General features: G+C 40.1%; 2 protein-coding genes and 1 long non-coding RNA gene across 12 annotated transcripts in view; 1 reads left to right on the top strand and 2 right to left on the bottom strand.

Annotated features, from left to right (window-relative positions):
• pard3aa (par-3 family cell polarity regulator alpha, a) overlaps positions 1-140127 on the bottom strand; it is a 912377-nt gene extending 772250 nt beyond the window's left edge. For all 9 annotated transcript variants that reach the window (XM_069914429.1, XM_069914431.1, XM_069914432.1 and 6 more), the window contains exon 1: positions 140007-140127. In XM_069914429.1, the coding sequence (XP_069770530.1) occupies positions 140007-140126 (120 nt within the window). In that variant the 5' untranslated portion in view covers position 140127. The remainder of the gene's footprint in view (positions 1-140006) is intronic.
• LOC138751739 (uncharacterized) lies at positions 139801-146977 on the top strand. 2 transcript variants are annotated; one of them, XR_011350140.1, is made up of 3 exons: positions 139801-140056; positions 143608-143720; positions 145912-146977. It is a non-coding gene; the product is annotated as an uncharacterized lncRNA (long non-coding RNA). The 2 variants fall into 2 exon arrangements; XR_011350141.1 differs by having other exon boundaries at positions 145909-146977.
• A 9027-nt stretch (positions 146978-156004) lies between these two features.
• cul2 (cullin 2) lies at positions 156005-285949 on the bottom strand. Its single transcript, XM_069914428.1, has 21 exons — positions 285793-285949; positions 273638-273765; positions 272165-272267; positions 270908-271002; positions 261911-262016; positions 234989-235071; positions 229830-229926; positions 227965-228075; positions 227703-227865; positions 227071-227195; positions 213761-213868; positions 196473-196532; positions 195533-195661; positions 195210-195296; positions 194008-194163; positions 193461-193538; positions 188394-188460; positions 187215-187417; positions 186308-186409; positions 180781-180897; positions 156005-161067 (listed from the first exon to the last, which is right to left on the bottom strand). Exons 1-21 carry the CDS (start codon positions 285793-285795, stop codon positions 160936-160938), a joined length of 2253 nt encoding a protein of 750 aa, XP_069770529.1. The 5' UTR covers positions 285796-285949; the 3' UTR covers positions 156005-160935.
• Between the last annotated feature and the right edge of the window lie 2409 nt (positions 285950-288358).

Below are 288358 nucleotides of genomic sequence, written 5' to 3'. Positions count from 1 at the left end.
TCGGGTCTCATCTGAGACAATATTCCTGACCCAGAACTGGGCCTCTGCCTGCTGGAACCAGATAAGGGGCTGAGCAGTCCAGAAAGTTGGCAGTTTCAGCAAAACTGTGTTTTGAAAAGTTGAGTCTTTCTTGTTGACCATGCTGTCAGAATTGCTTGCATTGGGTCCAAATGCCATTGGACCGACGGGATCACCAGTGTGGCTTTTAGCCGCTAAATCAAAAGGAACACGCTGACACTTGCAGAGTCCTAGAGTAGCCGCTTTTCTGGTTTGAAATTGCACGCTTAAAAGGTCCACCTGGTCCCAGCAGGCCAAAAGTGACGTCAACATCCAGGCTGCGGCTTTCCCCTGCTCTGAGCGGCTCCATGGATGCCATTGGCCTGCTGGCACCGGTTCGCTGATTGTGCGGGTGAGCTGCTATAAGTTATCTTTTCTGAGCAATCACACCATTGTATCAGAAAATACAGCAGTTAATTATCTGTACACACAGCAACAAGACCAAAAGTAACCTAATTTTTCTTTGATCTTACTACCCAACTTTAAATCTTATGAAATCCAACACACCATACAATGCAGCACTGCCTGTACATTGCACATGAGTGTCAGCTCAAATTCCATGTTCAGTTTCTGGGGTCAAGTTTGAACCTTCCATCTTCCAAGTGTTCAAAGACTAATTATTTTAGGTATTTATTGTAATATTTCACTGTCCAGTTCCTCCAATTTTGAAAATTTGCAGTGACATAATTAAATTATGCAATGCATTAGAAATTTACTAGAAAATGAGCTTGAAGGTGTTCTTGGGACAGATTTTTGGAAAGCCCCTACTGAATTGAAATAGGGACATCAATTAATGGATATGGCTAATTTAAGTGTCCTTCCAACAGGCTCAGTAATTCATGCAAGAAATTGTTGCTCGCTGATACCATCAGCGCACTGAAAAGCTAAAAACCAATGGTTTGATTCTATTTTGACTTTGGACAATCCATCTTCATTAGCAAGACCTTCAAAACATGAAAACATGGTAGGAAAGGGGAAACTGTGATTGACAAAACATGAGGAAGAGGAAGCACACATTAGATTTAAAAAGATGGAAACAGGAAGGGCTCAGGAGGATTACAGGAAGAAACTTACAAAGGACTTAGCAGAGCTTGAAGGGGACATAAGAAGGCTTTGGCAAGTTAGATTAAGGAATATGCGTTCTATGCATACGTGAAGAACAGAAGGATAACGAGAATGAAACTGGGACAGTTTGAGGATAAAGGAGGCAACAAGTGCTTGGAGGTGGAGGAGGTTGGAGATGTCTAAATGAATACTTCACTTCAATATTCACCAGAGAAAAGGACCTTGAACAGGGCAATGCCTGAAAAGAACAGGTTCATGTGCTGGATAGTATTGAGATTAAGGAAGAGGAAGTGCTGGATCTTCTTAAAAATATTGAGAAGTCTCAGGGGCCAGATGCGATATACTCCAGGTTGCTGTGGGAAATGTGGGAAGAGATAACTGGGGTATTGGCTATGATCTTTGACTCCTCCTTTGCCCAGGGGAGATGCTAGAGGATTGGAGAATGGTAATTGTTGCCCCCTTGTTTAAAAAAAGGGAAGAGGGAAAAATCCTGGGGATTATAAACCAGTGAGTCTTACGTCAGTGGTGTGCACATTATTGGAGAGGACTGTCAGGATAGAATGCATGAGCATTTGGAGAAGTACAGTGTACTCAAGGATAGTCAGCATGGCTTTGTGAGGGGAAGGTCCTGCCTCATTAGACTAATTGATTTTTTTTAAGGAGATAAAAGAAATTGATGAAGGTAGGGTGGAAGATATGGTTTATATGGATTTTAATAAGACATTTGACAAGGTCCCCATGAGAGACTTGATCAGAAAGTCATAAGGCATGGAATCCAAGGAACCTCAGCTGTGTGGATAAAAAAAAATTGGCTTGCATGTCAAAAGCAGAGAATAGTAGGGGACAGAAAGTGTTCTACATGAAGATCAGTGAGTAGTGGAGTTCCACAGGTATCTGTTCTGGGATCTCTGCTCTTTGTGATTTTTATACATGACCTAGATGAAGAATTAGAAGGATGGTAAGTTAGCTTCTGGATGATACAAGGGATGGAGGAGTTGTGGATCATGTTGAAAGTTGACATAGGTTACAAAACTATGTAGACAGGATGCAGAGTTCGACAGAAAAGTGGCAGATGGAGTTCAAACTGGATAAATGTAAGACAACACATTTTTGAAAATCAAACCAGAAGGCTGAGTATGGGATTGATGGTTGGATACTGATACATGAAGGAACAGAGGGACCTTGGGGTCCAAATCTATACATCTATCAAGGTTGCCATGCAGCTTGATAGAATAGTTCAGAAGGCTGATGCGATGCTAAGCTTCGAATTTATGTTGCAACTCTACAAATTTCTGGTGAGACAACACTAAAGAGTATTGTGTTTAGTTCTGGTCATCTCATTAGAAGAAGGATGTGGAAGCTATGGACAGCATGCAGAGGAGATTTAGCAAGATGTTGTAAGATTGGAAAACGAGTCTTGTGAGGCAAGGTGAGTAGAGCTGGGACTTTTCTTCTTGCAGCGAAGAAGGATGAGAGGAGACTTAATGGAGATCTACATGATTTTGAGAGGTGTAGATAAAGTGGACAGCCAGCATCTTTCTCCAAGGGCAGAAAAAGCAAACACCAGGAGATATCTCTACAAAGTGAAGGGAAAAAAGTTTAGGGGAGACATCAGGGTGTTTTTTTAATATATAAAATCAGAGTTGTGGATGCCTGGAATGCCTCCCCAGGTTGTGGTGGTGGAGGCTGATAAATATGGGGCATTTAAGCGACCTTTAAACAGGCACATGGATGAAAGAAGAATGACTAAGTGTTTTATATTTTTTGGTAAGAATAGGTCGGAACAATATCAAGGGTCAAAGAGCCTGTACTAATCCACATTCTATGAATATGGGGTCCATACTTACGTCGTTTATTCCCTTGGAACTGGGTTAGCAATTTGAATTCCTCCTTCTGCACATGACTCAAGCCAATATATTCCATTTGTATCTTCAATTCCACATGGCACTTGCAGTGATTACCACCCAAAATACAAGCAGTTAATTTTCTTTTGAATTCTACATATTCAGTTTGTTTGAACTTGGGCCTTTTCTTCAACCCAAACTATTGGCACCAATGAAAGAACATAAGAAATTGGCATAGATCATCTGGACCATCAAGTCTGCTCTACATGCAATAAGAACATGACTGATCTGGCCATGTACTCAACTCCATGAACATACCTTCTTTCCATAACCATTCATTGCTTTTCTTTTTTAATGTTTTTATGCCATTGGAAGAATTATGTATGGAAGAAACTAACTAAACTTGACTGCTTCATAGGGAAGGGCCCCATAAATTTTGAACAGTGTCCAAAGGGGGCCATAGCCAAAAAAAGAGTTGAGAATGGCTGCTCCAAGAAATCATCAGTCCCATTAGTTTCCAAATCTGAAAGGGACAAGGAGGTAAGAAACTGCAGATGCTGGAATCTGGAGCAAACAACAAATTGATGGAGGAAATAAGCAAGTCAAGCAACATCTGCTTCTGGTCAGTTTTGAGGGTTTGTGACCCTGCATTGTTCTTCCTTCAAGAGAGGGGTTTGGCCACAGGGAATTTCAGTACTATTTGCCTTCTCCTCTGCCTGTACATAGTTAAATTCACCAACATCCAAACACAGAGACCCCATCCATTCTAACCTGAGGCACTATAAGATTCCATTATAACAGTTTTTGCCATCACCTGCATTGCTGTTGGTAGGACAATACTGTGTGCAAATGTCAACATTTCTAACAAGTGCCACTTCCAAATCACTTGATTAGCTGTAAATCATGATAACATGCTTGAAGTACATTCGTTCTTTAAGTGATACTCCACTTTCCAAGATGTTGCTTGCAGTTCCTTTTGATAATTAGATGCAGTAACACAATACACAAATCATGGAAGAATTTAATTTGTATTAAAGGATGTGGCAAAATACTTCCTTTTAATGTTCATAGAAACATTACACTTACCGCAAACCATGAAAGAGCTTATTGGCTTCCTGTGAAAACCAACTTCAAAAATCACTTTCCGTGCAAGGCATCCTGTTTCAGAGTCACTTAATCAGAACTTGCATTCGTGTTGAATGAGTTTGTGAAGAATACAAAAAATGGCAGAGCTGCTGTTACACCAATGTTGCTCCAAGTGTGGATCCCAGAGAGTGGAGACACAGCGCTGCTTCAAAGGGTTCAATCACTCAGTCCTAATGCCAATGGCTCCGTACAGGTTTTAAATGGCCTGTGAAAGGAACTGACTGTTTTTAAGCAAAATCCTGCAGCCGGCAGGTCTGGGCCCAAGATGGCGTGCCTCGGGAGCAAACACGAGTGGTTGAAGACTCCAGGGAGCAGCAGACTGGCGCAGGGAATCAGAAACATGAAGAACACCCCACTGAGAAGAAAAAGCAGAAGAGACAAACCTGCAGGGAAGTCGACCGTGGCAGCAGACCAGCAAGGGGCTCAGCGGCTGAGGGACCCGCACAGGCTGCGTGGGTGAGGCAGTCAGGGGACTTGTACAGGCTACAGGATACTGGCTCGTGAGAACCAGGTAACAGAGCCAGGATCCAAGAGGGTGCTGGGTGCAAGGGGGGCTCCTGAAAGGCCTCAGGTGCTGAAGGGTTCCAGATTGTGACAGGGGTTTGGATCTGGAGCTCAGGTGGCTGATGAATAGAACCAGTTTTTCTGCAGCAGAGACTGTGGGAGCACTGGAGGTGAATCCACAGACACTCAGAGACTGAAGGGGACTCTCTTTTACTTCTCTTTCTCTCATTTAACGAAATCCTATTTACTTAAGTTGATTTGCACAGCTTGACAAACTTTTGCGATATACATATGTTTTGAGTTTGCATTTCCATCTACTCACATTAATATACAATACAAAAGAAATGAAATCATTACCCAGTAAGTGAAATTCCTTATAAAGAACCCCATTTCTGCAAACATTGACAGGCACTGGGTCAAAATTTGCAGCATCAACAATGTTAATCATCCAACCCTTTATCTCATTTTCCACTTTGCTGGGTAAATAATTGTCGTTACAATTTGTGCAACACAATTCTGTTCACTGCACATCAAGACCTGATTGAAATAGAAAATCCTATATTTAAGGCAAAATAAAAACTGAAAATGCAGGACATGATCAGATTCACACCAAATGGTTTTTCATTTGAACAAGGTTCCAAATCAAATATAGAAACATAGAAAAATAGGTGCAGGAGTAGGCCATTTGGCCCTTCAAGCCTACACCACCATTCAATATGATCGTGGCTGATCAGTACGCGGTTCCTGCCTTCTCCTCATACCCCTTGATCCCCTTAGCCTCAAGGGCCAAATCTAACCTCCTCTTAAATATTGACACGGAACCGTCCTTAACTACTTCCTGTGGCAAAGAATTCCACACATTTACCATTCTCTGAGAGAAGAAACTTTTCCTCATCTCAGTCCTAAAAAACCTCCCCCTGATCCTTAAACTGTGACCCCTGGCTCTGGCTTTTCCCAGCATTGGAAACAACCTATTTTTGTCTAGACTGTCTAAACCCTTAAGAATTTTATGTTTCTATAAGATCCCCTCTCAAACTTCTAAATTCCAGAAAATACAAGCCTAGTCTATCCAACCTTTCTTCATATGCAAGTCCTTCCATCCCTGGTATCAGTCTAGTGAATCTTCTCTGCAACCCTTCCATGGTGAGGATGCCCTTCCTCAGATAAGGAGACCAAGACTGCACGCAATACTCCAGGTGTGGTTTCCCCAAGGCCCTGTACAGCTGTAGCAGGATCTCCCTTCTCCTGGACTCAAATCCTCTCACTATGAATGCCAACATACTATTCGCCCTCCTCACTGCCTGCTGCACCTGCATGCCCACTTTCAACGACTGATGCACAGCAACACCCAAGTCTCACTGCATCTCCCCTTTTCCTAAACAGATACCATTTATATAATAATCCTCTTTCCTGTTCTTACCTCCAAAATGGATAACCTCGCATTTATCCACAATATATTGCATCTGCCACGTCTTGGCCCACTCGCCTATCTTGTCCAAATCACTCTGCACCTTCCTAGTGTCCTCAACACAGCCAACCCCACTACCCAACTTTGTCGTCTGCAAATTTTGAGATATTGCTATCTATTCCCACATCTAAGTTTTTGATATATTTTGTAAACCACTTTGGCCCCAGCACTGAGCCCTGCAGTACCCCTCTAGTCACTGGCTGCCATTCCAAAAATAACCCATTTCTACCTACTCTTTACTTCCTGTCCATCAACCAATTCTCTATCCACCTTAATACTATACCTCCTATACCACGCTTTTTAAGTTTGTATGCTAGTTTTCTGTGCGAAACCTCATCAAATGCCTTACTAAAGTCCAGATATACCACATCCACTGATCCCCCCCCTATCCACTCTACTGGTTACATCCTCAAAAGAGTGTAGTTTTTTTTTTGTTGTTGTCAAATTTACAGCCTTGTTGAACATCTTCTTTACTGTATCAGTAATATCCCAATAACCACCTCATGTTTCTCTTTAAAGGTTGTAAATACAAATTATTTATTGCCATGTGTCCTGAGATACAGTAAAAAGCTTTATGTTGCAGCTTTCCAGAAAAGATTGGTATTGTGGTTACAGTGCCAATGGTCCAGGTTTGAATCCAGCGCTGTCTGCACATTCTCCCCGTGTCTGCATGGGTTTCCTCCCACATTCCAAAGACATACAAGGTAAGTCAGTTGATTGGTCATGAGTGTAATTGGACAGTGTGGACTTGTGGGTCAGAATGGCTTGAAATCATGCTGTATCCCTAAATTTAAATCTCTAAATTTAAAATTGAAGTGAAGTCGTTCAGGACAGAGAAAGAGTAAAGTACAAAAATAGTGCATGGGAATCATCTTTTGCCTGTGAAAAGATCCATTTAAAAGTTTGATAGTAATGTAAAAATGATGACAATAATGGATACAATAGTTTAAGGGACATAAATAATTTGGTCGTCAAAGGTGTGAATCAGATCAGACTTGCACTTACTAAACACCAGAAGAGGCTTAAAGAGCTCAGTGAACTAATCCTGTTCTGAATTCATACATGCACGTCTAACCTATTTTAGTTCCGATGAAAGATCATCAAGCTGAAACTCATCAACTCTGATCGTCCTCACAGGTGCTGCCTGACTTGCAAATATTTCTGGAATTTTCTATTTTTATTTTAGATATTCATCATCTGCAAAGTTTTAATCACCATAAATAATGACTATGGCTGGGTCATAACTGATATCATCATGGATAAATCAAGATAATTGAGCAATCGAAATTGAAACGGAGTATTTCAGAGCGTGACAGCATAGAAACCGGCCTGACAGCCCAATCTGTCCATGCCAACCAAGATGCCTATCTGAGCCAGTCCCACTTGCCAGGGTTTAGCCCATTTCACTCTAAATCTTTCTCTTCCAGCTACTTGTCTAACTGTTTTTGAATCATCATAATTGGGTTCCCCTTAATGACTTCTTCTGGCAGCATACCAAATGCACACCACCCTCTGAATCAAAAGGTTGTCCCCTAAATGCCTTTTAAATCTTTTCTCTCTCACTTAAATAGATGCATTTTTGTTTTCCTACCCTGGGCAAAAAGACTTGTGACCTTATTCACCTTATCCATGCTCTTCTTGATTTTATAAACCTCAATAAGGTCACCCCTTAACCTCCTGGACTCCAGTGAATAAAGTCCTCGCCAATCCAATTGATAGAAGGAACCATGAAATGAGATAAGAAGATAAAACTACTTTGTCTGCACAGTCCATGGAAGGAGATTAAGGAATGGGATTAAGTACAGAGAAGAGTAGAAGAGATGACTGCCAATTGTCAGAGAGTTAAGGAAGACAAATCAGCTTCAACCATATTAGAGTTAAACCCATCAACGTCAAAGGCAGAGACACAAGGAACTCCATAATAGTAAATCCAGAAGACGGAAAAAAACTAAATGGAAGGATACCAAAAATTCAAGGTTGCCAAACTGAAAAGAGAAATACTACAGATCTTTGAAAAAGTCCACAAGTACAAAATAAATATAATGGAATATTACCATATGAACAGCTCTATCCACATTATTTCTAGAAACAATGCATCCTCTCTCACCAGTGATCAATTTAACAAGGTTTATAGCTCATCAACATACAGTTGCAGTTCAGTCAGGTCCAAAATATTTCACAGCACATTATTTAAATGCCATTCAATTGTTTGCTGGCCACAAAATAATGAGAAGATATTATATAGTGTGTGACCTACAACTTTAAATTAAGTCGGTGAATTATTGATTTGACACATCCCTCAGAAAAGTGATGACTCCGTTTTGATAACATTAACATACATAATGGTACAAGATTGTATTCCATCAGTGAATTACTGAATCAAAACGTGACAAAAATCATAAAAATAGATGAACTTTATAATAGTGAACAACTTTTTGAGTTCCAGTTCTTAAGCATTGACAATGACAGATTGTATGCTCATAATACCATTTCAGTTACGATTAACATCAGTGAAAACCAAAATCAAATATACAAAATACAAGTACTAACACATTTGTGTCAAAATAGGACAAGCCACTTGGAGTGCAGAAAGAATTCTGAATGCATAACCCAGAATTAAAGCATTGTGGTAAAGGAAAATCAGCAAAGTTTTCTGGATGCAAAATGTTTGGAAAACAGTGGATGCCTAACATATTTTGTCAGCACCTTTAGCTGCTATTATATTAAATTATTCTACTGAAATAACTCAGGGGTTATTTGTGGTTCAGGACTCCAAAAACAATGACAGGTTTGCAGCCAGAGTAAACGAAGGGAAAATTACAGGGGTGAACAGTGAAGAGGGCATGAAGACTGAAGAGTTTTAACCGACTGACTACATTTTCCCAATGTAGTTCTGGGAAAAGAAAGAAGGAATTTGGCTCATTTTCTGGATGAATTCTCACTGCAACCACCTCAAATGATCAGAACCAACGAGGATTCTCTCCATTACCCTGCAATATCTGGAAACTCAAAACTGGGCTTCTGTGAAGCATCAACAGCAATAGAAATGCATACAACTGTTATCTCCAAGTTCAGGTCAGGCATATTCTTTACTCAACCATTCACGTCCAGCCTTATCTTTCAATTTTGTCACATACTCCTGTGAATAAGATGTGAACCTAGTGAAGGTGAATCACAAGACAATGGTGTACTCAACATCAAAAATAACACAATTGGCAGAGAAACACAGAGAACCTGAAGATGCTGGAATCTTGAGCAGACAAAGAATTGCTGGAGGAACTCAACAGATCAGATGACGTCCATCAGTCAGTCAGCATAACTATCTCTCCATCTCCCTCTCCTATCCAAAACAGTCACCTCCGGGCCCCTCTTCCAGCTTCTTTCCCCTTTATATTTGTAATTTTACTCATTTTATCTGAGTCCTGATAAAAGATTCTAACCCTTACCCTATTTCTTCCCTTGGAGGGGACACATTAGTTGCAAATGTGAGATTAATGGCAAAGGTTGAGACTACAGTACTCAACAACAGAACATACAATGAATACAAAATTCCCATTCATACTGGCACTTTATCCCAGTAATTAACTGCAAGCATACCAGTTAACGTGCCAGCATGAACGCTCACAAATCGTCAGGCAGGCATCAGATCACCCCGGGGATGGACCACCTGGGAAGGGTGCATCATCCCCAGGGTAATCTGATGCTTGTATGCCAGTTAACCCAGTGTGAAAGGTATCTTGGGGCCAATTAGTGGAGGATAGGCACCCCTCTCCCCTGAGATGCCTGATGGTGAGTGTGAAAGGACGCAGAAAACCGGTTAACAGTGGTCCAGTGTGAAGAGCAAAAACAGGTTCTTTAACCGGTTCACTGGACAGCCAATTTACAAGTTAGCCAGTTTGAAAAGGGCTTATGAATGTGAAAACACACTAACCTGTTCTCCTTTGAGTATACGACACTATGAATATGAAAATACCTTGAAAATAAAATTTTGAAATAGAAGTCTCTCTACTGACCTGCTGAGTTCCTCCAGCAATTCTTTGTCTATGAAATGAACAGAGTAAACAACTAATTTTGATATCCTCCATTTCCCACACATCTGCCTCATCCCATGCTCCCCCCCACCAACATTACTTAGATAGGAATCCCCTTGTCCTCACGTACCACCCCACTAGCCTTTGCATCCAATGGTAACCCACCAGCAGACACATCCTCCCCTCCCCACTTTCCATTGGGATTGCTCTCTCCACAACTCCTCTTCCCACGTGTCTCTTCCCTCTAATAGCCCCACAGGCACATTCCTGTGATACACAAGTGCTACACCTGCACCACCATTCAGGAACCCAAACAGTCTCTTCTAGTGAGGCAGCACTTCACTTGCCAATCTGTTGGGTCTTTTACTGCATCCAGTGTTCCCAGTGTAACCTCCTCTATATCAGGAGATCAGGTGGCTTTGTATGTTTTACCACAACAGCCAGGTCTCCCAGTGGCCACCCACTTTAATTTCACTTCCCATCCCACGATTAAATGTCTATTCATGGCCTCATATACTTTCAGGTTAAGGTCACATGCACCTGACATTCCATCTTGGCTACCTCCAAAGGACCAACATGGACTTCTTCATTTTCCAAAAATCTCACCCTTTTTTGCTTTCCTTCATCTCCCTGGCCAGATTCTGCTCCTTTTCCTTTTTTTCCCCTCCATTCTCTCTCTCCACCTACCATTCACTCACACTTTCATTCATTTAGCTCTCCACCCCCTCCCTTATATTCCTCCTATCAGAGTACATCTTGCTCAGCCTTCTGCCTCTTCCTCCTGTCCTCCTTTCCCCTCCCACCCCCACCTGTATTTATCACCTGCCACTTTGTTCTCCTTGCCCTCCCCACACTCTTTTATTTGGTTGTCTGCTTCTTGCTAATCCTGTAGGGTCAAGGCACAAATTTTGACTTCTTTTATATCACATGATTGGTTCTTGGCCCTCTGAGTCTCTCTGGTGTTTTGTGTGTTTCTCCAGTTTTCCAGCATCTGTACTTTTTTTTTTTAAAAAAAACTAACAAGATCTGACAATTTTTAAATGCTTTCATTCACTTATTTCAACTTTAACAATTTTGAATGGTGTTAGGTCTGCTTTGTTCATGAATGAGTGAGACAAACACCAGGCTGAGTCGAAATCAGGGTTCTTTGTTCTTTATTACCGGATTGTAACACTTGCGACTAACTTTGTTAGTCGGAGAATGCATTCTGCCGTTATCAGCAAAATGGTGATTTTTTATACCCTTGGATACATGCTTAGAACATCATCATATCATTACTTGTCCAATGACTAAAACTGTTGCTATCCTTTCCCTGCTAGCTTCCTGCCTCTCAATCCATCAATGTCTCTCTTATCTTGTAAGTACAAGGATGCATTCTGTTACTCCTTAGTACTGGGTGACTCCTTCTCCGGTCCCATCTCATGATGTTTTACCTAACAGGAGTACAAGGACACCTCCCCTTCTTGTTACTGCCCTGTACAGGGTAACTCCCTACACATTCCCATCTCATGATGTTTTACCTTACAATGGCTATGAACACACTGCATAGGACAATAAATTGCACCCTGAAAAATTAAGTTTCTCTCCATACATATTCTCCAATTTGCACCAATCATCTGCAGAATTTAATTCTATCAAATTAGATCTTTGGGTGTCATCAAAGCACTTCATAATCAACAGAATAGAATTTTCACATGATGGATGATGGATTCCTTGTTGGAACTGCGAAGGAAAACAAGAACAGCCAGTCCCTGGGTAATGAAAGGGTTTTGTTTCCAACAAGCTGACTTCAAATTCAAAAATGTACAATTTCTATAACTCCCAATATCACCTCATACATAATTGAGATAATACTTTCATTTCATTGCATAATCACCATGAATCACATTTCATTAGACATTCAATAGAATATTCAAATATGCTGGAGAAACTCAGCGATTCATGCAGCATCTATGGAAAGTAAAGGGGTCATTGGGGTCAGAGCCCTTTGTTATGGTACGAGCAAAAAAACAGCTAAGTGTCTGAATAAAAAGATGGCAGGGGCGGAGTGGGAAAAGACAAGGTGGGAGTACAGAGGAGGGGTAGAAGCTGAGGAAAACAGGAAATGGGTCATCAGTGGACACTTCCTACAATTTCTCCCACACATTTGTGTATTGCATTCCCCGACAACCTCATTTAGGCATTCAACCATATCCAAAATGGGAAAAATGTATTTCAGATTTTTTTAAAAAGGAAACTAAAGAAAATTTTCAAGTTCACCACTCAGGGAGAAGTACATTTTCCAAGCATAATTAACTAGCAGCTGAAAACAGAAGGTACATGTCTTCCAAAGGACCAACAGAGAAAATAATTTATCATTCATTCATTTGGTTTAAAAATCAAAATGGTACAGACAGCACTGGGAGAAACATCATCATACATGGGCTTCAAATGTCCAGACAAATCCTTTTAATACAAAGAAGGCTTATGTAAGCAGCTTTATTGCAATACAGTTGTTTAACAGCATTAATTGGTATTAGACTTTTTCATATTTAAATGACTTAGACACAAACCCACAAATACATCTAATTAGACATCAAATACCAAATACAGCCAAAGATAAATCAAATTATGAGGTTAGTCAAGGACAGCTGATTCAGAGCACATTTTTTATAAAAAGGTCAAAAAAATCATTCATTTTAATGGTAATTGACTGCACAGAAACAATTGTTTGTAATGCCAGGGTGTTCCCCACATGAAGATACGCTGTTAATTATTTCAACCCAAATTACAGAATAGGCAAGATACTACACAAAGCAGTTGCTATCATGTGGCTCACACTAAAATCTAATTTCATGCATTGACGTCTTGATTCATCATCTTTGAGGTGAAGAATTTTACTTCACCCACAATGTCCATGCAGACATTTTTGTCCATTAGCACCCATTCTGTTTGCTTGTACTGCCTGCATCCTTCCATGCTTGCGTATTAAAATACCTGTCCATGACAAGATTGGCTAAAGTCAGTATAGTGTCCTTCAGGGAAAATATTTCCTGACAAACCTACTGCAATTTTTTTTGTGGAAACCACAAGCAGCTAGATAAAGAAGATGCAGTGGATGTTGTACAATTTGAATTTTCAAAAGGCTTTCAACAAGGTGCCACAGATGGGACAGCTTATTAGGATGAGAGTCATGAAATTACAGGAAAGATACAGCCACAAGTAGAGCATTGGCTAATCAGTGGAAATAAAAGCCAGCTATTCTGGCCCGACTACCGGCTACCAGTGGTGTTCTGCAACTGTGGAATGAACGACGTTGAGGCGAAGTTTGCAGATGATCCAACGGGAGATGGAGGAGCAGGCAGTGATGAGGAAATGGAGAGACTCAGATTAGGAGAATGGGCAAAGTGGCAAAGGAAGCAGAACACTGTAAAAGAATGTGGAAGGAATAACAGGACAGTCTATTATGTCGATGGGGAGAATTTTCAAAATTCAGATGTGCTAAGGGACTTGGGAATCCTTATGCAAGATACTTTAAAGGTTAACTTTCAGGTTGAGTTGGTGGTGAAGAAGGCAATCACATCTAAAGGAATAGGGATATGATCTAAGCTTATATAAGGCACTGGTGAGGCCTCATATGGAGTACAGGGTTCAGTTTTGGCCTCATTATTTAAGAAAGGATGCACTGGCATTAGAGAGCATTCAGAGAAGATTCAAAAGAATGATTCCTGGAATGAAGGGTTTCTCTTGGACTCTCAAGAAGCTGAAAGGCCTGATCAGAGTATATACAGTAAAGTTGTTTTCCATGGTAAAGGAGCCTAGGACAAGAGGGCACACCTCAGGATTGAAGGACGCCAATTTTAAAACAGAGATGCAGAACAATTTCTTCAGCCAGGAGTGGTGAGCTTCTTGCAGTGAGGGCCAAGTCGTGTGTATTTCAGGTATCTGAATAATCAGGGTATCAAGGGTTATGGGGAGAAGGCAGGGGAGAGGGTCTAAGTGAAAGAATGGATCAGCAGACACGATTGGTCAAATAGTCTGCCACTGCTCCTTTATCTAATGATCTTACTGTCTTAAACTTTACAATTACACTTGATTCTACCATCATCTTTGGCATCCATGGGTAGAAAGATTCAGTCAACAATTCAAGTTTGAACCCTTTCTCAAGATTTGATCAGTTTTTTGTCTGCTCTAGTATCTTTGTGTTTTTTATTTTTTATGTCCCATTGGTAAATATGGACTACTTATACCTCTTTTAACTTGGTTCCCCTCAGACTCATTTGTTCCTGTGAAAACAAACCCATTCTTATTCAACATCTCACCAAAACTAAAGTGCTCCAATCCAGGCAACACCCTGGTCCATCTCCCTTGCACACACTGCGCTGCAATCACATCTTCCCCATTGTGTGTCAATGGAATTGCTCACAATACTCCAAATGTAGTCTTTTTGTAAAATTGAAAAATTCAATCCAATTCTCTGTCAAACTAGGAAGGCAAGCATGCCGTTTGCCTTCTTCACCACTCTGCCTAGCTTTGTTGATACTTTCAGGTGAATTTGAACCCTCAGATACCTCTGACAATCAGCATTCCATTGTACCCTCTCAATGAGAGCAAGCTGTATCCTCATTCAACCTTCATAAATAAAAAAGCTCTCACTTGTCAAAATTGAATCCTTTCTGCCAGTGATCTACCCAATGTTCCATCTGATCTTTATCATACTCCAGCCTTAGACAACTGATCCATGACATCACCAATTTTCTTGTCATCTGTAAACTTATTACTCATACCTCCTACATTCACATCCACGTTGTTAAGGTGTATCACAAACAGTAAGGATCCTAACAACAATCCCAATGAGAAATCACTGGTAACAGACTTCCAATCAGGAAAGCATCCTCATACCACTACCCTCTGTGTCCTATCATCAAGCCAATTTTAGATCCAATTAGCCAGCTCACCTTGGATCCCATGTGCCTTAACCTCCTGGACCAATCCCACTATGCCTTGTACATTTGCCTCGCTAAAGTTCTGACAAGCAAGGTAGTAGAAATTGACATCATCAATCTTCTCAGTCATCTGCTCAATAAACTAAGACAATATTGAGGTAGGATTACCCCAAGAGAAAGTTGTGCCGACGATCCATGATCAGACCCTATCTTTCCAAATGCATGCAAGTTCTGTTACAATAATTTTCTGACCACTGATTGGGGTTAATTCCTTGTAGTTCATCTGGCTTATCTCTGCTACCCTTCTTAAATAAAGGGAACAAAAAACATTGCATCTTCCTCCAATTTTATGACACCTCACCTGCAGCAACTCCATCAGGGCCCTAGCTACTCTATTCCTTTTATTCTATAGAAACCTAGAATAGATCTGGTGGGGCCCCAGCAGTTTATCAATAATTAGAGAGTCAACTAAAACTCTCTCTTTCACTTCTGGATTATCCACATTTCCTGACCTCTACACCTTTTCCCTTAGTGAATATAGATGAGAAGCATCTTGCTCACTTTCCCTGACTCCCCACCCCCACATTAATTTCAGTCCTTGTCCACATTCTTAGACTCCCCTAGTTTCAGGACCAATCTTATTCCTTTCCATGACTACCTCAAAACTTAGAAAATCATGGTCACTGTTCTTGGTTTTACCCCCTATTACGAGCTCCTGTTTAGTAAAATGTCATTATTCCTGTAAGGGATAGTATAAACAGGAGGAACTGAATGGTCACAGTTCACATTTCACACAAGCACCATCACAGCACAAGTCACAGCCCAGGAACAATTCAATGCATTGGAAGAACTGAGGGAAGGTTTGTCAGTCTATTCCAGATTCAATAAATTTACAAAGTCATTGCGATTTTGCAAGGGAGAACCATTCTGGCTGTTGCAGAGAAAACAACTTGTTGAAGCGGCTCTTGTGACCAGCCATTCTGTGGAATTCAGAGCAAAGCCTGCTCTGTGAATTGATTGGGCCTGTTCAGTGGATTGACCTGTGCCAGGAGTGTCTTTTGGGAAGCAAAGTGCTTCATTTTGAATCTGACCAATAGTGGAGATCACTTGGAGAGACCGGTCGGTGCCAGGGTCTTGGAAGTTTCGTAGAGGCCACCCAGTTCAAGCCTCACTTACAAAAGGATCAGGAGTGTTATGACCACAGCTGATGTGGATGGACATTTCTTCAAAGGAACACAAAGAGAATTAGTGAGTCTGTAGCAGCCTGAACCCCAGTTTTCCCATCAGTTCAACATTAATTCTGGGCATCAAATTTCAAAGGCCTACACTTCAACACTGAATTTGAAAGACTGAACTTTGAAGTAACTTTCTAGATTTTGGCCTGGACTGCAATGGTTTGGAATATCACATACACACACACCTGTGTATAGTTGGGGAAAGATTTAGTGTTCAGGATAGTTTAAAAGTTAAGACTATTGATTTAGAGTAAGAAATAAAGTTAGCATTTTAAAATTAAACAGTGTCTGGTTCATTGCCTATTGATGCTCATTACACACCGTTCATAACACCCCATCTGCTATTTTTAAATTCCCAAGGAAGAGTATTGCTCCATCTCTAATAGATTACCTTCCAACTGTCTCAAAAAACTCTCTTGAGGCTTCTTCAGGTGCATTCTCCGCCAAGAATGCGCCTGCAGAAGCGGGTTCAGACCTGTGGAATGGTCATTCAGGTGGCAGCGCTGAAAGCACAGCGCTGGCAACCTGAAAGGGACAGCTTCACGGGAGGTGCCGCGGAGCACACTTCGGCTCCTGTCCCTTCAGGCTGTCAGGGTTGGGGCGGCTGGCGCACGCTGTCAGAGCTGGGGCGGCCAGTGTGGGACATCTCCATATTGATCCCACTACCCCTTGCTCTCCCCGCAGCCCTGCATCAGTCCCCACGCTGTGGAGCGGCCGACGTGGGCTGACAGTATGGGAACTGATACAGGACTGTGGGGAAAGCACAGGGGAATGGGATCACTTTGGGGACGTCCTCTGCCAGCCGCCCCAGCTCTGACGGCAGTACCAGCTGCCCCACAGTGAGGAGACTGACACAGGACAGTGGAATCAGTGTGGGGACATCCCGCGCCAGCCGCCCCAGCTGACAGCCCGCGCCAGCTGACCCAGCGCTGATAGCCCACTCTGGCTGCCCCTGCCCTGGTGTCCCGTGCCGGGGGGCAGGGGTAGCACGGAGGGGGGCTGTCAGCCGCTCATCAGCTGATTGTCATTCCCTTACCAGCCACTTTCAGGCGGCAGTATTCAGGTGCTGGGGGGACCTCAGTGCTCCTGTGATTATCCCTCCTGGAGGAGCGTTACAAAGTTCGCCTTGTTTGCACCTCCTGCGCTTTCAAGTGGCCACCCGACAGCCACATATGGGCATAATATGCAGCTTTACATCGGGGGATTTTGGCCACCTGAAAGTGCCTTTGGATACAGTGAACAAATTCCTCTTCAGTTAAATCTTTGTACTAAGGCAATCACATGATTGGGAGAGTTAAAATCCCCTCACTACTGTAACACTATTGTCTTTAAATCTTACTGTGATTTGTTTATACATCTATTCCTCAATCTTGCTGTCTATTGGCAGGTCTATTATTTTATTTCAATTTAGACATATAGCTTGGTAGCAGGCCATTTCGGCCCATGATCCCATGCTGTCCAATTACACCTAATTAACATACAACCCCCAGTAGATTTTGAAGGATGGGAAGAAACTGAGCACCTGGGGGAAATCCATGCAGACACAGGGAGAACGTACAAGCTCCTTACAGAGAGCACCAGATTCTAACTGCAGGCAATGGTGCTGTTACAGCATTGAACAAACCGTTATGTTAACTGTGCCGTTCCCTCAAACTACAATTGAAGAAAGGTAATCTCAGCTCCCATATCCTAATTCTTCCCATTTGGCTTCACTGAATAACCCCTCCAGGATATCCTCTAAGTATTCCTGCTTATGTTCTGACAAATTAGTGGTGAGACTCTATTGCATTATTCTCTATCAGATCTGAAACTTCTATACCCAGGAGCATTAATCTGCCCACCCTGGATTTCACTCAAGCATATTCCCATGATTGTAAAAATATCAGAATTCTGAGTTCTGATCCATTTTCTGGAGTCTAAGCTCAAATCATAAAAATTTAGCTTTTAAGTGCTGAATCACAACAAGTTGGTTGGTTTGCAGGTGAAAATCAAGGCAGCAAATAAAATGTTGGCTTTCATTCCAAGGAGGATTGAATTCAAGGGCAGGAAGATTCTACTGCAACAGTGCAGGGCACTGGCCCCAATGCACCTGGTACAAAAAAGTTATCTTGTCAATGTCAGACAACATTGAAACAGCAGGGGAAGTGTGCAATAAGTGGTTCTTCTGAGTTACAAAATCCCATGGGAAGAACGAGAAACTGTCATCAAGTTCATAGGTAGCTTGGGATGGAAAAGGCACCAATGAGTATTTTGGGAATGAACAATGGAGTTGAGATCCAAAGGTAAAGCAGAAGCAACAGAAGAAAAAAAAGGACGGAGTATAATTCCAAGAGTTCAACAATTAGTTCCTCAACCCACCACTTATTTCCAACTATCCACCAATTATTAATTTTTAGTATATTGGCATTTTTCTTTCAGCTGGTGCAATCCAGATCACAACATGACAAAGTAGAATATTCACTTCTCCACCTTGTGCAAGCCAACTCAAACCAAAATCCTCTGGTTTCCAACCCTTCAATCCTGAAAGCAATTCCTCCTAATGTGTAATCACGATTCCATGTATTAAGCATCCTGATTACTTCTCCACATAGAAAGAATAATCTATAAAGGTGTCCATCATTCCATTTCACCATCAGAAGGCTGCCTGATAAAAGCAATGAGCAAAGGTACAAACACACCCAAATTCCATTGGACCGTTCCATTCAAATGAAAACTATGCCCTTAAATCCTTCTTACCCAAGTATGAGAACTCATTTTTACCCATTAAAGTCCTTAGATAAGTCCATGTTCACTCATACTCAATCGATCTAGACCACATTGTGCAGTCCAAGTACTCAGGTTGATCCAGAAATAAGGGGGTTAGCCTCCAAGGAGTGATCAAGTGACATGGGACTCTACTCACTTAAATTTATAAGATTGAGAGTGATCTTATCTTGTTTCAACTGGAACTTGGGGGAAATAGCCTCAAAATTCAGAGTTGTTGAAGGAAGAGATTTGGAGGAACTATTTTTCACAGATAAATGAGGGTTGTAGGTTAATTTGGTGTAATTGGGCAACACAAGCTCATGGGCCAGAAGGGCCTGTTACCGTGCTGTATGTGGAATTCTCAGCAAAAGTTATCTCATTAAATATATTTAAGATACAGATGGATAGATGTTTGCATAGTAGGGGAATTAAGGATTCTGGGGAGAAGGTAGGTCAGTGATACAGTCCACAGCAAGATCATTGTTTTCTTGTTGAATGGAGGAGCTGGATGTACTGGCCAGATGGACTACCTCTGCTGCCATTTCTTTTGCTCTTTTGTTATGCCCTCCTGAATGTCATCATCAAACTTGGGTAACTTTGCACTTTGTACCCTTTTCCAGGTCATTCATACAAAATGGAAATAACTGAGGGTTAAGAACTGATTCCAGCTTATTTCTGGTTACATCCCACACAGCCTCTAAAATATCTGTTTATTCTGGCTATCTCTTCAATGTGATAAGGAATCGCAGTCCATGTAAACAAATTTCCCACTATGATCAAATCATGTGTTAAGCACATCACAGCAGATTTAACAATATTGTCACCAGAGTTAGTTATAAGTAATTATTTCAAATTATTTTAAGGTTGTGCAATGAATGCAATCTTAACTAGTGATAATAGCTGCAGTTGCCTAAAATATTATTTTCTCAAGTTCATTCAGTCATTGGACAATGGAAATGGAGCATCAATACTTGCGAGCAAAATAACTGAGGTGGAATAGAATATTCACTGCAACATTTGGACTAAATACTACATGAACTATTAATGCACAAAATATCTTCATTTTTTTTTATCTTGGACTTGGTCAGGTAATCAACTTGACTGCTATTTCCCTTCTGCTCCATAGTACTGAGAATATAAAGCTTCTAAACGAAATCAAAATTAATCATAATTAAATTGACGTCAGATGTACAAAATCATTATTAGTCACAGGAAGTCCAACTATTGGGACATTAATCCAATTGTTTTCTCTAAATTGAATTAAGAGCTGTTGTGCACAGCTATTAGTTGAAAGAGAAATTTGTTCTTTCAGTTTTGGTGGGATGCCGCTCCCTTAACAACGCTGTATGAGATGGTTACATCTTGGAGGCATTGTTGTACAATGCTTGCCATTCAGCTGGCAATTAATTAATAAATAAACAAACTGCTGGAAGATCTCAACAGTCGAGCAGCATCTGTGTAAGTAAAGGGTGGTTGATGCTCAGGTCTGAAACCAGAGTGCTCAGGGAAAACCCATGCAGACACGGGGAGAATGAACCAACTCCTTACAGACAGCATGGGACTGTAACAGTATTGCACTAAACGCTACGTTAACCATGCCATCCCATTTACTTGAAGCTACAGGTCATGAACTCCAGAGTTCAGTTCAGAAGAACCCACCATTCATTGAAATTGCATAATTTTATGATCCACAACAAATCATATTTATAAAAATTGACCAGGTTAAATGATCCCGATTTCATCTACTCATCACCCACAAATCTCATGACAGAAAAAAGGGTGAAAATCTGAAACTTTTGTTTAACCATTCCTTTCCATGGATGCTACTTGGCCTATTGAGACCCTCCAGCTTCTCATTGAGACTGTAACAGTACCACTGCCACTGGGCCAGACCAGAGAAGGCCGGGGATTGAAGACCCAGTAGGCCATTTCATGGAGGGAAAACAGGTGGGGAGACTGGTACCTTAGTGCCACCCATCATAAATACGTGGTAGAGCAATAGCCATCTTCCCAGAACAGTTCCAGCTGCATGGGGGATTACAGCCATTGCTCTGCTGCGTTTTGAGCGCAGAGAGCGGTCCCAAAGGCCAAAGTGGCCCAGTAAGGCTGTCACAGCCTGCACAGACTGCCCCCTGACAGCTTCCACCGGCTCCCGCTGCCCTGATGGATCATACCTGCCGCCCCTGCGTTGAGGAGGTCACAGAGGGATGGGGCGAGTGGGGAAATGGTTAGGGGTGGGCTGATGATGGCATCAGCCCACCCCTAACCAACCGCTTGCAGTTCCTGACATTCATGTGTGGCAGCAAAGCACTGCGCTCCGCCGATTATCTTTCCCTGAGAAGAGTTTCATTTGGTGCCGGCTATGACACATACAGAAAGGTAAGTCTCCCGATATAAGGGAGGGGGTGGGGGAAGAACCTCCTCCTTTACAGTTGGGCACTTTCCTTGCTTGAAAGGGCCGAGTGCTTCCCTGCAGGGTTTGGATTAAAGTCTGTGTGGCTGCAGTGGTGGAGGAGAGTCCATGGAGACTCAATTACTCTGGGAGATTCTCTTTTGTTTCTCTTTCTCTGATTGTATGGGGCACTGGACAATTTTGCTGATAGCGTTTCTTTGTCTGCCTGATGGTAGATCAAATGAAATTTTGTATAATATTGCCTGTTAATGACAAAGGTATCTCAGTCTTAATATGCTGATTTTTTTTGCAACAACTTTAAACACACCCTCAGAAACTGTTATTTTCAGCATTGTAAATAAAGACAAATTCTGGAGTTTATTGCAGCCTTGATTATTAAGAAAAAAATAGTACTCATGGTTTCTACTTTAAAACTAAATGAATCTTCACTATTTATCTGTGCTTGACAGCATTAAGTAAAATTACTTTCAATTCCCTCACCAGTCCTGGAGGCTCCTCAGAGTCTAGCTCTTCAATCACAACAATCGACTCGTCATGACATAGGTTAATTGGATGTAAATTAGGCCGCACAGACACTTGGGTTGAAATGGCCTGTTACAGTGCTGCATTTTTAAATTTTTTTTAATTTTAATAAGAAATATATTGACATTCCTTTTGAAAGTTCTTATTATAATTTTTCATGTTTTCTCTCTTTAATTCTCTTGATTGTATTTAGCCACGATGTTTCTACAATGCATAATCATTTGTCTCTTTGAGAATATTGGCTTAATTTCTTACATGTATGTCTTGTCATTTTTTTTGTCTATACTGCATTTGGAATAAACATTCATTATTCAGTTCCTACAAAACCTGAAAACTTCAAAGCCTCAAATCAAAACTTTCCTTTGTTTTCATTTCTTACCATTAGAAGCTAAATTCAAATATGGTGGGATTCATTCAGAAATGCAGTCTCCCATTGTATTTTGAATCCAGAAAAGTTTTCCAAGCATGTCAGCATATGTCAAATGATAAACGGTTATTAATTTACAAAAAGTACATTTTATTTTTAAAACCTGAAAATATGAGGACATCATTTCTTAGTGGTTTCCTCCACAAAGAGAGACCAACTCCAGAACTTTCTACATGAAACAAAACTGTAAGGGCAAAGCAAGCATCCGATCGGGTGTTACAAACTTAAAGCAGCAGAGTGTTCACAACTTGAACTGTATTGTTCGTGCAGTGCTGCCTTTACTACTGAAGTAAAACCCCTGGTGTCTGGCACCCATGGAGACTGGCAGATGGCAGATAAGTGAATTTTCTTGTTGCTTGAGAGTGCACGTTGCACGACTGCCGAACGAACAGTGGACCACACCAATTTTAAACTTCCGTAATTTTTACCAATTTATTTTCCGCAATTTTGTTGCTGGTTGTTTGAATTCCAAATAACAATGCTTTTGTTGGATCACCCCACAACTCCAACAGGTGAGTTTCTCCCTGCAATTACCTGCATTTCCTCTGAATTCTGCAGTTTTTCCTACATCCCAAAGTAAGGGATGGGAAATGGTGATACTAAGGAGATGTGTGAATGGGAGGTATCTGATGAATGAAATGGCTACTGTAAATTACCTCTTACACAAGGAGAATTTGAAAGGATTGATGCACAGGTGAAAGAAAATTTGTTGCAGTTCAATAAAATTAAGGATAATATGACTGATATGAAACCATTGAACCTGCAATGCCTCCTTGGATCAAATGGAGTCTTTCTTGTGATAAGAAAATGCTCAAAAAATTCAAAGTTAGGTGACAATAAACTGATGCAATTACAATTTCTGATTTTGTAACAGTATGATTGAAATTTTAAACTGCATTTAGTCTCTGAAAAGTGCAGGACTTAAGCACCTAACCTCTACATTATGCCAGTTATTTAGAACAGTGAAATAACCAAGAGTGAGTACATTGTGGATTTGTAATGGGAAAAGCCAGAGTGGCTCCATTAAAGCCAGTCACCACACCTCGAAAGGAATTGACTAACTACTGCTACTATGGATGGATGGAGTTAGCAGATGCTATGTTTTGGAATGATAGAACATCAGTGCTGAAATACATTAATAACAAAACCATGAGGTTTCATACCTTTGTGACTACCAGAATTAATGAGATCGAAAAGGTTTTGCATGTTAATCAATGAAGATGCGTTAAAACAGTGGATAATCCAGCTGAAATGGCTTCACGAGGATCAAAGGTTCAATCATTTCTGAAAAGAGCCAACACTTTCTTTCGCAATCTCAAGAAGATTGGCCTCAAAAGAGTTAAAAGAAATTTCAGTGGAAGATCCAGAAATCCAAAACACTGATGTGAATATTATTCAAATATCTACTGAGAAAGATCCGATTATTAAATTAATTTGCTATCACTCTTCATGGTTTCATTTGAAAAAAGCAGAGGCATGGATTCTTTGATTAAAAACTGTTTTTGCGTCGTATTAAGAAAGAGAATCTGAAGTCTCGAAAGAGGTATTACCTGACAGTTAATGAGTTGGCAAATGCTGAATTAGAGATCATTTGTTTTTGTCAGAAAAAGGCATTTGATAATGAGATATCAAAATTGAAGAATCTGAAATGTTATAAAAGCAAGTCGTGTTTACAAGCTGAATCCTATTCTTGTAAATGATGTATTGATAGCATGAGAAAGATTGGAAAAGGCAATAATGCCAGAAGAAGTGAAATATCCAATTCTATTAGCTATGGAATTTCACATTTCTGAATTGATTGTTCAACAAATACATGAAAAAAACAGGTCATGGTGCTTGTAATCACGTGTTAACAGAATTACGCCAGAAATATTGGATACTTGGTGCTTTAATATTGATCAAAAGAATTATATCAAAATGTGTTAATTGTTGCCATGCAAATGCTAAACTTGGACAACAACAAATGGTGGATTTGCCACAAGATAGTTTCACCAAATGAACCCCCCATTTCATACGTGGGAGTTGATTATTTTGGTCCTTTACAAGCAAAACAAGAAAGAAGTGTTGAGAAATGATACGAACATAGTTTTACTTGTTTGATTATAAGAGCAATTAATTCAAATTGAAGTAGCGTCATCACTTGATACAGACTCTTTTATCAATGTTCTTCGACCTTTTTCTTGCCAGATGTGGTCAAGTGAAGGAGTTACTTTCTGATCATGGATCTAACTTTACAGGAGCTCTCTAGAATTACAAAAAGCAATTCAAAATTGGAATCAACTTCAACTTCATGATTCATTACCTCAAAAGGAAATTAATTGGATCTTTAACCCACCCACAGGATCATATCATGGAGGAGGTTTTGTGTTAATTAAATTAACTTATTATTAAAATCTGTCTTTTAAAAGAAGCAGAAAGTTTTAATTTCTAATTTAATACCATATTTATTTTTGTATCTGTAATAATAATTAAGTATTAGTCGTTAGTGTCTCTAATAAAAATTAGAGGCCAGAATGTAAAGGTTAAAACTTTATGTTTTTGATTTTGTTAATTTTATAACTATCCCTTTAGGGATAAATTGTTTTTGTAGAGTTACCATAGTTACTATGATGTCATAAGTCATAATATCCGGGCGAACAGGGAGCTTGTGTTCAGTCTTCAAAAGAACCATGGAGTTTGCATAAGCATTGAAATACTTTTCTTTGAAATCGTCTCATCTCGTCGTCTTACCATCTTATTAGTTTTAATCATTTCTTATATCATTATATCTTTAAATATAATCAAATGCTTTGTTAATTCATCGTTATGAAAATCTTGATGTGAAGTTATGCAAATTTGTTATATTAATGAATTAAAATCTGCATTAAGCTGCAATTAAGAAGTTTGGTTTATTTGAGTGATAAGATTGTAATTGAAAACATTGAAGCTTACATTTCTTAGAAGATAACATTTTGAAATTGGGAAATAAGAAAGATATGGAAAGTGCCATCTACAAATTGCATTTATTTGTCATTAACTAGTTTTGATCGATATACAAGTTAACAGTAGACATAGACCCACTGAAGATGCACAGGACTGCCACTGGATGTTACATTCACTTCAACAGATCAGCAGAAACAGCTCTTGTCCTATTGACGGTGCCACATTCAACCTGGTGCCCGTGAAACAGCTCATGTCACGTTATTCCACAAAACCATAATGCACCAGTAGTAAACCTTCCTTCTTCAATGTAATCAAGGCTGATTCTATGTTGTCTATATTCTTGCTCAAACCTTCTTTCCCCTTAACTTCATTGCAGTCCAAATATCAAACAAACAATATACAGCAACTGAGCAATCCAGTCTTTCCAAAGTTTACAATAATTCCAAATGTCAATCGGAAATGGATGAACTTTTGAAGTGAGATTGCCTGCCTAAAACTTCAATGGCTCTCCATCTATTCCTCCTGGAATCCAGGATTCTCATGCATGGCCTTAAATAGAAAATTTACAATAATGGAGAATATTTGGCTCAATCTGCCCAATTTAAACCATTTTCCAGCATTTGACTCAGAGCCCTGAACATCAGTTAACATCAAATCACACTGCCAATTTCTAATTTATCTGCAAACTCATCATATCTGGTACAATTCGGTCAATACACAAATCAAAAATTAAGAACAGGATGCTGACCCATCTGGAACACAAATGAAGTTAAGTCTCGAGAACACCAGTCTTACTTTCATGACATTCAAGCAAATATGACCTGCTCCAGACAGTAAAGATCATTGATGGAGAAGGGTGGAAGGAACGGATAAAGTCCCAGACCTGATGTGTTCATTATTTTTTGTGCCACGGATTTTGCCTGACCTGCTGAGTTTTTCCAGCATTTTCTTTTCCTATTTCAGTTTTCCACCATCTACAATTTATTTTGATATGCAGGATTGAAGGATAAACTCATAAATTAAAATAAAGTGGTGTAGATTCAGACAGAAACACAAAACAGATGTCGACCAAATCGCTGAGTTGCCCGCTTCTGTGCTTTGGGTGCGGTGCAAAGCAGGGAAAGAACTATCCTTTGGGGATTTTAGAAGCAAGTACTGAAATTCTAAATGGGTATTAAAAATAACTAAAATGAACACATACAATTTGATAGGTCAGCTGAAAACTCGGACATTAATTACTTTTTCATGCAACTGTTCAATGGTACATGTGAAAATAAAGTTGACGCTGACCTTGAGACTGTAGCAGTAAGGTGTCACAAACATTATGGGTACTGCAAGTTCAAAATCATTTTGTTTTGCTTTGGGAATGAGCAATCCACAAAAATGCTTCAATTTTATTCACCTCAATTATATTGCTGCAGATAAAAATTCCAATGAAACTGGATTTCCAACTCAATGTTATACAGGGCAAGCTTTTCTAGAATATAATTCAAAGAAATCGCAGCTTTTTATTTAATTTCCTCTTGGTTGAGTCATCCAAAATTAAACCATGTGTTTTGCAAAGTAATGACTTGTTTGGAAGGTGGCAACATGCATGTTAAAACCTGCAGATTGTTCAAGTTTTGTCGCATGAATGTCATCTATTTACATAATGAATTGAAGGATAAAATGAGACTAACCTCAGGTTTTAACCTTCCATTGCTCAAACATCATTTTCAATGCAGCTTTGTCGATTTAACATAAAACTCATTATGGGGCCTCAAGGGAAAATGATATGTTTTGTTGCACTAGTTTTAACTTGAATTTTCAAACCAAATGCATGTGAGAGGACTGTTATGTCCTTAAATATTGCAGGTATAATTCTTTTAGTGTTTGCTGCGATTAAACATTTGTTCTTTCAGCTTCTACCTCAATCTTGTATAGTTGTTAATCTTAATTTTATCATTCATAAAATATTTAGAGGCTGAGTGCAACAATGCTCCTCATACTTCCCAATTTACTGTTGAGTTGTACTTATAAGTGTATTCCATGTATTGAGTAAATGTATTGAGCAGAGCCAAAAAAGATATTACTCAAAAGTTACCAAGTATTCAACTTTTTTTAAACCTTCACTGGCCTCCTAAAAAAAAGTTCAGAATTACTTAATCTTTACCACTTCTTCCTCATTTCTCATCAACCAAACAGTTCTGAATTCAAGAGCCAGATTGCAGCAAAAAAAGCATATCAGGGATCAGTGTGACGTGCTCCACCGAGACATGGCTGAATGAGGGATACTGGACAGAGTGCTACAGCCTGAAGGGTTCACCCTGCACCGCGCAGACAAGTGTCCACAATTCATCGTGGTGCACAGACGTAATGGTTATGCCCCAGTCCTGGTCCCCTCACCTGGAACATTTTGCGATCAAGTATTGTTCATTCTATTTGCCAAAGGAGTTCACCACCATCATCCTGGTCGCTGTGTACATTCCTCCCCAGGCTAACATCAGGCTAGCCCTGGAGAGGCTGAGCACTGTGAGCAATAGCCATAAGAATACAAACCCTGATACCTTCCCAATTATTGTGAGGGACTTCAACCAGGCCAAACTCAACAAGTCTCCACCACCAACAACAGCAACAAGTTACCTGCGAAATCTAAGGAGCCAACACACTTGACTGCTACTATACCACCTACTAAGCCATCACACTTCAACAAGTCTGTGTAGTTCTACTAATTGGGTACAAGCAGAGTTGAGTACCAGTGGTGAAGATGGTGAAAGTATGGTCGAGGAAGGTGGAAGAGCACCTGCAGTACTTTGAATCAGAGGACTGATCGATATTCAAGGATTAATCCTCAAATTTAAATGAATATGCCACAGATGTCATGGACTTCAAGAACTGTGTGGATGAGCATGTGTCCACACATAAATACTGTGAATAACTCAATAAGAAGCCACGGTTGAATCATAAGATTCGGAACCAGATGAGGGAGAGGCCAATGTCGTTCAAGGCCAGATCTCTCTACAGGAAGCCCAGGTATGACCTACGGAAGGCTATCTCAGCAGAAAAGATGCAATTCTGAGAGTAATTGGAAACAGAGTCAGATATTCGCAGGCTATGACAGGGTCATTACATCATACAAGGTGAGGCTGAAATCATAAATCCCTGTGATGCTTCACTACCTGATAAGCTGAACATCTTGCTCTGAAAAGAACTCCAGTACCTATCAAGATACCTGAAGAAGCTGCCGACCTTGTGATATCAGTCGCTGAGGCCAATGTCAGAACAAGGCGCCAGCCCTGATGACGTATGTAGCAGGAACTGAAAATCTGTGCCAATCCACTAGCTGGAGTATTCATGGATGTTTTCAATCTCTCATTGCTGAAGTCAAAGGTTCCAACTTGCTTCAAAAGGCCGTCGATCATATTGGTGCCCAAGAAGAGCTGCCTCAATAACTATCTACTGCGATGAGATGTTTTGAGAGGTTGTCATGGCCAGAACTAACTCATATCCAAGATCTGTTCCCACTACAATTTACCAATTGTCACAATCACTCCACAGCAAATGCAATATCACTGGCTCTCTCTCCACTCAACTCTGGATCATCTAGACAACAAGTAATCCAGTACATCAGGCTACTCTTTATTGACTACAGCTCAGCTTTCAACACCATCATACCCTCTGTGTTGGTCAACAAGTTCAAAAACATGAGCCTCTGCACCCCACTCTGCAAATGGATCCTTGATTTCCTCATTTAAGACCACAGTCAGTACGAATCTCCTAACAATCAAATAAGGAGCACCTCAAGGATGCACGCTTAGGCCACTGCTCTACTTTCTCAACACCCATGACTGCGTGGCTAGACACAATTCAAATTCTATCTACAAATTTGCCAATGGCACCACGGTCATCGGCAGAATCACAGACAGCATTGAGGAAGCGAGCAGCAGAGAGATAGATCGGATCATATAGTTGAGTGGTGTCACAACAACCTTGCACCCAATGTTAGCAAAACTAAGGAACCAATTGTGGACTGCAGAACATGAACCAGTCATCAACAGAGAAAATAAAGACCTCAAATTCCTGGGTGTCAACATCTGTCCTGGAGCCTTCAAGTAGATGCAATTATGAAGAAAGCTTGGCAGGAGATTTGGAATGTCATCAAAGACTGTTGCAAATTTCTATCGGTGTATTGTGGAGGGCATTCTGTCTGGTTTCATCACTGTCTGGTATTGAGATGCCAATGCATAAGACAAGAAAAGGCTTCAAACAGTTGTGAACTCTTTTAACACTATCATGGGCATTAGTGTTCACGCCATTCAGGACATCTACAAGAGGTGGTGTCTTAAGAAAGCAGTCTCTATCATCAAGGACCCTCACAACCCAAGCCATGCTCTGTCACACTGCTACCATCAGGAAAGAGGTATAGGAGCTTGAACACTAGCTCTCAGAAGGACAGCTTCCTCCCTTCTTCCATCAGATTTCTGAATGGATAATGACTTATAGACGTGGCCTCACTTTCTCTTCCATTGCACTAATTTATTTATTTTAAATGTAATTTATAGCAATATTTGCACTGTAATGCTGCCACAAAACTTCAAATTTCATAACATGCTCATGACAATAAATTCTGATTCCTCAAGTCAGGTCACATCAAGTTTACTGTCATCTGCTGGTACAAGTACACCCTGACGAAACCACATTCTCCAGTCCTCTGTTCAAAAATGTACAGATGCACAACCAGACATCACACACATATACCAACAATATATATGCAGGATAAATATTTCATCTGCAACAATAAGCAAATGTTGTTTTGTACATGTGACAGTCTCGGATGTTTATTGTGAGCTGTTCCTTTCGTCATTCAGTATTCTCACTGTCTGTGGGTTATGGTATTTCCTTTGGACAAAGGCAGAATAATTTGAAGGCATCAATTATGCTAAATATTAGAGATTCTCCGATAGTTGCTATCTAACAATAAACAGCAAATTATCCTGAAAAGATTCACAAGGATGAATCTGGAGGGCTTGAGTTACAATGAGACCAGATCAGCTAGAAGTTTTAATCCCCTAGAGCACACATGTCAAACTCAGGCCCACGGATATAATTATATTTGGCCCGCAAGATCATATCAAATATGTATTAGAGCTGGCCCGCTGGCCGCCAATCCACAGCTAATACTACAAATCCCAGAATGCTTTGCAAATGCATTGGCGCCGGCCTGTCAGCACGCTAATCGCCCCCACCTCCTCTCTTTACTTTCATTAACATCTGCGACCTGTCGCCGAACTCACATGTAATAAACCCCTTATGAAAAATGGCAAAACCAAAGGCAGAAAACAGGGCCTTTCAAGACAGGTGGGAGGCAACATCTGACCCCACAGTTTGATGAAATTGCATCGAAGAAGAGATGCCAAGTATCTGGTTTAGACCCAGGTGAATCAGAGTAAATCATAGTGTAGCAAGCTAAGCTTGGATTAATATTTTCTTTGGTTAACTTTGGACTGTTCATAGTTGAAAGATTGGATTTTCATTGAAGCAAGTTGTTATTTTTTTGACGTGTTGGCTTGTGAAAAAAAATACATTTAAAAGGAGCTTAAAGGCTAGAGAGGAATATTATTTATTGAATATTTTATTTCTCATTTGTTAATGCTTCTTCTGGAAAGAGTTTAACCAAAACTATTATGAAACATTTATTTTAATAAGAAAAAGTTTAACATTACATATGTTGAAAGAAGAGAAAACATGCAGATGTTGTTGAAAATTTTCAATAAATATTTAGTTTGGCCCACGACTTAGTCCAAGTTTTTAATTTTGGCCCTCTGTGAATTTGAGTTTGACACCCCTGCCCGAGAGCATAGGAGCCCAAAGGTTGACATGACAGAGGGGCAAAAGATTCAAAAGGGACCAAAGGAGCACTCCGACACCCAGATGGTGGTGGGTATATGGAATTCGCCACCAGAGAAGCTTTTGATACAGATACAATTATGACATGTAAAAGACACTTGGACTTGGATAAGAGAAGTTTGGAGGGTTATGTGTCAAATACAGACAAAGGAGACAAGGACAGACAGACACCTGGCCAAAATGGGCAAGTTGGGCTGGAAAGGCTGGTTTCCATGCTGTAAAACTCTAACACAACATGATGACATTCAACCACAGAAAACATAACATTTTTGTGGGTAGCTTTGACTGAGAATAGAGGTGAATGATGCCACTTCTTTGTGTTCTTTGATCTACAATTTGTAATGGATGTCAGCAAAATTTTGGGGTTTCAATTCATTATTTTCAAAGAAAGCTGGCCCAACAATAATGGGGAAATGAGTAGGATTACAGACAAAAGGCAATAAAAAAAACAGATCAGCATAGAATTAGAGCTCTCAACCTTCTAAATACATGCTGACCACTCACTCACTTCCATAAGAATCTCCCCACACTCACTTAAATTTCAGCAGATTCTACCACTCATCTGCATACTACAGATAATTCAGTGACCTATTTACCATCAACCTTCATGTCTCTGTGGATAAAACCAGAAAACCTCCAGAAAACCCATGTGGTCATCAAGAGAACAAGCAAACTCAACATCGACAGCAACGGTGTCAGAATTGAACCTAGGTTGCTTGAGCTACAACACAATGTCATACATTATGTGCTGTCATTCATTATGGCTGATCTAATCATTGTCTTCTACTCTTACTGATCCACGCAATCAAAGATTTGTAGGCGTGAAAAGCTTCTCAGTCAACTCTAATCACTTTATTGAGCCTTGTGCAAAATTCCGTTTCTTCTTTCATAAAATGGACTGTCAGGACAGCATAATTTTATTCCTTTATCAGTCAGTGGTTCTCAACCTTTTTCTTTCCACTCACATAACACTTCCAGTATTCCCTTTGCCATAGGAGCTCTGTGATTAGTAAGTGGATTGCTTAAGGTGGTATGTGGGTGGAAAGAAAAAGGTTTTAATCATACCCAATTGACTCATCATGTGCACGGTTTCATAACTCCAAAGGAAATGGACCAATGACAATTTTTCTCAAGCAAAATATTTCCATAACAATTGGGTCGAGAGCAGTGATTCTCAACTTTCCCACTCACATAACACCTTAAGCAATCCCTTACTAATCACAGAGCACCAATGGCATAGGGATTACTTAAAATGGTATGTGAGTGGAAAGAAAAAGATTGAGAGTCACTGACTTAAACTTTCTCAAGTGCTGAATGAAAATTGGAACTCTGTTCAACTTCCATGGTTTTCAAACTACAGTTGATAATTGGGATGAGAAAATCTTGAGTTTAAACAAAAACATATGGTTAGAAGCATGAGGTAAAGTTTACAACAAAACACGCCCTGAAGTAACTAAGTTAAAACTTTGATTCAAAAGGCTGTTCTTTAACAAGACACTCCCTCCCCACCATCAACAACCTCAAATTCCGCTGAACAATCTGCATCATGAAGTACTTTCATAGAGTAATACAGCTCAGTAACAGGTCCTTCAACCATGATGTCTGCTCCACACATGATGCCCAAAGTAAACTCAACTCAGCTGCATGCATGTGATACATATTGTTCCCTCCCTGCATATTTTTTTTGTCTGTAAGCCTCTTAAACATTACTATCGTATCTGCTTCCACCACCAACTCTGGCAACTGGTTCCAGGAACCAACCACTCTCTTGGTGGGTGGGAAACACCCAACACATTTCATTTAAACTTTTTCCCCTGACTCCCCCAACTTTAAGTACAGGTCCTCTAGAATGTGAAAATTTTACCCCCTGGGAAAATATTCTGACAGTCTACCAATTCAAAAATTTTATGAACTTTTGTAAACAAGATTTCCTCTTATGCGCCATTAATCCAAAGAAAATTACCCAAAGTTATCCATCCTCTCCCCATAGCTCAGACCCTCTCATCTAGGCAGCGTCCTAGTAAATCTCTTCTGTACCCTTTCCAAATCCTCCACACCCTTCCTGTAATGGGGCAAGTAGAATTGCACACAGTATTCAAGTGCAGCCTAATAAATAGTTTTATAAAGCCACAACATTTCATCCTTGCACTCATATATAATGCCCTGACCAATGAAGCTAAACATGCCATACACATTTTTTAATAATTTATATACGTGTGGCCATAATCCAGATCCCCTGCACATCCATACCTTGAAGAGACCTGCCATTAAAAGTCTATTGCCTCTTTTTCAAACCTGGGATATTTATCCCAAAATGCCCTGGGGACGTCCATTTTGCTGCTCACCAGAAGAGCCAGCACTGCCTTTTGCTTGACCATACAATGCCCAAACTCTAGCATTCTCCACATTGCTATATCCAGGTTCTTATCCTTGGTAAATACCAATCCAAAGTTCTCATTCAATACCTCATCCACTTAAATTTAATTTAAAAAATCTTTTTGACATGCAGCACAGTAACAGGTCATTTCAGCCCACAAATCCTTGCCACCCGATTTACACCCAATTAACCTACACACCCGAACATTTTGAATGGTGACAGGAAACTGGAGCCCCCAGGGAAAACTTATGCAGACATAGGGAGAACGTACAAACTCCTTACAGAGAGCACAGTATTCGAACCCCAGTTCAGATCGCTGGCGCTGTATAGGCATTGCACCAACCGCGCCACCCTCTGACTCCAAGGACAAATTCCCCCCATTGTAATTTAAATATCCTGCGATTCTTATTAATCCTCAGAGGACATTTCATGGACCTTTTTGGCCCTCCCAATGCCATGCCTGAGCTCCTTCATGGAATCTTTATATTCCACAAGGGCCCTGTCTGAATTTAGCTTTCACAACCTTATATCTGCTTTCTTCTTTGATTAAATTCATGATTTCATCATTCAAGGTTTCTTTTCTTGCCATCTCGGTACTTTCTCCTCACTAGAATATACCAATCTTCAATTCTAGTTAATTGGATTTGCTTGATAACAGCTGCCCTTCATCAACCTCCTCCAGCACCTGCCTAACAATGCCAATTTACTATTTTCCCACAAATCCAGGCTTACAAGACCATAAAGAGATAGGAGTAGAATTAGACTATTTGGTCCATCGAGTACTTGGTCATTCGAATCATGACTGATGAATTATTCCCTTCAACCTCATGTTCCTGCCTTCTCTCCATAACCTTCCACACCTTTATGAATCAAGAGCCAATTTACCTCTACCTTAAATCTAACTAGTGGCTTGGCCTCCACAATCAACTGTGGCAAAGACCTCCACAGATTCTCATCTCTGTTCTAAAAGGGCATCCTTTTAGACTTAGGCTGAGTCCTCTGGTCCTGGACTCTCCATTACTTGAAACATCTTCCTCACGTCTACCCTATTCAACCCTTTCGATATTCACAACATTTCAAGGAGTCTTCCTCGCCACCCACCACCTCATCCTTTTACACTACAGCAAGCCATTAAATACTCATTTGTTGTCTCTCTCATCCCTGGGGATCATCTGCATAGATCTCCTCCTGACCCTCTTTTTGTTCATAATGATCTTGAAACTTTAGGCATTGTGATTGATCACTACTCCCAACAAATTCTCTCACTGAATCTCCAATCAACTGAACAGGCTCCTTTTCCAGTACAAGGTCTTATACTTCCCCTTCCCTGTGCTATTTACGTGCTGCTTCAAGAAATCATTTGGATACACCAAACAAATTCTCCCCTGTCTAAGCCATGGAACTGGAAGTCCCAGTCAATATGGGGGAAAATTTAATTTTTCAACATAGACAACCCTGTTGCTTTTATATCTTTCCATAATCTCCCTATGTAGCTATTCCTCTCTATCTGTCTCTCTCTCTCAGCTGCTATTGGGAGGCTGAAAACAAAACCCCATTAGAGTGATTATAATTTTCTTATTTTTGATCACCCATATTGCCCGAGTGTTTGAGCCCTCCAGTACATCCTCTGAGTGCAGGGGAGTAGAAATGCGACCCCTCCACCTCTTTCCCTCCCTGTCTGAACATCAAAGCCCACGGGTATTGAGCTGCCAGTCTTTTCCCTCTTGCAGATGATGTTGTGGCCATTGCAGTCTTTGTAATGACAATATTACATTCCAAGGAGGATCCAGTCTCCAGTCTGCCTTTTTCCATAAGCATGGCTTCCCCTCAACCACCATCAACTCAGCCCTCACCCACATCTCCTTCATTTCCCACTCATCTGCCCTAGCTCCCTCTGCCCCCAGATGCAACAAACAGAATCCCCCTCATTCTCACCTATGACCCCACCAGCCTCCGCATCCAACACATCATCCACCAGAATTTCCAGCATTTATTACAGGATCCCACCACCAGACACATTTTTCCTTCTCCTCCTCTCTTGGCCTTCTGCAGAGACTGCTCCCTCTGTGATTCCCTCGTGTGCTCACCCACACCACCCCCCCCCCCCCCACCCAGCTCCTTCCCCTGTGGCCGCAGAAGGTGCAACACTTGCACTCACACCTCCTCCCTCACCATGATCCAAGGCCCCAAACAGGCTTTTCAAGTGAAGCAACACTTCACTCTTATACCTGCAGCACTTATTTACTGCATCCGTGCATCAGTCGCACATTGGGTGAGTCACTCTGTCCACAACTACAGCGACCTCCCAGTAGTCAGCATTTTAATTCTGAGTCGCACTCCCAGATCCATGGCCTTTTGCACCAACCCACCCTGACCATCTGAAGATTGGAGAAACAGTACCTTATCTGCCGTCGCCGCATGATTTCTCTGCTAACTTGCTTGCCTTTCCCCTCTCCTTTCTTGTTTTTCCAGTTCTTCTCCCCGCTCCGCCTCATTGCTGCTGTCCCCTCCATCTCCTCATCCACTATCATCTCCTGCCTTTGCCACCCCCCCTCCCCCTTGTTTGGATGCCTGCTGGCATTCTCTCATACCTTGATGAAGGGTTCAAGTCCGAAACGTTGGATATGCACCTTTGCTACATAAAGGACACTGTTTGACCTGCTGAGCTTCTCCAGCATTTTGTGTTTTTTTTAAACCATCTCCAAATTCATCATACTCCTTGCATTAAAATAAATGTTTGTCAGCTGCTCAGCCTGAGATACACCATTACAGCCATGTAATGGCTGTTCATGCACTTGCACTCCAGTGCGAAATGTGCATCAGTTCAAATTTAGACTGAGTGTTTGGCCCAGAAAAGGTTTCAAAGAAGTGATAAATGTTACAAATTTCCACAGGTTTTGAAATTTTTACCAACTGGTTGCATCATATCTAAATAAAGTCCTCAATCACTATCAAGGCACAGGCTTCCTGCAGTGATGGTCATCAAGATTGGTAATCCTGCTTCACTTCCCCGCTGTAGCATAACTAGCTATGATAAAATCCCAATAAATCTGCATCAGTGGTGGCGCTCAAGCAACAAATCAACTGAACTTGATACCCCACTCCACATTTCATTCACTTTTTAAAATCCTATTACACAGTAAGAGAATAAACTTTCCAAGAGGAGAAGAGGTTGAAAGAGAGCACAGAAAGTAAGACCTTGTTTTGTTTAAAAAGGAGTGTCAAAATGGAGTGGTGTTCAGTTTAGAGGGAACATCCAAAAGTTGTTCACAAGGAGTGCTGACAATAGGGCCCTCGTAAAGTTGGATGGAATGCTGCTCCAATAAACTTCTGAAGTGTATGGAAATCAGTCCTTGTGTGGTGTAAAAGCACAGGAACCCATCACCCAAAGATGAATTGCCAGGACTTCTACAGAAGTGTACCGTGCATTACTGGTGTTCCTCTGTCCAATCCCAGTTAACATTCTCTATATGTGAACAAACTGCGTTTCTGTTGGATGTGGTATGAGTGCTTTATGCAACAACACAAAAAAGCTGACCCAAACAACCAGTCTAAAGATGAGTTTGAAGATTCAACAAGGTTGTAAATGCTCTCACTTACAAATACTGGGCAACAGTCTTTCGCCAGACCATCGTGCACAGTTGAGCTCTCTTTCAGCTGAATAGGTGAAGCAAAGCACACACAATCCCGACTATATCTAGAGACTCAACATGAATGGCCAAGCTAGAGAACCATGCATTACAAACCAATTGTTTTTTTTTTAAAAAGCTCACACTGTCCTGAGGCTGAAGAATAAACTAACATTTTGTGACAATTCAGTGTTAAAACCACTGTCAGAGATTGGATGGAAGCAAATGTCAAGGATAAAGAACACCAAGAAAGCAAAACAATTAACAGGTGCAAGAACCAGATATTTAGTTTGATTTGGACAACGTGTTCAGCACAGACATGTGGATCAAAGGACCTATTCCTGTGTAATGTTTCATGTTCTATGTTAAAAAGTAATGCCTTTTAAAATTAAAAAGTTATGAGGTCATACATTCGATATCAGGAAATTATTAAGGTCATGATTTTCACCTGTTATATTTTAGCTGAACTTGGGGGGAAAAAAATCACCTCAAAAACCACTATTATATATTTAATGTCAATTGAGAGAAACACAGAAAACACAGAAATGGTGGAGGAACTCAGTCTATCTTTTCAGAATCCAAAAAAGCAGTTATATTACCAACGTTTCTGGCCTGAGACCTTCTTAAGGTAGAAGAATGAGCCAGAAGCAGGAAGTCTGAGAATGTCTCAGAATTCAGACAATACTGGCTGGGGGAGGAATCCAGACCAACAAAAGGTGTTAATTGGATATAATAAGGGACAAGGTAAGAATGTATCATGTTTGTGTGAAAGGAGGCAGGGAAAAGGGAGAGAAACGGAGCTGAAGGAAGGAGGGGGTTTTAACGAAAGCCAGAGAAGTCGATATTAATGCTATCCAGTTGGAGGGTGCCCAGTCAGAAAATTAGGTGTTGTTCCTTCAATGTGTGGGTGGTCTCAGTCTGGCAGACCATGAATAGACATGTTAGCAAGGCAATGGGATAGGGAATTGAAATGGGTGGCAACTGGGAAATCCAAGCTATTGCGGCAGATAGAGTTGAGGTGCTTAACAAAAGGGTCTCCCAGTTTGCATCTAGTTTCTCTGATATAGAGGAGACCACAATGGGAGCACTGGATGCAGTAGATAACCCCTGCAGATTCAGAAGTGAAATATTGCTTCACTTTAAAGGACTCTTTGGGGCCCCAAAGGAGGAGGTTTGGGTGCAAGTGGAGCATCTCCTGCAGTCACAGGAGTAAGTCCCAAAGGGATTATTGGTGGGGAGAGAGGAGTGGACAAGGGAGTCACAGAAGGTGTGGTCCTGGCAGAAGGTGGAGAGGGAACGAGAGATGAATATGTTTCTAGTGGTGGGATCATGTATTAGGTTGTGGAAATGGCAGAGGAGGATGTGTTGGATACGGAAGCAAGAGAGATGGTAGGTGAGGACAAGAGAAATCCAGTCAGGTGCCAGGGCAGATGTGCAGGCAATGGAAGGTATGCAGGTGAGCACTGAGTTGATGGTGGTAGAGGGAAAGCCATGTTGTTTGAAGAAGGAGGACATCTCTGATTATCTGGCATGAAGTCCTCATCCTGGGTGCAAATGCGATGGAAATAGAGGAATTGAGAGATTGGAATGGAATGCTTAAAGGGGCCAGGGTGGGAAGAGGTTTAATCAAGGTTGCTGTGAGAGTTGGTGGGCTTGTAGAAGATGTCCGTTGATTGTTTGTCTCCTGAGATGGAGAGAGAGTGATTGAGGAAAGGGAGAGTGTTGCTCGAGATGGACCAAGTGAATTTGAGGTTGGGGTGGAAGTTGGCCGCAAAGTGGATACATGAGACAGCACCCAAGTAGTCATCAACTTAGCAGAGGAAGAGTTGAGGAACCTTGCCTGTGTAGGTTTGTAGCATGGATATCTAATGAACAATTAACATTTGTCATTTCTCTTATATTCAGAACAGATGTGAGCTCTGTGGACAACTCATTCATGTAGTAATCAGATGATAAATACAGATTGGGGAGATCAGTAGATTGACAAGTAAACTACAGGTAAATGGGTACTGACCAAAAATGCTGACTGACTGTTTCTATCCGGGAATGTTGCCTTAAAAGCTGAGTCCTTCCAGCTGCTTGTGATTTGCTTGAAAATATCAGTCACGCAATTTTGTTCAATTCTCTACACTGCACCACGTATCTAGCTGGTTGTTATTCTTAAATGATTCCAGACTTTCTGCTGCTATAATTCAACGAGCATCTCAATTTCAAACATTGACCACTCTCCGCAAGGAGCTATTCTCAATCTTGACTTCTACTTGTCCGCAGCTGCATATAATTGCACAGAGAAATGCAAGATCAATTTATTTTTGTTCAATGGATAATTGGCACAGTGCTTGGATTGAACACAAGGAAAAATGTATCTTTTAATGCCAGATGCATCTCTCCGTACCAATGAGAAAAGGCAAATAGTTGCCTTTTTTGTACCCATTTGCAATGTAATGATGCATGATAAACAAAAATGAGCATGTTGGAAGAGATAGAGCTGAGCAGATGACTACAGATCCATAAGGTCTTCCATTACATCCAAAAATATTGATATTCCCATGTCCAAGAAATGTCAAGATAAATCTGAACTCATTCTCTGATAGGATTTTTGAGGTAAACGCTAATCAACCTAAAGCCGGATGTCTCAGTTAGTCTCTCTCCCCAGCATTTTCTCTTTACGTTTCAAAATTCATGGATAAGACTCACTCTAGAAAAAAATGGAGCCAAGCAGGGTAAGAAAATTATTAGTGCATGTTGCCAAGCCATTTCCCATCAAATAGCAATCTAGCAAATCAGCCAGTGCTCAACTGCTGAACAAAACGTGCAGAAATCATGAGTTTATGCCTCTTGAAAATATGTTTTCTTATTTCATTCACATGCATATACAGTCAAGAGTAGAGGCAGCATGTCTCACCAGGAAGCAATGCAACCTCAAACTTAATTGGACGATTGCAAATTGGAAGAATTTCCACTCATAGTTCTAACAATGATTGACAGAACCACATTCCAAATTAATTTTTTTTTTTAAAGACGGCAATCAGAAATCTCCATATCTACCATGAATCGATTATAAAGACTGGTGCATGTTCTATTCATTACAAAAAAGGATGCAATGGAATTTTAACCCCTCTCAGAACAGCTCTGAGATAAAAGGGTAAAGGTTAATATTTCTGGAATCCTTCAATTAATGTAACAAAGAGTCAAGTCCACCTTCATAAAGAAAATCCTATTTAATGGAGAGCAAATCTGGGTCATCAAACTCAGAAGTGATTGAGACAAATCGACTTTTACATTGCCGCTGAGAAGCAGGAAATTTCTCACAAGACAGGCATTTTTCCTGCAGAAGTCCTAGACATTCTTGTGGGCCAGCCTGCAGTCTAAACTGAACTGCAGGCTTAACGCAACAATACACCTCACTCCTCGCCCCTGCCATCTGTCCCCCCCAGTCATCTATCATGCCTTCCCCCACCTAAATCCCAATGCAGCAATGGACTGCAGTGCTGCCATGCCCAGAGTTCACCGGAGCACTGCACTGGCTCACAACGACACCTCAATGCAGGAGCAATGGCCGTCTTCCTTACCCATAATCCCCCATGCAGCTGGAACTACTCTGCCAGCGCCAGGGATATGCAGAGCAGTTCCTGCTGCGTGGGGGAATTATGGCCAAAGAAGACAGCCATTCTTCCCGCATTGGGCCAGCCACCACATGCTTCTCTCCCACCAGATCCTCAAGGACAAGAGTCACCTTTCCACTGAAGGTAAGAGAGGGCAGCCACAGGGGCGATGGGGGACTTGGGGTCTCCCTCTGAAAATGGAGAATATTTGCATAACATTTGGAGGCAACTTTCATTTAACCTATCCCCACCTGAAACTTCCAGCCTCTGAAATCACCACAACTCAGTGTAAACACCCTGCCTGTGTGAACGGCCATTCCAGAATTAAGTATGCTAATTTATTACAGTAAATTAATATTACTTATATGTAAAAACCATAAGAGAACCAAGGTCAGATGTTACTCATACAATTTTCTTCATTCAAGATTTATTTGATCACTTCAATTCTCCCTACCTTGCAAAATGCAGCTATTCAGATGTGTTTCTGGCTCAAAATCCTGGTATCAGGGTTATAGTTCAGTGCATGATTAAATGGTGGGGCAGACTTGATGGGCTGAATAGCCTATTTCTGCTCCTGTGCCTTATGGTCTTAATATATCCATTGCTCCCCATTTTGTTATGTTCTCGTATTATCATGAGTAATACAAAGCCAAAGAAAATCTGTGAATGGGAATTTTAAAAAATAGTCAAATGTACTAAGATGCTGATCCTTTCAGAGCTGATGCAGAGGTAAATAGTTTGTGAATAGTCTTTGTTTAAACATAACTGGTTGATGAATAATGTGAGATTATACATATATAAAAAAAAAACAATCTTGTCAAAGTCTGAGGTTATAGAATGGAATGGTAAACTGTTATGTTTGAATGTAGTTTACTCATTAAACTAAAGTGTCAGGATTTTCTAAACATCCTTTGTTCCCAAGGATTGCATGAGTGCACAGTCAAATGACATCTCGTTCATGTTGCAACAACATTTTTCTCCTTGTTTTCTGAATCATTGCCAATTCAGTTTCACAGGCAATGAGAAGTGACAAATCTTCATACCTGAATGACTGGTTTGAAGTAAGCAACGTTATTCCTGACCTTGAATCAATTCTCAGCCAGTCCACAAATGTTCACGCAGGATATTCAGCACAAAACTTAAATCTTCCGCCAAAACAGCTAGAGAATAAGCTGAAGGTTTTCAATATATTACAAAGATTTGACAAGCTTATCATCCACTGGCTGGATATCTATTATAAAAGCTGAAAATGCTGGAAAAGCACCAGGTTAGTTTTGATGACAGCAATGTACACTTTGCCTCTCCCCAGCCCACCAATCTCACATCAGCCCCTGTCCTGTTTCGCCCAACCAGTCCTCTGCATTCAATAATCTCCCTTTGCATTTTTGATCTTAAGAAAGGGCTCCAGCCTGAAACATTGACCTTGGAGTTTCTTTAACTCGTGACCTATCTTGGACACACAATACCTCCTCACTTGTCAGGAAGGCACAAGGCTACCGGATACCATCAGGTCAACCTTCTCTGGGAGCTTTATTGAGGTAGTCTTGACCGGCTACATCTCAGTGTGGTACAGTTGCCGCAGAGATTAATCCGCAGGACTGCGCAAAGTCATTGAGGACCCCTTCTACCCTGCACACAGCATCTTTCAGCTGCTCCCATTGAGGAAGAGATAGAGGAGTATCAGAACCAGCACCACCAGGCTGAGGAACAGGTTCTTCCCATGGGCAGTGAGAATGCTGAATGACCAAAGGAACTGCTCACATTAACCACCCAAGACTCTCATATTCATGAGACAATATGTATTTATTCATTTATTTGTATGTATTGTTATGAAGTAACAACCCTTTTAATTATGTTTGGGACTAAAGGGACCTTGTTAGCACTAACACAGGAACAGCAATGGAAAATTCACCAGACAATGGCAAATTCAAAATAAGGTTTTTTTTAAAATTAACAATATAACATTTCTTACTTATATCAAAACTCTTTATGTGCAAATATAAGTGAGAGAGAAAAAAAAATTAAAGTCCCACTCTGAAAAGTCTATCTTTAAATATTCAGCATCATTTTAGTCTTAAACTCTCAGTTCAGAAATAATTATAAAGCATTTTTAAATGCTTCAGGTCTCTTTACCCATAATGTGGCTATTTTCTTCCACAATAAATTCACAAACCCAGAGATTAAACAAGTGGCCATTTTCTTCTAAAATTAATTCACAAACCCAGACAAGGGTTAAACAAATGTTATCTCCTTCCATGATGAAGTCACAAACCAGACAAGGGTTAAACGAACTGGCCATACACAAAAATAGACCCAGTAGAAATCTGTCCTTTTTTCCAAAGCAAAATGGTCTTCTTTATTTCAATAACCACTGATTCAGTGTTCCCTGTTCCCAGGAGGAACACACCACAGCACCAATTTTGGTTACTGTAACTCAACCCTGTCTTTAACAAGGTTTCAACTCCTGTATGCCACAGGGTTTTAATTTCTGTAAACTCTAAGCTGAATTCTTCAAAAACTGAACTCAAAAAATTTGAATTCAGTAATATATTTCTCCAAATCATGTGACTGTTACATCATCACTGAGGTGAGTCCCAATTTTTGGAAACCACATGATCATCAGTTTTATTTTTATCAAAACGCTGTTCCTTTTGAAAAACCATTCCATGTCCATAGCAATCTCTGACCTCATCTCTGTTCAAGAGGCTTAAGTGGCTTTGATTAAAAACAGATGGCTTCCTTTAGCAGTTGTTGAATAAATAACACCCACTTGAAATCTATCAGCTGTCTGTCCAAGATGCTGCCACACCAAGAATGAACTCCCTTCTCTGAAAACAATGGTGCTCTGAGCTGTGTGTGACCCTGTGCCAACCCACAGCTAACTTACTAAGAATACAGATAAATGTTTTAACTCTATACTTTACTAAGACATTTTTATAAAAATATAGTTTAACCCGAAATTAAAGATGAACACAAATCCGTTACAGTATGAATACTTGTCATGCTTATGTATTGTTTGTATGCGTGTTATGTCTGGTTATGTATCTGCATGTTTTGCACCAAGGACCAGAGAACATTGTGCATCAGATGACAACAAACTTAACTTGATTATTTTTCTCCCACTGATACTTCTCAATCCATTGAGTTCCTTCAGCAGATTATGTTCAGCTTTATTTCAAGAGTACCAATGTCACACACGAAATGCAAAAACAGCAAAAATAAACAGTAAAATCCATGGTACCTGCAATTCAAGCAACCAGCACAAAAAGCAAGGAAAATAATAATGACAAGTTGTGATAAATAAGTGTAAATAAAAAAAATTAAATAAAAATAAATAAAAGCTTAAAATTGTCAAAGTAAATGTTCTCTAAAGTAACACATTGTTATTTTTTAGTTAAGTTACTTTGGGGGTTGGAACAAGGATGCAGGCACTCAGATTTCATAACAACATTTTGAAACCCAGGCACAAAGGCACCCATGTCCAAAACTGTAAAATCATCGTTATTTTTTTCTCAATTGGAAGCCTGAAAAAAAAAATGAATATTTACCCAAATAGACACCTGTATCTGCCACATGACTCAATTTTGGGAAATTGAAACTAAAAACCAGTATGTGATCAAGCAAGTCATGTGATTTAAGACACTTCAGAAAGCAGCATTTTTAGTTCATCAGAAAATCATCTGGAGACAGAATCAAAGTGACTTCAGGAAAGATGGTCACTTCTGCTGTTTCTCCTTGTTCAGAAGAAGGCAGTGATACTGTGGCCATTCTAATAGTCACTTTGGATTGGCCCATGTCCTGGTTAAAAAAAGGTAAGATTTGTATTTGGATCGTGATCACCGAACACCAAATTTCACGGCTTGTTCATGACAATAAATTCTGATTGTGATGGTTAATTCGTCTGACCCTTGCCTGGGTCTTTGAAAGCATTGTGGGGTCACAAGCTTTGTAACCCCTATGGAAGAAAGGAAGAAGCTGTGACAAATCATTCACATGAAGAAACATTTCTCTGAAACCAACTTGACAAGAATTCTAAGTTTCAACACAAGATTTCTCAGACTGAACTTTGAATCGACTGTTCAGAATTGTGTCTAAGCTGTAATGGTTTGGGTAGGATGCACACACATATATTTGCACATAGTTGCAGTTAAGATATATCTATAGTTATAAATAAAAATTATTGTTTTGAAGGTAGCATTGTCTTAGTGAATTTCTATTGCTGCTGGTCTATGACCTTTGGTGAAAATGGGAGCAACGTTCAGCCGGCAGAGTGCCTTGATCATGCTTTGCTCATAGCAGCTGTATGAATAAAGTTGTGAAGGAATAAAATGACATTGCCCAGGATAAGAGCTGGTTGATGTCGCTCATCGTTGAGGTGACTCCTTAAAGTGTCTTCTTATCCCCGCTTAGCGAGAATCTTTATTAGTATATTATCAAGTATATTAGTACGGCTTTAGCCTTAAACTTGGGAGGGGGGTTTAATTTTGATGGTGGCATGGCATGGCTGTAGTAGCAGTAAGCACAACGCTGCTTTAGTGCCAGCGACTTGGGTTTGATTTTAATTTAAATTTTGTAAGTTTACAAAATGAAGGACATCAATACTGATTTTTTTTTCAAGATTACTTTACATTTTGCACTCTCTTTTGTATTCCAAACTGTTTATTCTTAAATGCTGCTGCATTAGGTAGGCATTGCAAGAGAGAATCTCAAGCAACCGGAATACTTACTTATCTGGTATCTACCAGGCACTGGACACCAGGTATTTTACTGTATTCATGGTTTTATATGGAGTGCCACAGTAGGCTTGAATGGAACAAATATGCAAGCATAGATTGGTGAGGTAGAATAATTTAGAATTCTGTACACTCAATTTCTGAGATGAAATATTGGTCAAGGAAATTCATGATTATCACAATGTTTTTACAAGAATGATTTAAATTGTTCCAGAGTTGCTCAGTGGAATCATGAACAAATATTTTTCATCATGTCATGCAATTTGTTATCAGCTTGAGATTTTTATTCCCACATCTTCCTTTAAATAGAAGCAGCTTTTATGCATAAAATGCATCAATTATACTCAATGTACATTGAGGCTAGCTGATTTGTGCCCACGTTCACACAACGTACATCCTATTCTGTCCACTTCACTTCAATCATTCAAAATCTTTCACATACCATTTCGCCTCGACCACATCCTGTGGTAATGGTTTTAACTTTCTAACAATAAGTAACAAAAAAGCTTTTTATCCCACACAACTACATCTATGGCAGCACTTCTACAGTTTCCATAACTAAATGATCCAACTTCAGAATTTTAATTACATTTTTCTTTCAGAGATATATCACAGAATAGGCTCTTCTGATCCAAAGGGCCTATGCAACCCAAATACACCCACATGACCAATTAACTTACAAACCCCGCACATCTTTGGAACATGGGAGGAAACTGAAGCCCCTGGAGGAAACCTAGTCATAGGGAGAACGTTAAAAACTCCTAACAAAGAGTGGTGGATTCAAACCTGGGTTGCTGGCGTTGTAATAGCATTGCACTAACCGCTATGCTTACTATACTGCCCTTCTATTTTATGACACTTACCATATTTCTTTTTAATCCTCCCTTGGTGTAAAAAATGTTTTTCAAAATCTGTTTAAAGATAATGCTTGATCCTTTTGATCATTTCACCAGCTTTTAAATATTCCTTCCTTCTTCACCAATGCATTTTTATGTTTTGATATAAGTGGGAATTGAAATACTGTCTGATAGTTTCACTATTTAAGACTGCTTTAATATGTTAAAGACAATGAATGACTCCAGATGGCTGTGATACTTCATTACCTGATGAGTATGCCCACTTTGAGAAGAAGAACCAAACAGTGCCTACTCAAGTCCCTGAAAAGGCTAATTACCCTGTGATATCTGTCCATGATATCGGTCTCTGAGGGCGATGTCAGAACATCATTCAAGAGGATGAACCCTCATAAGGCATCAAGCCCTGATGACATACCTCAAATGGTACTGAAATTCTGCACCAACCAACTAGCCGGAGCGTTCAGACATTTTCAACCTCTCATTACTGCAGACAGAGGTTCCCACCTGCTTCAAAAGAGCATTGATCATCCTGCCCAGTAGAACTAATTTCTACTGTGATGAAGTGCTTTGACAGGCTGGTCATGGCCGGAATTAACATGTACCAAAGCAAAGATCTGGACCCACTGCAATTCCCCTGTCATCACAATTGCTCCACATAAGATACAATATCACTGGCTCTCCACTCAGCTCTGGATCAATACAAATTGGAAACAATGTCTCCTCCTCACTGATTATCAACACAAGACACACCCCAAGGATCCGTGCTTAGCCCACTGCTCTATTCATTAGACAACCATGACTGTGTGGCCAGGCACAATTCTATCACAAATGCTATCTACAAGTTTGCTGATGACACACAGTTGTCAGCAGAATCACAAATGGCAATGAGGAAGCGTACAGGAGGGAGGGAGATCAACTCGACAAATGGTGTAACGACAACAACCTTGTGGTCAACGTTAGAAAAACCAAGATGAGTAGTGGAGAAGGTTAAGAAGTTCAAATTCCAGTGTGTCAACATCCCTGAGGATCTGTCCTGGAGCCTCCACATTGATGCAATCACAAAGAAAGCTTGCCAGCAGCTACACTTTGTGAGGTGTCTGAGCAGATTTAGTATGTCACCAAAGACTTTCATAACTTCTACAGGTTTCTAGCTGCATTCTAGCTGGTTGCATCACTGCCTGGTATGGAGACACTAACTCTCAGGACAAGAGTAAACTCCAGAGGGCTGTTAACTCAGCGTGCGACATTCCAAGCACCAGACTTTACTCCATTGAGGACATCTAAAAGATTCGTGAAAAATCAATGCACCAAAGACATTGCCTCACTTTTCATGCGCTATTATTTTTCTATTTTATAGTAATGTTGTAAGATGGTTATAATATGAATGTTTGCACTATTATTCTACCACAAAACTCCAAATTTCATGACTTGTTCATGACAATAAGTTCTGATTTTGAATAAACTTGTCAATCTGCCAAAAGTGCTTAGGTGTTTAATTGTTAACTGTTCATGCGAAGCAAAGTGTTTCTTCACGGGAGTCAAAGAGATCCAATATATTCCAGCGTATGAATCACAAAAACTTAGCAAGCAGGTCCAACAAGTAGTTGAGAAGGCAAACAGCACATTGGCCTTTATTGAGAAGGGGTGGAGTTTAAGAATTGAAAGATTTTGTTACAGAGGCCACACCTTGAATCTGCACAGTTTTTGTCCCCTTACCAAATAAAGGATATAGTAGCATTGGAAACAATTCAAAGGAGCTACATCAGGTTAACTCCTGGCAAGATTGAGTTTCCCATCGATAGAGGCCAGGTTGTTTGGGTTCATGTTCCTTTGAGTTCAAAGAATGAACCTTACTCAAACATAAAAGATATTGACAGGTTTCCAGTTGTGAGAGAGTCACATGGAAGGGGACCGAGCTGCATAACAAGAAGCTGGGCATTTCAACACAAAAATGTCTTCTCTCAATAGTCAGTAAATCTTTAGAATTTTCTGCCCCTAAGGTGCAGGTCAGATCATTGGATACATTTAAGATAGAAATGCATATTCATTTCAAAGATTGAGGAATTTCAGATTATAGGGAACTGGCAGAGTAAGAGTTGAGGCCAGCAAAAAAAATCAGCCATGACATATTGAATCATGGGACAAGTGTGAGGAACTGAAGCTGACCCTCCTCCTCGTTCCTCGTTTCTTGTATCCTTGTGTGTTCTCTGATCACAGAACCCGATTTCAATCAACTTAGTTGACAGCATTGGCACCAAAATGAAGAGCTCTAATTAATCACAAGGCGGCAAAATGCCCCAACAATATGCATGAGACTGGTGATGCTGTACATGGTCTGAATATACAGTCATATTATTACAAAGTCACCAACTGTGACATACACCTTTTTCAACAATTACATTTCAAACTCTCAAATTACTGTGACAAATATCAACTGCAAGGTTGTCCTACAAAGTCATTTGAATATTCGAAAACTTGAAGGTAGGTTTCTGCCTTAACTGACCCCCCACTCTTTCTGCAACAATCTGAAATTGCAGACTTGCATGTTTCACTCCTGCCTTGATTATGTCCAGACTGGCCATTTGGTAGACAGCTTTAGATAGTATAAATGTACAACTTTCAGTTCACCTTGCAAAAATAAACCACTGTCAGCTCCATTATCATGCCATTTAAAGCATGTATGGAGCAGTTGGTGGATGGATTGGGCAGCAGAACCTCAAGAAGCACTACGTCTCCGCTCCGTACTCTGCCCAGATCCATACCAGTACTGCAGTTACAGTATCATCGCCATTTTTTTTTAAATCCAGTTCTATGTTCTTAAAACAAATCATGTCACATTATCATAAAAAATAGCTTCACAGTTTTCAGATGCAGGTCAGAATGAATGGATCTGTGGAGGCGACTTTCAAGAAATCAGATTGGAAGGCAAGACTGTCCCCACTGATGGGAGGGATTGTGGATTATTTTTCTGTTTGTGCCAGGAGAACAAATCTTTTTTCGGTTGCAGCAAAACCTAACAATAATGCAATCTATTGTATAGTAAATCACTTATCAAATGAACAGTTCCATCAAGTTAATTTTTCATACAATTAATAGCAATTGTCCTCGACTTTACTCAATTGCAGCAGTTCTGCAAAGTATTGTGGCAGGCACCAAGAGTGCCCACCCCCCAAAAAAAAACACACTATCCAAGGTTGAGGCAGATGAGCAAGGTGTTCCATACAGTGAATAAAGAGAAGCTGAAAGACTCAGCAGGTCAGGCAGCATCCAGGGACAGAAATTATCAATCAATGTTTTGGGTTGGGACTCCATATAAAATAAAATGGTGGAACTGCAAGAGCTGCTGTCATGGCAGTGCTACCACTGGTGCAGATCCAGGAGAGCAGGGAGTGCAAACACAGCACTCCTACTGCCCAGACATGCAAATGATAGCTCCATGAGGGCTCGAATTGGCCTATTAAATAAGCCAACAACGTTTTATTTTAAAATCCTGCAACAGCGCCTGTGCTGGGCATTGTATCACAAGGGGTTGCAGACTCCGGGAGAGCAGCAGACCAGCACAGGGCATCAGAAACAGGGGAAACAACCCCCTTTGGGATGGAAAAGCATGGGCAATGACTGTACGGGAAAGCGACATGGAAGGGAACCAGCAAGGGGCTAGAGGACCCACACAAGCTATGGACTGGGTCAAAGGAATCAGGTATCGGAACCTGAATTCAAGAGGGGGCTGAGGACATGAATGGGCTCCCGAAGGGCCTCACCCGCCAAAGGCTTCCTGATTTTATCAGAGGTTTGAACCTAGAGTTCAAGCTGCCAATGGCTTGTGTGGGCCTGACACTACCCAGTGTCAACAAAGAGTCTTGACCAAAAACGTTGACTGAATCTCCATAAAAGGTTATGACATGAAACAACCTGATCATTTATCTACATATGTGCTGCCAGACCTGCTCAGTCCCTCCAACTTCTCACTGCTCACTCAGGATTCCAGCACCTGCAGTTTTTGTGTTTCTCTCAGGTACTCCATGAAACTTTCTCTTCAAAATTGTCTGATTTTCATCTTGAACGGGGAACCATCATCTCAGTAATTAATGCCCATAATGCAGAGGTGAAAAGGATTCATCAGTTTTGTTCTTTGTGCTGCTAATTGAGACACACTTGTCATAGATTGCATCTTCTGGAAAGGAAAATACGCAGCAGAATATTACTCAGAGGACCATCATAAAATTAACCTGCAGTTGTTGATAGCATTCCCCATTAAGACTTGCTTGGTTAAAGGATGGTGGAAAAGTTGTATTTTGCAGCACCCTGTTGGACCTGTTTAACAAATGATTAGGTCAGGGACCCCAAAGTTCCTCAACATGGTTATCCAACTGTGTTGTAGGAATGTTGTCTTATAAAGAGTTGAAAATAAGAAAACAGAAATGGAAAAGGAGGAAAGGTAATGATGGAAAAACGGAAAGAGAAGATAAACAAAATATAAAAGGGCTACGCTGAACTATATGACTTTAAATATTAATGGAATACATAACCAAATTAAAAGGAGGAAACTACTAAATTTAAATGAATAAATGTATTCCATTAGAAAAAAATAACATATAGGTTAAGAAATAATATTGAAACATTCGAACAAGTATAGGAGCCTTACATTAAATACAATAGCGAAAACCTACCGGGGACAAACATTATCTAAGTTGATGGAAGGAGAAGGAAAGAAAAGAATGGACTCAGTAGAATTTCTGGTGTATTTTTGTTGAATGACAACATTGTCTGACTGGCTTAATGCAACCTAGATTGTATACCTAAAATGGATGGGGGGGGTGGGGGGGTGGCTTGGGAGGAGGGGGGGGGGGGGAGAAAAAGTCACTGTATATGTGTGAAAAAGAAATAGTGTATATCATGGCTAATGTGATTTATGGTGTGAAAAATAAAACATTTAAAAAAAAAACAAAAAAAAAACATGGTTATCCAACTGCACGAAAACCAACAAGGTCGGGTCAGATACAGCAATGAGCTCTCTGAACCCTTCTCCATTAACAATGGCGTGAAGCAAGGCTGTGTTCTCGCACCAACCCTCTTTTCAATCTTCTTCAGCATGATGCTGAAACAAGCCATGAAAGACCTCAACAATGAAGACGCTGTTTACATCCAGTACCGCACGGATGGCAGTCTCTTCAATCTGGGGCGCCTGCAAGCTCACACCAAGACACAAGAGCAACTTGTCCGTGAACTACTCTTTGCAGATGATGCCGCTTTAGCTGCCCATTCAGAGCCAGCTCTTCAGCGCTTGACGTCCTGTTTTGCGGAAACTGCCAAAATGTTTGGCCTGGAAGTCAGCCTGAAGAAAACTGAGGCCCTCCATCAGCCAGCTCCCCACCATGACTACCAGCCCCCCCACATCTCCATCGGGCACACAAAACTCAAAACGGTCAACCAGTTTACCTATCTCGGGTGCACCATTTCATCGGATGCAAGGATCGACAACGAAATAGACAACAGACTCGCCAAGGCAAATAGCGCCTTTGGAAGACTACACAAAAGAGTCTGGAAAAACAATCAACTGAAAAACCTCACAAAGATTAGTGTATACAGAGCCGTTGTCATACCCACACTCCTGTTCGGCTCCGAATCATGGGTCCTTTACCGGCATCACCTACGGCTCCTAGAACGCTTCCACCAGCATTGTCTCCGCTCCATCCTCAACATTCATTGGAGCGACTTCATCTCCAACATCGGAGTACTCGAGATGGCAGAGGCCGACAGCATCGAATCCACGCTGCTGAAGATCAAACTGCGCTGGGTAGGTCACGTCTCCAGAATGGAGGACCATCGCTTTCCCATGATCGTGTTATATGGCGAGCTCTCCACTGGCCACCGAGACAGAGGTGCACCAAAGAAGAGGTACAAGGACTGCCTAAAGAAAGCTCTTGGTGCCTGCCACATTAACCACCGCCAGTGGGCTGATATCGCCTCAAACCGTCCATCTTGGCGCCTCACAGTTCGGCGGGCAGCAACCTCCTTTGAAAAAGACCGCAGAGCCCACCTCACTGTCAAAAGACAAAGGAGGAAAAACGCAACACCCAACCCCAACCAACCAATTTTCCCTTGCAACTGCTGCAACAGTGTCTGCCTGTCCCGCATCGGACTTGTCAGCCACAAACGAGCCTGCAGCTGACGTGGACATTACCCCTCCATAAATCTTCGTCCGCGAAGCCAAGCCAAAGAAAGAAAGAAGGTTATACAGTGACTATTAAGTTTTATAACATGGAAACAGACACTTTGGCCCAACTGGTCCAGACTAACCAATTTGTCAACTCAAGTTCATCACATTTGCCTGCATCAAAATGTAATTTTAATGTTATAATTGTCCCTGCCTTTGGCATTCCATACACCAAAAAGTTTCTATGTGAAGACTGTACACCGCAGGTCCTTCTTCAATCTTTCACCCCCCACCTCTAGTTTAAGAGATCCATGCTCTAAATGCAAGGCAAGGATTACTGAATTAGACCCATGTTTATTGTTAACTGATTGCACAAGTACAACCTGACAAAATAGCGTTGTCCGGTCCTCAGTCCTAACAAGCAGACACATAGATTTTCTTGAAAATTTGGTGAATGTTTCTTTTAAAAATCAGATACAAATAACACAAGTTTCACTGATTCCAAAAATAACCAGTTTGACATGAGGAACAAGGTTTAGTCACTTTCTTCACTGGGCCATGGCACACATCAGTTTATTTCATAGTATGTGGCTCAGTGGTAAACTTAGACCCAATATCTGCAGCTGCTAATATGAATGTATGTCTCACATCTATTTTTTTTCCAGGATCTCAGCTCACCTGCTCTTTGAAATGGGGGAAAAAAACTCCAATATATTTTGAAATCAGTTTCTGCAGATAACAAAAATTGGTAGCAGAAACAGGCAAAGCTCCTTAAACAGTCTGAAGATAAAGATCTGACAGAACTCACGATTAGGTATTCTCCACCAAGAATGCGCCTGCAGAAGCAGATTCAGACCTGTGGAATGGTCGTTCAGGTGGCAGTGCTGAAAGTGCAGCACTGGCCATCTGAAAGGAACAGCTTCACGGGAGGCGCCTCAGAGCACACTACGGCTCCTGTCCCTTCGGGCTGTCAGGTTTGGGATGGCTAGCGGTCAGAGCTGGGACAGCCAGCGCAGGCTATCAGCATGAGACATCCTCACACTGATCCCGCTGCCCCGCCCTCTCCCCACCGCCCAATATCAGTCCCCACACTGTGGGGCAGCCAGCACAGGCTGTTGATGGGTTCACTTGGGTGGGGCCTGGCAAGGGAATAAAGGAACAGTGGAGTGGAGAAAGAATGAATGAATTTGAAAAGATCACTTCTCAAAGTAACAAGAGAACTGACAACTTCATGGTTTGCCTGAAAATCAAGTGTTTTATATACAAATCTGATGGCAACATTCTCACATTCTTTGGATAATGAGATAGCAGGATAGAGAGAACAAGAACAATATATCCAAGCCATTGTATTCAAACCCTTACCACAATTTGGTGCAAAAATTGTTTTGTGCTCAAGTTGAAGTTTATTTGTCACATTCTACCTCAGTGTGAGAAGGGTTCTGCCTCAAAGTCTAATCGGTCAACTCTAACATAGGCGCTTTTAAACTGCAGCATCTGAGTCGCCTTCTTGGGACCCGAGCGTGATTACTGGGGCAAAGGTGCTGTGAGCATCTTTTAAACTGCAGGGGGGAAATCAACCCACTAAATCAATCATGCCCTCCCCCCAGCAATGTCCTGCTGCTGTGAACGTACTGTGAACCAGAGTGGTGTTCAGAGCCCTCCCACGGCAGCCAGCCCTCTCCTCTCCCCCCCCACCCCCCGCTGCAGCAGCGACCCCTCTCCTCCTCCCCTGCAGCATTGACCCCTCTTCTCGCTCTCTCTCCTCCCCCACCCCTCATGGCAGAGATCCCTCTCCTCTTTCCCCCCGCTTCGTGGCAGCAACCCCTCTCCTCTCTCCCCCCCCCCACCCCCGTGGCAGCGACCCCTCTCCTCCCTCCTCTCGTGGCAGCGACCCCTCTCCTCCCTACCCCTCGTGACAGCGACCCCTCTCCTCCCTCCCCGTCATGGCAGCAACCCCTCTCCTCCCTCCCCGTCATGGCAGCAACCCCTCTCCTCCCTCCCCCTCATGGCAGTGACCTCTCTCCCCCCCCCCACCCGATTGCAGCAGGTACTTCAGCCAAGGGTTTCCCTGTGATGCCAGCACGCAAGTGCTGATGTCACAGGAGTCATCGGGTCAGCCATTTTCCTATTCAAGCCACCAGTAGAGTTTAACTGGGTTCACCAACTACCTCTGGGGTAGGTCACGTACCCAGTTGGATTAGGACCACGCTGACTGGGTCGGACCTTTCAGCTGCTGCGTGAGTGGGGCACTAACCAGGGAAATTGCCCAGTTAACCCCATTTTACACAGCAGCTTGAAAGGGCCTATTCATTCAGCTGTACATGGGAAAGGACACAATTACAAAGTGTAGTTACAAAAATGTAATTCACAATACGAAAGCAACATGAGCACTCTGGAGAAGAAACTGTCTTTAAGCATGTCGGTGTACGGTGTGTATTCCCAGGGTAAGGGGAAAGCACCCAACTTTGCATTGTTGTATAATAAATGTTCTTTGTTCTAAAAAAAAACACATGTGGGTGCATGAAGATTCTTGAACCTTCTTCCTGATTGGTGGAAGGAGATAAGAATGTGGCTGGAGTGCAAGAAATCCTTCAGTATATTGGCCACCTTTCCTTGGCAGCAGGTGAAGTTCAAGAAGAGGAGGGAAGTTTGCATGATATTCTGAGCTTACAGTCACCACCTTCTTCAGCTTCTTCTGATTTTGAGCAGAACAGTTCCCATACCATGTTGTGATGCAAACAACAAGCATACTTTTGTGGTCCACCTGTCAAAGTTGTTGACAGAAGTGCCATATTTGCATAGTCTCTTCAGTAAAGACATTGTCCGTCATGCCAACGTGGTTGATTGCAATCAGGTCATTGGAAACGTTTCTCCCAAAAAGCTATCAACTCTCTCCTTTTTATCACTGTGGAGAGAGGATTGTGAAAAGACATGTGGTCTAATACAAACAAAAATATATCCATATGATTATGGCCAATTTGTCCCACGTCTCATCTCTTCTGTACCAGATCATCAGCGCCTGAACTCTGTCATTTTCCAAATCACCTGCCTGCGACAACCCACTGGGCAGAGTTGCAGATATGCCACCCTTTGAGAACATGATCCAATGCACTCCTCGTGACAGAGATCCCTCTGTCACGCTTCGTGGCAGCGACCCCTCTCCTCTCTCCCCCCACACCCCCGTGACAGCGACCCCTCTCCTCTCCCCCCCTCCTCGTGGCAGCAACCCCTCTCCTCCCTCCCCCTCGTGGCAACGACCCCTCTCCTCACTGCTTCAAGTAGCCAATATCGGCCAAGGTGGTCACGGGGTGGGGGAAGTCCAGGTGTGTATTGGAGGGTGCATGTGCACATTTGTATAGGTGATGGTTTAAAAAAAAATAGGAGCATAATGTATTTCTGTTTATTGTGTACAAAGCTGATTTGGATGTTTAATAAAGATATTTTGAAAAATAAAAAAAAAGTAGCCAATATCGAATCTTGTAACTATGATCCAGCATTTGAGATTTTCCCACCATCGGAAGCTCATGCACTGAAAACAAAGGCATCAAGAAAGAATACTGTATATAACTGACAGCAGGGTCCCTAATTACAAAGTAATAAGATGAGCTGCACCAGATTAATAAATTGCCAAATCATTTCACACATTTTAAACAAACTATAGCACTGCTTCATGGATCTCATGCAATGCTGATGTGCTGGGTCTATGCTGTGAATAGTGGAAGGTAAGTATGAGAAATTGCAGGAGCAAAATCCACCTTGAATGCACCAAAACATGAAAATCAAGTAAACACATTTAAAAAGCTCCGTTTTCCAAACGTCTTCCAGTGTATATTATAACCCTGATGTGTTTATATTCGTCTTGGTAACTACAGTACCTTAAAGAAATCAATTTATGGTACAAACCAGTTATTTATCTTAAACATGCTACAGACACTAAAGATACAACTTGTTCAATCACCACCACCATCAACAACAACAAAAAATATATTCAGGATCCACAGTGTAGTCAAGCTCAATTCAACTGGGAAATTCTGCATCACATTAACTCCACCTCTTAGTTCAAAAATGCTTCCTCATCTGCTGACAAATCTCAGATTTTTTTTTAATTTCAGAGACATAACATGCCTAAGGAACCCATTCTCATCCTTTCTTTGGCTGTGGTCCCCTTCGGACTCTGGTCAAAATTTTTGGGCCCCCTTCCTTGTGAAGCAGTCAAGTTTAGTTGGTGTCTTCCTTAATTTTCTCCTCCCAACTACAAAAAAAAATTGATGAATTTCAGTCTGTGGCCCCAAGGGAGCTGCATAGCCCCCATTGAGAATGGCTGCATTAGAGTTTCAATGAACTTCAGACAACTATCAAGGAAAGGAATGGCATCAGCAGGGTGTGAATGGTGCTTATGAAGGCCCAGTTAGAGGCATTCAAATCAGGAGGGCTCACCCTTTCCAAGAAATCTTTGCAAGGCCATCAGGGAAGGCAAGAGACAATATCACATTAGGGTGAGTTCCAAAGGACCACCATGGACACACAGCGATCATGTTAGGGTTTGCATGCTATCACGGAGTACATGACAAGTTCAAATTTATTGCCACATATATCAAAAATGCAATGATGATGGAGCAATGAGACATCTCGTATATCATGCAATAAGACAATACAAAAATCAGATGACTCTGAACAAAGGCAGCGTAACTATTTTTTTTTGAAGTTCATTTAGGAACCTGAAAGTATTTGGGGGAAAATCTGTCCTTGAATCTGGTGGTACATGATCTTAAACTTAATGGTATTCCTGATTGGAAAGGAGTGAAGTGACTATGGCTGGCATTGAATGACTTTCAATATGTTGGCTTCATTTCCAAGGCAATGGGAGTTGCAAATGGAGTTGATGGAGGGAAAAAAAGAGTACGAGTGATGGCCTGAGCTACATTAACACACCTCTATGGTTTATTCTGGTCTGGGTGGAGCAGTTACCATAAAATAGAGCGGGTGTACCCTGATAGGATGCCTTCAATAATGCCTTAAAGAATGCAGGTGACATACCAATTCTCCTCCAGCTTCTGAGGAAGGAGATGAACGGATATGTTTTCTTGGTCTTTGCATCAACATGGGTGTACCAGGACCAAGACACTGAAGATGATTGCATCAAGGGACTTGAATCTGTCCACAGCATAGTATGCAATAACACAATCCTCCCAAATGAACTTAATATGTTTTGTGATTGGTTCAAACAGGGAGCCAGTAAGGCAGCAACATCTATCCACTGAACCCATGTTCAGATCGGCCTCTCAAGAGAGTGAGCCCACAGGAAGGAACTGACTCAGATGGAATAAGTGAATGTGGCAGATCAGATGATGGCTTCATTGACAGATCTCTAATCTCTCCCTAAAACCGGTCATAGTTCCCATGTGCTTCAAAGCCACCATCCTTCCAGTACCAAAGGAAGTACAATAATGGCCAACCAGTGACTCTGATAACCACCATTCTCAAGTGCTTTGAGAAGATGGTCATGGTTCATAGCAACTTTTGCACATAGGTTCACAGCAGACACCGTCTCAGACCTGAAACACTTGGACACAGAGGAATCTAATGTAAGATATCAACTGCAGCTCCCCCTTAAATACCATTGTCCCCTGTAAACTGATCTTCAAGACCTTGGGCTAAGTCCCACAAGTGCCGATTTGTAATTGGCACCAGAAAGGATGTAAATTCTAGTGAGAATTACTGATGAGAACTCTCGGGGTAGATCGAAGGGTCTGCATTTAATCAAGATTTGGTGTAAGGCAGTGGAGCAGGAGGTTGATATTAAGTCCAATGTCCCTACACCACCCCAACATTAACAACAACATCCGTTCTTCCTTTTCCAGAATCCGTGTTTCGATTCAGTCTATGAATGGTGAAAGTGTCTGGTCAGATATCAGTGTCCAGTGTGTTCTCTATTAGCCAGGTTTCAATGCAGCAAACAACTGAGATTTTTCTAACCTGTCTCTGATAAAGCAGCCTTGGTGTCAAGGTCACCAATTCTATTCACCAGTGACTGGATATTTGCCACTTATACGGACAGTAGGGGGAGGTCTCAGACTCCTGTTTTTCAGTCTTGTTTGGATTCCGGCCCTCACTCCGAGTTCCAACTTTGACCTTGGTGTTGGCCGAGAGATTACAGAAGGTGGTGAATGCACCTCAGAAAAATCACACTAACCTCACTCCCATCAACTCCATCTACATTTCCCACTGTCTCAGAAAGGCAGTCATCATATTTCTGTATGCACATTCAAGTTTGTGAAGTTAAGATACTGTCCAAAGCAAAATAGCACACAAATTTACTGCAAGAACACCTCTCAAGCACATTGTTTGAATGCTTTGTGACAGCATGATCAAAGGGTGCCACAGTTAGCGTAGTGCTGTTTCAGCACTCATCATCTGGACCAGGGTTTGTGTAAGGAGTTGGTACATTCTCATCGTATCAGTATGTGTTTTCCCTGGGAGTCCAGTTTCCTTCCACCATTCAAAATAAACCAGGGGTTGTAGGTCAACTGGGAGTAATTGGGTGACACAGGCTTGTGGGCTGAAAGGGCCTGCATGTCTAAATTTAAAAATTTTTTTTAAATTAAGTTGTGGGACTTTGAAGCTGCTCTGTATGGTGTGTTTTTATTTTTAAAGGCAACACTGATTTTTCATCACAGTGAGTCGGCCAGTGAGGGAGCTTTAGAATGCTCATCCAGCACTCTTAGTGGTACAAATGTCCAATTTGCCACTTCATGTCAATGGGGGGAAAAAAAAATCACAATGAGGTCCAAACAATATCTAAGAATGAACAAAAGGACGTGCATTTTTGAGAAATTTACCTTCTATCTGGAAGATTCAAGCAAGATTGAGTGACTTCTTAAGGATGTTCTGTGAACCAAATATTGCTTTCAATCAATTAAATTAAATGGTTTGTTGCTCTTCAAAAAAAAAGACTGCTTTGTATTTCAAAAGAGAAATGGTTTTATTTGGCTCAGCTTTAAGTTTATCTCTATTCATATTTCAAGAATATCATTCAAATTTAAAACCATTACTGAGGTTCTAAGGAAAAGCAGTAATACAACTAAGATATTACAAGTCCACAGGGTCTGGCCCCAAGCTTTACATTACACATGGAATGTGGTTCAACCAGTTGAGACTTGGTGAATTGCACCCATTTCTCCTTTAGTTTACCCTGACATGCATCATGGAGAATTCTGAAACCTACAGTTCTGATGATTCCATCGAGCTTAAATGAAGGATCAAAGAATACTGTCCACAAGATTAAACTTTGATCACGAGGTCTCTTGTTAATCACAAAACGTTTTCATCTACTCGATTATGCAAACATGAGAAACAATGCAAACACTGTGGTTCCAAGTCACCAGAGAAGAAGCAAGATATCCCTCCAAACTTTAAACCAAAGGCCAAAAGGTGAACTGAACTGGAGGCAATCCATTTTAATGAAAATACTGCAGATGTTGGAAATTTGCAAAACACAAACCTCCCCAGGCCATGCAGGGGAACATCTTGTTTCTTCTGCACAGATGCCTGACCTGTTTAGCATGACCAGCTTTTTCTATTTCATTTCACCTTTTGAACCGGCCGACTCACTGTGATGAAAAATCAGTGTTGCCTTTAAAAATAAAAACACACCATACAGAAATATTACACTTAATAAAATGGCTGATGCGATCAGAAACAGTTCAAACAAAATGCCTTCCACTTGATGTTAACTCTGTTTCTCTCCCCTCATATGCCACCTGACCTGCTGAGCCTTTCCAGCAATTTCTGTTTTCAGTTGGTGATTGGAAAGAGGATTCGGCTTATAAGGGCAGAACAGCCAAAGTAGAAGTCGATCTTGCAACCAAAAGAATTTTTCATACCATCTTAAAGACAAGGTTGTCCAGACCAACTGAAAATCACTTGTAAAGCCAAATATTATCAACTGCATTATAAATTGTCAATAGCAAGACTCTTTTAACATGGTTCAATGAAATACTGTTGAACTTGTGGAATTTGTATGCATTTTTAGTCACACCAGCTCCGTACTGATATTAATGTAAACACTGAAGTTAATGAGCCATAATCTCAACAATATCAAGCACATAATTTCACATCTCTATTATGCTCAACTTGAATGCTCATTCATAAAGAATTCCCCATCTACAAAAACACATTCTTCACCCGATTGGGAGATGTCAAAATAACAATGTTGAGCTTTATTGATTAACAAAGAAAAAATCATTCAAAAATTGTTCAAATAACCACCGAGCAAACCACTGAAACTTGCTCATTTCTTACTCCAGCATGTTCCTGACTCCCTGCCTTTGCCATCATGAAGACCAAACTGGCAAACTTTGCAGATGACATCTAAATTGGTTGTACAGTGGAGAGAGAAGGCAGCTATGAAAAAAGTGGCAGATGGAACTTAACTCATTTAGGTGCTGTTCTTTTTCACATTGCCTTGTGATTGATTAGGACTTGGTTCCACTCCAGCTCTATGTTTGAAGACAAAAATGAAGTGCATGTGGGAATGCAGACTCTGACAGAGTTAGCAAAGGGGTTTTCGGTGAACAGGAGGTTTGCTCCCTCCTTTCGAGCTTTCCCCACCCCACCCCCATCTCTAAATTCCTTTGTTTTGCTGACACTTGACTCTAAGTTCTCAGTGCCTCTCTGAAGGAAACCAGAGCATCTGGAGGAAACCCAAGCAGACATGGAAAGTACATACGAGTTCTTATAGACACCGCAGAATTTGAACCCTGGTCACCGACGCTAACTGTCTCGTTAACTGTTCTACTTTCTTACCAGTTTGAGCAGTCCTGAGCCAGGGATTTCTATCCAACCAGGAACATGGTCATCTTTAGCCATCATTGTGTTCCAACCAGTTTACAGAATCTTGTATTGGGCATAACAACATATCAACTTGGGAGAGGATATGGACTTTCAGCTCACCAGTGGATTGCAAGAATTTTGGGGAATTGTCTTTGGTAATCTCTTTCCAGTGCTTTGAGCTGCCCGTTATCCACAGATCAGAAATGTTCAGTGTGCATGATTCAGGTTTTCCAGGATCTCATCAGGAGACTCATGTCTTTTTGAAGTTGAACATCATTAGAAGCTAGTTGGTAGCTTTGTTTCACAGATATCAACAGCAAGGTCCATCCCCATTTAACCTTTCCTTCACATGCAATCGATGACTTCAAGCTCAGATAGTAAACTCTACACATGCAAGCAGAATCAGCCTTCTACAGTTTGACTGCAGAGTTTATGGTGGCCTTCACCAGGGAGGTGTCATAGGTTTAATACTTTCTCACTCCTTCTTGCTGTTGTCAAATGTTCAAGTCAGTTTAAGTAACAGAAGCATGATCCTTTATCTCAAAGCTAAAATATTACCCCATCCATTGAGCTCTTTTCATGGCTCAGGGCATTTTGAAAAGAAGTTCACCTTAGAGTTGTTGTTTCAAAGATAGCTAACCACTTACCAGAAATAATGTACTATAGCAACCTGCACACAAAAACATGGACTGGCCCGCAAAATGGCCAAAGAACACGGCAGCCGTGCAGACCTGGGGGTGACACCAGCCGTTGTTCCAGGTGACCACTGCAAGGCGAGAGGAAAGGGGACTCTGGCATGAATGCCAGCCAACCTGAGGCCGGTGCTTCAATGACACAGGGCCCTGACATCAGCACCAGGGGCCCATATAAACAAAGCTGCCAGTCCAATAAATTAGTCTTCGACTTTAACTCGTGTGTCTTCCTTCCACACTTGTTGTAGCATGTACACTACATTGGTGATCCCAATAGGTCCAACCGGCAGTAGGACCCGAAGATGACGGATCAAGCGGAGCCAGCAACCATCCACACGGTCTCATTCAGGCTTCCAACGTTCTGGGTGTCGCAGCTGCACATGTGGTTCGAGCAGGCAAAGGCTCAGTTCCAGGTTGATCACATCACCACCAACGACGCCCACTACTTGAGTGCCCTTGATCAGAATACAGTGGCAAGGGTCATAGATTTCCTATGGCAGACTCCAGAGCAAGGCAAATACGCAGCCCTCCAAGAGCTACTAACCCATAATTTTGGACTTTCCTGGCATAAGCACGCTGCCTGACTGCTGCACATGGACAGATTAGGGAACAGGGCCCCGTCTGCCCTAATGAGTGAGATGCTTGCATTAACTGAGGGCTACAGCCTTGCCTGTTCATTCAGCAGATCTCTCTGAAGCAGCTGACCGAGAATATACTGCCCTTGCTCACAGATGAGGACTTCAGTGACCCTCAGAGTTTCCATGGCCTGGGCGGATATGCTCTGGAGAGCGAAGGAGGACACCAATGTTGTCATAGACCACATCAGCAAGTCCCACCAACAACCCCATTGAGATCAAGACTAGCGGAGATTCAAATGAACACCCTGGGACAGCTATGCTACTACCATCAGCGATGGGGTGCGGTGGACCGTCGATGCCGCCCACCCTATGGGTTTTTGGAAATGCCCTAGCCAACCGTCGTTGATGGCTGCAGTGGTTGGCCCACGAGATAGCCTCCTCCATGTCTGGGACTCACCGTCAGGCAGGCATTTCCTGGTCAACGTGGGTGCCGACATAGGGGTCCTGCCCCCTGCAGGCCTCGATACCCGCAACAGCAAACAGGGCCCAACGTTAAAGACAGCCAACATCTCCTGCATTTTAACTTTCGGGATGTGCACCATCCCCCTTTGTTTCAGCAACAGCCGCTTTACATCGACCTTCACCCTCATGCAGTGGCGCAACCGGTCCTGGGGGCCGACTTCCTTTGGGCCCACTGTTTGATGGTCAACCTCAAAGGACAGTGCTTGGTGCATGCCAGAACCTTTCAAACTCTGCCTTTGGGGGAAGCCAAGCTACCCACCTCCCCCCACTCCCCCACACCTGGACTCTATAACACTCACGGACAAAGAATTTGCCTGCATCGATGTAGTGTTCCCCTCGATAGTGGCACCACATTTCTCCACAGCCGAGTCAGAGCACGGGGTAAGACACCACAAACTGACCGAGAAACCGCCCCCAACTCCCTCCAGAAAAGCTCAGCCTGGCAAAGGAGGAGTTCAAAAAGATGGAAGACCTGGGAATTGTACAGCGCTTCGACAGTCCCTCCACAAATCAACAGGGGGTTGGAGAACAAGTGTACTACCCCCTCCTCCATGAGGCCACCATGCCCGACAAATATCCTGTGCCCCACATCCAAGACATTGCCACCAACTTGCACGGGGCATGAGTGTTCTCCAAGGTGGACCTCATCCGGAGGTACCACCAGATCCCAGTTCACCCCCAGGACTGCAATCATAACCCCCTTTGGTTTGTTTGAATTTCTCTGCATGCCTTTCGATCTAAAGAATGTGGCACTAACTTTCCAGCGGTTGATGGACATGATGGGCCAGGACCTCGCATTTGTGTTCATCCTTATTGCCAGCCGCAAGGACCACCCCGCCCACCTGAAACAACTGTGCAGGCATCTGAATGTGTTCGGGCTGACCATCAAACCCACTAAGTGCCAGTGCAATCTGGACACCAGCAACTTCCTGGGGCACAGGATTACCAGAAACGAAGCCACACCCCTCCCCTAGAAGGTTGAGGTGGTCCGGCATTTCGCTAAGCCACGCATGGTGAAAGGGCTGTAGGAATTTGCCATTATGATAAACTTTTACCACAGGTTCATACCGGCAGCGGCGTACATCATGCGTCCGCTCTTTGCATTGATGAGTGGCAAAGCAAAAGACATTGCTTGACACGAGGAATCCTCCAGGACATTCCAGAATGCCAAAGGAGCGCTGGCCAATGCCCCCTCCTGGTACACCCCAGACCAGAAACACCTACCGTTCTTACTGTGGACGCCTCCAGAACAACTCATCGAGGGCCAGTGGCAACCCCTGGCCTTTTTCAGCAGGTACATCCGCCTCCCAGAACTCAAACACAGCACTTTCAACTCGGACCTGTCAGTGTTGTACCTGGCGGTAAGACATTTCTGTTACTTTTTGGAAGATCGGCAATTCAGGGTGTTCACTGATCACAATCTGCTGACTTTCGCCTTCCATAAGTTATCAGACCCGTGGTCGCCCCAACAACAAAAGCATTTGCCCTACGTGTCCAAGTTTACCAGACATTCAACACATCATGGGGAAAAACAAGGTAGTAGGGGAGGAGTCACGTGATGGAGTAGTGGCCGGACGGTGAACTCCAGCTCTCTCCAGAAAAGTCGGGAAAAACAAAGGAAAACACAAAGGCACAGAAATAAAAGTTAAAGAAAAGTGAGTATAAAGGTGGAAAGAAGATGGCGACAAAAAAAGAAAAATCGAAATCAACGGTAAGAAAAGAGGAAGAGAAGACAACGGAGGAAGAAGGAGAAGGCCTTACCTGTTCAAAGAGGCCCGCGGTGGAGAGAGAAACCCGCTCCCTCAGGTCAGTAGAAATTGGACTACAAAAATGGCTCGCTGAGCCGAGTAAAAGTGCGCAACCGCGCATGCGCGACTCCTCGCGCATGCGCGATGCGCATGAAAAAAACACACCGACGGGAGGGGGGACCAGCTGGGGAGTCGATCTCCACAGCCGGCAACGACAGCTGCAGAACACCTGCAGCAAGAAGAGAACACAGAAGACAATGGAAACAAGAAAGAAGAGAAGAAAAGGGCAACAAAGAAACAACAGATGGCCAACCCAGAGGAAGAAGAGGAAGAGGAAGAGTACAGTGAAATAGAAGAAGAAGGGAAAGGCAAGATAAAGGTTTTACTTTCTCTTATTAAAGGATACATGGAGTCATTTAAAGAATGGCAAACACAGGAATTTAATGATTTAAGAAGAAGAATAAACAACACAGAAGAGAAAATGAATAAAATAGATATGACCTTAACAGAAATGGGAAAGAAAATGGACAAGATGGAAGAGCGGGCAGTAGCAGCAGAAATGGAGGTAGAAGACTTAAAAAAGAAATTAGAGGAATCTAATAAAAAAAGCGATAGAGTCACAAGAATTGTTAGCTCAAAAAATAGATATAATGGAAAATTATAACAGAAGAAATAACATAAAGATAGTGGGCCTTAAGGAAGATGAAGAAGGCAAGAATATGAGGGAGTTTATAAAAGATTGGATCCCTAGGATCCTAGGATGTCCAGAACTACAGCAAGAAATGGAAATAGAAAGGGCACATAGAGCATTGGCCTCTAAACCACAACCACAACAAAAACCAAGATCTATTTTAGTAAAATTCCTAAGATATACTACAAGCGAAAAACAAGGTAGTAGCCAACGCTCTATCATGCCCCGCAATCGAGTCGATACACACCCTGCCCCAAGGGGTCGATTATGTGGCATTTGCCAAAGCACAGAAGCAGGACCCTGAGCTCCCCACTGACAGGACAGCTGTCTCCAGACTCAGGGTGGAGGATGTCCTAGTCAGTCCAGGTAACCTGATACTGCTGTGCGACATTTCTATTGGTAGCCACTGCCCCACTGTCCCGGCTGCATGGAGGTTTTCAAGGCCATCCACAACCTGGCGCACCCTGCCATCTGTGCCACAATCAAAATGGTGGCCAACAAGTTTGTTTGGCATGACCTCCAAAGGCCCAAGTCCTGCACAAACTGTCAGTCCTCCAAAATGCAGGTTCACACGACAGCACCCACACAGATCTTTGAGCTGGAGCTGCACAGGTTCAGCCACATACACATTGACTTTGTGGGGCCGTTATCAGTTTCCCGTGGGGAGAGATACCTTTTGACCATGGTTGACCGCTCCAAGCGGTGGCCAGAGGCGGTCCCATGGCTGATACCACCACAGAAACCTGCGCCAGGGCACTTGTTGACACAAGGGTGACTTGATTCTGGATCCCGGTGCACTTCACCTCAGACAGGGGCGCATAATTCACCTCCAGCCTCTGGGCAGCACTGGCCAACTTTCTGGGGACACAGCTCTACCATACCACAACATATCACCCTCAGGCCAATGGGTAAGTGGAGCACTTCCACAGGCACCTCAAGGCAGCCTTCATGGCCCAGTTTAAGGGTTCCAACTGGGTGGATGAACTTGGGTTCTGCTAGGAATCCACACTACACCGAAGAAGGACTTCAATGCCTTGGTGGCAGAGATGATCTACAGCACGCCTTTAATCATCCCCAGGGAAATCCTGGCCCCCGATAAATGCCTGGAAGACCCCATGGCAACCCTCGAGAGCTCGCAATGAAAGCTGGGGTCCTTGGTCCCGTGGCAACCCCGACCGCACAGCCAACATAAGCATAACGTCCCAAAGAACCTAAAGACTTGTCCGTATGTGTTTGTGAGGAGGAGAGCATACAGACCATCATTAAAATGACCCTACGACCCTACAATGTTATTAGAGACAATGGTTCCACCTTCTTCCTTGACATCAGCTTTAAGAAGGATACTTTTACCAATGACCACCTGAAACTGGTATATCTGGACAGTAACGAGCCAGTTTCCACTTGGCCCCCACAATTCAGGGACAGGCCACCAAAGGCTACAGACAAGGGCCCAGTTGCCAGTTGTGGGGGGGGGAGGGGTTGTGCAGCAGCTCATGCACGGAGATATGGACTGGCCCTCAAAATGGCCTATGAACGCGGCAACCACGCAGACCTGGGGGTCACACCGACCGCATGGCAGGGAGATGGGGAACTCTGGTAGGAACGCCCGTCAACTCAAAGCCAGCACTCCGATGACGCAGGGCCCTGACATCAGTGCCAGGAGCCCATATAAGCAGACCTGCCAGTGCAATAAATCAATCTTTGACTTTGACTTGCCGTAGCACACACGCTGCAGTACTCAAAAGTACATGGTTAACAGTAATTTCGAGACAAATTAACAAAGACAAAATCCACCCCATCCGTATCAAATGTTCACAAAGAACATGCCCATGAAATCCTCAGGAAAAACTCTTTCGTCAATGACTTTAGCAAAATTGAGATATCTGATTGAAAAGCAAAATTATCATAATATTAAAGCAGCTTCCAGAATATAATTTGAGAAATATTTGTCCTCAATTTACATCACACATTTGAAATACTATAAAGACTTCAGTTTCAACATCAACGAACAAACAATGAAGAGAAACGTTGAGAATGCCAAAAATATAAAATACAAACAGAACATGCTGGAATTATTCAGCCAGTCAAGCACACATCAATGGAAAAAGAAACAGCAATAATATTTTATATCAACAACCTTTAGTTAAAATTCTGAAACAATTTTAAAATACATTAAGGCATAAGAAAGGATACATAGCCCCGAAGTATGATTAAGTAGAACAGAATTGGAGAGACAGGTTTACTGGGGAGAGGTGAAAAAAAATCAGGACCTTCAAGTCTTATCAACTCATCACACAGTCATAGACTTGAATTAAATCACAGTTTTGGTAGGCTCCTCATTTGAAGAGGATGAAAGATTCATGAATGGCCAAGAATACATTAAAATATCCAACATCACTTGAACATCAGCTTCTTTACAGTGTGAGCAATGGTTTTGAACATGATAGCCATCAGAAGAATCAGATTGCATTAGATGGTGAACTGAACTCACCTTGTATTTACAGGGACTGACCCTGCATCAAGGGATTGGATGGGCAGCATTTGACAATGTGTATCCACAACCTTTTTCAAGCAACATGCAGACAGTCTTGTGGGATAGGAGCAACTTTGTCCCTCCAATTGAGAAACGAGGCTGGGTATGGGGCTGAAGTATCAATGGAACCAATGACCACAACACCATTAAGCCTTAAAATAGTTAATGGAAATAGACAGAACAGGTCCACAAATTGGGGAACAATGAACTTTGAAGGTATTAACCATAAACTTGCAAAGTTAATTGGGAAAGGCCGTATGCAATTGAATGGACTTCTAACAAGTCAGTGTTTGAAAAGAGGGATAGGGAAGAGATTCAGGGGAAGGTTGGAATGATTAATGAACTGTAATGGAAGGAGTGCAGAGGCGATTCACCAGGCTGATACCTGGAATGGCAGGAATGACTTATGAGGAAAGATTGCGCAAATTGGGATTGTACTCCCTGGAGTTTAGAAGATTGAGAGGGGATCTCATAGAGACATATAAAATTCTGGCAGGACTGGACAGAATGGATGCAGATGGGATGTTTCCAATGATGGGAAAATCCAGAACCCGGGGCCATGGTTTGAGGATAATAGGCAAACCATTTAGGACCGAGATGAGGAGGAATTTCTTTACCCAGAGGGTGGTGAATCTGTGGAATTCATTGCCACAGAGGGCAGTAGAGGCAGGTTCATTAAATATATTTAAGAGGGAATTAGATCTATTTCTTCAGTATAAGGGTATTAAAGGTTACGGAGAGAAGGCGGGGACGGGGTACTGAACTTTAAGATCAGCCATGATCTCGTTGAATGGCGGAGCAGGCTCGAAGGGTCGAATGACCTACTCCTGCTCCTATCTTCTATGTTTCTATGTTTCTATGTAAATGATGAAAAATTCTGTGACTCTGGTCAGCAAAAAAAAAGGAATAGGTCAGGTATAGACAGCTATGATCAAGCAAAGCTTTTAAAGAGTACAAGGAAAATGTATACTTCAGAGGGCGATCAAAAAGGACACAAGCTATCTTTGGCAGAGTAAATGAGAATCCCAAGAGATTCTATAAGAGTGAAAGGAAAGCGAGAAAGGGAACATGTCTTATTAATGTTCAATGTGCAGAGTCAAAGGGTGTGGTCCAAAATGAAAATTTCTTATCAGCATTTACACAGATCATAGAAGCTTTGAATTCAGGGAAGAGAAGAGTGATCTGTGGACACAGTGATGGTCCCATCACTGCAGATGGTGGAATCTGATACTTAACACAAACTTCTGGAGGAACTCAGCATCAGTGGAATTAAAAGAATGGCTGATGTTTCTGTTCAAAGCCCTTTATCAAGACAGTCTCGACAAAGGCCCAAAATATTAACCATGCTTTTTCTCCCACTGTTGCTGTTCAATCGCTGGAACTCCTCCAGTAGATTGTGCTTAGGAGAATAGTGAATATATGAAATATTCCATGAAATATATGCACATTACAAAAGAAGAGGTGCTGGCTCTCTTAAGGTGCCTAAAAAGTGTTTAAATTCCTGGGGCTTGATCAAGTGTATCCGTGGACATTGTGGGAAACCAAGCAAGAAATAAACTGTTGAGGATCTGGCAAAAATATTTTTCTTTTAATGAGCCTTGGATGAGGTCCCAAAAGACTAGAGGCCAACTAGTGTTGTGCTTTTATTTAAGATGAGCTGCAAGGACAAGTCAGGGAACTACACACCATTACATGGTGAGAAAATTACTGGATCAGATTTGGATAGACAAACTCTACCTGGATTTGGAAATGATAGAACAGATTTGAGATAGCAAGCATGGCTTTAGTTCTGGGAAAATGAAGTGTCAGAAATTTGATTGTAAATTTTTGAAGAGTTGACCAGGATTATTAATAAGGGTAGGATGGTGGACATCATGTGTTTGGATTTTAAAAAAGTCTTTGACAATCTAGGTTCACATACAAGGTTTAATCACATGGGATCCAGATGAACAAGTAAATTGGATACAAAATTGGCTTGATGGTTAGTCCAGAGAGTTGTTTTTTTTCCCCAGGTTGGAAGAACATGACCAGTGATGTGCCACAGGGATCCATGTTGGGTCCCATCAGTTTGTCATCCATAATAACAATTGGGATTAGAATGCAGGAATGTCCATACAATTGTGGGTGACACCAAAATTGGTTGCAACAGTGGAAAGTTTGGAAGGTTGTTTAAGATGACAACATTATCAAGATCAAATGGGGAAAATGGGTGAAGGAATGGTAGAACTTAATTCAGACAAGTGCTAGGTGTTGTATTTTGGGGGAAGATAAACCAGGGCAGAACATGCACAGTAACCACAAAGGTCCTGGAGAGTATGGTTCCGCAGTCCAAATGTGACATCATAGGTGAAGGCAGTATTTGGCACATTTGCCTGCATCAGGGCATTGAATGCAAGAGTTAAAACAGTATGTTCCAATTGAACAATACATCAGTTCGACAGTAGCTTGCCACAGGGAGGGTGTCACTAAGCTCACAAGGCTGCAGAAAAATTTGGAAGGATCTTACCATGGCAGGACAGCTGAATTTACAGGGAGATATTGGACAGGGTGGCACTGTTTTTCAAATTAAGCGAAGAAGGCCGAGGGGATATCTTAAAGGTTTACATGATCATCTGGGGCACAGATACATAATGTAGTCAGTTCCTGAATTCTTGCCCTAGTACTTGTGGGATCCAGTCTTTAAAAAAACAAAGAGGATCTCGTCCTTCCATACCTTCTGGCAAACCAACAATTTTCACATTATTCCTTCTACTTTGATTCTCCAAATAGTCTATTTTCCTCTCTAACTCCTTCTCACGTTCTCACAATTTTATAATGGATTTTTCAACCTTCAACACTTTTTCTGTATTAGAAGCCACTTGTTGTTGACATTCCAAAAAAGCAGACTGAAATTTTAAAAAATCTTCGCAAGATGCTTCTACACGTACTTTAACTGTATTCAATTCTGAACTTTCCTTTGAGCCAGCTGGATGACGTCATCATAGGCTGGATGACGTAATTTAACTGCTTACATTGTAGCTCAGAAAAGCTCAGCCCTGCTTTCTCTGACGTAGTGGCAGAACCAGGTAACTGCAGCTCCTGCTACAACTCAACAAAAGGCATTTTAACGGTTTTACTGTGGGTCTGGACTCCCAGCGACAACACCCCGACTTCCTCAGGGGGTCGACGCCGGGCCCACTCCGCAGCTTCTTGTTTTTCCAAAAAATCACAGAGAAGTTCAAAATCTCCAAGTTGGAGTGGTGCCTGAAGTCTTTCAGACAATGGAGTCGTCTTCCTGCGTGCTCCCTCCGTTAAAATCGGCAGGCTGCCAGAATCGGGATCCACTTCTTGGGAACATGCACCTTCCTCCAGAGAATGGGTAATTCCAGCGCTATCCTTCACTTGGTGAGTAGTAGACATTTTTTTTTCAGCTCCCACAGGCAGTCTTTGTAGTTTAGGCACTGAAGAAATTAAACCTGAGGCTGTAGCAAGTTGTTTAGGCCCCAAATCTTCAGTACTTCGAAAATGTAACAACTTCTGCACTTGAGGTTTAATCTTTTTACCATTAATGGCCATAATAGTTCCTTAATACTTTAAACTAAAATTTAAGTTTAAACTTCAAAACAAAGGGTTAAAAAACGGGTACTTAAAAAGTCCGGCCAGAGAGGTCGAGATTACACGTCTAGACTCTACGCCATCTTGCCACACCCCCAATAAATTCAAATCCTGTGAATTATAATATTTCTGGTAACAAAAATACTGTACATTTAAAACAAATATTTTGACATGATGTAACTATCTAACAATGCCTGACTAATCAAGAAATAAAGTAACAGCAACTAACTTTAATCAAGAAAAATAATGACTAAAATTTAAATCATTTCTATTTTAAAAGACTAACACATACTGGTCATGGGCCAAATTGTCATAAAAATTCACAAAGTCTGCACCATAAAAAGTTATATCAAATACAACATTTTTTCACTCCCTCTTCACATGAATGTGTGGCAAGGCACAATTCAAATGCCATCTACAAATATGCTGATGACACCACAGTTATTAACAGAATCACAGACAGTAATGAGGTAGTACAGGAGTGAAACAGTTCAGCTCGTTCAGTGGTGTCACAGTAACAACCTTGCACTCAACATTGGTAAACTTCAAATGTCTGGGTGTCAACATCTCTGAAGATCGATCCTGGGGCCTTCATGTCATTGCAATCATGAAGAAAGCTCACCAGTGCCTATGTTTCATTAGGAATTTAAAGAGATTTGGTATGTCACCACATGAAAATTTCTATTGGTGTACTGTGTAGAGCATTCTGACTGGGTGCATCACTGTCTAGTTTGGAGGTGCAAATGCACAGGACAAGAAAAAGCTACAGACAGTTGTGAACTCAGTCAATGCCATCATGGGCATCAGTCTTCACTCCATTGAGGACATCTACAAGAGGCAGTGTTTCAAGAAAGCAGTCTCTATCCTCAAAGATCCTCATCATCCAGGCCATGCCCTCTTCTCTCTGCTACCATCAAGAAAGAGGTAATAGAGCCTGAAGACAACACTCAACATTATAAAAGCAGTTTCTTCCCCTCTGCCATCAGATTTCTGAATTTGCATTGAATCACAGACACTACCTCACTTTTTTCTCTTCTTTTGCACTAATTTATGAATTTTTTTATCGTTTATTTATAGAAATAATGCTGCTGCATAACAACAAATTTCTTAATACACATTCAGGATAATAAACCTGATTCTGATGAACAGAGATGTCCATGGTTAAAACTTAGACATGCTTTAACTCCTGGTCTCTATAACTATTGAACGCCGTTCAAATAGAGATTGTCTTATAGCTGGAATCTGCTTGGATGTGCTAAGCCATTATGATACTGTGCAATAATTGCCATTGGCAATTATCCTTAAATTAACAGTGAATAAGTTGACATTTCTTTACTCTCAGAAAATAACATCTTTCTTTATTTTGGATCCATTTGCTTTGTGCCAGTCTGAGAACATAGACAAAGCTTGATGTTTAAACAGCGTTCACTGACTGATTACGCGAACATAACTTCATATAAATGTTCCTATATGGGCTACAGTACAATTATTTTTATCATGCAGACAAATTAGCATTTACAAATTCACACAAACAATCCACTCCATCTCCACTGGGGCGCCAAGTATCTATTAACCTCAATAATACTGCATTAATTCTGAAACTGATCTGCATGCTAAGTATTCAATAGAATTCCTTCAAATCATTACTTGCTCTGTCGAGTTTCATTTTGAGAGAGTATAGAAGCAATCTATCAGAAAATATTTTCTTGTGGGTAGAAGTCAGCGTGTCTGCAACTATAATCAAACGAAAGGTGAACGAATCTTGCTCATGAAAACGGGATATTCAAATTTGAACTTGCAGTTTCATTGTGACATTTATTCCAAAATTGTTAAACGTAAACAATTCACTGTTTCAAAAGCTAACCGACAGCTTAGAATAAAGTGGAACATACAACTTCTTCAGATTTTCAGAATGAAATAATGTAAAATCATTTATGCAAACTCAATGTTAATGAGTTGACAGGCAACAAAGTCACAAAGTTTACAGAAATAATTCACTGATGTGTTCTGGGAATTCACGCCAACAAGAGTCAGATTGAACAGCAAAACCACAAGAACCCGACATTCAACTTTAAATTGTATTGAATTTATACATTCATGGCCTTAAAATTCCTGCAAAACACTGAGACAGACAGTAACTTACATTCAGTAACAAGACAAGCTACTTTCTGGATCTCTACTGCACTAATTATAGGAATGTAATGCAAATTTTTAAACAATTTATTTCAGCAACACAAGAGAAATTCCATATAAAATCCTTCAATTTCAAAGCTTCCGCATGACATTTTAGATGCTTCATCCACAGAAGCCACACAGAAAAGAATCTCCCATCCACTCGGGAACAATGCAAGTATTGTATCATCAATCACAAGATCTGTCAAGGGAGGGAATCAATAGTTTTTTTTTTGTAATTATTTATCACACTATAAACCATATCAAACAATATATTTACAGGTGCATCTCTTTAAATATTCACAGTGACATTTTCTCTTTTTTTCCCCCATCCCTCCCTTCCCACTTGCCACCCCCATTCAAAAACAGTAAATATTGAAATAAAATACAATTAAACAACATCTTTATACAGAAGGAATACAAACAAAAAAGACGCATCATCTACTTATACACATTAAATGTGATTGAGCTTATCTTCTTATCATTTTAGGTGGTGGTGGTCCTAGACCTGCTCTTTCTGTTATGTTCCATATATGGTTCCCAGGTTTTTTCAAACATTGTAACTTTGTCTTTTAAATTATATGTGATCTTGTTTTCCAATGGGATACACTTAAACTTGGTTATATATTCTGATGCAACATGGGAATTCACCAGTACTGCACCATCTGCTCAACATTTGGAAGAAGATTCACGTAGAAAGGAAAAAACAAATTATCAACTACCAAAAATAATACTGACACAAAATCAACTAAATTCCTTCACAATAGATAACCTTTCCTTTAGAGAATGGGAGAGAAAAGGGATCAAAAGAATAGAAAATTGTTTTTTGGAAAATAAATTATCTTTTGAACAAATGAAGTACAAATATGGTATAACTACGGTACAATGTTTGCATACCACCAACTGAAAACCAACTTGAAGGACAAATTGGGAAGCAGGCTGAGGTTACCAGAAGGAAGCAGTTTTGAATATGTGATTACAGACACAATGATAATTAATAACGAACATGTACATAAAACTGCAAGAGAAACAGAACGAGGAAATAAGCTGTAAACCCAAACAAAAGTGGGAACAAGATCTAAACATTTAGATAAAGAATGAAACATGGGAAAAGCTATGCTCCGGAACTATGAGAAATACAATAAACATGCATGATACAATATAATTGGTTACACAGGCTATACACCATGCCCTAAAAGTTAAATAAATGGGACCCAACAGTATCAGACAGATGTTTTCGCTGTAAGAAGGAAACGGGAACAACAGTACATGCAATTTGGGCATGTGAGAAAGTGGAAAAGTTTTGGGAAGATCTAAACCAGGTATTATATAAAATCACAAAAAGCAACATACCAAAAAATCCAGAGATCCTTCTTCTAAGTAATATAAAAAGTAAAGAACTTGGACTCAATTTGGATGGAGCACAAAAAAGATTTATTATGATAGCCTTAGCTGTAGCAAAAAAATGTATTATGTCAACCTGGAAATCAGAAGATAGCCTGAGAATACAGCAATGGTACATGGAAATGAATAAATGTATTCCATTGGAAAAAATAACATAGAATTTAAAAAATAACATCATAGTATTCTAACAAATTTGGGAACCATACATGGAACACAACAGAGAAGTCCTACACAAGAGAGACCTCCACCACCTAAAATGACGGAATGAGAAGACGACGAAATGAACTGACCCAGTATATAAAAGTAGATGACACAATTTTCTTGTTTATTTTCATTGTGTGATGACATTGTTTAATGGGTTTAATGTATCATTCTTGTTGAACGTTGAGTGGGTGGGGAAGGGGGGTGAAGGAGGGAGGGAAGGAAGGGGTGAAAAAGGGAGAAAATGACACTGTGTATATTCAAGAGGAAAATGTGTGTATTTTGGTCAATATGGTTCATAGTGTGAAAAATTTAAAAAATTTAAAAATAAAAATAAAAACGGTTATATATTCCATTAATGTTTATAGTCATATAGTCCAATGTGGCCATCTTATTTTCACTTCTTTTCCTCCTCTTCACCACCTCCATCCCCTTTTTTTTCCATTCCTTTTTTTAAAGTTTTTCTTTTTAATCTCAATATATGATAATGCACTTAAGACATGAAATACCCCAACAATCCCCACAAGCAATAACCCTTTAACCCCAAATGAACCACCCCTCCTTGGATTTCCCCTTGTCCCTTGATGGCAACCACAACCCCCCTTTCCATTCAGTTTGTGAACTTACTTGCAAGTGTCAACCAATTTCGCAGTGACCATTATTCTCCAATCCCCAGTTCCCCCCAGATAACACCATTTTCCTATACATATAACAAAGCTCTTTTTTTCCCACCCTTCTTCCCCTTCTCTTATCCATCTTTGTCTTTATATATACACATTATCTTTACTTTATATTTTTACATATTTTTGTATATTTTCTTGCCAGTCTTCCTTCTTGTCACTCCTCCTCCTCTCTTCTCCTGTCCTGCAAATGTTCAGCAAGTTCTTGGGCTTTCTTTGGGCCCAAAAACAGTCTATTCCATTCCCCAGGAATAAATACCTTGAGTACTGATGGATGTCTTAATATAAAGTTATACCCTTTCTTCCATAAGATTGTTTTTGCCGTGTTAAATTCCTTCCACTTATTTAAAATTTCAAAGCTTATGTCCGGGTAAAAACATATTTTTTGTCCCTTATATTCCAACGGTTTATTGTCTTCTCTAACCTTCTTTCTTACCTGCTCCAGTATGTTCTCTCTTGTTGTATATCTTAGAAGTTTTACCAATATGGATCTTGGTTTTTAATGTGGTGGCGGTTTCGGTATTAGTGCTCTATGCGCCTTTTCGATTTCTATTTCTTAATGTGAATCTGTCATTCCCAACACCTTCGGGATCCATCCTTTTATAAATTCCTTCATATCTGACCCTTCTTTGCCTTCTTTCAGGCCCACTATTTTTATGTTGTTTCGCCTACTGTGGTTTTCCAATATGTCAATTTTTTGTGACAATAAATCTTGTGTCTCTTTAATTATTTTTCGCTCTCTTCCAACTTCCCTCTTAAATCATTTATCTCCATTTCTACAGCAGCTTCTCGTTCCTCCAAATTTTCTACTCTTTTCCCTATTTCAGTCATGACCAACTCTCAGCTTTGCATTGTCTTCAGTTCTTTTCATTTTTCTTTTGATTGAACTAAATTCTAGTGATAGCCATTCTTTTAATGACCTCATTTGTTCTTCAAAAAAGGCTTTATCTAAATTTTGTCCTTTTATTTTACCTTCTTTCCTTTGAAATTTTTGGCCTTTTCCTCCTCTTCTTCTGTGTCTGTATCTATGTCTATTGGGCCTCCCGCTGCAGGTCGACCCGCTGTTGGGCCTCTCGCTGCAGGTCGACCCGCTGTTGGGCCTCCCGCTGCAGGTCGACCCGCTGTTGGGCCTCCCGCTGCAGGTCGACCCGCTGTTGGGCCTCCCGCTGCAGGTCGACCCGCTGTTGGGCCTCCCGCTGCAGGTCGACCCGCTGTTGGGCCTCCCGCTGCAGGTCGACCCGCTGTTGGGCCTCCCGCTGCAGGTCGACCCGCTGTTGGGCCTCCCGCTGCAGGTCGACCGCTGTTGGGCCTCCCGCTGCAGGTCGACCCGCTGTTGGGCCTCCTGCTGCAGGTTAACCCGCTGCAGGCTGACCCACTGCTGGGCCTCCTGACGCAGGTCATCCCCCTGCAGGTCGCCCCGTTGCCGCTCATCCTCTTCCCGCCCTTCATTCTCCTTCTCACCACTCTTCTTTCTTGTTTGCCTCCCCCAGCCGAATGCCCCGATACTGGGCATCTCTCAGCTGGCCGCTCCTCAGCTGAGTCCCCCTCCCGCTGGCGTTAACCTTTTCTTTTACTTGCGCACTGCGCATTCACAACTCTTCACACATGCAGCTCTGAGAGACATTTTTGAAGTCCGCCGGTTGGGAGGACACCGCTCCTCTGGGGACTCACCAACATCTGAAATCGGCCGCTCCTCTCCACGGTGGCTCTCTGCTCCGACATGCAGGTAAGGCTTTCTTTCTTCTTCAGTGATTTTCCTTCTTCCCTTTTCTCTGAAATTCTTATTTTTTCTCTTTTGGGTGCCATCTTCTGTCTCTTCTCTGTAACTTTATCTTTCTCTTTCTGTATTTTATGTTTATTGAGATCTCTTTTTTCAAACTTTTGTTTTCTTTTCTCTGGAGAGGGCTGGTTCCACTCGACCAGCCACTACTCCATCACGTGACTGATCTTGGGAATCAATAGTTTGAAGGCAACACAATCGGATCAACAAAATCAAGCTAATTTCATCAAAATCAATTTGGCTTCAGGCCTTGTCATTGGTTGCAAACTCATTGTTCAGCACTTGACACAAGAAACCCTAGATGGGGGGTTGACCTATGAGGAGTGACTAAATCATCTGGGATTATACTCACTCAAATTCAGAAGAAACGTATAAAATTATGAAAGAGATAGATAAGATAAAGGTAGGAAAATTGTTTTCACTGGTAGGTGAGACCAGAACTAGGGGACGCAGCCTTAAGACTCAAGGGAGTAGATTTAAGATGGAGATGAGGAAAAATTGTAGAATTCTTTGGCGACTGAATGAAACATATTTAAGGTTCAGTTAGATAGATTTTACATGAAAAAAAGTGGCAAAGCAGCAGGTATGGATGGAATCCCTCCAGAGGTCTGGAAGGCTGGCGGCAAAACTCTGCATGCCAAACTGCATGAGTTTTTAAAGCTTTGTTGGGACCAAGGAAAACTACCTCAGGACCTTCGTGATGCCACCATCATCACCCTGTACAAAAACAAAGGTGAGAAATCAGATTGCTCAAACTACAGGGGAATCACGCTGCTCTCCATTGCAGGCAAAATCTTTGCTAGGATTCTACTAAATAGAATAATACCTAGTGTCGCCGAGAATATTCTCCCAGAATCACAGTGCGGCTTTCGCGCAAACAGAGGAACTACTGACATGGTCTTTGCCCTCAGACAGCTCCAAGAAAAGTGCAGAGAACAAAACAAAGGACTCTACATCACCTTTGTTGACCTCACCAAAGCCTTCGACACCGTGAGCAGGAAAGGGCTTTGGCAAATACTAGAGCGCATCGGATGTCCCCCAAAGTTCCTCAACATGATTATCCAACTGCACGAAAACCAACAAGGTCGGGTCAGATACAGCAATGAGCTCTCTGAACCCTTCTCCATTAACAATGGCGTGAAGCAAGGCTGTGTTCTCGCACCAACCCTCTTTTCAATCTTCTTCAGCATGATGCTGAACCAAGCCATGAAAGACCCCAACAATGAAGACGCTGTTTACATCCGGTACCGCACGGATGGCAGTCTCTTCAATATGAGGCGCCTGCAAGCTCACACCAAGACACAAGAGAAACTTGTCCGTGAACTACTCTTTGCAGACGATGCCGCTTTAGTTGCCCATTCAGAGCCAGCTCTTCAGCGCTTGACGTCCTGCTTTGCGGAAACTGCCAAAGTGTTTGGCCTGGAAGTCAGCCTGAAGAAAACTGAGGTCCTCCATCAGCCAGCTCCCCACCATAACTACCAGCCCCCCCCACATCTCCATCGGGCACACAAAACTCAAAACGGTCAACCAGTTTACCTATCTCGGCTGCACCATATCATCAGATGCAAGGATCGACAATGAGATAGACAACAGACTCACCAAGGCAAATAGCGCCTTTGGAAAACTACACAAAAGAGTCTGGAAAAACAACCAACTGAAAAACCTCACAAAGATAAGCGTATACAGAGCCGTTGTCATACCCACACTCCTGTTCGGCTCCGAATCATGGGTCCTCTACCGGCATCACCTACGGCTCCTAGAACGCTTCCACCAGCGTTGTCTCCGCACCATCCTCAACATCCATTGGAGCGCTTTCATCCCTAACGTCGAAGTACTCGAGATGGCAGAGGTCGACAGCATCGAGTCCACGCTGCTGAAGATCCAGCTGCGCTGGGTGGGTCACGTCTCCAGAATGGAGGACCATCGCCTTCCCAAGATCGTGTTATATGGCGAGCTCTCCACTGGCCACCGTGACAGAGGTGCACCAAAGAAAAGGTACAAGGACTGCCTAAAGAAATCTCTTGGTGCCTGCCACATTGACCACCGCCAGTGGGCTGATATCGCCTCAAACCGTGCATCTTGGCGCCTCACAGTTTGGCGGGCAGCAACCTCCTTTGAAGAAGACCGCAGAGCCCACCTCACTGACAAAAGGCAAAGGAGGAAAAACCCAACCCCAACCAACCATTTTTCCCCTGCAGCCGCTGCAACCGTGTCTGCCTGTCCCGCATCGGACTTGTCAGCCACAAACGAGCCTGCAGCTGACGTGGACTTTTACCCCCTCCATAAATCTTCGTCCGCGAAGCCAAGCCAAAGAAAGAAAAGAAGACATGAAAAAAGGAATTAAGGGATATGGGAAAAAGACAGGAAGGTGGAGCTGAGTCAATGATCAGATCAACCGTGATTTTATTGAATGGCGGAGCAGGCTTGACGGGCGGATTGCCTACTCCTGCTCCTATTTCTTATGCTCTTGATGGTGGGGAAGGTTTTGTCTGTGATGTCCAGGGCTAAGTCCACTATCATTTAGAGATCTTGACATTCAAGGTTATTGGTGTCCTCATGCAGCTGGTCAGCACATTTTTCCCCACACATCTGTTGAAATTTGCCAGGGTTACCAGTATAATACCAAACCTCTGCAAACACTTGAAATAGAGGCGCTGACGTGCTTTCTTCACAATGCCACTAGTGTGTTGGGTCCAGGAAAGATCCTCCAAGATATTGACTCCCAAGAATCTAAATGTACTCACCCTCTCCACCTCTGAACCCCCAATGATCACTGGATCATATACCTCTGGCTTTCCCTTCCTGAAGTCAACAATCAGCTCCTTAGTTTTGGTGACATTGAGTGAAAGGTTGTTTTTGGTGCACCATTCAGCCGTTTTTAATCTCCCTCCTGAATGCTGACTCATCACCTCTCTGGTATCATCGGCAAACTTGTAGATGGTGTTATTGTCGTACCGAACTACAAAGTCATAGATGTAAAGTAAGTAAAGCAGGGGGCTAAGAATGCAGCCCTGTGGTGCTTCTGTACTGATGGAGATTATGGAAGAGATGTTCTTACCAATCCTCACTGATTGTGGTCTGAAGGTGAAGGTTTGTATAATCTTCAGTTAATAAATAACAAATTATATGCTGCATTCCACTCAAGTGTATTGGTAATTCTTAAATATCAAATTGAATAATTCTGCTCAGTTGTGGGAAACTATTGAAAGCTTGACAGACAGCTTGACAATTCAGAGAATTCTGCTCCATCGGAACCCAAAATGTAGCATTTTGCTTTTAGTTTAAGTGAATTTGGAGCCCCATCAATGGATACCTCCAAGTGCTTCTCATGTAATTTATTAAATTTGGACATCTAACAGAGTAACAGGCCCTTTTTGCCGTGCTGCCTAATTACATCCAATTAACCAACAACACTTACTTCCAACACTTTTGAAGAATGGAAGGAAACCAGAATGTCCAGAGGAAACCCACACAGACACAGGCAGAACATACAAACTCCTTAAAAATAGCACCAGATTCAAACCCTGGTCACTGGCGCTGTAAAGACATTGCACTAACCGCTAGGCTAACCAGGCTGCCAAATTGAGCAAAATCTACCATTGGGCAATTTCTCCCAGGTTCAGTTCCAGGGACATCAGTGATACTTCAAGAGTGTACAGAGAAATGTCTAACAACATCTGCTTCAAATACATTCACTGATCTGGTATAAAAAAAAGCAAATTCTTTTTTAATGCAAGCTAGTTTCCAAATGTTTCTGACGCTAATAGATAAGCATGTTCTCTTACTGCAACCACTTGTTGAAAACTTTACAAGCTCTAATTTTTCAATTCCATCTATTTTCTTTGAAGCACGAAACTTTAAAAACCAATACATAAAAATTACTGCATACAAATAATTGCATTCAATATTCTAGTCCAGAGGTTCCCCACTCACAACTTAGTAATCCCTCACTTGGCACAGAGCACCTATGGTACCCTAATTTTATGGCACCCCCCCCCTCCCGAAACAATTTGTAATCAAATCTTCAACAGTTTGTAGGTTCATGATTGGCTGGTCCTCAAAGAAGTGTTTAATGATTTATTTTCTATGTCTATAATTTTAGTTTGCTATTTATGTTATCTTCAGGAAAAGATTAATTGAAGTCATATTTTTCAGTTCAGGAAATTTGGAGTAACGCAAGGCACTACTTCATTTATTTACTTCCTTTGAGAATAGAGGGTCCAGCAGAATGATTTACATGGCCCAAGACTCAAAACTGGGATGAATGTGTGTGTGTGGGGGGGGTCAGAGCAGACTGTCAGAATGAGGTAGCAAAATTCTGTACGAGGTATTATGTGGTGAACAGATTTGAACATGTACATACACAGAGCTGCTGCTGTGGCCATTGGAAATGAGAAAAGAGCCATTGGGTTTTAATATGAATGAAAATCTTTCAGCAGACTCTGATCAATTCAGAGGCCATATGGTAACCAGGGTTTGGGCACCTGAGCAGCAAATAGATATTGAGAGTAAAGGAAAAAAAAAAAAACTTATGTATTCATAAAACAGCGATCCGGTCCTCAAAACTCATGATACAGTAAAACCCTTGGTATCCAGAATTCAAGCAACCAGCAAAAAGGAAATTTTTTTTAAAAATTAAAATAAACAAGTTGCAAAATTGTAAAAGTAAACATTCTCTAAAGTAACACATAAGCCTTTGGTGAAGGTGGGAGCAATTATTCAGCCAGCCGAGTGCCTTGGTCGTGGTTTGCTAAGAGCAACTATTTGAATAAAGTTGTGTTTGAATAAAATGACATTGCCCAGGATGAAGAGCTGGTTGATGCTGCTTGCCATTGGGATGACTCTCTTAAAGTCTTTCCTTATCTCTGCTTTGATAAGAGTCGCCCTGGTCAGTGCCTTTATGTAGAAACTTTGGGGGGGGGGAGGGGGAGAGGGGGGGAGGGGTTAATTATCTCTAATGTTATTGTTAGTCTTTCAGGCAGCTCCATGGAGGAGGAAGAGGAAGCTACAGATGCAGCAACAGTTAAATGCTTTAAAAGAATGTGACTGAATATAAAGTAAAAATGCTTTAGGTTTATATATTCATGAAAGTGAAGTTTGTTCAATGTAAGCACAGTAAAGTATTTTGCCTGGTCTTTGAAATGTTTATTCTTAATGCAGGTATATTCATTAGGCATTGTAAGAGTCTCAAGTAAATGGAAGGTGCTGGATACCAGGGGGTTGTACTGTAAGAATCTTTAATTTTCATCATCTGGGGCGACAGAAGACATCAAGTTAAGCATATCAGGACATTACTGAAAACATACAGATAAATAATCTGAATCCTCTCCCATCTCCTATCCCACACAATTGTGTGTGACAGTACAGAGAGTTGTACTCATCTGAATGGATTAATTTCCTTCAGATAATTTGAAGTAGGGAGGGAAGGAAGTAAGAACAGGAGAATATTCAAGTCACAGCAAGGGGAAAAGGGGGACTTCTGATTTTCATGTACTTAAAAATTATTCAATCCACTTTTTTCAGCAGTTTAAATCAGTAAGCAACTAGTATACTATTTCACAGAAATTATTTTGATTTGAAGCTCTTGGTCAAAACTTCAAGCATGCAAAAATAAAAAAGGGAGTTTTACAGATTCATTAGTCTCCAATGACTGGGATTTTGAAGAAAATGCCAACAGTGTATCTTGGCACTCAACTATCATAATCACCATTTATTTACAGATTTATAAATAGATTTCATTAATATTAAACACAGTTTAAAGACTCTCTACCAAAGCTTGTTATTCTTTCCTACAACTATTCATCAAATCAATGAAACGAAAGGTTTATGGAAAAAAAATTTTTAAGATAATTTACAGGAAGAGCAAAAAGAAAGTCAAATCATTTTTCTGAATTTGTTGAACACAGTGTTAATTCTGCAAAGGCAGTCAGTGCCATATTGTAAAATGTGAGGCTCCTCGTGCTCATGTCTCAATGGAAATCATGTAGGGAGCAGAGCACCAAGAGGTCAAATTGGGAGTGGGATGGAGAATTAAAGTGGCAGGCGACTGGAAGCTTGAGGTCATGCATGCAGACTTGCAGGAGCTACATTCCATTTGAGCAGAATCAGATTTCTTTTTTCTTTCCTCCCTCTCCACTTGCACTGCGTCTTAAAAATGTGTTGACCACCAACTTTTATTCCTGTTCTGATGGAAGTTCATTATGTGCATGTGTGTGTCTGTCTCTCTCTCTCTCTCTCTCACACACACACACACACACACTCTCTCTCTCTCTGCACCCCTCCCACCACCCCCTCTCCCATCCCCCCCACCAAGGTGTTGCCTGGCTTCAACCATTTAATGTTAAACATTACACGTGATTTTTGCACAGACACAGCATTTTGAAAACTTGAAACATCACTGACAGCATCAGATTAAGTCTTCATCAGTCTCATATTTTTGCAAGGGCTTTAACAAGTTATAAGCAGTACCTGCATTTTGTTTTGTTTTCATTTCTAAGCACTTTATCTTTAAATTAGGGAATTTTTTTGTGAAGGTTTATTATGTGGTAAATTTGAATCTAACATCACCTTCAGGATGCAAATGATTTGTCTGTCTCAGTGGCTCACTGAAGTCACACCGAAACCCATGTTTTAACAAATTATGGCAGGTTAAAATTCAGAATGATCAATGCAACAATAAAGAATTTTAACTGTTTACAAACAATCCTTCATAAAAATGGCTACTTTCACATTTCCATTTTTTGACACTAACAAAGGAACATTCATCAGTAATATGAAACAGATACACAAAATTACAATTATTATAGATAAGATTGAATTCAAAATAAAATTTGAAATGTATTTATAGTAGAGTACAAATGAACGACCAAAATGGCAGTTCTACATTTTACATCAAGTACTTTCTGAAATGATTCTCCACATCAATTTTTTTTAAAAACTTCCAAGAGTAGTGCAGTTAAAAGGAGAAGGATCATTATTCATTCACTCTCAGGAATAAAACAAAATCATTTCCCTCACATACCCATGCACAAAGTTATAAGGTGTAAATTACAGTCCTAAAAGCCAGACTGCTCAGGGTTTGGGTTAAACTGGATATTCAGATTTTCCAGACTCTCAGGTAGTACTTTTAAAATTAAAATTTAAGGAGGAATAAACAAGGGATGAACAGATAAATTTTGATAGTTTATTCAGTAGCAAATACAGCATGTTTCATTTATCGAAACAAGCAGTTTTAAAGAAAAATAAAGACAACACTTGATAAAAAGGTCAACATAAAATCTTTACACGACAGAAAAAGTATGCAATGTTTGAAAATGGACATTGTAAAAGGAAAATACAGTGTACAAATTATTTTTTTTTGATAAGCTAACCTGTATAAGCCTGGTTGCTTGTTGCCACTGAGCATCTGAGGTGCTTACGCATGGTACCACGCATGCAAAAGCCTATTAAATTTTAAAAGTTTGAGAGTTTTCAAAAAATTCAGATTCTTGGGGTGGCTGGATTTCTGCAGTTCTACTGTACTTGAAATAGACCTGTACAAGCAAGAATGTTATCTGAACAGAGCATGGATCAAACCTCACCAGTTTTTTTTTAATGCCAATAGTTATTGTTCTTTTATTTAACATCAGTTTAATTTGCTTAATCAGTTTCATTTCTCTCTTCTTTTGATCAATGGGGTCCATAAAGAGCAATTTAGAATTCTATTGACAGGGGTGAACGAATTAATTTTAAAGATTAGTTTGACATTTGTATATTTTTTTAAAAATGGAAAACTCTCCACTCCCTGCTTAACAGCATGAAATATCATCCATAAGAAGTTGAACCATTATTCACAGTTAGATCAAAAATAGGTTGAATACCAACTGTGTGACTTCCACGAATAAAACACAAGTGAATCTGAAATTTTTTTGGTACTGAATCCAGAGTCACGAAGACTTCTCTTGGATCTTACAGACACTCTGAAATAACAACATAGAATGCAATCGACTCAGAACTGGCCAACAAATTAAGATTTCGGAGCAGAGTCCGCTTCACCGTTCCATCATGACCTGATCCATTTTCCCACTCAGCCCCACTCTCCTGACTGCTCCCTCCCACCCTTCATAGTCTGATTATTCAGATACCTATCAACCACTGCCATAAATACACCCAACGACTTGGTCACCACAGCTGTTCGTTAATTCCAGAGGTTCACCACTCTCTGGCTAAAGAAATTCCTCAGTTCTGTTTTAAATGGGTCCCCTTCAATCCTGAATTTGTGCACTCTTGTCCTAGATTTCCCCCCCACACCCCCCACCATGATGCAAAATAACTTTGCCACACCTGCACTGTCAAGGCCTCTCAACATTCAAAATGCTTTTATGAGATTCCCCCTTATTTCTTCTCAACTCCACGGAGTAGACCAAAAAAATTGTCAAATGTTCCTCAGATGGTACAGTAATCCCATGATTCCAGGGAACATTCTTGTAAATATTCTCTGAACCCTCTTCAATTCCTTTCTTAAATAAGGAGCCCAATGTTCATTATTATGCTTAAATAACGAGTCAAGTTGGTAGATGCAGGGAACCACAACAAATGCTTTACTGAATAAGATAAACATATTTACATTACTGGGAAGGGGGAAGAGCTTGAAGCTTGCGTCCACACCCTTCCCTATACTCCCTACTAACCAACCAGGTACACTGCGCATGCCCACTACACCACTGTAAATACGGAGGCTGCAGCGCGATTGCAGCAGGAGTATAACAGCCATAACAATAGCTGCCTACACCCAAAACATTACCCCATGCACTAGATGAGGTCTCACTATTATAAAGCCTCAACATCACATCCCTGGACAACAGGAATGCTAGCATTGCATTTGCCTTCTTCACCACCAACTCAACGTGGAGGATTTTGGTATCCTGCGTTAGGTCTCACAAACCTCTTTGTGCCTCCCAAATCTGAATTATCCTCCCATCCAAATAACAATCTCGCCTTTTATTCTTTCTACCCAAAAGACCATACACTTTCCAACATTGTATTTCGTTATATGCTATTCAGAGAGAATTTAAAACAGTATTGCAATTTCAAAGGTAAAATATGTAGATACCGTAGTTGAAGAAATAACACAATGCTGGAGAAAGGCAATTTCAGAAAGAAGTTCATCCGAATCGGAGGTCATTCCAAAGTGATTTCGAGCAACTTAATGCCACAAATTATCTACATCACATGAACGAGAGAAAAATAACACCAGTTGCCCAGGAATATAATTGAATTCTCCATCTGAATAATGTTTCTTGATAATTAGCATGCTGGCACTACATTACTGCAGCCTTCATTAACTTCAAATGGTATCAATATAGACATGATCTGTAAGTCAAATGACAAAAAAAACTTGTCTTGTCTGTTAAACCTTTCATGATCTTTTTGCAGCCATTTACATATTTCGACTCCAATTAACTTGTTAAAGCTATGAGCTAATCACAAGATAATCTGCTCAAGTTGTGTTGACTTGAGGATAAATATTAACTTGGTTTCAAGTTTATTGATTGTCAAATGCCATGAAAAAAACTTGATTTGTATGCTATCCAGCAAGTCTGTCCTTGCGCAAGAGCAACAGAATTAAAACACAGGGTAACAGTGAGATCAGTTCAAATTGAGCAAGGGTAACTATTAAATTTGTGGAGGTTCTTTCAATAGTCTGACAGTAGCAGGAACAAAACTGACAATGAACTCAATGGTGCACAATTTCACCATCCTCTTTCTGACTGGAGCAGGGAGGACATTCCGTGGCCATGGTGGGATGAGTCCATTAGTACTTTGGCTGCTTTTCAGAGGGATTAAGGTATAGATGATGGAGGGAAGGAAGATTTGTAAGATGATCTGACCTGTGTTCATGATTCTCTCCATTTTCTTGCAGTCATGTGTGGAGCAGTTCCTGTTATATACAGTGATACATACAGACAGCATAGTCTCAATGGTATCAACTGCAAATCCATGGATGGATTTGAGTGGCATTTAGTTGCAGAAGAATGGGGGGAGGGGGGTGAAATATGCATCCATGCTGGGCACCAGAATTGAGGGTGATCGTGAAGGAGGTGCTGTCTCCAATCCTCACTGCTTTCAGTCTGCTGGAGATGAAGTCAATATACAGAGTGGGGTACTGAGTTTGTGTGGAGTTTATTCAGGAGAAGTGTTGAAGGTAGACTGTGGTTGATGAATTGTCGGGTGACATGACTATCTTTGTAATCAAGATGTTGAAGGCTGAGTTGGGGTGTGCCAGAGAGATGCCATTTGCAATGGTGCTGTTGTGACAGTAGGTGAACTTAAGTCGGTCAAGGCCGGTTGAAAGATTGGTGTGGACATGATGGCTGGTCTCTCAAAGCACTTTATGATAGTTGAGATCAAATCCACCAGGCGGTAAACATTGAGGCCCATCATTATGCTTTTCTAAAGATAGTGGCCTTCTTAAAAGGAGGTGGGAACATCACCCTGCTGCAGTAAGAGTTTAGATGCCCATGAATCCTCCTGCCAGTTGACCTGCACAGGTTCTTTGGAAAAGTCCAGGCCAGTTCACTCTCCGGTCAACCGATCTGCTCTGGTTATTGAGAGTGCAGGTACACACTAGGTTGTTATGGTGAGTACAGCTCGCTCATTGACCTCCTGTTCAAAATAAGTGTCCTAAGCTCATTGAGGCAGCATGTATTGTTGCTCGCTGTTCTGATTGGGTTTCTGCAACCCTTGCCACAACCTGGGACTCTACATCTATGAATGTGTGCCTCTGTATGACAACAATAACACCATAGTGGGGCTGTTTAAAAAGGGGTGAAGAATAAGCAAACAGGAGGGGAATTAAAAACTTGGCTGCATGGTGTACAAACAACCACCCCTCATTCAATCTGATGAAGACCAAAGAGCTGATTGTGGACCTGAGGAAAGGAAAACCAGAGGTGTATGATCATTGGGGTAAAATCAGAAATTGAAAGAGTGAGCAAATTTAAATTCCTGGGAACCATCATCTCGGAGGATTTTTCCTAAACCCATCATACTAATGTCATTGTGAAGAAAGCACATCAGCACTTCTAGTTCCTCAGGAGATTGTGGAAGTTCAGTATGACATTGGAAACCCTGGCAAACCTGTACAGATGTTTGGTGGAAGGTGTGCTGATTGGCTGCATCACAGCCTGGCATGAAGGCACCAATAGTTCTGATCAGGAAGCCCTGCAAAAAGGATTGGACACAGCCCAGTACATCACATGCAAAACTCTCCCCATCATCGAGAAAATCTATGTGGAACACTGCTGCGGAGAGCAAGGAGCCACACCACCTAGAATATGCTATGTTCTCGCTGCTGCCTTCAGGAAAGAGGTTGCAGGTGGCACAGGACTTGTGCCACCAGGTTCAGGAACAGTTGTCACCCATCAACAATAGACTCAGAGACACATATGACTCTAGCTTTGCACATTATTGATTACTGAATATTTATTTTTTCTGTTTTTCCACAGTTGGCATTTCTGTCTTCGTTCACATTTCTCTTTTGTATACACATATTTGTTCTTGAATATAGTTTACCATGATCAAAATGTAGAAATTTTGCCTGACCCACAAGAAAAAGAATCTCAGGGTTGTATGTGATGTACACTGATAATAAATTTAAACTTTGACTCAAGCCTGGTTAAACACTGCCCCTTGGTGTCTCTCATGGCGGAGTGCAGGTGGTAAGGGTTAAAACCTTTGTGGTTTTGATTCATAGTTAATTTTGTGCTTATCCCTTTAAGAAAGCATTGTTTGTAGTGTTACCATAGTGATTGACGTCATATGTCACAATATCCAAGCAGATTGAGAGCTTGCATCTCATTCTTCGAAGTATTATGTACGGGACACAAGCTTGAGATACTTTTTGAATTCGTCTTAATTCATCTTATTTTGTCCATTTCTTCTTGTATCCAATTAAAGTTGAATATTGTTATATTATCAGACAGTTTGCTTTGTTTATTAATCATTATGAAAATCTCAATGCGAAGTTATGCAAAATGTTTATATGTTTTATCGATGAATTAAAGCTACATCTACAAAGTTTGGTTTATGGAATTAATAAGAGTAATTCAGAATATTGTCATTCACATCTCTTTGAAGATGACATGTTTTGAAATTGGGAAATACTAGAACTTGGAAAGTTTCATCTATATAGGTCACAATTGGATTTCTTGCACAGAGACAGTGGTGAGTGGACTTTTGGTTCAGTCAGTTTCCAGTTGAGGAATACACTAATTCTCTTTGGCTGATACTTGCTGATGAAATCTGTGATTGTGGTGGCAAATTCTTTGAAGTTGGTCATCGAGTGCTTGAATGCCAACTCAAAGCACTCACTTAGGATGTTATGTTTTATAAAACCAGTTATTTAGAGCTCTTACCATGGGGTTCACATGCCACAACTTCTACTAAGCAGGTAGGAGAACCACAACCTTCTGATTTGCCAAAATGCAGGTGCAGGATAGAGCATTAGGAATTCTTAATGGTAGTGTAGCAGTGGTTAAGGATGCTGGACTCTGTGGTGTGACAAGATGCACGCTGGAGGTATTTTGGCAGCACACTCAATTTTGCTATGATTGAAGCCCCCGGCTACAATGGACACTGCTCTGAGATGCTTTGTTCCAAGGCTGTTGATGGAGAGGGTGGGATTCAGATGTAGCTGATGTTAATTCTCATTCATAGCTTGGTACTCCGGTTCTGGGGTGCAGGTGCTCAACAAGACTGCCACATCGGAGCACCACGCGGTGTTGATTTGCAAGCTGACTCCTCCACCTCATTTTGTTTTCTACCTGAAGCCAATGTGCAGTCCAGCCAGTGGATAGAGAAGCTATCCAGCTGGTCAGCACAGCTAAATGGTGTTGGTATGTGCCATGTCAGTGACAAAGAGCACACAGTCCCCCAAATCCCTTTTAAAGAGGAGTCTTGGTTTAACTTTATCTGCTGTATTTTCTATGTCTTGGACATTTGATGGGGGATGTAGAACTTTAAACCATGTTATTTCAATCTAACCTGCACCCCTGCAGACCTTCTGCACACTTTGCTTGTAATAAACTGGAGAGCCAGGTGGGAAAATTTGTTGACTGTTGCAAGATCCACAACTTCTGATGTGAGGCAATTACAACAAAACAAAAGAAAATTGTTGGAAACATTCAAGTGAACCAGCATTTACTGGTCATAAAGCAAGTCTACAGATGCTGGGATTGAGTGCAAAACACAAATGTGGTGGCAAAGCTCAGCAGGACACACAGTATCCATTGGAAGTAAATGGTTAGCAACATTTCAGGCCTGGGCCATTGTGGCTATCACTTTATTGGCATTTCTGCATGTACAAATGTTGACAGACCTGCTGTTACTTCCACCTTGTTTTTATTTCACACATCAGTGGATCTCTCCTGGGGACACCATATCGAGGCAACACTGAAGGCAACGCTCCAACAGCAAGCTCTGCATGTGTTCTCTGCAAAATGTACTGACTGTCATGGCCTGATCATCATGGCCTGATGTGGAAACTCAAATGCTCAGGAATGCAGAATGCTTCAGAAAATGGTATTTCAAGCCTCGGCAATCACAGACACTGATCTCCCTGCCACTGAAGACATTGATGTGGGGTGCTACCTCAACAAAGCAGGCAATAGCATAGAAGATGGACACCACAGTTGGCATGGCAGTTAGTACAATGCCTTTACAACTCCAGCGATTGGGACCAGGGTTCCTATCTCGAGCTAAGGAGTTTGCACGTTCTCCCTGTGTCTAGTTCCTTTCTACCATTCGAAACATTCTGGGGTTGTTGGTTAATTGGGTATAAATTGGGCAACACGGACTTGTGGGCCGAAATGGCCCGTTACCATACTGTATATCAACATTTAAAAGGCATCCATGCCCTCGTCACAATTTCTTCCCGCTGTCATGTTCAAACAGAAAGTACAGAAGCCTAAAATCCAGCACCTCTCGGTTTAGGAACAATTTTCCCCCAACCAAAAAAAAAGCTGTCAATTACTTGAACATCCCCAAACTACCCCAACTATAAACTGGGACCACCAAAGATCTGTCTGCACTGGTGAAATACCACTTTTTTTTTGCACCTACTGCAAATATTTATCCTTTTATATTTATTACCTTTTTCTGTCTCATGGTATCCTTTAACAGTATTTAACTTTTACTGTTGGTGTACCTGAGGTACCTGTACAGCTGCAGCCATTAAGAATTTTGGTGCAACTGCACTTAACACAATAAATTCTCATAATTAATACAAATGTAACATTTAAGACATTTGAACAGATACATGCCCAGAAAACGTTCAGAGACATATGGGCCAAACACAGACAAATGGAACCAGCTTGTGTCATTAACTTAACCTGAAGGGTCCGCTTTCATGCTGTGAATCTCAATGATTCAATAGCCCCTTTCACATTTGCGTCCCACTAAATTGGTCGTTCAGTGTCCTCGGATAGGAATGGGGGTTTGGTTTTTTCACACTTGACCATTCCTCACTAGGAAACTAAACATTTTCACACTTGCAAGGAACTATCCCCGGCGTTAGGACTGTTCTACCTTCTACCAGTGATGTGATGACACATTGAGTGAAGATGGACCTACCCTAAATCCTGTTCAATGTATTATTAACAGAATTAATTATGCCTATTTTTAACATAATTAAGCTTCATGTACAGCACAGTATGAGCCCTTCAGTCCCTGTTGTTGCTGTGCAAACTATAGAAACTTCTTAAGGACTGTGGGAAAGTACGAGCAATAAATAGCAATAGTGGACAATTTTTATACAGTGTAGGAAAATTGCCAGCGCTATCACGTACAATTTATACAGTGTGGGAAGTTGATAGCGCTATCGCATACAATTTAGAGAAAAAAGCAATGGCAGACTTGCATCCCAGAATTCCATGTGGCTGAATGCTTGGATGCATGCACGGAGCATTCATGGAGGGGCTTCTCTGCTGCACAACATTCTGGAAAGTCAGGTCCGCCATTGCTTTTTCCCCACGGTCTTTATAAATTGTGCACGATAGCGCTACCATCTTTCCCATGCTATTTAAAAATGTATTTCCTCTCTCTCTTTCCCACAGCAAAGTTTATACCTTCATTTTAATTTTTTTTTCCTTCACATTCCTGCACTCACACAAATACTTGAGTCATTTCAATCCCACAATGCAATTACCCATTTCACACTTGCCTTATTGCAATGCCAGCGTCTGCAGACATCGGGGATTGTACTAGGGGTCGAGGCCATCAATCCCCAGCAGGAGATGACATCATATGACACAAGTGTTGAGCTGAATTGGCTTTCACACTAGGCTCATTAAAGGCTGATTGGCGGTTAATTCCTGAGATCACTTGCAAGTGTGAAAGGGGTGATAGGTTGTGAATGCCTGTGAATACTAATCCCTTGCAGAATTCATTAGGCACTTTCAGGTGGCTAAAATACCCCAATGTAAAGCCGCATATTCTACCCCTATGCGGCTGTTGAGAGGCCACCTAAAAGTGGAGAACCCAGCCAGGAGGAGCACTTACCTAACCCTCCTCCTGTAGGTATTATCTCCAGCTCCAGGAATCCCCCCCGTTGCACCTGAAAGCAGCAGTGGGACTACAACCACAGTCCACAGGAGCCAGCGTTCACTCAGACGCGGCACTCCTTCAGCTGGCACGTTCAGGTGACAGAAAGGCATCTTCTTCACGGCCACCTGAATGTCCCAGCTGCACTCCCCCAGCCGAGTATGCCGGCGCATTATCTGCGTCTGAACAGCTGAAAGCAGCTTTTGTGTCATAGGCTGTAACTCAGAAAATTATCCATTAATTTTCCAGTTTTATTTTGTCCCACAACCAATTCTAAATCCATGTCAGTCCAGTATCCCCAGTTCCACCTCCTCTTCCTTGCGAGCTAACTTCCTGTAAGAGAACTCATCAAAAGACTTGCAGAATTCCAAAGCTCCTGCCCCAAATTCTCTTTTTTCAATCCACCCACAGTATTTTATCTCTGCTCAATCCCAACACTCTCAAGTCACCACATCCTTCTCATTGATTTTAGCACTTTACCTACCACTGCTGTTATGCTGAGAGGCAAGTTTGTAAGATCTCTTTCCTCCCCCTTCCTTGAATAGTGAAAGTTACATTTATTATCCAAAACAATTCTAAAATCAATAGAGTGAAAAGAGCATCTAAAGTCTCCAAAGCCACCCTTTCCAAGCTCTGGGAGGTAAATCACTGTCAATTTAGCAACATGGAATTATGTAGGGCACAGACTTACTCCTCAGCACACCATCTTCAAGCCAACCATCAAATTCCCATCCAGCAGCAGTTAGCATAGCGGTTAGCACAACACTGTAATAGCTCCAGCATCCAGAGTTCGAATCCAGTACTGTCTGTAAGGAGTGTGTATGTTGTCCCCATGTCTGCGTATGCTTCTGCCGGGTTGCTCCAGTTTCCTCCCACTGTTCAAAACGTACCAGGGTTGTAGATTAATTGGGTGTAATTGGGCAGCATGGGCACGAGAGCCAAAAAGGTCTGTTACCTTGCTATGTCTTAATATAAAATTTAGTTGACCTGGCACTTGTTGTGCAAAGACACACTGTGTGTGTGCAAAAATGCTGTACTTTGTGCCAATAGCCAGCAACTTCCTAAAAGTCTGTGTACTAGCAAAATAAAACACACTGATGTCAGTTTTTAATACTTTGATCAAGATAAATCTGCGGATTCTTGCAGAGATGAAGAACAAATCAGTGTTTATCAACAAGTTCCATAAATTTCAATTATTTTTAGAAGTGAATGGACTTCGGAAGTTGAAAAAAAGGTATTTCCAGAGTTACATGTGACAGATTTTTACACCAGTTATTTTGTTCACACCAAGTGCAATTTAAATTTAAACAATTGGAACTTTCATTTTAAAAAAAGAAAATTGTTATTCAGCAGGTATTTGCAATACGCACTGACAAGTTACATATTGAGATGGAAAGTTGCTGATACAAAACTCTAGTATTCTGGGTGAAAAGCCAATGGGCATAAAGTTACAGCTGTGCAAGTGATACTCTTATCAAAATTCAAATAAAGAAAATTAGCTGAAGTATTAGATCTCCTTTTGTAGCATTAACTCCAAGCCAGGGATCAAACCTACTGCTAAAAGCTATGCTGCCTGATCAGTGGCTTACTTGAGAAGTTACCAAGGGATGATCCCTTTATTCCTCACAAAAGGGGTCTTGAAAATAGTCATTATTTTTCCCTTAGTGGAAACTGAATACTTTCAGAACAATTTTACAATACATCAAAAATTGAAACAAACTATGTGCCACTTAAAACCATTTAAAGACATTTGCATTTAAACATGCAACGGCGTACAACTCAGAGGGACAGTAACCCCCCCCCACCCCCAAAAAATGGAAGAAACAGTGAACAGTACATCTTCTAATTTTTCATTGTGTGATTTGTACTAAGTGTATATTGTCAATTGATAAAAAGACTTTATTAGAAACTAGTTTTTGTGGGGCTTTTTTTAAAAATCGGTGTAAAATTTTGGGCAAATCAACCCTTCTGCCCCCCCCCCCCACTTAACCAAACAGTCTTCACATGTTCATGTATGAAACATGCACCTGAACAGTACTTCCATTTTCTCAGATAATTAAACAATGTAATTTAAAAATTGGAATAAACTGTTTGCTTTCTCTCATTGATCCTTAAAACCCATTGAGTTGAGTTTTCTAACCTAAGCTAACATTCCTTCTTCAACCAATACCACTAAAATCTGGTGATTCATCTCAGTTGTTTTCTTTAAATTGTTGAATGCTGTAGTGACCTCTATAAAAACTGATTTTAAGATGCCATTTCGATGCAAGTTGTTTCTTTCTCAGTCCTCTTAGTACAGTACTTACAGCAGTAGTTCCAGTAACGCTCAAGCTGTATGTTATTGGCAACAAGAATCCTGGTTAATATTTGGCCTTGCGGAATTTGGAGGCCAACAGCACAACTCAAGAGCAAATAAAACAGTGTATTGGAGGAACCAAACAGATCAAGAGCATCAATAGGAGAAAAATAATTCTTTATATTTTGGACGAGACCCCTTCATTAAAACTGCATCTGCACCCTTTCGTCACAAGCACAGTTTGAGATGTTTGGCTGAAATGCTACAAATCAGACATTAAACTCACCTTTTGCACTACAAAAAAAGCTGAGGTTTTTTTTTTGTTTTACGTGAGGTCCACTATCTACTTGCCCATAATCACATCTCAGAAAACAGCAACACAAAAGACCAGATGTATCAGCCGCTTGTTCTTCAAAATGTGGCTTCCACAGACTTTAGCAACAGGATTCTATTCAAACCCACACAGCACATGAAAGCCTCCGTCCGCACAAGAAAGGCAACTGGTGCAACCTCCAAAATTTCACCTTCTCCTCAATTAATGTGGGTTCATTTTTTTTTTAAAAAAGGGACAGCAGAGAAACAGGCCCTTCCAGCTCACAAGCCTGTGCCACCCAAACACACCAATTAACCTACAAATCCTGTACATTTATTTTTGAAAGGTGGGAGGAAACAAGAGCACCTGGAAAAACCCACACGGACACAGGGAGAACTTACAAACTTCTTACTGGCTGAGCCAGATTGGAACCTGGGTTGCTGGTATGCTAACCTTTTAACTCGTCATGCTGTGTGGATGAATTACAACTTCACAGCTCCATTTTTACTAGTTTAGGGTGGTGGCACTTCGGCACAATGAAAAACCAGTCCTGTAGCTTCTACAATTTTGTTTTACGCTATCTGGTTGCAAGAGTTAGAGTCAATAAATAGGGAAGGGGTGGGGCCAGCACAAAGTAATACTCAGGCGTTTCAATCATTTCACCAGGCACCAACACACAGAGCAAGGCCTAAAAAGTCACGAGGCTGCAGTCTTAGCTCAATCATTACAGGGTGCATGATAAACCAACAGCAAATGATAAATACCATCAAGCTAAATGTCGGACTCTCGACTCTGAGGAAGACCAAGGCAACACCATGTTAAGTGAAAAATTAAAATTTCAAATGTTGAAACTCCAAAAGTTAAAACAAATGTAGTACATGGACAGCAGGTCAGGCCACAGCTGTGGGAAGATAAACAAAAGCTAACATTTCAGGTCAAAGACCCTGGAGGCTCTGACCAAAGATCTTCAATCATAAAAGTTTGCTCTGCTTCGCTTCCTACAGATGCAGCCTGATCTGCTGACTATTACTAGAATTTTCTTTTTTTTATTTAATTCCTGCACTCTAATTATTTTTTCACCTCATAGCATACAATGTGAAAATGAGAATTAATGTGGAACTGTGGTTTATTCTGTGAAACATGAAACTGGAGCTGGTTAGACCAGATCCTGCTATCAGCCTGACCACAATATCCAACACAGCTGAACTGCAGCGAAGTGCACAAAATGAAATAGTGTGGATTCTGGGCACACACACCAAGTCAACCTTTATGGAGGAAAGAGAATGAGTTAATGTTTTTATCAGCATTAGGTTCATAACAATTCAATAAATTGCATACTGTATTAATTATTAACTACTTCTCTCAAAACATGAACTGTGCCTCTCCACATAGATGCTGCTTGACCTGCTAGTGTTGCCAGCCTTTTCTCCAAAAATAGTACAGCATCAGCCTCTGAGTGCCTTCTTGGCCTCAACACCCACAGATAATTGTGTTTTTTTTTTAAAATGCTGCGGGCTATTATAGCCATTGCCTTCTCCACTGAATGGCAGTCAAGGGATCCATTATGATAAGACCTCTTCTTTATTATAAATAAATAATTTTTATCCATCACATTATCAACAGCTGAAATAAACTACCAAAATCTGCTTAGAACCACTCAAACACGTAACCAGAAACTCTTGCCATTAGGAACAAGCTGTCATGTGCAATTATAAATGTTGCAGGAGCATGCCTAGCAATAGCTTCAGGCAATTTCACTGAGCCAGAGTCCAGTGCAAGTATTTCAAAGGAATTTCATTTATGAATTTAAGTCTCATCTGCAATAAATAGAGGATCATTTTTTTCTTTGTGAACAAGTGATTTAGACTCTACAGACTAGACCCTAGCTGCTTGTATTTAGCTATTAAACTGATTGCAGCTGAAAAGGGTCCTTGCACATCCTCTGAAGAACAATTCAACAAAGAAACAAAATCAACGAAGATTTCCTTTTCCTTGTCCTATTTGCTTTACAGTACGTTACGAACCCTGTGTAACAAGCAGCAATAGGCAATGAACCAGAAAGAGTTTAATTTTAAAACACTAATTTTATTTCTAAATCAAACTATAGTCTTAACGTCAAACTATCCAAACACTAATCTATCCCCAACTATGCACAGTACACACCAGGCCAAAATCTAGACATTTATTTCAAAGTTCAGTCATCCAAATTCAGTGTTGAAGTGTAGGCCTTTGAAATTTGATGCCCAGAATTAATGTTTAACTGATGGGAAGACTGGGGTTCAGGCTGCTACAGACTCATGAATCCTCCTTGTGTTGCTTTTCAAGAAATGTCCATCCACACGAGCTGTGGTCATAACAATCCTGGTCCTTTTGTAGGCAAGACTCGAACTGGGAGGCCCACACGAAGCTTCCAAGACCCTGGCATCAGTCTCTCCAAGTAACTTCACTGCTAGTCACACTTTAAAAGTAGCAGTCTCTCCAAGTGATCTCCACTGTTAGTCACAATCAAAACAAATCACTTTGCTTCCCAAAAAGACCCTCCTGGCACAGGTCAATCCACTGAAATGACCCAGTATTCACAGAGCATGCTTTACCCTGAATTTCACAAAAAATGGCTGGCCACAAGAGCTGCTTTCAAAGAGCTGTTTCCTCTCGAACAGTCAGCATGGTTCTCCTTTGCAAAGACATTGTGAATTTGCAAATGTTTCGAATTCTATGACAAGTCTTCCCTCAGTTCTTCCAATGTATTGATTTGTCACTGGGCAGTGACTTGTGTGGAGCTTGGTGCTTGTATGAAATATTAAATGCTAACTGTGACCATTTAGTTCATCTTGTCAATACTATCCCTTAAAATTATAATCCCATTTTACTTAAAAAAAACAGGAGCTTATAATAAGTGGAAGTTGCCACAAGTGAGTGCTGGGGAAGGATAGAATAAGACTTTAAGACAGGAAAGAGTGAGCTGCATCAGTGTTCAGAGGGACCTGAGCATTAGTGATCATGAACAAAGTTAAGAACATAAGAAATGTCCCACATTTTCCCTTCTTCTTCTGTAGGGACTGCTCCCTCCATAACTCTCTCATCCTCTGCTCCCTTCCCCTTAGTACATACCCCTATTACCACAGGAAAAGCTGCACCTGCTCTCACACCTCCTCCCTCACTCACATTCATGGTCCCAACAGTCCTTCCAAGTGAAGCAACACTGCTCTTGTGAATCTGTTGAGGTCATCTACTCCATCCGGCACTCCCACTGTGGCCCCCTCTACATAGAAGAGACAGGATGCAGTCTGAGAGATCACTTGGTCGAGCATCATGGTCCACTGCAATAGCGCAGATCTCCCAGTGGTAACCCATTTCAAATCCACACCCCACTCTCATGCACCGTTAAACTAAGACCAGCTACAAATTGGAATAACAGATCTCGTATTCAGTCGAGGCATCCTCCAACCAGATAACATTAACATCAACTTCTCTAGTTTCTGTTAAGCCCTCGCACCCAGTCTCTTCCTTTGTCTCCTTTCTTCCAGCTCCACGTCCACAGAGCTACCCCTTCCCTGATTAATTCTCCTTGCTTTTTCTGTCACCAGAAATGATCCTGGTCTTCTCAAAGCAAATGGTAGTAAGGAGATATTAAAGATATCCATGAATATACCTACTAGTTTGTCCCATCAAGTTTTTAAGAACATGGTCAGGGACTCCATCTGAGCCAGTCACTTTCTACAGGTTCACCTCACACAATAAAAAAAAATCCAACATCAGCTCTTTTTTTTGTTTGTTTCTCTCTGTTAACTATTTCTCAACCACGCCATTATCCCCCAAAAGTCTGCTCTAATATTGTTGAATATCTATTAAAGGAGGCCTTTTCTGAGGTGCCTCAAATCTAAAAACACCACAACCAATTTCTCAGCAACTGAATCCCCCACTGCCACCATTTTATCAGAAGAAACCTTTCAAGAATTAAAGGAATTTTGAACAGCAATAAACACTGCACCACCTTCACAGGCCTCTTCAAAAACTCTAAGATGTAAGAGTTCTTCAAACTCTGGGTATTTGTCAGATTATCATATTAATATCTTGCTGCATTTTTTGATGCTGTCTTCTTCTCTCAACAAGTTCTCAACCTCAGCGCATTTTTTCTATTTTTCCATCCCTTTCTCACAACTATAATAATGTCAGTGTTTAAGTTTCCTGCACAGTCCAGAATTCCATTGAACCTGACTTTTAAGTATTTTAAATTAATCCACTATGGAATATCACATCAGGCAAACAAAAGCAAAGTTAGCAGAAGAAATACAATTCATTGAAAAAGACTTAAAACGCACAAGTCTGCAGACATCATGGTTGAAGTAAAAACACAAAGCTGGAGAAACTCAGCAGGTCAAAAAAAACTTCATATAACAAAGGTAAAGACACAAACACTTTGGACTTGAGCCCTTCGTCAAGGTATGAAAAAATGTTGGTAGGCGGCCAAACAAATGATAAGGGAGGGGAGAGGTGGTGGAGGAGCATGGCCCCAAAAGGAGGAGGCAATAGGTGGATAAGGGAGGAATGGCTCTATGAATAGAGAGGAAAGGGGCAAAGAACTAAAGAAGACCAGGGGAAAAAGGAGGGAGAATGGAAACCAGATAAGTCGATGTTAATGCCATCCTGTTGGAGACCGCCCAGATGAAAAATCAAGTGTTGCTTCTCCAATTTACGAGTGGTCTTGGTGGGATAGTACACGAGGCCATAGGCAGACATGTGTATTGAAAGCAGATTGAAATGGTCAGCCACTGGGACATTTCCTCTCACTGATGCGGACAGAGCGAAGGTGCTCAGCGAAGCGATCTCCAAGTCCGTGCCCAGTCTCTCCGAGGTAGAGAAGACCACAAAGAGAGCACTGGATTCAGTAGATCACTCCTGTGGGTACACTAGTGAAATGTTGCTTCACTTGAAAGGCCTGTTTGGGATCACAATTGTGGTGAGGGAGGTGGTGTGGACACAAGTTTGGCACTTCCAGTGGCTGCAAGGGAATGAGTGCATGAGGGAGTCACAGAGAGAGGGATGGAGAGGGGAAGATGTGTCTAGTGGTAGAATCATGTTGTAGTTGTTGGAAATTGTGGAAGATAACATGTTAGATTGTAGATGCAGGTAGGGTGGTAGGCGAGGACATGGGGAATCCTGTGTTCGTTGTGTCTGGGGACAGAGGGGGGTAGGACAGATGGGAGGGAAATGGAGGAGATGCAAGTGAGGGCTGAGCTTATGATGGTGGAGGAGAAGTAGACATTTCTGAAAATTTGGATTGGAAGACCTCATCTTGAGAACAGATGCAGCAGAGAAATTGCAAGAAGGGAACAGAATTATTGCAGGGGACAGGGTGTGAAGAAGTTGCCCTCCAATATAACCAGAGCTTCCAATCACACTCCAATTTAATTACTCTCACACTTGTCTCCATGAGGATATTGGTGTGAGAATTTTATAAAAAAGATTTTTAAAAACTTTAAAATAAATGTAGACATGCAGCACACTAACAGGCCATTTCTGTCCAACTTACACCCAGTTAAAACCTATATCCCTGGCATCCTAGAATGCTTCCACCAGCGTTGTCTCCGCTCCATCCTCAACATTCATTGGAGCGACTTCATCACCAACATCGAAGTACTCGAGATGGCAGAGGCTGACAGCATCGAATCCACCCTGCTGAAGATCCAACTGCGCTGGGTAGGTCACATCTCCAGAATGGAGGACCATCGCCTTCCCAAGATCGTGTTATATGGCGAGCTCTCCACTGGCCACCGAGACAGAGGTGCACCAAAGAAGAGGTACAAGGACTGCCTAAAGAAATCTCTTGGTGCTTGCCACATTGACCACCGCCAGTGGGCTGATATCGCCTCAAACCGTGCATCTTGGCGTCTCACAGTTCGGCGGGCAGCAACCTCCTTTGAAGAAGACCGCAGAGCCCACCTCACTGACAAAAGACAAAGGAGGAAAAACCCAACCCCAACCAACCAATTTTCCCTTGCAACCGCTGCAACCGTGTCTGCCTGTCCCGCATCGGACTTGTCAGCCACCAACGAGCCTGCAGCTGACGTGGACATTACCCCTCCATAAATCTTCATCCGCGAAGCCAAGCCAAAGAAAGAAGAATAAATCAGAGTACAAATTCTTCAATTAAATTAGAACTCAAGTGACAGAATGAACCTGCCTGAAGATCGATCGCTCACACCTTTTCAGGCCCTGCAATTGCCAATGCAGAACCCTACAATATTAGGGACCTTATGATCTTAAGACAACAAATTCAAGTAGTGACAATCTATTACTAGAGGCCTTGGTTCAGTGCTCCACACTGTTCTGCATCAATGGCTCACTAGCATTTTCCATCTTTACAGTAAGCTGGTCTCATTTTTAATCAATCCAATTCAAACAAGAAACAAAATAACCTGCAAGTCCCACTCTCTACTCCTGGACTTTTTTTAATCCCTGGTGTGCCACCGGTCCAGCTTTTCATCAATTTCACAAAAATCAACCAACAATAGCAAAGACACAAAAGACCAAGATGCTGCAAGAATAACAGAGAATTAGTTTCTTAGATTTTGTGTGACAAAGTTTCTTTCCAAGTGTCACTTAATGTACCCCACCCCCCCCCCCCCACCACCACGTTATATGCTTGTGTGTGCTCTCCGAGAATTTTTTTACATAGTGAAAGAACGTGCACAATTAATAGCAGGCGTGGGAACATTATAAGTGAGCGTGAGAATGTAATAGCAGCAATGAAATTACGTGCACAACTTATAGCGGGTATGAGGAATTTTGATCTTGGGAATAGCTCTTTCTGCTGAATGCCACGGTTTTCCTATAAACAGGATATTCTGGCACCTTATCAATGTTAATTGCCCAGACCCATCCCCGAGGAAGGAGATTAACATATCAAGTGCCTCTGATTTGATGCAACATGAGAATTATAATCCTTTTTTAACTCTGAAGCCTGTCTTCCATCTATTTAATGGATTCCTTTCTAAAGCTTGTTACAGCAGGATATCATCTATATAAATGGGCAATTGACACCTCTGGGGGAAGTTGATTGGCTGTTAATTGCAGAAGATTAACTGTAGCAGAAACCTTGGTCTCATGTCCCATTTAAATGCAAATTGTCAAGTCAGAATTTAGAAACACACTACACCCATGTGATTTATGCATGTGTGGGTTATATACATTTTTTTTTAAACACAATTTATAATTTTCTTCACACATGAGTGTGCGTGTTATATGAATGAAAATACGGTAATTTTTCCCAAGCATTTTTTATTATTATGAGCAGAAAATTCATGCAACTTAAGACCAACTTAAGTCCTGTTTCTCAGGCAATAACTTTATCTCTCTCTGTAGGCTTTTTCCCCGGTGCATTCTACGCTAAGAATGCACCTAAAGAAGCAGAAATGGCCCTTTAAATTGACGTTCAGGTGGCAGCATTTAAAATCCAACGCTGGCCACCTGAAGGACACAGCTGCACAAGATGCGGCTCTGAGCACACTCTGGCTCCTGCCCAGTGTCAGCTGTGATCAGCAGCCTGACCCTTTAAAATCCGCTTTCAGCCAGCTGCATTCAGGTGGTTGGGGGAGCCACTGAGCTGAGCTGATTATCCCTCTAGCTCGCCTCAAGAGCACCTCCTGCACATTTAGATGGCCTCAAAACAGCTGCATGTTGCCTAAACTTGCGGCTTTACATGCGGGGCAATTGGCCACCTGAAAGTGCCTTGTGACAACTGCATGAAACCCAATCAAATTATTGCAACCTTATTTAACTTGACCGTTGGACGACACATTTGCGCCAACACTGACAGTGCCTTATCCACCTTCAAAGTATCATGCAGCTTTACCACAGGTTCTTCAACTTCTGCTGAAATCATCTCTTGCCATTTTTCCTCTTCCCCAACTCATTTTTTTAAACTTATTTATTCATACAAAATTAGATGATTATGACTTACGCCTTCAGCCCCTTGACCAATACCCTCAGCTCCTCAAGAGGCATTACATGCTCATCAAAGCAATTTAACTTAAGCAGGTCAACGCGGCAGGGATGCCCACTATCACCTTTATTGTTTGTGCTAGCTATAGAACCACTAGCAGAATTGATAAGAATAGATAATAATATAAAAGGAATAAAAATAAAAGACAGGGAATATAAAATCAGTCTATTTGCAGATGATGTTATAGTGTACTTAACAGAACCAGAACTATCAATAAAAGAATTATATAAGAAATTGAAGGAATATGGAGAAGTGTCGGGTTACAAGATAAACGTAAATAAAAGTGAAGCAATGCCTATGAATAATGCGGATTTCTCAAAATTTAAGAAGGAATCTCCATTCAGATGGCAAATGCAGGCAATAAGATACCTAGGTGTACAAATAAACAAAAATCTAGGACAATTATATAAACTCAATTATAATCCACTAATGAAAAAATTACAGGACGATTTAGAGCATTGGAAAGATCTACCACTAACACTGATAGGAAGGATAAACTGTATTAAAATGAACATTTTTCCAAGGATATTATACTTATTTCAGGCATTGCCAATACAACTGACAGAAAAATTCTTCAAAGAGTTAAAGAAAGTAATAAGGAAATTTTTATGGAGAGGGGGGAAACCGAGGATAGCACTAGATAAATTAACAGAATGGTATAAACAAGGAGGCTTACAATTTCCAAACTTTAAAAATTATTATAGAGCCGCACAATTAAGATACCTATCAGATTTTTATCAAACAAGGGAAAAACCAGACTGGACGAGATTAGAATTAGATAAAATAGGGGAAAAGATACCTGAACACATATTATATAAATGGGACGAAAAATTGGTACAACATAGAACTTCTCCAGTATTACATCATCTCCTCAATATTTGGAAGAAGATTCATGTAGAAAGAAATAAAACAAATTATCAATTACCAAAACTAATATTGACGCAAAATAAGCTACTCCCTTTTACAATAGATAACCTTTCCTTGAGAGAATGGGAAAAAAAAGGGATTAAAAGAATAGAAAATTGTTTTTCAGGAAGTAGATTCTTATCCTTTGAACAAATGAGAGATAAGTACAATATAACTGGAGATACAGCGCTGGCATATTACCAACTGAGATCCTACTTGAAGGATAAATTAGGAAGCAATTTGAGTTTACCAGAGGGAAGTAACCTTGAATATGTGATTACAGATACAATGTTAATCAAAAGATTTATAACAAATATGTATATTAAACTGCAAGAAAAGGAGAATGAGGAAACAAATGGTAAAACTAAACAAAAATGGGAACAAGATTTAAATATAAAGATAAAAAAGGAAACATGGGAAAAATTATGTTCTGGAATGATGAGAAATACAATAAATACGAGGCTACGTATGATACAATATAATTGGTTACACAGACTATACATTACACCGCAAATGTTAAATAAATGGGACCCAACAGTATCTGATAGATGTTTTCGATGTAAAAAAGAAATGGGAACAACAATTCATGCAATCTGGACATGTGAGAGAGTAGAAAAATTTTGGGATGATCTCAATCAGATATTAAATAAAATAACAGAAAACAATATACCAAAGAATCCAGAGATCTTTCTCCTAAGTAACATAAAAAACAAAGAATTTGGAATTGATTTGGAGGATGCACAAAAAAGATTTGTTAAGATAGCCCTAGCCGTAGCAAAAAAATGTATTATGTCAACCTGGAAATTGGAAGATAATTTGAAAATACAACAATGGTCTATAGAAATGAATAAATGTATTCCATTAGAAAAAATAACATATAGTTTAAGAAATAATATTGAAATATTCGAACAAGTATGGGAGCCTTACATTAAATACAATAGCGAAAACCTACCGGGGACAAACATTACCTAAGTTGATGGAAGGAGAAGGAAAGAAAAGAATGGACTCAGTAGAATTTCTGGTGTATTTTTGTTGAATGACAACATTGTCTGACTGGTTTAATGCAACCTAGATTGTATACCTAAAATGGATGAGTGGGGGGGGGGGGGTGGGGGGGTGGCTTGGGAGGAGGGAGGGGGGGGGGAGAAAAAGTCACTGTATATGTGTGAAAAAGAAAAAGTGTATATCATGGCTAATGTGATTTATGGTGTGAAAAATAAAAAATTTTAAAAAAAGAGGCATTACATGCTCTATCCAGTACGTGCATCTTAATTTGGACAACTTCAATGGGACCTTGGGTCAAACTACCAATACCATGAAATCCTCCAAGAAACATCCTACATTGATACTTTAGTCCTATGTCAACTTTCTTGGAACACAGGAACACAATGCAGTTTCCAGGTATCAGGGAGGGACATTTCTTGTCAGAGGTGACATTGCTGAATGACCAATGGTTCATTAGGCACTGAAACTCTTTTGAAGCTAATGGACTAAATATTCCTTCCAAGCTGGAAAGGCTTGTAACTGTGCTGTGCATCTAAATTAACTTAAATGTAGTCCTCCAAAACTGCAGCTGTTTCTCAATTTTTCCAGGCTAGAGTGCTTGCAAATTCACTGGGGTCCAAACTAAATAATGCCTGCATTTTAAAATTCTTATCCCCATTTCTGAATCCTTGCTCAAGGTTATCACACATAAAATATTTTACCTCCAAGTCAGTTGCCCTCCAATATAACCAGATGGCCTACATGAGCTTCCAATCACACTCCAATTTAATTGCTCTCACACTTGTCTCCATGAGGATATTGGTGTGAGAATTTTATAAAAACGATTTTTAAAAACTTTAAAATAAATTTAGACATGCAGCACACTAACAGGCCATTTCTGCCCAACTTACACCCAGTTAAAACCTATATCCCTGGCATGTTTTGAATGGTGCAAGGAAACCAGAGCCCATGGAGAAACCCCATGCAGAATCGAGGAGAACGGATAAACTCATTCCAGACAGCATAGGATTTGAACCCAGGTCCTGATCACTGGCAGTATAAAGGCATTACACTAACCATGCCACTTATCACATCAATGTCATTTTTCTGAAACTCGTCTTTGATGACCTGCCCCATCGTCCACATTTGTGTACAAGTCAATAAATATTCTGCAATAGTGAAGTTGACATGCAAAAATATTGTTATTCAAATGAATGGAAACAATTCCATGGTACTTTTAAAAGGTTAAATGAAGTGCCTTGACCAGCATTACTTCTATCTAAACTATTACCCCAAATAGATTATAACCACCCTATCAGCCTGTGTGGCAACTTAGTGGATTTTTAAAAAATTTTATTTACAGCACATTCGATGCTGATTCCATGCTGCCCAATGTCACCCAAGTAGACCGACAGCCCCTATGTTTTGGACAGTGGGAGGTAACCAACCAGAGCACCTGGAGAAAACCCATGCAGACACAGGGAGAATGTACAATCTCCTTACAGTCTGCTCCAGATTCAAAAATGGTCACGTGCTCTGTAATAGTGTCGTGCTAATCGCAATGCTATCCCACCCTGGACTTGGACACCAAGATTCTCCACACAGAAGACTGTCACTGGAGTAAATCAATCTGCAGAAAGGGTTTGATGACACATGAAAAGGAAAACTAAAATATATTTTTTTTTAAAAATCACAAGAAAAACAGGAGGCCCAAACTCACTAACCTGTCATTTATTTAAATTTGCAACAGAATGTTGACTATTAATAAGATCTAAAAGTACCTCAGCTGGATCATGATCCACCCCCCAACAGGTTGGGCAGGAAACTGACTAAAACAAGGGCAGTTTTCATGTGCTGGATCCCTGGAGGATCACCTGACCACCCAGGCAGGAGGCAGGTCAAAGTCATTTCCCCGTGTCAATCAAGGTCAGACCTACCCATTGGTGAAGACTCCTTCCAATTAGTCACCCTCCTCACCCAAGTTCACTCCATGGAATGAAACAGTAGGGTTCAGTTTTCCAGGGACAACCAGCTATCTTCAGTGGGGAATGGACTCAGATCCAATGCCAGATCGCACAGCTTACACATACCAATGGGAACAAGAGCCATCAGGTTTAGCGAGGGGCTATACAACCAGCAAATTAGAATATAAAGAGTTAGAAGCCAATGTCAAAAAATATTTGGCTTTTCCATTTTAAATGTAATTTATTTTTCAACTCTTATTTGAAACAGTATTAACAAATTCTGATTATGTACCTCAATTATCAACACTTTACTGTCAGAGACACAGAAGCTATTAAAATGGCTTGCAAATTTCACAACTGGCAAAGCCCGAATGCGAGCTTTGCCATAATCAGAGGCCACCTGTGGCCATTCCCAAGAAGCAAAGGCCCAAATACTGTCCATAGCACGCCATTGATTCTAGTGCAAAACAGACCAACCAGACAGTCTCCAACCAGCCTGGGTCCATGGCAGCTTCTGGGGGCCACAATGATAATTCAAGCACCAAACTTAGTCCTTCATGATCTGATCAATCAGAAAATTTTCATCTCAAGTTGAGACAAAGCAGAGTCATCAATAAAAGATGATAAATAACAAGAAAAATATCCTAATCCCAAAAAGATCAAGCCAGAGAAATTCACCTTCAAAATACAAATCTAATGGGAAAATTTAACAGCAGCAAAGCCTCAGCACATGTTCACTTGTAAAGACACACTGAAATCTAATATTCTGAAATCTGCACAGTCAATATTGCTCTCAGATAATGCAAGTTATTGATTTGGGAAGGGAATTCCCACTCTCCCCATGATCAAATGCTCTGCAAAATTGTGCTGATTGAGCTTCAAATAACCTATTCTCAAATTCTGTAGAATTCGAAAAACGTACAAGATAACTTGAAATGTCAATTTTTAGATTTAAAATTATTCTATTTACAGACTAAACGCTGTGCACGAATGAGAAAAAAGAAAATAAATGACGAGCCCAATGAGGACAACTTGTGGCATCATTTCTCAACAAGTAGATAATGGTACTTCACACATTTTACAAATGCATATTTTCTTTCAATTCATTCATTTAGGGATTAGAAAAGAAAATAATTGGTCTCTCTTTGAGATCAGTTTTCAAGACAACCAAATCAATCTCCATAAAACTTAAAAACTAATCATAGTTTATTTGTGAGCACAAATAATTTTGACGAAAATACAATATTTTGGATGTCAAAGAAATTACCCTAGATCTCCTTGCCAATATTCATATCTATTCCTCATTATCTACAATGAGATAACACACTGATATTTGCAGAATATTGCTTTGCAAAATGGATTGCCTAGTTTCATACAAGGCTGCAATAAATGTCAGTAAGTACTTCAGTGTTGATGAAGCATCTGTAGATGCGCATGAATTGTGAAAGATGCTTAATCAATAAAAGTCTTCTGATGCGTGCCTTGGATAAGGGTTTACAAATTATTCTTTTTGACTGCCCCATTAAACTGAGAGGCTTTAATCAGTGCTGTATCATGATTTTTGTCACAGCTTCTGGCAGGAAATGACAGAAGACAGATAGAGAAGACTGGCTCTTTTCTTTCAAAATATCACCCCACCCCACCACCCAGAACATTAAGAACAATGACGCCTGTAAGCTTTCAACCACTTTTATGATAATTCTGTACCTATGTTATTGAATCTTCAGGGTTTTGGCACAAAGCCCAACATTAAAACCCGAGCCACATTTCAGGAAGTTGTACATGAATGAACCCCTTTGTTTATGTTGTGTCAATCCAAGATGGCAAATTAAGTCTTCTGGACAAAATGTAACTTTTTGCTGTAAATGAAATGCTAGTTATCTGATACAGGAAATAAAAGTGAAAGTTTTTAAAACTAGAACCATTAAGCTCACTGTAAAACTGTAAATCTTTGCATTCAATTATATTCTACTCCCATTTTATTTCATGATTTTGGCTCAGAGGGAGGAACAAACAATTAACATTATTGGCTGCAAATGAAGCCAACAACAAAATAGAGACATTGAGCAATTAGTCAAAAATAATGAGAGCATTAGAAAAAGAACAAAAGCACAACAGTTCAATTCATTATTTGATTTGAATTAGTGGTTTGATAACTGCAGTCTACTGGATATCAAATGAGGGCAAGTGGGGGGGGGAAGAGAGAGAGAGAGAGAGAGAGAGAGAGAGAGAGAGAGAGAGAAAGAAAATTAGTTGTAAACTGCAGAAACAAGCACTGGCTGAGAGAATAGCCAGAGCAAATCAAAGTAGCCACACAGCACGCTCACTTTCCATGAATTCACATGTGTGCTGGGACATACTTTTGTGAAATATATTAATAGTCCAAACAAAAAAAAGCACCTGGGTGCAATTTTGTCCTTATCTGCAGTTGGCTTGAAATGTAGCAGCAGAATAAACAAGGATGGTGATAACAGTTCAAGAGGCATTGGCTTGTGAAAAGTTGACAAGTTGAGCAAGTTGAGGTGACTGTTAAATAGATTCTTAGTTGTAGAAGGAAGTTATGATAAACTCGTTTTGTAAACACAACCAAAACCCTAATTTGTATCATGTGCTATTTCCTACACCTTTAATTCTGGTGCTTTGGAGAGGGGAAATGGGGTTTAAAGACCCAAAACGGAGGATAACATCAGTTACAAATGTGGAAAATTACATCACAATACAGGCCCATCAGTCCACAATGTTGTACTGACCCATGTAAACCTACTCCACAGCAATCTAATTTGTCCCCATCTCATACCCATAACCTGTATTTTCCTTACATTCATGTGTCAAGTCTTTTAAATGTTCCAACTGCATTAGCCTTTACCATTACCTTCAGCAATGCATTCCAAGCAAACACACGGTGTTTAAAAAAACACTTGCTTCTGATCCTATCTATGCCTCACACAATTTGACTCACCTCTCATTCTCTGTTATGCCAAAGAGAAAAACCCAAGCTTGCTCAACCTTTCCTTAAAAGACATTCTTCAATCCAGGTGGCATTCTGGCAGAACTATTCTCCACCTTCTCTAAAACTTCCACACCCTTCCGAAAATGAGGCAATCAGAACTGAACACAATACTCTCAGTGTGGTCTAACCAGAAACCAACCAGTGTCTTGCATGGTCTTGAAAGGGGAAACTATCGAATTTTAAATGTGGACATAGAGCACAATAACAGGCCCTTTCAGTGCTCAAACCCCATGTCACCCAATTACACCTCGTTTAACCTATAACCCACTATGTTCAAATTGAACAAAAGTTTTAAAAAATTTCTAGTTGTAAGGAAATACGACAAGGGCTATTTGGGTGCTGGAGCGCACCTTCACTGCTGGAACAGACAGGAGCCGACGTGGTGGATCCACACACACTCAATATCTACGAAGGGAGCAAATTTTGTGTATTATGTACATGACAATGAAGTAACCTAATCTTTCCAAACACCTAGCAGAGAAACAATATGCTCACCAGATTTCAGCAATGGTAATACTGAATGATTCTATACCCAGTGATAATAATACTCAACTTCTACAATCCATGGCTCAACATATCATAGTGTCAAACCAAGATGATAACTTGGACATTCATCTGCACCTCACACACACCACCCAATTTCTCTCACCTTGTGTTCCCCATTATCCTCTGACTGATACCAGAGTTCAGTTCATAAATTCAAACCAATCACTGGTAACTTCTTCAAGTATCATATCTGTAAATATACCAGCACCATTCCATCACCATACACACATGCAACATTACAAATTTCCACCACAATCTCATGTACGACACATCATGCAATATTCCATACAAGTGAGATTTAACATCTGATTGTGCTGCAAAAGAATGTACCAAGTTGAAGACTATAATTCAACCCCCAGATTAACAAGATGTTTCCAATGCATTTGTTTTTTTTTAAATCCTTCATAGATTATGACAATTTCAATGAAAGATCTTGATATTATCTCCTTACAAGTAATTAGCTCTGGCTACCATTATCTTATTGTTGGCAGCTTTGCTCGAATATCCAAATACACTGCTGCAATGTGCTATCAACAGATTCAAATTAAACTACTGGCTCCAAGTTCAAACCAGCTTATAGCCAAAGAAGGTTCCCTGCATCCACGATGTGGAGATCCATCCACTTAACTAACAAGAGATTGTTCCTGCTCTGATTTCATGAGAAAACTGAGGCAACTTTTCGATGGGCTGCAAAGCAGAAGATACAAAAGGCTTGCTAACAATTTTATAAGCAAAGCTCCATATCAAGCTGGAATTAGCTACACCAATGAATTTCTCAAATATTCCCTTGTGACACAAAAGTGGCCGTAGACTCTATGAGCAATCCTAAAAAACCCTGTTTACACCTTTCTTTTCCTCTGAACTATTGTTTCATACAAGCTTAATAACATCACATTCCTGTCCCAACCACTCACCTGCAATTGGGGCATTTTACAGCTGTCAATTGAGCTGAGAACCAGCACATCATCATGAGCTTAGCGGAAACTAAAGCTCCTGGGGAAACCCACACCATTAGAAGAAAAACAAGCAAACTCCTTTGAGAATCAATCCCAGGTTCATGGAGCTGTGAGACAGCTACTCTACCATCCAAGGCAGGCAATAGATCATAGGTTGGGAGACTTCGTGCCAGGTCAACAAACTTATTCTGAAGTTAAATCACCAGTGATTCATTAACGTATTATCCTATTAGAAATGGCATGGGTTACCACCAGATTCTCCAAAACATAATGCAGATTTTGGGATTCTAGGTACAAATTTCAACGTCTTAAAATTGCTTTATGGTCTTAATTTTAACAAGTTAACATGAAAAGAAACATAACAGGAATACAAGTAGTATACTTCATACATCAAGCCAACAGCAGCATTGAACATAATCCTGGATGATTTGCCCCCAACTTCATCTTCTGTGCCAGTCCCTCACCAGTTCTGATTTCCACAATCTTTCATAAAGTTCTCCCCTCTTCAAAAATCTTTCAGAGGGTGCTGGATTAATCACCCTCTGCGAGAAATTGTTCCTACGTGGTCACCCCCAAATTTTTTCACTACTTTTCTCATTTGTGAGATAAACAAGAAAATCGGCAGATGCTGGGGTCTAGTGCAGTGCACTTCTATGAACTGTTCTTCATTTGTGATTCTGCCACTTGTGGAAATGTATCAATATCTACCCAATCATGCCCCTGAAGATCTTTTGAATTTCACTCAGATAACCTGTCAGTCTCCAGAATTCCAAAGCAGAGATGCAATGTCCTGAATTGGTCATGAAAGGATAACCCACTTATCCCAGTAATTAACCAAATTAATCTATTTTCTTTTGTTCATGCAAATTTTAGGGGACCAAAGTCCACCTGTGGCCTCTCCAACACCTGAAAATTTAACATCATTACATCAACAGATTCCCCTCAATCAACACTTCTTGCTGTCTCAAATCAAAAATTACTCAGCATTGAACAACCCTTTTGGTTGAATTCATTCATGCCAACCAAAACCCAACAATCTGAGCTTGCCCAATTTGCTTGCATTTGGTCCACACCTTTCTAAACCCTTCGTCTCCATACAGTGTATTTTGAATACCAAAATTGCATCTGCTTCAACAGATTCCTCTGACGGTTCACTCTTGATTTAGAATACCAGCTGAGTCAAAATGTTGGCCTTCAACATTACCCCTCTCACCTTAACTTATGCCCTCTTGTTCTTGAAACTACCCTGGGGAAAAATAACTGAATGTTCACTTTATCCACATTCCTCATGATTTTATATACTCCCGTAAGATAACCCCTCAGCCTCATACTGTCAAGGAATAAAGATCTCTTCCGCATCCTTTCCAATTTAATAACACCCTTCCCAAAGGCAGCCAGAACTCCACACAACACTCCAAATGCTGTCTAACCAAGATTTTACACAATTGTAACTTGACGGCCAACTCTTCGACTCAATGCCATGGACAACAAAAGCGTGTTTGCTTAAATGCCTTTTTAACAAAACCCATTTTACCTATTTCAATAACTTGCCTCATTGAAAGAAACAAAGTAAATCACAAAAATCTGAGACACCGTGGTTGAAGTAAAAGCACAAAATGCTGGAGAAGCTCAGCAGGTCAAACTGTGTCAGTTATGAAGCAAAGGACCAACGTTTCGGGCTTGAACCCTTCATCAAAATATGAGAAAATGCCAGCAGGTGTCCGAACAAAAGTGGGGGGGGGGGGGGGGTAGGGAGGTGACAATGGCAGGAGATGATAAGTGGGGAAAGTAGGGTGGGAAAAGCAGCAATGAGGGAGAAGAGTGATGGCTGGGCAGTGGAAGACAGGAAATGAGGAGGGGAAAGGAAAAAGGCTTAATGGAAAGCAGTAAAGTCAATAAGCCCTTTCAAACTGCTGAGTAAAATGTGGAAAACCGGGCAGTTTTCCTGGTTAGTGCCCCAGTTATTCAGCTGTTATAAAGGGTCTGACCCAGTCAACCCCATTGGAATCCAACCAGGTCCCTGACCTGCTTAGAACCCAGTTAAACTTACCCTGGTCACATTCACAAGCGATTTGAAAACAAAAATGGCTGACCCACTTATTCCGGTGACATCAGTGCTTGTGTGCGTGCATCACTGGGCAGCCAGCATCCGAACATCCAGCAGTACTTCCGATGAGTACATGATGCATCATTGTGGGAGTGGGATCCCTCTGCAATTTAAAAAGTGCTTCCAACACCTTTGCCCCAGTAATCGCACCTGGGTCCCAGGAGGGCTACCCAGCACTGCAGTTGAAAAGAGGCTACTGTTAATTCTATCTGGCTGGTGAGTGCCCAGACAGAAAATAAGGTGTTATTCTCCAATTTGTGGGTGGTCAAGGTGGGACAGTACACAAGGACATGGACAGGCATGTGAGCGCGGGATGAAGACTCGGAATTGAAATAGTTAGCCACTGAGAGGTTGTTGCGGTTGCGAACGGAGAGGAGGTGCTCAGCGAAGCAACCTCAAACAGGCCTTTCAAGTGAAGCAACATTTCACTTGTACATCCAGGGGACTTATTTACTGCATCCAATGCTCCCTTTGTGGCCTTCTCTACATCAGAGAGACCGGTCGCAAAGATCGCTTAACACCGGGAGATGGCGTTGATTTTACTACTTTCTACTAACCTGGTTGCCTTTTCTTTCCCCTCCCCCAATTCCTGTCTTCCTAGTTCTTCCACCCTCCTCCCCCTCTGCTGCTGTCCCCTCCTCCTTTCTCCACCCATCATCTCCTGCCTTTGCCACCTCCCTACCTCTTTCTCCTCCCCACCTTTTGTTCAGAAGCTTGTTGACATTTTCTCATACTTTGATGAAGGGTTCAAGCCTGAAACATCAGTTACATACCTTCATCTTTGCTACATAAGGGTCCCTGTTTGACCTACTGAGCTTGTCCAGCATTTTGTGTTTTTCATTAAAAGAAACACTGGAAGAAAGCATTTTAATTTATTGGCAGTTTGTTCAATAACCTTGGAGTACTGCCTTTAGTCCTGGTCGCCTGGTTACAGGAAGAATTTAATGATTTTGGGAGGGTGCAGAGGAGATTTTCTTGGATTGGACAACACATCGTATGAAGCTAAATTTGCAGAGCTAAAGATTGTCTCTTCGAAATGACAAAGGTAAAAGGTGACTGGACAGTGGACAGCCAGCACCTTTCTCCTGGGGCAACAATAACAAATACTAGATGGCATCTGTTTAAGGCAAGTGAGGAAAATTCAGGAGATGTCAGAATAAGTTTTATTGTATATATAAATAAGCAGAGATTGCATTTCCCGGGTGATGGTGGAGATTGACACAACAGGGACATACAAAACTCTTAGGTAGGCAGATGGATGCAAGAACAATAGACAGTTATGGGTGCAAGGTGAGGAAGAACTAGATTGCTGCAGAGTTGGATTACATTGGTCGGCCCAACATCATGGGCTGAAGAGCCTGTGGCTATGTTCGATCCTAAGCTTACAAAAGTCTCTTATTTTGTGAAAAGACCTTCAGTGGAACTTTCATTTCATAACACCTTTTATACAATAAGAATGTTCCAAGCTGATACCCAGGCAAATAAATGAACTAAAGTTAATGTCAAAAAGTTATTAGCTCTGGGCATTCATCAAATTTATTTATTTTTTTTAAATTTAATTTTGAGATGCAATATGATAACAAACCCATTTAGCCCATACTGCCCAAACACCATTTAAGCTACAAACCCTGCATGTTTTCTGGTGGAAACCAGAGCACACAGGCAACCCAGCCAAGCATGGCAAGAACGTACAACCCCTTACAGACAGCACGGGATTCAAACCCAGGCAATGTAATAGCATTACACAAACTGCAACAGTTGCCATCTAGTTATTTTGAAGTCAAATATATTGAGTCTTCATACCTCAGCAAATAAAGGGAATAGTCTGTATTTCCTCTTCTGTGTAAAACACAATCCAAAATGCATTACTGATCAAACTAAATAGTAAATATAATTTCCTTCTAAACTAAAGGTTTTATTCATGCAAATTATGCACAACTTCAACTTGGATTGCAGATAAAGTACATTAATTCTCACTGTAGAAAAATTATTCTGACCAGCCAGAGGCAAAATAAAAATCAAACCCAGTGACATATGGTTAATAAAGACCTTCCGTTGAAGTTTCAACTTATTTTCTTCTTCCATTCTGATACAATAGCAAAAACTACTCAGTTCATTCTTGGTGCACTTAAATAAATTATTTCACATATTGTAGAATCTTTACTGGTAAATTCTGCTGATATTGTCCCATCAAGTATATTTCTCATGATATCTAATTTGACACTAAGAACTCTCAAATTTACGGAAGAATCTGGAGGACTCAAGTATCAGATTGGAGAGTGGTAGCAGGCTGAGGGGAGACCTTAAGGAGGTGCATAAAAACATGAGGGCCAGAAGAAAGATTTTTCAACATAGTTTTCACACCACCACATCCCCATAGGATATTAAAGTCTAGAACTTGAAGGCATTAATACAAGATGAGCAAGAAAATATTTAAAGGGGACAGGAAAGCAAGAAAATATTTAAAGGGGAAGGAAGGGCAACCCTTTTTACACAGTGGGTAGTAGGAATGTACTCGAGATGGCAGAGGTCGACAGCATCGAGTCCACGCTGCTGAAGATCCAGCTGCGCTGGATGGGTCACGTCTCCAGAATGGAGGACCATCGCCTTCCCAAGATCGTGTTATATGGCGAGCTCTCCACTGGCCACCGTGACAGAGGTGCACCAAAGAAAAGGTACAAGGACTGCCTAAAGAAATCTCTTGGTGCCTGCCACATTGACCACCGCCAGTGGGCTGATCTCGCCTCAAACCGTGCATCTTGGCGCCTCACAGTTTGGCGGGCAGCAACCTCCTTTGAAGAAGACCGCAGAGCCTACCTCACTGACAAAAGGCAAAGGAGGAAAAACCCAACACCCATCCCAAACCAACCAATTTTCCCCTGCAACCGCTGCAATCGTGTCTGCCTGTCCCGCATCGGACTTGTCAGCCACAAACGAGCCTGCAGCTGACGTGGACTTTTTACCCCCTCCATAAATCTACGTCCGCGAAGCCAAGCCAAAGAGTAGGAATGGGAAATGAACTGCCAGAGGAAGTGGTCAAGGAAGGTGCAATTCCAAATGTTCAATAGACAATCTGGCAGGTACATGGACAGGAAAGATTTATCAAAATATGGACACAATACAGGCACATAGGATTAACATAGATTGGCATTTTAGGCAGCATTTACAAGTTAGGTAAAAGTGCCTATTTACACATGAATTCCACAATCAACCACCAAATTAGTTTATTTTTGTGTCAGTCTTCACAGAAACCATCCGCCCTCCATTGTAACAAGATGGGAATCACTTGCAAGGGCAATCTTATCATTTGGTTTTAATGTTTTAAATGTAATCTTCTGCTCATTATCAATTATGTGGGGAGTTCAAATCATATGCCAGAGACTTCAGTTTTTTGTTATGGCTGTTATTGTAGGAATATTGCTGAGGAAGTATCGTTCTCTAGTTTCAAATGGGAGGTTTAACTATTCTCCCAAGTGAATGAAAATTCTGTCACTCTAAGGAACTATTCACGATTCCTGCCCACTATATTTCTCAAGCCACATTACCAAGCTATTACTTCCACTCTTTGCTTGATCTTCCTCAATGAAAGTCATATTTCTCCAAATCCAGAGAATAACTTTGGTCCAAAAGCACTTGGTTGCTGAATTATGAAATGAACAAAATTAATTTACCAATGATCAATATATTATTTTATTTAGTGCACTCGGCATCATTTAATACTTTCCATACTAATTATTCTTATTATTTTCATTCTGACTTTGATCAAAACTTGTGGAGCACAGAATGAAATAACTTGAGGCAGAAAGATGACTATGATATTAGAAATCACATCAATGCAAAGGTGAACATACCAGAATCATTAAAAAAACTAAAATGCAAGAGGCCATTCAACACACATCCATCAATGCAGTTGACACGACAACTCCCTTCTTGCAATGTCTGATCTACACATATGCAGGTCACTACTGGAATGATTTAATACATAAAAAAGTTAACAATCATTAATTAACATACAGAACATTTTAAGATATGTTAAAAAAAATCAATGAATACAAAAATAATTCACTTTCAATTCACTGCAGATTGTGACATATTTACATTCAAGTTCTATAAATAAATGTTCATCTTTGAAGGCTTTTTTTAATATTATAGATGAAAATAAAAGTATTGAGCTAATTGTTCATTGATTCAGATTCAAAATGTAATCGTAGTCACTAAAGTAGGAGCACCCATTACATGAGATAATTCTGCAAAGGATACGATTTAGCACAGTTGGGATACTGTGCCCATTGTTATCAGATCACTTACTCACTATCTAAAATGTGGGCAATGCTTCCATTAAAGTGGCAGCAGAAAACATGCAAAAAGACAGGAATGAAGAAGAAAATTGGGAGGAGTCACGTGATGGAGTAGTGGCCGGACGGTGAACTCCAGCCCTCTCCAGAAAAGTCGGGAAAAACAAGAGAAAATACAAAGGCACAGAAATACAAGTTAAAGAAAAGTGAATATAAAGGTGGAAAGAAGATGGAGACAAAAGGAGAAAAATCAAAATCAACGGAAAGAAGAGAGGAAGAGAAGACAACGGAGGAAAAAGGTGAAGGCCTTACCTGTCCGAAGAGGCCCGCTGTGGAGAGAAGACCCCACTACCTCAGGTCGGTAGAAAGAGAACTACAACAATGGCTCACAGAGCCGAGTAAAAGTGCGCAACCGCGCATGCGCGACTCCTCGCGCATGCGCGATGCGCATACAAAAAAACACACCGACGGGAGGGGGGACCAGCTGGGGAGTCGATCTCCACAGCCGGCAACGACAGCTGCAGAACACCTGCAGCAAGAAGACACCACAGAAGACAATGGAAACAAGAAAGAAGAGGAGGAAAGGGCAGCAAAGAAACAACAGATGGTCAACCTAGAGGAAGAAGAAGAGGAAGAGGAAGAGTACAGGGAAATAGAAGAAGAAAAGATAGGCAAGGTAAAGGAGGTACTTGCTCTTGTTAGAGGATACATGGAGTCATTTAAAGAATGGCAAACACAGGAATTCAATGATTTAAGAAGAAGAATAAACAACACAGAAAAGAAAATAAATAAAATGGATATGACCTTAACAGAAATGGGGAAAAAAATGGACAAGATGGAAGAACGGGCAATAGCAGCAGAAATGGAGGTAGAAGACTTAAAAAAGAAATTGGAGGAATCTAATAAAAAAACTAAAGAGACACAAGAATTACTAGCCCAAAAAATAGATATAATGGAAAATTATAACAGAAGAAATAACATAAAGATAGTGGGCCTTAAGGAAGATGTAGAAGGCAAGAATATGAGGGAGTTTATAAAAGAATGGATCCCTAAGGCCCTAGGATGTCCAGAACTACAGCAAGAAATGGAAATAGAAAGGGCACATAGAGCATTGGCCCCTAAACCACAACCACAACAAAAACCAAGATCTATTGTAGTAAAATTCCTAAGATATACTACAAGAGAAAAGGTGCTGGAGAAGACAATGGAAAAAGTAAGAGAGGGCAACAAACCACTGGAGTATAAAGGGCAAAAAATCTTCATTTATCCAGATATAAGCTTTGAACTCCTAAAGAAGAGAAAAGAGTTCAATGCAGCAAAAGCGATTTTATGGAAGAAAGGATATAAATTTACACTGAAGCATCCTGCGGTATTGAAAATATTTATTCCAGGACAACAAAACAGACTATTCTCGGATCCAGAAGAAGCACGAAAATTTGCAGAACAATTACAAAAATAGACTGAGGGATGAAGACGGGTAATGAGAGCAAAAATTATCACGATTGATATGTATGTGGGTAAAGACAAAAATAGAATGAGGGATGAAGACGGGTAAGGAGGGTAAAAATGACCACGATTGATATGTATGCGGGTAAAGAGGTATAAGAGTGAATAGAGACAACGGGCATATGTGAAAGTATCTGTAATTAGAGGAAAACAGAGAAAGTATAGACAAGAATTAATAAGGGAAGGTAATGGAATAGAGAGAATAAGGAGGGAACTAAAAGAGTGACCTTTGTGACATATAAAAAACGAAATCTTTTCTGGGGGGGGCTGGGTGGGGGAAAAGAGCGGTCACTGCAAAATCAGTTGACGCTTGCGAGTGGATTCGCAAATCCAAATGGAGAGGGGAGATGTGGTTGTCCGACAAGGGATAAAGGGCAACTCAGGAGGGGAAGGGGAGATTGGGGATAAAGAAGATAGAAATAGGAGAATAAGGAAAATGTTGGATGTTGTAGGAATGTTGTCTGGTAAAGAGTTGAAAATAAGAAAACAGAAATGGAAAAGGAGGAAAGGTAATGATGGAAAAACGGAAAGAGAAGATAAACAAAATATAAAATGGCTACGCTGAACTATATGACTCTAAATATTAATGGAATACATAACCAAATTAAAAGGAAGAAACTACTAAATTTACTGAAAAAGGAAAAAATAGATATAGCATTTGTCCAAGAAACACATTTAACTGAATTGGAGCACAAGAAATTAAAGAGAGATTGGGTAGGACATGTAACAGCAGCATCGTATAATTCAAAAGCAAGAGGAGTGGCTATATTAATTAGCAAAAATGTGCCATTTAAAATAGAAGAGGAAATAATAGATCCAGCAGGGAGATATGTTATGATAAAATGTCAGATATATTCAGAGCTTTGGAATCTACTTAATATATATTCACCTAACGAAGAAGATCAAAAGTTTATGCAAGATATCTTTTTGAAGGTAGCTAATACGCAAGGGAACATACTAATAGGAGGGGATTTCAATCTGAATTTGGATCCAAATATGGATAAAACGGGAAAAAAAATTAACAGGAAGAACAAAGTAACCAAATTTATAATTAAATCAATGCAAGAAATGAAACTTGTGGACATATGGAGGAAACAAAACCCAAAAGAAAAGGAATACTCATACTACTCGACTAGACATAAAACATACTCAAGGATAGACCTATTCCTGTTATCAGCCCACATACAAGGGAGAGTTAGGAAAACGGAATATAAAGCTAGACTATTATCGGACCACTCACCCCTGTTATTGGCAATAGAGCTAGAAGACATCCCTCCAAGAATGTATAGATGGAGATTAAACCCCATGCTACTTAAAAGACAGGATTTTAGAGAATTTATTGAAAAACAATTAAAAATGTACTTTGAAGTAAATACGGAATCAGTGGAAGATAAGTTTATACTATGGGACGCAATGAAAGCATTCATTAGAGGGCAAATAATAAGTTATGCAACCAAGATGAAGAAGGACTATAATCAGGAAACAGAGCAGTTGGAAAGGGAAATAATAAACATAGAAAAAAAATTAGCAATAAAGGAAGATACAACCAAAAGAAGAGAATTGGCGGATAAAAAAATAAAATATGAAACATTACAAACATATAAGGTGGAGAAGAATATAATGAAGACAAAACAGAAATATTATGAACTAGGGGAAAAAACACACAAAATCCTAGCATGGCAGCTTAAGACAGAGCAAACTAAGAAAACGGTATTGGCAACAAGGAAAAAAGACAAACAAATTACATATAATCCAAAAGAAATTAAGGAAAACTTCAGAGAATTCTATGAACAATTATACCGAACCGAAAACGAAGGGAAAGAAGGGAAAATAGATGAATTTTTGACTAAAATTGAACTACCAAAACTACAAATAGAGGAACAAAATAAATTAACAGAACCATTTGGAACAGTAGAAATACAAGAGATAATAAAAAATTTACCAAATAATAAGACACCAGGAGAGGATGGACTCCCAATAGAATTCTACAAAACATTTAAAGACCTAATAATACCGCCCCTCCTGGATGTAATCAACCAGATTGATGAGACACAAAACTTACCAGATTCATGTAAAACAGCAATAATTACAGTGATACTAAAACAAGGGAAAGATCCACTCTCACCAGCGTCATATAGACCAATATCTTTGCTAAACACAGATTATAAGATAATAGCTAAACTATTAGCGAACAGATTAGCAGAACAGGTACCGAAAATGGTAAATTTAGACCAAACTGGATTTATCAAAAAAAGACGCACAACAGACAATATTTGTAAATTTATTAACTTAATTCATGCAGTAGAAGGAAATAAAGCACCGGCAGTAGCAGTTGCTTTAGACGCAGAGAAGGCCTTCGACAGAGTAGAATGGAATTACTTGTTCAAAGTATTGCAAAAATTCAGTTTACCGGAGAAGTATATTAATTGGATTAAAGCATTATATAAGGGACCGTTAGCGAAAGTGACAGTAAATGGACATGTATCAAAGCAATTTAACTTAAGCAGGTCAACGCGGCAGGGATGCCCACTATCACCATTATTGTTTGCGCTAGCTATAGAACCACTAGCAGAATCGATAAGAAGAGATAATAATATAAAAGGAATAAAAATAAAAGACAGGGAATATAAAATCAGTCTGTTTGCGGATGATGTGATAGTGTACTTAACAGAACCAGAACTATCAATAAAAGAACTATATAAGAAATTGAAGGAATATGGAGAAGTGTCGGGATACAAGATAAACGTAAATAAAAGTGAAGCAATGCCTATGAATAACGCGGATTTCTCAAAATTTAAGGAGGAATCCCCATTCAGATGGCAAACGCAGGCAATAAGATACCTAGGTGTGCAAATAAACAAAAATCTAGGCCAATTATATAAACTCAATTACAATCCACTAATGAAAAAACTACAGGACGATTTAGAGCATTGGAAAGAGCTACCACTAACACTGATAGGAAGGATAAACTGTATTAAAATGAACATTTTTCCAAGGTTACTATACTTATTTCAGGCATTGCCAATACAACTGACAGAAAAATTCTTCAAAGAGTTAAAGAAAATAATAAGGAGATTTTTATGGAGAGGGGGGAAACCGAGGATAGCACTAGACAAATTAACAGAATGGTATAAACAAGGAGGCTTACAATTGCCAAACTTCAAAAATTATTATAGAGCCGCACAATTAAGGTACCTATCAGATTTTTATCAAACAAGGGAAAAACCAGACTGGACGAGACTAGAATTAGATAAAATAGGGGAAAAGATACCTGAACACATATTATATAAATGGGACGAAAAATTGGTACAACATAGAACTTCTCCAGTATTACACCATCTCCTCAATATATGGAAGAAGATACATGTAGAAAGAAATAAAATAAATTACCAAATACCAAAACTAATATTGACGCAAAATAAGCTACTCCCTTTTACAATAGACAACCTTGCCTTTAGAAAATGGGAAAAAAAAGGGATTAAAAGAATAGAAAATTGTTTTTCAGGAAGTAGATTCTTATCCTTTGAACAAATGAGAGATAAGTACAATATAACGGGAGATACAGCGCTGGCATATTACCAACTGAGATCCTACTTGAAAGATAAATTAGGAAGCAACTTGAGTTTACCAGAGGGAAGTAACCTTGAATATGTGATTACAGATACAATGTTAATCAAAAGATTTATAAAAAATATGTATATTAAACTGCAAGAAAAGGAAAATGAGGAAACAAATGGTAAAACTAAACAAAAATGGGAACAAGATTTAAATATAAAGATAAAAAAGGAAACATGGGAGAAGTTATGCTCTGGAACGATGAGAAATACAATAAATACGAGGCTGCGTATGATACAATATAATTGGTTACACAGACTATACATTACACCGCAAAAGTTAAATAAATGGGACCCAACAGTATCTGATAGATGTTTTCGATGTAAAAAAGAAAGGGGAACAACAATTCATGCAATCTGGACATGTGAGAGAGTAGAAAAATTTTGGGATGATCTCAATCAGATATTAAATAAAATAACAGAAAACAATATACCAAAGAATCCAGAGATCTTTCTCCTAAGTAACATAAAAAATAAAGAATTTGGAATTGACTTGGAGGATGCACAAAAAAGATTTGTTAAGATAGCCCTAGCTGTAGCAAAAAAATGTATTATGTCAACCTGGAAATTGGAAGATAATTTGAAAATACAACAATGGTATATAGAAATGAATAAATGTATTCCATTAGAAAAAATAACATATAGTTTAAGAAATAATATTGAAATATTCGAACAAGTATGGGAGCCTTACATTAAATACAATAGCGAAAACCTACCGGGAACAAACATTACCTAAGTTGATGGAAGGAGAAGAGAAGAAAAAAATGGACTCAGTAGAATTTCTGGTGTATTTTTGTTGAATGACAACATTGTCTAACTGAATTAATGCAACCTAGATTGTATAACTAAAATGGATGAGAGGGGGGAGGGATGGGGGGGTGGCTTGGGAGGAGGGAGGGGGGAGGGAGAAAAAGTCACTGTAAATGTGTGGAAAAGAAAAAGTGTATATCATGGCTATTGTGATTTATGGTGTGAAAAATAAAAAATTTAAAAAAAAAAAAAAAAAAAAGAAGAAAATTTAAAATTTCAATAAAGATCCAAGGTGTCTGCTCTGAATTTTGTGAAAGAATTGCAAAATGCCCATAAAATGTTAACAATATTCCACATTTTCTGGACTTCTGCTGAAATTATAGGATACTGGCTCAAACATCATAAGGATCAATTTCCAAACATATAAATAATGATAGAGGCACGCAAGTTAGCACAAAGACAGCTTCAGTTTAACAAATGGACCACTCATAATTCAAAGATCTTGCAAACTTACGTCACTATCTTTTTAGTAAAACACAAAAATGTTTGACTAACTCAGCAGGTCTCACAGCGTCCACAGGGGCAAAAGAGATAAAACCAACATTTTGGCCATGAGGCCTTTATCAAGGTTTGAACAAGCAGCAGCCAGGTGTCAGAATAATGGATATCTTCCATGGCCTGCGCATCGTCCTGGCCCAACCGCCTCAAAGCGCTGCAAGTACAGGATTCCTCGTTCTCACATACCACGACCTCAACTACGTGATCCCACCACCAGATACATCTTCCCCTCCTTTGGCGGGGACCTTTTTGTCAATCCATTCCTCCCTTCCCACCAATTGTCCCCTTGGTGCCTACCCCTGTAACTTCAGGAAATGCTGCACTTGCACCCTCATCTTGATGAGGGGATTTGGCCCGAAACATCAGTTATGTATTTTTCTCTTTGCTATATAAAGGATACTGCTTGACCTGCTGAGTTTCTCCAGCATTGTTTTTACTTCCTCCCTCACCACCATTCGGAGTCCCAGGCAGCCCTTCCAAGTGAAGCAACATTTCACCTGTGAATCTGCAGGGGTACTCCCATTGTGGTTCCCTCTACATCAGATAAACTAGGCACAGTCTGGAAGATTGCTTTGCTGAACAACTTTGCACTATCCACTGCAATCGAAAGGAACTTTTCGTGGAAATCCATTTCAGGTTTCTGCCCCATACCAATGCCGACATCCTTGTCCATGGTCTCACACATTTGGAGAAACAACAAATAAGTCAAAGTTCAAATGTATTGTCAGAGTACATAAAAGATCACAGAGATTCTTTTACCTGTGGGTCAGGCAGAAATTCTACAGCAGTACAAAGAACTCTGCTCAAGATATGTATACAAAAGAGGAATGTAAACTTAGAAAGAAATTTAAACAAACTGACTGTGCACTACAGAAAATAAATATTCAATAATAAATAATGTGCAAAGTAAGAGCCCTTAAACGAGTCTCTAAGTTTGTTGTTGAGTTTGATGGTGAAATGGAAGCAACTGTTCCAAAACCTGGTGCTAGAGGTCTTGTGGCATCTATACCTCTTTCCTGATGGCAGCAGCAAGAACAGGACATGAGCTGGGTGGCGTGAATCCACGATGATTGCTGCTGCTCTCAGACCACAGCATTCCATGTAGATTTTCTCAATGTGGGGAGAGTTTTGCCTGTGATGTATTGGGGTGTGTCCACTACTTTTTGCAGGGATTTCTGCTCAGAGGATTGGTGCCACCATACCAGGCTGTGATGCAGCTAGTCAAACAGTGCCCTTCATATAGGAAAGGTAAAAATGCATCACCAACTTTTTGCGCTTGAGCCCTTCATAGTCTTGAAAAATGTCGATAGGTGTCCGAACAAAAGAGTGGGGAGGGGGAGGGGAAAGGTGTGGTTGCAGAGGCAGGTGATAGGTGGAAAGGAAGGAAGAGGACAGCAATGATCAATGGGAGGAGGGAAAGCTAGATGAATAAACTGGAAGGGGAGAGGTGGAACAGGAGAGCAGGTTTTCATTACATATCTGTAGAAGTTTGCCAAGTTATTGGAGGTCATACCAACTTCCCCCAAATTCCTGAGAAAGTCGAAGCACTGACATGCTTTTTTCACAATGACTTTCATGCATCGGGTCCAATAAATGTCCTCCGAGGTAGTGACTGAGGAATCTAAATTTCCTCACCATTCCCACCTCTGATCCCCCAATGATCACTGGGTTGTACACCTCTGGCTTTCTCTTCTTAAAGTCCACAATCAGCTCTTTGGTTCTGGTGGCATCGAGTGGGAGATTGTTGTTAGTACTCTATTCAGTCAAGTTTTCAAGCTCTCTCCTGTCTGCTAACCCATCACCCACTTTGTCTACCACCTGCAACCGTGCTATCAATCAGCTAATTTGTAGATGGTGTTATTGTCATACCAAGCAACACAGTCATAGGTGTAAATAGAATAGAGCAGGAGGCTTAGAACGCAGCCTTGTGGTGCTATGGTACTGATGAAGTTTATGGAGGAAATGTTCTTACCAATGGTCACTGAGTATGGTCAAAAAGTGAGGACATCCAGGATCCAATTACACAGTGGGACATTAAGGCTCAGTTCTTGGAAGTTTGCTGATCAGTTTTAATGGGATGATGTTGATTGAATGCTGAACCAAGAGCATCCTGGAGTGACTTACTTGATCTGCAGATCCTGTAATCAGATGACTAACATTTGCCTCTGGTTTCCATTTGCCCTCCCCCCCCCACCACTTATCTCTCCTTTTCCCTATCCCCATGTTTCCTTTCCTCTGGCTTGGTTTCTCCTCCTCCATCTTTTTTCCTCCAGCTCTGCATACATGGAGCCACCCTCCCACAACCAATTCTTACCTTTCCTCTCCTGACCTCCTATCCTTGTCCAATTATCACTTTTTGCCCATTGGTCTGTGCTTCTCCTTCTCTGGCCAATTTATTCAGATACGTGTCTGCTTTTTCTGCATCCCTTGATGAAGGGTTCATCCCAAAACATTGCTTTTCAATCTTTATCTCCGATGGACGCTGGGAGACCATTTTAATTCCTACATTTCTTTCCCATCACCTCTAGGCCCCTCTCCTACTCCCTCCCATTATTTAAATAATATCACTCTTTTCACTAGCCATCGAGTTCCTTCAGCATTTTTCTGTTGATCCAGCGTCTGCAAACCAATCCCACCTGGAAGCATCCAATTAACACAGCTGCTCATCCCCGCGGGTACCGCCCCCGCGGGTACCATCCCCACTTGGAAAGCCAGTAGGTATACTTCAATGAGGAGATTCAGTATGTCACCAAAGACTCTTGAAAACTTCAACATATACCATGGAAACCATTCTAACTGGTTGCATCACTGTCTGGTACAGAGGTGCCAATACTCAAGACAAGAAAAACTTCAGAGAGAGTTGTTAACTTGGCCTGCAACATCTCGGGCACCAGGCTAAGATCCTCCAGCACTTTGGTGTGTTTGTACTACAATCACAGCATCTACAGACTTTTGTGTTTCACCAGTCTTCACCCCATCAAGGGCATCTTCAAGAGGCAGTGTCTTAAGAAAGCAACCACCATCCTCAAGGACCCTCAACACCCAGGCCATGCCCTCTTCACTCTGCTACCATCGGGGAAATGGTACAGGAGCCTGAAGATGAGCTCTCAACAGCACAAAGACAGCGTCTTCCTCTTTGTCATCAGAATTACTGAATGAGCAATGAACCACAGACGTTGCCTTTGACTTTTTCTTTCACTGTTTTTATTCATTTTGAATGGTGGTTTATGTAAAAGTTTCTATTGTGATGCTATTTTTTGCGACATGTTCAGAACAATAAATTCTGATTCTAATCTTAAACTTGCTGCTTGCAAAGTAATCCTCTCTCCAAACTTATTGGTGGGGCACAATGAGTGTGATCAACCTTCTGCTCCATTTGTTGAGTTGACTCAAGTTTTCCCTCACCATAGGAACTGCCTGATCTGCCAGGCATTTCCAACATTCTATCTGTTTGACTCCCATGCAATAGTTCTGATCTGAATTTCACACCTACAAAGTTCTTTGTTTTCTCCCTTCCTCTTTCATCTTTCAATCAGAAGACTTCACAAGTATGTCATCATGATCTCCCCCATCAGAGATGTTCCACTTGCCCAATCCATCTCTCCCCAATCCTCTATCCACATTGAAGATCATTTGCATTCCCATTTTTTGAGTTCTGATCTACGGTCTGTGACCTGAAATGTTAACTCTTTACTCAAATGCTGTCTGCCTCCATTATTTAGTGTCTTAATGTTCAAATTACTTGGAAAAGATCATCACCGAATGAAGAGGAAACGACGACCCTTGATAAAGGAAAAGCCATCAAGAGGAAAGTGAGTCAATCCAAAGATACGGCACTGCAAAAGCAGTGTTGCTGCTGCAGTTCACTTCAATAAAATGCAGGTAAGGGTTCACATCTGCTTGACTGGAAACATTTTAGTGGAGGAGACAGCAGTTTCAGGGGCCTCAGCAAGATGTTGGTGTGGCGCTCCTCTTTTACATTCTGTCCTGTCCATGTTGTATAACAGTGAGTAAGACAAAGAGCAATGGTTTTAAATTTTATTTGCAATTCGGCCATTTAAACCTGTGCTGCCCACTTATATCCAAATTAACCTACAATCCCATACATTTTGTAAAGTCTTCCAAGATTCTGTCTCAGCAACAATAATAAACAAATTAACAAACTAACTGACCTGGTTTGTTGGTACAGGTACGTGGCAATACAACCAGGGAGATGACATCATTCTTCATGATGTCCAATGTTTGGTGAGCTGACAATTGCTCATAGTGGCAAATGAAGATCAACAAGGGGAACAGGAGGCTTCAAATATGTTGCAACAACAGAAATCCAATGATGGAGACTGAATGCTTTTTAAAAAGGTAGAGTCGCTCAAGAATCAGATAGTGAATCCCTTCATCTCCATCCTTTTTGTGCAATTGTTCACAAACCAATCCACCAAATGCAAAGCATCGCTGGAGGAATTCAGCGCATCAGAGCATCTCCATAGGTAGAAAGTAATAATTCTGGGCCATTTATCAAGGCTTGTGAAATGATGGCAAATAAATGGAGGGGTGGGGGGGGGGGGGGAAGAGAGAAGAGGCACATTTAATTTCCACTGACTGAGAAGCACATTGTCCAACCCAGTGTGACCTCCTCAAATTGCTGACTCCAAACACAGAGTGTGTGACGGAACTGGGCCTCGAAGAAGCGCTCAGACCCGAAAAAGCAGTTATACAGTTTTACTTCCTATGGATGCTGAAAGTCCTGCTGAGCTCGCCCAGCATTTCTTGCTTTCAGATTGTGTGACTGCTATGGCGAATGCAAACTGTACTTCCTGCCACCCACCATTTTAATTCCCCCAACCATTCCCACATTTCTTTCCCACTCTCAACACTGGCCTCTTCCTTGACCAGTCCATCCACCTCTCATACCTTCTGCCCCATCAACCCATCACTTCTCGGCCCCACTTCCACTTCCTCCCATTATATAAATAATATCACTCTTCCCGCAAGTCAATAAAGGTTCCAGACCCAAAACTTTACCCATCTCTATTCCTGGATGCTAGCTGACCTGCTGAGTTCCTCCAGCAATTCAAGCCTGCTGAGTTCCTCCAGCAATTCAAGCCTGCTGAGTTCCTCCAGCAATTCAAGCCTGCTGAGTTCCTCCAGCAATTCAAGCCTGCTGAGTTCCTCCAGCAATTCAAGCCTGCTGAGTTCCTCCAGCAATTCAAGCCTGCTGAGTTCCTCCAGCAATTCAAGCCTGCTGAGTTCCTCCAGCAATTCAAGCCTGCTGAGTTCCTCCAGCAATTCAAGCCTGCTGAGTTCCTCCAGCAATTCAAGCCTGCTGAGTTCCTCCAGCAATTCAAGCCTGCTGAGTTCCTCCAGCAATTCAAGCCTGCTGAGTTCCTCCAGCAATTCAAGCCTGCTGAGTTCCTCCAGCAATTCAAGCCTGCTGAGTTCCTCCAGCAATTCAAGCCTGCTGAGTTCCTCCAGCAATTCAAGCCTGCTGAGTTCCTCCAGCAATTCAAGCCTGCTGAGTTCCTCCAGCAATTCAAGCCTGCTGAGTTCCTCCAGCAATTCAAGCCTGCTGAGTTCCTCCAGCAATTCAAGCCTGCTGAGTTCCTCCAGCAATTCAAGCCTGCTGAGTTCCTCCAGCAATTCAAGCCTGCTGAGTTCCTCCAGCAATTCAAGCCTGCTGAGTTCCTCCAGCAATTCAAGCCTGCTGAGTTCCTCCAGCAATTCAAGCCTGCTGAGTTCCTCCAGCAATTCAAGCCTGCTGAGTTCCTCCAGCAATTCAAGCCTGCTGAGTTCCTCCAGCAATTCAAGCCTGCTGAGTTCCTCCAGCAATTCTTAGTCTGCTTTGCATTCAAGTGGTGAATATTATTGCACTAAAATCAGAACAATCAAGGACAGAGGTTGGGTTATTTAAATTTATTGTCACATGTACCAACATGCAGTGAAAAATCTTACTTTGCATGCTATCTAGTCAGTTAATTATACATAATACAACAAGTAATGCAACAAAACAAGCAAAAGCTAACCAAAATGTTGAGTTCAGAACCACAAGACAAAAGTGCAGGATATTTAGTGTTCAAGAGAAAAGTAGTTACCAGTATAAGGCATCATCTTTCACTAATATGAGGTATATTCAAGAGTCCGATCACCACCAGAAACAGTCTACAATCTGGAGATGTGCTTTTTCAGACTCACATATCTTGTGCCTCACAGGTGTGGTGGTGGGGAAGGCGGGGGGGGGTTTCAAGGTGGAAGGGACTGTGACTATCTGTCTGATATGTTGGCTACTTTACAGAGGTAGTGGAGCGATGTCCTAAGACTGTAATGATCAACTTCCATCAACCAAAGCTACTTATTTTTTTTAAACAGCATTTCCATTGAGTTTTCCAATTTTGTTCTGATTGAGCTACTTGATGATTTCTCAATTGAATCCAGTTTTCTCATGAAGAACCAGTACCCTTAACTCTCCTCCAGCATAAATGTTTAATTTTTACATTTAGCCATACAGCAGGTAACAGTCTATTTCAGCTCCAAAGCCCTTGCCACCCAATGGCACTTAATTAACCTGCAATCCCCAGTCCTTTTATTTTTGATGGGTGGGAGGAAACCCATGCAGACATGAGGAGCCCTGGTCCTGATCACTGGCGCTGTAACAGCGTTGCACTAACCATTCCACTCTTGCATTCATGATCTGCCATTTTGTCAAGATCTGATGGTGTAATTCAACTGGAGCATCAATTAGTAAGAGTTTAAATAAATGTCACCAAAAGACAATATTGGTAACATTTCCATAATGCACATTTGATGCCCAAGCTCAATGCTCCATTTGGTCTGGAATTTGAAAGAGGAACTTGCTCTGATACGAGGATGCAAAAAAAATCTTAAAAAATATAATTTTAGATAAAACAGGTTTCCTGTAGCCAAGTAACTTTTACATCAGCCTCTGAACTTCTGATATATCCATAACTTGTGCACTATGTTTCAGGCAAAAATATGACCATCAGTGAACTCCACCATTTAAATTTTATGCAAATTCCTTCAGGAAAACACTGCTTTAACCAAAGGGGTAATTGGTTATTTTTAAAATAAAACAAAATCCAACCAAGAGTTTTTATTCTACCACTGCTTTCACTAAGATTCTAGGGCAGTGATTTATACTTGAATTTAGCTCTCTTTGCAATAGATTCATAGACCAATATGTCAATGCAAAAATAAATTCAAGCAACACTTCCTTTTGGAAGACAATCTACTTCACCAGATAACTGAGAAAATGATCCACTGCCTAATTGTTCAAAAACACTGATTAAAAACAAAAACATTTTAAATAATATAAATACAACCTGATTAATGTGTGGAGTACTTTGGATGAAATGATATGAATTACAAGTAATGCATCTTTTTGACTTTTAACAAATGTACTCTGTATTTTTGGATGTGAAATTTCAATGTTAACAAAAATATTGAAAAAGAAAAACTAAAACAAATATTTTATGTTGATACTAATAAAGATTCTGAAATTCTCAACCTCATGGATAAAATGTATCACTAAAATATGTTCCTTCAACAATGTTTCAGCTGCTAACATGATTTATGAAATACTCAAAGGATGATTTTGAGAACAGAGAGCATTCAACTATTAATTTCACAGGTAAAAAAATCTACTTAAAAATATATTACATGAAAAAGTCATTTAAACAATAATTTTGTTTAATACTTGAATCAGCTTTTGAGCAATGCATTATGATTTCAGAACACAAAGCCCAAAAAAATTGCCTTTGCTCAAGTGATACATTGACCAGGTGCACAATTTTATTTTTATTTTTATTTTCTCTCTGCATAATCTGAACAAATTGCAATCATGCCAACATCAATGCCAGACACAGACCTTCTCACACATCATAACAGAAATTTGTGCCATACTAATCTATAGAAGGGCTCCAAACTCCATTTTACTTTCTTCAGGTCTGTGGGAGATTAGCCTCATACCCAGTTAATTGATCCTCCCCAGCATTGGGATTATTGTGGGAGGACTGGGTTGAGTAATGGGAGCAACCACAATACAGAACATGGTTAACCAACATTCATGATATCTACATGCAATAAGATAACACATTTTGTAATTGACACATTTAAATGTTTAATTTAAGACGAACAAAAAAAACTTGCAGATTATACTGTCCACTTTAACTTCCTTCTCCACATTGCTTGTGGTCAGCACAGAGCCAAACCAGGCAATTCCAGGAAAAACTGAAAGCAGGATGGGAATACTTGTGTTTGGATTGAAAAATATACTATACAATCCTACTCTGTTACTCATGGTTGAACAATCTAAACTTATAATCTTGAATGAATCTCCAGCTCCAAAGAACAGCAAACAGAAAGGAAAGAGTTAAGTCTCAGTATAATTTTGCAGCCCAACCTGGACTTCATTAGCAATTTGAGCTCTGCTCTCTCACAGAACTCCAACTGTACATGTGTACATGAATCAAAAGCTTCGTCAGAAGTCATTTTTTCTGCTCTTGTAGTTTGGACTAAATGCTGTTTATTGAACAATTTAACTCCTCCATGTTCAAGGCTGTGCTAATTCTCTTATCGAACATGTTGATTTGAACTGGATTTCCAAAATTAATTGACAAAGGCCAAAAAAGCCTCCCACTGGTTAGTATTTTTTTTAATTATAATATGATGCATCAAAAATGATCTGCAACTCAAAAAAATGGCACAGAGTAAATTTTTCAAGATGATACTGCTGATTACAATGGTCTATAGAAATGAATAAATGTATTCCATTAGAAAAAATAACATATAGTTTAAGAAATAATATTGAAATATTCGAACAAGTATGGGAGCCTTACATTAAATACAATAGCGAAAACCTACCGGGGACAAACATTACCTAAGTTGATGGAAGGAGAAGGAAAGAAAAGAATGGACTCAGTAGAATTTCGGGTGTATTTTTGTTGAATGACAACATTGTCTGACTGAATTAATGCAACCTAGATTGTATACCTAAAATGGATGAGAGGGGGGGGGTGGGGAGGTGGCTTGGGAGGAGGGAGTGGGGGGGGGAGAAAAAGTCACTGTAAATGTGTGAAAAAGAAAAAGTGTATATCATGGCTATTGTGATTTATGGTGTGAAAAATAAAAAATTTAAAAAAAAAAGATGATAATGCTGATTGATCACCAACTGGACTATGGACTGCACGAAAAAGAAAAGCAACCAATAAAACAGATGATGAAAGTAACCGGAAGAGGAAAATATTTTCCTCCCAGAAACCACCAATAATATACATGACAAAATCTTAATGAACAATGAAAGAAAAGGAGAAATAAGAAAGCAGAGCAGTGCAGAAAGAGAATATCCTTTCACTACTACAAGAACCTTATGAAGACATACAGCTGATGAGACTCAATTGGACAATTTTTAAAATATTATGCTCTGCAGCACACCAAATCCAGTCATTTTTGAAGCACCCATGAAGATGTAAACAATAATTTTATTGTCAATATAGTTTGCATTGCAACAGCTAATTTTAAAATATTATAGAGAAAATTAAAAACCTGCACTCCTTGAAGTATACTATCTGTAGAACCATGACAGAAACAGCCACGAAAAGTGTTCTAGTTATACAAAACACAAAAATGAGTGGTGACCAAAATTGCAGAACCTCAAATACATTTTTAAGATCATTCATTTTATTGTTGACAGTTTATTTCTTTCCATTTTAATTTACTTATTTTAATTCATCTTTTCAATTATGATAATAGCAAAATAAATATATATATTAATGAGCATAAAGAAAGCATGGAATTGGTAAACACAGCAAAATACAATTCTGAGGGCGCATTTCAGTTGGATGAATGAAGAAACTTTGGAGCATTAAGCATCTTTGACTGAGTTGAGCACAGACATTAAGAATGGGTTGAGCTACTATCAAGTACACAGATCACGACAAGTAGCGATTGATTTTAATAAGATTATTGGAACAATAAATGAATATGGAGAGACAATAAACATGTGTCTATATTAAGAATCTAGGAACATAGGAAGTAGGAACAGGATTAGGCCAAAAATAGCCCATCGAGCCTGCTCCGCCATTCAATACGATCATGGCTGATCTAATTTATGACCTAACTCTACCTACCTGCCTTCTCCTCATATCCCCTAATTCCTCTATCATGTAAAAATTTATCTAACCGAATTTTAAATATGTTTAATGAGGCAGCCTCAACCACTTCCCTGGTTAGAGAATTCCAAACATTCACTACTCTCTGGGAAAAACTATTTTTCCTCATCTCTGTCCTAAATCTATTCCCCCAAATCTTTTAGTTTCCCCGGCCAGCTCAAAAAACCTTCCTACATCTATCCTATCCATACCCTTCCTAGCTTTCTATTGAAAGCCTCTAGACTGATGTTTTAACTAACTTTCATTGTTCCACAATTTTGTACCCAAGTGCATCCAAATGAGTTTCATGTAACTGATACAAAGAAAATCCTTCAAAATATCCATAATAGCAATAACCTATTCTTTGAAATATTAAAAAGCATTTATTTTGCTACCAATCATTGTGACCCCTCTCCATTCAGCACATCATCGGTGAATTCAATGTTACAGATGATAAAAGAAAAACAAACTATTTTTGGTATCAGAATTTACGTTGATCACTTCTTATTTTTCTATCGGCCACAAGCAACGCCAATGAATGGGACTGTAAATAATGCATTGTACTTATGTCTATAACAACAAATTCTTAATTCATGCATTCTTTTCCTTATGGGTCTGCAACCACAAGGAAGCAAATTAACATACCCACTTTTTTTTTGCCCATTGCTTTCCCTCTTGACAGCAAACCACCATCAAGCAATCGGTGTATACCGACCGGTCGGTGTACAATGTGACATCAGCAACGATAGTACGCACAATTAATTGATGGACATCAAGAGACAAAATTAACAGATGTATCTTTAAATCGATAACAAATAAGTTAGTTTGTCAATAAAAAAAAAATCATTTAAAAAGGAACAAGTCCCTGCGCAACCAATTTAGCAACAAATTTTGAGGGGCAAATCTCTTCATAGGGTGATTCATTTGTTTCACTGTCAAATAACTTTTCACAACCAACTGGTTATATGGAGCAAATACTTTATGATGGGCAAGAAGATAATTCTATCAGTGTTCTATATCTTAGAATTACATCTATTGTTCCTAGATTCCTTTGAATGTGGAAAATAAAAGCAGGCAGTGAGAGTAATTTGAAACAGCGGTCAATCAATATTGCAAAACTAAATTTTAAATCATTATTAATATCAAATAGTTTTATAACATTATTAAAATATCTTCTGTTCACCATGCATATGATAAACCATATCTGTCAAGGTGAATTATGTATTCTTAACAGAGCAGCTTGGCTTCAAAGTGAAAATCATTTACTTGCAACAAAGCTGGGCCCCATATTTAAATTCTAAACATCATTTCTACAAACATAAGCATCATTTTACTTCAGAACGGCCAAACTAGGAAATGACACAATGCTGACAAGAATAGTTTGCTGTGCCTTCTGTCATTCAAACCAAATTAGCAAACTATTATGCTCTTTAATGACAAGATAATTTTTAAAAATGAAGCATTAAAAAAAAATCAGACGCTCACAAAAAATTCTGCACTACTGTCATATATTTAGTTATTACCTGTACTGCTTATGAACTACATTGTAAAGTTAGAGTGAAGTAGTATTTTATAATTTTCTTCAATGCTCATGACAAGTTGAGTTACTTTTTTGAGCTGTTTCTGATAATGCTGGTTGGCTAGTTGATATCCACCCAAGTATCCACTCTTGGGAGACCTCTGTCCCCTAAGTTAGATATCATACAGAGCTCATACAGGCCCAAAAGGTCAGTAATATATCTTTGCGCTCCTATGGATGCTGCAAAACCTGTTGAGTTTCTCCAGTATTTCTGTGTTTTCACTGCAATCACAACATCAGCAGACTTTCATATTTCACTCCTATCGTACAAAGACCTAATACTTTTTTCCAAACATTTATCCAATTTTCCTTAAAATTCAGAGACAAAATTAATGTCAAAGTCTTTTTTTTGACCTGGCATTCTGCAGTTTAAACATCTGGTTGAGAATGGAGATATGGTGGATTAAATTAGCCAGATGATATGGACGGTGAGCACCAAAATTAGCACAGAACAGTCAAGCTGACAGGTTTAGTTCTTTGCTGTAAATTCAAAGCAATTAAATGGTGTTCCTTTGAAGAAACCAACAAGAATACAAACTAACCATCCTCACTCTAACTTCACCATTACACATCCAAACCATAACAAAATATCCCCTCACACAATTTTTACTGAAACAACTTGTATCCTCCCCACCCTAGTTTCTAACTTACATTCCAGTGAATCCAAGCTGCCATCTCTTCCATGGATCCAATTCTTTCATATAACATTATAACTAAGAATACTTAAGTGTATTCCACTCATGTATGTCACTGAAAGCTCAATGTTCCTTTTGGCATAGTTCAGGGTTATCTTGATGAAGATTTCAAGGTGGGGTCAATAGAGGATGACATTTTCAGAGCAGCAAGTTACTTTTGACATGGAGGAAAGCTATTTCGCCAAGCAGAAGCACCTCTTCAGTTCTATTCCCCCCCCCACCCCCCTTTCCCTGTTCTCTTTTAGCCAATTCATTATCACATGACCACTTTGCTACTCAGCAATTAAGCTATTATTTTTCACATGGAAGTCTGTAAAACTTACTAAAACTTACAAAACTGCTTCCTCAAACTGACCAATACAACTTGCACACATCATTAATTTGCAAAATTGTGTTGTGTACAAAACAGCCACCATTACCAATTTATCACTGACGACAATATTTCAAAAGTAATAACGTCTGAGAAATGTTTCTGAGTCATCTCAAGAGACCCGTTTCCATGTAGGAATTAGATTTTAACAAGCCCCTTCCTTCCAAGCTAATATTTACTCAAATTCATCTTCTCTTTGCATGTATTTTTTGTTGTCCTTACATTTTAACCCCAGCAATCAAAATCTGGATTGGAAATCTTTTCTCTTCCTCAAACAACAAATGTTCATTAATTTGCATTGAGTAAAACTTTTTTTTTAATATTTCTGCAGGTCTTGCAACAGGATTTGGTGCGACTTAATGGCAAAAATATAAATGATTTCATTTACCCAATAAGATCTCAGAAAATTCATTAAATAACTGAAGTGGGACTCCAACAAGTGAAGCTTGCTGTCCAAATTAAATAACCGAAGTGGGCACTTGCTATCAATTTGTTAGAATTGGGTGGCAAATAAAGATGTTGATTTAAAGATTAACCCCAACTATTTCCCCCCCCCCCCCCCGACCAGTTTCTTGCACAGGAAAATGTTATTAATTGCATATATTGTCATCCAGAATAGCTTCAGTCATACATGTAAAGACTCGTAAAATTTATCACAATTTCCATCCAAGGGACGTAACCACATGCTAATTAATATTTTGACTGATACTGCGACAGCTGATTCATAGTCACTCTTTTTTCTCTTACCAGATGATGTTAGCCCATTCAGAAACACAGTCTTTACACTCATGCAACCTGACCTCAATCTCAGTTCAACTCAATATGGAACACAGCTCTTCAGATAAATGATTGTCCAGCAGAAAAAATATCCTTACACCTCACCCCAGAGCTCCCTCAAAAACAATGTTGCAGTAAATGATACAGTAAAGTATGCCCCAACACATAATAGCTGACAGGGGAACATTTGTCTGGGCTTCATCTGAAGTTTAATCTTGCAGCCATGGTGACACCAAGACGAAATGCCTTCGGTTGCGGGGGGAAATGAATGTTTAAAATATTAATCTTTAAACCCTACGAAGTCGATGCAGTAACATGAAAATAACCAAGTGGATCCCGGCCCTATAGTGAGTGCAACAGGACACATTATCCTTCATGTGTGTGATCAACTTACTGTCCAGGGAACGAGCGTCAATTACGAATCAATACCAGCTAAAAATGGGCCTTTTTTTTCTGCAGCTGATCTCTCCTTTATTATTTTCATGTACCCTTTGAGATCTGGCTCCAGATCCCGGAGTGGGCTCAGTGCATGTTAAAAATGTTCTCCCCCGTTGCTCACTTCAACGGGGCCACATTTCACTCTGACCTGCAGGGTTAATGCGTGGCCGGAAAATGCCCATGGGCCGAAACTCCTGGCCACTCCACTGCGGGGCCTCCATCCCCGGGAAAGCCTCGGCCTGGAGTTGAATCACCTCCAATGCTCACCCCACACAGTCACCTCCCAGCAAGTCCTGGCTTTGAAACCAGAGACCTCGCAAGGCGACGTGGGCAAACGCAGAATGAATTGTGAGGCAAAGTTTCCCACAACAAAAAAAAACTTTCCGGCTCAAAACTTGGGCCCGGGGGGTGGGGGAGGGGAGGGGGGGGGGAACGTGAAGACTCGGGATTTACTGCATATCCCTCCCTCGAGTGCTGCCGTCGCCCTGACTGCAGCCACCTCGGATCCCCCCGGAGTGGCGAGGAGCGCCATGTTGATCCCGGCTGCTGGCTGGACACCGAACCCGGGCGGCCGCTCGCTCCATTGTGTCGAGGACGGATCGGACGCCTCTTCCCGCACTCACCTTGGCGATGGCTCGGCGATACCTGGTCACCGCTTGCTGGATGAGGCTGTGTACGGTGATGGCTCCATCTCCGCAAGGGACGACCACCCTGGTTCTCGCGAAGCAGACGGTCACTTTCATTCCCCCCCCCCACCCCCACCTCCCCTCCCTCCCTCCCTCCCTCCGACTCCTTCACAACAATAATATTGAATAATAGACTCGGTCGTTCCGGACCCCAAATCCAAAATAAAACCCGAGACGATCTCCGTTCGCGGCGCAAGCCCGTGTTTATGTCGCCCTGGCCCTCCGCGTGTGCAGTGAAGCGGTGTCCATGGTGCGGGTGCGGGTGCGGGCGGGCGGGCGGGCCGGCTGCGCTCTTCTGTCTGTCTGCGGCCACCTGTTCCTGTTGGTGGGAACCGAGCGCAGTGTTTCCCGCAGAGAGCGAGCCCGAGCCAGGGGAGCGGACAGGGCGCCACCCAGTGTCACTGGCACTTCCCGCCAACTGGAAGCGATGTATTTTCGCTCGACACGATCTGACACGTTCAACGAGCTTGCACCTCCCCCGGGTTGCACAAAATCAACTCCGCCACGGCCACCTTCCTTCCTCCCGCAGATGGTGGATGGTTTCAGGGAGACGAATTTCCAGCCTCCTGGCCGAGCAAATGAGGAATCAAAGTCCTTTTGCTGTTGATCAGTGTATTCTGCAGGGACAGTGAAGAACATAGGACCATGAAACACCCGAGTCTCGACCCCACATCGCCCCCAAAATGAAAACTCTGCTGCTTTCACAGATCTCTTTTCCCCTGCGATGTTCATGGGTATTTCTGGAAGCCTCTTAACTCTCTTTTTTGTATCTGGCTTCAAACCCTTTGGTGCTTCCCCTTTCTCATCCTATTTTCTACTCCCCGCATTCTCAAATTCTGACACCTGCTTTGCCACTGGAGGTAACATCTTGAGAAAAGTCATCAACCAGAGCAAAATAATTCATGTTCCAAGGATCCTCAGTGTCTTTAGCCAGCCTGTGGCAAGTTAACAGGGGGAGTTGGGGTGCAAGGGGGCTGCTGGGCTTAGCTCTAAGGAATTTGCTTCAATTTGATAGGGTTAAGGAAAAAGATGAAAGGGTATTTTATTTGGTCGAGAAGTGATTCATAAAGATAACCTTTGCATCCCTTAAGGAGGCAGAGTTTGAGGACAAGTTTCGTCATGAATATGCATTGCTGGCTTTTCAAAACAGAAGCCAGGTATTTCAGTTGCGGACTGAATGACTCAACACAAACAATACTTGGAAGTGTTCCTGGAGAGCGTAATCAAGTGTTGCAAGGTAGCATGATGGGCCAAATAGCCTCCTTTGGTGTCTGGAACTTGCTACAACTCTGAATAATTGACCAACAATACCCCAGCTGCTCCTCACTAGCTTCTCAAAAAGGGAAATGCTTTCTTCTATTCAGTCCTAACTTTATTGAGTTATTATCATGTGTATACCAAGTGATTTTGTTATCTTCTGTACACACCATCATAAGTATTTCTAAACACCAATATCCCTATCCTTGACCGCTGTTTGAACCTAAACCATCCCATTCCAATTTTTGGATTTGTACTTGATTCAGTGCTGAATTTCCAAGCCCCTTTCCACTCAACTTGGCTTCAACATTCAAAATATCACCTACTTCTGGATCCCAATTGTTTTTCTGTCTGCTACTGATGCCCACCTTGCACCCTCCTCCAACCTGAACTCATCCAGAATTGTAAATAGACTCACACGGTCATCACCATTATCCGGGTCTCTTGTTCCCACCATTTTAAAACTTTCTTATTGGAACCATTCCCTCTATCCCTCTAACTTTCTCCAAGCCAACTCCATTAAACCTGATTCCAACTTTGTTGACCTAAATCCAGCTGCTTTCTCTCTCAAACCCCTCTGCCTCTTTCCATCCTCTTTATGATATTTTATGAAAATCTTCCTCTGAATATATTCTTATATTGGCTCGAATGAAGTTGGTATATAAAAAAATTGATGAAAGCAATGTGGTAGAAATTGTTGATACGGATTTCAGCAAAGCCTTTGATAAGGTCCCACATGGAGTTCATTAAAGTCCAGAGATCTAAAATTGCTTGGGTGATAGGTGGCAGAGGGTAGGGATAGATGGGTATTTTTTGGCCTGGAAAATTGAGTAAGTGGTGCTCAGAAGGAATTAGTGCTGGTCCTTTCTTGTTTGTAACACTAAAAAAATGACATGGAACAGAATGTCGGTGGTGCAGACAACATCAAAACTGGTGGAGACATGCAGTAAAGAAGGTTGTCTAGGATACATGGGATAGAGTTCTCTGCAAAAGTTGGTGTCAGGTTGAATGTAATTCTGACAAGAGAAAGGCCATGCACTTTTGAAAGTCAAATTCTGGAGGACATATCAAGTAACTGGCAAGGCACTCCACTCTGAGCATTGAAGTACAGAGGGCCTTGGGGTGAAAATTCATAGCTCCCTGTCAGTGTCAACACAGGTTAATTGTGAGTGAAGAAGGCAGAACCAACTGAGTGAATACCAGGCCTCAGTACTGAGAATGTTAAACTGGAAGAAGACACTGATATTGATTCACTTAATTGTGCAGAGAGCTCCAAAGTGCCTTGAAGGACTTGGTCTGCGTAATCCACCACAAGATTAAGATTATAGGGATCTTCCACAAACCATGCATTTTGTGCCTAATTCTGATCTCAAAAGCAACATTTTCTCTCATTCAACCAAAGGCACATTATGAGTAGAGAATTTCCTTTTCAATGACTGCTTTTCTGAAAGGAAACTCCCATAATATAGGAAATGGTTGATAATTTCCAGGGACAGGCATTGCAGTGGAAGTAGGGCTCATCCTCTCGTATGCTTTAGCAACAATGACTTGGAGCTCAGTCTTTTGGACTGAACGAGGTTTGGGTGGCCTTGGTTCTGGAGTGTGATAACTGGGTTGAAAAGTTTTTGATTCATTCCATTAGTGAAGATGAGAGAAATTTGTTGGAGGTGAGATTCAACATGGTGATGAGAAAAACTGAGAACGGCAGTGACCTGATTTCATTTGACATGGATCTTTACTCAGCTTGATGATCTGATGCATTGAATTGTGAATATTGTGTCTGGTCTGCTGATAGATGGAGGGAAACCCTTCTGTGATTCTGCAAGCAGCACGTCAACACTGGGAGGAATATCCAGGATGATGAAACTCATCAGCAAAAATAATTATACAGCATGGAAACAGTCCAAGATGTCTCCTGAAGCAAGTTCAATTTGCTTGTGTTCAGCCCATATCCTTCCAAACCTTTCTTATCCATGCATCTCTCTGAATGACCTTTGAATGTTATTATTGTCCCCACTTCTACCTCTTCCTCTGGCAGTGCGTGCAACAAAACCATCTGTGTGGAAAAGGATCCCCTGAACTCCTTTCTAAATCTTTTCCCACTCACCTTCAATCAACGGCCTCTTGTTTTCAACTCCCATATACTTGGAAAATAATGACTATTTATTTTTATCTCTGCTCCCTTTGCCTTCTCCACTCCCACCTTATTCAGCCTCTTCTTATAATTCAAGCCTGTCATTCCTAGTAACAGTCTCATGAATCTTTTCTGCTCTCTTTCCAGTTTATATTTCCTATAGCTGGGTGACCAGAACTGCGCACAATACTCCAAGTGCAATTACACCAAAGTCCTGAATAATGGCCCTGCTCCTGTTCACAATAGCCTGACCGATGAAGGTAAGCAGGCCAAATATACCACACGGTCTAACTGCATCATTAGTGAGGGCATCAAGGGATATGGAGAAAAGGCCAGAAATTGGAACGAGTGTAGAGTAGCTTAGTGTAGATTTACGGAACGGACCCGATGGGCCTAGTGGCAAGTTCCTTTGACTTATGGTCTTGTGATCACCAGCTTTAATGAACTATGTACCTACACCCCAAATTCTAACTATTCTACAACATTATCTATTTCAGTCCTTGTCCATTCCATTGCCCCAGTGCTTCTTTAAGATGCTGATCAGATTTGTCGGGAAGTTCTTGTGGAACAGTAAGATGGCTAAGGTCTCCATGAAAAAAATTGATTTGGGGGTTATGAACTGGGTAGTCTGAAATTGCCAGACTTCAAAAATACTATTGGGCAGCCCAGTCAAGATTTATCAGTTCTCTCTATGAGGGAGGTGGTACCCCCTCTTGGGCACAAATTGGACTACACACAGTAGGAGAAAAGATAACAGGAAAGTTAAAATATAAGTGAGTCACTAAACTGATATCAAGGGAAATGGATAACCCAATTTTAAAACATGTAATTCAGACATAGAAAAACAATAAATCAATGTATTGGACTAAAGGTGAGGTTATCTCCAAAAATGCCCTTGTCCTAGAACAAATTAATACCAATGATTCTGGATAATAAGATCCTGGACATCTAGTGCCAGAAAGGGATCAGGTGTATCAAGATTTGTTTTGAATAGGGGCACATCATGACATTTGAACAGCTGAGGAATAAGTATGAATGTTGTACACCATTGTATGTTTGTTTTGAACTGTGAGTCTTTGGAAATAAAAATTATTTTAAAAAAAATTTCAACCCACACTTTTCAAATGATCATACTTCCTAAATATCTCATTACAAATATGACTACTGATCTGTAGCTTTAATATTAGTAAGTGATTACTCAAAATTGGAGATGTCTGACATTAATGTAGACAACTGAATAGTCAGGGTCACTAGTTCAATTTTACAGAAAGCTGAGCAGTTATAAAATTAAATTCCTAGAACACTGAGTGTACAATAATAACAACATATTCAGTCACCCAATGTCAGAAACTTTCATAAATGTATTGTGCATGACATCCACACTTGAATAATCTTTCTGTTGACAGAGCATGATAATTACAGATCTAATGTTTTTTTTAAAATTATTTTACATAATTGTGTTGTAAATAAAATCAAAATGCTGCCATTGAACACTCTGTTCTAACATCCCATGCCAGTTGATAAATCTTTTATTCTTCTTCATTAATTTATGTTTTCACTTTTGGAGTGTTTGAGATTTTTCAAGCATCTAGATTACCAATTAAGGAATGCAATTTTTACAACTGTGTGTATGCAATTACCAGAATTAGGCCCCGAGAGTTATTGATATTTGAGATCCTTCTCATCTGTCAAGTTCACTTTCGACAGGTGTATACGCTGAGCAGATTTTATTACCATTGCCTATTTCTTTGTTCAAATACAGAGTGATGTTACACCTTTTCTGATGGCAATAGAGACAGGTGAAAGGTTTTCTGACAAAATCTGTCATCCTTTACACAATCTGTTCATGTTCCTTGTATAGAATTATTGTTTCATTTTACTGCTGCAGAAATAGTCAATTAGAACAATAACAGATGATTTAAGGATGAGGCACACTCTATAATTCTTTCAATCACAGCTCTGCCAAGATTTTATGAATTGCCTCTCTTGTCCTGAAGGCAGAGATTATTTTCAGATTTGGACTACCCATGTGTTTGCAGATCTCCATGTGATTTTCTTCTGTTCCCTTCAGCCCCCTCCTTTCCCCTGGTACCATCACTAACTGAGGTATGGTTCCAGAACAGTCAGGAACTCACGAGCATCTCAGGCTAGCTGGCCTTCTTTGTGAATGAGGTCCACAATGAGCGCACAACCTAAGTTCAATGGAAACAATTGGGGACACTTCTGTTCACTCCACTTATTTCTTTGGTTATTTAAATATGGTTGTCTTTATGTGTAGTAATTATTAATATTGGATCATTTGCTGTTCAAGATGCATTTCCATTTTTAATATCTGAGATTATTAACTGCTAATTTTTATCTGAAAATGAATACAAATTTGTCAACTGTATTTATATTTTTCTGCCATCTATGTATTTCGTTTGACAATAGTATTAAATTATCCACCAGCAGCTATCACCTGTCACCTGGAAGGAAGGAAAAAAAGGCTATACAGAAAGACCCTGACTTACGATGTTCCGACTTATGATATTTCAAAGTTACTTTGGAGTCTACCTGTATCGTGTTTTGACGGACCAAAAGCCATTTTTTAAAAAAAAGTGATTGAAGCACATGCCTAGATTGTCGACACTGGGAAGGGAGAGAGATTGAAGATGGAAAGAGAATGACAGGAATCCGTGCATGCATTCAAAATTATAAAGTAGGTTACAAGTGATGCCACTGCCCCTAGTTACCTGGCGCCACCTCAGACTCCCAGGAGTGAGGAGATCAGCTTCCCAGGCTGGCAGGAGTGGGGACGTCGGCCTCTCGGGCCGGCAGCAGCCGATATGTGGGAATCAGAAGGGCCTGTTACCATGCTGTATCTACATTTTTTTTTAAATTAAAAAGGAGTGACTTGTCATCTTGTGTAAAAACAAATTAAACATCACTTGATTATAAATATGAAAAATGGCATGTACAAAAATGAAATCAAAATAAATAAGTTACAAGATTAGATCACTTGTTATTGCAAACATTAGAAAAAAGTAATGTCAATTATACTGCATGGAAACACCCCACTCCCAGAAATTCTGGAACACTTATTGTGGACACTCAACATCTCTGTCAGGAAGGTGAAACAGGGACTGCACTTCCTGAGAAGACTGAAGTGGGCAAGTTTACAACCACCATCATGTCAACCTTCTATAGGAGTGCAGTCAAAAGTGTCCTGGCTGGCTGCGGTGTGGTTCCTGCAGAGAAATGGATCAGAGGTCAATCCACAGGCTTATGAGTGCCAGAGAGAATTACTGGAGTCTCCCTCACCATCCCACACCCCCTCCCCACCTCTTTTTAATGTGATCTACTGGGATCATTAACTGAAGAGGGCACACAAAATCATCGAGGACCCCTTCCACCCTGCCCACACCATCTTTCAACTGCTCCTATCGAGGAAGAGATACAGGAGTATCAGAGCCAGCCACACAAGGCTGAGGAACATCTTCTTCCCATAGGCAGTGTGTATGCTGAATGACCAAAGGAACTGCTCACACTAACCATCTGAGACTCTCACATGTGAAAAACAATTTTTATTTATTTATATATGTGTGCAGATAAAATACTTGTCCTGTATATGTATTGTTTGTAGGTGTTTTCTGTCTGATTGTGTGTCTGCATGTTCTGCACCAAGGACCAGAGAATGCTGTTTCATCAGGTTGTACAATCAGATGACAATTGACTTGAACACTTGCACATTCAAAGGTTCAGAAATGCAGATTTCCCTATTTCTTCAGTAACTTCAATACTGCTTTCGTTCATTCTGAAATAAAATTTCAGATTTGTCACTGATTCTGAATCCTTGCTGGGAACTGCTTAGATTTGACATGCTCTTGAGGATCTTGTCAAAGCCATTAACTTTCGAGATTTCAAATTCCAAAGGAGGTTAAAAAAAATGTTCAAATGCTGGAATAATAACTACTCTCCTTTGTTTTTAGGTTAAGAACCTGTAGTAATACTCGTGTGGAGCTTCAGGATGATTGTGGAATTTCAACTATTTCCTGTCATATTTACTTGATGTTTCCAGGGTCCTGTGGTTCAGGAGAGCAGTTTACACCTGTGGCTTGGTAAAATTACTGAAATTCTGCACATTTCACAGTGAAAACCTTCACCAGACAGACAGCTGGACTCCAAGAAGGATTGAGACATTACTGGCTTTTTAGCTCCATAAAAGTTCCAAGCAGTGACTACTTCCTATAAGATAAAGTTAAACCAATGATCCTTGACATTCAATGGCATTCCATCAAGATTCTGCAAGTTACTATAAACTCAATTCTCAATTGGATGAGCCACACAAATGCCCTTCCACCTTTCATTATACTTTATAACCTATATTTTTCCTTGAAATGTTTCCAGTTCTTACAGGAGATCATTAACAGAAACAGATAAATCACCTCCTCTCTGCAGATTGCCTGAGCTGTTTGGTATCCCCGCAATTTCTGTTCTTATTTCTTTCTCTAAATACCCGATCATTTAGAGCATTTTTTCCTCTATAGGTACTGGATAACAATAAAATCCCCGTAATAATGGAATTCAAGCAACCGGCAGCCTCATCCGGCAACCAGCAAAAATAAATTATGGAAAATTAAAAGGTAAAAAATAGGGGAGTTAAAAATTGGAGGCCCCCTAGTGGTCAGTTGGCCAATCGCACAACACACAATCTCAAGCAACTGGAAATTCACTTATCTGACATGTACCAATCCCCATAAGTTCCAGATATTGGATATTTTACTGGACATTGTGCACTTGAGAAAAGCTCAGCCTAGTTTTAGTAATCATAAAACTGAACTAGTGGCTTCTGTGCCTGTAGAGGCTATGGGAATGCTGAAGGTGAATCCACAGTCACTCATGGATTCTGGGGGAGAGGGACTCAGTTTTGCTTCACTTTCTTTTGCTCAAAGGGTGCCAGGTAGTACTAATGCTCTGGAAAATCTTTGAAGCCATTTTATGACAAACTCAAGGCAATTTCAGAAAGAGGTTTATTGTCATGAATATGTTTTCGACATTTGTTGTTTTGTGGCAGTAGTATCCTGCATTACTGGTACAAAACAGTTAGAATTTACAGATCCGTAAATACAATATTTAAAAATAAGCAATTAGTGCAAAAAAAGAGAAAAAAGTAAGGTAGTGTCAAAGGTACATTGTCTGTTCAGAAATCTGATGGCGCAATGTTATTATGAGTTGGGTGAGAGGACTCATAAGGTATTAGCATGGCAATTAAAAATGGAACAAGTATCGCAAACTATTAATGCTGTTAAAAAGAATTCAATAGTTACTTATAAACCTCAGGAAATTAATGACCAATTTTATTCATTTTATCAGAAATTGTATACTCTGAAGGAAAACATGATGATGGTTCTATTGAATCCTTCTTATCTAAGTTAAATCTATCGGTTTTAGGGGAGGAAGAGGTAAAAGAATTGGAAGCTCCATTTACAGATTTTGAGATTAAAGAAACTATACAAGAGATGCTGAATGGAAAGTCGCCAGGTGATGATGGATTTTCAGTGGAATTTTATAAAGTGTTTTATGAAGATTTATCTTCTATATTGCAACAAATAACTGAAGACCAGTCACTACCAGAATCTTGTTCTAGTGCGATAATTACAGTGATTCTGAAGAAAGATAGAGATCTGTTGAATGTAGTTTCATATCAACCAATTTCTTTATTAAATGTGGATTATAAAATAGTGGCTAAAGTATTGGCGATAGATTTGCTAAATATTTACCTCAGCTGGTACATACAGATCAAACAGGTTTTGTTAAGAATAGAAGTTCGTCTGATAATATTCTTAGATTGATAATGTTTATCAATGCATTGAGACAGCATCCCAACCAACCAATGGTGGTTGTGCTTGATATGGAAAAAGCTTTTGATAGGGTTGAATGGAATTTTCTATTTAAGGTGTTGGAGAAGTTTAATTTTGGCCCTTTTTTTAATTGGTTTGGTTAAGGCATTGTATACAAATTCCGTTGCTAGGGTGGTGACAAATGGTCAAACTTCTTTGCCATTTAAACTATCGTGATCAACTCGTCAAGGTTGTCCATTATCACCAGCCTTGTTTGCATTGGTCTTTGAACCATTAGCTCAGACAATTTGACAGAATGATAAGGTTAAAGGGATAAGAATTGCAGATGATGAATATAAGATTAGTTTATTTGCTTTTTTTTAAAAAAAACTTTATTTATTTGTTCAAAAAACAAATAATATATGACATGCAGCAATTAAACATATACATGAATGGTTTCTTTATATATAGAAAAAATAAAAGAAACCCCCCCCCCCCCTCAGCCAACTCTCCCAAGGAGAGCCATACAAAAAAGAAAAAAGAAAGAATATTAAAGAAAAAGTTAAATATACATATTAAAATCTAATCAATATAAATTGAAATGTAAATATTCTGAGTATAACAGCCACTTATTAATAAAAAAATAAATATCATGTGAAACATACATAATTTTTTCCATTATTAAACAATATTTCATCTCATTATGCCATCTATTAATAAGAATCATATTTGTATCTTTCCACGTACAACCAATACATTTTTTCGCTAAGGGTAAAGCTAAATATACAACAGCAAGCTGGAACTTATCTAATCCCAAATGTTTCAGAGGTTGCAAACTACCCAATAAAAATACTGTGGGATCTAAAACTATTTTAATCTTATACAGGTATTCTAAAAACGATTGAATTTTCTTCCAAAAAGATTGTATATGTATACATAACCAAACATCATGAAAAAAAGTTCCAACCGTATCACCACATCTAAACCACAAATCTGATTCATTAAAACCATATTTTTTTAATTTTTCAGGTGTCAAATATAATTGATGTAAAAAATTGTAATTAATCATTGCATAATGTGCATTTATCAATCTAGTTATACTATCATAACAGATATCTAACCAATCATCTTCAGAAAAAGTAAAACCAATATCCACTTCCCATTTAATTTTAGATCTATCCCAACCCTTTTCATCCATACCATCCTGTAATATTTGATACATAAATGAAATATAACCCTTCTCTGGTACCTTCATAAGAGAAGTCTCAAATTTAGTCATTTTAGGTAAAATCATATCTCTACCAAACATACATTTTACCAAAGATCAAATGTAATATTTATGCTCCAAATGCAGATGATGAAGTATTTATTTTGGATGCATTTTTATGTTTGGGTCAAGCTAATGATAATATTTTAGTTGGTGGTGATTTTAATTGTGTTTTGGAACCTTTATTAGATAAATCTCCAAAGAAAGTTAAAAAAAATCCAAGATGGCAATCCAGGTTCAAGCATTGATGAAAGATCTTAATTTAGTAGATATTTGGAGACATCTTAATCCGACAGAGAAAGATTTTTCCTTTTATTCATTTAGATATGAATCGTTTTCAAGGATTGACTTCTTTTTAGTATTGGCACATTTACAAGGGAAAATATAACAAGCGGAATATAAAAGTAGGGCGATTTCAGATTATTCTCTATTATATTTTACATATGAAACTTCTGAGAAAATTCAAATAGCTTATCATTGGAGATTTAATACAATGTTGTTAAAAATATGGAATTTATTGATTTTTAAAAAAAACAAATTAATTTTTTTGAATGAAAATTCTAATTCTGTTCAAAGTAAGTTTGTATTATGGGATGCTATGAAAGCCTATTTGAGAGGACAAATAATTAGTTATACTTCTAAAATAAAAAAGAATCAATTAAATCAGAGTCTTGGATTAGAGAAACAGATCAATGAGTTAGAAAAGGAATTTTAGAAAGATGCTACAGAAGATCAGAAAATAGAATTATCTAGGCTGAAATTGAAATATAATACTTTGCAATCTTATCAATTTGAATGTGTGATTAATAGGACTAAACAACTGTATTACGAATGGGGAGAGAAAGCACATAAGGTATTGGCATGGCAATTAAAGAAAGAACAGATATCGAGGACTATTAATGCTGTTAGACAGAATTCTCTTATTATTTATAAACCTCGTGAGATTAATTATGAATTTTATTCATTTTATAAAAAGTTATATACATCTGAAGGAAAACAGGAAACAGGATCGATTGATTTTTAAAAAAATCACAGTTGAATTTACCAATATTAGAGGATGGAGATATACAGGAGTTAGAAGAACCATTTACTGATTCGGAAATTAAAAAGGCTATGCTGGAAATGCCGAATGGTAAATCGCCTGGTGTTGATGGATTTTCAGTTGAATTTTATAAAAATCTTTATGATGATTTATCTACAGTGTTTGAGCATGTATTACGCCAAGTTGGAGAACATTATGATTTACCTGAGTCTTGTTCTAGTGCTTTAATTACAGTAATTCCTAAAAAAAGATAGAGATCCTTTGAAGGTATCTTCATATAGACCAATTTCGTTGTTTAATGTAGATTATAAAATAATAGCTAAAATACTAGTGAATAGATTGGTTAAATTTTTACCCACATTGATTCATATTGATCAAACAGGTTTTATAAAGAATAGATATGCTTCAGATAACATTTTGCGAGCGATTAGTTTGATTAATAGATTTTGACAATCTTTAGATCATCCGATGGTGATATCCTTAGATGCAGAAAAAGCATTTGATAGAGTTGAATGAAATTTTTTGTTTAAAGTTCTGGAGAAATTTAAGTTTGGTCCTTCTTTTATTGTATATTATTATTATATAGTAAACCGGTAGCTAGAGTATTGATGAATGGTTTGATTTCGGAATCTTTTAAGTTAATTCAATCAACTCGTCAAGGTTGTCCTTTATCACCAGCTTTGTTTGCATTAGTGATTGAACCTTTAGCACAGTTGATAAGACAAAATACACAGATACAAGGTATGAAAGTTTTAGATGAGGAGTATAAAATTAATTTATTTGCTGATGATGTATTGATGTATTTAATAAACCCAGCTCAGTCACTTTTGCATTTGAAGGAATGTTTAATACAATATGGACGTCTTTCTGGATATAAAGTTAATTGGGGAAAAAAGTGAAATATTACCGGTAAGTGAAGGAGATTATTCAGTTTATAAGAATATTATTAATTTGAAGTGGACTGATCGAATTGAATATCTGGGTATAATTTTTGAGTGTTAATTATCAATCTTTATATAAATTAAATTATGCTACGTTAATGAAAAAAATTAAAACTGATTTGATTAAATGGAAAGATTTAGCTATTCATTTAATGGGAAGGATAAACACAATTAAGATGAATATCTTTCTGTGTATACAATATTTGTTTCAATCTATTCCGTATTTACTTGATAAAATCTTTTTTCGAGATTTAAATAAAATGGTTAGGGAGTTTTTATGGAGGGGTAAATTTTTGAGAGTAGCTTTGAATAAATTAACTTGGAAATATGAGTTAGGGGGATTACGTTTACCACATTTTCAAATTTATTTTGAAGCAGCCTAACTTAAATTTATTAGTTCATTGATGGATTTGGTATGGTCTCCTAGTTGGGCTAAAATTGAGATGGCAAGTATTTCTGAATTTGAAATGCATCAATTTTTGTTTAGGTGGAATATAAATTTGTTACATCAATATAATGTGTCTATACTAAAACATTTAATGAAGTTATGGATAAGGAAAAATAAAATGATAGGTTCTAGGGGTAAATTATTGACTTTGACTCGGTTGTATAAAAATCAACTTATTTCTTTTTCAATACATAATCAAAGTTTATTGCATTGGAGATTTAAAGGTGTGAAAAATTTGGGAGATTGTTTTAAAGAGGGTAAGTTTTTATCTTTTAATCAGATGAGGGAAGATTTTGGTATTGTTTCATTACATAATGATGCTCTCAGGTTTACTGCACATATTGCACAACAAATGTGTGGAGTCCAGGGTTTGTTTTGGTCATCAATTTTACAAATGAAGTAGAGCTCATAGGATTTCTTAATAAGTGCAGTAAGATACATCTTTGAGCCTGAAGCGTATACTCACCTCAAATGTAACAGAAAGTATCGCAGCTGTTGTGACATTGACGAGACATTTTTGCTTTATTGAATCTTTCTGAACACAATAAATGCTATTGTTAAGTACTCACTATGCTATTGCTTGAAGAACATGTACATCAACATGTGTTCAATCTATATCAATGTAATGCACAGCATCTGGATAAGTCAGCCACTTTTATAGATTGCCTGCTTCTATCCAGGCCCAAGACAACATTTGCATAACACCTGCACTGAGTGCATGCCAAGGCCATGCTTGGACTGACTAAAACAGCTTGCTTTGTGAGCAATTTACAAGAAGAATTAAAATATGATGGGAAATCACAAAAATGAGTTACTGGTGTATCTAAAAATCTGGTACATGATAGGAACATTTTAAGGCAAATTTTGTGATCAGCAGCCCCAAATCCACAAAATACACCTAAAAGGTCCAGGAAGCAAAATCTTTCTAGTAAGTGGACACATTTTTGTAGGTCACAGAAACCACAGCAGCAGGTTTGCAGCAGCGATTGATAAGAATAAAGCAGTTGCAATGAGGAAAAAAATCACGAGAACAAAGTAGTTGTAGGAAGAAAAAAAAATGGGTACAATTTGTTTTGTGGTCCTGTGACTTGGGTATTGAGGGCACTATGTAGTGCCAAGTTGTACCAAGATTTCACACGAGATTCATGTTTATTTATGTCATGTGGACTCATTAAATGTCATATAGACATCTTGTCAAATTGTTTCCACCTGATATTGCACATTGTCAAGATCTATCTCATGTGACTAATGAATAAAAATCAAGAATTCAGTTGAGGTTTATAGAAGAATATAAGAATCAGTTGATGAATGTGATAACACTGGCTTTGGAATAACCTTGCACATCTTGTAACTGGAATGGCGTACTAAACAATTCATATACTAATATATTTCCCCCTTCATATCTTTTTCTTGGCTTGGCTTCGCGGACGAAGATTTATGGAGGGGGTAAAAAGTCCACGTCAGCTGCAGGCTCGTTTGTGGCTGACAAGTCCGATGCGGGACAGGCAGACACGATTGCAGCGGTTGCAGGGGAAAATTGGTGGGTTGGGGTTGGGTGTTGGGTTTTTCCTCCTTTGCCTTTTGTCAGTGAGGTAGGCTCTGCGGTCTTCTTCAAAGGAGGTTGCTGCCCGCCAAACTGTGAGGCGCCAAGATGCACGGTTTGAGGCGATATCAGCCCACTGGCGGTGGTCAATGTGGCAGGCACCAAGAGATTTCTTTAGGCAGTCCTTGTACCTTTTCTTTGGTGCACCTCTGTCACGGTGGCCAGTGGAGAGCTCGCCATATAACACGATTGACAATGTAAAAATTGACCTTCTTGTGAACTTATGGATTGTGACAGTTTTTGTAGAACCAAAAATTGAAGGGAGCTTCCAACAGAAATACAAATTAGATGATGACATAATTGATCTGATGTGGGAATTCCTTTTGGATCCTTTCCTCTTGTGGCCATTGTCAATTTTACAGTCTGGTATCTTTGAATATTCAAGTAAATTCAGCCCATGGTGCAAAAATGAATGTTTCATAAATTGAAACACAGCAGGCCAAATATATCACAAAACTCTGAAACCAAAATATTTTTAAATGAGAATTTCCTTCTAATTTGCTTTATATCTGCAGCTTGCATCAGAATAAAAAGTTCCAGTATGCCCCACCAAGTTTAGAATCAGAGGTATCACAGCATAATTAAGCTCTGCAACTCAGATGTGCACAGAACCCAACAGTGGAAAACATTGATGGATTTGGCACCTTGAATCAGTTTGACACTGCCAATGCTTGAAGACGTGCAGAAAGACTTCATTGCAGAAATAAACTGAACCCACTGCATCCAGAGCAAGATCTGGAGTATGATGATTTAATAAGAATTTTTGCAGATAAAATCACTGATTAGGCACATACACGTGTTTCCTAATGTCACAGCACAGCTTTTAAATGAGATTGGATTGATTGTTCTGCCTTTATTTATTTTTTCCTGAGGCATGATGTTGCATCGTATTAGTTCAGCATTCATAAAAAGTTCATGGCTTGAGTTGGAGAGTATTTTCACATCAACAGTATCTTGCTTTTGTATTTTAATGTGAACTTGTAATAGCAAGCTAATACTGTGGAGATATAACAGATGTTAAGAACTAACATTTGAATTGATTTAGTGGATATGGATGATTTTGCTGAGTGGTTTCTTATTCCTCAATGTGTCTGCAGCATCTTACATACCATTTTGATTAAAGTATTATTTTAGAGCCATCTGCACACTAAGAATAGTAAAAATGTGTGGCCATGTTTTAGGGTCAGGGTTGGCTTTTATGGCATGGCCTGGTTTCCTCCCACCATTTGAAACATACTGTAGGTTAATTGGGTGTAAATTGGGCGGCAAGGACTCATGGGCTGAAATGGCCTGTTACCGTGTTGTATGTCTAAATTTATAGGTATTAAGAAAATCTACAGCACACTCAAGTAACAAAGTTGTATAAACATGAACATCACTAATTTTGGAGCATGATTTGCTCCCCAGAAATCAAACACCACATGTTAAGAATATCATTTATTACTCAATATACTCGAATAGCGATGACAAAATAAAACAAACTTGACTTTGCTTTTTTTTTTACAATGTACATGCATTAACAAATGATACAATTTTATCAGTTGAGGTTTGATCATATTTTGCCACCAATACCTTAAAACTGTACCTTGCAAAAAAACACACCGATCAGTAATCATTATATATGTTACTGTGTTCCTCTTGACTTAGAGCTGTGCATTTGGCCCCACGTTTATTAACTAATAAACTGTTGTTAATAAACATCCAGGTTTTTGACAAATTTTACACATTTTGAAGGACCCAAAGAACACAGTGCACAATAATAGCACACACAGGCCTTATTCTTGTACCAAATTACCTGATTTCATCTCAAGCAAACATAGGCACACAAGAATTGGTCCACACTTGGATACTGTAATTGGTTTTGTTCTTGGCTGTAGCATCAGGTGAACAGAAATATCAATGACACTTCCTATTCTCATCACACCTACATCCACTGAGCAGCAATATTTGTTTATAATGGGTTCACTATAAAAGGCTCCACAATCCAGAGAATTAACTCATCTTTGCTAATTTCTCTTTCAAATGGAGAATAAACACCAGGGTGAGTTATCAGAAAACACCAGCAGATTGGCATTCTTATCTGGAAGAAGCACAGAGGATTGGAGGTGTGATTGGATGGTGGGTAGAACTGGAAGGATCCACAGAGGGATCCTATTCAAAAAACATGCATCTAAAATAACTTTATATAACTTTATGCAATCCAATTCCTTTTGTTGGCAAGTAATCACATTCATCATTCCTGTATTAAATCAACAGTTAAAATAAAAATTTGCACAAGAGTATGTTCACATATTGCACCTTTCACATTACTGGGATGTTTCAAATTGATTTGAAGCAAAAGAAAAGACCCTTTGAAATGTTGACCTGGACTGAAACAGATTAATAGGCAAGAACATTATAAACAAAACGTGAACTTGCTCTTCACTCGGGATTTAACCATTACATATTTTTGTATGATTTTGAACCAACTATATCAGAACATGATAGACCATTAAATTGTTGAGAGTTTGAGAACAGATTAGTAAAGATTTGAGGAGTGGGGTATCCTCATATCAAACTCCACAAACTGAGCGAAGGAAACCATCATCATCCTCTGGAATCGAGAGCCAGAATTAAAATATAATCCATTAATTTCATCGATCAACTTTAAATATGTAGTAAATCTCAATCGTTGAGATAATACCGGGTGGTGGCTTCTGACTCTTGTCTTCTGTGAAAATTGAGGTGGTCAAGATTGGTTTTCAAGTAAACTGATTTTAATTGCCTAATTCCTCCATTTAGTTTGTTATGCATAATTCAAATGACATCTGTAGCCTTCATATAATGTACAATTACATCCATTTGATGCGAGTGGGTGATCTCTGTCAGGGTATTCAACTGCATACATCAAAACATATTGGACTTATCCTGCACTTTGAAAAAACACTGCAAGTTAGTGCTGGATGGTGCTCAGTGAACAATGTCCAGTAATTTTTTTTTCTCTGAGGAAAATTGAATCAAACTTTTTGTCACCTTAAGTGCTGCTTCCAATTCAGCGGAGGAAATTGAATGCATTGAGCCAGAGGCATTTTGAATAATGTAGAACAGCACCAGTTTCACTCATGATGATAATAACACAAGTCAAGTCTATTTTTATCCCAGTACTAAGTTTAACATTCCAATCCATTGACAAGTCTTATTCAGCTACAGTAATGTTAAACTGCTTCAATTCGGAAACAACTCAGCTCAATGGACATTCTGCAATTTGATATAGTCAATTTAAAATGTCTTGGAAAGAATGAAAACCCATGATTTCCCAAAATGAATAACAATAAGTTTAAGAATTCATGTTACCATTCTTTAGCAAGGTTTAAAATATATAGCTCAAAAATCAGATCCGTTACCGGCTCCAAAATACTCCAAGCACAACTGGAAAAGATGACCTTTCTCCTCAGTGCAGACTTCAGTATCAATCTGTATGCAACAAAAATCCTGGCTCAGGGAAGGAAGATGGAATAAAGAATTAAACAGCCTCATTAAGGAATCTGCAATCATCAAAAGATACAGGTAATTGAATGCTTGTATGTAGTTCTATTCATTATAACTTTAAGTTAATATGTATTATCTCTGAATAAGAGTCCAACTTTATCAGTTGAATCCATTTAATTGTCTCCTGTATTTTGAGAATCAGTAGATGATTATCTCCAAGAAGGCAAATCGAGACAGGCCAATAAAATACTTAGGGTTAATGCAATTAAAAGTGTTTAAACTCCTTTCATTTATGGGAGTGAGGAAATATTCCAGGACACAATGAAAACAAATTTAAAATCATAAAGAAGGTTTTGGTACCTTTAAAATAAGGATGGGTTTCAAAATATGGGGAAAAATATGACAGATACACCCTCCTTTAGCGAGAAATCAAGCAACAAAATGACACTTGCCTTAAAATTAAAACCTGGCTGAACCCATACAACTAAAGAATCCTTAAAAGAAATGAAAAAATTGTAATGTATTTTAACAGGATAGCATGAAACAAAGATCTACAATTAAGATAATTTCAATGCATATGAAATGACAACAACAAATAGATTTTTTAAAAGTGTACTGTATGCAAATTTCATTTAGTTCTAAATCACACCAATTTAATTTCATAAAAGTAATTATTTGAAGAAACGGGTGTCAAAAAACAAAGGGATCAATTTTTTCCCGGTGGTGGCGTGATTATGACCAGCAGTGGTGGTGACTGGGGGAAGGAATTTTAGCTTTGGTAACAACAATGGGTTTACTGCCATATACATTGTACCATATACATCTGTACCTAAATTCTTACTTTGTGCTTCTTTTGTTACAAGAGGATAGATTCCCACCTGAAGATGGCAGGAATCGTATCTGGACTGGGGGGGGGGAAGAAAAATTAAGGAGGGGAATACACTGAAATGTTGCTGGTGTTGAATATGAATAGTGGCAGATGTGACTGGTTTCAAAGCTTGTTGAAAGGTATAACCAGAGATAGTGAGTACCAAGCATTTCTTGCCTAGGTTTGTGAGCCCTCCAGTTTTTCATGACAGACTGATTGTACAAAAACCTAAACTTTGGAATTATAGCCTTTTTTGTCTAGATTTCAACATGGTCAATATGTTTTTTTAAAAAAAAAGACCAGGTTCCAAAGATTTTTGCAAGTGGGTCCATGCAAAACACTGGGTACAGAAAATATGAAAAGACTGCTTGAGGCAGTAAACTCTCCTTTCTTGTTCACTGGTAATTTTATATTTTAACCAGAGGAGAATGACAAATTCTGCAGTGAGAATACCCTCTGGTGAGGTGGGGAGGGAGTGGGGATCCTGAAAGTTAATCCTTTAAGTCAACAGGCTTTTTTTTACATTTTGATGTCTGCTTTGAAAGGCAAAATATTCAATTACATTCAGATTTTAAAAATTGTGATTGCAATAAAATGTTTTAGAAAGGGCAAGAACAGCCAAACTCAAACCAAAGTTCAACAGTTTTATTCCCTGCCATTCCAGCTGCACTCGACTACCAGTAATACAACATCAAACCAAAGAGTTAAAAAATAAATTAAACTTTAAATATACTGGTAAGAATGGAGACAACCAATCCTCTTTAAAATCTACAGTTGTGAACACCATGAAGAGCCAAAAGTGTGGAAAACTTCAAATCTATCAGTCCATTAACAAACTCGCCATCTAACTTCATTCCATCAATTGTGAGCAAGTTAAAAAATACTTCTACGCAAAATTCCTAATTTAAAAACCTTGTGATGTTAGTAAATGATATAAATTTTAATTGATACATTTACTGACGCAGAATTTTTTCCACATGAAAGCTGCGACAAGATTCACAAGGTTCTTGTGGACCCTTTTACGTAATAGTTCAACAATTATTACTGAATAGGAATTGCCCATGAAGGGCAATAGGAACTTCCCATGTCAAATGTTTCTTGTATCTTAATTGCATCACCAGAAATGGATGGGGTACATATGTGGGTGTTTGCATGTGGGTAGATTGAATGGGATCCCACAATGCTGCATCAGAAGTATACATCAGCATTTATTTTCCCATTGCAGCTCAGGGCTGGAATTTATTCTCTAAAAATCCACCATCAATTCATTTGAAGTCAGATTTAAGAAAAATGTTTTAGACTTTTACTCTGTGGATACGATTGAGGCAGTAAATGTGAAAATATTATGAAAGACATTGCCTTTTTGAAGGTTCACAACTCCCCCTCCCCCCCCCAAAAAAAATGCAGCATTCAATTGAAGAATTAAGGCTTGAAGGACTAATGACAATCATCAATGCACACGAGAAACACTAAAAGAAATCAATCTGACAAAAATCCCTTTAATGGAAGTGCAAACCAGTTTAGACATTCCTCATGATGTTCCTGAATGAAGTATATTTATCTGCTCATCTGGGTGATACACAGAGCACCCTGATGCACTGGCCAACTTCACTGAAACCTGCATGAACCCAGGTCGTGTACAGGCTTTCTTTGTGAAGCAACAGTGCCATGTTTATTATCTGCAATCTTGGATGAAAGTTTACAGTTTATTTGCCATATTACAATGTTTAATGATCTTTCAAAATATATATAACTGCACCTGTGAGATTAACATGGCTCCCAAAATACTCCCAGTTTATTCTTAATGTTGTGATGACAAGTTGGGAAATCGATCGGCATTGACACTTGCAACGTGGCACTGGTTAGATTGTAAACAGCAGAGAAAGGGCTGCCAGGTGGTGGTGGCATGAAAAACCTGGTGGAAGCACAGCTCTGCTTCATTTCACAGGAACACATCAAACAGTGACACAGCAGGTACTTGCACCATACTCAAACAAAGCCAAAGGCCAACAGTTTGGATCAAGCTACATAACTGTATTCGTCTGCTGAGGTCTGGCTACGCTCAATATATTGTTTGTCAATGAGGACTTCAATGCACTTCTTGATCATGGTGATACTGGGGTTGAATCTCGCTCTCGATTGGCTTATTACCTGTTGAAAAGTGAACAAACACTAGTAAGTTTTCAACATGGATATCCGTTAAATTTATTATCTGAGGGTAGCAGAAAGGAAAATGAAAACAAACTTAACTTGATCAATGATGGAACAAAAAAAGATATTTTGCAAAGCTCATCTTCATTTCTTTAACATCTTAACTCACTACCTGCAAACTTTGAGCGTCTTCATTCAAGAATCACCTTTTACTACAATTGCATAACAGATCTAAATAGACATTACATATTGCAAAAAGAGGGACTACATTCTTTGAAGCACCTGCTATGCACACTTAAATCAGCCATGTTCTTATGAGTGGTGGAGAAGGCCTGAGGAGCTGAGTGCAGGGGAGGGGGGGGGTGAGGGAGGGAGGGAAGGGAGGGGGGAAAAAGGGGAGAAAATGACACTGTGTCTATTCAAGAGGGAAATATCTGTGTGTATTTTGGCCAGTATGGTTCATAGTGTGAAAAATAATTTAAAAAGAGGAGCTCAGTGCTCCTAATTCCAATTGTCCATGAATCATCAAGGTCTTCCAAGTGTTTGATGGTCAATAAAGTCCCTTTGAATAAGTGTAAGGATGACTAAAATATTGCAAAATATGACAGACAATGCACAAACTCTCACACCAATAGTGCAAATGATGCCCACAAGGATGAGAATTCATTATGAGGAGAATTCTTGTCATTAGGCAGTAGGCCCTTCCTTCAAATACTAGTCTATTTGTTTAAAGAATGGCAACTAGACTTCAAAGGCGATCAAAAGCTATACTTTCACCAATGAAGCAATTGAACCTAACGGAGTACTCACAAACACCTGTGAAGTCAAATGTCCCAAACATTATGGTGCCCTGAAAATGAGGGGACGTGTATAAAAAGTGCTGTAATTTCTACATGGTCAATCAAAAATGTGTACAAATAATCTTGAATATGCACTTTAATTACAGTTGAATTATTTGATTACAAATTTAAAACTGTGAAACACAAGGGCAAATACAGGAGAGAAGTGTCTTTGTCTCAAATATTATGGAGGCACTGTATGCAAATGATTTGGACAAGAATGTTTCTGGCAAGGTGAGTGAGCTTTATAATGAATTGAAAGAAATGCTCCGATAGATGGTGAAGAAGGTGACCTGAGTTTGCAAGGAAATCTAGATCAGATGGATGGCAGCTGGCGTTGCGGTTTGCACAATGCCTTTACCACATCAGCAATAGTTTTAACTGTGCTTCTTTTCAGGAATAAAATGCCAGGAAGAATGACAATTATTCATGATTTGTGCCATCAAATCCTTATGTCCATCCATGGGGGAAAACAAGGCATTCCTTCATTATTCACTGAACAATCACTATCCATCACTGGCAGCACGGTTGGCACAGTGATCAGGACCAGGTTTGAATCCTGCACTGCCTGTAATGAGTTTGTACGTTCTTCCTGTGTCTGCATGGGTTTTTCCCCTGGGGTTCCAGTTTCCTCCCATTGTTTGAAATGCATGGGGTGGAGGTAGGGTAATTGGGTGTAAATTGGGCAGCATGGACTCAAGGGCCGAAATGGCCTGTTAAAGACGACTCAGCATAATTTGAAAGACCATCAACAAGATACCCTCTTAACCACCTAAGGAAAGAAGGCCAAGTTTTCCATTCCCTTAGCATAACTCATCTTCCCTAATCCTGGCAACATCTTTGTAAACCTCTTCTGTACCCTTTTCAATTTTATAATATCTTTCCTATAGCTAGGTGACCAAAGGTGCACACAATATTCCAAGTGTGGCCTCACCAACACTTGTATTCAATATCCCAACCGATGAAAGCAAGTGTCACAAATGCTCTCTGCACTACTGTCTACCTATGCTGCTTGTTTTAAAGAACTATGTACCTGCACCCAATGTCTCTCTAATCCATAACATTTTTGAGACCACTGCTTTTAACAAAGTTCGTGCTGCCTGGTTCAATTTACACTTTTGCACTTTTATGAGTTGAACTACATCTACCATTCCTTAGCTTAGTTTCAAAATTTTAAATTTAGACTTAGCACGATTACAGGCCATTTCAGCACGAGTCCGTGCAACCCAATTTACACCCAATTAACCTATACCCCCCCGGTACATGTTGAATGGTGGGAGGAAACTGGAGCCCCCATGGAAAACCCACGCAGAAACAAGGAGAACATACAAACTCCTTACAGACAGCATGGGATTGGAACCCAGGTTCCGATCACTGGCACTGTAAAGGCATTGTGCTAATTGCTATGTCAACCACGCCACCCATCTGATTTCAATTTCCTTGCAAACTCAGGTCACCTTCTTCACTGTCTAATTTCCATGTCATCATGAAACTCACTCACCTTGCCAGAAACATTCTTGTCCAAATCATTTGCATACAGTGCCTCCATAATGTATGGGACAAAGACACTTCTTTCCTGTATTTGCCCTTGTGCTTCACAGTTTTAAATTTGTAATCAAATAATTCAACTGTAATTAAAGTGCATTTTCACGGCACCATAACTTTGGGACATTTGGCTTCACAGGTGTTTGTGAGTACTCAGGCATGTTTAATTGCTTCATTGGTGAAAGTATAAGAGAGCAAGGTTTGCTTCTAAACTTTTGATCACTTTTGGAGTCTTCAGTTGTCATTTTGTAAACAAATGGATAGGTATTTGAAGGAAGATCTCCACTACTGATGACAGAAGAATTCTCATCATAATGAAAAAAAATTCCCAAATGTATGTTCAACAGATCAGAAACACTCTTCAGGAGGCAGATATGTCAATGAGTACTGTCGATAGAAGACTTCATAAATAGAAATACGCTGCAAAGGTGTTCTGCTTTGGATCGTGCTAAGTTCCTTCACGCCTCCAAACTTTGCTCTGATACAGGCTAATCTTGGTCTCATCTGACCACAAGACCTTTTTCCAGAATTCTGTAGACTCTTAAATATTTCTATGCAAATTGTAATTTGGCCATCTTTTTTGTGGTTCACTAGTGGTTTGCATCTTGCAGCATAGCCTCTGTATTTCTATAAAGTCCTCTGCAGAAAGTAGTCATTGCCATATCCATACCTGCCTCCTCTTATACCTGCATCAATGAAGCAATTAAACATACCCGAGTATTCACAAACACCTGTGAAGCCAAATGTCCTAAACATTATGGCGTCCTGAAATTAGGGGTCTATGTTTAAAAAGTGCTGTAATTTCTACATGGTCAAACCAAAATGTCCACAAATAACCTTGAATAAAATCTGGAATGTGCAGCACTTTAATTACGTGAATTGTTTGATAACACATTTAAAACTGTGAGGCACAGGGGCAAATAAGAAAAAGTGTTTTTGTTCCAAATGTTATGAAAGTGGCACTGTATATTACAAAAAGCAAGGATCTTTGAACTAAAAATTGAGGCATTCAACTAGTAACGGTCTTGCAGTCTGAAAAAGAGTCCTCTACAACCACTCTCTAACTCTATCATTCAGCCAATATTTATTTTATCCAGTTGGCCTCTAATCCTGTGTGCCTTAACCTTTCATCCCAATCGACTATGTGGGAACTTGTCAAAAGCTTTACTAAAATCCATGTATGTAACTTTAATTCTGCAGGCAATTTCAATAATGGAGCATTGGATATATATTTTCTGAACACAGTTCTAGGAAGGTATCATCAGATTGGAAAACAGAAAATGTGACTGTCGTGTTCAGAATGGAGGGAGACAAAAGGGAAGGAATGACAGACCAGTTAATTTAACATTTTATTGTGTGCAAAATGCTTGAGCCAGTAACTGAAGAAATAGTTAATCATTTGGAAAAGCTTCAAATAATGCCTGTATATCTTTTGGCATGACTTGAAGCTTTTCTAAATGATTACCTATTTAGAAAGTTTCAAATAATGCCAAAGCACAAATTTGCTTGAATTCTTTGAAGTGCAACCAGAGTCAATGGAGGAGAATGTATAGATAAAGTGCATTTTTATTTCCAAGAGCATTTGAAAAGGTGCCACATAAAAGACTAGTTCAGATGATAATAGTGTTTCTTTCTGGGTAAATTATAGTTGTTTGGTTTAGAGATTGGTTTTCACACAAGACAGTTGAAAGAAACAGGCCCTTTTTTCAAGACAAAACCAATGTCATTTGTGGAGTGTCCAAGTAATTCACTGTTTATACAAATGGAAGAGGAGGCAGAATGTCTTTTGATGACATGAAAACAGGTGAAAGGTCATGTTGTAATGAGTATATTGTGACTCTACAGCACAGTATTGAGAGGTTGCGTGAATGGATGAAACTTGCCAAATTCAAAGGAATCAAAAAACAGACTATTACCTGATTGGAGAGAACTGCACATGAGTGAACGACAAAGGAATAAAGACATTCTTGTGCATGCATCACAAAAAAAGTTTGCTGATAAGTGTAAAAGACATAATTAAATCAAATTAAATATGTTTATATTGCAAGGAGATGGAAGTTCAAAAATAGGGAAATAGTATCAACATTGGATAGTGATGGCATGGGCACACCTGGAATACTGTACACAGTATGGAAGGGTATACAGACAGTATCCCCTGATCACTTAATCAATGAGCAGTGCATCCAACTGAAGCTCCTTATAAACTGTTAGAGAATTGGAGCTGGAGTTGGATGAATTCCGGATTATTCGGAAGTTGATAGGGTGATAGACTGAAGTTACAGGAATACAATCACATTCAAGTAGCTTGGTGACAGTTAGGAGTGAGAAAAGGAACAGGCAGGCAGTGCAGGGTACTCCTGTGGCCATTCCCCTCAGCAACAAGCATACCCCTTTGGATTCTGCTGAGGGGGATGACCTATCTGGGCAACAACCAGACCATTCACATCATGGTCAGCTCTGAACCTCAGAAGGGAATGGTGGTCAGGTAGAGCATAGGGGACTTGATCGTGGGAACAGACATTAGATTCTGTGACTGCAAAAAAGACTCCAGAATAGTGTGTGGCCTCTCAGATGCTTAGGTCCAGGAGTTCTCTGAGCGAGTGCAGAATATTCTCAAAGGGGTGGGTGAGCAGCCAGAGGTCATGGTACATATTGGTACCAATGACATAAGCAGGAGTGGGCTAGAGGTCCTGCAAAATAAGTGTAGGGAGTTAGGAAAGAGGTTGAAGAGCAGGACCTCCAAATTGGTCATCTCAAGATTACTCTTGGTGTCATGAACAAAGGAAAGTTAGAACAGGAAGATAGTGCAGTCAAATGAGTGGCTGAAGAGATAGTACAGGGTTTCAATTTCTTGGATCATTGGAACCTTTTTTGGGGAAGGGGTGACCTGGTCTGTATGAGTGTGATGGGTTGCAGTGAACTGGAGGGAAACCAATATTCTGGCTCGGAGGTTTGCTAATGTGTTGGGAGGGGGTGGGGGTGGCGGGGTGTTTCAACTGTATTTGCACAGGGAGGAAACCAGTGAAGAGGCGGGGGAGAGGCAGTTGGCACACAAGGCAAAATTGCAGCCATTGGGATGAGTTGCAACATAACAAGGACACAGAGTCAAAAAAGTAACAAATACTGGTATGTTTTGATGTTAATTGCATACAGCATAGGAAATAAAGTGGATAACTTTGTAGTATAGCTAAAGATTGACAAATGTGATGTTGCAACCATCATGGAGTCGTGGCTCAAGGATGGTGTAGCAGCTCACCGGAGGCTGAATTGAACTGGCTTGTGAGGTTCTGAGTGACGTCATGACGTCACAATGCGATGATGTCATTTGGAACATATGGGGTTTTAAAAATGATTTTTACTGAACTTCGATTGGACCACATCTGATCACTTTCTCGTTCTTCATTTCGCACTACGACACGGTTACCACATTGGGGACTCCAATGGGGCCAAATGGATTTTGGACCCAACATGGACAACACAGCAGTTTTGCTCAAACTGCCTGTCATTTGGACCACTCAACCTGAAGTTTGGTTCAGACAGGCTGAGGTGCAGTTCCACATTCACAGATAGAAGTTGATGTCTCTAAGTACTATCATGAGCCCTCGACCAGGACACGCCCAGTTGAGTAGTGGATTTCCTTTGGGAACCGCCAGCTCTAGGCAACTACGAAGTCCTAAAACTACTCCTCCGGATTTATGGTCTCTCATGACGCAAGCGAGCTGCACGGCTCCTCCAAATTGATGGGCTGGGGAACCACGCTCCTTTGAAGTTTATGAACGACATGTTCGCACTGGCAGATGGCCATAGGCCTTGCTTGCTCTTCGAGCAGGTGTTTTACAGCATATTCCAGAAGACATTCATCACACGTTGGTTAACAAGGATCCTCGAACAATGGCCACCCATGAAGACATCCTGCGGCGTGCGAAACAGCAAGGCACAAGGCTCACAGAAGTTAGTGCTACGTCACACCCAAAGGCCCAGGCTCCAAAAGTACTGGCAATGTGGCGCATATTCCCCCGGACAAGCATGACTCCGTGACAATGGCTACAGCTGCTAGCTACCATAACAGGCTACTGTACACCTGGGTCAAACTCTCCCAGCGCAAATTTCCAGTTGACAGCAGTGCAGAGGTTAGTGTCCTGCCTTTTTCGGGCTTTGACACCCATACCACGAATGCGGGTCTGGCACTCACTGCGGTGAAATAACAGTTCGATTCATACATACAGTACATGGACTATACCCCTGAAATTCAGCAACAACAAGTTCATATGGAAGTTCATTCTTGCTGCTGTGTCCTAGTCGTTGCTGGGTGCTGACTTCCTCAGAGTCCTCTCACTGATGGTGAACACCACAACGTTCCAGAATTTCCACCTTCGAAAAGCCAAACTACCAGCCCCACACCTAGACACTGTGGAGTACTTGAACAATGAATTCGCCAATCTTCTTGCAGAGTTTCCGGACATTGTCACTCCCCAGTTCTCCACTGCCACACCCAAACATGGCATCGCACACCACATCCTCAGCCAAGGATCTCCTCTACACGCCTGAGCCTGACAAGTTGCAAAACAAGAGTTCCACAAAATGGAGGAACTTGGAATCATACACAGGTTTGATAGCCCATGGGCTTCCCCGCTACATATGGTGCCAAAGCCACGGGAGGCTGGAGACCTTGCGGGAATCACAGGCATCTCAACAAAGCTACCACTGCAGACCGCTACCCTGTGCCCCATATACAGGACTTTAGTTAATCTTCATGGGGCCAGTATATTTTCTAATTACCTGTAAACCCAGAGGATGTGCCCAAGACTGCCATCATAACACCATTCAATCTCTTTGAATTTTTGAGAATGCCTTTTGGGCTCAAAAATGCTGCACAAACATTCCCGCGACTGATGGACGCAGTGGGGCATGGCATAGACTTTCTTTTTGAATACTTGAATGACATACTCGTCGCCAGCCACTCCACAAAGAGCACCTGCAGTATCTGCGTTTACTCTGCCACCACCTACAGGAGTTCAGGCTAATTGTGAATTCTGCCAAGTGCAAATTTGGGCAGTCCTCTATCGAGTTCTTCAGACATCAGATCAGTAGCCTTGGTGTTGTTCCATTGCCTAGGAAGGTGGAAGCCATCCTCAAATTCATGATGCCTGATACCATCAAAGGACTCCAGAAATTTCTATCCTCGCTTTCTACCTTCTGCAGCACATATTATGAAACCCCTCTTTACCCTCATGTCCAGTGATGCTAAAGAACTCAAGTGGACAAAGGGTAGGATTCCAGCTGTCCAAAGACACCCTAGTGAAGACAACATTGCTAGTCCATCCACAAATGGATGCACCAACTGCCTTGACGATAGATGCTTCTGACGTGGCAGTAAGCAGGTCTTGGAACAGTATATCAATGGAAATGGAAGCGTCTAGCGTTTTTCTTTTAAGTAGGCACCTCAATGCCTATGAATAATGCGGATTTCTCAAAATTTAAGAAGGAATCTCCATTCAGATGGCAAATGCAGGCAATAAGATACCTAGGTGTACAAATAAACAAAAATCTAGGCCAATTATATAAACTCAATTATAATCCACTAATGAAAAAATTACAGGACGATTTAGAGCATTGGAAAGATCTACCACTAACACTGATAGGAAGGATAAACTGTATTAAAATGAACATTTTTCCAAGGATATTATACTTATTTCAGGCATTGCCAATACAACTGACAGAAAAATTCTTCAAAGAGTTAAAGAAAATAATAAGGAAATTTTTATGGAGAGGGGGGAAACCGAGGATAGCACTAGATAAATTAACAGAATGGTATAAACAAGGAGGCTTACAATTGCCAAACTTTAAAAATTATTATAGAGCCGCACAATTAAGATAAATATCAGATTTTTATCAAACAAGGGAAAAATCAGACTGGACGAGATTAGAATTAGATAAAATAGGGGAAAAGATACCTGAACACATATTATATAAATGGGATGAAAAATTGGTACAACATAGAACTTCTCCAGTATTACATCATCTCCTCAATATTTGGAAGAAGATTCATGTAGAAAGAAATAAAACAAATTATCAATTACCAAAACTAATATTGACGCAAAATAAGCTACTCCCTTTTACAATAGATAACCTTTCCTTTAGAGAATGGGAAAAAAAAGGGATTAAAAGAATAGAAAATTGTTTTTCAGGAAGTAGATTCTTATCCTTTGAACAAATGAGAGATAAGTACAATATAACTGGAGATACAGCGCTGGCATATTACCAACTGAGAACCTACTTGAAGGATAAATTAGGAAGCAATTTGAGTTTACCAGAGGGAAGTAACCTTGAATATGTGATTACAGATACAATGTTAATCAAAAGATTTATAACAAATATGTATATTAAACTGCAAGAAAAGGAGAATGAGGAAACAAATGGTAAAACTAAACAAAAATGGGAACAAGATTTAAATATAAAGATAAAAAAGGAAACATGGGAGAAATTATGTTCTGGAACGATGAGAAATACAATAAATACGAGGCTACGTATGATACAATATAATTGGTTACACAGACTATACATTACACCGCAAAAGTTAAATAAATGGGACCCAACAGTATCTGATAGATGCTTTTGATGTAAAAAAGAAATGGGAACAACAATTCATGCAATCTGGACATGTGAGAGGGTAGAAAAATTTTGGGATGATCTCAATCAGATATTAAATAAAATAACAGAAAACAATATACCAAAGAATCCAGAGATCTTTCTCCTAAGTAACATAAAAAACAAAGAATTTGGAATTGATTTGGAGGATGCACAAAAAAGATTTGTTAAGATAGCCCTAGCCGTAGCAAAAAAATGTATTATGTCAACCTGGAAATTGGAAGATAATTTGAAAATACAACAATGGTATATAGAAATGAATAAATGTATTCCATTAGAAAAAATAACATATAGTTTAAGAAATAATATTGAAATATTCGAACAAATATGGGAGCCTTACATTAAATACAATAGCGAAAACCTACCGGGGACAATCATTACCTAAGTTGATGGAAGGAGAAGGAAAGAAAAGAATGGACTCAGTAGAATTTCTGGTGTATTTTTGTTGAATGACAACATTGTCTGACTGGTTTAATGCAACCTAGATTATATACCTAAAATGGATGAGGGGGGGGGAGAAAAAGTCACTGTATATGTGTGAAAAAGAAAAAGTGTATATCATGGCTAATGTGATTTATGGTGTGAAAAATAAAAAATTAAAAAAAAAAAGTAGGCACCTCCACCCTTTGGAAACAAAATACAGCACATTCAATAGGGAACTGCTGGTGCTGTACCTAGCAGTCAGACATTTCCTTTATTTATTGGAAGGAAGGGACTTCACAGTTTTTACTGACCACAAACTGCTAACGTTTGCCTTCACGAATGCATCAGATCCCTGGTCAGCCTGCCAGCAAAGCCACCTATCTTACATATCTGAGTTTTCAACCAGTAAGAGAAATGTGGTGGCTGACGCCCTTTCCTGAACCTTTGTTGAAGCAGGACTTGCCCTCTCTCCGGTTGTAGACTATATGACGTTTGGCAAAACTCAGCGTCAGGACGACAAACTCCCGGCTTATAGAACTTCTATCACGAGTCTGCAACTCGAGGATGAAGCCTTTGGCCGCAAGGTACCACTTTCCTGTGCAACAGTTCCACAGGTCAGCCTTGCCCTATCGTCCCTGTTGAATTTTCGATGCCATTCATGGACTTTCCAACCCTCAATTCGAGCGACAGTCGGCCTGATAGCCGACAAGTTTGGATGGCATGGACTCAAAAAGGTCACGTACTGGGCAAAGACATGCACGGACTGCCAATCTGCAAAAGTGCAAAGGCATGTGAACGCACCGCTTCAGCATTTCCAGCATTGCAGCGCAGATTCGACCACATACATGTTGACATTGTCAGCCCTCTTCCGTTGTCTTGGTACTTGTGAAATTAATTGCTTTATGGCTAAGTTAACAGATAATACAGATAGGTGGAGGAACAGGTTAGGTAACAGGGAGGCTGCAGAAGGACCGAGAATGAAATACAATGTTGGAAAGTGTATGGTCATGCACTTCGGTGGAAACAAAATCAATGGGCAGACTATTTTCTTAGTGGTAAGAAAGCTGAAAACACCCAGAAGAGCCTGAAGGTAAACTTGCATGTTGAGTTAAAGGTGAGGAAGGCAAATGCAATACTGGCATTCATTTCGTGAGGAATAGAATACAGGATCAGGGATGTGATATTGACCCTTTATGAGTGTGTAGCGGGCCTAGCGACTGTGGTTAGACAGGCCAAATCGCCGCCTCAGTTGTCCGACTCAAAATGGCGTGGGTCCCCCTTCACTCCTGAGATGCCCGCGGTTAATGACACGTGTTGTCCAGGGTCATCACCGCTTCTGGGTGGTGCACCGCCAGTCAGGGAGTGATGTCATGACACGCTGATGTCACTTCTGGAAGCCGGCACACACATCACCGGAAGTGGGTGTTTCCTTGTGCACAGCGCAAGGAATTCAAACAGTAAAGTTAGTTACTTGTTCACCCTCACACCACATGGATGTCTCTTGATTCCGTAGCACTGCCTTAGCAGACGCTACAGTGGTGACCCTGATGGTTCCAACGTTTTGGGAACCTACCTCAAGTGCGACAGAATGCAGGATGCTGCTACCACTACAGTCATAACGGCCACGACCAATGGGGTGAGCGTGCATTTGTTGCTCTTCTGGGCAAACCAGCCCAGGAATTGACTGCAACTGGCTGAGTCACAGTTCCATATCAGAGGCATTGTCTCAGACTCTGGCATGTCGTCAGTGCCCTGGACGCCATCACCGGAGCCAAAGTAAGGCCCTTCATGGAAAATCCTCCCATGAAGCACAAGTACAAGCAATTCTGGGATTTCCTCCTCTATTCCTTGGAACTCAGCCGGCACAAGTGCACCGTTCACATCCTAAATATGCAAGTCCTGGGCAATAGAAACCCCTCCGAGCTTATGCACGAAATGGTGGCCCAAGCTGATGGACACATGAACTGTTTCCTTTTCGAGGCCCTATTCCTCTCCAAGCTGATGGTACACATTTCCTCGGCAATTTCCAACATGGATTTCAGCGCCCCACACCTGGTAGCATAGGAAGCAGACAGACTTTTCCATACCCTACAATAGAGCTTGATCGACGTACAGCCCATCTACGCCGTCGGCACTGTCACTTCAGCATCTTCGCCAGGCCCCCCAGTATTAGCCGTGACCCAACCATAGAACAATGAGCACCCAGACAAACAGACCAAATACTGCTTCCACCACTGCAGATGGGGCTGAAATGCACGGCGATTCAACACCCACCCCCCGTGCACCTACCCCACTGCCAAATCAAACACGGCGATGGGACATGGACAAGCCGGCCTCTGATAGTGGCTGGCACTCAAAGGCCTACACTACCTCAGGGACCAGTGGACAAAGAGGGATTTCCTTAGATCAGCCATGATCTTAATGAATGGCGGAGCAGGCTTGATGGGCCATTTTTGGCCAACACCTGTTCCTACTTCCTATGTTCCTATGTTAGTCGACAAAGGCACAGAGATAAGCCTCACCCCACTAATGTATTTCGAGACCAAACACAACACCTCTGCAAGCAGCCAATGACTTCTCCATTCTGAGTTATGGCACCTGTCTGGTCACAATCCATGCCGTGGACATGGTTTTCCAGTGGAAGTGCACAATCATGGCCGTGGAACAGACTTTACTCAGAGCAGATTTCATCTGGGATCATGAACCTCTGGTGGACATGGCAAGATGTTGTTAGGTAGATGCTATAATGTTCCAGTCATACCCCCTTACTCTGAGGAAACGTCCTTCTCTGCCGTTAGGAATCCACGCTTTGGACCGAAACGAATATGCCCACCTCCTGGACAAGTACCCAGCCCTACTGGCACCTAATTTCCACAACACCAGACCACCACATGGTGTGGAGCACCACATCAAGACCACTGGGTGCTCAGTATATGCTCGGGCTCAGCGCCTCCCACAAGACAAACTCCAGCAAGCCATGACTGAGTTTGCCACCATGGAGGGGCTGGGGATCACCCATTATTCAAATAGCCCCTGGACCTCCCCACTGCACATGGTACCAAAGAGCTCTGGCAGCTGGCGCTAGTGCAATGACTACAGGCGACTAAATGACGCTGCAGTTCCAGACAGGTACCCTATCCCACACGTCCAGGACTTCACCATAAGGCTCCAGGGCTCCCGGATCTTTTCCAAGATGGACCTAATTAAGGGGTACCACCAGACTCTGGTGCATCCCAGTGACGTCCCGAAAATGGCCGTCATGACACCCTTCGGCCTCTGAGTTCCTTCAGATGCCATTCGAACTAAAGAACGCAGTTCAGACATTTCAGTGGCTTATGGACATGGTTGGCAGGGATCTCGACTTCATCTACCTGGATGACATCCCCATCACCAGCTCCAACACCAGCACGCACAGGATGTACCTGAGTCGCCCTTTCAACAGGTTGCAGCTGTTCGGACCCACAGTGAACCTGGCTAAGTGCCAGTTTGGCCGAGAGACAATCGATTTCCTGGGACTCCGTATCACCTGAGAGGGAATCAAACCACTGCCGGACCAGGTAGAAGCCACCCAAAACTTTCCCAAGCTGAACATGATCAAAGACCTCCAGGAATTCCTGGGGATGGTGAACTTTTATCATCACTTCCTCCTGGGAGCAGCCGCCCTCATGCAGTCCCTGTTCAACCTCATCAATCTCAGCAACAAAATGCTCCAGTGGATTCTAGAAACCACAGAAGTGTTCCAGACCATGAAAACAGCACTAGCATGGGCCATAGTCCTGGCTCACCCAGATTATACAATGGACGCGGCGGACAAAGCAGTGAACGCGGTGTTCGAGCAATAGGTCGAGCAAAGTGAGCCAAGGTATGAGGTATCTGTACACAATAATTGTCTGTTTTACCCATTGGCTGGAAGCCATACCCTTACCCACATAAGACACAGAGACTTGCCCCAGAGCCTACTTGTCCACTTGGGTCGCACGTTTTGGAGTCCCAATCACATCACCTCAGACCAAGGGGCCCAGATCACTTCCTCGCTCTGGGCTGACCTAACTAAGTTCTGCAGCAGCCAGTTGCACCACACCACGGCCTACCATCCTCAGGCAAATGGCCTGGTCGAGCGTTTCTACTGCCACTTGAAGGCAGCCCTAAAAGCTCGAATACAATGCCTGAATTGGATGGACGAACTCCCATGGGTGCTCTTAGGCATCTACACAGAATTGAAGGAAGACCAACCAGCCTCGTCTACTGAGATGGTTTACAGCTTCCCACTTACCATTCCTGGGGACATTCACTTCAAGCCCCACACCACCACCCCCCCACCCCGGCCCACAGCCTAGCGCCGTAGACGTCCTCCAGCGATTGAAGGTGCAAGCGGGTAAACAGATGCACCCATCACCTTCACAACACGGCTCTCCATCCTGCCACAACCCCACAGACCTACAGTCCACCGACTAAGTTTTTGTGCAGGGAGCACAGCAAGGAACACCCCTACAGTACCCCTACAAAGGCCCATTCAAGGTATTGTAGCAGGACTGTGTAATTTTACACTGGACATTGGCAGGCAACAGGACAGGATCATGATACCGCCTCAAGGAAGTGCATCTGGATGGGAGTCACGTGATGGAGAAGTGGTTTGTCGGGCAGAACCAGCCCTCTCCAGAGAAAAGAAAAAAAGTGTGAAAAAACAGAGCTCAATAAACATAAAATATAGGAAGAGAAAGATAAAGTTACAGAGAAGAGACAGAAGAGAAAAAGTAAGAATAACAGTGTAAAGGGAAGAAGGAAAATCACTGGAGAAGAAAGAAGAAGGCCTTACCTGCACGTCAGAGCAGAGAGCCACCGTGAAGAGGAGCAGACGATCTCCGATGTTGGTGAGTCCCCAGAGAAGGGGTGTCCTCCCGACTGGCAGACTTCAAAAATAGCTCTCAGAGCCAAGAAGAGGTGCGCAACTACACATGCGCAACTCTTCGCGCATGCGCAGTGTGCAAGTAAATGAAAAGGTTAACGCCAGCAGGAGGGGGACTCAGCTGGGGAGCGGCCAGCTGAGAGATGTCCAGTATTGGGGCATTCGGCTGGGGGAAGCAAGCAAGAAAGAAGAAGAGTGGTGAGAATGAAGGCCTGGAAGAGGGTGAACGGCAACGGGGCGATCAGCAGGGGGATGACCTGTGGCAGGAGGCCCAACAATAGGAGACACAGCAGCTGGAGGCCCAGCAAGGTTACAGAAGCAGCTCACCAGAGAAGGATGAAGATACACAGACACAGAGAAGAAGATGACACAGACATAGATACAGACACAGAAGAAGAGGAGGAAGACCAAGAATTTCAAAGGAAAGAAGGTAAAATAGAGGACAAAGTTTAGATAAAGCCTTTTTCAAAGAACAAATGAGGTCATTAAAAGAATGGCTATCATTAGAATTTAGTTCAATCAAAAGAAAAATGAAAAGAGCTGAAGACAGAATGCAAAGCTTAGAGTTGGTCATGACTGAAATAGGGAAGAGTAGAAAATGTGGAGGAATGAGAAAGAGATAAATGATTTAAGAGGGAAAGTGGAAGAGAGCAAAAAAAATTAAAGAGACACAAGATTTATTGTCACAAAAATTGACGTATTGAACGTAGGCGAAACAACATAAAAATAGTGGGCCTGAAAGAAGGCAAAGAAGGGTCAGATATGAAGGAATTTATAAAAGGATGGATCCCGAAGGTGCTGGGAACGACAGATTCACATGAAGAAATAGAAATCGAAAGGGCGCATAGAGCACTAGTACCGAAACCGCCGCCACATCAAAAACTGAGATCCATATTGATAAAATTTCTAAGATATACGACAAGAGAAAACATAGTGGAGCAGGCAAGAAAGAAGGTTAGAGAAGATAATAAGCCATTGGAATATAAGGGACAAAAAATATTTTTTTTACCCGGACATAAGCTTCGAACTTTTAAAGAGGAAGGAATTCAACACGGCGAAAACAATCTTATGGAAGATTGTTATATTAAGACATCCAGCAGTACTTAAAGTATTTATTCCTGGGGAATGGAATAGACTGCTCTCGGACCCAAAGAAAGCCCAAGAATTTGCTGAACATTTGCTGGACAGAAGAGAGGAGGAGGAGTGACAAGAAGGATGACCGGCAAGAAAATATACAAAAATATAAAGTAAAGATAATGTATGTATAAAGATTTAAAGATGAATAAGAGAAGGGGAAGAAGGGGGAGAAAAAGAGAGCTTTGTTATAAGTATAGGAAAATAGTGTTCTCTGGGGGGGACTGGGGATGGGAGAATAATGGTCACTGCGAAATAGGTTGACGCTTGCGAGTAAGTTCGCAAACTGAATGGAAAGGGGAATTGTGGTTGCCGTCAAGGGACAGGGGGCAATCCAAGGAGGGGAAGTTCATTTGGGGTTAAAGGGTTATTGATTGTGAGGATTGTTGGGGTATTTCATGTCTTAAGTGCGTTGTCATATATTGAGATTAAAAAGGAAAACTTAAAAAACAGTAATGGAAAAAAGGGATGGAGGTGGTGAAGAGGCGGAAAAGAAGTGAGAATAAAGATAAAATGGCCACGTGGGACTACATGACTATAAACATTAACCGAATATATAACCATATAACCAAGTTTAAGTGTATCCCATTGGGGAAAAAATATCACATAGAATTTAAAAGACAAAGTTACAATGTTTGAAAAAACCTGGGAAACATATATGGAACATAACAGAAAGAGCAGGTCTCGGACCACCACCACCTAAAATGATAAGAAGATAAACACAATCACATTTAATGTGAATAAGTAGATGATACGTCTTTTTTGTTTGTATTCCTTTTGTATAAAGATATTGTTTTCTTGTATTTTATATGTTCAATATTTCCTGTTTTTTGGAAGGGGGGTGGGAAGGGGGAAGGGAGGGATGGGGAAAAAAGAGAAAATGTCACTGTGAATATTTTAAAGAGACGCATATGTAAATATATTGGTTGATATGGTTCATAGTGCGATAAATAAAGAATTACTAAAAAAAAAGGAAGTGCATCTGGACTCAGGCCAGCCTGTCCTGGACCCCCAGGTCAAATGCAGAGGCCGCACGGGGTGGGTGGTGTAGCGGGCTTAGCAACTGTGCAGTTAGGCGAGCTGAATCGCCATCCCAGTCATCCGACTCAAAGTGGCATGGGTTCTTTACTCCCAAAGAGAAGCCCACAGTTAACGTGTTGCTCAGGGGACATTAACACTTCCGGGTGGCGCTCCACCGGTCAGGGAGTGATGCTACGACACGCTAACATTGCTTTCAAAAGTTGGCACACAAATCACCAGAAGTGGGTGTTTACCTGCGCGCAGCGTGAGGAATTCAAGCAATAAAGGCAGTTACTAGTTCACCCTCGCACCATGTGTTCGTCTCTTGATTCCATAACGCTGCCGTAGCAGATGCTACAAGACCTCATTTGGTTTGTGAAGCAAAATTTTCCCTTGAGGAAACCATGCTGGCTTTGGCCATCTTGTCATGTACTCTGTGACTCAACCTTGACAATCAACGTCCACATCTTCCCAATCACTGACGTCAAGCTAACTGGTTGAAAATTTCCTATCTACTGCCTCCCTCCCTACTTGAATCATGGAGTGATATTTGAGATTTTCAAGTCCTCCAGGACCATACCAGAATCTATTGATTCCTGAAAGATCATTTCCAATGCCTCCACAACCTCTATAACAACTTCTTTAAGGATCCGAGGGTGCAATCCATCTGGTCTGGGAGGTTTATCCACCCTTAGACCATTTAGCTTTCTGAGCTCCTTCTTCCTTGAAACATTAACTGCACTCACTTCCATTCCCTGATATCCTTCAACAACTGGCACACTGTTAATGTCTTCCACAATGAGTAATAATGCAAAATACTCATTTAGTTCCTTAGCCATCCCCTTGTCTCACATTATTATTTCTCCAGCTTCATTTTCTAGTGATCCTATTTCTACTCTCACCTCTCTTTTGCTCTTTACATACTTTTTTAAAATTTTTTTTTAATTTTTAATTTTTCACACTATAAACCATATTGATCAAAATACATACATTTTCCTTCTTAAATATATAGTGTCGTTTTCTCCCCTCCCATTTATTTAAAGTTCAGAATATTAGATACATTAAACCCGTCAAACAATGTTGTCACTCAATAAAAATAAACAAGAAATTCCACTGAGTCAGTTCTTTTCATTCTCTTCTCCTTCTGTCATTTTAGGTGGTATGCTCTTTACATACTTGAAGCTTTTTGAATCATAATTGATATTATTTGCTCGCCTACTTTCATTCTTCTTAATTTAAGAATGGTTGTGTCATTGGAAAGGGTTCAAAGGAGGTTCAGAAGGATGATTCTGGGAAGAAAAAGATTATTATAACTTTGAGTGTTTGACAGTTTTTGAGCCTGTATTTGTTAGAATTTAGGAAAATTGGGGGGGGGGGGGAGGAAATCGCATTGAAATATTTTGAATGTTAAAAAGCATGAACAAAATAGATGTAGAAATTTCGGGAGAGTCTGGGACAAGGGGGCGCAAATTAAATTCAGGATTGAAGGGTGTCTGCTTAGAACAGAGATATGAAAGAATTTCTTTAGCCAAAGGGTGGTAAATCTGTGGCATTTGTTGCCACAGGCAGTTGTGGAGGCTGTGTCATTAGGTGTATTTAAGGCAGAGATTGACAAGTTTTTTTTATTAGGCAGGGCATCAAATGTTATGAGGAAAAGGATGGGCATTGGGGTTGAGTGGGAAAATGGATCAGCTCATGATTAAATGGCAAGGCAAATACGATGGGCTGAATAGTCTACTTCTGCCCCTAGACTTATTGCAGTTCAAAAGTGATTCACTCAAGGTTTGTTCATGAGATGAGAGGATTAGTCCAATTATGACAGGCTCCAGAAAATGGATTCTTTAAAAAATGCAGAGTGATCTTTTTGGACAATACAAGATCGCAAGAGAGCATAAAAGGGTAGACAATGAGACATTTCCACAACTGGGAGTCTTACAAGATATAGAACAGTCATTTAAATCTTAGATATGTAGGATTTTCTACTCACAGGGTATGCTTTGAAATTCTCTATCCTGGAGGCAAAACCATGGAAGATTTTTAAAGGGGAGATTAATACATTTTTAAAAGTTTGAGAAAATTTGGGCAAAGAACAGCTGGCATGCAGGAGACTTGGGATGGAGATTAACCATTAACCTGTTGAAAGGAGGAGCAGGCTTGAGGGGCCACATGGCCTCCTTCTGCTCCTGTCTTCCAGTGTTTTTTTAAAATTAGAGATACAGCATGGTTTCAGGACCCTCCAGCCTATGAGCCCGTGTCAGCCAAATACAATCACCGTACAGTTTGGAGGGAGGGAAGAAACCAAATCACCCAAAGGAAACCCTCAAAGACACATGGAGTATCTATTTATATCTAAAGATTAAACATGCCAATGTAAAGGCAATATTTTTCCATTTTTGTCACATCAGCAATTATTCCTTGGGTTTGTTTTGATTATGCTGAATAAACACATTATTCCTTTTATTTAACAACTTAATTTCACATATATATAGAACATTACATAACAAGCCATTCAGCCCACAATATTGTGCCAACATCTATAAACAATCGGAACGTTCCCTACCTCACGCCCACTGCCCTTGATTTTTCATGCATCTATGTGCCTGAGTCTCTTAAATATCCTTATTATGTCAGCCTCCACTAGTATACCTGGCAATGAATTCCAGGTACCCACTTCCCTCTGTGGGGGTGCTGGCTGTCCACCCCAACTATGCCTCTCATGATCTTGTAGACCTCTGTTAAGTCACCTCTCATCCTTCTTCAATCGAATAAGAAATGCTGCAGCTCTGTTAACCTTGCCTCGTAAGTTACCACTCACCCTTCTTTGCTTTAAAGAGAAAAGCCCTAGCTTCTGAAAAATCTTGCCTCATAAGACATATTCTCCAATCCAGGCACCATCCTGGCAAAATTATCTGAATAGTTATTTGACATTGTCTAAGTAGGAACCCAACTGAGGCTGTTTAAACTAATTTTGCATAATTTTTAGTGGGTTGAGTAGACTTTCATTTCATCAGCCTGGTCTGGTTCCAAGCCCTGGGCCTGAAACGAAAGGATTAGGTGAGGTTATTGTCCACTGAGGTTGTTGCAATAAGCGTATTTTCGATCACCAAGAGCAAATATCTTTCAATTAATTTAAATATGAAATACATGATTGGATTTTGGTAATTCTTTGAATACCTAAAAAATAAAATGAACTCTTACCTCTTGAATAAGTGCATTGTGTCGGAGCACCTTACGGGCTTTCATGATGCGAACAATAGCAGCCTGCAGATACATTTTCCTGTCCTCATCAACTGCACTTCTAGTTTGTTCCATCTCCTGAAGCAATGAAATAAGAAAAACCCAATATAATTGTTTCAGCATTTGTCTGATGTGTGATTTGCTATTTGTGCTAATGTAAACACATTGATTCCCAAAATGTTGGATTCAGTTGTCCCCATTAAATAAAATGAAAAGATTGCAATTCTGAAACCAATGAGTATAAAGCTTTAGTATACACAGGTACACAATCCTTTATCCGGACATCTAAAATCCAGAAAGCTCCAAAATCCGGCAAGTGGGAGGAGAGACGGCAGCACGAGTCGGGTGGGCGAGGGGGTGACTGGCAGCGTGAGGGGGGAAGACCAGCAGTGCGAGGGGGGCAGGCGAGGGGAAAGGCGGGCAGCATGAGTTGGGCGGGCATGGGGCTGGATACGGCAGCAAAATTCGGGTGGGCTTAAATCTGGCTTTCTGAAATCTGGAAAAATCTGAAATTTGGAACACATTGTCTTCCAAGGGTAAAGGATTGTGTACCTGTACTACAATAGATATCAGAAACTGAAAGGCAGAAGATAAACTTATGAGTATCGTTTCAATGGTAGCAAATTGGAAAAACGTCCCTGCATTGTAGACTTATCACTACACACTGCCACAAGAACTCCAGTTGACCCACAATCCATCACAATCTTGAGGATTTCTGCACCAATGCATTGGGACAATTTCACATTGTCAATCTATGAAATGATACATGATAAGTTCCAATGAAGAACAACTGCAAACTTTAAATCTCAAGTTACCTTATATATCTGTAGTTACCGGGTTTGGGGTGGGGGGGAGAGAGGGGAGGGGAAATGATGGGTGGATGTAGTCGTGAAGGGAGTAATCCCTAAGAAAAGTGGAGATGGGAGGGAAAGTGAAAATGTGTCTGGTGGTGCTATCCCATTGTAGATGGTAGAAATTGCAGAGAATATGTTGAATATGGAGGCTGGTGAGATGGTAGGTGAAGATGAGAGAAACTCTGTCTGTGTTACATCTGGGAGAAGAGGAGGCCAGGGCAGATGTGCAGGAAATAGAAAAGATGCAGGTGAAAGCCAAGTTAATGGCAGTGAGGGGAAGCTACGTTTTCTGAAGAAAAAGGACATCTCAGATGTCCTGGAACGGAAAGCTTCAATTCTGGGAGCAAATGCAGTGGAGGTGTATTTGAAAGAAAGAATAGAATCCTTGCAGGAGACAAGGTGGGAAGAGTTGCAGTCAAGGTAACTTTGGGAGTTAATGGGTTTATGTCAGATATCTGTTGACAGTTTGTCTCTGGAAAGTGAAGAGATGGAACAAATTAATTTGAGTTCAGGGTGGATAAAACTGTGCGTAATACTCCAAGCGCAGTCTCACTCTAGTTGCAACATGACATCCATACTTCACAACTCAATGCTTTGACCAATGAAGGCCAGCACACCAAACTGCTTCTTTATCACCCTGCTTATTTGCATGGTCATGTTTATTAAAATATGCACCTCTGCCCTCAAGTCTCCTGCACTTTAACACTCTCCAGAGGCCTACCGTATATTATTTAAGACCTGCCTTGGTTAACCTACCAAAATGCATTTGTCTGAGTTAAATTCTAACTGCCATTCTTTGTCCTATTTTCCCAGTTCATCAAGATCCTGGTGTAATCTTAGATAACCTTTTAACAGTCCACTGTATATTTATGTGTCTTCCATAAACTTACTGACCATACTAATTACATTGTCATCAAGTCTTTAATATAGATGACAAACAACCCTCTATAACCATCCTTCATATCCTACCATCAAACCAACACTCCATCCAATTACCTTGCCTCGCTGGATCCTACATGATCTGACCTTTTGGACCAGCCTAACATGCAGAACCTTGTCAAAGGCCTTGTTGAAGGTCACATGGACATCATCTACTGCCCTACTTTCACCGTTGGTCACCTCTTGGAACAAAATTAAATTAGTGAGACAGGTTATCCGACACACAAAGATGTGCTGAATAACCCTGGGTAAAACACAGGATTCTGTTAATGCTGTGGTTAAGTGAAAAAAACACACAATGCTGGAGAAGCTCAGCAGGTTAAACAGCGACTTTATGTAGCAAAGGTTAAGATACATCACCATCGTTTAACATCTTGATGAAGGGCTCAAACCCAAAATGTTGGCGATGTATCTTAACCTTTGCTACATAAAGGCACTGTTTGACCTGCTGAGCTTCTCCAGCATTTGTGTGTTTTTTCTGCTGACTAACCCTATTCAGACTGAATTTATCCAAATGTATATGGATCCTCTCTTACAATCCTCTGAGAAGATGATATTAATCAGTTGGTAAGATGGAGAAAGAAATGATAGGTGCACAGAGAACATTTTAATTTGGCGCTCAAATAAATTCTCTAAATTCCTGTCTTTTAAGCAGCATGGAGTTTAATCTCCATCTATATGTTCTTGGTGAGATGTCCTCCAGTTCTATTGCTATTAACAGGGGTGAGTGATCAGATAACAATCTAGCTTTATATTCCATTTTCCTAACTCTCCCTTGGATATGGGCTGAACACTAGATAATTATTGAGGCTGATAATTATTGAGGCAGCTCAGTCTGCTCTTCTTCGGTACTGGGATGATTGATGCTCTTTTGAAGCAGGTAGGAACCTCCAACTGCAGGAATGAGAGATTGAAAATTGAAAATGTCCGTGAACACTCTGGCTAGTTGGTTGGTACAGATATTCAGTATCAAGGCCTGAGGCCTTGTGAGAGTTCACCCTCTTGAAGGATCTTCTGACATTAGCATTAGAGCAATGGTTCTCAACCTTTTTCTCTCTATTCACATAACTCTTTAAGTAATCCCTATGCCGTAAGTGATCTATGATTAATTAGGGATTACTTAAAGTTGTATGTGAGTGGGAAGGTTGAGAATCATTGCTCTAGACCCAATTGTTACTGAAATATTTTGTTTTGAGAAAAATTGTCATTGGCCCATTTCCTTTGGAGTTAAGAAACCATGCACATAACGAGTCAATTAGGTACAATTAAAACAGTGGTTTTCAAACTTTTTCTTTCCACCCACTTACCACCTTAAGCAATCCCTTTCTAATCACAGAGCACCTGTGGCATAGGGAATACTTAAAGTGGTATGGAAGTGGAAAGAAAAAGGTTGAGAACCACTGCATTAGAAGCAGATATCACGGAGGAGTAGAATCAGCTTCTGCAGGGATTCTCATTGGTACCACCTACAGGACAGCTTTGAATCAGTAGAGTGGACCAAATTCAAGGATTCATCTTCAAATGTGAATGAATATGCCACAGCTGTAACCAACTTCATCCAGGTAAATGAGTGTGTGTGCTCACGAATATATACCCGATTACCTCAAACAAAAGCTGTGGATGAACTAAAGGATTCACAGCCTCTGAGGACTACATCAATCAATAGTATTTAAAAATGGTGATCCTGATTCGAAAGGAAGACCAGGTATCACATGTGGAAGGCTATCTTAATAGCAAAGAAGCAACTCCGAGTGAAATTAGAAACATAATCTGATAAATGCCAGCTTGAGCAAGGGTTGGAAGCCATTAATCCCAGAAGGTAAAACCTTCACATCATAAAAATCTGTGATGCTTCACTCCGCGAAAAGCTGAACACCTTTTATGCTTGCTTCAAAAAGGAGAATTCAATGGTACCAGTAAGAATGTCTGTGGTACCATGACTTGCTCAATACTGTTGTCACATAACAACAAATTTCATGACAAATGTTCATGACAATAAACCTGATTCTGACATTACAGGCAAAATTCTCCCATCATCTAGAAAATCTACATGTAAAACTGACATCAAAGAGCAGCAGCAATCATCAAGGATCCACACCACCCAAGACATGCTCTGTTCTTACTGCTGCCATCAGGAAATAGGTAGAGATGCCACAAGAATTACACCACCAGATTTAGGAGAAGTTGCTTCTCTTTCACGATCAGACTCCTCAACAACAAATTCAATCAGAGACTCATTTTAGGACTCTTCTTTACACGTTATTTATTACTGAATACTTTGTTTTTTTTCTATATTGCACAGTTTGTCTCTATTTCTCTCTTTTGTATATGTATCTTTTTCTTGAGTACAGTTTGCAACACCGATAAGCATAAATTCTGCCTGTCCTACTGGAAAAAGAATCTTGAGAGTTATATGTGATGTCGCATATATACTGACAATAAATCTGAACTTTGAACTTTGGAATTCTATCCTGACACAGCAAGGGGATTCATTTTGAGAGGACAGCCGGACTACCACAGACACATCTGGTCACCAAACTAAAGGAAGGACATGATTACAGTGGAAAAGGGCAGAGAAGATTCATGAGGGCATTCGCTGGGATGGATTATTTGGGAGTGGAGACACCATGCTGCTCTGCAAGGTCGTACCACCCGATCCTAAAGCTGATGGCTCCGTATAGGCTTTAAATGGCCTGTTAAAGAGGCTGATGGTGTTTTTATTTTAAATTCAGCAACCATAGGGTCTGTGGCCAAAATGATGGTCCCCGTGCAGGGTAGCATACTGCAAGGGGTTGTAGACTGCGAGGGAGTAGCAAACTGGTGCAGGGCACCAGAAACAGGGAAAACAACCCCTCTTCCCCATTGAGATGGAGATGCATATGAGACGTCCCCATATGATGGTGAGGGGATCAATGGCTGAATGACCCACACAGGCTGTAGGCCATTGGTAACTTGCGGTTGAAGGACACTCACAGGGGGCAGGTGCTCAAGGGAACCAGGAATCGGAACTGGGATTCAAGAGGGTGCTGAGGGCAAGACGAGCTCCCAAAGGTTCTCGGATACTGAAGGTCTCCTGATTTCATCGGGTTGGCCATGTTTTGAATTGCAGTCTGTGCAATGCTGGGAGAGCGCAGGAGGATAAGTCCATGCACACAATTGTAACAATTGCTCTCTATTCTCTTCTTACTTAATCAGATATAGATCCACGTAAAAATGTTATAAACTAAAATGCTATACTGTTGTATGCACATTCAAAGTTCAACAAGTTAAATCATCAGGTTTACTGTCAGTGGATCTGAAGGGAGATTATTTTATTTCTCTTTCTCCTACGCTATGCTTATGGGGACCCTTTGTTTGCCCTATGGATAATGTACTTTACATTTTTAATTTATTATTACTCGACAACAAAATGAATCTTTGACATTTTGAGTGGTGTAGGAAAATCTCCTCACATTTAAGTATCCAGAATAGCAGCAGAATCTACTAAGGAAGAGAAAACTATGGACCAAGTACAGGTAAATGAGATGAATACAGATGGATATTTGATTGGCTACATGACTTTGGTGGCAGAAGGGTCTGGTTTGTGCTTTATGATTCTACGAAAATTAATGCTGGAAAGTAATGTTTCTACCTCGGTGATTATTTTTGACCAATAACTATGAAAAATGATAAATCAAGACAAAAAAAGCTCTTACTTGCGGTGTATCTTTCTGCATGGAGGTTGTAATTTTAAATTTTGTCCTTTTACTGCTGAAAATTGTATTCAATGAGAAAATGGAATCCAAGTCAACATCTTCCTGTAAAAATAAAATAATCTAAGGTGAATTTATACAGCAAGTGGTTTCCTGAGTGCATGTGAACTTTTCCCTAAGCAGCATTTTATCAAGACATTTCGTTGAAGCAGATATACCTAAAAATTCACTTTTCTGCTGTGATCTGACGTAGATACTCAAGTGTTTATCCACTGGCTGATTGTACTTTTCTCTCATTAAACTTTATTCACAGTAATTTTTTAAAGTTTACTAGTTTCCCTTCTTTTGTTTGTGAGTCTACTGTTTCTGAGTGCCAACATTTTATTATTTAGTGTGTTAGGATGTTAACCTGTCATGAAGGAATCCCACTCAAGCCTTCAATAACATGGCCCAACGTTTGCAACCTTATAAATGCATGAAAAGGTCACAGAACTATTAGGAATTTTCATCTTGGATGACTTCCCTGTCAAACACAGGGAATCTGGGAACACTTGAAGTACTCCTCCAACAACTCCGCATCACTCCATACTTCAAGTCTTTCTCACTTGAGCATTTATCATGAGTTACTGGAAAACTTGAAATGTCAGCTTTAGTTTTTATTCCTTTTTGTGGAAATCGAAGATGTCTCTGGAATTGAATCAAACTAGAAATTCATGAATTTATCCATTTCTTAATTTAGTTGTGTTCATTCCTCATAAGTTTCCCATTTAGCAGGCATTCTGGTATAGCCATCACTTTAATTAAAGGCGGAGGTATTATATATTAGCTCTTGCAAAACAATGTTAAAATAAGTCTTCACATTGCAACAAATTCCTTAAATATGTTACCATCATTTCATCACCATACTTGCCTTGCTAGAGTCATGGTTGATCATTTTCACATCAAGCAAGGATTTTATGGTTTTACTGAGTTCCTTTTCATTCATCTGTGTGCTGTCTTGGAGCTCCTTGTAGCTGACGATTTCACTGTTGTTAAATGCTAGCAGCACAGCCATTTGGTATGTAGTGACCATAGCTACATAAGGCTTTGATAAATAGTTCATTTTTACTTCACCTTTTCCACCCATTAAAAAAAAGAGAGAAAACATGAAATGTGCAAATACAGTGTTCCATAATTTGTCAGTTTCGTTAATTAATAGACCACAATGAACCAAAGGATAAAATGTTTAATCAGAGTTTGACAATAAAGGTAAAAGACATACATATATTAGTTAAAGCTGACTTACATTAAAAAAGAATAAAAGAAGAAATGAGAGCAAATTTCTTCATTCAGTGGATGGTGAGACTTTGGAATTCATGAAGTCTGTAATGGAGGCTCATTCAAGACACAAGTGCAGTAAAACCTGTTATCCAGAATTCAAGCAACCAACAGCCTCAAGGTACTGGCAAAAAATATTACGAAAACCAAATAGATGAAATGTACGGAAGTTTAAAATTGGCATGACTCGACATTAGCTCGTCAATCACACAATAGGAAATCTGAAGCAACTGGAAAATTCACTTATTCAGCATCTTCCAATCCCCATAGGTGCCGGATACCAGGGGTTTTACTGTGGAAATTGAGGGAATCAAGAAATATGGAATTACTATTGTATAAGAAAGCAGTGTTGAGATTTGTGTGATTTGCAATTGCCTGGTCTTGCTTTGATTTCCAAGTTCCTGATACAAATATGACAAAAGTTACCATCTTATAGGGAATTAAATCTTCCCAAAGTTATATGTTGCATAAAATACTCCTATAAATCTTGTGTCTTTTTTTGAATTGTACTGGAATAATTACACAGGAACAGTTTGGAGACAAAAAAAGACATGTACCTTATAAAATTGACCAGTTCTGATTTCTGAATTGCATTACCATTGACAAAGTGTGCACCAAAATTGCTTATATTCAAATCGATTTTCTTTCATTTTTTTTTTTTTAATTTTTTATTTTTCACACCATAAATCACAATAGCCATGATATACACTTTTTCTCTTTCACACATTTACAGTAAAGGTTTTGAGAGATTGAGGTATTGAAGAATTCTTACCTGTACAAAGATAATGCAGCCAGGTAAGCTTTCTTCCACTGAAGTGTTGATTGTAAAACAATTCAAACTGTAAGGAAAGAATTATGTAAGCCAATACTTCAAAACTACCCATCAGTAACATTTTCCTAATGATGATGAAGTTAAGAGATGACTAAAAAACTTCACGAATGAATTGCAAGTGAAATGTTTTGAGAGACGAAAAAAGCAAACTGCTAGAGAAACTCAGTGAGTTAAGCAGCATCTGAGGAGGGTGGTAGGAAATATGGACATATCAGGTTGACACAATCCATCGATTCACATTTTATTGCTCCAGATTTCTACACCTGCAGATTCTTGTGTCTTAACTTTTGAGGGAGGATTGCCATCAGACTTGTCAACAAAGGGGGGGGGCGTGGCAGGATGGCATAAGGATCAGACGTGCCTTCCATTCCTCTCCAGACTCTATCTTATTGTTTTGTCTAGAAATGCCCGTTAAAATTCTTTAAAAGCTTAGATAATTTCAGTGCTGTTAATTTAACTTATGATGGTACAATTGGTGGAAAAGAGCGAAAAAAAATGACAACAGATCATCAAAAAACTACATTTTCTAAAAGTTCAAGTTTTGGAGCCTACCTACAGGAAAGACACCGGGACTCAGCGTGAAATGGATCCCAGGAGAGAGGTACAGTGTTCAGATGTAGAGCTCTATGTTACACCGGTAGAGCTCCCTAAAGAGGGCGCCAAACAGCCTTTAGAACAAAGAGTTACTCAAAGGCATTTGTCAGTAGAGGTGGCGCTGCAAACTGCATCTCTTGAGATACAAGAACCTATACAACTTGATGTACTGGGAGAATTTAATACATTATGGACTGGGGAAAACCCCGGCCAGTCATTGCTGGAGAGGCTGTGGCTGGGGTTTCCACACACAGTCATACTACAAGAAAGGCAACCAGAATGAAGGAAGGAATAGAAGATCCTTTGGAGAAGAAGCAGGAATCTGTTGAGCCAAAATCTCTTCCAATTGAAAAGATTTTTGTGAATCTTGAATCTAAATTATCTTATACAATGCAGGGATTATCCAAGATTATGACTGAACTTGGTACTAGGTTTAATACTTTGGTGAAAATACATTCTCAACAGATGGCTGAGTTTGGAGCTTTTAAGCTTGAAGTGAGAGATAAATTTAATTCGTGTGAAGAAGATATAGACGAAATACGGGATCAAGTTTTTGATGTGACCAAAATGGTCGAAGACTTACAAACTCAAAATAAAAATTTGGTGAAAAAGATTGATTATTTGGAAAACCAATCCAGACGGAACAATATAAAGATTATTGGTTTGCCGGAAGGTATGGAGGGACCAGACCCAAGAAAATTTTTTACTGAATGGATTCCGCAGGTGCTGGGTAAAGAACATTTCCCGGAAGGTATAATACTGGAACGTGCTCACAGAGCCTTGCGTAGAAGACCTATTTCAGGTCAAAGTCCAAGACCTGTTTTGGTTCATTGCTTGAATTATTACGACAGAGAAATAATTTTACGAGTGGCTATTAGAAATGCACAACAGAGAAAATCACCCTTGATGATTCAAAATAATCGAGTTTTCTTCTATGTGGATTTGAGTCAAGAAGTTATGTTCCAACGACGGGAATTCAATCCTGCTAAAGAGTTGTTGTGGAAGAAAGGTTATAAGGCAACCTTTAGATATCCAGCTGTTTTGAAGGTTTTTCAAGATGGTTGCCAACCAAAGTTCTTTGATTCTCCAAAGGAAGCTATAGCATTTGCTCAAGAGCTGCCAATTACTCAGTTTCAACAGAGACATAGTCCGCCGCGATCTCTAAGGAGACAAGAGATGGAAGAAAAGAGCCGTGCTCCAAGAAGGAATGGTTGTAATGGTGACTCGGCAGTTGGAGCTGATTAAAAGAAGAGTTGTCCTTTTTTTTCTAATGTTTTTTTTTAAAAAAAGGGATATTAAATAATGATGATGTTAGTTTAAGATGAAGTGAGAGTTGGGGGAGAGAACTGGATAGGCACTATTTCCTGAAAGTCATCTGCTACGTGTGAGTTATCTCACACCCATTTTTTTTTGGGAGTTACCGCATTGCGCGGTTTGGACGGGAGAGGGTATTTTTAACCTCCTACCCGTTTTTTTTCCTTTTTTTTGTATTATTAGATTAAAGAGTGAAGGTTTTTTTTTGTTTAAATATTAAAAAAAAGCATAAGAAAGTATTTGATTGTTTAAAAAACTAAAAATTGATGTGGTTTTTTTTTGTAAAGTTTATTCAGTAGATAAGGAATATCTGAAATTTAAATGTGAATGGGATGGATAAGTTTTTTTTAATATTTTTTCTTTAACTTTAAGGTGAAAGGAGTGGTAATTCTGGTGTATATTATTTTGCTATTTTAGTTATAGAACGAAGGGAATAATGGTGAAAGTTATAAATTGAATTGTATAATTCTTAATGAGGCTTGAATTTTGTTTGTGGTTTATGCTCCATTTGTTGAAGATATAGATTTTGTTGTAGATGTGTTTTTATTATTTGGATATCTGAATTTTAACGTAATGATTTGGGATATTTAAATGTGGTATTGGAGCTTTTATTGGATAACTATTCAAGAGTAAAAGGGAAAAATGGTGGAAGAGTACTAAAATTGAATTGTACAATGCTTAATGAGGTTTGAATTTTGTTTTAAGATGGTGGTTTATGTGACTAATATGATGATAGATGTGAAGTTAGTTGATATTTGGTGAAGGTTTATCTCTATAGAGAAAGTTTTTTTTTCATCTTTTTTTTCATGCTACAATTTTTTTAAAGAATTGATTATTGTTTAAGAATTTTTGATAGATAATGTTACTAACTTTACTAATTTTTTATATTAAGTTTGAGTTAAATATATGTTTCATCTTAACTCCGTTTTTTAAATGCATTTAAGTTTGATTTAAATATGTTTTTTAAGTCTGATATCTTAGTATTAATTACTTTCCTTTTTGTTAGTATTTTAATCGGTTACGTTTTTGTTTTTTTTTGTAAGTGGGTTTTTTTTCTCATATATTATTAACTTTATTAATTCTTCACTCTTTATTTTGGGGGAAAGGGGGGGTTGGACTAATTTGAGTTGGGTTATTAATGTGTAATAATTATTGGGGAGGGTATAGTTTATTTAGATTACTGATATTGTATTGTAATTTTATTATTTTATTCTTAATTTTTTTAAATGTAATCCTATATGTTATTCATGTTATAAAATCTTAAAGTTAAAAAAAAAGACTTGTCAACAAACTCTGCATAATTAAGTTGGCTATGCTAAATGTTTGCTCATAATCCAGATGAAGCATAGCTTTTTAAAAAATAATAATTCTACCTTCACGAGAGGTTCGAAGCCACCAATTAAATTTTGAAATATTATGATTTACTCCTTTATGTAATATGCAAAATAACTCAATTACTTTATTTTAATACAATAATGCAAATGATCATTTACAACAGCGCCACTGCTTTGAAAACTTCTAAACTTTGAGGTCCAAAGTGACAGAGAGGGATAATTTTATTCATCTTCTGCTTGAGTTCTTTCCACTCGTGACAACCAATTTAAAAAAAAATCCAATTATTGACCCTACACTGATGAGTTCCTGTCTGAGGTTTCATCAGTGTGAGATTAGTGAAAACCACCAGAAACAGAAATCAATCAATGGTGACTTAACATCTTCCCAAAACCTCAATCTAAACAGTTTATCTGGATGTACAGCAATCACCTACAAGAATCATACACAAAACCACAGACCAACCAACACACTGTTTAATTCACCATTCCTTCCCTTCAAGGAGTTCCCAGCATGAAGAAGTCCTGCTTATCTTGACATGGTTTCATTTTGTCTGTTACTTTGTTCACCCTTAGTGATTTCTGTTTCCTTCTTGTTTTTGCTAAGGTGTTGAGCAAAATGCACTCTCACAGTTTGATATATAGGATTAGATGTTGCAATCCCTGATGTTTCAGTATTGGCTAGATTGATCCTCTCTCATCAAAATAATATGGTCAGTTGTCTCAATTACAATAATGGATGATAACCACGAGGAAATATTAACCGGTATCAGTCAAATCTTCAGTTGTATTCCCTGGTATCATTGGGTGTTTTGACCTTTTAAATACAAGATGGTCTCTGCCAAGGCTGGCCACCACAGGCTGATCAAAACCTGGGTGTGTGTCCCATATCTGTTTCTCCTAGTGGTCATTTGGAGCCCAGATAGGATCCCTCCTTTTTAGCCAGAGCCATTGACTGCTCATTTCAGCTAAGTTGGATAGGGGTTTAATTACCTTTCTGAGGGCCTGCCCTATGATTCCTACTTCCCTCAGCAGCTTGCTGTGGATTTGGCAACAAATCCTCTACAACCGACTTCATCAGGGCACACCCTAACTTTCGATGCACTTCTTTCCTTTGCATCTGGGTGAGAAAAACATGTAGCTGTCAGAGTGTATTATCCATATTGGGTCTGATCAGCACAGTTGGTACTTCTCAAATCAATTTCTTGCCATATCTTGAGATCTACACTTAATGCTGTACAAGAAAACATGCTTTTGATCTCTTTTCCAGAAAACTAAACCATGAACTGAAAGTTGCATTGGTTATTGTTTGCTTTATTTTATTTATCAGAGATTACTCCACCCTTCTTCTCTGCAAACAAAAGCACACGTGCTCTCCAATTTTTCTAAGTTCTGATGAAACGTCATCATTTTTAAAGGTTAATGTCATTGCTTTCTCCTAGATGCTGCCTGACCTGCTGAGTTTTTGCAGAATTTTCTTATTTGAATTTCAGGACGGCATGTTGTTTTATCTGTGCCACTAGCATTAAACTTTCCATCCTCCATATGTGCAATATATTTAATTCACTGCAATAAATACCCTTTCCACCATCTCACCTTTGACCCACTAACAACCATGCCTTTAAAGTGACGAGCCAGTTTAGCAAGATTAGCAACAGGATTAAAATTATATGAAGAAACATAGAAGACATTTACTCATACCATACAAAGAAAATTTGCATCAATAACTTTCCTTGCATTTCAAATAAAGAGCTACCTATTAACATACCATCTGTACACTCTTTTCCAATTCTTGTGGGATGGCAAATGTAGATGAAGGCGTTTGAGTCAGAGGCCATGCACCAGCCTAAAAAAATTGAAAACAATATTTTTACATCAAAATGATAGGATGCAAAAAGTGCATTGATATACAAGTCATTATAAATCACGTCATGCATATGATCATCAGTTTTGCAACAAATTTGCAAATGCTAAAAATTGTACTTTTCAAAATGTTTCTCTTTGATGCTCCACAAGAGATCGCTGTTTTGTTGGGTTGTACTTGTGCAATGGATGATAAACTTGAACAGACCTGGAATCCACAATTTTTCAATGAAATAAATAACCTCATACTTAACAGGAACATGTCTTGAAAACACATCACTGGAAGCCATAATTCACAAATATTAATGATACTTTTTAAGATGTTTCAATTGATTTCTCCATTCAAAACAAGACAGTGACAGAAAAGGTTTCACAAGTGACTGGTTTAATTCAGGAAGGAAGGTGGAAACATCCAGCACATGGGATTAAGTTTATCCTGGAGTCTCATCTACCTGAAGAACATAGATCTGAAAGCTGATTCCAAGATCTATTACAGTGTCCTGTTGTCTTAAAAAAGTGGCTGTAAATTTGTTGTTGAGGTCAGCGCTGACATTCATATCGGTGTACATCCTATGAAGTTTGCTTGTAAACTCATATCCACAGGCTTGCTGTATATAAAAAGTAAATGAATTTGTTATAGCACATAAATATTGTTTTTAAGTCAAAGTAAAATGCTACCATGACCAAGAGAATTTTTATTCCAAAAGACTTCTGAGAAGATATGTAATGCTTTTGAAGTGCTTTAACTGTTCAAAATATTACCATACAGATTACTTTAATTTGAAATAACATAAATTAATGATTCTGGGAAAAATACCTCTTTGTAATGAATTTTTGAAGACCAATTAATTAAAACAATCTTTAAATTACTCAGGTTTTAAGAAATACTGTAAATCTAAAGTAAATCAAATGATAGTAGAATTAGAAATAATTATCAATAGTTTTCAAAGCTTTGGACGTGCATTTTCCAAAAAAAATTAAAAGAAATATTTTAAAATCATAAGTAATTTCATATTAAATTGCATTTTTAGCTTAAACCTGTGAACAATAATTTATTTTTCTGAGCTCAGAGGAATTCAAAGATTTATCCCATTCAGAAATTAAGAATACCAAGAGTTAGTTGGTTAGTGATTAGTGTTTATATCATTAGGTTTGAAAAGGCATTAATTCTGAGGAGTTGAAAAAGCAACCAAATCATGATAAGTGAAAAACAAATTGCTGGAGGAACTCATTTGTGTCAGGCACCATTTATGCAGGTACAGGATGGTCCGCAATGGCACTCATCACATTGTTTTCTGTCATTTTTGCCAGGTGCAACTGGATTCCTTCATCAGTCACATCTTCTTCTCTCAGCCCCTTTCTGCTTCCCACAGTGACCACTCTCTCCACGGTCCCTTGGTTCATTCATCCATTTCCATGTGACCCTCCTTGTCTTCCAGCACTTGCCCTCACAACCAGAAGCAATGCAATACTTGTCTCTCCACTCATTCACTCAACATCATCCAGGGACTGAAACACCCTTTCCTCCTCCAACTTGACAAGCTGAGTTCCTCCAGCAGGTTTTTTTTTAAGCTCCACGACAGCATCTGCAGTCTCTTCCATTTCAAAATTTTCATGTCATGTTTCTACTAATGCACAAAAACATGTTACAAACCTTGAGTTTATTAATCATAGCTTCCTCAGAATCCATAGACATAGATAGACCATGTATCAGCCGCTTCGCCAACATTCTGGCATAGAACTGGGGTTGAAAAAGTAAATGTGTGGGTAATTGCAAGAAAGAAATTTTACTTAATTGATTTTTAAACCATCTTTTTTTTTCATTAAGTCTACTGATCGGAAGCTTTCAATATGAAGTACTGATTTTGAGTTGTCCGCACTAAGGCCAAATATTGTAGCTTCCTTGAGAGGTAAGGAAGTCTGCATGTTTTGAAAACCTGCCTCATTCTGCAGGAATTGGAAATAACCACCACTTACCTTCTGAAAGACATCTTTGTCATCAATGTACTTGAAAACTGTGATGAAGCTGGTTAGTTTGTCCTCAACTTCATTTTCAGTCATTCCCTTCGCTGATTTCTTTAATAGGTTGTCACAGTACTTAGCTAGCTGCAAATAAAATTATATTCAGGCACCTGTTTTCAAACATACTAAGTAATAATTCCTCTTCCCTTATTATTTATCCTTCATGTTAATTTGATCTCTCACTCAGACCTTCATTTTCTCCTGATCTGTTATTAAGACAGCGTGTCCTTTTGTGTTTCAATATATTCGATGGCTAATTCATTCTTATATTCATATCCAAGTTCACAGAGCGAATATCCAACATGCACTATTGTTAAGGTGGGAAGGGAACTAACATCTTAGACATTAGCAGTATTGACATCATTCCGGATAACAATAGATGCTTCTCAAATGTAATAGAAGCAGGAAATCAGTAAAATTATGCTGTCTCCAATGTAGCTTTGGCCAAGATAAGCTAAGAGTCAAACATAATGAATTCTTAGCATCAAAGGCGGTTCTTTGTATTCTGAACCATGACATTATGAGGGAAGCTAAAGACAGATTAAAATCTATCTGAAACTGGTATTGACCTTGAGACATGTGGTCAGTAGGATGCTGAAGCACATTTGGATAGAAACGAAAGATTTGAAAGAATAGGTAATTTAATCACGAACTCAATTTTTGCCACAGATGCAGTTTGACTTGCTGGTTATTTCCAGCACTTGCTGATCAAATTTCCTACATCGACTATATTTTGTTTTTATTTGGAGAGTATTTTGTGAGGATATACAAGCATTCATAAAAATGTCAATATTGTGTAGAACAAAAATGCAAGATTTGGCATTTTAAAAATTATCTCCAAAATTTCAAAAGAAGAGGATGTTAACATTAAGTTTTATATGCTTGCCACACTTACCAGCTCTGGAGCCTTGCACGAAGACTTTGGCTCTCTATAGTTTACCACTGATGTTAGAGCCTGCAAGACAAAATAAAGGCCTCAAAGAATATTTCCACAAGTAACTCCATGTTTCCTTCAACATTATTTCAAAAATCAAATTACACATTACAACTGGGGCATGGCTATTGTTAGGTCTGCTTTGTTCATGAATGAGTGAGACAAACACCAGACTGAGTCGAAATCAAGGTTCTTTGTTCTTTATTGCCGGATTGTAACACTTGCAACTAACAGTGTTAGTTGGAGAAGGCGCATTCTGCCGTTATCAGCAAGTGGTGTTTTTTATACCTTAGGATATGTACTTAGTAAATTATCATACCATGACATTGTCCAATGAATAAACTGTTGCTATCCTTCTCTGCTAGCTTCCTGCACATCAATTTGTCATCCCCACTCTTATCTTGAGAGTACAAGGTCACAACTGCATCTTGTTACGGCCCAGCACTGGGTGACTCCTTCTACATTCCCAGCTCATGTTTTTACCTAACACTATGAGAAGGACTTAGACAGACATGTTTTGATCAAGCTCTCCATGAAGAGTATCAAAAAATGGAAAAAACAAGTACTAAGAAACCAAGGCAGCCTAGAATAAAAATTGAGGATGTTTCTTCTCAGCCCAGAAGGGAGCACCGTAAGAGTGACCTCGGGACCGGCAGACCCAAGCAGAACTGGGGAGTCAGGACAAGAACTATGGAAAATTTGAGCAATCGATTTGCAGGCTTTGAAACTGTAACAAGAGACATGAGTGAAAGGATGACTGAAATAAAAGAAATCGTTGAAGACTTGATGGAAAGAATAAACCATGCAGAAGTGACTTGGTAAAAACACAGGATAAGCTAAAAGCTTTGGAAAAAGAGGCGAGAACCAATGGGAGTCAGACAAGGTTTGCAGGACAAGATCGATCACATGAAGAATTTTAGCAGACAAAATAATGTTCAAGTTATCGCACTGAAAGAAGGAATCGATCCAGTCAATTTCTTTGAAACATGGATCCCACAAGTGCTGGGAAAAGACAAATTCAGAGAAAAATTACATATTGAAAGGGTTTACCAGACCCTCGGACTAAGGAGAGCCAGCGATCAGCGACCGGTCCTGGTAAGACTTTTGAGTTACCTGGAACAGGAGATAATTCTGGGAGCAACACATGAATACTCTAAGCAAAATAATGTCCTGTCATGAAAAAGTGCTATTTTTCCAAGCTTTTGGTCCTACTTTGATTAAGCAAAGGAAGGAGTTTGGTGATGTAAAAAGACAATTGTTTTCCAAAAACTTGAAATATTTGTTGATATATCCCACAACTCTGAGGGTTGAAATAGCTGAAGGTAATCAATGATTTTTCAAGACAAAGATCGAGGTGGAAGACTTCCTGCGAGGTTTATGAAAAGACCAAAGTTACCAAGAAGTCAGTGAAGAATGTTTACAATGGGACGAAGTAAAAGTTGCATTTTTTAAAAAACTGTCCTGTATTTATTGTTGAAAAGTAAATTTATTGAAATGTTCATGAAGAGTGAAAACTTGGGAAAAGTAGTAGCAGGTTGGGGACTCCAGTCTAAGGGGGACAATGACACCTGGAGGAGTATCTATAAAAGATGGTGCTAAAGAGAGGGGTTCTTCTTCCTCAAAGGATTCTGCGGGCTTTTGGGGCTTCCAGTTTACATCACTAACATGGCAGGGACATTGTATGTGTTTTTTGAAGGGGAAAGATTACTATTATTTAAACAAAAAGGTTTTTATTGTTAAACAATATCTGTTTAAAAAATCAATATGGATAGAATGCTAAAATTTATTAGTCTTAATGTTAATGGGATAAACGGGCTGGTAAAAAAGAAGCAGGTCTTGGCACACCTGAAAAAATTAAGGGCAGATATAATCTTTCGACAAAAAACACATCTTAATAAATCAGAACATGCTAAATTAAAAAGAGGATGGGTGGGAGAAATATTGTCGCCATTTGGCTCAAAAGTAAGAGTAGTGATTTTAATCAATAAAAATATACAAATAATAACTGACTGACCAAGCTATAAGATTTGTAATGGAACATTGTAAAATTTACGCAGAATCATGGACTTCTTTGAATCTCTGTATATCAAATTATGACGATGAAGCCTTTATGAAGAATTTTTTAAAAAACAGCAGAGGGAAGACAAAATGTACTGGTCGGAGGAGATTTCAATTTCTGTCTCTATCCAATATTGGATAAATCAGCTAGAACAGTAACAAGGGCAAAAGCTGAAAAATGACACATCAATGATGAAGAATTTAAATTTGATTGATATATGGAGGCAACTTAACCCTGTAGAAAGAGACTATTCGTTATACTCAAGGGTACATGATTCATATGCAAGGATTGATTTATTTTTAAAGTCTTCTCAGTTAAAAACTGCGATAATGGAAAAACAAGAAAATGTGTATAGATGGCATCTCAATGCCACTGTTGAAAAGGAAGGACTTTTGTGAGTTTATTAAAAGACAAATAATTATTTTGTGAAACTAATCTTCCTTCTAATGATCATAGCATTTTAATATGGAATACACTTAAAATACATCAAAGAGGACAAATTATTTCTTATACAAAAAATCTTAGAGAGAATATTTTACAGAGCTGGATGGTTTAGAGAAAGACATAACGAAATTGAAAAAAAAACATATCAGAGAACAGGGTTACAAGAATAATATAGATTATTAGAGAATAAAAAAAATTGAGATATAAGCACATTACAAAAATATACCAAATTAAAAAAAATTAAGTCACAATTGCCATGAAATCAGAATCAGAATTTATTGTCATGAACATGTCATGAGATTTATTGTTTTGCGGCAGCATTATTGGTGCAAATATTCATTCCAGATTCAAATATTAAAAGTATAAATTGTGGTCGGTGTGCTGTGCAGTGAGCGAATGAAAAAAACCACACAGCTGTGAGTTGAACCAACTGACTGATTTTATTGGAACTCTCCGAGAACTTATCAGCACCACTTCCATGATCCTTTATGGCACCCACACTGGGACCATTGTGATGTTAGCCCAGTGCAAGGCTGCACCTCCATGACCCAGATCGCTTGTGGATCTGTGCAGTCTGGTACATGACAACCCCGCCCCTCCCGACCCCCCAGACTGGTGTTCGAAGTTATGCCAAGACCAAAGTTCATAAACAGTTTGTACATTTGAGAGGCCGACCTCTCCACTGCAGAGCTGCAACAGTTACTGGTTGGCTGAGGTCAAGGTGTGCCAGTTTGAGATAGTCAACTGTGATCATTTCCTGACTACCCCCAATGTCCAAAAAGGACATAGTCCCATTGAGCCGAAACACTTTGCATGGACCTTCATATGGGCTCTGAAGAGGCATCTGCTGCACACCTCTCTTTATGAAGTTGTATTCGCAGTCTTCGAGATCCTCCGAGACGTAGGATGGATCTGGACCTTGGTGTGAGGTTGGGACAGGGGCCAGGGTGTTTACCTTCTTGCGAAGTCATGTTAGCAGCAGTGTAGTTGTTTCCTCCTGTCTGCGAGCTGCTGGCACAAACTCTCCTGGGTCTGTCAGCAGGGCCCCATAGGCGAGCTCAGCGGACTATGTGGCCAAATCCTCCTTCAGCACAAGAAGCACCCAAGGCCGAAAAGGGGTATCCAAATGACGAGGAGGGCCCTGGCGCAGGATGTCATGGAAGTGCTCAAGAGTGGGACAGCTTCTGGCCATCGAGTGAACTTGTCCACCATCGAGAACAGGTATGTGGAGCCTCTGGAAACCGACAGCTGCCCAACAATGTCCACATGGACATGGTCAAATCATCTGTGTGTTGGCGGGAAAGACTGAAGAGCTTTCATGTGCCTCTGAACCTTGTATGTCTGTCAGTAGGCCATGCCACGTGAACCTGTCTGCAACCAGTTGTCACCCGATGGATGGGTGGGCCAACCCATATAGTGCGAAGATGCAACGCCTCCACCAGCGGGAATGATGGGCCCAGGTCACAGAGAAGTGTGGCTTCAATGGCCCTGAGACAGCAGTGCGGAAGGCTGATATCTCACCATCCTGCCGCCAGGCTACTGCGAGCACTGCATAGTCGATTCTTGGGGACAGGGAGCATACAGACAGGACGGACGTACAGGACAGCGCATCAATGACGAGGTTGTTCTTGCCAGAAACGTGCTTGATAGCCATTGTATATTCTGAGATAGAAGAGAAATTACACTGCTATCTTGCTGACCACGGGTCTGACATCTTGGCGAAAGCAAAAGTGAGGGGCTTGTGATAAGTGAGGATCATGAAACCCTGTCCTTTGAGGAAATAGAGGAAATGGCGTATGGTGAGGTAGACAGTTAGTAACTTCCTGTCGAATGCACTATACTTCTTCTCTGAGGGCTGCAAGTGTCTGCTGAAGAAAGCAAGTGGTCTTCAATGTCCATCAATCAGCTGTTCCAGGAGGCCACCAACGTCCGTGTTGGATGCGTTGCATGTGAGGGTGTTGGGCACATCAATGCATGGATGCACGAGAAGGGTGGTGTTGGCCACTGCATCTTTGGCCTGGCCAAAAGCTGCCGAAGACTCCGCCTCCCAGCTGAGTTCTTTGGTCGGACTGGACACCATCTTGAAAAGTGGTCATATGATCCCGGCAGCTAATGGCAGGAATCAATGGTAGAAGTTGACCATCCCAATGAACTCCTACAAACATTTGATTGTAATTGGCTTGGCAAACCTTTGACGAAAGAGGGACCGTCCTGTGTCAGATCGAAGCGGTGCCCAAGGATATCAATGGTCGTCAGGCTGAACTGACATTTCAATGAGTTGATGGCTAGGCCGTAGTCGCTGACAGAGCATCTGCAGGTATGTTATGTGGTCCTGTCATGAATGACTGGCGATGAAGATGTCATCTAGGTAGATAAAAACAAAATCCAGGCCATGCCCCACCGAGTCCTTGAGTCTCTGGAAAGTCTGTGCTGCGTTTTTTGAGGCTGAATGGCACGCAGAGGAACTCAAAAAGGCTGAATAGTGTGATGAAGGCTGTCTTGGGGACGTCGCTGGTGGTACCCCCGGTTCAAGTAGATTTTTGAGAAGGTCCTTGCTCCATGTAGATTGCCGTGAAGTCCTGAATGTGGGGAACTGGGTACTGGTCGGCTGTTGTGATGTCACTGAGCTAGCAGTAGTCCCCACAAGGTCTCCATCCCCCAGAAGACTTTGACACCACGTGTAGAGGGAAGGCCATGGGCTGTCCGAGCACCAAATGATGGCCATCACCTCCAGCTTCCTGAATTCTTCATTGGTGGGTCACAGCTTGTTGGGAGGAAGCCTGCATGCTCAGGTGTGTAGCAGCAGACCCACCATGAGGATGTGGTGCTGGATGCCATATTTCAGGACCACGGTGGAGAAATGTGGCACTATAATGGCCAGGAATTTTTGCCAAGATTCTGGCAACTCATTGCCCAATAAGGTTACGGAGTCAAAGAAGGGGGGCCAGAACTTGGCTTCACGAAGTGTGAAGATCTGGAAGGTTGTGGAATTGACCAGATGGCGCCCTTTAAGACCCACCAGGAGGCAGTGGGTTCAAAGGAAGTCTGCTCTCAGTCGGGACTGGGACACATCATCCAAAGTGAAGGTCCAGGTAAAACAGCAGGAGCCAAACTCGAGCAGGATGGTCTGCACCCTGTACATGTGTGTGCTATTGTTCCTGTACATGTGTGTGCTACTATTGTTGGTGAGGGATGGCCCCTATTTCCTAGCAGAGGTGTCTCAGTTCGACAGGGCATGACGCTGACCTCCACTTATGTCCATGAGGAAATGCCACTCTGAGAGTCGATCCCATAAATAAAGGAAGCTGTCTCGGTGGCCAACCATCATAGCAACCAGCAACAGCCAGCCATGGCGTTTCCTGGACGGGAGCAAGGTGGACGGCAGTAGCGGGGTCCAGAACCCAATTTCTAATGGTAGAAACACCACTGCTCCGAGTTTGAGCCTCCAACTGCTGCGGCTGTCACCAGCCTTCTTGGTGGAGTGGGAGAGAGAGACCAATCATTGGCAAAACACAGCGACTATGTCAATGAATGCCCCGCTTCTTGCTTGGTGTGCCCCAGGACATCTGCACGGGCTGCTAGCCTGCACTGGTTGCTGAAGTCATCATCCGTGAAGAGTAGTCGGATGTCTTCTGGCATCTATTCAATAAATATCTGCTCGAACAGTAAGCAGGGCCTGTGGCCATCCATTAATGCCAACATATTGTTCATAAGGGCGGTCAGTATGTGGACGCTCAGGCCGTCCGGGCTGCTCGTTCGCAGTGGGAAAGCCCAAAGTTGCGGATAAGAAGCGCCTTAATTGCCTCATACCTGTCAGCGGTAGGTGGTTGATGTAAGAAGTAATTGATTCGTCCGGCAGTCTCCTGGTCGAGCGAACTAACCATGCGGTAATATATTGAGGAGTCTGCGGTGATCTGCCTGACCTGAAACTGGGCCTCAGCCTGTTCATACCAGATGAGCAGCTGTAAGGTCCAAAAGGTCAGCAGCTTCAGTAAGACTGTATTCTGTGCACTCGTGTCATTCATCGTGGGGTCCAAAATGCTGTCTGGATGATCGGGGTCACCATTGTGGTTGCTGTGCAGCAAACAGAAGAAAAAAACCAGATAGAAGCTGTGAGTGAGTTGAACCAATCAAATTACTTTACTGGAACTCTCCGAAAACTTATCAGCATGACTCCTGTGATCCTTGGCTTCTTGAAGGTCCATTGTGATGTCAGCCCATTGTGAGCCTGCACCTCCTGGTTCGCTTGTGGATCAGTACAGCCCACGACAAAATTACATTAAAAAAATTAAATAAGGAAAAAAGAAGAGAATGTGAGGTAGCGTTTATGGGTCATTGTCCATTCAGAAATATGATGGCAGAGGGGAAAAAAGCAGTTTCTGAGTTGTTGAGTGGTTGTCTTCAAGCTCCTACATCTTCTTCCTGATGGCAGCACTGTGAAGAGGGCATGACCTTAGAGTCCTTGAGTATAGAAGCTGTTCTTAACACACCACCTCATGTGGATGTCCTTGATGCGGTGAAGACCGCTGCCTGCAATGTCACTGGCCAAGTTCATAACTGTGGTCTTTTCTGTCCTGTGCAATGCCACCTCAATTCCAGACAAATTTGCAATACACAGTACACCTGTAGAAATTTGCAAGAATCTTTGCTTACATGCTAAACCTCCTCACGAAGTTTAGCCACTGGCAAGTCTTTTTAGTGATTGCATCGACATGGAGGCTCCAGGTCAGATCTTCAGAGATGTTAACACCCAGGAATTTGAAGTTCTTAATCTTTTTCACTGCTGACCTCTTGATGAGAAATGGTTCATGTTCATCCAATATCCCCCACCCCCTGAAGTCCTCAATCAGATCCTTAGTTTTGTTAACTTTGAGTGCAAGATTTGAGAGTATGCTTCCTCATTTCTGTCTGTGATTCTGCCAACAAATTTGTGGATGACACTTGATTTGCGTCTAGCCACACTGTCATTGGTGTACAAGTAGAGCAGAGGGCTCACCACATATCCTTGAGGTGCGCCTGCATTGACTGTTTGTGAGGAGGAGACATTGTTTCAGAAGTAGCACACAGAAAGAAGTTGTGTGAATTGACAATAAAACTCAATGAAAAAAATTATTCCTTTGCTTGGGAGAGGCATACAACAATTTTTCTCTCATCCTCAAAAGGTTGTTACTGGAAGTACATTGAAAAAAGCATATTCCTTCACATCAACAACCAAAAGCAAATTGAGTTCATTCTCAACGACTGCCAGTGGATAAATTTTTTTTCTGGTCAGACATTTGGTCATTGAGGTAGGTTACAAGATTGTCTTAAAGAGGGAGTGGAGAGTGAGAATTCTAGCATTGTGGAACCAGTTGAAGCATGCAAAGTGAAATTCAAGTTGACAGAGTTCCTGGATGTGATAGTGTATGACTGATATTGATGGTGGCCAACATCATGCAAGGAGACCAATTCACACTGCTATCGTTGGAGGTGTATTGTTAATGTGCCGATTGAAAATGTGCTGAAATGTAGTTTAATATCTAGATTAGATTAAACTTTATTCTAAAGTACAAAGCCAATGAAATACAATTAGCATCCAAGCAGAAGTTAAAAAATAGTGCTATATACAAATAAGTACATGCAAATAAAACAAGCGCATTCAGCAAGCAAACAATTATAAAAGTACTGACAGTACAATGTGAGTGCCATACCATTCAGTGCTGTGATTTAAGGTTCAGCAGGATCACAGTCTTAGAAAAAAAAATTTCTTCTTGAACCTGCTGGTTCGAGAGCCAAGGCTCCTGTTGCACCTACCGGATGGAAAGAGAGATGCAACCTTGATGATGCTCTTCGCCTTGCCCAGGCAGTGTTCCTGATAGATGTTCTCAATGGTGGGCAATTGGATGACAATAATCCACTGGGCAGTTTTCACCACCTGCTGAATTGCCATTCTATGCTGAAATGCCATAGGTAAGAAGACTCTCACTGGTACAGCAGTAAAAATCGATCAATATCCTGAGACAGATGTGTACATTCTTCATGCTCAGTTGTTGCACCTTTTTAATCAGGATGATGGAGTTCAGAGACCAGGGGAGATCATCAAAAATATGAACACCTAAGAATATGAAACTTGATGCTCATTCCACCACAACTCCATTTATATAAATAGAGGCATGAGTGTAGCTTCCAGCATGCCTGAAGACCACAATGACCTCCTTGGTCTTCTGAGTGTTAAGTGCCGAGTTATTGTCAGCACACCACACTGCCAGATACTGGAACTCATCCCTAAAGGCCGTTTCATCATCCCCTCTGATCAAGCCAACCACCATGGTGTCATCTGCAAACTTGCTTATGGAATGCAGTCATAGATGAAAATGTAATACAGGAAAGGGCTCAGCCAACAGCCCTGGGGCATGTCAGTGCTCAAGATGAGAATGGAAGAGAAGTGATGGTCTACCTTAACAGATTGGGGTAAGTTAGTCAGAAAGTCTAAGGTCCAATTGCAGAGGGATGAGCTGATACCAAGCTGGCAAAGTTTGGCAATCAGTTTGGAGGGAATCACAGTATTGAATGCCAAACAGCATTCTAACATAAGAGTTGGAGCTGTCCAAATGGGTCATGGCAGAGTGAAGTGCCATGGAAATGGCATTCTCAGTTGACACAACAGGCAAATTGATAAGAGTCCACGGTGATGGGCAATGTGATGGAACCAGTCTCTCAAAGCACTGTGCAATGATGGGGGTGAGTTCAACTGGACAAATTCATTCACTCGTGGAGATGGGACATTTTAGGAGGAGTCACGTGATGGAGTAGTGGCCGGACGGTGAACTCCAGCCCTCTCCAGAAAAGTCGGGAAAAACAAGAGAAAACACAAAGGCACAGAAATAAAAGTTACAGAAAAGTGAGTATAAAGGTGGAAAGAAGATGGCGACAAAAAAAGAAAAATCGAAAGCAACGGTAAGAAGAGAGGAAGAGAAGACAAAGGAGGAAAAATGTGAAGGCCTTACCTGTCCGAAGAGGCCCGCTGCGGAGAGAGAAACCCGCTCCCTCAGGTCGGTAAATAATGGACTACAAAAATGGCTCGCAGAGCCGAGTAAAAGTGCGCAACCGCGCATGAAAAAAAACACACCGACGGGAGGGGGGACCAGCTGGGGAGTCGATCTCCACAGCCGGCAACGACAGCTGCAGAACACCTGCAGCAAGAAGAGACCACAGAAGACAATAGAAACAAGAAAGAAGAGGAGGAAAGGGCAACAAAGAAACAACAGATGGTCAACCCAGAGGAAGAAGAAGAGGAAGAGTACGGTGAAATAGAAGAAGAAAAGAAAGGCAAGGTAAAGGATATACTTGCTCTTATTAAAGGATACATGGAGTCATTTAAAGAATGGCAAACACAGGAATTTAAGGATTTAAGAAAAAGAATAAACAACACAGAAGAGAAAATAAATAAAATGGAGATGACCTTAACAGAAATGGGAAAAAAAATGGACAAGATGGAAGAGCGGGCAGTAGCAGCAGAAATGGAGGTAGAAGACTTAAAAAAGAAATTGGAGAAATCTAATAAAAAAACTAAAGAGACACAAGAACTACTAGCTCAAAAAATAGATACAATGGAAAACCATAACAGAAGAAATAACATAAAGATAGTGGGCCTTAAGGAAGATGAAGAAGGCAAGAATATGAGGGAGTTTATAAAAGAGTGGATCCCTAAGACCCTAGGATGTCCAGAACTACAGCAAGAATTGGAAATAGAAAGGGCACATAGAGTATTGGCCTCTAAACCACAACCACAACAAAAACCAAGATCTATTGTAGTAAAATTCCTAAGATATACTACAAGAGAAAAGGTACTGGAGAAGACAATGGAAAAAGTAAGAGAGGGCAACAAACCACTGGAGTATAAAGGGCAAAAAATCTTCATTTATCCAGATATAAGTTTTGAACTCCTAAAGAAGAGAAAAGAGTTCAATACAGCAAAGGCGATTTTATGGAAGAAAGGGTATAAATTTATACTAAAGCATCCAGCGGTATTGAAAATATTTATTCCAGGACAACAAAACAGACTATTCTCGGATCCAGAAGAAGCACGAAAATTTGCAGAACAATTACAAAAATAGACTGAGGGAGGAAGACGGGTAATGAGAGTTAAAATGATCACGATTGATATGTATGTGGGTAAAGACAAAAATAGACTGAGGGATGAAGACGGGTAATGAGAGTAAAAATGATCACGATTGATATGTATGCGGGTAAAGAGGTATAAGAGTGAATAGAGACAATGAGCATACATGAATGTATCTGTACTTAGAGGAAAATATAGATAGTATAGACAAGAATTAATAAGGGAAGGTAATGGAATAGAGAGAATAAGGAGGGAATTAAAAGAGTGACCTTTGTGACATATGAAAAGTTAAATCTTTTCTGGGGGAGGCGGGGTGGGGGGAAATAGCAGTCACTGCAAAATCAGTTGACGCTTGCGAGTGGATTCACAAATCCAAATGGAGAGGGGAGATGTGGTTGTCCGACAAGGGATAAAGGACAACTCAGGAGGTGAAGGGGAGATTGGGGATAAATAAGATAGAAATAGGAGAATAAGGAAAATGTTGGATGTTGTAGGAATGTTGTCTTATAAAGAGTTGAAAATAAGAAAACAGAAATGGAAAAGGAGGAAAGGTAATGATGGAAAAACGGAAAGAGAAGATAAACAAAATATAAAAGGGCTACGCTGAACTATATGTCTTTAAATATTAATGGAATACATAACCAAATTAAAAGGAAGAAACTACCAAATTTAAATGAATAAATGTATTCCATTATAAAAAATAACATATAGGTTAAGAAATAATATTGAAATATTCGAACAAGTATAGGAGCCTTACATTAAATACAATAGCGAAAACCTACCGGGGACAAACATTACCTAAGTTGATGGAAGGAGAAGGAAAGAAAAGAATGGACTCAGTAGAATTTCTGGTGTAATTTTGTTGAATGACAACATTGTCTGACTGGCTTAATGCAACCTAGATTGTATACCTAAAATGGATGAGAGGGGGGGGTGGGGGGGTGGGGGGGTGGTTTGGGAGGAAAGGGGGGGGGGAGAGAAAAAGTCACTGTATATGTGTGAAAAAGAAATAGTGTATATCATGGCTAATGTGATTTATGGTGTGAAAAATAAAAAAATTTAAAAAAAAATGAGATGGGACATTTTAGCACTGGTATGATAGTGGCAATCTTGAAGCTCAAGGGAACAACTTGCTGGGCCAGGGACAGATTGAAAATATCTGTGAAGACCTCTGCCAACTGTTCTGCACACTCTCAGCACACGGTCAGGTATACTGTCCGGACCAGCTGTTTTATTGCAATAAAGGTTAGAAAAATTTAAAAATATTGCTATCCTTTGATGGATTCGTCACATCAAGAAAAATTAAATCTGATAAACACCAAAACCAACCAAGCCAAATTTCAGCTGTATACCTTAAAATCGTGAGATGGTTGTGAATTAATGTATACTCAAGTGCATCATTCTGTCAATTCCAGTAGTCCCAACAACATTGATTAAACTATAAATATTGCTTTTTTCCATTGGATTTTGTCAGAAGGATGAATAGTAAAAATCAACTGTTACATCAACAACCAAGATGAATTTAATGTTGGATTTTAAAAAATACGAATTCATGAAATTAGTCTAAAATTCCACCACCAGAGGTCTCTAAACCACCTTCCTATTTATAATATTACATTTTAGTTGAGAGCACCCAAGTACCAAATACCTGGGCAAATAATTTCAAACAACTGGTTGCAGCTCTGTAACCAGTACTTTACTAATTCCTGCTTTATATCATTGAAGTTTCAGGGTGGCATTTTGCAGCAAAGTGGGAGGAACTTTGCAGAGTAAATCTAAGAAGCTTGTTGCCAAATAATTCTTGATACAACACAAACAAGCAACAACACATGATTCCTTGATTACATTGTTAGCTCTTTAAGCAACTGCTATGAAACTCTGACAATGCACCATCTCATTTTCCTGAACTCCTGATGGTTTGGCACAGACTCATCTGATTGTTTAATAATGATAGTGAGTTTATTGTCAGATAGATTGTACAATGTATATATGAACTGAAATTCTTAATTGCTGCAGCCGAACAGGTAGTTCTTGGGGGAAAAAAAAACTACAGAAGTAGACACTACACTGTGAGTGACTCAGGTTTGAATCCGCCACTGTCTGTAAGGAGTTTGTATGTTCTCCCTGTGACTGCGTGTGTTTATTCCAGGTTCTTTGGTTTTCTCCCAAGTTTCAGACATACAGGGTTTGCACATGACTTCGTGTATATGAGTGGCATGGTCTTGTGGGCTAAAAGGGCCTGTTACCGTACTGCATCACTAAAATTAAAATGTAAAATATATATTCCTGCATATTAAATTAAAAATAGATAATAAATACAAAAGATCGGTAGTTAATAAATGTTGTTACTATCGTTCAAGAGAAAAAAAGTGCCATTACAATAGTAGTATGTGAGAATTTCACAATTAGTGTTTCAAGGCAAGGTTTGAAAGCCTGAGAGCATTTAGAAAGAAATGCAGAGCTTCTGGTCTTCAGGTACTTTTTGCCTGAAAAGGGAGATGAGGTCTTGAGGCAGAAGTCTTGATATCTGCAATGGATGGGAGGGCAGAGCCTCTGATGGATCTAGCTATGTTTGCTTTCTTTTGCAGCCTTCTGAGATCTTGGGCACTTGAATTAATAAACCATTCTTTGGTGCAACCAGTCAGTATACTTTCCACAGTGCACCCGTAGAGGTTTGATGGGAGTACAACATTAAAATACAGTCCCTTTGGCCCACAGTGTTGTGCCAACCTATAGAATCAAAATTAGAATTTATTGTCATAAACAAGTCATGAAATTTGGTGTTTTGAGGCAGCATCACAGTGTAAAATTCATATTATAACCATCTTACAACATTACTTAAAAAAATAATAGTGCACAGAAGTAAGGCAGTGATTTTGTTTCATTGATTATTCAGGAATCTGATGGCAGTGGGGAAAAAGCTGTCCTTTGCCCTGAAGTGCTCATCTTTAGGCTCCTGTACCTTTTCCCCAATGGTAGCAGAGAGAAGAGGGCATGGCCTGAGTTGTGGGGTTTTTGAGGCTACAGACTGCTTTTTTAAGACACCGCCTCATGTAGATGTCCTCAGTCGAGTGAAGTCTGCTGCCTGTGATGTCGCACGTTGAGTATACAACCCTCTGGAGTTTATTCTTGTCCTGAGTGTTGGCAACTTCACACCACACAGTGATGCAATCAGCCAGAATGCTCTCCACGGTACACCTGTAGAAGTTTACAAGAGACTTCTGTGACATACCAAATCTCTTCAGACACTTCACAAAGTATAGCTACTAGCAAGCCTTCTTTGTGATTGCATCAACATGGAGGCTCCAGGTCAGATGTTGATACCCAGGAATTTGAAGTTCTTGACCCTCTCCACTACTGAGCCCTCGATGAGGACTGGGCCGTGTCCCCTTCCTTGTGAAGTCCACAATCATCTCCTTGGTTTTGCTAATGTTGAGTACAAGGTTGTTGTTGTTACACTTTTCAATGAGCTGATCCTATTTCCCTCCTGTACATTTCCTCATTGCCGTATGTGATTCTGTTGAAAACTGTGGTGTAATTGGCAAATTTGTTTGGCCACACAGTCATCGGTTTATAATGAGTAGAGCAGTGGGCTAAGCACACATCCTTGGAGTGCGCCTGTGTTGATAATCAGTGAGGAGGAGACGTTGTTTCCAATTCGTACTGACTGCGGTCTTCCACTGAGGAAGTCAAGGATCCATTTGCAGAATGGGGTACAGAGGCTGAGATTGTAGCTTCTTGATCAGCACTGAGGGAAAAATTATATTAAAGGCTGAGCTATAGTCAATTAAGAATGAATTGCTGTTTTCGAGGTGATGCAGAACTGAGAGCCAGCAATATTGCTGTGAAGCAATTGTGATGATAGGAAAATTGCAGCGGGTACAGATCGTTGCTTAGATGTGTTAATTGTGGCCATGACCAGCCTCTCAAAGCATTTCATCACAGTAGAAGTTATTTCTACTGAGCAATAGTCATTGAAGCAGCTTACACTACCCTTCTTGGGTACTGGGGTGATTGATACCCTAATCAACAACTATCTATTTCCCCCCCCCCTCTCACACCCATTACTTTTTATTTTTCTTACATCTACATGCCAATCAAAGAGACTTTTGAATGTTGCTGCTGTACCAGCCTCCACCACCAACCTGACAATGCTTTCCAGACACCCATCCCTCTCTGTGTACAAAATACCTCTGACATCTCCCCTAAACTCCCTCCACTCTCCTTAAAGAGATTTCCTCTGTAACAGTAGAATGCCCATTATCCAGCACCTACAGGGATTGCGGGTGCCGTATTTGTGAATTTTCTGGTTGACTGAGACACACTGTTAAAATGCCACACCTGCATTAAGAATACACAGCTTGAAAGACAATGCAAAATGTAAAGTAATTTGAATAAAAAAATAGTATTCCTGCCCTCTCCCAAGTTTACAGATAAAGCCTTACTAATATATCTAATACAAATAAAGATAAAGATCTTACAGGGCAGGGATAGAAAGACACCATGGGAGAGTTGCCTCGGTGGTGAGCAGCATCAGTTGGCTCTTCATCCTGGGTGATGCCATTTTATTGACAGCTGCTGTGGGCAGGGCATGACCAGGATGTTTTGCTGGCTGAATGTTTGCTCCCATCTTCACCAAGGGGTTATGTGTGGCTTCGGTGAACATTTACTTTTACAATTTTAAACTATTATTTATTAAAATTCTAATTGTTGCTTTCTTTTTTAAACCGATTGCTTGGGTTTCAGTTAACTGAATTACAGATGATGGGGATTTTACTGTATTTGCCATTGTCACCCCAATAAAATGTACTGGGGGGGGGGGGGTGGTTTGTAGGTAAATTGGGTGTAATTGGGCGGCCCTGCCTTGTGGGCTGAAAGGGCCTGTTACTATGCTGTATGTATAAATGTAAAATAAAATTTAAAATGGTGCTGACTGGGCAGCTAATTTCAGCCTCTAATACAGGTACACTATCCTTTATCCAGAACCCTTGGGGGACAGTGTGTTCCAATTTTGGATTTTTCCGGATTTCAGAAAGCCAGATTTAAGCCCACCCGAATTGGGCTGCCGTATCCACCCCCACCTCCTTCCAATTGTGCTGCCGTCTCACCGCCCCACTCCTCACCCACCTGACTCAGGCTGTCAGTCTCCCCACTCGCCCACCTAACTCACACAGCCGGTCTCTTGCCTGCCCGACTCGTGTTGCCGATCTCCCCCCTCGCCTGCCCGACTCACACTGCCATCTCTCTCCCCACTTGCTGGATTTTGGAGCTTTCCGGATTTTAGATGTCCGGATAAAGGATTGTGTACCTGTTATCAAATTCTTCCATTAAATCATTTGTCATCCTGCATCCCTCCAATGAGAAAAGCCCTAGCTCTGTCAGTCTTGCTTTATGAGACATGCTCTCCAATCCAGGAAATATCCTGGTCAATCTTCTCTGCATCCTCTCCAAAACATCTACATCCTTCCTGTAATGAGGTAAACAGAAATGAACACAATACTCCAAATGTGGTCTAACCAGAGTTTTATAGAACGACAACATTGCCTTATGGCTCTTGAACTCAATCTCCCAGCTAATGAAGGCCCACATAACAGATGTTTTCTTTCAACTGGCATAGCAACCTTAAGGGATCTATGGACCTGGACCTCAAAATCTCTGTTTCTACATACTGTTCAGAATCTTGCCAGACACCACATACTCCACCTTTAAGTTTGACCTTCCAAAGTGTATCATTTCATACTTTTCCAGATTGAACTCCATCTGCCATTTTGTTGCCTAACTCTGCATCCTGTCTATATCTTCTTGTAATCCTACCACAACCTTCTACACTATCCACAATACCTCCAACCTTTGTACCTTCTTCGAAAGTACAAGAGTTGATGTGCCTTCTTCACAAGCAAGGCATTGCTGTAACAAGATCAATTAAAAGAGTCAACTGATGAAAAGGACTTGGTGGAAAAAGTTTATTTGATACAAATTGGCATTCATGAGAAAGGCAAGATAGCAGGACAATAAAAATGAGGTCAATGATACACCCAAACATTGAATGGAGGAGCAGGTTGCAACTTCCATTTTATATGTTCTCATGTTAAACTGCTGGAAATAGAGCAGATTTTGAAATTATATCCAGAGTTGGAATCTCAACTCTGCCTGAAATACAAGGTTGCTGGCATTCTAATTCAGCCTTAGAAAATTCCTAGGAAGGATCATAATCAGTAATTGGCGAACTGAGGTTACATTGGGAACCGAGAACAATGGCTCAACAGTTGGAGAGAATGGCTGCTCAGAAAGTACTAAATTTCAATCAAACAGGTTAACAATTTAAAGACAATGAAGGGTTGGAGAGAGTTCATAGTGTGATGGAGCTGGTGTTGTCAGCAGATGTGGAGCCTGATGTTCTTATGAATGTCACCACAAAGTGGTGGTAGATATATAAGAAACCTAAGTGAGCAAAGCTGGGTTTTTCTGGGATTCAAGAAATGACAGCAGAAACTAAAGTGGATCCTTTTAAATGTTTACCAATTTTAAAATATCCCAAGTATGTCCATTCTTTATCAGGAATGAGAAATCAGACATGTTAGTTACTACATTCATGCTCCAAGATAAAAATATTACACAATTTCTAGGCTATTTTTAACTACTTACTTTATCAAGTGCACTCATAAAATGCTGATCTCCATTAAGGACTGAACTGATGAGTTGAAGAAATTTACTGTGAACTTCAAGAACTGATTCCACAAACTGCGTAGGCATCTGATTTAAAAAAAAACAGAATCAGAGAGAAAAAGACAGGAAAATATGAACCATGAGCATGAGGGTCAGACATCAAATAATCTGTACCTCAGCACTGGAGGCTAAACAAAGAAAAAAAATTACTACTAGCCAAAAATAACAGTCTGTCACTATATAGCATTAATACTTCTAATATTTTCAGTGTTTTTCTCCCATAACCTGCATATGGAAGATTAAGATCTCATATTTCAGCTCTTTTTCCTAGTTCTCACTCTTTCTGTATTCACCATCTCCCTCTTCCCCATTACCTTTCTGCATCATACTCTCACAAATTACTTCTATGTACGTTTGTCTGTCTTGTTCATTCTCTCTCTCCAATTTCGATCCGCAAAACAAACAGTGCTCACCCACTCCCCCATTCCTACCACACTCTCCCCCCCCCCACCATATTTCACCATTTTTGATACATCTGCATAATCTTGCCAAGACAATTTGAGTTCTAGTGCAACTCAGGTTTTTTTTAGTATATACATTTACACTATTTCTTCACTGCCCTTCTCTGTCTATCCAAAAATGGCTACCAGATGCCTATTTCTATTCCTTTTCTGCATCACCATACTCACACTTTCACTTCCTATCTATATTCGAGAATCAAACTTGCTTTCATGAATATATTTGTAATAAAATGTGGTGTATAATTATTTCAGCTGCAAGTAGCAATGATTAAAATCTGCATGATGAATCTCTTCCTCAACACAATTTTGAGAGCATTGTCAGCAGGGTTGGGTATGAGGGTATCAGCCATTGGTAGATGAATGATTGCTGTCATTGCATGGTCAGTGAGCAAAGAAGTACACAATTGGAGTATTGTGCCCAGTTCTAACTGCCATCATTTAGAAAGATCCAAAGGCTTATATACCACCAAATAATGAAGATAACAGCCTTCCATCACCACAAGAACAGGCCCTACTGCCCACATGTCTGTGCCAAATATGATGTTCAAATCAAACTTAAAATCTACTGCTTGCACTTGATATCTCTCCAACCCTTTCATATGTCTGCCCGGAATCCTTTTTAATGCTAACATTGAATCTGCTTCTACCACTGCTCCTAGAAGCCTGATCCAAGTTCTTACCACTTTCTGAGTAAAACATTTGGCCTGCACATCTCCCTTAGATTTTCCCCCATCACCTGAAACAGATGTCCTCCAGTGAGCAATGCATTTGTCTTGGGGTAAGGTTTCAGACTGTCCATCCTATCAACGCCTCTCATGATTTTATACACCTGACTCTCATTGACCAAGAAAACAACCTAAGTTTTTCCATCCTCTCCCCATAGCTCATACCGTCTAATCTAGGCAACATTCTGGTAATTTGGACAGATACATGAATAGGAGAGGTATGGAAAGCTAGGGACTGGGTGCAGGTCAGTGGGACTCGGTAAAAAAAAATGGTTCAGCACAGACTAGAAGAATCCTGTTTCTGTGCTGTAATGTTCTATGGTTCTAAATCTCTTCTGTACCTTTGCCAAAGCCTTCACATGCAAAGAGGTTATCAGAATGGCACACAGAATGCCAAGTGCAACCTAACCAAAGTTGAACATAGCTCCAATACAACCTCCTTAACTTTGTACTCAATGCCTCACCCAAGCCAACGATATATGTTCTTTATCACCCTGTCTTCTTGTGCAGCCACTTTCAAGGCTGTCTGGGCCTCGGATCCTTTTGCACATCAACATACACTCCCTTTATATTTGACCTCTCAAAGTGCAGCACCATATTTGTCAGTATTAAATTCCGCCTGCCATTTATCTGTCTATATCTGTAATTAATCTACTGCAGTGAAGTTGCTACAGCTACAGCTAGGTTATAGCTTTTGGTTAGAGCCCTTAGGCTGTAGCTTGAATCTGCAGGAGAAGAAATACGTACACACTTGTAGAGTGTATTCGACACTGAGTTTATTCAGTGGCAGCTCTACCTTTTATAGTCAGCTCAGACACATCACCACTCGGGCGTGGCTTGAGCGGGCGGCTGCCAATTGGTTACCTCGGATACCCAGGCCTCCTGCAATCCACCAGTGGTGATTGGTCAGTTTCATCCATTCTGCCGGCAGCCTATGGAAATGGGCGTTTCAGCCCACACAATGCTTTGCCGGTTGCAGTGCTTGACAGGCATTTCCTGTGTCGCCCTGAGGTGCGGGCCATTACACGACTGTATAATTTTGTTGTATTCTTGATAGTCTTCTGCTCTGCCCACAACTCCACAAATCTTTGTTTCATCTGCAAACTTACTAATCCACCCTCCCACCTTTTCATTCAAGTCATTTATCAATATCATAAATAACACGAGTTCCAACACAAATACTGACTAAGCATCATTGGTCATGGGCCTCCAGCGTTCCACCACCACTCTGTCTTCCATAGGCCAGCCAATTTTGTATCCAAATTATCAACTCACTATAGATCCTATGCACCTAAACCTTTTGATTCAGCTACCATGAGAGACCTTGTCAAAAGTCCATGATACCACACCAACTGCCTTACCCTTATCAAACATCTTCGTCATCTCCTCAAAAAACTTAGTAAAATTGGTAGGACATGATCTGCCCCTCACAAAACCTCATTGACTGTTCCTGATCTGACCATGACTTTCCAAATGTGCATCCCTTAGTATATCCTTTTCAGTATTTCCCTCATTACAGGCATGGGGCTCACTGGCCTAAAATGTACCAGATTTTTCTATTTTCCACTTTTTCTTTGGAATTTTTTATTTTTTGCTTTTCCCCCCATAAATATTCATATCAACATTTTCCATTTTCAAAAAAATATATAAACACAAATAACTTTTTTTTTTACAAAACACAACCTCCATTCTCTCCAGTCCTCTGGGACCTCTCCTGTCACTCGATGTCAAGAGTCCAGCACTCTTTACTTGTTTTTTCAATAAACAAGGATATCATCCATCAGGCCCAGTGGACTTATCCAACTTAATGCCCCTAAAAAGACCCAATTCCACCTTTTTCTTGATGTAAAAATGCCCTGAACACTTGAATATTCCCCAAATTTTCCTTTCTCGCACTGCCCATGTCAATCTTTTTGGTAAACACATGCACAAGACTCATTTGGTACCTTTCATTTCCTTAGACTCCAGGCATAAATTCCAAAGTGTCCTATCTTTTCCCTCATATCCTCTTGTTTTTTTTTTGTTCTTTTAAATTTTTTTTATTTTTCACACTATGAACCATATTGACCAAAATACACATAAACATTTCCCTCTTGAATATACAGTGTCATTTTCTCCCCTTATCCCCTCTCCCTTCCCACCCCCCTCCCCACCCCCCCTCCCCACCCACTAAACGTTCAACATATACCATACATTAAACAATGTCATCGCACAATGAAAATAAACAAGAAAGTTGTGTCATCTACTTTTACACATTGGGTCAGTTCATTTCGTCTTCTTTTCATTTTGTCATTTCAGGTGGTGGAGGTCCGAGTACGCCCTCTCTGATGTGTTCCATGTACGGTTCCCAAATTTGTTCAAATACTGTGATGTTATTTCTTAAATTATATGTTATTTTTTCCAATGGAATAGATTTCTTCATTTCTATGCACCATTGCTGTATTCTCAGGCTATCTTCTGATTTCCAGGTTGATATAATACATTTTTTTGCTACAGCTAAGGCTATCATAATAAATCTTTTTTGTGCTCCATCCAAATCGAGTCCTAGTTATTTACTTCTTATATTACTTAGAAGAATGATCTCTGGATTTTTTGGTATGTTGCTTTTTGTGATTTTATTTAATACCTGATTTCGATCTTCCCAAAACTTTTCCACTTTCTCACATGCCCAAATTGCATGTACTGTTGTTCCCATTTCCTTCTTACAGCGAAAACATCTATCTGATACTGTTGGGTCCCATTTATTTAACTTTTGGGGTGTGGTGTATAGCCTGTGAAACCAATTATATTGTATCATGCGTAACCTCGTGTTTATTGTATTTCTCATAGTTCCAGAGCAAAGCTTTTCCCATGTTTCATTCTTTATGTTTACATCTTGTTCCTACTTTTGTTTGGGTTTACAGCTTATTTCCTTGTTCTCTTTCTCTTGCAGTTTGATGTACATTTTTGTTATAAATCTTTTAATTATCATTGTGTCTGTAATCACATATTCAAAACTGCTTCCTTCTGGTAACCTCAGCCTGCTTCCCAATTTGTCCTTCAAGTAGGTTTTCAGTTAGTGGTATGCAAACATTGTACCGTGAGTTATACCATATTTGTACTTCATTTGTTCAAAAGATAATAATTTATTTCCCAAAAAACAATTTTCTATTCTTTTCATCCCTTTTCTCTCCCATTCTCTAAAGGAAAGGTTATCTATTGTGAAGGGGTTTAGTTGATTTTGCGTCATTATTATTTTTGGCAGTTGATCATTTGTTTTTTTCCTTTCTACGTGAATCTTCTTCCAAATGTTGAGCAGATGGTGCAGTACTGGTGAATTCCTATGTTGCACCAGCTTTTCATCCCACTTATATAGTATATGTTCAGGTACCTTCTCCCCTATTTTATCTAGCACTAATCTGGTCCAATCTGGTTTTTCCCTTGTTTGATAAAAATCTGATAGGTATCTTAATGGTGCTGCTCTATAATAATTCTTAAAGTTTGGTAGCTGTAAGCCCCCTTGTTTGTACCATTCTGCTAATTTATCTAGCGCTATCCACGATTTCCTTATTATTTTCTTTAGCTCCTTGAAGAATTTCTCTGTTAGGTGAATTGGTAACGATTGAAATAGGTATTGTATCCTTGGCTGATAATTTAATTTCTATAGATTGCCTAAATTATTATCTAATCTAATACCTAGGTATCGGATTGCTTGTGTTTGCCATTTAAATGGTGATTCTTTCTTAAACTTTGTGAAATCTGCATTATTCATTGGCATCGCTTCACTTTTATTTGCATTGATCTTGTACCCCGATACTTCTCCATATTCCTTCAATTTCTTATGTAATTCTTTTATTGATAATTCTGGTTCTCATTTATTTTTATCCCTCTTATTTTATTTTCTGTTCTTATCAGTTCTGCCAAGGTTTCTATAGCTAACGCGAACAGTGAGGGAGATAGTGGACATCCCTGCCTTGTTGACCTGTTTAATTTAAATTGGTTTGATATATATCCATTTATTGTCGCCTTCGCCAATGGTCCCTTATATAATGCTTTAATCCAGTTAATATATTTCTCTGATAGGTTGAACCTCTGTAGTACTTTGAATAAGTACTCTGTCAAAAGGTTTCTCTGCATCTAAGGCAGGGGTGTCAAACTCAAATTCACGGAGGGCCAAAATTAAAAACTTGGACTAAGTCGAGGGCCGAACTAAATATTTATTGAAAATTTTCAACAACATCTGCATGTTTTCTCTTCTTTCAAAATATGTAATGTTAAACTTTTTCTTATTAAAATAAATGTTTAATAATAGTTTTGGATAAACTCTTTCCAGAAGCATTAACAAATGAGAAATAAAATAGTCAATAAATAATATTTCTCTATAGAGGATTTGTCAAATGTTGCTAGTGTGCTGTCGAATAGTAAAATCTGAGAGCTATTGAGAATGTGGGAGAATAACATGATTCCTGAAACAATCAAATGGGTGACTGATTGTGGGCATGAACTCTAGCAGGGTTATTTGCCATGCCCTTTTTCCATTGGTACAGATATCCTTTGATTTACAACTTTTCAAGTTTCATGCCTAATGAGCTTGTATCCAGGTACAGGACCATTTTTAACCAGGAATATATTTATCACTGTGACATGAAACTATTGGAAGATCGTTTTATCCTGAGATTAAAGTTCATAATCCTTACTCGGGCCTATGTGCGGGAGGGCGGGGTTTGCGGGCGATCGGGTTGGACAACGACAGTGCGGGGGTATCGGCTCTCGCTGCAGGGCGGCATCTCGGCGGATCAGCGGCCCCGTCACCGTGAGTCGCGGGTCGACTGCGGCAGGGAGGGGGAGTGGGCAACGGTCCTGGCGAGGTCAGGCCCGAGGCCTCCGGTTCTGGGCACTGGGAAGCGGCCTTGGCTTCCCCTGACACCGGCCAGGCCCCAAAACCATAGTCCACGGTGAGACCCTGCAACGTAAACAGAGGAGGTAGGGGCAATTAGCGGGCTGATGCCAATGCATTCTGGGATTTATAGTATTAGCTGTGCATGCGCTATACTGGCGCGGCGGCCAGCGGGCCACCTCTAATACATTTTTGAAATTATCTTGCGGGCCAAATATAATTATATCGCGGGCGAAATTTGGCCTGCGGGCCAGAGTTTGACATGTGTGATCTAAGGCAACCGCCACTGTTGGCGTCTTGTTTCCTTGTACTGCATGGATTAAGTTAATGAACTTACAGATATTGTCCGTTGTTCTTCTTTTCTTAATAAAATCCAGTTTGATCTAGTTTTACTATTTTTGGTACACAGTCGGCCAATCTGTTTGCTAATAGTTTAGCTATTATCTTAGAATCTATATTGAGTAGAGATATTGGTCTATATGATGCTGGTCTTAGTGGATCTTTCCCCGTCTTTGGTATTACTGTAATTATTGCTGTTTTGCATGAATCTGGCATGTTTTGTGTTTCTTCAATCTGGTTCATTACTTCTAGGAGAGGAGGAATTAATAAGTCTTTAAATGTTTTATAGGAGGGAGTCACGTGATGGAGTAGTGGCCGGACGGTGAACTCCAGCCCTCTCCAGAAAAGTCGGGAAAAACAAAGGAAAACACAAAGGCACAGAAATAAAAGTTACAGAAAAGTGAGTATAAAGGTGGAAAGAAGATGGCGACAAAAAAAGAAAAATCGAAAGCAACGGTAAGAAGAGAGGAAGAGAAGACAAAGGAGGAAAAAGGTGAAGGCCTTACCTGTCCGAAGAGGCCCGCTGCGGAGAGAGAAACCCGCTCCCTCAGGTCGGTAAATAATGGACTACAAAAATGGCTCGCTGAGACGAGTAAAAGTGCGCAACCGCGCATGAAAAAAAAACACACCGACGGGAGGGGGGACCAGCTGGGGAGTCGATCTCCACAGCCGGCAACGACAGCTGCAGAACACCTGCAGCAAGAAGAGACCACAAAAGACAATAGAAACAAGAAAGAAGAGAAGGAAAGGGCAACAAAGAAACAACAGATGGCCAACCCAGAGGAAGAAGAAGAAGAAGAGGAAGAGTACAGTGAAATAGAAGAAGAAAAGAAAGGCAAGATAAAGAAGGTACTTTCTCTTATTAAAGGATACATGGAGTCATTTAAAGAATGGCAAACACAGGAATTTAATGATTTAAGAAAAAGAATAAACAACACAGAAGAGAAAATAAATAAAATGGAGATGACCTTAACAGAAATGGGAAAGAAAATGGACAAGATGGAAGAGCGGGCAGTAGCCGCAGAAATGGAGGTAGAAGACTTAAAAAAGAAATTGGAGGAATCTAATAAAAAAACTAAAGAGACACAAGAACTACTAGCTCAAAAAATAGATACAATGGAAAATTATAACAGAAGAAATAACATAAAGATAGTGGGCCTTAAGGAAGATGAAGGCGGCAAGAATATGAGGGAGTTTATAAAAGATTGGATCCCTAAGACCCTAGGATGTCCAGAACTACAGTAAGAAATGGAAATAGAAAGGGCACATAGAGTATTGGCCTCTAAACCACAACCACAACAAAAACCAAGATCTATTGTAGTAAAATTCCTAAGATATACTACAAGAGAAAAGGTACTGGAGAAGACAATGGAAAAAGTAAGAGAGGGCAACAAACCACTGGAGTATAAAGGGCAAAAAATCTTCATTTATCCAGATATAAGTTTTGAACTCCTAAAGAAGAGAAAAGAGTTCAATACAGCAAAGGCAATTTTATGGAAGAAAGGGTATAAATTTATACTAAAGCATCCAGCGGTATTGAAAATATTTATTCCAGGACAACAAAACAGACTATTCTCGGATCCAGAAGAAGCATGAAAATTTGCAGAACAATTACAAAAATAGACTGAGGGAGGAAGACGGGTAATGAGAGTAAAAATGATCACGATTGATATGTATGCGGGTAAAGAGGTATAAGAGTGAATAGAGACAATGTGCATACGTGAATGTATCTGTACTTAGAGGAAAATATAGATAGTATAGACAAGAATTAATAAGGGAAGGTAATGGAATAGAGAGAATAAGGAGGGAATTAAAAGAGTGACCTTTGTGACATATGAAAAGTGAAATCTTTTCTGGGGGGGGCGGGGTGGGGGGAAATAGCGGTCACTGCAAAATCAGTTGACGCTTGCGAGTGGATTCGCAAATCCAAATGGAGAGGGGAGATGTGGTTGTCCGACAAGGGATAAAGGACAACTCAGGAGGGGAAGGGGAGATTGGGGATAAATAAGATAGAAATAGGAGAATAAGGAAAATGTTGGATGTTGTAGGAATGTTGTCTTATAAAGAGTTGAAAATAAGAAAACAGAAATGGAAAAGGAGGAAAGGTAATGATGGAAAAACGGAAAGAGAAGATAAACAAAATATAAAAGGGCTACGCTGAACTATATGACTTTAAATATTAATGGAATACATAACCAAATTAAAAGGAAGAAACTACTAAATTTAAATGAATAAATGGATTCCATTAGAAAAAATAACATATAGGTTAAGAAATAATATTGAAATATTCGAACAAGTATGGGAGCCTTACATTAAATACAATAGCGAAAACCTACCGGGGACAAACATTACCTAAGTTGATGGAAGGAGAAGGAAAGAAAAGAATGGACTCAGTAGAATTTCTGGTGTATTTTTGTTGAATGACAACATTGTCTGACTGGCTTAATGCAACCTAGATTGTATACCTAAAATGGATGAGAGGGGGGGTGGGGGGGTGGCTTGGGAGGAGGGAGGGGGGGGAGAAAAAGTCACTGTATATGTGTGAAAAAGAAATAGTGTATATCATGGCTAATGTGATTTATGGTGTGAAAAATAAAAAATTAAAAAAAAAAAACAAACAAACAAAAAATAAATGTTTTATAGAATTCTATCGGGAGTCTGTCCTCTCCCGGCGTTTTATTGTTCGGTAGTTTTTTTTAATATATCCTGTATTTCCTCTATTTCAAATGATTTTATTAATTTGTTTTGCTCCTCTTCTTGCAATTTCGGTGGCTCAATTTTAGCTAGAAACTCATCTATTTTGTCTTCTTTCCCTTCGTTCTCAGTTCGATATAATTGCTCGTAGAATTCCTTGAAGTTTTCATTGATATCCGTTGGGTTATATGAAATTTGTTTGTCCTTTTATATCCTCTTGTTTTTAATGCATATAAAATGCCTGAGGATGTTCTTATATCCAGCTCGCCAAGACTCCGTTTTGGCCTCCATGCCACACTTGAACTTTTCCTGCAACTTCATATTCTTCCATGGCCTGACTGACTAGTTTTTTGAACCTAACACATGCTTCCAGAATAGAATGATTTCAGGGCTGATGGAATTAGATGGGAACAGCTGTGATTTGCTTCCAATGATGGAAGGATTGAGAATCAGAAGATGTAGAATGAAGATGAGTAAAAAAACCAAAAGTGATATGAGGACCATCTTGTTTAAAAAAATACAGCACTGTATGGTTTGGAATGTTGGAATGCACAAGCAGGAGAGATGGTAGAGGTTGATTTAATGTTAACATTCCAAAGGAAGCTAAATGGATCACAAAGACTCCATTTGCATGACGATACAGAGAGCAAGAGGGAAAGGAGTGTTGGATTGTTCAAAAGAGTTGTTCAACTTTAAAAAAAATCTCCATCCCTTGTTCTGAAATCATGCCTCAGTCCAGAATCCCCAGAAGAGGAACATCCTCTCAGCACCTATCTGTTCAAAACCCTTCAAGATCTTAATAACTTTTGATTCAATTAACTCCATTGGATTAAATAGCTTGAGGTCCTTTCAGGTGGCCTGAACACCCCAGTGTAAAGCCACATAATCTCCACCCTTGCAACTAAAGACATACTTACCTGAATGCATCAGAAGTGCCTCTGAGGCGCCGACACCAACCCTCCTCAGGGAGGAAAAATCAGTGGAGTGCCAGGCTCCGCCGAGGCACCTGAATGTGCAGCCGCTATAAGCGGCTGCCTGGGGGCGGGCTGATGACTCTATCAGCAGGCTACCCAACTTCCCTTTGCCTGACAGTCCCTCTCCCCGCTACCTGACTGACCCGGCCCCACTGGGAAGGGGTGGCTGATGGGGGATGTCGGGGCAGGAGCAGCTGGAGGGGCAGGGGATGTCGGAAAAGGCGGCCGGCGGGAGATGTCGGTGCAGGGGCGGCCAGTGTGGGCTGTCACAGCCCGGCTGGCTGCTCCTGCACTGGGGCCGCTCTCTGCGGGTCAAAATGCAGCAAAGCAATGACGGTCTTCCCTACCCATAATCCCCCCACGCAGCTGGAGCTGTTGTGGGAAACACAAAGCAGTTCCATCGGCATGGGAGATTACGGGTAGGGAAGACGGCCATCGCTATGCCGCACATTTATGACGGGTGGCGCTGCGACACCAGTCACCCCGCCTCCATCAGATCTGGAGGCGCTACGAGGCACCTCTGGATATGAATAGGCCCTTTCAGGTGGAACAGGTAATGTTGCAAGCAGCCTTTTAGGGCTGACACCTGAAAAATGAATCCACAAGATTCGCTCCTGCTGCCGCCCTCAAGGCGGAGGGTCCATCTGAAAGGGCCTATTATCTGCTCTCTGAACAAAACATTAATCCCAAGTATCAAATGAGTGAATATTATTTTTTTTAATTTAAAATATAGACACACAGCACAGCAACAAGCCCTTCCGGTCTAAGTGACTGTGCCCCACAAATACACCAATTTATCTACAAACCTCATAAGCTTTTGAAGGGTGGGAGGAAACCAGAACACAGAGGCAAACCTGTGTTTGGAGAGAATATATGAACTCTGTGCAGACAGTGCCAGATTAGAATCTGGGACGATGACGCTGTAATATCATGGCACTAACCACTATGCTATCCCTGCTACCCAATCTTGCAATTTTTACTGAACGTTTTGATCATATAGTGAAGTCTGATTAGTGTTAGGTGGCAGGTAACATGATGGAGACCTCACCAATACTGCAAGGAATTGGAATCCTTCTTCTCATTGGCATCCTTTAGCACTTGGCTCCAATATACTGCCCATTATTCTGGAGATGATTTTTAAAAAAACCATTAAATGTTTGCACCATCTATGAGCACTACAATTAGTTCCTCAATGCCTTTATTTTGATAACTGATAAAGATGGCAAAGAGCAATGATACCAGACAAAACCACCTCCACTATCAGAGTTTTACAGCATGGAAGCAGGCCTTTTGATCCAACTTGTCAATGCTGACCAAGTGGCTACACTCATCCCATTTGCTTCAATTTGACCCACATCCCTCTGAACTTTTCCTATCCAAACCCGTCTAAATGTCTTTTAAATATTTTGATGGTACCTGGCTCTACCTCTGCCTCTGGCAGCCTGGTCCATATACCCACCACTCTGTGTGTGGAAAAACCGGCTCCACAGGTTCCTTTTAAATCATTCCTCTATCACTTTAAACCTCTAGTTTTAGATTTCCCTACCCTGCAGAAAAAAGAAAAGGACTATTTAACTTGTCTATGACCCTTATACAGTGCCCCAAACTAATGTTCTTCATGGAGAAAACTTGGAGAAAACCTTTCTATCCTCACCTTTTAATTCAAACCACCAGTCCCATGAACATTCTTATTAATCTTTCTTGCAATTTTTCAGCTTAATGACCACAACTGTGCACAAACACCAAGTACGGTCTCAGTCTTGTCTTGTCACATGACATCACATCTCCTGAACTGAATGTCATGACCAATGAAAGTAAACATGGCTTCTTCACTGCTCTGTCCATCTCTGTTGCTACTTTCATGGAACCATGTATCTGTATCCCTGAGTCTTTCTGTTCTACAACACTCTTCGGGTCATAACATTCACTGTGCAGGTCCTGCCCTTGTTGAAAATACCAAAGTCCATCACCTCATACTTGTCAGAGTTAAATTCCATCTGCCATTCTGCCTTCCCAGCTCATCTTGATCCTGATGTAATTTGAGACAACCTTCTTCGCTGTCCACTGTACCACTAATTTTGGTGTCACCCATAAACTTCTGAACCATGCAAACTATACAGTCATCAAGGTCATTAATTGAGATGAGAAACAACATCAGACCTAATACCAATCACCATGTTAAAATATGCATTTCAACAACTTTAAACTGTACTAATGCAGCAAGTTTGTGAAACAAATTATTTCAGGTTTCTTAAAAGTTCATTGGCTAGGTTTTCATCCTTAATGAAATTCATGAATTCTTCAAAAAATTCCAACATCCCTTGAGACAACACCTCATTTGTGGTGTTTCAGACCTCAACATCACCACATCACTATCAAATGAATTTTAAAGCAAACTTTGTTTTCACCTCGTCTTTACATAGTTACTTTGAGGTCTCCAGCAAAGGTCAAATTGTTTTACTGTCAACACACGACTTATAAAGGACAGCTGATATTTATTTGATAATCAAGGCACTTATTTTGTCATACAGCAAACTTTTGCAACTATCAGGAATGATGAGTTTGGTTGGAGAATGAATATTGGGAAGGACATAAATTCTCTTCAAGAATAAAACTCCGATAAGAATTTTACTTCACAAATGGACGACAGCTTAAAATGTACACTCAGTTCATGCTCCATTCCTCGAACGAGTTTGGATAAAGAACTTTTGGTATGAATTTCTTTTCATATCATCATTCAGTCTTATTCTGATTTAAGATCTATTTTCAAGACATTTTAACTTTTCCAAAAGTCATCAAATTTTTAAAAAAAAAGTAAAACTTGGATGGAGCTGCTTTATTTTTTTGACTGACATATCAAAAGCCAATGGAAAAAATGTCAAAGTGAATATGGCAGCAGGAGATTATTATACAGTATTATTTTTGAGCTGAGGGTTTTTTTCCATTCAAGAGACATGTTTTAACAGAAAAGAAAAAATTTCACCCAAGAAAAATAAACAATCTCATTCATAATTACAACAATCATTTGTATAAACTGTGAATGCCAGAGAAATTTCTGTAACAGACTTATCACCAACAGTAATGACTCTGAACAGGAAACAAATAATGTACAAAATACATTTCCACAATGAAAAATGAGGAATCTTTTCAAAATACTCACATTTTCCTGAGAGAGGTTACTAATGGATCTAAGGCCCTCATCATGAATATGATTCTGAAGCTCTTGGATCATGTGAGGTAAACCATTTGAAACTGCACGAAGCAAAGTGTAGATATTTGCCATATCTGCTTCAGGATAAAAAAAGTGGAGATGGGTAGGAAAAAGAATAAGTACATTTTAACTGATAAATACAAGAGAAACAGTCCAATAAGAGGAGCACAACGGTTTGGCATTATATCATCAATACATTTCCAGAACTAATCCCATGCATAGTTTTAAGTTTTAGAGAACAACTTCATTAAGTACACTAAGATAACATCTTGAGAGAATTTTTAAGTTATAGTGTTGGGATTTGATGGAAACAATTCTTGGAGATACAATGGTAAAGTCAGGGGTAGAATAAAATGAGAAGAGAATGAAGCTTGCATTAACAAAATAATGTGTCATTATCACAATTACTTGTACAATCATTTATGACTATCAGCAGAGAAGAAATGAATTCAATAAGGTACATGCAGACCTACTAGGCTCTTTAGAAGGGAAAGAACACATCCCCAATCCCTTCCCATTCAGTACAGATGAATGACAGAATAAATTGGCAGTCAAGTAACCAAAGAAATGTTGTTATTCACCTTCTCGCCTTTCTTGCTTGATGATATTCTGGCATTCACCATGTAGAAACTGCAGATGGTCCGCTACCATTCGTTGCTGGCATTCATGAATCACTTTGGCATATGAGCTAGGATGCAAGTACTTCCGACATCGAACTTCTTCATCTTTCAATCTTGCTAAAACCTGTACTTACATTAGTGCATTGAACATTCTAATCTTTGAGTTAAAGTACAAATTACATTATTAAAAGCTGATTAAAATTATCATAACTTTGTTACATACTTTTTCCATATACTGTGAACAGTTTGACTCCTGAAGTAAATTTGAAGCTTCTTGTTTGTAATACTCTCCTGTTTCCAGTAGAAATGGCCCTTCGAAGAGATCCTGATAAAACTGATATTGGAATGAAAAATGTTAAGTAAGGAAATTGCTAAGTTACAGACTTTAATTACCTACATAAAAATGTGAAACAATGTCATACAATTGTTACTTTTGACAACTGTTTACACATCATTTTAGTAACACTGGAAACTAAGCTTTTAATATTTAATCATAATAATATTAGTCTGTATACAATTGCGTTTTGCTTGCAGTTCCACATGATAGGTGGCTATGTTTCAGGAATCCCGCAGAAATTCTTATGTCACAAACTTACTGGCAACGCAACTTGATAGGACAAGAGCAGATCTCTTAAATTTGCCTGAAATTCTACTGGAGGTAGTCTGCAAGGCCAAAGATTTGAATGGAGACTGCTAGATTGCAGGGATGATAAGAAAGAACATATCATGTTTTGCTTAACATTCCTGATGATTCAGAAGTGGTTTACCATTTTTGATTGATTTTTCAGGGAAAAATTAATTTTAAAGAATTATTTTCTTTTTATGTCATAGGCATTGAGAAACATTGATAAGGTTGACAGATGGAGGCAAGGCTCCATCATATGTGGCAGGGCTTGTCCTGGCCATATCACGTATCATTGATGTAATTGGAGGCCCAGCCACTTGGCTCTTGAACAATTCAGGCCAACAAGATTAGTCTTCCAGGTTAGAGGCATGTTGGTAGGCTCTGGGTAAATGTAGGTAACAAAAACAGGTAAGGGGCTATTAATTCATACTTATACCAGTTTAATAGCCAATTATATTTTTGATGTAGCGATTATCTCAGAAGAAAAGAAACTTTTCTCAGGATTTCAGCAAGGGACCATATTTTAAATTGATTAATGCACACTCCAAAAAGCAATAGCAATTGATCCAACTGTGGGACTTGATTTGATGTAGAATATTCATACAAGGTCTATGTCCAGAGTTCTATATTAATTAGTCTTTAAGAAAACACAAACTTTCAGAAGCACGAGTGGGAAAATTATAGAAAGAAATAACGATTAATTGTTTAGAGTCAGCATCAAGATATATTAAAAAGTTAAGTTCAAAGAGTTGGAGAGTGTAGAAAAATTGCTCTTTTTTGAGCAGAGATCACTTGGTTGGATATTGCATTTTACATGATCATCCATAATTAATACCACGTTCACTGATACTGAATTAATAGTTATATTAATTTCAAGGTTGAATATTTGCAGGGGTGGCCTGTAAATATTTGAGATCTGAGGCTATACTTAGCAACTGTTCCTAACAATACCAATGTACAAACTACACACAAGCCAATCTTTTAATTTCACTGACAAGTAAAATTAAATAAGAACTTCAGGTTAAAGGACGGCATGGATTAAGAAACAATATTAATCTTACTGTGCCTGCTGGAGAAAATTGTAAAGTTAATTAAATCTGGACACAAACGATGACCATGAAATCACAGGATTGGGAATAAATAAACTCTTGTCCCAAATGTCTTTCAGGTAAGGAATTTGTCTGACAAATCTAGCCCATATGTGATTATAAACCTATATCAACATGATTAACTGCCCTCTGAAATTACTGTTGAACAACAATGGGAGCAGAATAAAATCTGGCCTCATCAGTAACATCCATTTCACTAAAATTTTTTTTTAAAAATTGTCCACTTAAATATATATACAGTTGTCCCCAAAAATCTCCTCTTCTATAAATCATGTGCTTTCAAGGCATACCTTGCTTCCCCAGAAATTCACATTCATTTCAAAATTGGTATCAATAATTTTGGAATTTGCTTACCTTAAGGGGAAACTTTTTCTTGTACTGTTCAACATGAACAAAGGAGTTGATAACCCCATGGATTACTTTTTGATTTAGATTTTCTCCACAACGGTCACTGTAACAAGAGGTTGATATAAGACATATTTTCAGTTTCGATCTTTGACCTTATTTTCAAACTAAGGCACAACAAGGTTTCATCTTTAATGTTAAGAGCAAACTCAGATACACTTCCTTCTCAAAAAGTAACCATTTTATCACACAAAGTTAGACACTCAACTCATCTCCATACTTATACCTCAGCAACCTAGGCAAACACTTCAAGGATATTAAAAAGTATGACAATGTGTATACCTCCTTTTTTCAGATAAAACATAAAGCTAAGGACCAATCTATATTTTCACACTGTCCATTAAAAATTCCCTTGGAAGTGAAAGAGCTGTAGTTTCTGACATTTCTTCCTCCACTAATACCATTATTTCACAGAATGTTTACAGCACAGGAAATGGTTAATTGACCCACTGAGATCATTTTGACTATATTTAGTAGCAATCCAGCTATTCCCATTCACCAGCCAACAAATCTTCTCATCTTGCCCCCAATGTAACGGTAGTTTGAATCTGCCTCCATTAATTTAATTGTACATTCCAAACAACAATCTGGTGTATGGACATACCACTTTTGGTTCTTTCCCAACTAGTTTCATCTCTCTCCCAAGTGCTGATCCTTCCATCAATTGGAAAGCTTCTCTGTTCTGTCAACAACTTTCATGATTTTAAATAACACTCTCATTTTTTTCTCAATACTGTTCCAATAAAGCACAGTGTAAATTGGAGGAAAAGCATGTCATCATCCGTTAGGGAACTTTCCAGCCTTCAAGAGTTGATATCAAATTAAATAATTTCAGTAACTTATTTTCTACGCATCAGTACTGATGAGTTCTGTTGCGTTATCTGTCAAATTTACTGACTCAGCTTTTCTCGATGTATCGATTTCTATACTATCTAATCTGCTGAGTATTTTCGTCAGTTCTTACCTGCATTTCTTTGATATAACCTTGTTTGTTTTCTCCCCCATTAAACTATCAACCAAATGGCTTTATCAATATTTTATCACTATGGCAAACTTCACTCAACTCTATCAGATATTCCTCAGGCCCTATCCATCTATCCTTCATTCATTCTTCAACATAACTCATTTGCTTTCTCACTTTCCCAGTTCTGGTGAAGAGTCTTCAATTTGTAACTGTAACTTGATTTCTCTTGCCACAGAGACTCCATAACTTGTTGACTTTTTCTAGCATCTTGTATTGAATATTTCCACATGCATTTTTTTAAATTTTAATTCTTCTCTAAATGTACCAGAAGATTAGCACCCTTTTTCAAGTCTGTTACTGTCCTCATGATTAAGCAGGTCTTCCAATTTTGTGTCAACTCAAAAAAAAAAGAAAATTTATATTCATGTTCAAAATGTTTTGCTGTGTTAATTTACTGAAAAGATATTGCACTTCATTGTCCAAGTGACACAATTGGACATTATAAAAATATAAATAGCTCCATTTAGCCTTATCACAAACATTTCCAATCACAGGGAGATTAAGGTTTGATTTCACATTAAGGTTTGATGAATTTTTTGCCTCAACCCCACCCCTCTGCAACACATTAATTCAGTGCATTTGATCTTTCAGTTTCCATATGAATTTGGTTCTGGCTTACATTGGTTTCATTTCAGCAAACAAATTCCAAATAGTCATTCATAAAGTAAGTTCAGATGTACACATTGCTAAACAATAGTATGAATTATTAGATAACTCATCCTACCCCTCTTCCCAATCAGCTTCTTTGACTATTTCAGGATATTGTGGAACAAAGGAGTAACACCAGAATATTCTCCCTAGCTAGAGTGGTGAATGTGGGCTTAATTTTTTAAGAAAAAAAATTTAAGAAAAATTTGGATGAATACATGCATGGGAGGGGTACAGAGGGATATGGTCCAGATGTTGGTCATTGGGGACTAGGTAAAATGATAGTTCAGCACAGACTAAATGGGCCAAAGGGCCTGTTTCTGTGGTGCAGTGTTCTATGGTTTCATGGTTTCTAACAACTAAATACATAAAAATGTGTTCAAGACAGTTTTATTTTATTTTCAATAACATCAGAAATATTCAAATAGGAACTTCAACATTAATTCCAAGTCTTGTTCCACATCAATTAACTTCCAGATCATTACAAGGATCAAAGATTTTTATGGGACAGGAGATGAACATTTGACCTATTTGGGTATCTGACAATCCAATGTGATGAATATTGATTTTTATAATTTCATGTAATTGACACACCCAGAAATCTCTTTCCAATCACATTTTTCTGTTGCTTTTCTTCTCCCATTGTTTATCTCTGCCTTCCTCATCCATCTGCCCATCACGTTCCATCTATAACCTAACAGCCCTTCATCCCACTCTATCTGGCTCCATCTGCCTCTCATTCCCTCTCCAATTGGTTCTACTTATCACCTACCAAACACGCCACCCTCCAGTGTATTGGCCATCTTTCCTCTTTATGCAATCCTGATGCATAGTCTTGACCTGAACCATCTCCCTTGTAACTTTTGTGCAGTCATAAATCTATGTTGCTGATCTCTGAAACAACTGCTACTGGGTATCACCTCTTTTTATTTTTCTGGCTACTTCAGACATCATGTTGTTCATTTTCCATTAAAAAAAACCAATTTCAGCTTCACTCTGAAATCCAAATGCTTGTAGATCTTTTCCTATTTTTCTCAGCCTGCCCACAAAACTATATTTCTTTCAAATTGGCAAAATCATTTATAATTTGACAAATTTATTCACCAGCTTCTTCCACTGCCTCTGCATAGGAATCTTTCAGACACTATTATAATTCCACGATAATTTGCAACCCCCTACTAAAAAAAAGCAGCACAACTCCAGTGTCTAAATTTCATTACTATACCCCTCACATAGTTTCCACATAAATGGGAGAATGCCAAGCTCTATGTCTCCTGCAGTACCCTTGGATTCTGCTGAACAATGTCAAAAGGTGTTGATCAGATTAAACTTCCTCCACCAATAACAAGAAGCTCCATACTTTGGTTCTTATCTCCTTCTTAATTACTATCTGTCCAATCCTGGCAATGTCCAATTTTCATCGTGACCTTCAAACTCCTGGTTCTGACCATGATCAATTTATTTCCTGAAGCATACATTAACAACTTTGCTTCTTATCAACCCTAATCCAGCATTCTCCTTGCAACCTGAACTAATTCAAAGGTCTTCTGTCCACCCTTGTTCTACATCAAATACCACTTAATGACATTTAGTGAGTATCAGTGACTCCCAATATCAAAAGTATTGATAAAACCACAATGCTTTGGAGCATTTCAGTCCACAATTCCCCCCCTCCCCCCCCCCACCATCTCTGCCGTTTATCCACTCTATCTCCTCAGACAGCTTAACGTCCTTCTTATATTACGAAGTATCTCATCTTGAATGGAATACCCAAATTCCTCAGATCTCATTCCTTATACCACCTCTAATGGTTCCACTAAAATTTTCAATTGCCATTCTCCTTTCTCTCCTACTCCTATTGGTCATATTCTTTTTACCACAAATGAAATCTAAACACTAGTCATTGACTTTGGGTAAACCAATACAACCACAGATCAGGCATCACAGGTCTACCGTGCAATTAAGTTTTCCTCCATTACACACATCATTAAATCAGAGAACAATAAGCTTCACCTCCAATTGAGAGACTGGAAGACATCATACCAGTATTGAATTGTCAACAGTGTCATCTAGTGGATGAAATTTTCAACCAAGATCTTATTTACAACCTCAGATGGTTGGTTACCAAAGATCTTCAGAGACTTGACTGGGAAAGCACAGATCTCCACTATATTGCTCAACACTTGCCCCTCGGCCAACAAAATAGATGGATTTTCTAGTTATTTTCTCATTGCTGTTTTCAGGAAGTTAGCCTGTTCTAGCGGCCATATCTGAAATAATTACATTTTATTCTTTATTAAAGTTCTCATAAAGTATGTAGCACTTTTGGAGAGATAGAGGTGAAGAAAAATATTATGAATTTAAGTTGGTGAGCGTGCCCTAGTTTAATCTGAGGACAATTCTTTTTCCACTTGTGTAAAACTTTACATCAAGCAGAAAATTTTATTTCTTTGCTGCAAACTCAAAAAATAAACCTGGCATTGTCCCATCTTTCTCTTATCACATCTTTAAATCTAGTAGAATTAGGCAAGCTCTGTCTCACTTCACTAGCAAGCTTTGAGACAGTGGTTGGGAATTATTGGGGAAAAAAATTGAGGCATACAATTAATGTTGGACAAATCAAAGATATTCAACATGACTTTGTTAGAAGTACATCCTGACTGACCAATATGAATTAATTTTTCAAATGATCACAAAGTGCATCAATCATGGCTTCAGTTAGGCCTTTGACAAGGTACCACATGCTGGAAATGTCCAATAGGTTAAACAGGCATCCAAGTAAAATTGGTAAATTGAATCCAAATTTGGCAGGGCATGGATTCAAACAGGGGTTAGACATATACAGTAAATGATAGAACACAAAGGAATGAGGAAAGATGATATCAGCTGGACTTGTTTTCCAAGGAACAAAGAAGTCTGAGAGGTGATATGATAAAATTTATAAGATAATAAGAAGGTAGATAATCAAAATTTTTTTCTGCATGGTTGGCATTATCAAAAACCGGAAGGCAAAGTTTTAAAGTGAGAAGCAGAATATTTAAAGAGGAACATTTCTATTCAAGAGGTTGGCTGGAATCTCGGGCACACTTCCTGATGAGCTATTAAAACAGTGACCTTCACAACATTAGAGTAGCATCCAGATCAGCATTGGGATATTAATAATGAGTACTCAGTGGTTGGCTTGGAGATGGTGAGCCTTGAAACTTGTTTCTATGCTGCAGGATTACCGTTGCACAATTCTCTATTCTGCCACTGATACGGCAAAATAAATTCAGAATTGAATATTTGGTATAGCTTCTGCACCAATGTACATAGGGTATGGCCTTGTCGTCATATTACAAAGATCATAAAATCAGAGAATTGGGTTTGAAATTAAAAAATAATTTAGCAGATCACTCAAATTCAAGATAAAAGTTTCACGAAAACAAACACTTACTTTTTTATTTCACGAAGAAGCATTCGGATGAGGATGGTTTGTAATGGCTCAATCATCAGTTTCTTCCACATATCAAGAGCTAGCTGTAAATTTAGAAATAGAGGAAAAAAAGAATTATGTCCATGTCCAAACAGGCAGGAACCAAACAAACAAAGAGAAAACTGGGGGGGGGGGGGGGGAGGAGAGAGCAATTACACTAAAAGCAACATGTTAATGTACAGACTGATCCTTGGGGGATTTTTTATTTTCAGTTTCATCATCTGATTAACTTTCTGAGAACAGTTCCATTGTGCATAGGACTTACAATTGGGTTGCTTGAACAACAATGCATCATCAGACAGAATTACTGAGAAAAGTGTGACATGTGATCCAGAAAGTATGCAGCATCTACCAAGCCACCAAGAACCATGGTCCGAATAAAATACATGAACATAGAAACATCGAAGATAGGAGCAGGAGTAGGTCATTCGACCCTTCGAGCCTGCTCCACCATTCAACGAGATCGTGGCTGATCTTAAAGCTCAGTACCCCGTCCCCGCCTTCTCTCCGTAACCTTTAATACCCTTATACTGAAGAAATACATCTAATTCCCTCTTAAATATATTTAATGAACCTGCCTCTACTGCCCTCTGTGGCAATGAATTCCACAGATTCACCACCCTCTGGGTAAAGAAATTCCTCCTCATCTTGGTCCTAAATGGTTTGCCTATTATCCTCAAACCAAGGCCCCGGGTTCTGGATTTTCCCATCATTGGAAACATCCCATCTGCATCCATTCTGTCCAGTCCTGCCAGAATTTTATATGTCTCTATGAGATCCCCTCTCAATCTTCTAAACTCCAGCGAGTACAATCCCAAATTGCGGAATCTTTCCTCATAAGTCGTTCCTGCCATTCCAGGTATCAGCCTGGTGAATCGCCTTTGCACTCCCTCCATTGCAAGAACATCCTTCCTTAGATAAGGTGACCAAAACTGCACACAATACTCCAGGTGTGGTCTCACCAAGGCCAAGTACAGCTGCAGTAAGGTATCCTTGTTCCTATACTCAAACCCTCTTGATATGAAGGCCAACATACCATTTGCTTTTTTAACTTCCTGCTGTACCTGCATGCTCGCCTTCAGAGACTGATGTACAAGTACCCCTAGGTCTCTCTGCACTTCCCCATCTCTTAATCTATTGCCATTCAAATAGTAATCTGCCCTCTGGTTTGTATTACCAAAGTGGATAACCTCACATTTATCCACATTGTAGTGCATTTGCCATGTATCTGCCCAGTCCCTCAATTTATCCAAATCACACTGGAGCTTCCTGACCCCCTCTTCCGTGCACATAACCCCTCCTAGCTTAGTGTCATCTGCAAATTTGGAGATATTACATCCAATCCCCTCATCCAGATCCTTAATGTAAATTGTGAACAGCTGGGGTCCCAGTACAGATCCCTGTGGCACCCCACTGGTCACCGCCTGCCACTCAGAAAATGAGTCATTTATCCCAACTCTCTGTCTTCTACCTGCCAGCCAGTTCTCAATCCATATCAATACTTTGCCCCCAATCCCATGAGCCTTGATTTTGGAAGCCAGTCGTTTATGCAGGACCTTATTGAAGGCCTTTTGGAAGTCCAGGTACACCTCATCCACTGGCTCTCCCCCATCTATTTTACCTGTCACCATATCAAAGAATTCCAATAGATTTGTCAAGCACGAATTACCTTTTGTAAATCCATGTTGACTCCGTCCGATCCCTTCTCTGCTAGTCATATGCTCCGCTATTACATCCTTAATAATGGATTCCATCATTTTGCCCACTACTGATGTAAGGCTCACCGGCCGATAATTCCCCGCTTTTTCTCTACCCTCCTTTTTAAATAGTGGGGTAACATTAGCTACTCTCCAATCCATGGGTACTGATCCTGAGTCTATCGAGTTCTGGAAAATAATTCTTAAAGCATCTGCTATCTGAATGGCCACTTCCTTGAGTACCCTAGGATGTAGATTATCAGGCCCTTGGGATTTATCTGCCTTCAATCCCATCAATTTCCCCAAGACCATGTCCATAGAGATACTGATTGTGATCGCTCCTACCCAAAGGGCCTCGCGCAACAAGATTGATGATTAGCCCCTTATCATTGCATAATACCCAATCTAAAATGGCCTGCTCCCGAGTTGATTCCTCGACATATTGGTCTAGATAACCGTCCCGTAAACATTCAAGGAATTCCTCCTCCTCAGTATTTTTACCAATTTGACTAGTCCAATCTATAGGAAAATTAAAGTCTCCCATGATGACAGCTGTTCCCTTATTGCACGCTTTTCTAATTTCTCTTTTAATGCCTTCCCTCACCTCTACACTACTATTTGGAGGCCTATATACCACCCCCACTAACGTTTTCCGCCCCTTGCTATTCCTCAGTTCTACCCATCTTCTGAGTCAATATCCTTCCTGTCAATCGTGTCAGTCCCTTCTCTCACCATCAATACTACCCCACCCCCTTTTCTTTCTTGCCAATCCCTCCTAAATATCGTAAGCACTGCTGCCAATCAGAACACTGCAGTTATTTCCCAAGTATGAGCTTAACCAGTGCTGGTACCAAAATCCTATCACTCAGTCTGATGATGAGGTGGTGGAAGAGGAAGACATGGAGTGGGAGAGACTGGCATCATTAACAGTTTGTCAGGATATAGTACTTTCAGCATGCTTCTCAAAAGCAGAGGTCTCAGGTAAATAAACTCATCAAACTGGGTTTAAAAAGGAGCAATATCCAAGGCCTGAATCAATTTAGTAATAGTGTAAAAAACTGGGCAAACTTGTACTCTGAAGCAACATGGCGCTCGAGTTAACGCCAGGCAGTAGTATGGTTTCTGTAGTGGTTAGAACAATGCTACTGCAGTGCCATAAACCCAGGTACAAAACTTGTGTTGTCTTTCTATGTGTTTTCTCTGGGTGTCTGGCTTCCTCCCATCCTCCAAAAACATACAGGGTTTGTTGGTTAATCATGTATTTAGGTGGAAAGGGCCAGTTACTTGTGCTGTATCTCCAAATTAACATCTCGGCTGAAAATGCCTTTTCCACCATCATCTGTTGAACAATTTTTAAAGGCAATGTTTATTGCATTATCAAAACAAAGGTGAGAAATCAGACTGCTCAAACTACAGGGGAATCACGCTGCTCTCCATTGCAGGCAAAATCTTCGCTAGAATTCTCCTAAATAGAATAATACCCTATGTCGCCGAAAATGTTCTCACAGAATCACAGTGCGGCTTTCGCGCAAACAGAGGAACTACTGACATGGTCTTTGCCCTCAGACAGCTCCAAGAAAAGTGCAGAGAACAAAACAAAGGACTCTACATCACCTTTGTTGACCTCACCAAAGCCTTTGACACCGTGAACAGGAAAGGGCTTTGGCAAATACTAGAGCGCCTCGGATGCCCCCCAAAGTTCCTCAACATGGTTATCCAACTGCACGAAAACCAACAAGGGCGGGTCAGATACAGCAATGAGCTCTCTGAACCCTTCTCCATTAACAATGGCGTGAAGCAAGGCTGCGTTTTCGCACCAACCCTCTTTTCAATCTTCTTCAGCATGATGCTGAACCAAGCCATGAAAGACCTCAACAATGAAGACGCTGTTTACATCCGGTACCGCATGGATGGCAGTCTCTTCAATCTGAGGCGCCTGCAAGCTCACACCAAGACACAAGAGAAACTTGTCCGTGAACTACTCTTTGCAGACGATGCCGCTTTAGTTGCCCATTCAGAGCCAGCTCTTCAGCGCTTGATGTCCTGTTTTGCGGAAACTGCCAAAATGTTTGGCCTGGAAGTCAGCCTGAAGAAAACTGAGGTCCTCCATCAGCCAGCTCCCCACCATGACTACCAGCCCCCCCACATCTCCATCGGGCACACAAAACTCAAAACAGTCAACCAGTTTACCTATCTCGGCTGCACCATTTCATCAGATGCAAGGATCGACAACGAGATAGACAACAGATTCGCCAAGGCATATAGCGCCTTTGGAAGACTACACAAAAGAGTTTGGAAAAACAACCAACTGAAAAACCTCACAAAGATAAGCGTATACAGAGCCGTTGTCATACCCACACTCCTGTTCGGCTCCGAATCATGGGTCCTCTACCGGCATCACCTACGGCTCCTAGAACGCTTCCACCAGCGTTGTCTCTGCTCCATCCTCAACATTCATTGGAGCGACTTCATCCCTAACATCGAAATACTTGAGATGGCAGAGGCCGACAGCATCGAATCCACGCTGCTGAAGATCAAACTGCGCTGGGTAGGTCACGTCTCCAGAATGGAGGACCATCGCCTTCCCAAGATCGTGTTATATGGCGAGCTCTCCACTGGCCATCATGTCAGAGGTGCACCAAAGAAGAAGTACAAGGACTGCCTAAAGAAATCTCTTGGTGCCTGCCACACCAGTGGGCTGATATCGCCTCAAACCGTGCATCTTGGCGCCTCACAGTTCGGTGGGCAGCAACCTCCTTTGAAGAAGACCACAGAGCCCTCCTCACTGACAAAAGACAAAGGAGGAAAAACCCAACACCCAACCCCAACCAACCAATTTTCCCCTGCAACCGCGGCAACCGTGTCTGCCTGTCCCGCATTGGACTTGTCAACTACAAACGAGCCTGCAGCTGACGTGGACATTTACCCCTCCATAAATCTTCGTCCGCGAAGCCAAGCCAAAGAAAATGAGAGCATAGTACAAGCCCTTCAGCCACTATGTTGTGCTTGCCTATAGAAACCTATGCAACAAACTAAACTGTCCCTACCTTACACGCGTAGCTTTTTTTTCTTGTATCCATGTGCCTGTCCAAGAATCCTCTAAATGTCCCAACAGTACCAGCCTCTACTACCACCCTGACAATGCATTCCAAGTGCCCATTACTCTCTGTGTAAAAAAACTTACCCTTGAAGTCTCCCCTAAACTTTCCTATCCTCATCTTAAATAAAAGTTCTCTGAAAAAAAGGTGCTTACTACCCATCCTATCAATGCCTCTCATGATCTTGTAGACCTCTGTTAAGTCACCTCTCATCCTTCTTCATTCCCAATAAGAAAAGCTGCAGCTCTGTTAACTTTGTCTCATAAGACAAGCTTTCCAATCCAGGCCACATCCTGGTAAATCTCCTCTGCACCCTCTCCAGAGATTCCACATCCTTCTTGTAATGAGGAGACAAGAACTGAACACAATATTCCAAGTATGGTATAACCAGAGCTTTATCGAGGTGGAATATTACTATTGAACTCAATCCCCTGACTAATGAAGGCCAACATACCATAAGCCTTCTTAACTATCCTATCAACCTGTATGGCAACCTTGAGAGAGCTATGGATTTGGACCCCAATGTCCTTCTGTTTTTCCATTCTGTTAAGGTCCATCCTTTAACCTTGTACTCTGCCTTCAAGTTTTTAAAAAAAACTTTAAACCCAAAAACTAGTACTGATAAGATCAGTACTAATTCCCTCTACAGTGCGGGAAGTGGCCTTTGCTACAAAGTAGCACGTGGCTATGGAAGGAGAAAGCAAAACGTTTGCCTCCCCTGGACAGAATATAGTTTGCTTTTATCAAACAGTTCATTTAAAAGTATGATAAGCTTCTTCGAGATCTTTATTCACTTGATTATCAATCTCCATCATCTCTTGCTGTTCTGTCATGTGTTGTTCAATTTTTCCTTTCTCAAATCAACCTGTCAAATTTTGCTGAGAAGTCTGGGTCTGGGCATCCATACGTTGATTTTGCTTAAGATTTGGAAGAGAATTTGCAATCTCCAAAGCTTCATCTTCATCTGTAAAGAAAAGTGATTGATTTTCTCCAGAAAACACTTTAAGTATGGCTGGGTATCAAAAGGAGAATTTATACACCTTTTTCCAAAGAACAGATTTTGCAGGATTAAATTCCTTTCTTCTTTTCACAATTGACATACTTAAATCCACATTAAAAAAAAAATACCTTGTTATTTGCCACCACCAATGGACCTTGATGATTTCAAGCATTTTGAATCGCCTATCTTAATATCATTTCTTTATCTAGATAATGCAAACTCTAAAAAAGAGTCTGGCGCTTGACCTGGAAATGCTTTTTTTTCTATTAGTTCTATGTGCTCTATCCAGCTCAAGCCCATTTAGAAAGTTTTTAGGACCCAGAATTTCTGGAATCCAGTTTTGAAAAAATTGCACTGGATTAGGCCCTTCAAAATCTTGACGTTATTCCTGTGACTATGATTTTCCAATACATCAATGTTCTGTAAAAGATCTTTCCTTTGAACATCCCAAGCCATAAAAGAATCTTCCTGTTTATTAACTGTATCTTCACATTGTTCTACTTCATAACGATAATCTTGAATATCATCTTCAATTTCCTGAACTTGTATTTTCACTTAATCAACAACTTCAGTATATGTTGCCATTTATTTTTTAATACTTTTCATTTTATTTTTGAAATTGTGCTTAGACAATAACTGCATTTGTTGAATAAAAATAGAATTTTGCTGTTGAACTTCCAAACCTTGAATTTCAGCTTCAGGATACTTAAAGCGCATTGCTTGAATCCCTTGGATTAATTGGGCTTCTTTTTCAAATTCTTCTCCTCGTCCCTCCAATTCTTCTGTCTGTGTCTTGTTCATCTTTTTGTCCCTCCGAATCGCTTGAAGAACGAGCTGATTCAATACCCATTTGAATCAATGGATGTAAATGAGTTAGTAAACCAGCAACTTGGTTGATCCTGCTGTTCCCCATAGGGAAACAGGCTGTTTGATTGTAGGCAGGCATGAACCTTTGCGCATGCGCAGTTGTTCCTGCCATGTCTGGAGTTCGATAGTCTTCTGGATTGCAACGCTATCTTCACCGGCTCCCCAGAGAGATGGTGCTGGAGTCATGTTAATTCTTGCCATCATAGCATGAGTGACTCTAGGAGGGAGAGAAACTTGAGCCCGAGGATCCATCATCAAGGTAGGCCCAATTTCTTCAGCAATTTCTTTAGCAGTTGTTCTCTTTGTAGCCACTGTATGTCTATTGATAGACATAAAGCTCTTAAATTTAAGAAAAATTTAAATATTTTATTTTTAAATCGGGTTTTAATTAATTATGCCGGGAGAGGCTTATTTCCACTTCTCCAATCTATGCCATCATGTCACGTCCACTCCGCCTTCAAGTTTGACTTCCCAAATGTATCACTTCACACTTATCCGGATTGAACTTCATCTGCCACTTTTCTGCCCAAGTCTACATCCTGTCTTTCCACTGTTAAACCTACAACTTTCTACACTATCTACACCTCCAATCTTCATGTCATCTGCAAACTTACTGTCTCATCCTCTACTTCTTTGTCCAGCAAACTTATAAACATCATAAAGATCAGATATCGCAGAACTGATTCCCATGGAACTCCACAAGCCACTGACCACCCAGCAGAATACTACTACACTCTGCTTTCTGCAGACAAGCCAAGATTCTATTGATCCCATGCCTCATAACTTTCAGAATAAATCTACCATGGAAGACCATGTCAAATTCCTTATTAAAATGCATATACACCACATCTACTGCTCTACCCTCATCAATTATTTTGTTACTTCCTCATTCATGAGGTATAACCTATTATTCACAAAGCTGTGCTGACTATTCCTGAGAAGACTATATTTCTCTAAATGCTCATAAATCCTGTCCTTAACCGGGGGTACATCTTGTCCAGTCTCTTTTTTTTGAAAACTTTATTTATAATTTAAAAAAAATACATACAAAACAAACAACTTACTAAAAAAAACTCTACCCTTACTACCGCCTCCCACCCCACCCCCTACATCCCTCCCCCTATGTTGGAGCAAAATACATATTTCAGGTCGTTATCGGTTGTTGTGAGTGTGCCAACCCTTTACGTCTTTTTTTAAAAAAAGACCATATATCCAAACCCATACATTTCAAATATGGAGTCCACATTTTAACAAAAATAAGGTAATTATTTTGTAAATTGTAAGTTATCCTCTCTAAAGAAAGACATGATTTTTAGTTCACTGTGCCATCTATGTATATTCAATTCAACATCATTCTTCCACGTTACAGCAATACATTTTCTAGCTACAGCTAACCCCAGACGTATAAATGCAATTTGGAATTTATCCAATCGTAAACCAGTTGTTTATGCAGTAGTATAACCCAATATACAGAATAACAGATCAAGTTGTAGTTCAATCTTGAACAAATCTTCCAAAAACTTAATTTTTTCCCAAAAAGGTTTAACTTTTTCACATGTCCACACTAAATGTAAGAAAGTACCTGTCTGATTTCCACAACTAAAACAGAAATCTGAAGAACTGAAACCATATTTTTTTTCAACTTCTCAGGAGTCAAGTACAACTGATGTAAAAAGTTATAATTGACTAAACTATATCTCACATTAATTAATTTCGTAACACTGTCTACAAACATGTTCATCCATTCCTCCTGAGATAACATAATAGATAAATCCTTCTCCCATTTATCCTTCATTTTATATAAGTCAACCTTAACCATTTACTCTTGTAACAAAGCATACATTTCAGAAATGAACCCTTTCTTCCCATTATCAACAAGTAATATCTCAAATTTAGTTTGTCCAGGTAAAACCAGATTCCATCCAAAATTTTCTGTCAATAATGCCCAAACTTGATAATAAGCAAATAAAGAGCTCTGAGTCTAGTAAAAGAAAGAAACAGTCCTCCACCAAATTAATACCTTTCAATTCCCAAGCTTTCAAGTAGGGGTTATTAAATGAAAAAGGAATTACTTTATTCTGATATAATGGTGTCTTAGCTGAGATTTTACCTTTAGTTCCTATGATTTGATCCCTTTTGTACCAGGTCTCCATTAAATCTCACATTATCGGCAATTTATACTTTTGTAGAAAATAGGGATTCCATTTATCTATAAATCGATGTACATTGTGTTCAAAAATCTGAGCCAGTTCAACGTTAGCCCATATTGGAGGTTGGTCAGTATCAAACATCCTATTAATAAATTTTAATTGCACTGCTTCATAATAATTCTGAAAATTTGCTATTTGAAATCCACCCAACTCATACCTCCATGCCAACTTCTGTAAAGAAACTCTCGATAATTTACTTTTTATTAAAAAAACAATCGTACCGCTGTATTTAATTCCTTAAAAATTTTTTTTGGTATAGAGCAAGGAATAGGTTGAAAAAGATATTGAAATCGAAGGAATATACTCATTTTAATGCAATTTACTCTCCCTATCAAAGTTAGAGGTAAATCCTTCCATCTGTTCAAATCAAACTTCATCTTATTTAATAAAGGTACATAATTTAATTTATATAAATTTTGATAATCTCTATCCACCGTTACACCTAAATATTTTATTTTATTAGACCACCTAAACTTTGTAAGCTGTTTACAATCTGAATAATCTTCATCTGATATTGGTAATATCTCACTCTTATCCCAATTAACTTTATAACCAGACATTTCTCCATATTGATTCAACAAATTTTGAAGTTGCCACAAAGAATTTCTAGGATGTGTTAAATATAGCATCATCTGCAAACCAATTAATTTTATATTCTTCCTCACCAACTTTAATTCCCTTAATGTCAACATTCTGTCTAATTACCTAACCAATGCAAATAAAGCCGGTGACAGTGGGCAGCCCTGTCTAGTTGATCTAGACAAATTAAATGCAGATGACACCTGTCCATTTGTTACCACCCGAGCAGAAAGATTTTTGTATAAAGCCTTCACCCAACCTGTAAAGAGTGGTCCAAATTTAAATCTTTCTAACACTTTAAATAAAAAATTCCATTCAACACGATCAAAAGCCTTTTCCGCATCTAGCACTACTATCATTGGTTGGTTGAGTAGTTGTCTTGATGCATTAATTATTGTAATCAGTTTAGTAATATTGTTGGCTGAATAGTACTAATGTTTTCAAGAAGCTTGCTTTATACTGACCTCACGTTGATCATGGTCCATCTCTCTGGTGAATACTGAAGTAAAATATTCATTTATGAAATCCACTACTTCCAGGCATGTTGCCTCCTTTATCCTTAAGCAGCTCTACTTTCACTCTTGTCATCCTTCTGCTCGTCATGCATACAGAGAACTAAAAGACCTCATCTAAGCCTCCCTGCTTCCTCAACCTTACCTGCTCCTCCACCGACCTTTCCAAGTTTGCATACTTGGCCACAAAGCCATAATCTAAATCGATGAAATACAATACAAAAATAAGTGGACCCAATACCAACCTCTGTGGAACACCATAGCAACTGGCAGCCAATCAGAATACTATCCCTGCATTCCCACTCTGCTTCCTGCCAATTAGCCAATACTCTAACCACTTGTATGTTTCCTGTTATACAATGGGCTCTTAACTTGTTTAATAGCCTCAAATGCAATACTTTTTCAAAGGCCTCTGAAAATCAAAATTCACAACATTCACTGCATCTCCTTTATCTCGCCTGCTTATCACTTCTTCAAAGAATTCCAATAGTTCTGTCAATAGATTTTCCCTTTGGGAAACTATATTTGCTTTGGTCTATCTTGTCATGCGCCTCCAAGTACTTTGGGCCTCATCCTTGATAATTGGCTCCAACATCTTCCCAACCAGTAATGCGAGATGAACCAGTCTATTATTTCCTTTCTGCCTTCAGGTTTTCATTAATCCTATCTTTGGTCTTCTTGTGCCCACTTTTAGCTCCCCCAAGTCCTTTCGCAAGTTCCTTCCTGGCTATAATATTCATGAGCCCTTTCCTGTCTTTTGCTTGCATACCTTCTGCATGTTTCCTTCTTCCTCTCAACGTGCTGTCTCAAATCTTTTGTCAACCATGGTTCCCTTATTCTGCCATCTATCCAGAAACCTGCGTAAGAGGCCCCTAAACATTGTCCACATTACTTCTATGCTTTTCTCCAAGATCTACCCCTTGTACATAAAAAATGCTCATCTAGTGAGAGGTCTGTCACCTGTCCAGGTTAATTACCCACTATTAGACTGTTAGGTAAAAACATCATGAGCTGGGAATGTAGGAGTCACCCAGTGCTGGGCCGTAACAAGATGCAGTTGTGACCTTGTACTCTCAAGATAAGAGTGGGGATGACAAATTGATGTGCAGGAAACTAGCAGAGAAGGATAGCAACAGTTTATTCATTGGACAATGTCATGGTATGATAATTTACTAAGTACGATTCCTAAGATATATAAAAAACACCACTTGCTGATAACAGCAGAATGTGCCTTCTCCAACTAACACTGTTAGTTGCAAGTGTTACAATCCGGCAATAAAGAACAAAGAACCTTGATTTCGACTCAGTCTGGTGTTTGACTCACTCATTCATGAACAAAGCAGACCTAACAAGACCTAGAATGGCCTCCCCTTTGGTTGGCTTGTCCACATAATGTCAAGAATCCTTCTTGGATACATGTGACAAATTCTGCCCCATCTATCCTTCTTGCAGTAAGGAGCTGCTCAAAGGCTATTTATAAACAACTCACAATCACAACAGACACATAAATTTAAAATGTTACATGGTAGAATTAATAACATGCTTGTACCGCAACACATGGGACCTTATGGACTGCAATTCTGTCCTTTTTTTGCACCTTATCTTAAATCATTCTGACGTAGAATTAATGGATTGTCGTGCAACTATTGAAGGAGAGGAGACATTTCATAATAGTTTTATTCAGACCTTTAATAGATATCAGAGGAAAGCACAGATTCATGATGAGCGCACCTGTCAGAGAGGTTGTGGAGAGGGAGGAACAAGAGTTGGAAGGTGAAGTGAATAGAGGTGTGGGGGAGAAGAAATGGGGGAAAAAAAGCTTTGAGGTGACAGAGCAAAGGAAGATGCACTCTGATAGAAGGACAACAGATAATGGAATGAAGGGAAGAGGATGGGGAGGTTAAGGAAGGAAGGTGAAGGGTAGATAGATGATGTGTGGAAAGAAAGAGAAAGAGGAATGGGGCCGGAGGGATCAGGGAAAACAAGGTAGGGAGGGACAGAACGAAGGTCCGCCGCAACAGCCAAGATCTCTCCGGGGCTAGCAACTTTACTTCCACTTCCAATATTCATACTGATATGTCTGTCCATGGACTATTGTACTGTCAAATTGAGGCCACAAGCAAATTAGAAGAATAACACCTTGTATTCAACCAAACAGGATCAACATTGACCTCTCCAATTTACAGTAACCTTCCCCCTTGTTTTCTTTATTTTCCCCCCCCACCTTTGTTTTCCCTGATCCCTTTCAGTATGAATGAATTAAGCCTAAGGGCCTATTTCTATGCTTTCTAATTCTTAAGAGTCTAATGAGAAATATTAAAATAAATACACTGACAAGCCTCAGAAAAAATACTGTAATTGAAAAATGAAGAAAAAACTGCTGATGAAATATAAACAAAAAGTGATATTCTGTACTTAAGAAGTCAGGCAGCTTTAATGCAATGGGTCAACGGCCATTATGCTGAAACATCATCAATCTGAACTGTTTCTCTCTCCTCAATGGTGCATGACTATCCAGCATTTTTAGTCTTTATTCCAGTCAGGACACACTGCAGTAACAAGGCCAACACCTTGACCAATTGTGGAAAAAACAACAGAAAAAACAAAGGCAAGAAAATACATTAATGCTCAGAATGCATTCCCAAAAACCAGAATACCAATGGAACCAGTGATAAAAGAGGTCATGGCAGCATTACTTATCAAGAACTGCACTGCTCACTGTGCTGGTTGGTATATTGACACAACCCCCTGCTCTCCCCAATGGTGATACAGTTCCTGACACAACCAACACCTCTCCCCGCTGCTCCACTGTGCAATAACCTGGCATAACCTCATATCCTCTCCACTGCTGCACAGATACTTGACACAACTCTCTGCTCCACTGAGAACTCCTGTCCTTCCTGTTGGTATGGCAAGAACTTGGATCCCAGTGTGAATTTCTGCCAATCCCCATTAGCACACACTGCTGTGTTTTTCTTTGGTTGCACTATTAAGTCAGAGACCTTTCAAATTTGTTTTTTCTTCTTTTTTGGGTTTTTTTTTCTCTTTTTTCATATATTGTTATTAATTATATCTTTTTTTTAGCGATAGTTCACACCCTAAACTGATCTAAAAAATTTTTTTATGATATATTTTTATTCTGTAATATTATTGTTTAATATCTCTGTATTAATTCATTACTTACTATGTATTTTTTATATCTCTTTGAACTGTATGTGTTTATAAATTATAATAATAATAAAAAGATTGAAAAAGAAAAAAGAAAAGTCAGAGACCTAGATCCTTCAACCAAATCTCCATCCTGACCAAGCTGGTCCCATTTGCCAGCGTTCAGCCAACATCCCTCCATGTATCTGTCTAAGTGTCTTTTGAATGTTACAATTGTCCCCTCATCAACCACTTATTTTGGCAGTTCGTTCTATACACCCGCCACTCCATCTTTCTTAAATCCCATTTAAATCTTTCCACTCTTAGAATCTTTGCCCTCTGGTTTTGGATTTCCCTACCCTGAGTAAAAAACTGACAATTTACCTTATCTATGCCCCTTATGATTTTTAAAAATCTCTATGAGATCCCTCCTCCGCATCCCTTGCTCAGTAAGAAAATCCCCATCCAGCCTTTTTTAATTCAAGCCTATGAAATCTTAGCAACATTCTCATAAATTTTACCTGCACCCTTTTTAGCTTATTGATGTCTCTCCGAAAGTTGGATGACCAGCACTCAATACTCCCAAGTGTGAGCTCAGCATTGTCTTGTACAATAACATCCTGAACTCAATGAAGGCAAGCAAGCCAAATACCGTCTTTGCCATTCTTTCTACCCGTGATGCCATTTTAATGGAATTATGGACCTGTACCCCTTTGTCTCTTGTTCCACAACATTCTAAGCCCCTATATTTCTGTGCAAGTTTTGCCCTGGTTTAATCTATCAAAGTTCAAGACATTGCACCTGTCACAGACAGATTAAGTGTGTGGCCACACACTTAATACCAAGTGAGAACCATTAAGCATTTTACTCTACTGAAAATATCAGGATGGGAAGAGCTCAGAAGACAGCAGAATCCATCATATCCAACAGGTTACTATGTGGGAGGCTATTGTATCTGTCAACAGCATACAGCCAGTGCTTTCTATCAATAACCATGGCCCATACTCAGTTTTCTGGCCAGGGCAAGCCAATAGGTGTGTATTCATGGAAAAATGTCAGCAGTAAAGCAGGGTTTTGCATCAGTTTCTCAGTGCAGCACTGTACATGCTCATACCAAGCTCCAGATTCAATAGTATACAACTCGAGCATTAATCCAGGATTAAGAGGGTAAAAACAAATCAGCGCTCTGTCGAGTTGAACCGAGCAACTGTAAGTGTAGAGTACAGAGAGCAGGGAAACCACGATAAGCAAAACAACAACTTTTATATACAGAGGCTCTTAAACACAACACATTCTGAGGAACTCCATACAAAAAAAATGTTAGCATCAAATTGATGAAAAAGGGAAGAAAGAGAGACTGATTCAGAGTGGGAATTCCTCACATTAACATTTGGCCAATGAAGAGTGAAGTTATTCAATTCAAGATGAATGAAGTTGCCAGAATTGGTACACTGTGCAACTTTCTTTAGTGGGTTGTACAGTTTGAGTGGACACAAGTCATAGAGGGCTTGGGAAACAAAGTTGAGAATTTTAAAAAAAATTATTTTTTAGTTCTAAACTAAGGAATGTCACAAAATAAAGGTATCTAGAAATGAACATGATTTTGTCCGAAGTAGCGAATCTGGCACACAATGCTTCAAATTTACATAAGAATGCAAGCCAAAATTACACAAGATTCAAGATGAGAGGGAGGGTTTCAGCAGCAGATAGACCTGGAACAGATATGGCAGCTCAAAACAGGGCATCCATGAAGAGCAGCGGATCATAAGCAGCAGCAGAACTGTATGCTCATTGTCTGCATATGCCTCACTCCATCATCACCATAATCCAGCCATCCGCCACTCTGGAGCTTCTGCTTCAGTTCCAACAAGCTGACACTGTTCAGTCTCTCTCCCCAACTCAGATTCAAACGAGAACCCAGGAGTGACCTTTCTGTGCACTCTGTCAAAACCCTTGTAAAGAGCTATCAACAGCCAGAGTGTCTCTTGCTTGTTGCTTTAAAGACAACACATCATTCATTCATGACGTTATTTCAATTACCACCTACTTGTGGGATGTGCATAGCATTCTCCATAGTTTCTATTAAGTCACTGAATATGAATTCTTCAGGATTTCAAATAAGATCTGTTTTAAAATGTGGGTATGTTTGTAACCTACTCTAATTTTATGATGGCTGGAAGTGCCTGGGTTCTTGTTTACCTAAAAACAACAGATTGACCAAGAAGACTGACTCCTATTATTTGCTGGAGAAGGAGGGGGCTTTGCAAGTGAGAGAGAGGACATGTGGCTGGAAGTTAGAATATGAGTTGGAGAGAGAGACTGAACAGTGTCAGCCAGGAGAAGCTTGTTGGAACTGAAACAGAAGCTCCAGAGTGGCAGATGGCTGGAAGTGCTATCTGTCTGATGTTTCTCTTGGAATAAGTGGAACAGAAAGGAACTCTGTTGAAGCCTGAAAGAAAGAGGTTATCATCTGGAGAACTCTGATGGGACAAGTTTCATCAGCAAGACATTGAGGTTGGACCTCCATCACCTAAAAACTAGATTCAGTGTGTAACAAATAGATGACGCATTTTTCTTGTTTATTTTCCTTTGTGTGAAGATATTGTTTTATGGTTTTACTGTATTGTATATGTTGAATATTTATGGGTTTTTGGGGGGGGTGGAAAGAGGGGAGGGTGGGAAAGGGGGAAAAAAAGGGAGAAAATGCCACTGTGTAAATTTAATGAGAAATGTTTGTACATATTTTGGTTGATATGGTTCACAGCATGAAAAATTTAAAAAATATTTAAAAAAAGCAAGACATTGAGGTGACTTATTTGTGGTACCTCAGTTGTGGAAATCTGATCTGAACTGGTCTCACTTGTCTCCATTTCGTCCATTTCCCTCCAAACCTTTATTCATGTGCAATGGTATCCCAACTTGTACCAAAAAAAATCAAGTACACACTGTGTGAAAAAGGTACTCCTCAGATTATTTTTACAATTTACATCTTAAACCCATGCCATGTAGTTTTAGACTCTCCAATCCTAGAAAAAAAATGGTGATACTCATGAATTCATGCATCTCAACAAGGTTATCTCTAAGTCTCCTTCATTCCAGAGAAATTTGATCCAGTCTCTATACCTCTCCTTACACTCAAGTTCCTCAGTCCCAGTAATACTCTTGTGAATCTTTGACACCCTCTCTAGATTAATCACTTCCTTCCTGTATATCACTTCCTTCCTGTATTATGGTGATCATGCTACAAAACAAAATCAATGCTATCAGAGTCAACAAAGCTTCTCTCCCAGATGAGCTAAATGCCATCTAAGCCCAGTTTGACCACCTGAACAAGAATACTCCATACCCCCACAACCCCAGATGATCCTCTACTGTCAATATCCAAAAATGATGTGCAGGATGCCTTCAGGAGAGCGAATCCAAGGAAAATATCTGGTTTGGCAGAGTACCCTGCTGAGTACTGAAAACCTATGCCAATTAACTGGCCAATGTATTTATGGATATCTTCAACATCTCACTCCAACAGGATGTGGTACCCATCTGTTTCAAACAGGCCTCAATCAGTATGGAAACCTGCCTAAACAATGACTGACCAGTAGCACTCACATCCACAGTAATAAAATGTTTTAACAGGCTGGTGTTGAAGCACATCAGTTCCTGTCGAAGCGGCGACATGGATCCATTCCAATGTGCCAACTGCAGCAACAGGTCTACAGCAGATGCCATTTTACTGGTTCTCCACAAAACCCTGGACCACCTTGTTATGGGCCCAGAGGACCCCAAAATCCAGCAGCAATAGAAATTCACCAAGACAAATGGTTACTTAAACAAAAGTTATTTTTAATTTTCTTTAAACATAAAAACAGGATCAAATTCTAACTTATTACTATTAACTTAACCCCCTTCTAATTCTAAGCACATATCTATGTATGTGTGTGTAAGTTCAGAAAAGTTCTTTGATTCACAGTCTGATCGATCTCACTTCTCACTCCTCCAAGTTCACTGGTATCAGGCAATTCTTATACTGTGCACAGAATTTAACATTTATGAATTTTCACCAGGCTCTGGTGCTTGTAAGGTAAATGGTTACCGCTCAGGAAGGTTCTTGTTGGTTTTCAGAGACAGATTTGTTGCTCGTTGGACACAAACTGATTCCTTCCAATCTGCCACTTCAGTGTCTTGCCAAAGAAACTTGCCCATCAGGGTTTTCCAGTTGATAAGCTCTCTTTCAGGTCACCACAGAGTTCCTTTTCTATTTCTCTCATCTCAGACGAAACAGCCATCTCCTCTTGTATGGACCACAAGAGCTCTGAACCGGCTGAACTAAGAAATCACAATCAGTCTTCAAAATGGGGTTTCAAACAAGCTTCCAGAAGCCACTATAGAAAACCAGCAGTCTCCCTCTCTCTCTGTCACACTTTGAGAAAGAAACAACCCATTTGACTCTCTCTGCTTGCAAAACCACATGACCTTCAGACAGACTGCGGCACTGGACCCAACCTTCTGAATCCGTTCATCTGTTGCTTTCCAAAACAATAATCTATTGCTCCTCAGCAGTCCTTCAGCAAAGAAATTTCCATTGTCTTTACAAAGTCACTGGGAGCCTGGACTGTCTGGCTTAATCAGAGTTCTGGCATTTTATATGAGATCCGTGTTGTGAAGTAGTTGTTTGTTTGTGACCTACACTTTAAAAAAAAAACCCACAATTTATCTCCTTTAAAACATATCTATATACAATATAAAATAATCCGTAACAACCTCAACAGCAAAGTAGCAAACATCAGGGTGCTCTTTATCAACCACAATTCGGCATTCAGCACCATCATTCCCTCAAAACTGATCAGCAAACTCCAAGACCTGAGCCTCAATACCCCACTATGTATTTGGATCCTGGATTTCAGCACCTTCAAACCATAATCAGTGCAGATTGGCAAGAACTTCTCCACATCTTCATCAACACCACAGCACCACAGGGCTGTGATCCTAGCCCCTTGCTCTACTCACCACACTTATGACTATGTGACTCAGTGTGATAACACCATTTACAAATTCACTGACAATATAACGGTAGTGGGTTGTATAAAAAGTGGAGACAAGTCAGCATGCAGGAGGGAGATTGAAAACTTGGCTGAATGGTGTCCTGATAACAACTTCTCACTCAATATCATCAAAACCAAGGAGCTGATTGTAGACTTTGAAAAGAAAAACTAGAGGTGTACGATTCAATGACCCTATGGGGAATCGGTATCAGAATCACAATTTGTTGTCATGAACATGTCATGAAATTCATTGTTTTGCAGCAGCATCGCAGGTGAAAATATTGCTATAATTACACTTAAAAATAAATTAGTGGAAAAATTAAAGTTACGTGCTGTTAAAGTCAACATGTGCTTTAATACAACAAACAGCAGAAAACAGCAAACCAATCAAGGTTACAATAGTTTCATTTTTTCAGCCCTGATAACACCAGCAGAAGTGAGGGGTACAAAGAAGATCAGTAACTCATTCTCTACACTGAGCCCCAATTCAAAGTATACAGAGCATCCATCCCATTTTTACACACCTTTGGGCAGAGGTCTGCGTGGGACCCTGCAAATTTCACACAAGTTTCACACAGCTGATGTTTCTTGTATTTGCAATAATATGTCCCCTTATGGTATCTCTGGATGGCTGGGAAATATCAGGGTGTCCTAACTCAAGATGTATTTACATTCTTGTGGTGTTAGTTACTATCTCACTGTAGTACAGAGAAGGTCGTGTTGGAAGGTAATTATTTTCCCACAATGTATTTTCTCACCTAGTTCATTAACCTCGTTAAGTATATTCGTTAAACTTATTCTTTCACAGAGGTGCCTGTCTATTCAGAAATATAATGACCTGGGTGGTCCAGGTCCTTTTTTTTTGTAATTCTTTATTTATCGCACTATGAACCATATCACAAAATATATTTACAGATGCATTTCTTTAAATATTCAGTGACATTTTCTTTTTTCCCCCCACCATCCCTCCCTTCTCCCTTCCCGCCCCCCTCCAAAAACAGTAAATATTGGACATGTAAAATACAATAAAACAATATCTTTATAAAAAGGAATACAAACAAAAAAGGCGCATCATCTACTTATTCACATTAAATCTGATTGTGTTTATCTTCTTATCATTTTAGGTGGTGGTGATCCGAGGCCTGCTCTTTCTGCCATGTTCCATATATGGTTCCCAGGTTTCCCCAATTATTATAACTTTGTCTTTTAAATTATATGTGATTTTTTTTCTCAATGGGATACACTAAAATTTGGTTATATATTCCATTAATGTTTATAGTCATTTAGTCCAACGTGGTCATCTTATATCTTTATTTTCACTTCTTTTTCGCCTCTTCACCACCTCCATCCCTTTTTTCCATTACTGTTTTTTAAGTTTTCCTTTTTAATCTCAATATATGATAATGCATTTAAGACATGAAATACCCCAACAATCCCCACAAACAATAACCCCAAATAAACCTCCCCTCTTTGGATTGCCTCCTGTCCCTTGACGCCAACCACAACTGCCCTTTCCATTTGGTTTGCGAACTTACTCACAAGCGTCAACTGATTTTGCAGTGACCCTTATTCTCCCACCTCCAGCCCCCCCCCCAGAGAACACTATTTTCCTATACTTATACCAAAGCTCTCTCTCTTTTTTTTCCTTCTTCCCCTTCTCTTATCCATCTTTAAATCTTTATATATACATTATCTTCACTTTATATTTATTACATTTTTGTATATTCTCTTGCCGGTCATTCTTCTTGTCACTCCTCCTCCTCCTCCTCCTCCTCCTCTCTTTTCTTGTCCTGCAAATGTTCAACAAATTATTAGGCTTTCTTTGGGTCCGAAAACAGTCTATTTCGTTCCCCAGGAATAAATACTTTGAGTACCGCTGGATGTCTTAATATAAAGTTATACCCTTTCTTCTGTAAGATTGTTTTCACTGTGTTGAATTCCTACCTCTTCTTTAAAAGTTCGAAGCTTATGTCCAGGTAAAAAAATATTTTTTGTCCCTTTTTGTCCCAATGGCTTATTGTCTTCTCTAACCTTCTTTCTTGCCTGCTCCAGTATGTTTTCTCTTGTTGTATATCCTAGAAATTTTACCATTATGGATCTCGGTTTTTGATGTGGTGGTGGTTTCGGTTCCAGCGCTCTATGTGCCCTTTCGAATTCTATTTCTTCATGTGAGTCTGTTATTCCCAGCACCTTCGGGATCCATCCTTTTATAAATTCCTTCATATCTGACCCTTCTTTACCTTCTTTCAGGCCCACTATTTTTATGTTGTTTCGCCTATTGTAGTTTTCCAATACGTCAATTTTTTGTGACAATAAATCATGTCTCTTTAATATTTTTTCCGCTCTCTTCCAACTTCCCTCTTAAATCATTTATCTCCATTTCTACAGCAACTTCTCGTTCCTCCACATTTTCTACTCTTTTCCCTATTTCAGTCATGACCAACTCTAAGCTTTGCATTCTGTCTTCAGCTCTTTTCATTTTTCTTTTGATTGAACTAAATTCTAATGATAGCCATTCTTTTAATGACTTCATTTGTTCTTCGAAAAAGGCTTTATCTAAATGTTGCCCTTCTATTTTACCTTCTTTCCTTTGAAATTCTTGGTCTTCTTCCTCCTCCTCTTCTTGTGTCTGTGTCATCTTCTCTTCTCTGTATTTTTGTATCTTCATCCTTCTCTGGTGAGCTGCTTCTGTAACCTTGCTTGGCCTCCAGCTGGTGTGTCTCCTGTTGTTGGGCCTCCCACTGCAGGTCAACCCGCTGTTGGGTCAACCCGCTGTTGGGCCTCCCACTGCAGGTCGATCTGCTGCTGGGCCACCTGCTGCAGGCTGACCCACTGCTGGGTCTCCTGCCGTAGGTCATCCCCCTGCCGGTCGCCCCATTGCCATTCATCCACTTCCCACCCTTCGTTCTCTTTCCCACCATTCTTCTTTTCTTCTTTCTTCTTTACTTCTCCCAGCTGAACGCCCCGATACTGGGCGTCTCTCAGCTGGCCGCTCCTCAGCTGAGTTTCCCTCCCGTCGGCGATGACCTTTTCTTTTACTTGCGCACTGCGCACCTCTTCTTGGCTCTGAGAGCCATTTTTGAAGTCCTCCGGTTGGGAGGATACCGCTCCTCTGGGGACTCACCAACTCCGGAGATTGGCCGCTTCTCTCCACGGCGGCTCTCTGCTCCGACGTGCAGGTAAGGCCTTCTTCTTTCTTCTTCAGTGATTTTCCTTCTTCCCTTTTCTCTGTTATTCTTACTTTTTCTCTTTTGGGTGCCATCTTCTGTCTCTTCTCTGTAACTTTATCTTTCTCTTCATGTATTTTATGTTTATTGAGCTCTGTTTTTTCACACTTTTTTTTTCTTTTCTCTGGAGAGGGCAGTTTCCACCCAACCAGCCACTACACCATCACGTGACTCCCCTTGTGGTGCGGGTCCTTGATAGTGGGTGCTTTCTTTGGACACCACCTCTTGTAGAAATCCTCGATGGAGTGAAGATTGATGTGTATGTTGGTACTGCATGAGTTCACAACTGTCTATAGTATTTCTCCTGCTTTGTTCATTGGCACCTCCATACCAGACAGTCATGCAACCAGTCAGAATGCTCTCCTGTAGAAACTGTTAAGAGTCTTTGAAGACATAGCAAATCTCCTCCAACTCCTCACAAAGTACAGCAGCTGGTGAGCCTTCTTCTTGACTGTACTGTCATGGAGGCCCCAGGAGAGATCTTGGGAGATGTTGACACCCAGGAATTTGAAGTTCTTAACCCTTTCCCCTACTGACCTGGCTTTTTTGTTTTCCTGATTTCCCACTCCTGATGTTCACAATCAGTACCTTGGTTTTGCCAAGTTGAGTGCAAGTTTGTTGTAACACCACTCAACTAGCTGATCTACCTCCCTTTTGTACACTTCCTCAAAACCATCTTTGATTCTACTGATGACCATGTTATCGACAAATTTTGAGACAGCATTTGAATTGTGCCTAGCCACACAGTCGTGAGTGTAGAACAAGTAGAGCAGTAGGCTATACATGCATCCTTGAGGTGTGCCTTGTGTTGATTGTCTGAGGAGGACACATGGTTTCCAATTTGTACTGACTGTGGTCTTCTGATGAGTTATTCAAGAATCCAGTTGCCAAGGTCCTGATGATTTGCAAAGGTTCTAATGATATGATGATTTTGAAAGCTGAGCTGCAGTTGATGAAGAGTAGCCTGATGTACGTGTTGCTGTTGTCTCGGTGATCCAGGGCCAGAGATATTGCATTTGCTGTGGAGCAATTGTGAGTTGGTAAATTGTGGGTCCAGATTTTTATTCAGGAATGAGTTAATCCTGGCCATGACCAACCACTCAAAGTATTTCATCGCAGTAGATGCAAGTCCTACAGAGGTGGAGAGGGTGAGCAAATTTAAATTCCCGCGATTCAATATCTCACAAGTCCTTTCCTGGACCTAACTTATTAATGTCATCATGAAGAAAGCAGGTCCATGCCTCTACTTCCTCAGGAATTTGCAAAGGTTCTATATGACACTGGAAGCCGTGGCAAACTTTGACAGAGACGGAGTAAAAAGTGTGCTGACCAGCTGCATCAAAGACTGGTATGGAAACACCACTACCTCTGAGCAGAATGCCCTGCAAAAGATAGTGGACAAAGACCAGTACATCACAGGCAAAAACTCTCCCCACCATTGAGAAAATTTAAATGGAATGCTGCTGTTGGAGAGCAGCAGCATCACCAATAATCCATGGCTCCCAGGACATGTTCTGTTCTTGCTGTTGCCATCAGGAAAGAGGTAGAGGTGCCACACGACTCTTACCACTAGATTCAGGTAGTTACTACCCTTCTTCTGTCAGACTCCGAAACAATAAACTCCAACAGAGACTCGATTAAGGATTCTTTCTTTGCACTTTATTTATTACTGAATATTTATTATTTCTGCTTTGCAGTTTGTTTACATTTCTTTCTTTAGTATAAGTATCCTTTTATTTGTTGTATTTACAATGACCGATAAGTAGAAAATCTACCTGGCTTGCACGAATAAGAATCTCAGGATTGCATGTGATGTCTCGTATAAATCTGAACTCTGAAGTGAAGTCTCACCAACATCTTATATAACTGTAACATGTCTTCACAACTCATGAACGCAATAAAATCTCAACTTCACTGTCAGAAATAAAACTTCTCACACATGAGTCTCTTTAAAACTGATGACACGACAAGCTTTATTTACAAGTCTGCAGAGTTGGACTCAACTGGCTTCTCACCAGTTAAGCCCCGATACATACAGTGCATTGATTTTTATACCCTTATTGTTTGCCCTTCCCCTTCTTATTAATACTGTTTTAATTGGTTAGTATTGCAAAAGCATTCTAAGTATAACTGCATTTTTAATTATCATGTTCGTTACGTACGCTGTGAACTCTACATACACTAAATTCTGTTTCTCACCCTTCTTATCAATCTTTTGTCTCCTGCATGTCTCTCACTATGACCATGAAAAGATATGTCTTTAAAAAAACATATCCAGCTGAACCTTTTGTCCTTGGCTGCTAGTAAGCTCCCTGTCCGTTCTGGCTTCCCTTTTTATGATTAATCATCACATTTTAACTTAAGTCATTTTAACCTAAATTCTCTATATAACATTGACCACCCACATAAATAACATGGCATCAAAAGCAGGTCAGAGGCTGGATATACTGTGACAATAACTCAGTTCATGACAGCCCAAATTCTTTCTATAGACTTAAAGGAACAACATGGAACCATCATGGAATTCACTGCACTTTCCCAAATGAGTGCGGTTCCAACAACACCAAAAACCTAACCATCCAGGATAAAGCTGCCCATCCACTATTCTGAACATTTTTTCACTTCATCATCAACACACTTTGACTCCAATGTGCCCCAATTACAAAATGTACTGCAGATACCACAGGGGCTTCAAAAAAGCACAGTCAAAGGATAAGGGAAGTAAACATATGTTTCAGCCCTCCAAGGTGCACTTGATCCTTACTTGGAAACAAAATGGTGACTCTGACACGGACCTAGAAAGAGCCGCAAGCAGAGACAAAGCGCTCTTTTGCAAGGTTCTACCACCCAATCCAACTACCGACAGCTCTGTACAGGCTTGAAACTTTCTGTTAAAGGAGTCAAAAGGGGTTATTTTAAAATCCTGTGACCACAGGGCCTGGGTCCAGGATGGCAGTGTCTGTGTCCGGCAGCAACCTCAAGTGGTTGCAGACTCCAGGGAAGCAGAGGACTGGCACAGTGCATAAAAACAAATGGGGAGACCATCCCTATTTGAGAAGAAGCAGGGAGTGGGGGGGGGGGGGGGGGGTGGTGACCACAGTGGCAGACCAGTGAGGAGCTCTGCGGCTGAAGAGCACACAGATGGTGGGCTGTTTGTGGTTCAAGGCTAGGAACCCATGCAGGCTGCTGGTAACTGCAGTCAAAGGACTCACACCAGTCTGCAGACTGCTGAATACCGGCTTGAGACAAGCTGAACCAGCATGTGATAGGGTGCCAAGAGCGCTGAAGGCTTCCTGATCACGTCAGAGGTTTGCATCTAGTGCTGATAGTTTTGACTTTAGTCTCTAAAGCTGCAGAGGCTGTGGGAGCACTGGATGCAAATCCACAGACACACAGTGACTCTGGAGGGAGTTTCTCTTTCTCTGTCTGTAAGGAGTGCCGGGCAATTTCTGCTGATGGCAAATCTACCTGCCTTATGGCAGACTAAAGCCAATTTAGTGTAATATTACACCTGTTTTATTACATGACAATAAAGGAATCTTGAAATACACCAATTCTGTTTTTGCAAGGTCTAAAACGGTGGGGTAGAGGCAACATTTTACCATGCGTGGGCCAGATAGTGAGTCAGTGGTTGAATGGCAGCCTGCGCTGATTTTTCGGTGGTGCTGGATGGATAAATTTAGATTGCGGGCCGGATCCTGAGGCCTGTGGGCTGGATAAATTTAGATCATCTCACCTACAGGCTGTAGGTTACCCATCCCTGGTCTAAAACTGGTCTAAAACATCAACCACCGTGTAATGTTGGATTGGGATGACAAGGTGCAGTGGAGTACCTTTGCCAGAAATACTACCATAGTTCAAAGCTAGCTCACCATCTCCTTCTCAAGGAGAAACAATAGGATGGACAACAAATGTTCTCCTTGACAGCATATGGAATTAAATAGAAAAGTTTATAAAATAGAGCAATGTAATATGGGTAGAAACATGTAATCATGATAAAAGCAGGGAAATGTGGTCTGTGTAATTAGAAGGGCAAAGAAGCACCATGAAATTAAATTCTTTTAAAAAAAAATCACAAGTAGGCTACTTGATTCCTCAAGCCTGCTCCAGCATTCAGTCAACTCTGACTGAATATGTAATTATCCAATGTGCCTACATTTTACCGTTAACTCCCAAGTCCTTGGTTTGGAAAAATCTGATGTCAGATTTAAAAGTGAAAAATTATCCAGCATGAGTTGTCATGAACAAGGAACTGAAGTTTTCTTCCAAAATTTCTACATGCTTTCTGATTTTATTGCTTAATTTCCCAGCAGAAATTGTTAAGGCCATGCTTCTTAATGAGCAGAAACCATCTTTCTTCTTTAATCATAATTTCAACATATCATTAGCGGTGCACGTTTCATGATTTGGGTAAAATTCATAAGTTTGCAGATGACATTAAAATTAATGCTGGTGTGAAAGCGAGGATGGTCATTAACTATAGAATTATAGTGATACAAGGGTATGGTGGAGAAATAACAGATGGCATTCAATGCTGACAAGCACAAGATAATGCACTTTGGAAGAACTAACAAGGTTCAGTGATACACATTGAGTGGTTGAGCCAGAGGGACAGTGTCGTCTTGTATTTGTTGTTGTGGATCATAGGTTTAAGGTGAGTGGTGGAGTGAAGTTTAAGGGAGATATCAGAAGTAAGCTTTTTAGTCAGAGATGGTGGGTGCCTAGAATGCATTGCCAAGGGTAGTGGTGGAGGCTGGTACAAAAGGCACTTAGATAGATATATGGATGAAAGAAAAATAGAGGGTTATGGGTGTGAGATGGGGAAATAATAGGTCGCCACAACATCATGGGCTGCTGTAATGTTATATGTGGCAAGTTTAAAGAACTCTGAAGGTGGCAGCACAGCTGGATGAAAAGGGTTTACCTGTCTTTATTAGGGTGTGGCAGAACTTCATAAAACATTGAATAGAACATGAATATTAGATGCAGCTCTGTCACTGCACAAGGATTTGATTGCACTGGAAACAGTGCAAAGGAGATGTTGTCAAGAAAGGAGCATTTCAGACATGAGAACAGATATGACAAGTGAATCTTTCATTTGGAGCTGATGAGCCTGAGGTACATAGATAGGGTAGATAGAAGGAAAGCTTTCTTAATAAGCAAACGTGTCTAAAACTGAAAGACATAGGTTTAGGTCAAGAGGTTTAGAAGAGATCCGAGGAAAATAAAATGCACTGCCTGCATGGGAGAAAGACTGGTTCTCCCATTATATTTTCAAAAGTATCTCAACAGTACTTGAATCACCAAATCATGAAAGTCCATGGACCAAGTGCTGGTAAGTGGGATTTGCACAGATGGGTGCACAATGGTCAGTGTAGACATTAATTGCCTATAGAGCCTATATCTGTGCCAGATGACAATGCCCTGAAACCACTCAAATAAATCAGCCCATAACATCCCTGTTGTTCATACAAATATTTACCAAAATTATTTTTGGCAGACCTTACCTCGCCTATTTCCATCAAAGGCTCAATGATATCCACTCCACCATATCCATACTGAAGGTCAGCTTCTGTCAGTTTGTTCTTCTTGATGAACTGTGTGTTGAGATATCTGTAACAATGGAAGAATTTACAAAACTTCCAACTACTCCTATAGCATTCTTCTTCCAATTCTGCAAATCTCTGAAAATTTGACTTAATGAGCTTTTAAAGTACAGCATTTCCACATCCTTTATTTTAAAAAGTGCAAGGTGAAATGTACAAATAGTATAAATAGTGAAGATACTACTGTCAGTGTGGTAAATTGTTACTCCAAATACAATTATGTTGTGATCGCAGAGGTGTACCTTGAGTACGAGTTTAGTTCAAGACCTTGGTTTCTTGATCCTCCAAAATATTCTGTATGGAATTTAAACTGGAGGTAGGGGTGTGCTTGAGGAGGAGATTTTTGAAGAGCTGTCTTAAATTTAATTGGGTCTGGTTGTGTGAATATGGTAGGTTGAAGATTATCCGTACTTTAATTGTATGGGGGAAGAATGAATTGCTGCACACATCGGTCTTGGAAAATGGCACTACAAATTGGGTTGCGTGCCCTCGTCTGCTCCCTAACAGGCTTGGGTTCAGTGTAGATTTGGTCGTCTACATGAAGCTGGCAGTTTAGCATTTTATAAAAACAGGTCAAGTGGTGTATTTCACGTCTGTCTTGGAGAGAACTCTACTTCAACGAATTCAAGAGCTTTGTAACACTCACTTCTCTTCCAAATGTATTTGTGACAAATCGGGCTACCTGTCTCTGGACTCATTCAATGGTAGTAGTGTTTTTGTTTGTGTACGAGTCCCATGCAGCTACTGCTTATTCCAAATGTGGTCTGAAGAGGGTGACATACAACTTCTCCTTGACAGAAGTTGAACAATGTTGAAACTTGAGTCTCAGAAAATTTAGGGCTCCTGTTGCCTTCATCGCTGTATGATACATCTGATCATTCCAATGCAGGTTGTTCTGGATTTTGATGCCAAGGTATTTAGTCTGTTTGGTTTCATCAAGGGTGATACCCAGGATTTTGTATGTTTTGGTGGTTTTCTCTTCCTCGTGACCTTCAAGTTATTCTCACCACAGTGATAAGAAGAATTAAGGGTTATGGGGGTAAGTGGAGCTGACCAGATCATCCATGAACTTACTGAATGCCAGAACAAGTTTGACAGGCCAGATGGCTTACTCCTGCTTCTATTTCTTATGTTAATTTGTAATTAACATACAATTATGTTGTATAGCAGCACTGTATTTTTTTAAACTTTATTTATTTGTTCAAAAAACAAATAAAATGACATATACAGCAATTAAACATGAACATTTTTTATTTATAAAATAGTTTTAGATCCAACAGTATTTTTATTGGGTAGTTTGCAACCTCTGAAAGGCTTGGGATTAGATAAGTTTCAGCTTGCTTTTGTATATTTAGCTTTATCTGTAGCGAAAAAATGTCATGCTAGTACGTGGAAAGATAGAAATATGATTGATATTAATAGATGGCATAATGAGATGACATATTGTTTAATAATGGAAAAAATTACGTATGTAATTATAATTTTTTTTATTAATAAGTGGCTGTTATACTCAGAATATTTCCATTTCAATGTATATTGATTAGATTTTAATATGTATATTTAACTTTTAAAAAAATATTCTTTCTTTTTTATGGCTCTCCTTTGGAGAGTTGGCTGAAGGGGGGGGGGGTCTTTTCTTTTTTTTCTATAGCAGCACTGTATGATCGACCATTAACAAGCAGTGAGCCAGATTTATAGGATACAAATTCTATCAATTATTGTCTATAAATACCTCAGGAATACAGGTAGAAATGTTCCATTCATCAAGACGATCAGTGGAAATTTTAAACTGGACGGTAATAGTTTAATTAAGAATGCTACTTGCACATGCATACTTTGCTTCACATTGAGAAACACTGCAAGACACTTCAAAGAAGAACTATCAAATAAAATGTTACATGTTTGGATTTATTAGGACATATGTCTAAAATTATGGTCAAAGATATTGGTTTAAAAGTCTCTTGAAGGAAGAGACTTCACATTTTGGCAAGGCAATACCAAAATGCAGTGCCATAATTGATTAAAGTTTGCTGGCAATGGAAGATTTGTGAATGATCGAGTGGCCAGAAATGTAGACATCTTGGTGTTTTGAAGGGGGTCACGAGAGACAAGGTCACTGAAGGCTATGAAAACAATTCAAATTGACATATTCTATTTTTTTTACATCCTCAGTACAGGAAGTTTGTGATTTTCAAAAATGACCAAAAACATTCAATTACTATGACCACACTGACACCTTTGACATATTTTAATTTTTTTTTCCATAATTTTATTTTCCATTTGAGTCATAACATATACAGTAATCCATAACATAAAAATAAAAACTTGAACACAAAAGTAATACAGTTTTTATATATTTTCTCCCCCCATTCACCCCCAAAAAATTAGGGAAAAAAAAGAAAAAGCCAGTCTGATAAATTAATATCTTTTAATTAATTAATTAATTTCCATTTACATAAAAATCTTAAACCATAACTAATTAGGGCGGGTTGGATTGGGGCGTGGTGGACGCCATGGGTAAAGTCATAGCAATAAAATCCATGTAGGGTTTCCAAATCTTTTCAAATTTTTCTGGTTGATTTCGTAAATTATACGTTATTCTCTCTGATGGTATACAATTTAATAATTCTATTTGCCATCTATTCAACCCCACATTATCACCTGATTTCCATGCTACAGCTACAAATTTCTTTGCTATTGCTACACTTAAACACTTTTTTTGATAAATATCTAACTTCAATTGGGAAATATCTCCCAAAAAATACTCTGGGATCCTTCAAAATCTGAGTCTTTAAAACAATAAAATACTTGTATCTTTCCAAAACTTATCTACTTTTTTCACATTTCCAGACTGCATGCAGGAAAGATCCTATTTCTTTATTACATCTAAAACATTAATCAGAACAATTCAAATTAAGTCCATGCAACTTGTATGGAGTATATATCTAATTGATGTAAAAAATTAAATTTTGCCATTTGATATCTAACATTAATTGTATTGGGAACAGTTTCATAGCATAATTTTGACCATAGTTCTTCTTGAATCTGTATATTTAAATATTTTTCCCATCTGGATTTGTATTTTAATAAATCCTTTTTATGAAGTCTTTTGTAATTTGATATACATATTAGTAATAAATCTTTCAATACATGTATCCATTATTAGATATCCAAATAGACTGTTCTGGCAATTTAAAATTCCTCCCAAATTTTCTTTTTAAATATGATTTAAATTGATAACAGAAAAAATAGAATTATGTGAAATATTGATCAAAAATCAAAAAAAAAGATCCCAAAAAACAATCCCCTTTTTAAAAAAATTCCACAATTACACCAAACATCAAATTAACGATTATTAATTGTAAAAGAAATGAAAGGATTTTGATTTACTATCATTTTAGCCAACTGATAATTCTTCATTCCTTTCTACATGTTCTCCATTCCATACTTTAAGTATATGCTTCAAAACTGGTGGATCTGATTTTCCTTTTAATAATCCCTCATGCCATTTATATAAAATGAGTTCAGAATTACTTTCTCCTATTTTACTCATTTCAATTTACACCCATGCAATCTTTTCAAGGGTCTGATAACAAGAAAGCAAAAACTAAGTTGAGCTACTTTATAATAATTTTTAAAATTAGGCAATTGAAGTCCCCCTTGATCAAATTTCCATGTTAATTTTTCCAATACTATCCGAGGCGTTTTATCCCTCCAAATAAATCTTCTAACACTTTTATTTAAATCCTGAAAAAACATTATTGGTACAAAATGTGGTAAAGATTGAAAAAGGTATTGTATTCTAGGAAAGATTTCATCTTCACACAATTAATCCTTCCTATTAAAGAAATTTGCAAATCTTTCCATCTTAATAAATCTTCTTTAATTTTCCTCAATAAAAGTATGTAGTTTAATTTAAATAATTTTTAAAAAGTTCTTATCAACATTAATTCCTAAATATATAATTGCACCAATCTGGCAATTAAATTAGTCCTTTTCTTAACTTGAACATAGTCTGTCTTGATCATTGGCATCACATCACTTTTAATCAATATTTACTTTGTAACCTGATACTAACCCATACTCGGTTAATCGATCATTCACTTTTTGTAATGAGCTTTCAGGGTTTGTAAGATATATTACATCATTTGCAAAAACACTAATTTTATGTTCTTTATCATGTATCTTAAAGCCCTCGATCTCATTATCACTTCTAATCACCTCAGCTAAAGGTTCTATAGCTGTTGCAAATAAAAAAGGAGATAATGGACATCCTTGTCCAGATGATCTTTCCAACAAAAAAAAATTGATATTTGCCTATTGTAATCACCTTAACTTTTGGAGAATTATATAATGCTCTTATCCAGTTTATAAAATTTATCAGAATTCTAAAAACCTTCTTAATAATCCCATTCTAATCTATCAAATGCCTTTTCTGCATCTAAAGCTAAAGGCACTGATGGTATTTTTATTTTCTGAGCCATATCTATTAAACTTAAAAATCTAACAATATTATCAGCTGATCTATTTTTAATAAAGCATATTTGGTCCATATTAACCAATTTAGGTAAACATTTAGCTAATCTATTAGCTATTTGTTTGGACAAAATTTTATAATCAGTATTCAATAATGAAACTGGTCTATAAGCAAAGGGTTCTTCCCTTCTGTTTCCAGAATAACTGTTATTAACACAGTTTAAAACGACTCAGGCAAGTCCCAAAGATCTTCCATTTGATCTAACAACCCCATAAATATCAGAATGAATAACTCTTTAAATTCTTTATAAAACTCCAGAGAGAAACTATCCTCCCCTGGAGCCTTATTGTTCGGTAAAGACATCAATATATCATATAATTCTGTAACTATTCTGTCTTCTCTTCTAAACTTAACTGTGGTAAAGTAATTTTGGACAAATATTCATTTTTTTTATCCCCATCCTTCAAAGATTCAGATTTACAGAATTTCTTATAGAATTTCATAAACACATCATTAATACCTTGTGTTTTGTAAGTAAGATGGCACAAATCTTCTTTTACAGCTATTACTGTCTCGATACTTATTCAGTCTTCCATTGCCACCATACTAAAACTTTATGTGCTCTATCTCCCAATTTGTAATATTTTTAAATCGGATTTGTCTTGTATCCCACTCTACTCTCTATGTTTGTATTGTATTACGCTTCAATTTCTTTAAATCAAATATTTTCCTTTGTTCATCATTCCCTCGATTTTGCAATTCTTTTTCCATCTTTATTATTTCCTTTTCCAAAGAATTAACTTCAGACATGTATTCTTTTTTAACATTAGCCGTATAACATTATCTGTCTTCTTAAATAAGCTTTCAAAGAATCCCATACTTATTAGTTACAGAATGTTCATTCAGGTCCATAAAAGGTTTTATCTGTTGCCTTATAAAGTCACAAAAATCTTTCCTTTTCAGCAATGCTGCATTAAACCTCTGTCTATAACCTATATTTTGCTCCTCCTCTAATAAAAATGATATAATTAAAGGTGAATGGTCGGACAATATTCTCGCTTGATATTCAATACTATGAACTCTTATCTGGAGTTGAGAGGCAATTAAAAACATCTATACGGGAATATGTCTTACGCCTATAAGATTAAAATGAATAATCTCTAATATCAGGATGCATCTTCCTCCAACTATCAACGTTTCATTTCATTCAAAAATTTTTAAATATCCTTTGACACCTTATTGTTAACAATAATTCCTCCTGATCTATCCAACTTGAAATCAAAGGTAAAATTAAAGTCTCCTCCCATAACTGACTGCATAAAAACATCTTGCATAAATTTTCCATCATCTACATTCAGTGTATATATATTCAAAGTCCAAAATTCAGAATATATTTTACAGTTTATCATCACATACCTCCCCACTTTATAAATTATTACATCCAATATTTCAATTGGCAAACTTTTATTTATTAATATCGCTACTCCTCTAGCTTTAGAATTAAATGAGGAAGAGAATACCCTTCCTACCCAATCTCGCTTTAGTTTCATATGTTCTATTTCTGTTAAATGAATTTCTTATATAAAATACCTTAGTTTTTTTCAAATAATTCAATAACCTTTTTCTCTTTATCAGATTGTAAATTCCATTAATAACAATTTCGCTGCCATAAGACATCAAAATTAAAACCTATATCCCTCCAGCGTCCCCTCCATCTCCAATCCAACCCAACCCTCCCCATAAAATATCTTACATCTATAAACAGTCCAGGCTAAAAACCAAAAAAAGAGATAAGGGAAGAAAAAAAGAAAGATAAGAAAAAACCCCAGAGGCTCCTGATGTTAAGGCGTCTCTATCACCCTGGTCTGTATGGGATGCAAAACTAGTTGCATTAGTGCCCATGACATCGTAGTGGTCAGCATCACATTCCCCACTAACTCACTCAAAACATCATACCATCTCTTACTATAAGCTTTTAATCCATTAATATTATCCAGTATATTTGATCACGCACAGTATAGGTTAATCTTTCCTCCCTTTTTAAACTCTCTCGAAATTCAATGTATTTTCAGTTACAGCAAAACCTTTCAGTTATATAATGAATTTGTGTCTCCAACCATCTGCTGATCTCTAACAGGCAATGAATCAGCATATACCTTTGCTTCATTAGGCTCAGTAAAAAATCTATTCCTCCCTCCTGGGACGAATACTTTCAAAACAGCTGGATATCTCAAACCAAAGGCATAGCCTTTTTTCCACAATACATCTTTAACCAGAATAAACTCCTTTCTCTTCTTCAACAAATCAAAACTTATATCTGGACAAAAAAAAATCTTATTTCCATTATAAATCAAAGGTGATTGTCTTCCTTTAGCTTGTTTCGCTGCCAGCGCCAATATCTTCACTCTTACTTCATATCGAAGGAATCTGACAAGTATTGCACGGGACCTTTGGTCAGGCTGAGGTTTAGGTCTCAGTGCCCGATGGGCTTGTTCTATCTCCAAATTACCATGAAATGCAGCCTGACCCAAAGATTCCAGTATCCACCATTACAGAATTTTTTTTCAAGTCTTGACCTTCGTCCCCTTCTTTAAGTCTAACAATCTTGATATTATTCCATTTGCTAAAATTTTCCAAAACATCTATCTCTTGCATTAACTGATCATGCTTAGCAGCTGCTTCTGCTTTCTTCATTTGATCTTTAAGATTATGAATCTCAAATTCATTCCCTTTAATTTTTCCATCCACTATTTCAAATCTAATGTCCACCTGTTGTATTAATCTTTCCATCTTATCACCATTCTTTCACACTTCATCAGTTAACACTTTTATGGATTGTCGAAAAAAAATCTAACATTTGCTTTAATTCACCAGAAGATAAAGAAACTTCTGCACCTTTTTCTACTTTTTTCTTGATTACAGGTCATTTTTGTTCTTTTATTTGCTTTTCCAGGTCTTCATCCTTTTTAAAATCTCCTTTTTTGTGCTCTGTGCATGCACAGACTCATTTCTTCACCCGATGTCGACAGCCTTGTGCAGCAGTGTCCAAGGTCTCCCCGGCTTCCAGCCTCTCTCCTTTGGATCCTACCTTATAGACAGCTCCAGGATCCTTTCATAAGGTCTCTCTTCCTTTTCTTGCTCAGTTTCTTGTACAACAGTAAGTCCTTTATCCTTCTTTGTGTCTTCAGACAGTTTTTTCATATATTTTCTGTAACTTTTATAACCTGTTTTGTCACTTTTTCAAGGAGAGCAGGGATTATCAGTCTAACCCCACATCATCACGTGGCACGTCCCCGACATCTTTTAAGTTTGACAGTTGGGTTTCACCAACTGTCAAAAGGTTCGACAAATACAACTGCTCATCAGCAGTGAGATAGCTCCTGTGCTGTATTTGGCCAAGATTAAATGTTTTAGGCCAAGATCCCAGTGGAGTTCTGGAACAGAATGGCATGGGCAAGCTGGTGTGATTTTTAAGCAACAGTAGATCTGCCATTTTAACATGACCAACTTCATCAAAGTGGCCACAAAAGCAGAGTAGAGTTTGATAAATTCTAATGACTGACTCACCTTGAGACCCTTCAAAGTCTCTACCATGTTCAAACTAGGAAAAGTACGTTCAACAATGGCTCAGCTTTTGCAGAAATAGTAACATTCACAAAGCTCAATACCATCTAAGATGGAACACAACTTTTTGAGCCATCTCTGTGCTATTGAATTCAATATCCAATGCATACAATTGGCCAAATGCAGCTATAATAATTAATTACAGCTATTTTCCTGTAATATCTATATGTCGTACATCAGGCCTCACTACCTCTATCAATGAGAAGAATAACAACAGAGACCCATTGAATAACAATTGCTTACACACCATCCAGATTGAGATACCTCAAAATAACTGTTCTGCATGTCACTGGATCAAAATACACCTGTTTTCTATCAAACACCATTTTGCAGACAGGTCCACTCCAAGAGCTTCAGCAAGTCAAGAAGACCAGCTTGCAGCTTTCAAGTTAATGGACAATTGCAACTTTGTCAGTAGCACCCAAGCCAATGAATAAACACTTGAAACTTTCCAGATGTACTCAAAACATTTCAACATTCTACCTCAAGTGTTAGTAGGCAGTGTACTAGTTTTTCACATACTTATTAAGTTGCAAAGAATCACAGACATGTCAGGAAGTTCAATGTTGCTAAATTGAATTATTTTATTTAATGAACAAACTTAATAAATTGACAAAGTGTATTTTAGGAGCTACTACTTCAAAGATAAACCAGTCCTTATGCCTGCTAATGAGTCCACAAATTTCCATTTTGTTAATTATAATATCAAAAATTATATTTAATTATCCATATTTCTATCCAAAACAAATACAAGCCTCAAAGAAAATGTTTTAGTTTTAAAGAACAGATCCATTTACCTATACAAGCAGTCCATGTAATCTGCACCTTTACTGTATTCTTCCCAATATTTATGGTACATGGTCAAAATCTTTTCTTCAGAATCAAGAACTTTCTGTAAATAACAGTATATAAAGAAATATCATTTTAAAAGGCAAATTTTTTTCAATCTTAATAATCATAAAGGCACTGATCAATATTCTAATCTAAGACAATGTAATAAAGAAACTAAGACTTGATGAGGAAATTTACTCAATGGACCAAGAATTTACCCACATATATGAAGCAGACCATGCTCAGAAATATATAAATATTCTTAACTATAGGATTTTAAAGCAACAAAAATGCTCATATTTTTTAATCATGAATGTAATTTTGTGGGATTTTTTTCCTCCAAATTATCTTTATATTTGAATAATTATCCATTTTGAAGCATTTTCCACAAATGCAAGGTCAAAAGTGACCAATTTCACAATAGCAAATTTTCAACATGCATTTAACAAAATAATTAGTATAACTTCTAATATTCCAAAACCAAAAAAAATCTACTGACAAGTTCTTGTGGATTAACAAAGAACAATTAAATTTTTTTTTAAACATCTGACCCATGTTGAACATGATAAAAAAGCACTTAGCATGTTAATGGTTCAATATATTATACTAAATAACAGTGGAAGAAATTTGATCAAGAAGTAGTGCCTCATTTAACATTTTCCATGGAAATGTTTTCTGACATAAATCAGTATCAACAATGATCATCAATTTTCCCTGATTTCATCACTTGTATGATGCTAAGGTCAAGGGAATCATATCAAATGATTCACATTCTGATGAAATCAGCTATTTTATTATATGAATAGCCATAGAAACTGGCTGATCTGTACGGTTTGGGATGAAGCAGGGAACAAGAACATAAATTGAGGGAATGCGAAATGGCAAAATTATATTTGGGTATTCCAAATGTCAAACCCAATTTAATGGGGATGTACATCCTGAATGCTCACTTGTGAACAGATCTGGGTGAATTACTTCACTCAATGATACGTTATTGAATACCCTGATTAAAATCTTAAAATATGACTAGGTTGAAATATTCAGGCTGCTATTTTTACCATCTTGATAGCTTCCTTTCACTATCTTGTACAATTATTCATGATCATTCATTATCTAAAAAGATTAAATTATTTGAAGAGAATTCTGTTCCTTTCTAGTTCTACTCTTCAGGGACTGACAACATCCAACGGTCTACTCAATTGCATTGGAAATAAAAGATATACCTTGTATAGAAGTTGAACATGATTTTCCAGAAAGATTTTTGTTTCTGTGTAGAGTCGCTCTCCCAGAGGCTCTGGGTAGGCCACACATAAAGCGTAAATGTCTCTGAGTAGAATATTAAGGGCCTTAATTAAATCAATAATGGGGAGGAGAATAAATTAATAAGGGAAAAGATAACTTTTGAAAGTCTCAAATTATGTTGTGATCATCATTAAGTGAATAACTTTTAAATGCAGTCTTAAGAAAAAAGATTTAAGGTACTTTTAAAAAAAATTGATAATAATTCAATTGTGATAATTTAGAAACACTGGAGAACAGATCAGAATTTGTGGAAAAAGCAGAATTATTGCCGGCGCCAATAGCCTTTGGAAGAGCTTTGGAGAGTGCCCAACAGTCTTCACTAATGGATTGTTGTTTACAAAAAGGCAACAGATGAAAGAACTTGTCGGAGCCACGGGCTGTCTTGAGTTAAACTTGCTGTTCTAAGGAGGTCATGTGGGTTTGCAAGCAGAGAGAGTAAAACAGGCTTTTTCTCTGAGAGAGAGAGAGAGAGAGAGAGAATTCATTTCTGCAGGACTACAGTCAGCAGCAGCAGCTGGGATTAAAACAGGACAAGCTGGAAAGCTTGTGGAAAAACCCCATTTGGAAGACAGGTTGTGAGAGCTTAGTTCAGCATAGATAAAGCCCTTGTGGTTCATCCAAGAGGACTGGCTGCCTAATGTTTCACTTGAAATAAGGGAAACAAGAAGGAATGCTGTGATGACCTGAAAGAAAGAGGTTATCATCTGGAAAACCCTAATGGGGCAAGTTGCTTTGGCAAGACACTGAAGTGGCTGGTTGCAAGGAATCAGTTGTGGGTGTCCAGCAAACAACAAATCTCTCTCTGAAAACTGACAAGAACCTTCCTGAGTGGTAACCATTTACCTTCCAAGCACCAAAGCCTGGTGAACTTCATAAATGTTAAATTCTGGGCACAGTATAAGAATTGCCTGCAACCAGTAAACTTGGAGGAATGAGAAGTGAGACTGGACTGTGAATCAAAGAACTTTTCTAAACTTACACACATATAACATACATGTGCGCTGAGAATTAGAAGGGAGTTGTTAGGTTAGTTAAGTTAATAGTGATAAGATAATGTTTGATCCTGTTTTCATGTTTAAAGATAATTAAAAGCAATTTTTATTTAAGTGACCATTTGTCTTGGTGAATATCGATTGCTGCTGGGTTTTGGGGTCCTCTGGGGTTGTAACATGAGATATTGTAACTTATGTATTCAAAACCTTGCCGATGAAGTAAAATGAATCCAAAAATTCCCCAAACTGAATACTTCATCAATCTTTGTCAAGGAAATCCCTCATGTTGATGGAATTGTAATTTTGATAATCTTTCTTAGGTTTCCAAATGCATATGAGTTTGCATAATTTTTCAACAATATAACAGTCTAAAACCACAATTAATTTGGATGTCAAGGATACGAAAAGCGGTCATTCCAAGTTGCTCTCTCAACATAATCCAGCATGACAACGGCTCTGATTGTCGTCAGAAGCTTGTTCCATGTTTCATCGAAGTCAACTACACGTGGTTTCAGGGACATTGTATGGCACTTAAAAGATGAAACGAAACTACAATTATTTTTGTGTAATTATAATCTTATTTTTATGATCATTTTGCATGTTGCTGATGCTAGACCGGGTGGGATGGAGGGGGAGAATGGGCCGAGAGGGTGGCCGTACGAGGCGGGGGGGATGGGCTGAGAGAACGGCCGGACGATGGGGCGGGGGGGTGGGAAGAGGGGAGCCGGACAGGGTGGGGGGAGAGAGGGGGGGAGCCGGACAGGGTGGGGGGAGAGAGGGGGGAGCCGGACAGGGTGGGGGGAGAGAGGGGGGCCGGACGAGGGGAGGGGGGCCGGACGAGGGGAGGGGGGCCGGACGAGGGGAGGGGGGCCGGACGAGGGGAGGGGGGCCGGACGAGGGGAGGGGGGCCGGACGAGGGGAGGGGGGCCGGACGAGGGGAGGGGGGCCGGACGAGGGGAGGGGGGCCGGACGAGGGGAGGGGGGCCGGACGAGGGGAGGGGGGCCGGACGAGGGGAGGGGGGCCGGACGAGGGGAGGGGGGCCGGACGAGGGGAGGGGGGCCGGACGAGGGGAGGGGGGCCGGACGAGGGGAGGGGGGCCGGACGAGGGGAGGGGGGCCGGACGAGGGGAGGGGGGCCGGACGAGGGGAGGGGGGCCGGACGAGGGGAGGGGGGCCGGACGAGGGGAGGGGGGCCGGACGAGGGGAGGGGGGCCGGACGAGGGGAGGGGGGCCGGACGAGGGGAGGGGGGCCGGACGAGGGGAGGGGGGCCGGACGAGGGGAGGGGGGCCGGACGAGGGGAGGGGGGCCGGACGAGGGGAGGGGGGCCGGACGAGGGGAGGGGGGCCGGACGAGGGGAGGGGGGCCGGACGAGGGGAGGGGGGCCGGACGAGGGGAGGGGGGCCGGACGAGGGGAGGGGGGCCGGACGAGGGGAGGGGGGCCGGACGAGGGGAGGGGGGCCGGACGAGGGGAGGGGGGCCGGACGAGGGGAGGGGGGCCGGACGAGGGGAGGGGGGCCGGACGAGGGGAGGGGGGCCGGACGAGGGGAGGGGGGCCGGACGAGGGGAGGGGGGCCGGACGAGGGGAGGGGGGCCGGACGAGGGGAGGGGGGCCGGACGAGGGGAGGGGGGCCGGACGAGGGGAGGGGGGCCGGACGAGGGGAGGGGGGCCGGACGAGGGGAGGGGGGCCGGACGAGGGGAGGGGGGCCGGACGAGGGGAGGGGGGCCGGACGAGGGGAGGGGGGCCGGACGAGGGGAGGGGGGCCGGACGAGGGGAGGGGGGCCGGACGAGGGGAGGGGGGCCGGACGAGGGGAGGGGGGCCGGACGAGGGGAGGGGGGCCGGACGAGGGGAGGGGGGCCGGACGAGGGGAGGGGGGCCGGACGAGGGGAGGGGGGCCGGACGAGGGGAGGGGGGCCGGACGAGGGGAGGGGGGCCGGACGAGGGGAGGGGGGCCGGACGAGGGGAGGGGGGCCGGACGAGGGGAGGGGGGCCGGACGAGGGGAGGGGGGCCGGACGAGGGGAGGGGGGCCGGACGAGGGGAGGGGGGCCGGACGAGGGGAGGGGGGCCGGACGAGGGGAGGGGGGCCGGACGAGGGGAGGGGGGCCGGACGAGGGGAGGGGGGCCGGACGAGGGGAGGGGGGCCGGACGAGGGGAGGGGGGCCGGACGAGGGGAGGGGGGCCGGACGAGGGGAGGGGGGCCGGACGAGGGGAGGGGGGCCGGACGAGGGGAGGGGGGCCGGACGAGGGGAGGGGGGCCGGACGAGGGGAGGGGGCCGGACGAGGGGAGGGGGGCCGGACGAGGGGAGGGGGCCGGACGAGGGGAGGGGGCCGGACGAGGGGAGGGGGGCCGGACGAGGGGAGGGGGGCCGGACGAGGGGGTGCCGGACGAGGGGGGGAGCCGGACAGGGGGGGTGCCGGATGAGGGGGGGCTGGATGAGGGGGGGGGGGGAGAGAGGGTGGCCGGACGAGAGGAGTGGGAGGGTGGCCGGATGAGAGGGGGTGGGAGAGGGCGGCTGGACAAGGGGTGGTGGGGGGGGGAGAGGGCAGCCGGACGAGAGGGGGGAGAGAGGGCGGCCGGACAAGAGGGGGTGGCCAGACACGGGGTGGGAGGAAAGAGGGCAGCCAGGTATGGGGGAGTTAAAAACGCATGCAAATAAGGGGCTGTGGGGACAAGAGAGTGTTTAGAAATGCCTGAAGGGGTCAACTGGTCAACGACTAAATGGGGCAGTGGGAAGAGGGCAACGTTGATAATTATGAAGGGGATTACGGGGAGAATAGGGTAATAGGAGTATCGAGGTGAGTTGGTGCTCCAGAGTGGAACTGAAGGGTGCGACCTGGGGTTTAACAATTAGAAGTATTCCCCATCAATGGGTCTGACCTCTCTTCACTTTCCTGTAGACTCCCCTTCATTCCTTCGGCCCGGGCCCTGGACTATCCCCACACCGGCAGAGGACACAGGCCCCGAGCCTGCGACAAGAGTCAGTACAGTGCCACCCCACCTCCCTCTCTCGCCCGTCTCCCCGAGTCACCGTATCAAGCGGCGCCGGCAGGCCGCGTCGTCCCGGCCGCTGCTCCTAGCCGACAGCCGGCGCCGACAAAACGCCAAGAGGCCGACTGAAGAACCCGAGCCTGCTCACAGCCTCGGCCTTACTCCCGTGTCGGCCTCCTCTGGAGCTGGATCCGCCGGCGCCGCAACGGCCGTTTTCGCCTCCCCGTCCGCCGCTCTCCCTGGGTTGGGCAGCGCCGAGCGGCGTCTGTACGGTGGCTGCGGTGCTCCAAGTGCGAGCGAGAGAGCGCGACCCCTGCCCGCCTGCGGATCCGGATCAATCCCTCCCAGCACATGCATCAACTCCAGAAAGGTTTCCAAATCGACTTTCTCATTCACGCTGACGCCAGATCATTGTCGTCAGCTCTGCCACAGTGAATTGCACTCATCAGCTGAGCCACGCGGACTCCAGCTCCATTATTCGAGATTGGCCTTGATTCACACACATTACCCTCGAACACACCAAGGTGATCGACCCACCAGACATCAATTTGCAAAACCATTGTCAACATCCCTTGAAAAATCCACAAACTTAATTTCTTACCTGTGCAAAGTACAAAGAGCACACCTTCAAGAAGACCATACCCTGACAAAAATCAATTGGAATACTTCATAGTTTCTGGGTGAACATTTTAAAATTAGTATTGGGGAATCACCTTCAAGGTTCCTTTCAATTTTGTTTTGAATATTTTATTTACGATTTTCAAACTCGAACTCAGTTTTCAGCATTTTCAGTGTCAGTGTTAACAAAATCACCATTAACTACTGTTTACCATGATCAATTCTCTACAAATTGAGGGTCCCTCTCCCTCTCCCCTCACACTCTTGATATTTAACACAACGTGCCACATTGACCACCGCCAGTGGGCTGATCTCACCTCCAACCGTGCATCTTGGCGCCTCACAGTTCGGCGGGCAGCAACCTCCTTTGAAGAAGACCGCAGAGCCCACCTCACTGACAAAAGACAAAGGAAGAAAAACCCAACACCCAACCCCAACCCACCAATTTTCCCTTGCAACCCTGCAGAGCAGGCAAAAGTCTGGAACAACCAATGGCATCATGAAGAAAGCCTCTATTTCCTCAGGGGTTTGCGGAGGAGCTAGTGGAGTTGTTCAAGTGAACCGGTACGGACTTGAAGGGCCGACATGGCCTGTTTCTGTGCTGTAAACGGTTATATGGTTATATGGAGGTGACCAGGAGAAGGAAATTTCTCCAGCACTTCGTGCACTGAAATAAAAACATTTGTTTTGAGTTGGTCAAGACAAATATGTTAAACCATTTAAAAATATCTTGAATAAATGCCACAGTCCGGTAGGAGTCACATGATGGAGTAGTGGCCGGACGGTGAACTCCAGCCCTCTCCAGAAAAATTAGAAAAAACAAAGCAAAACACAAAGGCACGAAAATAAAAATCAAAGTAAAGTGAATATAAAGGTGGAAAGAAGATGGCGACGAAAAAAGAAAAGTCGAAACCAGCAGTAAGAAGAGAGGAAGAGAAGACAACGGAAGATGAAGGAAAAGGCCTTACCTGTTCGAAGAGGCCCGCGGTGGAGAGAGAAACCTGCTCCCTCAGGTCGGTAGAATATGGACTACAAAAATGGCTCGCTGAGCCGAGTTCAAGTGCGCGACCGCGCATGCACGAGGAGTTGCGCATGCGTGATGCGCATGAAAAAAAACACACCGACGGGAGGGGTGACCAGCTGGGGAGTCGATCTCCACAGCCGGCAACGACAGCTGCAGAACACCTGCAGCAAGAGGAGAACATAGAAGACAACGAAAACAAGAAAGAAGAGAAGAAAAGGGCAACAAAGAAACAACAGATGGCCAACCCAGAGGAAGAAGAAGAGGAAGAGTACAGTGAAATAGAAGAAGGGAAAGGCAAGATAAAGGATATACTTTCTCTTATCAAAGAATACATGGAGTCATTTAAAGAATGGCAAGCGCAAGAATTTAATGATTTAAGAAGAAGAATAAACAACACAGAAGAGAAAATGAATAAAATAGTTATGACCTTATCAGAAATGGGAAAAAGAATGGACAAGGTGCAAGAACGAGAAGCAGCAATAGAAATGGAGGTAGAGGACTTAAAAAAGAAATTAGAGGAATCTAATAAAAAAGTTAAAGAGACACAAGAACTGTTAGCTCAGAAAATAGATATAATGAAAAATTATAACAGAAGAAATAACATAAAGATAGTGGGCCTTAAAGAAGATGAAGAAGGCAAGAATATGAGAGAGTTTATAAAAGATTGGATCCCTAGGATCCTAGGATGTCCAGAACTACAGCAAGAAATGGAAATAGAAAGGGCACATAGAGCATTGGCCTTTAAACCACAATCACAACAAAAGCCAAGATCTTTTTTAGTAAAATTCCTAAGATATACTACAAGAGAAAAGGTACTGGAGAAAACAATGGAAAAAGTAAGAGAGGACAATAAGCCACTGGAGTACAAAGGGCAAAAAATCTTCATTTATCCAGATATAAGTTCAATACAGCAAAGGCGATTTTATGGAAGAAAGGGTATAAATTTATACTAAAGCATCCAGCGGTATTGAAAATATTTATTCCAGGACAACAAAACAGACTATTCTCGGATCCAGAGGAAGCACGAAAATTTGCAGAACAATTACAAAATAGACTGAGAGATGAAGACGTGTAACGAGAGTACAAAAGACTGCAAACTAAAAAGACATAAGTTTTGAAGTTTTGAACTCCTGAAGAGGAGGAAGGAGTTCAAAACATCGAAAACGATCTTATGGGAAAAAAAAACCTATTCTTGGATCCAGAGGAAGCATGGAAATTTGCAGAACAACTACAAAACAAACAGAGAGATGAAGACATGTCTTCTTTGGCTTGGCTTCGCGGACGAAGATTTATGGAGGGGGTAAAAAGTCCACGTCAGCTGCAGGCTCGTTTGTGGCTGACAAGTCCGATGCGGGACAGGCAGACACGATTGCAGCGGTTGCAAGGGAAAATTGGTTGGTTGGGGTTGGGTGTTGGGTTTTTCCTCCTTTGCCTTTTGTCAGTGAGGTGGGCTCTGCGGTCTTCTTCAAAGGAGGCATGTAATAAGAGTAAAAATGACCACGATTTATATGTATGTGGGTAAAGAGGTATATGTGTGTATATGTATAATGTGCATACATGAATGTATCTGTATTTAGAGGAAAATATAGATAGTATAGACAAGAATTAATAAGGGAAGGAAAAGGAATAGAGGGAATAAGGAGGGAATTAAAAGAGTGACCTTTGTCACATATGAAAATTGAAATCTTTTCTGGGGGGGCTGGGTGGGGGGGGGGTGTTACGGTCACTGCAAAATCAGCTGACGCTTGTGAGTGAATTCGCAAATCCAAATGGAGAGGGGAGATGTGGTTGTCCGACAAGGGATAAAGGACAACTCAGGAGGGGAAGGGGGGATTGGGGCTAAAGAAGTTTTAAATAGGAGAATAAGGAAAATGTTTGATGTTTTAGGAATGTTGTCTTATAAAGGATTCAAAACAAGAAAACAGAAATGGATAAGAAGGAAAGGTAATGATGGAGAAACGGAAAGGGAAGATAAACAAAGTATAAAATGGCTACGTTGAACTATATGACTTTAAATATTAATGGAATACATAACCAAATTAAAAGGAAGAAACTGTTAAATTTACTGAAAAAAGAAAAAAATTGATATAGCATTTGTGCAAGAAACACATTTAACTGAATTGGAGCATAAGAAATTAAAGAGAGATTGGGTAGGACACGTAACAGCAGCATCGTATAATTCAAAAGCAAGAGGAGTAGCTATATTAATTAGTAAAAATGTGCCATTTAAAATAGAAGAGGAAATAATAGATCCAGCAGGGAGATATGTAATGATAAAATGTCAGATATATTCGGAGTTTTGGAATCTACTCAATGTATATTCACCTAACGAAGAAGATCAAAAGTTTATGCAAGATATCTTTTTGAAGATAGCAGATACGCAAGGGAACATATTAATAGGAGGGGATTTCAACCTGAATTTGGATTCAAATATGGATAAAACTGGGAAAAAAATTAACAGAAAGAACAAAGTAACCAAATTTATAATTAAATCGATGGAAGAAATGCAACTTTTGGATATATGGAGGAAACAACACCCAAAGGAAAAGGAATATTCATATTACTCGGCTAGACATAAAACATACTCAAGAATAGACTTATTTTTGTTATCAGCTCGTATGCAAGATAGAGTAAAAAAAACAGAATATAAAGCTAGAATACTATCGGACCATTCACCCTTAATATTGACATTAAAGTTAGAGGACATCCCTCCAAGAATGTATAGATGGAGATTAAACCCCATGTTACTTAAAAGGCAGGATTTTAGAGAATTTATTGAAAAACAAATTAAAATGTATTTTGAAATAAATACGGAATCAGTGGAAGATAAGTTTATACTATGGGATGCAATGAAAGCATTCATTAGAGGGCAAATAATAAGTTATGTAACCAAGATGAAGAAGGACTATAATCAGGAAACAGAGCAGTTGGAAAGGGAAATAGTAAATATAGAAAAAGAATTAGTAATGAAGGAAGATATTACTAAAAGAAGAGAATTGGCGGATAAAAAAATAAAATATGAAACACTACAAACATATAAGGTGGAGAAAAATATAATGAAGACAAAACAGAAATATTATGAACTAGGTGAAAAAACGCACAAAATCCTAGCATGGCAGCTTAAGACAGAACAAGCTAAGAAAATGGTATTGGCATCAAGGAAAAAAGACAAACAAATTACATATAATCCAAAAGAAATTAAGGAAAACTTTAGAGAATTCTATGAACAATTATACCGAACTGAAAACGAAGTGAAAGAAGGGAAAATAGATGAATTTCTAACTAAGATTGAACTACCAAAACTACAAATAGAGGAACAAAATAAATTAACACAGCCATTTGGAATAGTAGAAATACAAGAGATAATAAAAAAATTACCAAATAACAAGACACCAGGAGAGGATGGATTCCCAATAGAATTCTATAAAACATTTAAAGACTTATTAATTCCGCCCTTCCTGGAAGTAATCAACCAGATTGATAAAACGCAAAGCTTACCAGATTCATGTAAAACAGCAATAATTACAGTAATACTAAAGCAAGGGAAAGATCCACTCACACCAGCGTCATATAGACCAATATCTTTACTTAACACAGATTATAAGATAATAGCTAAATTATTAGCAAACAGATTAGCAGAGTATGTACCGAAAATGGCAAATCTCGACCAAACTGGATTTATCAAAAAAAGACGCACAACAGACAATATTTGTAAATTTATTAACTTAATTCATGCAGTAGAAGGGAATAAAGCACCAACAGTAGCAGTTGCTTTAGACGCAGAGAAGGCCTTTGACAGAGTAGAATGGAATTATTTGTTCAAAGTATTGCAAAAATTCAGTTTACCGGAGAAGTATATTAATTGGATTAAAGCATTATATAAGGGACCATTAGCGAAAGTGACAGTAAATGGACATGTATCAAAACAATTTAACTTAAGCAGGTCAACACAACAGGGATGCCCACTATCACCTTTATTGTTTGCGTTAGCTATAGAACCACTAGCAGAATTGATAAGAACAGATAATAATATAAAAGGAATACAAATAAAAGACAAGAAATATAAAATCAGTTTATTTGCGGATGATGTTATAGTGTACTTAACAGAACCAGAACTATCAATAAAAGAATTATATAAGAAATTGAAGGAATATGGAGAAGTGTTGGGCTACAAGATAAACGTAAATAAAAGTGAAGCAATGCCTATGAATAATGCGGATTTCTCAAAATTTAAGAAGGAATCACCATTTAGATGGCAAATGCAAGCAATAAGATACCTAGGTGTACAAATAAACAAAAATCTCGGCCAACTATATAAACTCAATTATTATCCACTAATGAAAAAATTACAGGACGATTTAGAGCATTGGAAAGATTTACCACTAACACTAATAGGAAGGATAAACTGTATTAAAATGAACATTTTTCCAAGGATATTATACTTATTTCAGGCATTGCCAATACAACTGACAGAGAAATTCTTCAAGGAGTTAAAGAAAATAATTAGGAAATTCTTATGGAAAGGGGGTAAACCGAGGACAGCGCTAGATAAATTAACATTTGTACAAACAAGGGGGCTTACAGCTACCAAACTTTAAGAATTATTATAGAGCAGCACAATTAAGATACCTATCAGATTTTTATCTAACAAGGGAAAAACCAGATTGGACCAGATTAGAGCTAGATAAAAAAGGGGAGAAGGTACCTGAACATATACTATATAAGTGGGATGAAAAGCTGGTGCAACATAGGAATTCACCAGTACTGCACCATCTGCTCAACATTTGGAAGAAGATTCATATAGAAAAACTACCAAAATTAATATTGACGCAATATCAACTAATCCCTTTAACAATAGAGAACCTTTCCTTTAGAGAATGGGAGAGAAAAGGGATGAAAAGAATAGAAAATTGTTATTTGAGAAATAAATTATTATCTTTTGAACAAATGAAGGACAAATATGGTATAACTCACGGTACAATGTTTACATCCCACCAACTGAAAACCTACTTGAAGGACAAATTGGGAAGCAGGCTGAGGTTACCAGAAGGAAGCAATTTTGAATATGTGATTACAGACACAATGATAATTAAAAGATTTATAACAAAAATGTACTTCAAACTGCAAGAGAAAGAGAACGAGGAAGCAAGCTGTAAACCCAAACAAAAATGGGAACAAGATCTAATCATAAAGATAAAGAATGAAACATGGGAAAAGCTATGCTCCGGAACTATGAGAAATACAATAAACACAAGGTTACGCATGATACAATATAATTGGTTACACAGGCTATACACCATGCCCCAAAAGTTAAATAAATGGGACCCAACAGTATCAGACAGATGTTTTCGTTGTAAGAAGGAAACGGGAACAACAGTGCATGCAATTTGGGCATGTGAGAAAGTGGAAAAGTTTTGGGAAGATCTAAATCAGGTATTAAATAAAATCACAAAAAGCAACATACCAAAAAATCCAGAGATCTTTCTTCTAAGTAATATAAGAAGTAAATAACTTGGACTCGATTTGGATGGAGCACAAAAAAGATTTATTATGATAGCCTTAGCTGTAGCAAAAAAATGTATTATGTCAAGCTGGAAATCAGAAGATAGCCTGAGAGTACAGCAATGGTACATAGAAATGAATATGTGTATTCCATTGGAAAAAATAACATATAATTTAAGAAATAACATCACAGTATTCGAACAAATTTGGGAACCGTACATGGAACACAACAGAGAAGTCCTACCGCGGACCTCCACCGCCTAAAATGACAGAAGGAGAAGACGAAATGAACTGACCCAGTATGTAAAAGTAGAAGACACAAATTTCTTGTTTATTTTCATTGTGTGATGACATTGTTTAATGGGTTTAATGTATTCTATAGGTTGAACGTTGAGTGAGTGGGGAGGGGGGGGGATGAAGGAGGGAGGGGGGAAAAAGGGGAGAAAATGACACTGTGTATATTCAAGAGGGAAATGTTTGTGTGTATTTTGGTTAGTATGGTTCATAGTGTGAAAAATAAAAAAAACTTTAAAAAAAATCTATTTTAGTTCCCATAATTGCATTTAATGAATTTGTCCAATTTCAGATGCAAGTTCTTTTCCTCTCAAACTGAATTTGTAATCTGCCAGTGCTCTGACTTTGCAAACTACTCATCTTTAACCTGTCGTTCCTGGTCAATAGCCTGGAATATAATTTTTAATTTAGAGATACATCATGGTTACAGGCCCTTCTAGTCCATAAGCCCATGCCTCGCAAATACATCCATATGACCAATCAACCTACCAATTCAGTACATCTTTGGAGGGTGGGAGAAAAATGGAACACTTGGAGGAAACCCACACAGACATGGGGATAGTGCACAAACTGCTTACAGACAGTATCAGATTCGATCCCTGTGTTACTGGTCGTGAAATGGTGTTGCACGAACCACTGTGCTAACCATGCTATTATGTTACCCTGCTCAGGAAATTGACTGTGATGTCTTCATGGCATCAGTGTTGTTGAAATTTTCACAATTTCATGGGACAGGGACATTTATCCCAAGATCACTGGCCACATGCCCCTGAGCCATGTTATTATTCATCATGGTCTGGGTACAGTATTCTGCTCCATGTACTTTGGATTGGTGGAGTGGCACATGGCTGCATTGACAGAGAAATTTAAACAGCCAAAATTTTTTAAACTGTCAGGAACATTCAGGATCATCAGACCCATAAAAATTTTTTCAAATTTTAGGGCAGCATGGTTGGCATAATGGTTAGCACAATGCCAGCAATTGGGATCAGGTCCAGACTGGGTTCAAATCACAGGATTTGTAAGGAGTTTGTATGTTCTACCCGTGTCTGTGTGGGTTTTATCTGGGGGCTCCACTTTCCTCCCACCATTCAAATTGTACCGGGGGTGTATAAATTGGGTGGCACAGACTCATGGGCCGAAATGGCCTGTTACATTTTTTTTATTACATTTTTAAAGAATTAAAAATTTAAAAAGAAACAGAAATTATTATAAATAAATGAAACTAATAGCAAAACACTAAAACTTGCAGAAAATCAAAAGAAAACATTGAAACTATCTCAATTAAATAAGAAAAAGGCAAATCCTCTCACTGTTTTCTTTGGAGTCCATTTTTCTCATGTACTTGAATACAAAGATTGTCTTTACACAATCAACTTTTCACAGGCTCAGTGAGTGGCTTTCCCAGGAGTCTGTGGAAATTCAGATGGCCTTTTTTAGCTTTTTGAAGGCTCCACTAACCAAGGGTGGAATCACTACTGGATCAGGCTAACCAACATATAAAATAAAAACGAAGCCCATTCCTGATACTGGACTCAATAAATGCTGATTTTCTACTTCTTAAGTGAATAAACTCACATTTTTCACATTGCACTCTGTCGGCCACCTTCTTTCCCACTTGCTTAACAGACAACATGGAGCACTGAACTGTACAGCACAGGAACAGGCCCTTCGCTTTTACATGGGTCAAACTTTTGACCTCAGTAAGTACTTGCATCATTCAAGGCATCTGGAGCTCAGATGGCTGGGACCAGGTGATCAGTCCATGGTTTGGACATTGGGAGCTCAGATGGGTGAGCAGCCAGGGCAAAGATCCACGGTTGGGACATCAGATGGGCGGACAGACGGGCGTCGAGAATTCAGATGAGCAGGCAGACAGGGGGAAAGCCCACGGTCAGAAGCTCGGATGCATGGGCAGTCATGGTGAAGATCCATGGTCGGGAGCTCAGATGGATGGGCAACCAGGGCCAAAAATAGTGGGTCCACTTTTACACAGGTCATACCTTTGTACCAAAAACAAGGGGGGGTGGGGGTTGACTATTACATGGTATTGACAATTACACAAGTATATACAGTATGTCTTTCTTACTTTTATAATCAATGCCCTACCCAATGAGGGCAAACATACCATGTGCCTTTTATACCTCCCTATGTACTTGTGTGGCTGCTTTCAAGGATCAATGGACCAGATGCCAGATCCCTCTGCTCAATTATTTCAAGAATCCTGCCATTCCTCTTTCATTTGACCTTTCACTTGTCTGGATTAAACTTCATCTGACATTTTTCTGTGAACAGGTAAATTTTGATAATTAACAAAATATTTTTCATATTAAATACAAAGTACAAAAAACATTAAATAAATATTCATTCACTTCAGGGACTTCTGTGCATCCGTGACACTTACACATGCCCACACACACATACAAAAGCCCACAAAATTTAAAAGGTTTGAGAATTTTAAGTCTGGATTCTCAGGTGGTCTGGATTTCTAGCATCTGGATTTTTAGACTTTTACTGTACATATAAACTCATCTCCATCCTCTGAATTCTTTGATAGTCCTCTGTACTACCAGTTCTACCAATCTTCATGTCATGTAAGTTATTTATGTATAATCACAAACAACAGGGTGTCCCAACATCGATCCCTGTAAACCACTGGTCATGGGCCTGTAAATGAGGAGGGTTAAATGACCACTTTGATGGAAGTCTAGACGAAAGACACCTCACCTGGCAATCAAGGTCTAGCCCACCCACAGGTGAGCACAAACCTTGCAATTGGCTCTCTTCATCACCTTGCCTCATTTGGGAATACCAAACATAGCCCCTCCACCTGGCCGCAGTTTCAAGGCCACCATGTGTCCCAGCTCTTTCTCTTTTACCCTGGGAATGAACCCTAGCTCCTCTCCAGGTGGAAAATCATGGACAATCATTGTAAAGTGTGTGCTGGTAAGCTGGTAAAAGATGAGGGGCTATAGTGGTGCACACTAAAGAAGAACTGTGTTGCGACTTGTTCTTTATTGTAATTATTGTAATCTGATATTATACACTTTATTGTCGTCAGGCTGGTAGACCAGCCAATGAAACATGATTAACATCAACTGGAATAGAAAATAGAATAGGATACAATAAACATACAATTTTAAAAAACACACAATAAATCATGTACAATAAAACTGCAATATTCTAAACTAAATTGTTAGAAAAAGATTACTGATTCTGAAATATAAGTGCAGCACCGCTCAATTCTGTGAATTGGTATTTAATATTATTGTGGCTTAATGAAAAAAAGCTCTTTTTAAGTCTGGTAGTACATGGTTAATACATCTGTAACCAATTGGGGTCTGCTGGTTAATGAGGGGTGATGGGTCCTGTTTAAGCTGTCTTTTCATATTATCTGTGGGAATTGCAGGTTGTAGAAAGTATTGATTGTTTAGCTGTGTCTGATGCATAAGAACTGTGTGTGATCTCCTTTTTGAACAGCATAGTAAAGGCCCTTTGGCCTTTGAAGTTGTGCCAATCAATATATTCCTTGAAAAAAAAGTACTAAACTTTACCTTCCCCGTAATCCTCTATTCATTTGCCTGGGTAAGGATCTCTAAAATGCCCCTAATGTTTCAGCCTTCAGCAACATCCCTGGCAAGGAATTCCAGGCACACACAACTCTGCATAAAAAAATACCTCTAATGTCTCTCCTAAACTTCCCTCTCTTTATTTTGTACACATATCCTCTGGTGTTTGCCATTCCTGTCCTGGGAAATAAACACTGGCTGTCCACTTTATCTATGCCATCATAATCTGTTAAGTCTCATCTCATTCTTCTGTGCTCCAAAGAGAAAAGTCCCAGCTCTTCTCACCGTGCCTCATAACACTCATTTTCCAATCCAGGCAACATCTTGGAAAATCTCCTCTGCACCCTCTCCATAGCTTCCACATCCTTCCAATAATGAGGTGACCAGAACTGAACATAATACTCTCAGAGTGGCCTCACCAGAGATTTGTAGAAATGAAACATGATGTCTTGACTCTTGAACTCAATCCCCCTATTAATGAAGCCCAGCATCCCATAGGCCTTCTTAACTATTCTATCAACCTGTTGGCGACCTTGAGGGATGCATGGATTTAGACCTAAAGGTCCCTCTGTTCATCCACACTCTAAAGTAACAGACCATTAAGCCTGTATTCAGCCTTCTGGTTTGTCCTTCCAAAATGCATCAGGACACACCTCCAGATTGAACTCAATCTGCCACTTCTCCACCCAGCTCTGCATCTTGTCTATATCCTCTTGTAGCCCTTGACTACTTTAATCTCCAACCACAACTTCTCCAACCTTCGTATCATCTGCAAACCTACTGACTCATCCTTCTGCCTCTTCATCTAGGTCATTTATAAAAATCACAAAGAGCAGGGGTCCCAGAACAGATCCTTGCAGTACTCCGCTAATGATTGATCTCCAGGCAGAATACTATCCTACCACTACTACTCTGTTTTCTTCCAGAGCCAATTTTTTATCCACACCATCAAAGTTCCATGCTGTTTCTGATCAAATCTTTCATGGGGGACCCTGTCAAATGCCTTACTAAAATCCATATGGACCACATCTAATGCCCTACCTTCATCAATTTCTTTTGTTATCTCCTCAGAAAACTCAATTAGGCTTGTGAGGCACGACCTTCCCTTCACAAAGCCAGGCTGAC

Source organism: Narcine bancroftii, chromosome 1 (genome assembly GCF_036971445.1).
Source record: "Narcine bancroftii isolate sNarBan1 chromosome 1, sNarBan1.hap1, whole genome shotgun sequence".
NCBI classification, from domain to species: domain Eukaryota; kingdom Metazoa; phylum Chordata; class Chondrichthyes; order Torpediniformes; family Narcinidae; genus Narcine; species Narcine bancroftii.
This window is presented reverse-complemented; position numbering and strand designations above follow the sequence as displayed.

What these genes read in the sequence shown, in the direction of transcription:
- cul2 (XM_069914428.1), bottom strand. An exon ending in CGTGCAAGGCTCCAGAGCTG is followed by an intron (nt 195,662 to 196,472) that starts GTAAGTGTGGCA and finishes TTTTATTTGCAG; the next exon opens with CTAGCTAAGTACTGTGACAA. An exon ending in ACAATGCACTTATTCAAGAG is followed by an intron (nt 161,068 to 180,780) that starts GTAAGAGTTCAT and finishes ACTTTTCAACAG; the next exon opens with GTAATAAGCCAATCGAGAGC.